Below are 233,384 nucleotides of genomic sequence, written 5' to 3'. Positions count from 1 at the left end.
ACGCGGGTTCGTGCCCTGGTCCGGGAAGATCCCGCATGCCGTGGAGCGGCTGGGCCCGTGAGCCATGGCCGCTGGGCCTGCGCGTCCAGAGCTTGTGTTGCACAATGGGAGAGGCCACAGTGAGAGGCCCGCGTACCGCAAAAAAAAAAAAGAACCCAGGAGGCATAACCCTCTCAGACTTCAGACAGTACTACAAAGCTACAGTAATCAAAACAGCATGGAGGAACTTCCCTGGTGGGGCAGTGGTTAAGAATCCACCTGCCAATGCAGGGGACACAGGTTCAAGCCCTGGTCCAGGAAGATCCCACATGCCATAGAGCAACTAAGCCTGTGCACCACAACTACTGAGCCTGCGCTATAGAGCCCACGAGCCACAGCTACTGACCCCGTGCGCCTGGAGCCCATACTCCGCAACAAGAGAAGCCACCACAATGAGAAGCCCACACACCGCAACTAAGAGTAGCCCCCACCTGCCACAACTAGAGAAAGCCCACCTGCAGCAGTGAAGACCCAACACAGCCAAAAATAAAAATAATTTTTAAAGAAGTACTTAAATGTAAAGGTTTAAAAAAAACAGCATGGTATTGGCACAAAAACAGACATATGGATAAATGAAACAGGATAGAGAGCCCAGAAATAAACCCACATGCCTATGGTCAATTAATCTTTGACAAAGGAGGCAAGAATATACAATGGGAAAAAGACAGTCTCTTCAGCAAGTGATGCTGGGAAAGCTGAACAGCCACATGTAAATCAATGAAGCTAGAACACACCTTCACACCATACACAAAAATAAACTCAAAATGGCCTAAAGACTTAAACATAAGACATGACACTATAAAACTACTAGAAGAGATAACTGGCAAAACATTCTCTGACATAACTTGTACCAATGTTTTCTTAGGTCAGTCTCCCAAGGCAAAAGAAATAAAAACAAAAATAAATGAATGGGACCCATTCAAACTTACAGGGTTTTGCACAGCAAAGGAAACTATATACAAAATGAAAAGACAAGCTGCAGAATGGGAGAAAATATTTGCAAACAATGTGACCAACAACCGATTGATTTCCAAAATACACAAACAGCTCATACAACTTAACAAAAAAACCTAATCGAAAAATGGGCAGAAGACCTAAACAGACATTTCTCAAAGAAGACATACAGATGGCCAACAGGTACATGAAAAGATGCTCAACTTCACTAACTATCTGAGAAATGCAATTCAAAAGGACAATGAGGTATCACCTCACACCGGTCAGAATGGCCATCATTAAAAAGTCCACAAATAACAAATGCTGGAGACGGTGTGGAGAAAAGGGAAGCCTCTTACACTGTTGGTGAGAATGTAAACTGGTACAGCCACTGTGGAGAACAGTATGGAGGTTCCTCAGAAAACTAAAAATAGAGTTCCCATATGATCCAGCAATCCTGCTCCTGGGCATATATCCAGACAAAACTCTAATCCAAAGAGATACATGCACCCTTATGTTCATAGCAGCACTATTCACAATAACCAAGACATGCAAACAACCTAAATGTCCATTGGCAAATGAATGGATAAAGAAAATGTGTAACAGATATACAATGGAATACTACTCAACCATAAAAAAGAACAAAATAATGCCATTTGCAGCAACATGGATGCAACTAGATTATCATACTGAGTGAAGTAAGTCAGAAAGACAATACCATTATGTTATTTATATGTGGAATCTAAAATACGACACAAATGAACCTATCCATGAACAAGAAACATAATCATGCACATAGAGAACAGACTGGTGGCTGCCAAGGCGGAGGGGGGTGGGGGAGGGATGGAGTGGGAGGTTGGGGGTAGCAGATGCAAGCTTTTATATACACAATGGATAAACAAGGTCCTACTATACAGCACACAGAACTATATTCAATGTCATGTGATAAACCATAATGGAAAAAATATATACAAGTGAATCACTTTGCTGTACAGCAGAAATTAACATTGTAAATCAACCATACATCAATTAAAAATTAATTAAATAAAACTGTAGAATTCAAAGAAGCCACAGACATAGGGAAGATTCTTATGGTCCTGATTCATTGGGTAGATGACAGGGTAGTTTGGGAACAATTTTCCTTGTTACAAAGTTAAAATATATTGTTCAATAGCATACTCTCTTCATTGGTAAATTTTCAACTTATTCTACTAGAGAATTGAGGTTTTAAAAAAAGGAATGTATTCCCAGATTTATCATCATATTCCAAGAGAAAATGGAATTGTCCTTAGACAAACTAACTGTAGGCACACATTTGTTCCATATAAAGAGGCATATTGTTTAAATGTTTAAAACACATTAATAAAAACTGTACATATTATCTCAGTGCAATTTGAAACATTTGAAAGAAACATCAATAAAATGCTGTTTCTATAGAACTGCATTACTTTTACAAATAGTTTTATTTTCCCAGAAGACTAATCCACTTCAACAAGAAGGAATACGTTTAGATGGAGACCAAAAAGAAATATTCTAGGCAACCCTTGGAAGCTAACCACTCTGAAATGTTTTTTCCTTAATTTACTGCAGCAATACCCATTCTCACTGCTGTGACAGGTTGTTTAGGTCAGTAATCTATCCAAATCAGGTCTTCTATATGTAATAAATCATATATACCAAGGGATTTTTCAAATGTAACCATGTGTAGCAGTAGACTGAATTTCAGTTAACCAAGAGAGGAGTGGGGCAAAGGGTACGTTACCACAGTGACTCAAGGTGAAAATTCAACCTACTCTTATGTAATTATTCTCAGACTTGCCTGATAAGGATCATGGGGCATTTGCTCCTAGAAATTCTGACTCAGTAGGTGTGGGTAAGGCCCAGGAATCTTTTTGTAAAAAGCATTCCAGACGATTCTTAACTTCAGGCAGGTTAGAGGAACATGTTAAAAACATGAGTGAAAAGAGGTTTCTCTGCAGGAGCCGATCAGTTTCTAAAATACCCAATTCTTTAGATATTATTTAAAAACAATCAAACAGGCCTTAGAACTTCTACCTTTCACTCTTGGAACATTCTCACTGCCCAGTATGAAGTCCAGGCTAGAATCCTGAATGATCAAAGACCATGCAGAGAGAGGTCCAGCCAGTAAGTCCCCAGGCAGTGGTGAGGTTGTCTCAGACTTCCCAGCCTCACCCAGCAGCCTGGTGATGGCAGCGGTGTAATTCACTCAGGCAAGACAGAAGCAGAGCCATCCAAATGGGCACAGTCAACTAACACAGTCACGAGAAATGATCATAAGACAGTAGGTTTTGCATGGTTTATTACACAATACATAACTGATCAGAAAGTACAAGGTCAAACAGGAATGAAGCACTTACTAAAACACCAAACAAGAAGCTACATGATTTTGAGAATTTTATTTTCTGAGAATAGAAACTACAAAACAGAACAAAGGAAAAATAAATCCTGACAATCTGATTTAGTATTTAATCCTTTTAAAGTCACTGATTTTAAATATAAATGCTTTAATTTCATATTCACAAAACTAATTATAACAATATACTATAATAAATTTTTTTAGGGTTTTTCATGCATGTCAGAGGGTGTAAACCTCCTTACTACAACTGAATTCTTTTGTCTGTTCAACATAAACTTTTTTTAGACTAAATTGTAGTGGTCTCTCCCAAACATAGTAGACTTATATCCCTGTGGTGAATGTGGAATCATTGATTTCAGGGAAATTAGCATCCAATCATATATTTCATATCCTTTGGCAACTAGAAAATGTTAAAGTGCTTGAAAGATAAGAGTCTATGAGGATGTTCAGAGAGAAGATTTATTACCTATATAGGTACCAACAAAGATATTTAAAAGTTAGATTTGCATTGTGAAAATCTGTAGATTTGCATCGTTGAGGCTAACCTTCAAGTTTGCATAGTTCTATAGTCATAATTTGCATTGCTGCTGCATCAGAGGAAGCTTAAAAATATTTCTACTTTCTATGTCAGAATAAATTTAGAGAGCATAATTCTACTAATTTCTACATTCAACAAGTTTCCTTCAGTCAACATCTCTTCCTGTCTCACATCACCAACCCACTCCCAGCATCCAGTTTTATGATATGTTTTGTTAAGTGCTTACTAAATGATTAGTCTCTAAAGATGAGCAATGTCCATCAGTTGCATCATATCACTGAAAGCACGGAAAGTCTGCTGAACTAGCTTTTCTGCATCAGTCTCTGGACATGATTTCCAGGCTGTACAGGCCACAATAAACCTGTGAAGCACAAATAATAAATGATGAAGTAGAACACAAAAATCTACACAAAAAGGCTCCAAATTGAGATGGTGAATAGAGCCATTACCTTTATTCCATCTGGCTGGTCACATATGTAATATGATTTATTGCTCACATTAGGTAAATGTAACCTGACACAATAGAAAGTATAGCCATATTTATATATAATGCTAGGAACACTTAATTTACTGTGTGACTAGAGCCCAAGGACAAAAAGGAAACAAAAAACTAGCCAGAGCTCAAGAGTGCTCTGGGGTCAGGTCTTATTGTGTTAAACAAACTCACCTCTTCCCATAAAAGACCTTACGTAAAAGACCTTACCAACATGCCCCAAATGGAATGAGTTAGAATATGAATTCATGCCACTGTCTGCAATAAAACTTGACCTATTTTTAAAGAAAAAGAATATAGTGCTTGAAGAGAGTAAAAAAATAATAAAATAGAGAAAGAAGGATAAGAGGAGAGAAAGGCTGTTTCTAGAAAAACCAGAGAGAAACTCTCCTGAAACCAAAATATGCCTTCCACCACCATATCCTTCTAGATCCTCCTGATGAAGAAATCCCCTATCTGGCAGGTGATAAAAGTGGTCCCAAGAAGCTGAAACAAACAGGAAAGAAGCGTGGCTTCTGGTGGGCTCAGAGCCGAAACCTCACTACTAACACTCTTGGAACTAGCCTTCCCCTTTCCAGACACACAAATTTTCTACAGCAAAACATGCATTATGCTCAAGTTAAAATCAAAATGTTGTGTAATGTAAAGCTTGTGGACGGCATGCAATTTTCACATCACTAAAAATTAAGACTGGAAAGTACGTATCTTTGACAGGTACTTTAGATTAAGCAGAACAAAATAAAAACATGTTCTGGTCCAGTATATAATAATGAAACCAATGTTTGAATGGATTACATTTGCTGAAAGATATACAGCAACCTACAGAAATTCCTGCCTTGTTTTCACATAGTGATTCATGATCAGTAGGCATTTTCTCGCTATGTTGTGCATATACTTCTCAAATATTTAGCAAGATCTAAGTATTTCTTTGCAAAGAGTAACGATTTCTATTTATGTGTTAAACTTTTTAAAAATTCAGTTATATTTTTAAATTATAGAAAGAACAATCATTCCTACATGAACAATTCACAAAAGAATATACACAGATGTCAATAAACAAAGAGAAAATGTTTTGCTTCATAAGAATTCAGGTTAGGTTATTTTTCCCTATAAAATTTCTACAGACTGCTTTATAATGTCTAAAGCTGGCAATGATGTGATGAAATACGGAAAGATAAAGTACTATCATTATTTGTAATGAGAAAAACTGGAAATAGTATGGAAGTGGTTAAATTATGAAATCCATAAGACTAGACATTCCTCAACCATTAAAATACCTCAAAGGATATTTAATGGCATTGGGAAATGCTTGAAGTAATATTAAGTGAGAGTGCAATTCACAAAAAGGACACTAAAATATTTACAATATGATCTAAATTTGTAATAATTACACACAATCTATGTATATTATAGATTAGAAAGATAATGGTCTTATGTCTTATAATGGAAATGTTAACTTTGTTCCTATATTTTTCCATATTTTACAAATTTTTTTACATTGAGCATGCAGTACATTTAAAATAAAATGTTGTACTCCCTCTTGCAAGAGCACTGGAATCACAACTAACTGCTGAACAATCATCGACAGGAAGACACTGAAACTCACCAAAAAATATACCCCACATCCAAAGACACAGGAGAAGCCACAGTGAGAAGGTAGTAGAGGCGCGATCACAATAAAATCAAATCCCAGAACCACTAGGTGGGTGACTCACAAACTGGAGAACAATAATACCAAAGAGGTCCACCCACTGGAGTGAAGGTTCTGAGTCCCATGTCAGGCTTCCCAGTCTGGGGGTCCGGCAATGGGAGGAGGAATTCCCAGAGAATCAGACTCAAAGGCTAGTGGCATTTGATTGCAGGACTTCGACAGGACTGGGGGAAACAGAGGCTCCACTCTTGGAAGGCACACACAAAGTAGTGTGCGTGTCGGGACCCAGGGGAAGGAGCAGTGACCCCATAGGAGACTGAACCAGACCTGCCTGCTAGTGCTGGAGGGTCTCCTGAAGAGGCAGGGGTGGCTGTGGCTCAAAGTTCTGGGAAGTACTCCTTGGTGTGAGCCCTCCCAGAGTCCGCCATTAGCCCCACCAAACAGCCGGGTAGGCTCTAGGGCTGGGTTGCCTCAGGCCAAACAACTGACATGGAGAGAACCGAGCCCCACCCAACAGCAGACAAGCAGATTAAAGTTTTACTGACCTCTCCCCACCAGAGCAACACCCAGCTCTACACACCACCAGTCCCTCCCATCAGGAAGCTTGCACAAGCCTCTTAGATAGCTGCATCCACCAGAGGGCAGACAGCAGAAGCAAGAAGAACTACAATCCTGCAGCCTGTGGAACAAAAACCACATCCACAGAAAGACAGACAAAATGAAAAGGCAGAGGACTATGTACCAGATGAAGGAATAAGATAAACCCCCAGAAAAACAGCTAAATGAAGTGGAGATAGGCAACCTTCCAGAAAAGAATTCAGAATAATGACAGTGAAGTTGATCCAGGCCCTCAGAAAAACAATGGAGGCAAAGATCGAGAAGATGCAAGAAATGTTTAACGAAGACCTAGAAGAATAAAAGAACAAACAAACAGAGATGAACAATACAATAACTGAAATGAAAAATACACTAGAAGGAATCAACAGCAGAATAACTGAGGCAGAAGAATGGATAAGTGACCTGGAATACAGAATGGTGGAATTCACTGCCGCGGAACAGAATAAAGAAAAAAGAATGAAAAGAAATGAAGACAGCCTAAGAGACCTCTGGGACAACATTAAACACAACAATTCACATTACAGGGGTCCCAGAAGGAGAAGAGAGAGAGAGAGAAAGGAGCCAAGAAAATATGTGAAGAGATTATAATCAAAAACTTCCCCAACATGGGAAAGGAAATAGCCACCCAAGTCCAGGACACAGAGAGTCCCAGGCATGATAAATCCAAGGAGAAACATGCCAAGACACATAGGAATCAAATTGGCAAAAATTAAAGACAAATTATTAAAAGCAACAAGGAAAAAACGACAACATACAAGGGAACTTCCGTAAGGTTAACAGTTGATTTCTCAGCAGAAGCTCGACAAGCCAGAAAGGAGTGGCACCATATATTTAAAGTGATGAAAGGGAAGAACCTACAACCAAGATTACTCTACCCAGCAAGGATCTCATTCAGAATCGATGAAGAAACCAAAAGCTTTACAGACAAGCAAAAGCTAAGAGAATTCAGCACCACCAAACCAGCTCTACAACAAATGCTAAAGGAACTTCTCTAAGTGGGAAACAAAAGAGAAGAAAAGAACCTACAAAAACAAACCAAAAACAATTCAGAAAACAGTATTAGGAACGCACATATCAATAATTATCTTAAATGTGGATGGATTAAATGCTCCAACCAAAAGACACAGGCTCACTGAATGGATGCAAAAACAAGACCCATATACATGCTGTCTACAAGAGACCCACTTCAGACCTAGGGACACATACAGACTGAAAGTGAGGGGATGGATAAAGATACTCCATGCAAATGGAAATGAAAAGAAAGCTGGAGTAGCAATACTCATATCAGATAAAATAGACTTTAAAATAAAGAATGCTGCAAGACACAAGGAAGGACACTACATAATGATCAAGGGATCAATCCAAGAGGAAAATATAACAATTATAAATATATATGCACCTAACATAGGAGCACCTCAGTACATAAGGCAAATGGTAACAGCTATAAAAGAGGAAATCGACAGTAACACAATAGTGGAGGACTTCAACACCTCACTAATACCAATGGATACATCATCCAGACAGAAAATTAAAAAGGAAACACAAGCTTTAAATGACACAATAGACCAGTTAGATTTCATTGATATTTATAGGACGTTCCATCCAAAAACAGCAGATTACACTTTCTTCTCGAGTGCACACAGAACATTCTCCAGGATAGATCACATCTTGGGTCACAAATCAAGCCTTGGTAAATTTAAGAAAACTGAAATCATATCAAGCATCTTTTCTGACCACAACGCAATGAGATTAGAAATCAATTACAGGGAAAAACCGTAAAAAACACAAACACGTGGAGGCTAAACAATACATTACTAAATAACCAAGAGATCACTGAAGACATCAAAGAGGAAATCAAATAATACCTAGAGATAAATGACAACGAAAATACGATGTCCCAAAACCTATGGGATGCAGCAAAAGCAGTTCTAAGAGGGAAGTTTATAGCAATACAATCCTACCTCAAGAAACAAGAAAGGTCTCAAATAAACAATCTAACCTTACTCCTAAAGGAACTAGAGACAGAAGAACAGACAAAACCCAAAGTTGATAGAAGGAAAGAAATCATAAAGATCAGAGCAGAAATAAATGAAATAGAAACAAAGAAAACAATAGCAAAGATCAATAAAACTAAAAGCTGGTTCTTTGAGAAGGTAAACAAAATTGACAAACCTTTAGCCAGACTCATCAAGGAAAAGAGGGAGATGACTCAAATCAATAATATTAGAAATGAAAAAAGGAGAAGTTACAATGGACACCGCAGAAATACAAAGCATCCTAAGAGACTACTACAAGCAACTCTATGCCAATAAAATGGACAACCTGGAAGAAATGGACAAATTTTTAGAAAAGTATAACCTTACAAGACTGACCAGGAAGAAACAGAAAATATGCACAGACCTATCACAAGTAATGAAATTGAAACTGTGATTAAGAATCCTCCAACGAACAAAAGTCCAGGGCCAGATGACTTTACATGTGAAATCTACCAAGCATTTAGAGAAGAGCTAACACCCATCCTTCTCAAACTCTTCCAAAAAACTGCAGAGGAAGGAACACTCCCAAACTCATTCTACGAGGCCACCATCACCCTGATACCAAAACTAGACAAAGATACTACAAAAAAAGAAAATTACTGACCAATATGACTCATGAATATAGATGCAAAAATTCTCCACAAAATACTAGCAAAAATTCTCAACAAAATACTAGCAAACACACTCCAACAACACATTAAAAGGATCATGCACCATGAACAAGTGGGATTTATCCCAGGGATGCAAGGATTCTTCAACATACACAAATCAATGTGATACGCCATATTAACAAGTTGAAGAAAAAAACCCATATGATCATCTCAATAGATGCAGAAAAAGCTTTTGACAAAATCAACACCTATTTATGATAAAAACTCTCTAGAATGTGGGCAGAGAGGGAACCTACCTAAAAATAATAAAGGCCATGTATGACAAACCCACAGCAAACATCATTCTCAATGGTGAAAAACTGAAAGCATTTCCTCTAAGGTCAGGAACAAGACAAGGATGTCCACTCTTGCCACTATTATTCAATAGAGTTTTGGAAGTCCTAGCCACGGCAATCAGAGAAGAAAAAGAAATAAAAGGAATCCAAACTGGAAAAGAAGAAGTAAAACTATCACTGTTTGCAGATGATATATACTGTACATAGATAATCCTAAAGATGCCACCAGAAAACTACTAGAGCTAATCAATGCATTTGGTAAAGTTGCAGGATACACAATTAATGCACAGAAATCTCTTGCATTCCTATACACTAACAATGAAAGATCAGAAAGAGAAATTAAGGAAAGAATACCATTCACCATTGCAGCAAAAGCATAAAATACCAAGGAATAAACCTACCTAAGGAGGTAAAAGACCTGTATGCAGAAAACTATAAGACAGTGATGAAAGAAGTCAAAGACGACACAAACAGATGGAGAGACAGATACCATGTTTTTGGACTGGAAGAATCAATATTGTGAAAATGACTCTACTACCCAAAGCAATCTACAGATTCAATGCAATCCCTATCAAATTATCAATGTCATTTTGTACAGAACTAGAACAAAAAATCTTAAAATTTGTATGAAGACACAAAAGAGCTCAAATAGCCAAAGCAATTTTAAGGGGAAAAAAATGGAGCTGGAGGAATCAGACCTCCTGACTGAAGACTATACTACAAAGCTACAGTAATCAAGACAATATGGTTCTGGCACAAAAACAGAAATACATATCAATGGAACAGGATAGAAAGCCCAGAGATAAACCCACGCACCTATGGTCAACTAATCTATGAGAAAGGAGGCAAGGATATACAATGGAGAAAAGACAGTCTTTTCAATAAGTGGTGCTGGGAAAACTGGACAGTTCATGTAAAAGGATGAAATTAGAACACTACCTAACACCATACACAAAAATAAACTCAAAATGGATTAAAGACCTAAATGTAAGACTGGACACTACAAAACTCTTAGAGGAAAACATAGGAAGAATACTCTTTGACATAAAGAGTCTTTTTTGACCCACCTCCCAGGGTAATGGAAATAAAAACAAAAATAAACAAATGGGACCTAATGAAACTTAAAAGCTTTTGCACAGCAAAGGAAACTAGAAACAAGACGAAAAGACAACCCTCAGAATGGGAGAAAATATTTGCAAATGCATCAACAGATAAAGGATTTTCTCCAAAATATATAAACAGCTCATGCAGCTCAATATAAAAAAAAAAAAAAAAACCCAATCCAAAAATGGGCAGAAGACCTTACTAGACATTTCTCCAAAGAAGACATACAGATGGGCAAGAGGCACATGAAAAGCTGCTCAACATCACTAATTATCAGAGAAATGCAAATCAAAACGACAGTGAGGTATCACCTCACATCGGTTAGAATGGGCATCATCAGAAAATCTACGAACAACCAATGGTGGCGAGGGTGTGGAAAATGCAACAGTGCATTCCCACCAAATGCATTGTTGGTGGGAATGTAAACTGATACAGCAGCCACTATGGAGAACAGTATGGAGGTTCCTTAAAAAACTAAAAATAGAATTACCATATGATCCAGCATTCCCACTACTGGGCACATACCCAGAACAAAACCATAATTCAGAAAAGACACATGCACCCCAATGTTCACTGCAGCACTATTTACAGTAGCCAGGTCATGGAAGCAACCTAAATGCCCATCAACAGACGAATGGATAAAGATGTGGTACATATATACAATGGACTATTACTCAGCCATAGAAAGGAATGAAATTGCATCATTTGTTGAGACGTGGATGGACCTAGAGACTGTCATACAGAGTAAGTCAGAAAGGGAAAAACAAATATCGTATATTAACGCATATATTTGGAATCTAGAAAAATGGTACAGATGAACCAGTTTGCAAGGCCGAAACAGACACACAGATGTAGAGAACAAACATATGGACACCAAAGGGAGAAAGTGGGGGGGTGAGGGATGGTGGGATGAATTGGGAGATAGGGATTGACACATATACACTAATATGCATAAAATAACTAATAAAAACCTACTGTATAAAAAAATAAAATTCCAAAAAAAAATTATTGCCCAAATATCCACATGCTGGGTGTTCATTAATTCCTCTAACAAATAATTTCACTTCACAATAAACATGGCATTGTAGTTCTAAAAATAAAATAAAATAAAATGCTATTTCAAAAGTAAACCAATATTCTTTAGGTCACACATTTTCAAGCTTAATAGTGAATGAAAAAATTCCTTTCAGAGAATTTCCATGTATTGTTATTTCATTTAAAAACTATTTTGGGTGTATACATAGTAATGACTCATAAATGTACACTTCGAGATCTGACCTCTTTTCTGAACTCCAAACATATATCCAACTGCCTACTGGCATATTCTCTTGTATATAAATTATAATAAATTCCTGTATTAGCAGAAATCTTGAAGTCACCATGTAGAAAACAAAATTGTTGATTCTACCCTAACATGGCCATTTCCCCTCTAATTTTCTCCATCCCAGTAAATGCCACCATCGGAATCAGCAATCCATCAGTAAATCTTACTGGTTCTACCTCCAAAATACCTCTCAAATACCTCTACTGCTCTCCACCCTCAGTATCAACTGCCTTGTTCAATGTATCATCCATGCTTCCTGATTTCCTTCATCTCATTTTTTTTTCCTTCATCTCATTCTTGCTCATAGTACTGACCACCTAATTTATATTGCACGTAACAGCCAAGGAGCCTTTTCACATGTAAATAAAATGTACCTTTCATGCTTAAAATTGGTAAAATGCTTTCTATTATTTTTAGGAGAAAATCCAGACTCCTTAGCATGTTACAAGGCCCTACATCAACTGACCACCGCAACCAAATCAGTATCTCCAGGAGTGCTGTTTTTAAAGTTCTCCAGGTGATTCTCATGTGCACTCAGGGCTGAGAACACTGCCCTCCCTACCAGATTTAGCTCTTGTCTACTGCTCTTCAATCTCTTCTTCTACCACCCTCCCACTCAATTGTTAATGTAGAGCCATAGTGCCTCTGTCCCTTAAAATTCCAAGCTCTTCCCTACCCTCACACCTGTATGCTTACGTTAAACAACAAAGTCATTGTGAAACATTTACTGAGTGCAACATATTTATGAGGTATGGTTACAGAGCTGGGGATACAAAAACAAAGACCATGTTTGTGGGACTGTATTCTAGGAAGGAAAGATAGGTAACATGCAAATAAGTACACACACACACACACACGGTGGTTAAAATGCAGCAGGTGTGTGTGGGGAAGGGGGAAAAATGCTATTTTAGACGGTCAGGGAAGGCCTCTCAGATGACAGCAAATACCTATCTGAAATAAGGGAGTCATCCTTGCACGTATTTCAAGGAAGAGACTACTAAGCCGAGGAAATCATGACCGTGAAGGCCTTGAGGAGGGCGCTTGCCTGGCATGTTCAAGGTACAAGGGAATCAGTGGCAGCCTTGTAGGAGACAGGGTCAGAGAGGTAGATGAGACCTAGATCATGTAGGGTCTCTCAGGCGGACTTTGGATCTTGCGTGAGTGAAAGAAAAAGCCCTCGGCGGGTTCTGAGTAGGAGAACAATACGAGTTGAGTTCCATTTGGCCATGAGGGCTGCTGTGTAGAGAATGGTCTGTAGGGAAGGACAGGTGGCGGCAAGAAGACCGCAGAGAACCTGTTGCAGCGACCTAAGTGGGAGAAGACGGTGGCCCAGCCAGGGTGGCAGAGTTGGAGAGAGCAAGCAGGGACCAGATTCTGGAGAGCTGTTTTCCTGGTTATTCGTATGACGGATTCCTTCACATCCTTAACATCTCAGTTTCATCATCCCTCCCTCAGACACCTTCCCTGACCACGTACTATATAAAGCAGTGCTCTGACTCTACCAGTTTGTCTCTATTACCACAACAATTTGATTATTTGCTCTACAACCGTTGTCACTATTTACAGTTATCCTGCTTATTTGTTTGCTCTTGTTCCTGTTTCCCAAGTAGAAAATACTATCTTTAAGAGAGGGGTTTTGTCTGTCTTGTGTCCTTAGCACCTAAAACAATCCTTGGCACATTTTAAGTTCTCATTAAATATTTCCTGAATAAGCAAATGGAAACTGTTCCAGGATCATTAAAAATACATTTTTCAAAAAGTCAAAGAGCTGAGGCATATCTGGCTTAAACTCTTATCACTGCATGCAATGTAACATCCACGACTTGTCAGAGAATATGTTAGAATCCTTTAATTATTCTCTGTATATGATGATGATTTTGGACCTGGTAAAGGATAAACATGGCTAACAAGATCCATCATTCAACCTTCAATTTGTAGATTAATGTACAGACACTGAATACTCTGGGAATACATCATCTCAGACTTGGATGCCAACAAATACAAGCACCCCTGGTATGCACAAATCACGCTTGACATGGAGACAGATGATAAAATTTTGAAAAAAAGAACACTGAATGTAAACTCTTTAAAAAAGGAAAAATAGAAAAACAGTACCTTAGAAACTGAACTATGTCACACATTTTTTTTTTTAAAGAAGACAGAGTTTATTAGAGGGAACGGTCGCTGCCAGAAGAGTGGGCTGACTTCCTATTCCGAACATGTGCTATTAGTCAGTTTTTACAGCCAGAGAACAAAGGAATGGTCCAAGGTGAAAATTTCATTTACTGATTGGTCGAGGCATATATACCTTCCTTCTATAGAGTGGGAGTGGGACAGGGCAGATGCATTTCCTTATTTGGGACAGGTCCCATCGCCGAGGTGGGCTCAGGAATTTCATAACCATCGCAACATGGTGGGGAGGGTGATTAAGAGTCCAGTAGGGGGTGTGACGCTGAAACGTTTTCAGGCAGGGTCGTCCTTTGTCCTTGAAACACCCTTGTCCTTGGAGCACCACAGCACGGAGTCTTGCTCACTGGACCACGAGGGAAGTCCCAGAAGGCTGATATTTAGAGAGGAAATTCCGGTGGGACATAGATGTTTAAAGGGAACTGCTGTGATGTTTGCCACGTGGTATGCAATGTCACTCTTCTTCCACATCTCCTCCAAAAAATCTTCAGTAAAACTTTATCGCTCCATCATGTACAGCAGACTGGAACTGGTCTCCTAGCATTGCATTTAAACACTGAATGCAGCCTCAGAGTGGACCAAGGGTGAGAGCTCTGGTTACCGTGGGGGGCCTTGCCACATCTGGCCACATCCGATTTTTTTTTTTTAAACATCTTTATTGGAGTATAATTGCTTTACAATGGTGTGTTAGTTTCTGCTTTATAACAAAGTGAATCCATTATACATATACATATGTCCCCGTATTTCTTCCCTCTTGCGTCTCCCTCCCTCCCACCCTCCCTATCCCACCCCTCTAAGTGGTCACAAAGCACTGAGCTGATCTCCCTGTGCTATGTGGCTGCTTCCCACTAGCTATCTATTTTACGTTTGGTAGTATATATATGTCCATGCCACTCTCTCACTTTGTCACAGCTTACCCTTCCCCCTCCCCGTATCCTCAAGTCCATCCTCTAGTAGGTCTGTGTCTTTATTCCCGTCTTGCCCCTAGGTTCTTCATGACAATTTTTTTTTGATTCCATATATATGTGTTAGCATACGGTATTTGTTTTTCTCTTTCTGACTTACTTCCCTCTGTATGACAGACTCTAGGTCCATCCACCTCACTACAAATAACTCAATTTCGTTTCTTTTTATGGTTGAGTAACATTCCATTGTATATATGTACCACATCTTCTTTATCCATTCATCTGTCAATGGACACTTAGGTTGCTTCCATGTCCTGACTATTGTAAATAGAGCTGCAATGAACACTTTGGTACATGACTCTTTTTGAATTATGGTTTTCTCAGGGTGTATGCACAGTAGTGGGATTGCTGGGTCGTATGGTAGTTCTGTTTTTAGTTTTTTAAGGAACCTCCATACTGTTCTCCATAGTGGCTGTATCAATTCACATTCCCACCAGCAGTGCAAGAGTGTTCCCTTTTCTCCACACCCTCTCCAGCATTTATTGTTTCTAGATTTTTGGATGATGGCCATTCTGACCGGTGTGAGATGATATCGCCCTGTAGTTTTGATTTGCATTTCTCTAATGATTAATGATGTTGAGCATTCTTTCATGTGTTTGTTGGAAATCTGTATATCTTCTTTGGAGAAATGTCTATTTAGGTCTTCTGCCCATTTTTGGATTGGGTTGTTTGTTTTTTTGATATTGAGCTGCATGAGCTGCTTGTAAATTTTGGAGATTAATCCTTTGTCAGCTGCTTCATTGGCAAATATTTTCTCCCATTCTGAGGGTTGTCTTTTCGTCTTGTTTATCGTTTCCTTTGCTGTGTAAAAGCTTTTAAGTTTCATTAGGTCGCATTTGTTTAGTTTTGTTTTTATTTCCATTTCTCTAGGAGGTGGGTCAAAAAGGATCTTGCTGAGATTTATGTCATAGAGTGTTCTGCCTGTGTTTTCCTCTAAGAGTTTGATGATGTCTGGCCTTACATTTAGGTCTTTAATCCATTTTGAGTTTATTTTTGTGTATGGTGTTAGGCAGTGTTCTAATTTCATTCTTTTACATGTAGCTGTCCAGTTTTTCCCAGCACCACTTATTGAAGAGGCTGTCTTTTCTCCGTTGTATATTCTTGCCTCCTTTATCAAAGATAAGGTGTCACACATATTATTCCCATTTTTCACATTCCACCTGAAATGCCTCTAAGCCTGCTCTCTTCTTATTCATACAGTGCTATATGTAGCCCCATTATCTAAATTCCCAAGCTCTGACAGATCCCTGTGAAGAGACGGCCACACTCTGTGAAAGGGGACTTTCCAAGCCTTTCTGTCAATTCGCTATTACCTTGTTCTCCACCTCTCTTTACCCTACCAGGTTTTAGTATTTTCTTTCTCATTCTTTCCACAAATTTAAGTCAAACCCCATACAACCAAAATGAAATGCAACTGAATTGGTAAAACATCCTTTTCTGAACACAAATTAATTGACCTTGTCTCTTGTCTTGGTCTCATTAGTATTGTCTATGACCACACTAACCACCACATATTTACAGACCATCAAATTTTATCTGAACTTGTCATCAAATACCTTGGGTAGAACATATTTGGTAATATGTGTACTGATTTTGGAGGATGATGATGTGATCACTGAGTCAACCTGAAACAGTGCCCTGCATAAAACACCTAAAGGACTAATTTGCCAAATGTCTCAAAAGCAGGAAAGAGAAACAAATACGCATTAAACGCCTAAGTCGTAAAAAATAATTGCCCATGACAGATGACAACACCATCAGAATCATAGTGTAGGAAAGACAAAAACAACAAAAGTGAGCACAGTTAAGAATAATAAAGATGTAAAAAAAATAAAATAAATAAAATACTATTCTAAAAAAATTTATAGATGCAAATAAAATATACTAAAATAAAAAATAATAAAAAAAGCAGCCTCACCTGTCATCTCTGATATGATAGAAAAATCCATAGCCATTGTGTACCATGGGAACCACCACTCCCTGGACTCTTAAATAACCAATCAGACTTGTTGAGAGAACAAAGTTTCCACCTCCTCCACTGTATGGCACAAAGAAAGGATATTTTACTAGGCTTACAGAAGCTTACATTGTTTCTTGAAAAGCTTTTAACATTCAGGAAGAAAGAAACTGATGAGGCTACAAAACACTACATTATATTACCTTCTGGAGAAAAGTGGGTCTGTAAAGAGTTCTGGAACAGGGAGACATTCCTCTTTTGCTATGAGTGAGAGACCTAACAGATGACGGTCAAATCCTGCAATAAAACCCCAAACCTGAAGTTAGAAAAATGTCTTCAGCACAAGAGAATTTTCTTTTAAGTCAGAAAAAACCCAGTATACGTACCTTTTCCAGTTGAACAATCTTTCATCATTTTATTATGTTTTGCAAAAGCTTCTAACATCCTGTGCTGCTGCTCAAAAAGCTGTGTTAAAAATCAAGAGATACTTCAATAACAAACTGTACAGAAACCAAACAAAAAACCTGAGCTCAAAGTAATTAGAATTAGGCAGGACTTCCCTTGGGGCACAGTGGTTAAGAATCCGCCCGTCAGTGCAGGGGATACGGGTTCAAGCCCTGGTCCGGGAAGATCCCACATGCTGTGGAGCAACTAAGCCCATGTGCCACAACTACTGAGCCTGCGCTCTAGAGCCCGCGAGACACAACTACTGAGCCTGCGTGCCACAACTACTGAAGCCCGCATGCCTAGAGCCCGTGCTCCGCAACAAGAGAAGCCACCGCAATGAGAAGCCCACACACCGCAACAAAGAGTAGCCCCCGCTCGCCGCAACTAGAGAAAGCCCGCATGCAGCAACGAAGATCCAACGCAGCCAAAAAATTCATTCATTCATTAATTTTTTTAAAAAGTAATTAGAACTTGGGTAATTTTGGAGAGAAAAAAGATTCTGAGGAAGACCTTGAGATGTATAACTTTTCTGTCTTCTTGCTTACTTCTTCCACTGCCTTTATTTTTTTAATTTTTATTTTATATTGGAGTATAGTTGATTAAGATGTTGTGTTAGTTTCAGGTGTACAGCAAAGTGATATAGTTATACATATACATTTATCCATTCTTTTTCAGATTTTTTTTCCCATTTAGGTTATGATAGAATATTGAGCAGAGTTCCCTGTGCTATACAGTAGGTCCTTGTTGGTCATCTATTTTAAATATAGCAGTGTGTATACGTCAATCCCAAACTTCCAATCTATCTATCCCCCCTACTGTTACCCGCTTCCTCTGCCTTTTCTTTCCTATATGCCCTGCAACTTGATTATTTCTTTCCCAGAACAAGAAAACAGAAACTTGTGGGCAGCACAGAAGTGATATCAACAAGTGTAAAGACAGAAGCGATTACAATTTCAAAACTAAAAGCATAGTTGTACAAAAATGATAATGAAGCAGCTCTATGAAATTAAAATAAGTTAACATATACATAACTATGTCAATCAAAACTAAAGAAACAAATGCAATACCAAAATAGTGGGAAGCAACTACCCTTTTGTGCAAATGCTTCAAGTATAAAACAAAACATATAAAGCTGTACTGGTTCTAATACACACACAAAAAATCTGATTTCAAAAATGTTCAACCACATCAAGAAAAGCTTCCTATTAAAGGCATTTTGGGAGAGTCTACATTTTATGGGTGTTATCCAAAGGCAGATCAACAGCAGTGAAATACTCAAGGTGCTGAAGTTACTTTGCCTAGAAAATGACACAAATGGGCTTCTTATCAGGTCTTCCCTGTTTCTTATTCTTTCCAAGTATATACACTTCACTGGCAAATGAAGAAATGTTTGTAAGTTTCCAGAGAAAAAGGTCTGAAAATATTTTACTGATCCAAGGATTTGAAGAAGTTAGTTATTTAAGAGCCAAGTTTCCTTTAGAACAGACAAATCCTGTTAATTTTTTCTTTTCAAATACTCACACTGGTAGAAGGATCCTGCATGGATTGGCACCATCTGACTGCTTCCACTGTACATGATCGCACAGTCTCTGTACGGCCATGATAAAAGTATCTTGTCATAGCTGTTTCATAGCAGCAACCAGGGCTACAAGAAAAAATGAAAATAAGAGAATGTATCATGAGAAAGAAAGTGCTCTAATGTTATATTACAAAGAGAGTTCACCTAATAAAGCTGGCTTTGGTCAGAGACCAAGTTCTACAATACAGACTACGACTGAGATTTTCAATAACAAAGAGGCTGTTTTCAACATCAAAGAGCAAAATGTACTGCGGCCTGGTATAACAGGAAATGTTTCAAAGGCTTGGCTGCTGTCAGGTTGTGAACATTGGCATCTGTGGCAGGTGGCCTCTGAGATGCCCCCAGTGATCCCTGCCTCCTGCAGATGCCCTGGTGTAACCCCTCACGCTGCGTGTGGGATGGATTTAGTGTCTTCCTTCTAATGAAAGGAATGTGACAAAAGTAATGAGATGTCACTTCTGAAATCAGGTTACAAAGAGAGCTCTCTCATCTCCTTACTCTGAGGAAAGCCTGCTGCCATGCTGGGAGTTGCCCTGTAGAGAGGCCCAGGTGGCAAGAAACAGAGAGGCCTCTGGACAACAGCTTGGGAGGAAATGAACCTTACTAATACCCATGTGAGTGAGACTGTACGCAGATCCTCTTTAAGGGGTGCCTTCAGATGAAGACACGGTCCTGGCTGACACCCCGACTACAACCTGACAAGAGACCTGAAGCCAGAGGCACCCAGCTAAGCTGTGCCTGGACTCCTGACAGACAGAAAAGGTGAGATGATAAATGTTTGTTGTTCTAAGCTACTAAGATATGGGGTAATAGAGTCCTTGGCCTTTAGTTTCCTCGTACAGAACATGAATGACTCTAGAATTAAGTAAAAGCATTATTTAAGAAGTTCCCTAGAATGATGACTGTTTCCCTGGGGTGGAGAATGATACAACAATTTTTGGTACAAAGCTCTCTTACTTTCCTGGTATAGGAATTTAGAGTTAAAGCAATCAAACGGAAGAGTAAAAGGTCTGAACGTGGGCATTAAGAGGGCTCAAACAGTTGGTTTTTTTTCTTTTGGCCGTGACACGCAGCTTGTGGGATCTTAGTTCCCTGACCAGGGATTGAACCCAGGGTCCACGGCAGTGAAAGCACCGTGTCTTAACCACTGGACCACCAGGGAATTCCTGCAGCTATTGAGCCTCCTCTGTTCAGTGTTTCTATAAGACTGTCTCCCTGAGCTGAAACAGTATCCTTTCAAAATGTGAAGGAGAAAGTGTAAATAAAAATTTAAACCACCACTAAAATAGCATTCTTTAAAAAACAAAGATAAAAGCAGTAAGAATGAATGACAAAATATCACTACTCTACAACCTGTAATGAAATAATAGATCTTGGTAATGATCATCAATGGCCACTAAAACCATTAGGTAAAAAAATCAGGGAGGAAACTTTATAATGGATGTTGGCTAACAACTGAACTCACCCTCCATCTGAACAGGATGCGATAGGAAACAAATAATACTATTTGACTTACTGTTATAAAAAATAATAAAAATAATCGATTACTAGTCTCAAGTTGCCAAATCTAACTACCAGTTTATTGGAAACATGGGAGATAGAACAACAATGTTTAACAGTTTCTTTACTTAAAGGGTAAATACATAAAACAGTAATATAAATTTATGTTAACGGACACACAATGTAAAAAGATGTAATCTGTGATAAAATAAAGAGGGCAGTACAGAGATGGATAAAAGCACAGTGCTTGTATACTATTAAAAGTAAGCTGGTATTATGCAAACTAAGTTGTTATAAATTTAAGATGTTAAATGTAATTTCCAAGGTAGCCATAAAGAAAATGGCTTAAAAAATACAAAGAAAGAATAGGGAAATCAAAATGGTACACTCCAAAAAAAAAAATCAAAATCACTACTACCAAAAAAGAAAGTAATGGAGGAATTGAAGAACAAAAACATGTAACAATACACAGCTAAATGGCAGAATTCTCCCTCCTTATCAGTAACTCTCCAATCAAAGGCAGAGACTGACAAGATGAACAAAAAACATCATCTATATACTGTCCACAAGAGATTCTGTTTGGAAACCAAGACAGTAAGAGGTTAAAAGTAAAATGATGAAAAAAGATAGTAACCAAAAGAGAGTTTGAGTGGCTATACATTTTTTTTTTCCATTAGGAGTGGCTATATATATATCAGACAAAATATATTTTAAGTAAAAAGGATGAATGAGACAAACAGGACATTATTTACTGAAAAAAGGTTTAATTCATCAATATATAACAACTATAAAAATATATGCACCAAACAACAGAGCTATAAGATATATGAAACAAACACTGACAGAATTGAAGAGAGAACTAGACAGCTCTACAACAATAGTTGGAGACTTCAATCCGCAACTTTCAATAATGGATAAAACACGTAGAAAGATCTAATAAGGAAAGAGAAGACTTGAACAACACTATAAATAACTACACCTAAAAGACATATATAGAATATGCCACTAAGGAACAGCAGAATACAAATTCTTCTCAAGTGCACATGGAACATTCTCCAGGATAGACCATATATTAGGCCACAGAATAAGTCTCAATAAATTTATAAAGAGTGGAATCATACAAAGTATCTTCTTCAATGGCAATGGGATGAAGCTAAAAAGCAATAAAAAGAAAAACTGAAAAATTCACAAATATGTAGAAATAAAACAACAAATTCTTAACCAATTGTTCAGGGAGAAATCAGAAGGTAAATTAGAAAACACCTTGTGATGAATGAAAAGTAGAACATACCACAATTTATGGAATGAAGCAAAAGCACTGTTCAGAGGCAAATTTATGGCTCTAAATACTTACACTAAAGAAGATCTCAAATCAGTAAACTAACTGCACACTTTAAAGAATTAAAAAAAAAAGAAAAGCAAACTAGCCCCAAAGCCAGCAAAAAAAGAAATTAATTAAGATTACAGTAGAGATAAACAAAATACAGAAATGAAAAATAAAGTTAACTAAACCAACAGTTGGTTCTTTGCAAAGATCAACAAAATGGACAAGCTTTTACCTACACTAAGGAAAAAAAGGGAGAAGACTCCAATTACTACAATCAACTATGAGAAAAAGGGCATTACTACTGACTTTACAGAAATAAAAAGGATTGTAAGAGAATATTATGAACTGTATACAATAAACTGGATAGCCTAGATGAAATGGACATATTCTGAGAAACACACAAACTACCAAATCTAACTCAAGAAAAAATAGAAATCTGACTAGATGTATAACAAGTAACAAGATGAATGAGCAATCAAAAACCCCAACAAAGGTAAGTCCTGGACCAGATGGCTTCACTGATGAATTATAATACTTAAAGAATTAACACCAATCCTTCTCAAACTCTTCCAAAAACACTGGCAAGGAGGGACCATTTCCTTACTCATAATATGAGGCCAGCATTACCCTGATACCAAAACCAGGCAAAGACACTGCAAGAAAAGACATGGTAAGAAAAGACACTATAGACCAATATCCATTATGAATATAGATGCAAAAATCCTCAACAAATTACTAGCAAACTGAATTCAGCAGCAGATTAAAAGGATGATACACCATGACCAAGTGGGATTCATCCCAGGAATGCAAGGATGGTTCAACATATGAAAATCAACATAATATACTACATTAATAGAATGAAGAAAAAGACCTATATGATCATCGCAATTGATACAGAAAAAGCCTTTGACAAAATCCAACCTATCTCTAATTCACAGATGTGTGGACTTATACATAAAACGCTAGAGTCCACAAAAAACTGTTAGAGCTAATAAGTGAATTCAGCAGTTTCAGGATATAAAGTCAACATGCAAAAATCAGTTGCATTTCCATGCACTAGCAATAAATAATCTGAAAAGAAAATCAAGAAAACAATTTACAACAGCATCAAAAAGAATCAAATACTTAGGATTAAGCTTAAGCAAGGAGGCAAAAAGACCTGTACACCAAAAACTACAAAACACTGAAAGAAACTTAAAAAGACATAAATAAATGCAAAGGGACCCCATGTTCATGGATTAGAAGACTTAATATTGTTAAGATGACAATACTACTAAAAGAGATCTACAGATGCAACGCAATCTCTATCAAAATCCCAACGACATTTTTACAAAAATGGGAAAACCCATCCTAAAATTCATATGGAATTTCAAGGAACCCAGAGTTGCCAGAACAATCTTCTTTTCAAGAACAAAGGTCGGGCTTCCCTGGTGGCGCAGTGGTTGAGAGTCCGCCTGCCCATGCAGGGGACATGGGTTCGTGCCCCGGTCCGGGAAGATCCCACATGCCGCGGAGCGGCTGGGCCCGTGAGCCATGGCCGCTGAGCCTGTGCGTCCAGAGCCTGTGCTCCGCAACGGAAGAGGCCACAGCAGTGAGAGGCCCGCATACCGCAAAAACAACAACAACAACAAAAAACGAAGGTGAAGGGGACTTCCCTGGTGGTCCAGTGGTAGAGAATCCACCTTCCAATGCATGGGACACAGGTTCAATCCCTGGTCAGGGAACTAAGATCCCACATGCTTTGGGGCAACTAAGCCCGTGTGCCACAGCTACTGAGTTCGTGCGCCTCAACTAGAGAGCCTGCATGCTGCAAACTACAGAGCCTGAGCACCCTGGAGCCTGCGCGCCACAACTAGAGAAGAGAAAACCCACACGCCACAACTAGAGAGAAGCCCACGTGCCACAACGAAGAGCCCACGCACCTCAAAGCAAAGATCCTGCATGCGTCAACGAAGGTCCCGCATGCCGCAACTAAGATCCGACACAGCCAAAAATAATAAATAAAATAAATAAATCTTAAAAAAAAAAGAACAAAGGTGAAGTACTCATTAGTTCCAGATTTCAAAACTTACTGCAAAGCTACAATAATCAAAACAGTGTCGTATGAACACAAGAAGAGACACACTGAACAACACACTGACCCAGAAACAAACCCTCACATCTATGGTCAATTGATTTTGGACAAGAGTGTCAAGACCACTCAATAGGGAAAGGACAGTCTCTTCACAAATAATGCTAAGAAAACTGGATATCCATATGCAAAAGAGTGAATTTTGATCCTTACCATACCCCCTACACAAAACTTAACTCAAAATGGATCAAAGACCTAAAGTAAAAGCTAAAACTATAAAACTCTTAGAAGAAAACATATGGGGAAAGTTTTGTAATACTTGATTTGGCAATGATTTCTTGGATATGACACCAAAAGCACAGGCAACAAATGAAATAAACAGATAAATTGAACCTCAAAATTTAAAACTTTGTGCATCAAAGCATACTATCAAGAGAATGAAAAGACAACCTGCAGAATGAGAGAAAATATTTGCAAAACACCTATCTGATAAGGGTTTCATATCTATAATACATAAAGAACCCTTAAAATTCAACAACAAAATGACAACCGAATTACCAAATGCACAAAGGATTTAAATAGACATTTTGCCAAAGAAGATATACAAATGGCCAATAAACACACGAAGATATTCAACCTCATTAGTCATTAAGGAAATGCAAATAAAAACCACAATGAGATACCACTTCACAAGTACTCTGGATGGCTTCTTTTTTTTTTTAAACAGAAAAGTAAGTGTTGGCAAGGATGTAGAACAATTATACATTACTTTGTATATTGCTGGTGGGAATGTAAAAATGGTATCCACTGTGGAAAACAGTTGGGCAGTTCCACAAAAAGTTAAACATAGAATTACCACACAGCCCAGCACTTCCACTCCTAGTTATTGACTCAAAAGAATTGAAAACAGGGATTCAAACCAATACATGTATGTGAATGCTCACAGCAGTGTTATTCACAATAGCCAAAAGGCAGAAACAACCCAAGCATTTGTCAACAGATGAATGGATAAACAAAATGTGGTATATTCATACAATGGAATATTATTCAGCCATAAAAGAACCAACATTGAAAATACTATCCTAAGTGAAATAAGCCAGATACAAAAGGACAAATAATGTATAATTCCACTTAGAGGAAATATCCAGAACAGGCGAATTCATATAGACAGAAAGTGGATTAGAGACTTCCAGGGGTTGGGATAGGAGAATAGGAAATTATTGCTTCATGAGTACAGAGGTTCTGTTTGGGGTGGTTAAAAAAAAGTTTGGAAATAGATAGTGGTGATGGTTGCATAACACAGTCGATGTAATTAATGCCACTGGATCATATACTTAAAAATAGTTAAAATGGCAAGTTTTATTTTATTTATATTTTACCACAATAAAAGAAGATAACTGACTGTTGAAGGCAAAAATAGTAATGCATCATTAGGTTGTTAACATATGTACAAGTATAATGTATGACAACAGTAGCACAAAGAATGAGATAAGCATAATAGAAGCATTGTTTTCAGGTTCTTTCATTATACTTTAAGTGGAAAATATCTGAAGATAGATTGCAAGTTTAAAGATGTATTTTGGGCTTTCCTGGTGGCACAGTGGTTGAGAGTCCACCTGCCGATGCAGGGGACACGGGTTCATGCCCCAGTCTGGGAAGATCCCACATGCCGTGGAGCGGCTGGGCCCCTGAGCCATGGCCACTGAGCCTGCGTGTCTGGAGCCTGTGCTCCGCAACAGGAGAGGCCACAACAGTGAGAGGCCTGCATACCACAAAAAAAAGATGTATTTTGTAAAACCCTACCAATAGAAAAAAAAAACAGTGTAGCTGATAATGGAGATAAAAGGAACAATAAAAAAACTAGGAATTCAAGAGAAGATAAAAAAAGAAACACAAAACAGATGGGATAAAGAGAAACAGCAGGACTGTAGACTTAAACCCAACCTTATTGATAATTATATTAAATGTAAATGATCTAAACATCCCATTTAAAGATACATATTCTCAGGTAAAATTTTAAAAAGGAAGATCAAGGAGCTTCCACTTCTGCTTAGGATGTAGAAAGTCATAACATACCATCTCTTCTATCCTAAAAATGAGTAAAGACTGTCTAATCTATAAAACCATACTTTTTCATGAACCCACTTGAAAACAGGCTGCAAGAAAACCAAGCGATCTGAATGCCAAAGAATGACAAATCTCTCTCAGAAGAGAGCAGGCACTTCAAAAATATCAAGGTAATGAAAAACAAGGAAAGACTGTTAAAGTGTCACAGATGGAAACTCTAATAACACTGTTGATGAAAGTACAAACTAGGGCACAGTGCCAACTGGGAAAAACTTAACAAAAAACACTGGGAAGGGGCTTCCCTGGTGGCACAGTGGTTGAGAGTCCGCCTGCCAATGCAGGGGACATGGGTTCATGCCCCAGTCTGGGAAGATCCCACATACCGCGGAGCAGCTAGGCCCGTGAGCCATGGCCGCTGAGCCTGCGCATCCGGAGCCTGTGCTCCACAATGGGAGAGGCCACAACAGTGAGAGGCCTGTGTACAGCAAAAAAAAAAAAAAAAAAAAAAAAAAAAACACTGGGGAGTTATGACAGAATAGCTATAGTAAAGATAGCCTTGGACTTCAAGACTCTGAAAGTGGAAAATGAATGGTCCTCACCGTCCATGAAGTCTATAATAGGCCAGCTGAAGTGCCAGCTGAACAAAGGTATCAGGGTGAAGCTTCTTCTTCTTGGTTAGCTTTTTGCCAAAAGACGTAAAGGCATAGACCAAAAGCTGCAGATCAGATGCCTAACAAAAAGAATTAAATACAAACAGTGAAAAAACACCTAAAGAGAATACCCCAAAGATAACCAAAATATCATTTGCATTTAAATAATCATCAGACATACATAAAGGTATCAAAGTTGTAATTTTTAAATGTTTTATGCCATCATACTTGGATGATAGCCAAATATTCATATATAGTAGCTATAAGATAAAGTATCACTATCAAAGAGAAAAGTGAAAAATCTACCTGCTTGAAATATTGCGCTTTCGCTTGGTTGATGTCATTTAATACTTTTTCATCCACAGTGAAAACAAGCTCCTCTGGAAGTGGTATATCCCGTACTTTATCTGAACCCTGAAAATAGGGAAAACTTAAAAATATTATATCTATAAAAATATGAGGAGGGCTTCCCTGGTGGCGCAGTGGTTAAGAATCCACCTTCCAATGCAGGGGACACGGGTTCGAGCCCTGGTCTGGGAAGATCCCACATGCCATGGAGCAACTAAGCCCAGGTGCCACAACTACTCAGCCTGTGCTCTAGAACCTGCGAGCCACAACTACTGAAGCCTGTGCGCCTAGAGCCCGTGCTCTGCAACAAGCCACCGCAATGAGAAGCCCACGCACTGCAACGAAGAGTAGCCCCCACTCACCGCAACTAGAGAAAGCCCGTGCACAGCAACGAAGACCCAACGCAGCCAAAAATAAATAAATTTATAAAACAAATTATGAGGAGAAACGGATGAAATATTTGTTCTAACATACCGTCCATCTTCCTTCACTCTCAAAAATTTTCTGATCAACATAATAGCTGATGCTTACGATAACCATTGCATCATAAGGAGCATGCTAAAATGAAAATACACAAGACTGTGAATACGTTTTGTAAGTTAAAACTTGACCCATCCTTAAAACACTAAAAATAGAACTACCATATGACACAGAAATCCCACTACTGGGCATATACCCTGAGAAAACGATAATTCAAAAAGAGTCATGTACCACAATGTTCATTGCAGCTCTATTTACAATAGCCCGGAGATGGAAACAACCTAAGTGTCCACCATCGGATGAATGGATAAAGAAGATGTGGCACATATATATAATGGAATATTACTCAGCCATAAAAAGAAACGAAATTGAGTTATTTGTAGTGAGGTGGATGGACCTAGAGTCTGTCATACAGAGTGAAGTAAGTCAGAAAGAGATAAACAAATACCATATGCTGACACATATATATGGAATCTAAAAAAAAAAAAAAAATTGGTTCTGAAGAACCTAGGGGCAGGGCAGGAATAAAGACACAGATGTAGAGAATGGACACCGAGAGGGGGAAGGGTAAGCTAGGACGAAGGACGAAGTGAGAGAGTGGCATGGACATATATACGCTACCAGATGTAAAATAGATAGCTAGTGGGAAGCAGCCGCATAGCACAGGGAGATCAGCTCAGTGCTTTGTGACCACCTAGAGGGGTGGGATAGGAAGGGTTGGAGGGAGATGCAAGAGGGAGGAGATATGGGGATATATGTTTATGTATACCTGATTCAGTCTGTTATAAAGCAGAAACTAACACACCATTGTAAAGCAATTATACTCCAATAAAAATGTTTAAAAATTTTTTAAAATGGAAAAATAAATAAAAATTAGAGAAAATAAAAATTAGATGCTTTAAAAAAATAAAGTATCTCTTTCAATTTTTACCTTATAAAAGTGGAAGACATTGAAGAGTTATGAACAGAGCACTGACATGATTTGTCTTACAATTTAAAAGGATCACTCTGATTGGTTGTGTTGAGTTAAAAAGATAGTGTAACGGGAAATGAACGGCATTATGCATTTGGCAAAACCATAAAGTTGTACAATAAATAGTGAAACAATGTAATTCAGTTAACAATAATGTATCAATATTGGTTCATCAAATGTAACAACATATACCAATGCAAGATATAAAACGGGGTGCAGGAAAGAGAGCAAGTGAGCACTTTGTACTTTCTGCTTAATTTTCCTGTAAATCTGGAACTTGCTCTAAAAAGTAAAGTCTACTAATTAAAAAAACAAAACAAAACTTGACCCAATATTTTATTTTCACCTTCTCTCCACTCTTAACACATAATAAAATGCAGAATTCTCAAATGCCTCACCTTGTAATGATAAAGAGATGGATATTCCACAGTATAGTAAGTAACTGATGTATTTTATTTTCTGAGAAAGAACAAATATTTAAAGTCAGAAGCACTTAATTAGGGCTCTTGAGGTAATGGGAAGGGATGTAAACATGAATAATCTAGAGAAAATAATTGCTATTTGTATTGGAAGTCAAAGGACGTATACGTATGTACATATACAACGCTCAAATGTTCTGGAATTTTAAAAGCACTATGGAAAAGCAGATGGGGTGGCAGACTAAATCTGAAGGCTAAATGGAGGATGGGTATGAACTTCTTTTGGTAAACACACAGTCCACTAGATAAGTATTTAAAAGCATAATGATTTTGTGTATATATCTATAAGAGTGTTCAATGTGGCAGAAATAATTCTCAATGTTTAAGGAATGTGGGAAAGATGCGCTGAGTTACAGGGGTGTCATAGTTTTGACAGCTGTATTTAGAGAAAGGAACTGTGGCTAGTGAATTTTCCCATCATTTATTCTGGAGGATAAACTTTTTGCCTTATCTTCTCCATGTTCCTTTGATGACAATTACATCACATGTGGTTTTTTCCCCTCTGGGTTAAGGCTACCAGTTTACATTACACACAATTACCATTCATGAACTGAAAGTGACACCGCTAGCCTTGGAGAGAAAGAAGGGAGGTTTAAGATATGAATCCAGCACGCTTGGGCCCAGTTTCAGAGGGTGTAATTAGGTGTCTTAAATATCGCCTTAACATTACACAGCTTTGCTGCCCTGTATTACGGCCCCATGGAGCCTAGAAACACGGTATATCGTTAGCAGGTAAGCAGCCACCAAAGCACCAGGAAAGGCTTACTAGGGAGGTCAGTACAAGATGCAAGAGCAGTTCATCCCGCCTGCCAGCAACAGCACATATAACAAGACTCAAAGGTCATGGACAAGACCCTTTTCTAACAGCATCTCACAAATGTGTAGTACTTTGTAGCTTTACAAAGAACTTTCACAGGTATTGCATACATTATTTCATTGAAGACAACAGTATCATACTGGAACCAGTACGAAAGAGCATGACTGAAAGATATAAATCTCTTTGACTTATAATTTTACCCATTCATCTCCTGGCAGAAAGTTAATCATCAATTTAAAAAAAAAATGTTAGGGCTTCCCTGGTGGCGCAGTGGTTGACAGTCCGCCTGCCGATGCAGGGGACACGGGTTCATGCCCCGGTCCGGGAAGATCCCACATGCCGCAGAGCGGCTGGGCCCGTGAGCCATGGCCGTTGAGCCTGCGCGTCTGGGGCCTGTGCTCCACAACGGGAAAGTTAGGAAATAGAAAAAAAAAATAGAAATAGAAAATAGAATAGAAAAAAATCAAACGCTTTCCTGATGCTTTATTTGTTCACATAAGTTTTATCTTTTTTTTCATTTATATGGAGGCAATACGTGTAATATACTGTTTAATAATGTGGACTTTGGTTCTGAGTCCAAACATTACTACTTACTAGCTACATAAGTAAGTTAAGTTTCTCAAGTAAGTTACTTGAGAAAGTTACTTAATTCTTTAAGTAGACTGCCTCATCTGTTAGAAGGGAAAACAATACCTAGTTGCATACAGCAGCTGTGAAAAATGATTTTAATAATGCTTATAAAGTACTTACTACAGATCCTGGCCCACAGCAATAATTAGTAACTACTGTTATTAACAACTAATGTTCATTACATGCTTCCTATGTACTTCTACAAAAGCCTACAACAAAGCCTATATAAGGAAGACAAAATAGTTGACCCCAGGATTTTAAATCCCAACAGGGAAATGCTATTATGTAGTATAATCACAAAAGTATATATTCAAGCACCAATGGAAAAGAGCAGCAATATGAATTTGGATTAAGAACTTAACTTTACAGTATATATACTTTACTAATAATGTTTTATATTGGTTAAATAGCATTTTCAGTAATCATCGTAGGTTGCAAGGGGAACCTACATGGAATTTTAAAAGCATACTGTCGGGCTTCCCTGGTGGCGCAGTGGTTGACAGTCTGCCTGCCGATGCAGGGGACACGGGTTCGTGCCCCGGTCCGGGAAGACACCACGTGCTGCGGAGCGGCTGGGCCCGTGAGCCATGGCCACTGAGCCTGCGCTCCACAACGGGAGAGGCCACAACAGAGAGAGGCCCGCGTACCGCAAAAAAATAAATAAATAAATAAATAAATAATAAAAGCATACGGTCAAGTGGAGATCATCAGATCAATTTGATAAGTATATGGGTGACAATGCATACACATGAAATATGTCCATACACTTTACTACAGGAAAGCATTTCAGTTGTGCAAAGATATATGCTCATTATGGGACCAGTATCTTTATTCAAAGATAGAAACATCATTAAAGTTATTTTCTCCTGAATTTGAGCAAACAGCAGGATGTTGATGCCATCAGTAAAAATACAAGTAGTGCAAGGTGGTTTTTTTAGGAGGTTGGGAGTGAGGGAGGAAAGCAAGATGATGAGTTCTTGATGATGAGAGTAACTAACCCTTACATAACAATGTAACATCCAGTTTGGACAATTTAACATATGGTGAAACAAAACTCTCAAGATGAGAATAATAGGTAAAAACTGGAAAAATATAACTGCAAGCTACCTATGTAGAAATGGTCAATGAAACTATTGAACCAGAGAAGAGAGCAGACACAGGGGAAAACGGTTATGAATAATATTAAGCTCAGCTTTAGAATCCGGAGACCCAAAAAGACTCTTAGGAGGTTGAAGGCAATGTCAGATGCATATGAAGAAGAGGGTAATCAACTGCAGCTGACAAGTCAACGAGATATGAAGGGAAGAAGCCAGAAGGTAGTTAGCTACTTTACAAAGGACAGATTCCAAGGAACAGTGAGGCTATGAACCAAACTGAGGAGGTCAAGAAGAAGCAAACAAGGAGCTGAAGAGAAAAAAGCTGAGGCAAGTAACACAAAATCTTTTGTCAACACTGGACTCGTAAGGAAGAGGACAGACAGCAAATCTTCAAAATGACTCATGGCAACCTTTCACCCTGAAGATTTACTGTAGAAGACATTCTATTACCTGCACATCAACCACACCACCTTCCTCGGCAATAACAGCTACTTTATTTTTCTTTAGGCAATCAGCACACATCTCTGTGGTTGTTTGAATGAGTGATTCTACCAGCTAGGTCCCAAGGTTTGGTATGTGACCCAGGCCAGGCGAATCAGAGCAGCTAACTCCCTGGAATGTGCACGATTCGCACAGGCCAATACAACACATGAGCATTATTCCCAGGTCTTCTGCTGGAACCACTCGGGTTAAAAAAAAAGCTGGCTATTTCCACGGAGAACACTAATCTACGAGGAGAGCCGTGAAAACATGAGACTGTAGGTACAACCATCACATGGTGTAGTCTACATAAAAATAAAGCCAAACATAGGAAAGTAATGCCAAAAAATGGAGAGAGAAATTTCTAATGAAAGCATCTGGACACTGGAAGTCAGCATTACCCAAATTTAGCTGTACCCCTATGCCATAAATACCTTCGTAAGCTAATGCCAATTTGACTTAGGTTTCGATCACCTAAAACTGAATAAATACTGATTAATACAACTATTGAACCCAGATCAATGTAACAGGATTTTTTTTAGTATCTTACAGTCACTAAATATCAATACTTCGGAGGAAAGCCCCCAAATACAAACAAAAAATCTACCTCATACTACTTTATACCAAATCATATACTTTATGAAAAGTATTATAATGAGGTTATAAGTATATATTGCAATTGTGACTTAGGTTGATTTTTTAATTTTCTTGGTTCATAGACCTCCTGAATGTCCATCAGAAAATAGCAAAGTAGAGCTAATAAAGACAAAAATGGGAGAACAGAAAAGAAACAAGTTGTGTGTGTGTGTGCATGTGTTTGTTTTATGAAGAAGGTAAAAAATGGAATTCAGTACCAGACATTTTAATATCCAGAAGTATATAATGTTCCAAAGATCATGTGTCATTTTTTTTAACAAGGTCACAAAATTACTAGGTAAATGTAGAAATATATCCACATACATTTCTCCGTGCATAGAACATATACTAATGCTATATCTTTTAAAATAGGTTTTAAAATTTTCAACAAGAGGTAACAGTGGATTTTAAAAGAGCTTATACTACATAAAAATGCATGCAAATTCCACTTTGTAGATACACACCACTGTTATCCTTACTACAGATGAAAATAATTTGTCCTATACTCTATTTTCACTGAGAATTCATAACTAAACCTTTTACTCTAATGCCATAAAGCTAAATAAGTGTTTACTTATTCTACCACAGGACAGCATAAGTATTGTAGATTACTGCCATTAAATTAAACTAAAAGAGTAAAAGGAAAAAATAATTTCAGTAGTTTACTTACATCACAATTACAGCCAAATACTCCATTAGAAAAGGAAATCAAGTTATAAGATTTGTCACCCCAGCGTACTGTTGGGTCTCCAGTAAGAACCTTTGTAGCAACCTAAAATAAATGTAATATTTCCAAATTTAAAGGATTTTAATATTGGCTTTTAAGTATTTATATCTTAAATACACACAAACACACACACAAACACACATGATCTCACTTTTCCTCTTCAGGTAAACCAAATTTAATAAAATTTAATAAAATATTATATTCAAGAGATAATAATTCTGGCCTTGACTTTAAATAGTACTCAAAATCCAAGAAATTCTACCAGAAAAGAGAACGATGGTACAACATTCATGAATGTTTAGAGAATATACAATTGAAAGGACAAGCCTTTTGCAACTTGAATAGGATAAGAGGCATTGATAAGTTTAGTCATTAAAGTCTAGTTACAAGAAAAATATTTCAAGAATTCATATCCTACTAAGCCAGTTTCTCAAATGGTAAGTTTGGGCCATAAGTGAGTCATGAAACCACAGTAAACATTCTTTACAAGAAAGAATAAAATAGAACATAAATATCAGAGTACATCACAGATAGTCAAAGTAATTATTACGTTTTGTGAAACTTCCATGATGTATGTATGTGTAAGTGTGCACACGCTTGTGTGCGCGTGTGTGTGTGTAATGGGCTGCAATCTAAATATGCCTAACTGTAGACTGCAGCAAAAAAGTTTGAGCAACACTTCATGAAAACACATTCTTCCTCAAGAAGCTTGTTGATTCTACTTAAAAACAAATGCAGCTAAGGAAGAGGAAGAATTGTTTTCTAGCTACAAGGCTTTTCAATCCTATATTATTTTATTTCTAACATTTAATATTGATGAATGTATTATGAAGTACCTTCAGTGTTTTCAAAAGACTCTGAGATTCCTACAAATATGACTACTACCTTTTATTTTTTTCCCAGGAAATCATATTACCCCAGAAAAAAAAAAGTAGGCCACAATTACCCTTAAATTCACTAAAGTCAGTGTGTTCTATAAAACCAAATGATAAAATAAATCACAAGAATGATATAATTCTTAGGACAGACCTCACCAACTAAGATATCAAGGCCCACTGGTGTGGGTTATAGGTAGGTTCTCATGTCACCTTTGGTATGAAATCTCATTTAGCCCAGCATCTTATGCAAATTTCCTGTATGTATGATCAATAAAAAGGTTGGGAACCACTGACATCTGATAAGCAAATAATAGACATCTTTAAACAACATATAAGATGTCTAAATGGAGCTAAACAATGTGGCAAGAATTTACAGAGCATTATTTATGTATAATCTTCATTTGATACGTGTGTGTGTGTGTGTGTGTGTGTGTGTGTGTATAGCAAAGAAAATGTTTTAAAAGCCTGCATTAAATATTTTATGACTTAGTATTTGCACTTTCTTTTCTTAGCTGCCCCATTCTAAGATAAAAGGTGTTTCCAAGATACAGGAAACAACTGTCTTCACAATTATGTTTCACAGTGGTTTTATGGGTGTATATTTCAAACTCAGTAAGTTGTATACATTAAATATGTACAGCTTTTTGTATGTCAATTACACCTTAATAAAGTGGTTTAAAAAAAAAAAGTCCTGCATGTAACAAAATTCTTCTCATGTTCAATTTACACAAGAGTCCTCCAGAAAAATCTGTGGGAAGAAATAACAAAATAAGATAGTTGAATACCTGAGAATAATCTTCCGGTGTTACATGTGGACTGCCGTCATCTAAACAAAATACCAGTAAACTGCTCTGAATTTTTTCTAACATAGTCAAGTTCTCTGGATTAAGACTAATCAAATATTCTCGTGCCTAAAGGGCAAGGAGATAATAATAAAATGTTATAAATTAAATACAAAATATCCAGAAAAATCTTAATAGGTTCTCAAAAAGTTACCAAAAAGGTGCATCAAGAAAAGTGTGAATTCAAGAACCTCTCTGTTGACTCCTGAACAGGTTTTTCCTCCAACTGCATGGCTGGTCCCTATACTTGTGCTACTAAATGCATAAAGGTATAAAGTTATGCCACCCCCTAGATTTTCTCTAATAGTTTAATATTGTACAATGTATTTAATGCTGCTTAAAACTTAAAGCTGTCTGTCCATTTATCTTTACTTCAAAAATCTGAACAAAGGGCCAGCATATACTTGAGCTCAGTGTTTGAAATTTAAATGTAAATAAAATAAAAATAGCATACCCTCACCCCAAAAGTGTAAATTAGAGTTAATAATATTGTATTGCATATTTGAAAGCTTCTAGAGAGTATATCTTAAAAGTTCTCATTACAAAAAATGTAATTTTTAGGGCTTCCCTGGTGGCGCAGTGGTTGACAGTCCGCCTGCCGATGCAGGGGACACGGGTTCGTGCCCCAGTCCGGGAAGATCCCACATGCCGCAGAGCAGCTGGGCCCGTGAGCCATGGCCGCTGAGCCTGCGCATCCGGAGCCTGTGCTCCGCAACGGGAGAAGCCACAACAGTGAGAGGCCCGCGTACCGCAAAAAAAAAAAAAAAAAAAAAAGTATTTTTTAGTTTTCTGCATGGTGATGGACGCTAACTAGACTTACTGTGGTGATTATTTCTCAATATATACAAATATTGAATCCTTATGTTGTATAGTTGAATATAATGTTGTAAGTCAATTATACCTCAAAAGAAAAGAAAAATGTAAATTATAACCTTAGCCCATCGAGTTCGCTCCTCACTAGTTAACGCTGCTACCCCAGGTCCATCAGGTTCACTATGGCACTTCTTTTGGATGTATGTCAGTTGCCTTTGGAAGATTAAATAAAGAGGATTCAAAAAGAGCACAGGCAGGATCACTAGCTACTTTGGCCTTTAATAGGTTATAAAGTTTATAAGTATTTAAATGTTTTGATATATTATCCAAAGAAAGAGATTATGGTCTCAACAGCAATGGAGTTATTTCCTGCACATCTTATTTTTTTAAAAAGTGATTATGTGGCCTATTAATACCGTAAGTATACTTGACAAATCTCACAAATATTATGTACATTTTATCTAACTAAAAACTATGTGTATATATTAACAGAGGACTTATTCTGTACCCAAGTAATACTCGGGCTTAACCCCCAAAATAGAAACACCATGTAGTTAGTTTTAAATGTTTTCACATATGCCATTCTTACTTAAAATCATTACAAAGACTATTAGCTAAAGATAAATTATTTCCCCCCATAGCATTCTATAATCCTAGTCTGATGAGTTTCACGTATCTTTAAACATATAGCAGGTAAATAACAGGGTTCTTCCACAAAGAAATTTTCATCAAAAATCTACAGCTTATTTTCATCCCTACTTCCTCATAACATATGCTAAGAAATTACCTCAATTTAAACACTTCCACAGGTTTCTCAGAAAGTGAGCTACTGTAGCTTAATAAATGCTCAAAACGCACCACTAGTAGCCATCCCTTATTTGTGACTTTATCATTCAAGGAATGAATTCCTTGCTGCAAAATTCCTCCGCCTTTATTTGAAACTAATGGTGTCCTGTGGAGTAGATGAAGCCTTCTATAACAAACAATCTGCATCTATGGTGGAAGCAACTTGCCTTATCTCTTCCTGCTTGTCTTTGCTAACTCTGATTTTGCTTCAATTACAAATAAAGCTTACAGAGTTGGTGGTTATATGGCAGCCATAGTAACTAGGATAAATTGTGAATGCTTAAGGAATAAAATCTACCTCACTGTTTTTCTCCATATGGTATGAGCTGCTGCCCTTTCCTTACCACCTGAGAGCACCAGTTTTTACTATGAAACTTTTCCCCACTCCCTGATATAGCCATTTTAATATTCAGTGGGAAAGGACCACGTCATAAAAAAACAGTCATTATCAGAGAGAAATCACCAGGAAAAATGTATTAAACCTGAAATGACATTTTAAGTTTGATAATAAAAGGTCAGATAGTAACTGCCAAATCCTCACCATTAAGAAGTCCATCCTACTTAAAGTGATCTACAGATTCAAGGCAACCCCTATTAAAATCCGATGGCATTTTTCACAGAAACAGGAAAAAGAATCCTAAAATTCATATGGTACCACAAAAAACTCCAAATAGACAAAGCAGTTTTAAGCAAGAAGAACAATGCTGGAGGCATCACACTTCCTGGTTTCAAAATATATTACAGAGCTTCAGTAATCAAAATAGTATGGCACAAATAACAGACATACAGGTCAATGGAACACAACAGAAAGCCTAGAAATAAATCCACTTACATACAGTCAACTGAGGTGCCAAGGAAGCCAAAAATACACAATGGGAAAAGAATAGCCCCTTAAATAAACAGTGTTGGGAAAATTACCACATACAAAAGAATGTAACTGGACCCCTATCTTACACCATACAGAAAAATCAATTCAAAACAGACTAAAGGCTTAAATGTAAGACCTGAAACAATAAAACTCCTGGAAGAAAACATGGGAAAAAATGCTTCTAGACATTGGCCTCAGCAAGCATTTCTTAGACATGATACCAAAAGCACAGGCAACAAAAGTAAAAACAGACAAGTAGGATTACATCAAACTAAAAGCTTCAGCACAGTTAACAACTAAGTGAAAAGGCAACCTACAGAATATGAGAAAATACTTGCAAACCATACATCTGATAAGAGGTTAATATTCAAGGAACTCCTACAATTTAATAGCAAAAAAACAAATCTGATTAAAAAATGGGCAAAGGGACTGAACAGACATTTTCTCCAAAGAAGATATAAAAATGGCCCACAGGTATATGAAAAGGTGCTCAACATCACTAATCATCAGGGAAATGTAAGTAAAAACCACAATGAGATATTACCTCATTCCTGTCAGAATGGCTATTAACAAAAAGATAAGTGATATCAAGTGTTGACGATGATGTGGAGAAAAGGGAACCCTTCTGCACTGTTGGCGGGACTCTCAATTGGTGCAGCCACTATAAAAAACTATGGAGGTTCCTCAAGAAATTAAAAATAGAAATACTATATGATCCAGCAATCCCAGTTCTGTGTATATATCCAAAGGAACTGAAATCAGGATCTTAAAGAGACATGTGCATTCCCAGATTCCTTGCAGCATTACTCACAATAGCCAAGAGGCAAAAGCAACTTAAATATTCAACGATGAATGGATAAACGAGATGTGATAATATACATACAAATGGAATTCTATTCTGCCTTAAAAAAGAAAGAAATCCCACCACTTGCAACAATGTGAATGAACCTGGAGGACACTACCCTAAGTGAAATATGCCAAACACAGAAGGACAAATACTGCATGGTATCACTTATACGTGGAATCTAAAATAGTTAGACTCTTAGAAGCAGAATAGAATGGTGGGTGCCAGGGGCTGATCTAAGGAGGAAATGAGGAGGCATTAGTCAAAGGATACAAAGTTTCAGTTATATAAGATGAGTAAGTCCTAGAGAACTACTGTACAGCATAGTTCCTGTAGTTAATGATACTGTACTGTACACTTAAAAATTTGCTAAAAGGGGAGATCTTAACGTAAGTGTTCTTACCACAAAAAAATTAATTATTAAAAATAAATTAAGAGGGCGGGACACCTTTGGAGGTAATGAATATGTTTAGGATATAGACTGTGGTGATAGTTTCATCAGTGTATACTTATCTCCAAACTCATCCAGTTGTACACAATAAATATGTACAGCTTTCTGTATGTCAATCATACCTCAAAAGTGGTTTAAAAATAATTTCTCTATTCATATAAAAAAAGAGGTACAGATTTGGTAACTAAAACAACCCCTCTTTTCCTTTAATTTGGCTACCTATGCACCTGTTTTCAGCTACACATGCAATTTCTGATATTTAAAAGATTTGTATTAACAATGTTTATATTTCAGAATCACACACTTTTAAAATATTCTACCCTTGATATGTCCTCACAATCTTGTTTCTGCCTTCATTACTTCCCACTCATTCTTTAATTTACCATAATCGGGTTTTGTCCTCCAGTGATTATCCTGAAAGTACGTTTCTGAATGTTACCAATGGCATCCCATAAAATCCAGCAGCTTTATCTCAGTCTTATTTTCCTCATTGCAGTGTTTAAACACCCAGGAGTCAATATTAAAATTCTCTCTGCCTTGGCTTTTGTAGCACTGTTCCACTGTGGTCTCCCTAACTCACTGACTACTTGGTCTTTTTCACTAACCATTTGTTCTCGTTCCACTGTCAAATGTGTGTTTCACCAAATTTCTCTCAGTGGCCTCCCCCAACCTCTTCTACAAGGTTTTTCCTTTGGTAATTTCATCCACTACTTTAACAGCTTCAACCATCACCTTTATATAAGAGGCAACCAAATCTCTAACTTCAACCCCATTTTCTCTCTAAATTTCTGGTACCAAATTTCCAAATGCTTATTGGATATATCTACCTCAATTTCTGTCAACATCCCCAATTAAATTTGGAATTTAAAAATTATCTCCCTGACCCCTCCTTATTAATACAAATTTTTAAAAAATTGATCTTAGAGAAAAACATAGGTATAAATCTTCATGACCTTGGATCGATCAGGCAATGGTTTCTAAGATATGACACTAAAAGCACAAGTAACAAAAGAATAGATAAATTAGACTTGGTCAAAATTAAAATATTTGTCCTTCAAAAGAGGCCATGAAGAAAGTGAAGAAACAACTCTAGAATGAGAGAAAATATTTGTAGTTTATATATTTGATAAGGGACTTATATCTAGAATATATAAAGAAGTTTTACAACCCAATAATAAAAAAGACAAATAACCCAATTAAAAATTGGCAAAGGATATGAATAGACATTTCTCCAAGTAAGATATACAAATGGTCACAGGCACATGAAAATATGTTCAACATCGTCATTATGGACATGCAGCTGTAAACCACAATGACATCCCACTTCATACCCTCTAGGATGGCTACCATCAAAAAGGCAGACAATAACAAGCGCTGGTGAGAATGAAAATAAATCGGAATCCTCAAATACTGCTGATGTGAATGTAAAAAGGTACAGTCATATTGGAAAACAGTTTGGCAGTTCCTCAAATGGTTCAACATAGAGTTATGATGCAGCAATTCCACTCCTAGGTATATATACCCAAGAGAAATAAAAACACATGTCCACACAAAAACCTATACACAGATGTCCAAGACAACATTACTCACAGCAGCCAAAAAGTGGAAACAACCCAAATGTCCATCTGATGAATGATTAAATAAAATGTGGTACAGTCTCAGAATGAAATATTTTTCAGCCAAAAAAGGAAGAAAGTACTAATACATGCTACAATATGGATGGATGTTGAAAACATCATATATGCTAAATGAAAGAATGCAAACACAAAAGGCTATATATTTTAAGACTCCATTTATATGAAATGTCCAGAATAGGCAAACCCATAGAGATAGATTAAGTGAAAGACAGAAAGGTTGCCTAGGGCTGGTGGGGTGGAAGTGTTTGGGAAATATGAGAAATGTCTGCTAATGGACGGGGTAAGAGTTGGGGAGCAAATGAGTTACTGCTTACGGGTTCAGGGTTACTTTTGGGGGTGACACAAATGTTCTAAAATTGATTGTGGAGATGACAGCACAATTCTGAATATTCTAAAAAATACTGAATTGTACACTTTGAATGGGTGGACTGTGTGGTGTGTGAATTGAATCAATGCTATTATTAAAAACAAGAAAAAAATGGAAAAGGTACCTCCTCGTCTGTTGCCTCCTCCTGTTAACAATACTATCTGCTTACTCAGTCACATTTAACAGCTTCCTTTCTTTCTAAATCCAGTTACCAATTCATATTAATTTTATCTCCAAAACATTTTCTGCATTTATCCCATCTTTTAAAAAAATTTTTTTTAATTGAAGTATAGTTGATTTACAATGTTGTGTTACTTTCTGATGTACAGCAAACTGATTCAGTTATACATATATATATATATATATATATATTCTTCTTCAGATTCTTTTCCATTAGAGTTTACTATAAGATACTGAATATAGTTCCCTGTGCTATACAGTAGGACCTTATTGTTTATTTTATGTAGAGTGTCCCATATTTTAAAGTCCCAACCTCTTACTTCTTTACTGGATTACTGCAAATTTTAATACATCTCTTTTCAGGCTCCAACTCACTAAGATTCAGAATCTGACCAATCTATGTTACACTTCTAATATGTATCTTATGTTTCTAAATAAAATTTCCTAATGCATAGGAGTGGCCTAATCACTCAATTCACTCACACATGCACACACACACACTTCTGCTTTGTACTAAGCAGAGGGAATTAAAAAAAATAGACCTGGTAAGTAGTCTCTTAGAGCTCCATCTGCATGTGAAAACACAGAAATAAATGACTTCAATACAATTTAATAATCAATATAATAAAGATAAATATGAGGCATACAGAGAGTCTAAAGGAGTCTAAGTCCTTGGGCCATGAAGAGAAGAAAGAGAATGGGAAATCATGAAATAGGACATAAAATAGGAAGTAGTGACCTTGTGGTGACCTATGAACAGAAACAAAGCACGAGGAGGAATTCTTACTTAAAAGTGGACAAGGCAGGAGAAGGCAATCCAAACAGAAAGCATGAGCACATGAAAAGATCACAGATAACATGTTAGAACTGCAAGCAAAAATGGGGTAGGAGTGTAGGACGCACAGGGAGGAAGAGCAGGACAAGGCTGAAGGGACAGGCAAAGGTCAAATCCAGACCGTCACTAAAAAACTGGGACTCTATTCTAGACCCAAAGAAACCATTCAAGAATTAAGCCAAAGTGAGATAAAATCAAACTTGAATTTTAAAGTCACAGGATGGATGACTGTAGAGCATGTAGGGAAGCAAGAAAACCACCTGAGAAGTTGAATCAACAGAGAGTTAAAAATCTGAGCAACATTTTCTTTTTTTTTTTTGCGGTACGCAGGCCTCTCACTGTTGTGGCCTCTCCCGTTGTGGAGCACAGGCTCCGGACGCGCAGGCCCAGCGGCCATGGCTCACGGGCCTAGCCGCTCCGCGGCATGTGGGATCACCCCAGACCGGGGCACGAACCCATGTCCCCTGCATCGGCAGGCGGACTCTCAACCACTGCGCCACCAGGGAAGCCCTGATTTATTTTTTTAAAAGAAATCAGAAATCCGAATTTTTGTGTGAATTCAACCAGAAATCCATATGTTTCTGTGAAGTCTCCTGATTTTAAAATAGTAATGTAAATTCTCTGTTAACCAAGCAAAACAGGCCACAGGCTGAATTCAGTCCACGGATCACATGTTTCTGGGAGAGTGGCTTTCAGTAATAAAATTATTAGATCAGGCTTGTTAATTGTATGTCAAATTTGGAAATTTTAAAATATAGCTGGACCGCACAGAAAGATCATCCAAGACACAAAAGCAAAACACCTAAAAGATGGATAATTCTGCCTACATCAAAATTAACAATGTCTGTTCAATTACCAAATAAATTTGTTAAATGGAAGAAAATGTTTGCAATCTGTATAACTGATAAATGATCAGTGCCCAGAAATATAATTACTACAAATCAATAAGAATAAAAAAATAGCCAATAGAAAAACAGGCAAGCCTACCTCAAGAAACAAGAAAAATCTCAAATAAACAATCTAACCTTACACCTAAAGGAACTAAAGAAAGGAGAACAAACAAAACCCAAAGTTAGCAGAAGGAAAGAAATCATAAAGATCAGAGCAGAAATAAATGAAATTAAAAAAAACAATAGCAAAGATCAATAAAACTAAAAGCTGGTATTTCAGAAGATAAACAAAATTGATAAACCTTTAGCCAGACTCATCAAGAAAGAGAGGGAGAGGACTCAAATCAATAATATTAGAAATGAAAAAGGAGAAGTTACAACAGACACCAAAGAAATACAAAGCATCCTAAGAGACTACTACAAGCAACTTTATGCCAATAAAATGGACAACCTTGAAGAAATGGACAAATTCTTAGAAAGGTATAACCTTCCAAGACTGAACCAGGAAGAAACAGAAAATATGAACAGACCTATCACAAGTAATGAAATTGAAACTGTGATTAAAAATCTTCCAACAGGGCTTCCCTGGTGGCACAGAGGTTGACAGTCCGCCTGCCGATGCAGGGGACACAGGTTCGTGCCCCGGTCCGAGAAGATTCCACATGCCGCAGAGCGGCTGGGCCCGTGAGCCATGGCCGCTGAGCCTGCGCGTCTGGAGCCTGTGCTCCGCAACGGGAGAGCCCACAGCAGTGAGAGGCCCGCGTACCGAAAAAAAAACTTCCAACAAACAAAACTCCAGGACCAGATGACTTCACAAGTGAATTCTATCAAACATTTAGAGAAGAGCTAAAACCCATCCTTCTCAAACTCTTCCAAAAAATTGCAGATGAAGGAACACTCCCAAACTCATTCTATGAGGCCACCATCACCCTGATACCAAAACCAGACAAAGATACTACAAAAAAAAGAAAATTACAGACCAATATCACTGATGAATATAGATGTCAAAATCCTCAACAAAATACTAGCAAACAGACTCCAACAACACATTAAAAGGATCATACACCATGATCAAGTGAGATTTATCCCAGGGATGCAAGGATTCTTCAATATACACAAATCAATCAATGTGATACACCATATTAGCAAACTGAACAATAAAAACCATGTGATCATCTCAATAGATGCAGAAAAAGCTTCTACAAAATTCAACACCCACTTATGATAAAAACTCTCCAGAAAGTGGGCATAGAGGGAACCTACCTCAACATAATAAAGGCCATATACGACAAAGCCACAGCAAACATCATTCTCAATGGTGAAAAACTGAAAGCATTTCCTCTAAGATCAGGAACGAGACAAGGATGTCCACTCTCACCACTATTATTCAACATAGTTTTGGAAGTCCTAGCCATTGCAATCCGAGAAGAAAAAGAAATAAAAGGAATACAAATTGGAAAAGAAGTAAAAGTGTCACTGTTTGCAGATATGATACTATACATAGAGAATCCTAAAACTGCCACCAGAAAACTACTAGAGCTAATCAATGAATTTGGTAACATTGCAGGATACAAAATTAATGCACAGAAATCTCTTGCATTCCTATACACTAATGATGAAAAATCTGAAAGAGTAATTATGGAAAAACTCCCATTTACCATTACAACAAACTGAATAAAATACCTAGGGAGACAAAAGACCTGTATGCAGAAAACTATAAGACACTGATGAAAGAAATTAAAGATGATACCAAGAGCTGGAGAGATATACCATGTTCTTGGATTGGAAGAATCAATATTGTGAAAATGACTATACTACCGAAAGCAATCTACAGATTCAATGCAATCCCTATCAAATAACCAATGGCATATTTTACGGAACTAGAACAAAAAATCTTAAAATTTGTATGGAGACACGAAAAACCCCGAATAGCCAAAGCGGTCTTGAGGGGAAGAAAGAAGCTGGAGGAATCAGACTCTCTGACTTCAGACTATACTACACAGCTACAGTAATCAAGACAATATGGTACTGGCACAAAAACAGAAACATAGATCAATGGAACAAGATAGAAAGCCCAGAGATAAACCCACGCACCTATGGTCAACTAATCTATGACAAAGGAGGCAAGGATATACAGTGGAGAAAAGACAGTCTCTTCAATAAGTGGTGCTGGGAAAACTGTACAGCTACATGTAAAAGAATGAAATTAGAACACTCCCTAACACCATACACAAAAATAAACTCAAAATGGATTCGAGACCTAAATGTAAGACCGGACACTATAAAACTCTTAGATGAAAACATAGGAAAAACACTCTTTGATATAAATCACAGCAAGATCTTTTTTGATCCACCTCCTGGAGTCATGGAAATAAAAACAAAAATAAACAAATGGGATCTAATGAAACTTCAAAGCTTTTGCACAGCAAAGGAAACCATAAAACAGACAAAAAGACAACCCTCAGAATGGGAGAAAATATTTGCAAACGAATCCACAAAGGATTAATCTCCAAAATATATAAACAGCTCATGCAGCTCAATATTAAAGAAACAAACAACCCAATCCAAAAATGGGCAGAAGACCTAAATAGACATTTCTCCAAAGAAGACATACAGATGGCCAAGAAGCACATGAAAAGCTGCTCAACATCACTAATTATTAGAGAAATGCAAATCAAACTACAATGAGGTATCACCTCACACCAGTTAGAATGGGCACCATCAGAAAATCTACAAACAACAAATGCTGGAGAGGGTGTGGACCAAAGGGAACCCTCTTGCACTGTTGGTGGGAATGTAAATTGATATAGCCACTATGGAGAACAGTATGGAGGTTCCTTAAAAAGCTAAAAATACAATTACCATATGATCCAGCAATCCCACTACTGGGCATATACCCAGAGAAAACCATAATTCAAAAAGACACATGCACCCCAATGCAGCACTATTTACAATAGCCAGGTCATGGAAGCAACCTAAATGCCCATCTACAGATGAATGGAAAAAGAAGTTGTGGTACATCTATACAATGGAATATTACTCAGCCATAAAAAGGAACAAAATTGAGTCATTTGTTGAGACGTGGATGGATCTAGAGACTGTCATAGAGAGTAAAGTAAATCAGAAAGGGAAAAACAAATATCGTATATTAACACATGTATGTGGAACCTAGAAAAATGGTACAGATGAACCGGTTTGCAGGGCAGAAGTTGAGACACAGATGTAGAGAACAAACGTATGGACACCAAGGGGGGGAAACCGCGGTGGGGTGGGGATGGTGGTGGTGGTGTGATGAATTGGGCAATTGGGATTGACATTAGTATACACTGATGTGTATAAAACTGATGGCTAATAAGAACCTGCAGTATAAACAGACAAACAAACAAAAGAACTAATGCTAAACTTTCTTTGGGTTATTTGTATGGAAATATGTTAATATAAATGTTTCAGACATTAGATGAAATTTCTAAAAATCTTATATGTTCTGGTATAATATTTAAGGCATAATTCTAGTTATTACTTGAAAATGTATATCTCAGAAATAACTAAATTTCCTTGTCAACTGCATTATTATGAACTTTCATCAAATCTTTAACTGTGGTCATTTTTAAGTCTTTTGTCATTTACAGACAGTTCTGGGTGTACTCTGATGCTTTCGCAAAAATGTTCCTATAAAAGGGTTTCATCTTCAAGGAATTCATGGAAAAGACTGACAAGTACAGGTTTCTGGTTACTGACTACACTGCTGAACTGAATCAATAGGCATTTTCAGAACTCTAATGGAAAACTGATTAATTATAAAAGTGCTAACAAAAGATCAAGACAAAAAAAATAATTACATGGGACTGAGTGAACTGATGACGATGATTATAATTTTTGTGACTTTCTGTTTGAATTAAAAAAAAATCCCACAAGGACTCAGAGGCAAAAAATATACAAATCAATTTTCACTGCAAAGTAAAGGAGCTGTTACAGTGGAGGATTACTGGACTGAATGTCAATATTATGATGTAGTATGAGTGTGTTTCGTGTTTGGTAATTGCAATCATTGTTGCTTTTGTTGTCGTCATCCATTTACAATGCTGGATGTCAGTTTATTTATCTCTTGTAAAAATAAAATACAGTGTGTGAGTGTGTGTGTGTGTGTGTGTGCGTGTGTGAAAAAAATGAGGTTTCGTAAATTCTCTCTTAAATTTTCTTTTACTAACTGCTAGTATATACAAATATTAATTTTTATATGAAGACGTCATACCCAGCTTGCTAAAGTCACTTATTAATTCTAATTCTATAGATCATTTTAGATTCTTTATTTATCTGGAAATAAAGTGTTATTTCTTTTTTTCTGTATTTAAAAAAAAAAAAGAAATATAGGCAAGGGACTTCCCTGGTGGCACACTGGCTAAGAATCTACCTGCCAATGCAGGAGACACAGATTCAATCCCTGGTCCAGGAAGATCCCACATGCCATGGAGCAAATAAGCCCATGCGCCACAACTACTGAGCTTGCGAGCCACAACAACTGAGCCCACATGCCACAACTACTGAGACCACACACCACAACTACTGAAGCCTGAACGCCTAGAGCCTATGCTCTGCAACAAGAGAAGCTACCACAATGAGAAGCCCATGCACCACAATGAAGAGGAGCCCCCGCTCGCTGCAACTAGAGAAAGCCTGCATGCAGCAACGAAGACCCAATGCAGCCAAAAATTAAATAATTAATTTTAAACAGTACACAAAAAGTACGATCCGTATGGTAAAAGGTTGATAAATTAGACTACATTCAAATGTAGAGCTTCTGCTGATCAAAAAGATACTTTGAAACCCATGAAAAGCTCATATCCAGAATGTATAAGGAACTCCTACAACACGCCTAGTGTTGAACACACGAGTTCAAGCGCTTATTAGCACAACTACTTTGGAAAGCTGGCACAACCACTGAGGCTGAACATACACATACACTATGACTCCCCAAGTCCTCTCCTGAGTGTAATCAGACAGAAGTGTATGCATGTATACATCAAAGCCTTGTATAGGAATTTTCACAGCAGCATTTTTTGTACTAATAAAAACTGCAAGCAAGCTAAGTGATTATCCTTGAGAAGGAACAAAAGCCCAGTAACTGGGAAGTGGTATAAGGGGGATTTCTGGATTAATGGAAACGTTCTGTATCTTGACCTGCGTGGTGGCTGCATGAGTAATTAGCTATGTACTTCTGTATGTGCTTGTGTACATGTCTGTAATACTCAATAAAAATAATTTAACATATATATACCTTCATATAATTCAACATTTAGAAGACAATCTAGAAAATTTGAACAACTGATTGTACTGATATATTAACATGCTAATGAATCCTTGATTAACTTTTTAGAATAAGCAAGTCATTAGGTGTGATAATGGTAATGCATATTTATGTTTTTAAGACTTCTTATATCTTAGAGAGTCATACTATTTATAGTGAAAGGATATTATGTCTGAGATTTTCTTTAACATAATCCATGGGGGAGTGACGGGAGGGGCACAGCAGGTATAGTTGAAACGAGGCTATGAATTTATAATTGTTGAAGTTAGGAGTTAATAACTGTTGAAGCTGGGTGTGAGTACATGGAGGAGCTTCATTATATAATTCCTGCTACCTCTGGAAATTTTCCATAATACTAACTTTAAAAATATAAACACATGCAGCACTATTTACAATAGCCAGGTCATGGAAGCAACCTAAATGTCCATCAGCAGATGAATGGATAAAGAAGATGTGGTACAAATATACAATGGACTATTACTCAGCCATAAAAAGGAACAAAAACGGGTCATTTGTAGAGACGTGGGTGGACCTAGAAAGTGTCATAAAGAGTGAAGTAAGTCAGAAAGAGAAAAACAAATATCGTATATTAACGCATATATGTGGAATCTAGAAAAATGGTACAGATGAACCGGTTTGCAGGGCAGAAATAGAGACACAGATGTAGACAACAAATGTATAGACACCAAGGGGAGAAGGGGAGGATGGGATGAATTGGGAGACTGGAACTGACATATATACATATATACACTAATATGTATAAAATAGGTAACTAATGAGAACCTGCTGTATAGCACAGGGAACTTCACTTCGCTGTACAGTAGAAACTAACACAACATTGTAAAACAACTATACCCAGGACCTCCCTGGTGGTGCAGTGGTTAAGAATCTGCCTACCAATGCAGCGGACACGGGTTCGAGCCCTGGTCCGGGAAGATCCCAGATGCCGTGGAGCAACTAAGCCCGTGCGCCACGACTACTGAGCCTGCACTCTAGAGCCCGGGAGCCACAACTACCGAGCCCACGCGCCACAACTACTGAAGCCCACACGCCTCGAGCCTGTGCCCCGCAACAAGAGAAGCCACCGCAATGAAAAGCCCGCGCACCACAACAAGAGTAGCCCCCGCTCGCCACAACTAGAGAAAAGCCCACTCGCAGCAATGAAGACCCAATGCAGACAAAAATAAATAAATTTATTAAAGAAAAAACAAAAAACATACAAAATAATACTCTCTGTATACACTATTATATGTACATACTATTTGTATATATGTAATATATACTACATATAAAAATACATGTATGTTCTTTTTTAAAAATCTGTATGTGCATACAAATTCACTGCAACAGATCTGGAAGGGTAGAATATACCAAGCTAGCAACAGTGATTAATTTGGGGACAGGGAATGGGATGAGTAATATTTGTAATGTTTACCTTTTCTCCAAGGAGAATATACTTATATACATCCAGGAAATTTAAAGTTAATTTAAATTAAAAATAAAATAAAAATAGATTTTTTAAAATTAGCATATATACAATTCTTATTTCTCACCTTACCGTCACCTTTTAAAAAGGTAATTTTGAACATCTATTTTTTAACCTAAGCAAAATCTTAAGACCTAATGAGACTCAAGAAAGTAGTTTGAGGGACTTCCCTGGTGGTCCAGTGGTAAAGAATCCGCCTTCCAATGCAGGGGAGGCAGATTCGATGCCTGGGCGGAACTAAGATCCCCCATGCCGCGGGGCAACTACTGAGCCCGCGCGCTGCAACTAGAGAGCCCACATGCCACAAACTACAGAGCCCACATGCTCTGGAGCCCAGGCGCCACAACTAGAGAGAGAAAACCCACACACCACAACTAGAGAGAAGCCCAGGCGCCACAACTAGAGAGAAGCCCCTATGCCACAACTAGAGAGAAGCTCATGCACCGCAACGAAGATCCCACGTGCCGCAACTAAGACCAGACACAGCCAAAAATTAAAAATAAATAAATAAATAAAATTAAAAAAGAATGTAGTCTGAGGGATGAGGGACTGCCCTGGTGGTCCAGTGGTTGAGAATCCTTCTTCCAACGCAGAGGACGCGGATTCGATCCCTGGTCCAAGAACTAAGATCCCACATGCCACGGGGCAACTAAGCCTGCGCACCACAACTACTGAGCCCACGTACTCTGGAGCCCACGTGCCACAACTAGAGAGAAGCCCGCACACCACAACAAAAGATCCTGCATGCTGCAATGAAGATCCCGTCTGCCGCAACTAAGACCCGAAGCAGCCAAAAATAAATAAATAAAATAAATTTAAAATATACAGAGATTTAAAAAAAAAAGAAAGTAGTGTGAAAACCTGAGAATCTCTGGTGGGGTCATCAAACATCCTTCATGCATTACATCGAACACAAAAACTCGGCCTCGACACATCACTGCAATGTGACTTGGGCAATGCCCTTCACTCTCTGGAAAAAGAAAAAGAAAATAGAAGACTCAAATCTCTCAAAGTTAAGCAAGAGTAAAGCTGCATATTTATATCCAACAGAAAAAAAAATTCCTCCAATATTTTATCTCTCATATATTCATCAAATATGTCACATGAATAAAAATACTTTAATAAGGTGATAAAATTTCAGTTATTATGTCATAAATACATGTTCCTGAAACCCGTCCATGTAAAACATCTAAAAATCCACGAAAGTTTCAAATATTTGTATACCTTAAGAATCATATAAATTCCGTATTGTTGCAGGACTTTCTAGTTTTATTTATGGATAGGATGGGAAGAGAAAAGGGTCGCAGAGAAATCCTGGAGGAGAGCTATTTGAGTTAAGTTTCTTTTGGGGTTTTTCTTTTTCTTTTTTTAACATCTTTATTGGAGTATATCTGCTTTAAAATGGTGTGCTAGTTTCTGCTTTATAACAAAGTGAATCAGCTATACATATACATATATCCCCATATGTCCTCCCTCTTGCGTCTCCCTCCCACCCTCCGTCCCTATCCCACCCCTCTAGATGGTCACAAAGCACTGAGCTGATCTCCCTGTGCTATGCGGCTGCTTCCCACTAGCTATCTATTTTACATTTGGTAGTATGTGTTAAGTCCATGCCATTCTCTCACTTCGTCCCAGCTTACCCTTGCCCCTCCCTGTGTCCTCAAGTCCATTCTCTACGTCTGCGTCTTTATTCCTGTCCTGCTTGGGGATTATTTTAATGTTTATTGATCATCACATAATTTAACTGCAATAGTATCTAGCTGTGATTTCTCAATAAAATAGTTTTCAGCAGAATAAGGACACTGTATGCCTGGGTGGCAAGGAGAAAGCATTTTGCCCAATCTGTAGCATTACTTAAGGCTCTGATGACACCTGGTAAGCCACTGATAATTGATTCTATGACTCATTTGGCACATCTTAATTCCCCAAGAACTATTTATTTTTGAAAAATTTTTTGAGACTATCCTGATTTAGTCCCATTTTTCAAGTACTAGTCCCTTTGAGAAGGGTCTTCCTATAAGATCTCTGCTCCTTCCCTCTCAAAAAAGAAAGAGGAGGAAGAAAGTTAGGAAAGACATATACTGCCACTGGAAGTAAATTTATTGGTTGACATTACGTACAAGGAACTGTGCTAAATGTTTTACACAGATTATCTAATGAAATCTATTCATCAGCTAAGAGGAAGAGCCATTTCCTGATAGCACTATTATTTTTTCTCTTATATCCTATTTCCTCAAGTCCTTGTAGGTGAGGTATGTATTTCCTTTGTCCCTCATGGCTATTTCCAAACCATTTCTTCTTTCTTCCCCTTCAAAAACCTCCATACCCTTTCACATTTACCACCACTACCTTTTATTGCTGTCCTCTATTACCTAAAATTTCAGGCTGCAAAAGAAAAAATAAAATAAACCTGATGCCAAGTTAATCAATAAATATTTGGGAAGAGGATGACAGAAGGGTGCTGCCACAGGATGAGCATAAGAGGGGATATCTGAGCAGAGAAATGAAGCAAAGGTGCGAATACAGAAATACCTGCAGGAAGAGAGTTCCAGGTAGAGGAAACAGCAAGTACAAGGGCATTAGGACAAAAATGAGCTGGTCTGCTTAAAGGGAAACAAGGTCAGTGCAGCTACAGCAGAGAGAAATGGGTAGAATGGTAGAAAAAATTGGGGCTAGACCATATTGGCCTTAGAAAGGGTTTGCAATTTGACGTATGATGGAAAAGAAGCCAATGGAAGGTTTTAAGCAGGATAGTAATAATGTCACCTAATTAATACTTTACAAAGGGCACTCTAGCTGCCATATGGAGAACAGATTTTAAGAGGGAAGAAAATATACAGCAAGATCAGTTAGGAGGTAACTGAAGTGGTCCAGGTGAGAACCACCTAAGTGAGAGCTGATGGTGGCTTTGACTGGGGTGTGACACTTGAAGGAAGCAAGAGGTCAATTTTTTCTTTTTAAGAAGGGAGATATTACAAATTGGTACAACCCGCTAAAGAGGGAAAACTGTTAATGCAGCACAGAGAGAAAGGATAATGCAGAAGCAAGGTCCTTGATTAAACAAGAGGTGGTGGAGCCCAGGGCACCTTACAGAAGGGTTATCCTTAGGAGTCAGAACAGTTCCACACTCTTAAAAAGAGAAGACAAAGTATATGAATATGCAGTAGTGTACTGCAAGGAGGTTACAGAATGGGCAATATTTGAATGAATGTTTCTATGACTGCTGTAATAAATTACCACTAACTTAGTGGTAAATCACCACTAGCAACACAAATTTATTGTCTTACAGGTCTGGGGACCGAAGTCTGAAATGTGTCTCACTGGGCTAAAATGAGGGTGTCACCAAGTCTGTGTTCCTTCTGGAGGCTCTAGGGGAGAATCTGCTTCCTTTGCTTTTTCAGCCTCTAGAGGCTGCCCACATTCCTTGGCTCAGGGCCCCATTCCTCCATTTTCTTTTTTTTTGGCTGCCCCACACGGCTTGCAGGGTTTTAGTTCCCCGATCAGTGATCGAACCTGGACCCTGGCAGTGAAAGTGCTGAGTCCTAACCACTGGACCGCCAGGGAATTCCCTCCATTCCTTCATCTTCAGAGCTATCAAGAGAGGATCATGACTTTCTCATGCTTGCATCCCTTTGGTTCTCTCCTCTGCCTCTTTCTTCACTTGTAAGAATTCTTATGATTACTCTGGGCGCACCTGAATAATCCAGGATAATCTCCCTATCTCAAGGTCAAGTGATTAGCAAACTCAATTTCATCTGCAACCCAATTCTCCTTTACCATTTAAGGTAACATTCAGTCGGTTCCAAGGATTAGGAAGTGGACATATTTGGGGGTCATTATTCTGCCTATCAGATAGGCTGGCAACTTTGGTGATAGAAACATTGCTTTACATTTGTTGAGAAATAAAAGAGTTCATTGGCTGGGAATAAAGAAGGAGAAAGGCATGAAACAGTCTTCTCTGGAAGTGAGAGAAGAGCTTGACAAAAGAATACAGCAAGGCAGTGCTTTCCGTCCACTTGAGGTTTGACTGAGAAAAGTTAAGTGATGTTTTGTGGTTTCCTTTGGCCAAGTGAATTGCTAGGGTAGGTGTCTTGAATATGTGGAGGAAAGACAGAAGACTGAAATTTAAAGTGCTGAGGCGGGGGTGGAGTGGGGAGGGAGGGAGCAGGTGAGCAAAGGTTTGAATGTATACGTAAGGAGTGGTGACAGGAAAGAACCACAGAGAGATGTGAAGATGTGGCCACGGGGAGGGAGAAATGAAACAGCGAAGAACTGCAGAGTAACTGAATTTTAAGTCAAGATGTGGTCAAAGAAATGGCTGAGGTGGACCGAAAGGAAGTGAGTTGTGAAAAGAAGGTGGAGGTCAGAGTGAGATGCCTACAACCACACTGCTGGAGGTGAGAGGGTTTTCGATTACAACAAGGTCTATGGCTGGGCCATGGGAGTGGGTGGCTGCTTGAGAAGGAGAGGAAGGAAGGAGAAGCCACAGGTCATCCACAAATGGAGGCTGAGGCCAGCAAGAATGTGACTGAGGTAGTAACGGAGAGACAGACAGTGAGACTGGTGCTAAAGCAATCAATGAATGAAGGAAAGTGACCAAAAGGCAAGTCACTATGACAATGACAAGCAGGGGTGACATAACCTGATAGCATTTTTTTTCAAGAGCTCAAATTGCAAGGGAAAAGAAAACATGAAAAGGGCAACAGGAAATAAAGAAGACACCAACATCTCCTACTTGCCCTCCAGTACCAAAGTGTAAGAGAAAAACAAAATCCCCATTTGAGATGGTTACAGGAAAAGCAGTGTAAAAAATAACCAAGTTTCATGAACAGCACCTTTCAGGAGGAAAGGGGAACTTTCTGAGAAAAGGTGGAGAATATAATGGATTCTGCTGACCATGAGCTCCATCAAGTACAGCAGAAGGGTTTGGGAAGGAGTGGAGGGTGGGTCCCAGCAGTGGGGAACTTGAGTCAAATTAGGCTATGCACAAATCCATGAATCTAGATGACAAGAGATGACATTCGAAGTCTGAACTTCTTGGGTAAAACGAGGTGCACAGGATGAAAAGCAAAACTGAATTAGTCTTAATGGTCTCGTAAGGTAAAAAAAAAAAAAAACAAAAAACAACAAAAAACAAAACTAGGTCTAACTTGCCTCGTTATTGAGACTAGCCTCTTATCTGCAGCAGCCTGCATGCTGCCGTCCCCCTCAGCACACATAATTTCTTCAATTTTCTCCTTATCCAGGATAGATTCTATAGCCAACATTACAATTTCTCCCTTGCAAAAATCCTCATTCCCTCTTCCCCTGCACCTGCCCCTGTTGCTGAAGGAAAAAACACAACACACCATATAGTCTAACTTTAAATTCATAAAAACACATCTCAACACTGTTTAGCTACCCTATGTATGTCTCCACAGAATGTTTGCTTTTCCCACTTTCCAAAATGATCATTTCAAACCATCTCCTTTTTTTCTCAAATATTCCACCACCACCTCAGTTCTTATTTCACCAAGGAAAACACAAGCAGTACATGGAACAGCCTCCTCTTCCTACAGCAAGATCAGCCCATCTGTGTGCATCTAGACGCACACTTTCTGCACTGCCTCTCATCCTTGCTCCTGCCAAAGACCAGTTCTTCCACCATTTCTGCTCTTATATTCTCAATGTCTTTGGTTCTTTATCCTTTCCCCTGCAAGATAATTTTTCCTTCTCTCCTACGTCATTCCTATGATGTATCACCCATCTTTTTTAAAATAAATAACACACACACACACACACACACACACACACACACAAAATCTTCCACTGCACATCCAAACCTTTTCTGCAAGAATTATTTCCAAATGCTGCCACCACTTCTTCAGTTTGCTTTCATCTCCTCCAGCTGAGCTCCGTTCCCCAACTTCCACTAACACTGCTCTTGTCAGGGGCAGCCTCTGTCCACATCAGTCTGACAAATCCAATGGTCACTTCCAATTTCCACCTCATTTGACCTCATGGGAGCATTAGGTAGAACAGTTCTTTCTCGTGGCTCCTGGGAGACCACAGTTCTTGTTTTCTTCCTGCTTTGGTCTCTTTTGCTGGTTCCTCCTTCTCTGACCACCAAATACTGTATTTGACTGTGATCAGGATCAATACTGGTTCCCCTGATCATCTTCAGCTACATGTATTCCAAAAGTAATCCTATTCTTATAGGATTCTTACAGAATCCTATTCTATTATTAGCAGGCATAGAAATCATAGAAAATGATTTCTATGCCTGCTAATGATGACTCCTAAATCTTTATCTGCAGTCCTGAATTCTCCCCAGTACCCCAAACTCTGTACCCAACTGCCTATTTACATTTCCACTTAGATGTCTAAAAGGCATCTTAAATTCAGTGCAGTCTAGGAAACTATTTTCTTCCCTATATATTTCCTCCCAGTTTTCCCCACCTCATGAACCAACACACCTATCTACCCCGTTAGCTTCTCAAGCCCAGTAACTTGAGGGCATCTCTGATTCCTCTTTTTCTCTCACATCTCACAACCAATCTATGAATAATTCTACTTACTCCATATCCAAAATCTCTCCAGAATCTAGTAACTATTCACCACCTCCATGCTACCACCCTAGGACAAGTCATTATTATGGCTCACTGGGACTACTAAAACAAGCTTCTAATTCATCTCCCTGCTGCTACATAGCTCTCTCCTAAAAATTTATTCTGCAAACAGCAGGCAGAATGATCTTTTTTAAAACATAAACTGTTCACATCACTCTCTTGGTCAAAACCCACTAATAGTATCTAATCACATTTTAAATAAAAGCCAAAAAACCTTAGTTGGCTTACAAAGTCCTATATGACCCAGACGCTTCTACATCTTTACAATCCGCCCCCTCCTTCTTGCCTACTCTGCTCCATCCACATTGCCCTTCGAACATGCCAAGTTTATTCATGCCCAGAAGATTCCCCCTCAACACACACACAAACACACACACACACACACACACCCACCGCCACCTCTGCCTCCACCACTACCAACACACTGAACTAAACAAAAACAAAAATGAAAAGCAAAAAAACTGTGCCAGATCATCTTATTATTCAGATCCTCAGTGAGGTCTTCCCTGACTACCTAATCTAAAACAGCCCCCCAGTTACTCATGTGATTTGAATTCTCTATATAGCATTTGTCACAAACTCTATGATATTTTTCCATGTTTACTGATTCCCTCAGCTTTATCCCTATTTGCACTTATTCACCTAACTGTAACTTCAAGAACATACTAACCATGACAGCTTAAACCACTGTATCAAGAAGTACATTATTAAATTAATGAATCCCCACCTTATGCACTGTTACTTAAAGAACTTACCTTATCTACAGACATACCTACTAAGCGATAAAAGATTGAATTCAAAACCAGGTCTATTGATAATAGTTCTTAACTAATATGCATATTATTTCTATTTGCTACTGCTATTCTCCTATCAATTTTCTCCTGTTCATCTTTTCAATTCACATTTGGACATTCAACTTTATGCCATAAATAGTCAGGTTCCTAATTCTTTCTCTTGCAACATCAAGGTAAATGTGTCTGGTCTTAAGGACATTAAGTATCTCAAGCTCCTACAGAGTTTTACAAAAAGTTGAGTTCTACATGAAAGCAAACTTATACTTCTCACACTATAAGCAAAACTGGGTAATGAAATTTTACTTTTAAATAAAATTTTATAGAAGAAAAATACCCATTCATAATGACATTCTGCAGTAATATAAACTATGTTATTAAATTTATAAGAAAAATTCCTGAAGTAACTGGAAACCAGCAGTTACTACTACAGAATTTTCCCTTTGGAGATATGCTAGGACACCAAGCAGAAAGTGCCATGAAACTAACTGTAAAAACAAGAACTTTGATGCGTCAATCTGAACTCATGTGCCTTCAAGAAGATGGGTATCAGGCTCTTACCTCATACGAAGAAGAGGAGTGGGCTGAGGGGAGGAAAGCATACTCACAAAGACACATGGGACATGATGAGCACATACAAACACTCAAAAAGAGAATTCAGATAAGAAAGGAGGGTAGAAAGAGAAGGATCCAGATCGTATGCTCCAGATCTCCTAAAACTGATTCATAATTCTACTCTTTAACTAAAATTTAAACTCTCAAATGATGCAACGTAAGCAACAGGTTTGTACAGAACCATGTAAGACAGCTGCAAAAAATCCATTCCCACAAATTACTTCCAGCTAATCACTATGACTGAAAGAAAAGGTTCATAGAAAGCTTCTGATTACTCAAAATCCAGTGAGAAATATTTTTCAAAACAGTATGTTCCAAATTAAAAAAAAAAAGTATGTTCCACAGTGCCATGGGAATTCCCTGGTGGTCCAGTGCTTAGGACTCGGCACTTTCACTGCTGTGGGCCCAGGTTCTATCCCTGATCAGGGAACTAATATCTCGCAAGGCACACAGAGCAGCCAAAAAAAAAAAAAGTACGTTCCACAGCATCACAGAAGAAACTGCAGCAAAACTACCCAAATCCCAATGCTTTTACCAGAAAAAGTACATGTGTTTGTTTTCTACTTACCAGTCCTAAAATAATTAATAACTGAATCTCTAGTAATTCCTGGAACCTTGCAGGTGGAGAACAGCATTCGGAATTGATGCATATCTAGAGGAGTATTTCCAACTTTATGAACAGGCAATTTTTCTCTATCAAAACAAACCAAAAAAGTATATTGACCAAGAAATCATTATAAAATTTATAAACCAAACAGTCACACCTATAGTATTTATCCCCAAATGAGTACATTAAGCTTCTCAACATTGTGCGACCTGAGACCTTGGGTAAATAGGTAACCAAATTGACATAACTATCCTTACTTTCTTAACAGCTGCCAGTAGTTCAAGATATGCCAAAGACTTATACTTCCTCTTTCCAATTGCGTGCCTTCCTTTGGAGGCCAATAGTGTTCAATATGGCTTGCAGGACCCCCAAAGTTGACATGTAGTTGTGATGGCATACGAACATCCAGGTAGGCAACATTCAGCCACCAGTCTTCCAGCTAAAAGAAATTGAGAACATCAGCCTAATGCTACTGATAATACTTCAGTGTGTAACTGCTGGGGGGAAAAAAGCTCTATTTGTCCTTTTTTCTTTAATTAGTCTTCAACACTTAAAAACATCTTTCGTTTTAAATCATCACAGATATTAAAAAACGGTACTGTGATCATTTCTTTCTTTCAGAATTATGGGATCTGAATTAAGTTCAACTACATTATCAAAAACATGAAACAAGAAAGCACCGAAACAAACACCTTCAGACTGATCATGCTGAAATCACCAAGTACTCAGAGTACCAGGAGTACCCAACAAAGTACTCTAGGTGTGTTTCCTTAGAGTACCTGGGGTACAATAGATATTCAACAAATCCTCAATTATAACAATTATTAAGGCATTATAATTTTCCTATTTCCTTTTTCATAGAAATATGAAAACTTTTCAGTAGGCTTAAAACTAATTTGGATTTTTCAGTGACACCACTTTCTATGCGTCCCTCTTTCATGACGTGCAATTGAATTTCATGTATAAGTAAGTGGATGTCACCAAATTACCTGGAGCTCTTTTTGAAGAATTTGATGTTATAAACTATAATCGGTCATTTGGAAAAAGATATAAGTGAAAAGGATACAGGCAGAACAACAACTTCTTTACCTTTACCCTAATTTAATTAAAGTCACTCAAGGCTCAAGATTGAGAAAAAAGGCATCTTGAGGTATAAAATTTTATTATTCCATCATAGATATCAAAGGAGAATGAGAAGATCAGCTTGCTTTTTATTTCTAAAACTAAATGAGAGTTACAATCATTATTTCTAGATCAAGGCAATATCTTAAATTACGGAAGCTCATCCTCTGGTTTGTACTACAGAAGCAGAGTAGTTAAGACGAAAAAGTCAAAGAAGGTTCCTTGTGGCAAATTACCGAAATCCTCAGTAATTATGAAACGACTGTCTCCTCAATCTATCTAACTAAAACATAGAATACTCATAACCATTCTCCACTCCAGTTTTGTAATGGCCCTTTTCTCCTACGTACTGTTTAAATATTTGTATGCCACCAATGTGATGTTTATTTTAGTGTTGTGGGACTTTGATTATCTGGGCAAAATGTTTTTCTCAAGCATGGTCTACAGATGACCTGCATCAGAACCACATGGAGTAGTTGTGAAAATCAGGATTTCTGGGCCCCAATTCCAGAGATACTGAATCAGAATCACTGGTCCCAGGAACTCTGCATTTTAACAGGTTCCCCAAAAGGAGAAGAGCCCACACACAACACTTACTTAAAACTTCCCAGAGTTAAACAATTCACTCATTCTTTTGGATGATGATAAAGACAACAATAACTACAAGGATTTTACAGTACAGTAATAATTTAAAAATGAAAGCCACATACACTTTTATTTTTCATTAAGTATCAATATTCTAAGTACAATAACATAAATACCCAATTTCTTTTTTCTTTTGCCCTTTCAAGTAATTTCTGCTGCAATTTTTCTCCAATACCATTTTGAAATTTTTGAACAATTGCTTCAGTTTTCTTATATTCTTCTTCATTTGCAAATGGCTTTACTATAAAGAAAAAAATATGCATTAAAGTACCTAGATATCAAGTACCACAAACTCACCTCAATTATTATTACTTACACAAATCTTGACTCAGTTATATAAAACACTTATGTATTAGAGCAGTCCACTAAATTATAATAGAGTTTACAACATGAAAATGGCTGAAAAGCAATAATGCAAAATACTGGAAAAAATAAAACGGTGGATACTACGTAGTCGATAACTACTTCCCCCAAAATTATTTAAAAATCATTCTAGACGATGATAGTTAAAATGACATACAGGACTATCATCTAGCTACTAGTCCAATAAGAAAGTAAATCCTGTTTAGCCATGACTGAGAGAAATTAAAGCTTCTTTCCACTAATGTCGAAGTAGAGCCTTAAACATTATGAACATAAGTGCAATATGTATGTAAATTTAAGTGTAAAGCCTTCCCAGAGCACTGTAGGGTCCCTTCTGGCCAATAGCGATTTCACACACACACACACACACACACACACACACACACACACACACACACAGAATACAGGGGTCCTAGTCCATGAAAACCAAGTGTTCTGAAAATTAAGCTATAGATGAAAGTAAATTAAAAATCAAGGGGCATTAACATCTTCCTTTTGTTTTATTTTTGTCACTTCAAAGTCTTCTCTTAAAGTTAATTTAAATAGCTGCATTCAGAGAGCACAAGTGAATAATCAGTGAATTTTTTAAAAAAGAAACTAGAATTCCAAGATGAAAGTAGATGCGAAAAAAGAACTAAAAAAAAAAATCAGAGGGCTTCCAATTAAACAAAGGGAACTAAGGTCATAAATTTATCGTCACTTCTAGAAACTCACTAAAATGAGAGTAATTAAAAAGGCATAAATTCGGGGCTTCCCTGGTGGCGTAGTGGTTGAGAATCTGCCTGCCAATGCAGGGGACACGGGTTCAAACCCTGGTCTGGGAAGATCCCACATGCCGCGGAGCAACTGGGCCCATGAGCCACAATTACTGAGCCTGCGCGTCTGGAGCCTGTGCTCCGCAACAACAGAGGCCGCGATAGTGAGGGGCCCGTGCACCACGATGAAGAGTTGCCCCCGCTTGCCACAACTAGAGAAAGCCCATGCACAGAAACGAAGACCCAACACAGTGAAAAATAAATAATTATTAAAAATAAAAAAAGAATGTTAGCTTAAATCTGGAGGTAAACACAAGAAGCAGAAAAAATATTTCAAAATGCTTGCCTAAAGGCACGGGATTGGCAGTGGGGGAAATGAGGCAGAGGACTACTACTTCTTATTGTAAGCCTAAAAGTACTACCTGGCTTTTTAAACTATGGAAAAATTAACATGAGAGAGAAAGACAGAAATGTTTTGGACATTTTAAGGATAATTTTAATTATCATAAGCCTAGAGGAAAAAGCAATTAGACCCTCATCAACTTCTAACAATTTCGCAGTTTTCTAAGTTGCTAGCAATATTAATATATGCTAAAAGACTACAAACATACCTGATTCAAGGTATTTCTTTAATGATTCTTCAAGTGAAGGAACAGGCAGTGATGGAAGAGAATCCTGGTACTGAAATGTTCTTTCTTCACTTGATTTAGCCAACTGATTTTCCATGATGCAATCACAACAGGAACACTAAAGAAAAAAAAAAGCCCTCACAATTCAATTTCATAAATATTCTTTTAGATGCTAGTCCCAACTCACTACATCACTTTTTAGTGACCACAGTATATCTAGGACCTGGTCCTAGTCCTTAGGAATTCATGAACTTGTCAGAGAGAGAAAACCAATTTAAAAAAAAAAGTGTAGACTCAAAAGTGCTAGAGGTCAAGGAGTGATCAGTAAGACCAGTATAATTATCATTTATTGAGCACCTACTATTTGCCAAGTACTGCAGTAAGTGTTATAGAAAATGTGTTCTCTCTCTCATATTCATACTATCTCTGAAAGGTGTCGTTCACTGCCATTTTACATAAGAAGTCAAAACTCAAGAGAGATTTAGTAAACTGCCTAAGGTCAAAGCAACAACTCAAATCCAGACCTGTATAACCACAATCTTCCTCCCATACAAAGGCTACATGATAGTGGGTGAGGTCTAAATGGGTAGGTAGAATTCAGATGTGCAGAAAAGGATAATGGGCTGAGAGAAAGAACTTTGAAGAGGAAAATATGAAAAGTTGTGGAAGTCATCCAACTATACAGAGTTACAAAATGTTACAGAGTACATAAATCATATGACAGGCTGCTGTAACCTAATCCTGCAGTGGTGTGAGGCCTAAACAGAATGATCTCATGTATCCCAAAGCAATCTTGTACCTTTTCCACAGATGTATTAATTTTCAGAAAAATCAAAGTAATACAAAATGTGAAAAGAGGTTCCTCAAAGAAGCCTTTATAAATTATATATTAAAATAGCAGTTGAGAAATGAAGAAACATTAATATTGAATAAGAGTTTCCTGTCCTTTCAAATACTACCTGTTAAAACTAATTGCAAAGCCAAATAAAATATTCCACTCAGAAAGTTATAGAATAAAACATTATAAAAAACAATGGTGTGGCAGAGACTGTTTTCAGCCAATATAACTTCCCCCCTTCTTTCTTAACAGAATCCTGAGTTTCAGCTGGGTAGACAGCCATATAGCTGTATCTTTCCTACTCTCCCTTGGAGCTCAGTATGGCTTTGCGATGTATATGTTGCCTCCAGATCATTCCCCTGTAAGGAACTACAGGTGTTCTCCTGTGCTTTCTCTCCTCCTCCCTGCCTATCAGGAAAGTCCCAACTGGAACAGCACTTTGTACCCATTTATGGGAGCCAGGTATTGAGGCTGTCAGAATCTTCCTACTAGTCCTGGACTCCTTCTTCTAGATGTATCAAAAAAAAAAAGAAAGATCTTTTATTTATGCCATTGTAGTTTGGCTTTCTTTGTTAGGGGAGAAGAGCTTAGCCTACACCACTAATATAACCCCAAAATGAGGTACAACAAAGATCTCAATTCCTCTGCTTCTTCTTATCTAAATAGGAAGAAGCACTTCACTTTGACCATCCGCAAACATGCCTTTAGTTCTAATAGAAATGTAGATCTGGGTCCAAATACCAACTCGCCATTTTCTAGCCATATGCCCCTGCACAAATAACTTTACCTGAATTTCTTCATCTGTAGAGAGGATACTCAAATAATCAGAGTTGTTGTTAGGGTTTTCTTTTTTTTTTTTAATACCTGCAAAACTGCACTGTAAAAATAATCTAGTTTTGAGACAACCATATCAGGCTAGGTAGAATGTCTATGAGCGGCCCCCATGATTCTGCCCCCTCTAATACGCAGAACCTGTGAATATGAGATTATCACTTCCTTGATTGTAATGGTGTTATTGCACAATTGACCTTATTTGAAGTAGGGAGGTTATCCAGGTGGGCCTAATCTAATCACTTGAGCCCTCCGGACCAGAAAGCTTTCCCCAGGAGGTGGCAGAAGACTAGTCAGGGAGATTAAAAACATGAAAAGGACTGGAGGTGCTATCTGGCTTTGAAAATGCAGGTGGGCTCGTGGAACTGAGAGAGGCCCCAGCTGACAGCCATTAAGGAAACTGGAACCTCGGTCCTACAACTGCATGGAAATTAATTCTGCCAACAACTTCAATGAGCCTGGAGATGGATTCTCCCTCAGAAAGCCCAGACCGACAAACTTTTATTTCAGCTTTGTGAGATCCTAAGCAGCATATCCAGCTAAACCTACAGAGACCTCCCATCTACAGAGCTGCTAGCTAATAAGTTTATGTTTTTTTAACTGTTAGGTTTGTGATAAATTGTTATGGTAGCAATAGGAAACTAACACACAGATACAGAAAAAATAAGCTATTCTCTGTATACATCCCTACCACTCACTAGACTTTAGGAATCTGAGACCACGACTACCAGTACCATACTCACAACAGTCTTAACTCACCAAAAGGTACACAGTAAAAATAGGAATTATCAGATTCTTTCATGGAGGATTGTTTTGAACTCTCAATCACAAGGATTAAATAATACAATTCTAAAATAACCTACAAGTGCATTAAGAAAATGATGACGCTGGATTTAATTACAGTGGGCCTCCTGGGAGCAATAAGATGTAAACTCAAAGTAGAAAACAGAATCAGGTAAACAAGAAACAGAAACAAGTAAAATAAATAGCTTACCACATACCGGTACACCAAGATCAATTGTTTAGGACTGCCAAGAGCGCGTTGCAACAAATCTGTTTTGGAATCACAGAGATCTGAACTGGGCTGGTGACTGTGGGCAGGAAGAAAAACAAGTTTAACAATTGCAGGGGTACAAAATTAACAGAAACTAGTAAAAGAAGGTGGAAGACGGACAACTTAGGGGTTGGAGGCCCCAAGCCTCAAACTTTTGGCAATCACAGCAAACACACGCAAACAGTCCAGCTGCCAGAAAGCTGGATAAAAATTACTACACTACTAACTAGGTTAACTACTAGGACAACTACACTCCCTTCCATGAGACAGTCCCCAGAAACGATGTACCTCCCGGTGCCCGGGTATCTGGTGCCGGCGCTTTGTCGCAGGACTGCAAGTTTAAAGCTTGGTTCTAGAGACGAGAGGAGTAGAGGGCGACGAGAGGTCGGAGACTCCTCCCACCAACGCAAACGCAGCTCCGCATACTTCAGAAGCCAGCAGGTGAGAGAAATTCAACCAAGCACCACGACGGACCAGCCTAGCGGCCCAGCCTCAAGGATACCTTGCAGACCCCGGCAAGCGAGATGCCTTATGCCACCCCCGCCAGTCCTGGCAACTCACGCTCTCCACAATTTAACGCTGTTCTAACGCCTTAACTTTTCCCCACCCGCGAAGGGTTAGCGGGGGAAGGAGGGAGGAAGAAGGGAGGGAGGTAGGAAAAAGAGAGGGAGGGACGGAGCGCTACTCGGCCGGCTGACTAGTCCCAACCCCCAGCGGCTGAAAAACTCCGCCGCAGCGCACAGCTGCGCAGGCCCGCTTCCCTGAGGCCGCCCCGGAGCGGCAATTGGACGGAGAGCCGCGAGGGTCCCGCCCACGGGCACCGGGTAACGGGGATTGGCTGGGAAGCCGCGACGGTTCCGCCCCCCAGCCCCCGCGTACTTGAAGGCGAGGGGGGGCGGGCCAGGCCTGCGCTCTGGTGCGACCTAGCTCCGCCTCCAGTCGTCTGTTTCGGGCAGGGTTCTAGGCTGCGGGCGCTGGCAAGGCTCGGCTGGGCGGACAAGAGAAACAGTCCAAATACAGCCCGGGAGCAGTCAACTACTTGCTGCCGGTGGAGCTCAGCGCATTGCCAGGGACACGGAGGGCTCTAAGGGCCGTGCTCCGCTCACGCAGTTACCTAACCGTCTGGAGCTGATGTAGGAACAGATGGCCCATTTTCACCTGTTCCTCTTCTAGCCCCACCTATGGCTTACCAGCCGCTCTTACCCCGTTCCCCGTGTGACGCTTTTTGTAACCCCCAAGTAAGAATTTATACCAGCGCCTTAAAAAGGAATCCTATTTTTCACTCCGTGTCGTAGAAGAGAACAGTAACCACATAAATCCCTACTTGACCTCTCTTTTCCTTCATCCACTGAGGGTGAAATTTGCCCAGCTTAGAGAGACTGCAGCACTCTGCTCCTTCGGGGCTTCCCTACCTTTCCACAGGTCTTCATGCTGCCCAAGGTCCTCCAAGCCCCCAGGACTCACACTGCAAGCTTGAGGTTGACCTGACGTCTTTCACTATCGCACCAAGACATGAAGTTTTTAACCAGAGGGAACTAGGCAAGTTCTAGAGGAAGATCATAATATAGTTAACTTACTTTCACAGGCAAATCATTTTTACATTTACCTCCTGAAATATACTGTTTCATTTTTCATTTTAAATACACTTTCATTTCTGTGGAAGAAAAGACAAATAGTTTACAGTGGCTCTGAACTGGATATCAAATATAAATAATTGGATTCCAAATTAACGTGCCATTATAGATCCTTTATCTGTCTTTCCTAAGTCCCTTAAGAGTAAAATCTGACCAGAAGGGAACTGAGGCTATGTATAACTGAATATTCATTTGGTGTGAATATTCATAAGTTCTCTACAGAAATATTAATGAGTTTGGTTACAGTGCAACTTCCGCACTTGATGGAGATGTTACTTAATATGTGGCAGACACACTTCTCTGATAAAAGTTCTGAATTCTGAAACATATCAGGCCAAAAAAGTTTTCACATAAGGGATTGTAAAGTTGTAGTAGTAATTTCTGAAGGTGTGGTAAAGAACTTTTCTCTCATAGTATTTAAGTTCTGTGTTCTGGATAATGTTCAAATTGGCTTACAAGATATTATTCTTAAACAGAATTTTAAAAATAGTCAAAAAACCTTCACTGTATTTTTTTTTCCTTCCTAGTGAATTTTGGCACCGCTTAAAGTTTATGCATGTTTAATGACTGTGGGTGCTTTAGGGTCACTTAACTTCACTGCCTCTCTCCTAGTCTTAATGTTTATTAAAAAGTAAAAAATAAAAAAAATAAAAATAAACTGATAAGCAGATGTACTAATAATCCCCCAAAGCATATATTTTAAAATGATTTGTTTTTTTTCAAAATACATAATATGTGTTTTATTGGAAGATTCCAAATTATGTTCTGTTCAGGTTAAATTTGAACTAGTTTTCAGCTCTTAGAGTGGAGTGGGTGATAGTGGCTAGTGAGGCACATCACATATATTGATAACAAGAAGCTGTCCCAAGATTAAAAATTGATTGTTGAGTCAAAATATTTTTCTAGAGAAAAACTTGTAAGTATTACAAGCGGTGATAATAAGGTTTTTAAGTTGACATCAAAGATCTTTCATTTTTACTCCCATGAGATCTTTCATTTTTAATCCTATGTAGCTCTTTCTCAGTATACCACAAATAGAAAAAGCTCTTTGTAGACAAGTCTATAGACAAAATCTTTTTTTTTTTTTTTGCAGTACACGGGCCTCTCACTGCTGTGGCCTCTCCCGTTGCGGAGCACAGGCTCCGGACGCGCAGGCTCAGCAGCCATGGCTCACGGGCCCAGTTGCTCCGCTGCATGTGGGATCTTCCCGGACCAGGGCACGAACCTGTGTCCCCTGCATCGGCAGGGGGACTCTCAACCACTGCGCCACCAGGGAAGCCCTAGACAAAATCTTATAGACAAGTTTGGATAAGTTCCACCATAAAAAGTATAAAAAAACCAGGAATTTACATTTTGATCTGCATAGCTAGTTTACTGCTAAGACTTGTGGCTCTAAGAAGTAATGAGTTGTAGTATAAATAGCTCTAATCTATGAGACAGATCTTTAATCTACTTTCATCCCAATGTATAAAATGAACATATTGAAGAAATAATTCTGTGATATTTTCTTATTTTTAATGAGGGGATGGGGGCAGTAGACAGGTAGTCACTTCACAAAGCAGCTAACAGCAAATTAAAATATACTGGATGCCGAGAACTCCACCACCAACAGCAGATGAGCATACAAAGGGCCTCTTCTTAGTACTAGTCAGTGGTTTGGACTTGCCTTTAGTGATATTTACTGTATATAAAAATTTACCACCGAAATCCTAGGGAAGAGTTAAGATAACTATTATGTCTTTATATCTCAGAAAAAAATCTGTATTACTAAACAGAACGTGAATTAACAGCTTTGTCAAGATATAATTTACATACCATAAAGTTCCCCCTGTTTAAAGTGTATAAATCACTGGATTTTACTATATTCACATGGTCATGCAATCACCATAAGGTAATTTTAGAACTTTTTTTTAGAATTATTTTTTTAAATAAATTTATTTATTTTATTTATTTATTTTTGGCTGTGTTGGGTCTTCATTGCTGCTCGCAGGCTTTCTCTAGTTGTGACGAGCAGGGGCTACTCTTTGTTGTGGTGCGCGGGCTTCTCATTGCAGTGGCTTCTCTTGTTGCAGAGCACGGGCTCTAGGTGCACGGGCTTCAGTAGTTGTGGCACGCTGGCTCAGTAGTTGTGGCTCCCGGCCTCTAGAGTGCAGGCTCAGCAGTTGTGGTGCATGGGCTTAGTTGCTCCATGGCACGTGGGATCTTCCTGGACCAGGGCTCGAACCCGTGTCAGGTGGATTCTTAACCACTTCGCCACCAGGGAAGCCCCCTAATTTCTTCTTACCAGGACACTAGTCATATTGAATTAGGACCCACCCTAACAGCCTTATATTAACTTAATTGTCTCTTTAAAAGTTCTGTCCCTAACTACAGTCACATTCTGAGGTAATGGGGATTAGGGCTTCAACATATGAATTTTAAGGGATAGAATTGGTTCATAACAACATGAAAATAAACGATCCACAGGTCCACTAAAGTACTGCTAGTACTTGACTAGTACATGGGTACTGCTTGTACTAGTGAGGAAGAAGAAAGAATTCTATTAAGGTTTCTTTTTAAAAGACCTTAAGTTTGGCAAAGCATTCTTTGAAATGACACCAAAAGCGCAAGCAACAAAGGAAAGAAAAAACCAGATAAATTGGATTTCATCAAAATTAAAAACATTTTTGCATCAAAAGACACTATCAAGAGGGTGAAAATATAACCTACAGAATGTTAGAAATGTTAGAAATGTTAGAAAATATTTGCAAATTGTATATCTGATAAGGGTCTAGCATCCAAAATATATAAAGAACTCTTTTTTTTTTTTTTTTTTGTGGTACGCGGGCCTCTCATTGTTGTGGCCTCTCCCATTGCGGAGCACAGGCTCTGGACACGCAGGCTCAGCGGCCATGGCTCACGGGCCCAGCCACTCCGCGGCATGTGGGATCTTCCCGGACCGGGGCACGAACCCGTGTCCCCTGCATCGGCAGGCGGACTCTCAACCATTGCGCCACCAGGGAAGCCCTATAAAGAACTCTTAAAACAGTGAGACAAAATTTTTTAAAAATCTGTCCAATTAAAAAAATGGGCAGAGGATGACTTCCCTGGTGGCACAGTGCATAAGACTTCATGCTCCCAATTTAGGGGGCCTGGATTCGATCCCTGGTCAGGGAATTAGATGCCACATGCATGCCGCAACTAAGAGTTCTCATGCCACAACTAAGGAGCCCTAGAGCTGCAACTAAGGAGCCCACTTGCCACAATGAAGGAGCCTGCCTGCTGCAACTAAGACCTGGTGCAACCAAATAAATAAATATATATATATTTTTTTTTAATGGGCAGAGGACTTACAAAGACATTTGTTCAAAGAAGATATACAAATGGCCAAAAAGAACATGAAAGGATACTCAACTCATTAATCATTTGGGAAATGCATACCAAAACCACAGTGAGAAACCACTTTATACCCACTAGGATGACTATTAAAAAAAAAAAAGCAAAATAACAAGTGTTGGGGAAAATGTGGAGAAATTAGAATCTTTGCATATTGCAGATGGAATAGAATAGTGCAGCTACATTTTTTTGTTGTTGGTTTTTTTTTTGTTTTTTTTTTTTTTGCGGTACGCAGGCCTCTCGCTGCTGTAGCCTCTCCCACCGCGGAGCACAGGCTCCAGACGCCCAGGCCCAGCGGCCATAGCTCACGGGCCCAGCCGCTCCGCGGCACGCGGGACCCTCCCGGACCGGGGCACGAACCCGTGTCCCCTGCATCGGCAGGCGGACTCCCAACGACTGCGCCACCAGGGAAGCCCGCAGCTACGTTTTTTTTTTATTGAAGTATAATTGATTTACAATGTTGTGTTAATTTCCGCTGTACAGCAAAGTGATTTGGTTATACCCATATATACATTCATTTTTTTATATATTCTTTTCCATTATGGTTGATCATAGGATACTGAATATGGTTTTCTGTGCTATACAGTAGAACCTTGTTGTTTATCCATTTCATATATAACAGCTTACATCTGCTAACCTCAATCTCCCACTCCATCCCTCCTCCAATCCCCTCCCCTGTGGCAACCACAAGTCTGTTCTCTATGTCCTTGAGTCTGCTTCTGTTTAGTAGATAGGTTCAATCGTGTCATATTTTAGATTCTACATATAAGTGATACAATATTTGTCTTCCTCTTTCTGACTTATTTCACTTAGTATGATAATCTCTAGTTGCATCCATGTTGCTGCAACTGGCATTATTTCTTTCTTTTTTATGGCCGAGTAGTATAGTGCAACTACTTTGGAAAGCAGTTTGGCAATTCCTCAAAATGTTAAACATCGAGTTACTACATGACCCAGCAATTTCACTTCCAAATACAGACCCCAAAGAATTGAAAATAGGTATTCCAAGAATACTTACATACAAATGTTCATTGCAGCACTATTCACAGTAGCCAAAAGGTGGAATCAAGTCAAAAAGTCTGTCAACAAATGGATAAAGAGATTGCAATAGAAAGGAACAAAGTACTGATAAAACATGGATTAACCTTGAAAACATTACATTAAGTGAAAGAGGGCAAACAAAAAAGTCACATACGTGAGATTCCATTTATATGATTCCATAAATATTCCATTCGTAGAATAAGCAAATCCATAGGGACAGAAAGTAAATTTGTAGTTACCAGGGGCTGGGGGGTGAGTGGAAAGGTGAAAGACTGCTAGTGGGTGTGGGGTGTCCTTCTGGAGTGATAAAAATGTTCTGGAATTCGATAGTGATGATGGTTGCATAACCTTGTGAATATATATTTTTAAACACTGGATTGTATAACTAAGAGGGTAAGTTTTATGATATGTCAATTATAGCTTATATTTTGAAATTTAAAAAATGGATTATTAAATATAATCATATGCACAATTTGTTTCTTCTCACAAATTCTTATTTTTGAGTGTTAGAAATACAGGATAAAAAGAATGAAATTTTAAACTAATTAATTATCAGACTCACATTTATAAACACTCTGATTCATAGGAGAATATAGTTTAGATAGCAATTCCTCTTTCGTAGGGAAGAGAACATTTTTAGGATAATAAAAGGAGGTTCAAATAAAGGAGAGAAGCAGCCTATATCTCTTAAGGAAAAAAAAATAACATAACTGTACAGAGTTTAAATATGAAAGGAACACTTGAGACCAGAGATATCTATTTAATTAATAGGAATTTCTAAAACTTCAAGGGATGTTTCCAAAGCTAGTCAAGCTTTCAGTTACAAGATGAACTTATTCTGGGGCTCTCACAACATGGTGACTATAGTTAATAATATTGTATCGTATACTTGAAATTTGCTAAGAAAGCAGATCTTAAGTGTTCTCACTGCCAAAAAAAAAAGAAACAAAAAGAAAAGAAAGTAACTGTGTGAGGTGATGGATGTATTAATTAACTTGATTGTGGTAATCATTCCCAATGTATACATATACTAAATCATCAAGTTGTATACTCTAAATATATACACTTTTTATTGGTCAATTATACCTCCATAAAGCTGGAAAAAAATGAAATAAAACCAGTCATTCATGAACAGTTTTGCTGAACTTTCAGGATCCGCGTTGGAACAAATTTTCATTTTGAGAGGAGCTTAAAAATAAAGGCAGTCAGGTCATTTTTCTAAAGGTGCTTCTGAAAGAATAAAGAAATACTGTTTCCATGGAAACAGAGAATTAAGCCTAAACAGAAGATGGTGAAGTAGAAGGACATGAGCTCACTCCCTCTTGTGAGAGCACCAGAATCACAACAAACTGCTGAACAATGATCGACAGGAAGACACTGGAATTAACCAGAAAATATACCCCACATCCAAAGACAAAGGAGAAGCCGCAATGAGACGGTAGGAGGGGCCAATCACAATAAAATCAAATCCCATAAGCACTGGATGGGTGACTCACAAACTGGAGAGCAATTATACCACAGAAGTCCACCCACTGGAGTGAAGGTTCTGAGCCCCACATCAGGCTTCCCAACCTGTGGGTCTGGCAATAGGAGGAGGAATTCCCAGAGAATCAGACTTTGAAGGCTAGCAGAATTTGATTGCAGGACTTAGACAGGACTGCGGGAAACAGAGAATACACTCTTGGAGGGCACACACAAAATAGTGTGTGCATTGGGACCCATGGGGAAGGAGCAGTGACCCCATGGGAGACTGAACCAGACCTACCTGCTAGTGTTGGAGGGTCTCCTGCAGAGGCAGGGGTGGCTGTGGTTCACCACGGGGACAAGGACACTGGGAGCAGAAGTTCTGGGAAGTATTCCTTGGCGTGAGCCCTCCTGGAGTCCACCATTAACCCCACCAAAGAGCCGGGTAGGCTCCAGTGTTGGGTCACCTCAGGGCAAACAACCAACAGGGAGGGAACTCAGCCCCAGCCATCAGCAGACAAGTGGATCAAAGTTTTACTGAGCTCTGCCCACCAGAGCAACAGCCAGCTCTACCCACCACCAGTCCCTCCCATCAGGAAGCTTGCACAAGCCTCTTAGATAACCTCATCCACCAGAGGGCAGACAGCAGAAGCAAGAACTACAATCCTGCAGCCTGTGGAACGAGAACCACATTCACCAAAAGATAGATAAAATGAAAAGGCAGGGGACCATATACCAGATGAAGGAACAAGAGAAACCTCCAGAAAAACAACTAAATGAAGCTGGGAGATAGGCAACCTTCCAGAAAAAGGATTCAGAAAAATAATAGTGAAGATGATCCAGGACCTCGGAAAAAGAATGGAGGCAAAGATCAAGAAGATGCAACAAATGTTTAACAAAGACCTAGAAGAATTAAAGAACAAACACATAGAAGAATTAAAGAACAAACAAACAGAGATGAACAATACAATGACTGAAATGAAAAATACACTAGAAGGAATCAATAGCAGAATAATTGAGGCAGAAGAACGGATAAGTGACCTGGAAGACAGAAGGTAGAATTCACTACCTTGGAACAAGATTTTAAAAAAACAATGAAAAGTAATGAAGACAGCCTAAGAGACCTCTGCAACAACATTAAATGCACCAACATTTGCACTATGGGTGTCCCAGAAGGAGAAGAGAGAAAGGACCAGAGAAAATATTTGAAGAGGTTATAATCGAAAACTTCCCCAACATGGGAAGGGAAATAGCCACCCAAGTCCAGGAAGCACAGGGAGTCCCAGGCACAATAAATCTAAGGAGAAACATGCCAAGACACATAGCAATCAAACAGAAAAATTAAAGACAGAGCAAAATTATTAAAAGCAACAAGGGAAAAATGACAAATAACATACAAGGGAACTCCCATAAGGTTAACACCTGATTTCTCAGCAGAAACTCTACAAGCCAGAAGGGAGTGGCATGACATATTTAAAGTGATGAAAGGGAAGAACCTACAACCAAGATTACTCTATCCAGCAAGGATCTCATTCAGATTTGACAGAGGAATCAAAAGCTTTACAGACAAGCAAAAACTAAGAGAATTCAGCACCACCAAACCAGCTCTACAACAAATGCTAAAGGAACTTCTCTAAGTGGGAAACACAAGAGAAGAAAAAGACCTACAAAAACAAACCCAGCATAAATGTGGGAAAATAGAAATCTCTTATTATGCTCCCGGCCTTGTGTGGATCCTGGGCTTGGGGCACTGTCCCCTGAATCGTTAGAAACCACTAAGAATGGAAACTCATGCCCAGCTGGGTTAAGTTAAAATCCTCAAGGTGAAAACCAGTTTTAGTTCTTTGCATACTTCTCTTATTTTTAGTTTTACTTAGCTTTTTGACTCTGAGAAGTCCTTTCTTGCTTGCTAACTCTTCAATGCATTTTAAGTTTTTTCCCTTATTTAATTCAGCATTAAAAAAAAATCTAGTGGAGTGTTCCTTAAAGATAGCTTGGGACTTCCCTGGTGGCTCAGTTGTTAAGAATCCGCCTGCCAATGCAGGGGACACGGGTTTGAGCCCTGGTCCAGGGAGATCCCACATGCTGCGGAGCAACTAAGCCCCATGAGCCACAACTACTGAGCCTGTGCTCTGGAGCCCGTGAGCCACAACTGCTGAGCCCAAGTGCCACAACTACCGAAGCCCATGCGCCTAGAGCCCGAGCTCTGCAACAAGAGAAGCCACCGCAATGAGGAGCCTGTGCACCGCAACAAAGAGTAGCCCCCGCTCGTCGCAACTAGAGAAAGCCCGCGCGCAGCAACAAAGACACAACGCAGCCAAAAATAAAATAAATAAATTATTGGAAAAATAAAAGAATATAAAAGATAGCTCATCCATAATACTGCTGGGAATTGATTTTCATGTTCTTTTAAAAAGATTACAAGAAATCATATCTGAGATTTGCTTTAAAATAATTTCATCCAAAAATAATAATACAAGGTTGGCAAAATGTTGAATTGGGTGTTCAGTACAAAGGGGTTCATTATACTACTCTTTCTACTTTTGTGTTTGAAATTTTCTTTACCTTTTTTTCTTAGTTTTTTTTGAAGTATAGTTGACTTAAAACATTGTGTTAAGTTTCAGGTATAGAGCATAGTGATTTGTGGTTTGTTTGTTTGTTGCAGGTTAAGTTCCATTATAGGTCATTACAAGATATTGGGTACAGTTCTCTGTGCTATACAGTAGATCCTTGTTGCTTCTCCGTTTTATGTATAGCAGTTTGTATCTGTTAATCCCACACTCCTAAAATTATCCCTCTCCTCCCTCTCCCCCTTGGTAACTACAAGTCTGTTTTCTATGTCTGTGAGTCTGTTTCTGTTTTGTATACAGATTCATTTGTATTTGAAAATTTCTTTAATAAAAAATTTTTAATGAGACATAGAGAAAAAAGGAGAAATCAGATGTTTGATCACAAAATGTCTCCCTCCCTTTTCCTTTTCCCTCACGGTTATCTAATCCTCACCACTTTTTAGCCTCCAGCCACAACGTTGAACCCCTTCAATCCTTGTACAGGAGCGAGTGGGCTTCATGCCCAGATACCAATGCCAAGGGAACGCTCTTTGCAGGGAGAAGAGGCTTTATTGCAGGGCGGCCGAGTCAGCAGACAGGAGGCAAACCTCAGATATATCTCCCCATCTGGGATTCCCTCACCCATTACAGAGTTAGGCGAGGGGGTTGGTATGAGGAAGTGCTGGCGGGCAGGTTTTGATTGGCAGGCTTTGGAATGGCAGGCCATTTATGGTCAGGTGCGGGAACGGGGCTTCAGCACCGGATCTTCCTGGACAGCGGACCGTTCGTTTCTGAAAGGGTTCCAGTGCTCAGGTTCAGGTCATGTCTGGTCCTTTGGTTCCGTGAGGGGAGAAACTTTGGTTCCAGGTCTTGTTTGAGGTCAAAATTGTCTCCTCTATGTATACTTTGGCTGCATGACTTACAGTTTTGTTCTGTTGTCTCTAAAGAACAACTCAGAATAGGGCTAGTTTGGGCTAGTTCTGTGGTTACACTCTCGGTACATATAAAAATAGAAATACATGAAAATAATAATTATAGTTTTACCAATAGCTATTATTTATTATCTTTTCTCTGGGTGAATATTCTCACCAGGGACCTAGTCAGAAGTTTTCATTAACATCTGCATTTACAGATGAGGAAACAGAAGCATAACTAGATTCAAAGTAACTTGGTGATCATCATCCCTTCCGTCAGTGGTGGAGCCACTAACTAAAAATCTGTGACTAAAAAGCAGTCTACGTCTGTCTGACTGCAAAACTCCTGCCCGAACCACTACTGGAGATCACCTCCCACTGCACCAGACTTTCCTGAAAAGAAAGAAAAAGACAAAGGCGTGACCACCTTCTCCTCCTTTTGGAAATCTTCCTCAGTTCAGAGGAGGAAGTGTTTCTCCTCCTTTCTCCTCCCCTGTTTTGTGATTCCACTCTCTGCCCTTCACTGGACACTTTCCTCACCTCCTCCACCTTCAGGGTCTGTGTCACCAGCTTCCTGTGGGAAATTTTCTATCAGCCATTCCTCACAACCAGCTCTGGTAGCCATAACTTCTTCGTGTTCACTGCCAGGACCCAAAGTTAGGCATGAGGCCTTGCATACTATAATAGCCTCCTAACTGACTTACCTCCTCCAATCTCTTATTTCTCCAGCCTACTCTGTAATTCCCCCAGGTTAGTTGCCCTAAAACACTGCTCTGCATTGACTCTGTTCAAAAACCTTCAAGTCAACCCAGGACTCATAGCAGAAATGACAAAGCCGTGTCACAGAAGAGCCCTTCCACGCCCTGCTGCCCCCTCTCACTCTTACCCGACCACGTGCACTGACAGACCCACGCACGCTCCTCTCTCAACCCGGTGCTCCTGGAAATCCTGAGACACTCTTCCTGCAAGTGGCCCGCAGCCCTGAGGGTGAGCTCCTGTGCGTGGTCACGGCCCTCCCCCATAACATTTTCATTCTTCCAGTGAAATCTCAGTGAATACTTGCATGAAGGCTCTCTTCCAGCCAAACTGCTCATTCTCCTTCCGTGGATATGTCTGGCACTTTTTCACCTTGGCTTCTGCTCTTTGTTCATGCTGTTTCCCCAATTTTGCTTCCCACACCCTCTTCTCTACTGAGCAGGTCAGCTCAGATTCTAACTTCAACACAAATCCCCCTGGATCGCCTCACCTGGACATGCCATTTCCCCCTTAAGCCTTTCTCCCTTGCCTGGCCCTTCTCTCACTGCATGACAATGACCACTTAGGAGTCTTACTGTGTCTCTCTCATCCCATCCCTTTACCCTCTTACACCCTATAGCTCGCAGGAGGTTGTTAGAAACACAGTTGCATTGTTCTTAATTTCCCAGGTAAATAAACTAAAGCGCAGAGAGGTTAAGGGACTTGCCCAAGTTGACAAAGTAAGTTCGAGCTGCCTGGGTATTGAATGTCAATTTCTGGATGCCCTTCAGCGTCATTCTCTCTACGCTATGTTACTTCCTTCACCAACTAAAGGCTAATTTCCTGCAGGAAGAGCATGTTTTTTGTACGTTGTACACATACCCATTCCTGCCCTCGCTCACACACACACACACACACACACACACACGCATGCTCACACACACCTTTTCCATGCCTAGCACACAGTAGTTGCTTTATAGACATTTTTCGATGATGAAAAGGCCATCCCATTTGGAACTATAGTCTTTGTATAGTCTCACAGATGAAAACAATTCTCTTTTCTTTGAGAAGGGGAACATTTGGACAAATAACCCCCAGAGAGAAGCAGTAATAAAAAAGAAATGTATTTTTTTTTTTTATTGGAGAATTGACCCTTAATGATGATATACTGTCTCATTTTATTCTGGATAGTATTCCTTGTTCCGAAGCTGGCTTTTTCTGATATTAACATAGCTATTCAAGGTTTTAGGGGCTATTTTCATGGCATATCTTTCTCCATCTTTTTACTTTTACTTTTTACTTTTTAACTTATCTTTATCAGTATATATTAACTGCATTTCTAATAGACACAGTAGAATTGGATCTTGCTGTCTGATTCAATCTGACAATTGCATTCTTAAGAAAGTTATATTTAAGCCATTCATAAGTAACGTGATTATGGATGTCGTTGGATAAAAACTTTACTAAATTGCTAGCTGTTTTGTATTTATTTTATTATATACTCTTGCTCTGCCTTCTTTTGCATTAAATAAACATTATATAGTATATCAAAAAGAAAAAAAAAGAAATGTATTTAAATGCTCTTATGTAATCATCCAATTCTCAGACGCACAAAGGAAGGACACCGCCTCCCTTTGCCCAAGGCCATGTTAAGATAGTTCGGAGTAGATCAATCTGATGTTTTCCCTTTTCTGACTGCTAGAGAATTCTGCTCAAAAATCCATTGCAGAAATCAGATGTGGTGACTGTGATACTTTATTCAACTAAGATGTATTGGGACCAGTTGTGTGCAGGACATGTGCTCAGCTACAGTGGAAGATTCAAAAGTGAGACTTTCACAGATTAATGGGGACATAGTCACATGTAAAAGTAGCTCGACATCAAGACACACTCTCAACGTGCTCTGCTGGAGAGTCAATATAAATGATGAATAAGCACTTGAAAATTTATTCTATGTCACTTGTGATCAAAGAGAAGCAAATTTATACAATAATGGATATCGTTATTTCCCAATCAAATTGCCAAGGCTTTTTGTTTTAAATCATAACACCTAGTGTTGACTAGAGTTTCTGGGAAATGGGCTCTCAAACATTGGTGGTAGAAGATCCTGTCAGGTAGATAATATAGCAAAATTCTTAAAAAAACCTTAAAAATGTACATATTTCACCTAGCAATGCTATTTCCCTAAGTAGACTTAATAAAGTCTGTTTCCAAAGATTTCGCTACAGAAGTATTCATTGAATCAATATTTTTACTTGTAATTGTGAAAAACTGGACACAATCTAAATAATGATAAGCGCTAACATTGAATTGAGTATTTACTATGTCGTAGACACTCGTCTGAGCACTTTACATAGGTTGATTCATTCAGCCCTCCCAGACAACTCTGAGGAGAAGGTACTATTATTATTATCATGCCCATTTTACAGATGAAGGACTGAGACACAGAGAGGTTAAGTCACCTGGTCACACACCCAGTAAATGGAAGAGCCAATCTAAATAGACAGTAATAGGAAAATGGTTAAAAACAGTAATGCTCAATGTGTGTGTGTGTGTGTGTGTGTGTGTGTGTGTGTGTGTGTGTGAGAGAGATGGGGGGGCGGGGGGATGAAGGAGGAGGAGGAGAAGCATGGAAGGAAGGAGGGTTGGAGAGAATGAATGTGTGTGTCACATGCAAGAGAGCTGTGTCTTAAGAGTGTATCCCAATCACTTAGGGCCTCTCATAGTGGTGGGACTGTTTCATATTCCTTGTGAGTAAAGAGAAGGGAAAAATAAAAAAGAGACAGGACCAGTAGGTCGCATGAATTATAGCACATTTGTACAAATAGGACGCACTCATTAAAATTTTGATGTATAACTTTATTGAGTTCTAGAACAGTGTCTTTCAAATTCTTTTGACATGACTGATATTAAGAAATAAACACGTTTATCACAACCATGCCCGTCCATAACAGGTTGAGGGTCAGCTGTCTCCCACCAGTTCAATTGTACTAGTTATTTACCGTGGGTGTCTATTCCTGTGTCACGCCAGTTTGTAAATTTTTTTGAATATCATATACGTTGTTTTATACACACACACATCTGAAATAAGTTTCATGAAACAAAACTCAATTATAAGAAGTGCTATGAACTCATATATTCTGTTCTATTCTATGCTGTACTATTCTGTTTTGTTCCTTTCTGTTCAGTTCCATTCTGTTCTGTTCCATTCCATTCCACTCTATTCCATTCTTAAAATTCTGGTTGTCAGCCTCTAGTTGATTTTATCATCCTAAAGTAATGCACCCGTAATTTGAAAACAATTCTAGAAGAAAAATTATGGTGACTGTAATACCTGAAGTTTCCACAACAGGGCACCACAACTCTAACCAGAGACATTTTATAGGAAAGGATAAAGCGCGGGCTGTGGGGCAGGGGCAGGACACAACCAAACGGACCTGGAGTGGGCAGGCATCTGGCCCGAGGACAGCCAGTCTCTTGACCATTAACGTATCTGAAGTCCTGACACAAGATTCCCACCCCTAAGGAGTCTATCAGGATCTATCGGAACCTCAGTCTTGTGAACCTGAAATGGAAACTGCAGAGAGATTTGAGTGGTTGACAGAGTGAGGCTAAAGGTGAAACTCCACCAGATAAGGAGAGGCTAGAAGGGTAATAGTGGGTCACGAAAAAGCCAAAGGTTTTGATAGGTTGAAGTCACGGGAAAGAAGAAACTGAAAAAGCAGAAGCTATAAGGACCTGAAAAAGATACGTATGGGGCTTCCCTGGTAGAGCAGTGGTTGGGAGTCCGCCTGCCGATGCAGGAGACACGGGTTCGTGCACTGGTCCGGGAGGATCCCACGTGCTGCGGAGCGGCTGGGCCCGTGAGCCATGGCCGCTGAGCCTGCGCGTCCGGAGCCTGTGCTCCGCAACGGGAGAGGCCACAACAGTGAGAGGCCCGCGTACCGCAAAAAAAAAATACGTATGGCAGGGAAGCCTGTCAATATAAAGAAGAGAGCGCCGCCCCGATACACATTGATGTGTAGTCACTTTAGCGGTGGAACCCTAGAGGGAGCTTCTCAAGCTTCTGCTGCCAAGTGTCCCTTCTAGGGTCTCATGGATCCTGTATCCCTTAGAGCCAGGCATACTTACAGTAAACTCTTCTTCCTTCTGCTGATCTAGCAGCTGTTGAATCTCTTCTGTTTATTCCTGCAAAGGAATCTAATTTAAAAAAAATAACAAAAAAGAAAATCTTCCCAGTATATTAAGTTTTAAAAGGATATCATTTAGTAGCACTTCTTTATAATGTAATTTTGTTTTAAAATCTATAATAGAATATAAAGTCCAGAAGGATAGACATCAAGATATTAGCAGTGGTTATAGATGAATATAGATGATATAGTGAGCATACTTTTTTCTTTTTATTGCACAAGCTTTTTTCTAAAATAAGCATATACTAATTGTTAAATGTTTTAAGTGCAATGCTCATTCAAAAGGAAAGAATTTTTTTATAATTTAGGATTATTTTATTTCCTTATAAGAGGAATGTTTTAACAAATTTTATAGGTGTCAATCAACCCTTGTTCAAACCCACATCAAATCTAGAATTATGAGAGTTTTATTTCGAAGTGAACTTTTAACTATCAATACAAATGCCAAGATGCTATACAAAAATCCACAGGAACTTTTTTCATCTTTTTTTGAATTGTTGACAAACATTTCCTACACGATCCAACATACAACAGGGAAGTGGTACATCTTTTTCTTTTAATTTGCATACAATGGAAAAACAAGAATATATATATACATATTTTTTTTTACAAAGTTTAACTAATGAACACTACCAAGCTGACGGTTTAAGTCTATAGGAGAAAAATTATCTAATAAAAAATAATCAGAATTTATTTAACATCAGTCACTTCCATAACCAAGTATTATTCTGATTAATAAAACTTGCCGCTATTAATTAGGCTTCTGGTATATACTTATAACAACTACTCCATCTGTTGTATTGCTCCCCACCTTGGTTCTTCACAATTACAAACAGAAAATTGTTGCAAGGTAGGGGCAAGCATCTGCAAAAACAAACAAAAATCCCCAGATTATTATAAGCATGAATGTGTGGTGGAATTTCCTCCCAAGCAATGGACTTTGAAATCACTTAAGATATCACGAGAACTGAATGTGTCGAGATATTTTGCTTAAGTCCAAGAAGAGATGCATTTATTTATATCCAACAGAGGACTGAAAATTAAACTTAGTGTTTAGTGTGGGGACAGGTTGAGGGGAATTCAGCCATTTGAAAAATGACTGTCTTAAAAAACAAATGACCACCAAAAATAGATTCACTAAATTTATTTTAAAAATCTAAAACATTTCTTACAAAAGAGCGTTACATTGTGCACACTGCTCTGAATAGATGCCAGGGACATATGGACTATTGTTACTTTTCCTCCCTGTCTCCCCCCCCACCCCAAATGTTACAGTGACCACAAAGCAAAGACTTCACAATAATTACATGGGGGGATTTTTTTTTAAACCACCAACAGTGAACAAAAATGAAAAGTCACTCACTCTGCTGCTGTTTCAAAATTTCAAAGTTAGTTTTTGCACACCCCCCTCACCCCCCAACCCTGTTTGTAAGGAACTAAAACATTACATGTGGTGAACAGCAGAGATTTCACTACACCTCAAATGAAGAACACCTGTGAAGCAGAGGAATGTTGCCTTTTTAAACAGAAGCAGATTAAAAAAAAAGTGATGCAGGAATCCTTCAGTTCTTCACTAGTCTTAGAAAAACTTTCCAGAATACTGCTTCACACTATAAAAAAGAAAAAAGTATCTTGCATTAGAATCCTTCAACATCTGCATACTCCTTCACACTGTTCTGCAGCAAATACTATGCATTCTGTATCTGGTCCTGTGTTCCTGTAATCGTAATGATCCGATCTTTGGACCCTTCTAAAGGCTCATCAGTTTTGATCGAAGCTCCTGACTCATGACGGATTTGTTTAATCCGCTGACCACCTTTGCCAACAATAGATCCAGCTAAATCTTTGGGAATAGTTACTTGTGTAGTAATAATAGGTCCACCAAGATCACCATATGAGCCATGACCCCCAGCATAGGAATAATGATATCTAGAGCCACCCTGTGGTTGATAAGCCATCTGCCACTCTGATGGGCTCCATGTATCTACTGCAGAGTCCCAGGTTTCATCAACACTGAAACCAACCATGCCATCATAACGGTCTCCAGGTCTCCCGCTTCTGTCATAGGCCATTAGATCTCCTCCTCTAGGTGGTGATGGAGGAAGAGGAAGATTCCGAGCTCTGCCACCCGGGTGAGGGGGGGAAGGACTGGCCTTAGCTGAAGCAAAGAGTACCCTGAAATCATAAAAGACATATAAATTTGAATACATTTGGTGGAGATTATTTTATTTTTTCAACTTTTAAAAATTATGCACTATTTGATAGATATTTTAAAAGATGTAATTTATATGTAAGTTATAAAGCATAATAATAAAACAACAAAAATATATCCATTACCCAACTTAAAAATAATAGAACATAACTAATACCTTTGAGACCCCCATATACCCATCTCTCCCTTCCAAAGATAACCACTGTTCTGAATATTGTGTTTAAAATTTCCCTTACGGTTTTATTGCGAATGCAATAGGAAGAGCTAACAGTCTTTGGGACCTTGGTCTTTGTAAGACACTATTCTAAATTTGTTACATATTTTAACTCTAGTCCTCACAACAACCATAAAAGGTAAATATTGTTTCATCCCCATTCAGCAGATGGGGAAACTGAGGCACAAAGAGGTTAAGAGACTTGCTCAAAGTCACACAGCTAGTAAGTGGCAGACTCTGGTTTCAAACCCAGGCAGTCCGCTCTAGTTTCTGTACCCTTAACTACCTGCTGCACCTGTTCTTTTTTTTTTAATAAATAAAATAAATAAATAACCGATTAATTCCATCATGACATGAAGGAATTTTATTCTAGAAAAACTTTTAATTCATTTCTCAAGTTTACAAAAGACTGATTTCTTTCCTCCTACATTTCAAGCAAAACAACCTATTTTCATAATACAAGTAGCAGCTTAAAAAAAAAACTGTGTAAGAAGTTGTTTACTTTGCAAGAAAATGAGACCTAAAAATCAGAATTTCCCCTGTAATTTGGAAATGTTTGGTAACAATCTCAGAATATTCTTGGTTTTAAGAACTTAGCTACCGAAGTTTTTGTTTTTATCCAACAGAAAAGAACTCACCTTCAGCTGTTATGATTCCTTTCCTAACTAATCAAAATTAAAACATGTATCTATTTCTAAATCATAAAGTAAAATATATCTTAATCACACTGAGGAGACGGAGTAGAGTATACACTTTGGAATTAATCCTCCCAAGTATTTATACACAGGTCCTGTGGACCATTGGTCGAGGGCTGGCTGCTGGAGGGTGTTAATTCCCTGGCACTTCTGGCCTGCCTCGTGTGCAGGCAGAGTGGGCTTTGCAAACAAAGGAACCCCTCTGGCAAAGGGTTGAAATTACTGACAGTTAGGGGTTGGACTGGCCTGTGCTGAAATGATAAGGCCTAAGGGTTTATGAGCAGGGCGCTTCCAGTGTGTTACATACTCATGAGCATTCTGCAACATACTTTTTTTGGTTACTGTTCACCATTATGGTTGTGAGCTTCATCCATATTGGCATGTTGATACATGTATATAACTGCGGTTCACTCACTTTGAGTGCTATATTCCATTGTATAGGTCTGGTCCGCTGACCTATCCATTCTTTTGTTAATGGACGTTTGGGCTGTTTCCACTCTTTTATTATCATAAATAATGTTACCTTGAAACTTGCAAGTCTCTTGCTGCATTTGTGTAAGAGCTACTTCTACACACCTAGGGTTAGAATTATTGGGGTGAGAAGTATTGGCACCTGCATCTTTATGACCTAATGAGTATAGCAGCTCTTCTGGTAGAAGTACCAGCAGCAGAGATGTAGATGTCCTAAAGTTTTATATCTTTGCTTAAAAATGATATTGTCGGACTTCTGCGGCGGTCCAGTGGTTAAGGCTCCACGCTTCCACTGCAGGGGGTGCAGGTTCGATCCCTGGTTGGGGAAATTAAGATCCTGCATGCTGTGTGGCACAGCCAAAAAAAAAAGGTACTGTCACACTTTTAATTTTTGCCAGTCTGGTTGGTATAAAATTACAAATAGTGAAATTTGTTCATCTTTTGAGGATCCATCTATCTATCTATCTAATTTTTTAAGTTAGAAGTCATGTGCATTCAAGTTCAGTATTTGTCACTTTAATTGTAATTTAAATTGCCTAAGAAGAAAGATTTGATAATAACATTGGAATTGTGACTATAAATGAATGATATTGTTTTGCTTGCATAACCTGTATGATGCTTAATTTTAACTGTCAACGTGACTGGGTCGTGGGGTGCCCAGATATTTGGCTAACATTATTTCTGGGTGTGTCTGTGAGGGTACTTCCAGATGAAATTAGTATTTGAATCAGTGGAGTCAGTAAAGAAGATCGCCCTCTCCAGTGTGGGTGGGTATCATCCAACCTGTCGAGGGTCCAAATAGAACAAAAAGGTGGGGAAGGAAGAACTTGGCCCTTCCTGCTGATTACTTGAGCTGGGACGTCCACCTTCGTCTCCCTTCAGCATGCCTGGTGCTCAAGCCTTCAGATCTGGACTGGAATCTACATCATCAGCTCTCCTCGTTGTCAGATCTTTAGACCAGACCTAACCACACGACCAGCTTGCAGACGGCAGATTGTGGGATTTCTCAACCTCCAAAATTGCATGAGCCCATTCTTTATAATAAATCAATGTCTCTCTCTCTCTCTCTCTCTCTCCCCCCGATCCCCTATATATATATAAATTACTGGTTCTGTTTCTCTAGAGAACACTAAACTTCCCAACAGGTTCTAAAGTCAATTGCAAAAGAAGACTTTCAAAAGTGTGAGTGAAGGTAGCAACTTGAATTAGGTGGAGCGTGTAAGGATAGCATTGTAGGAAGACACTAAAGTTCTCTGTGTCTATTAAAAATTCAGTGTCCTTATTTTATAGGAAAGTGTCATTCTCTACAGGCAATAGGTTTCCTTCTCTGTACTCCTACTTAATGGTTTTCCTATGACCCTCTTCACTTTGGAACAAGTGGTCCTTCTAGGGGACTTACTACAGGGGAAAGCTTTGCCAACCTTATTAAATTCTTGCAACATTTCTAGTGAAAGAGGAAGCAGTTCCCAGTAGAAGTGCCCAGTATTAGTTTCGTAGGACTGCTGTAACAAGTAACCACAAACTGGGTGGCTGACAACAACACACATTTATTCTCTCCCAGCTCTGGAGTCGAGAAGTCCAAAATCAGGGTGTCAGCAGGGTTGTTTCCTTCTGGAGGCTCTGAGGGAGAATCTGTTCCATGCCTCTCTCCTAGCTGATGGTAGCTGCCAACATCCCTTGGCATCCAATGGCATCACTTCAACCTTGGGCTTTCTTCACATAGCCTTCATCTCTTACAAGGGCTCTTGTCATCGGATGTAGGGCCATGTTAATCCAGGATAATCTCATCTCAAGATTCTTAGCTTGATTTTACCTGCAAAGATCCTGTTTCCAAATAAGGTCACCGTCACAGGTGTTTGGTAAACATATCTTTTGGGAATCCACAATGCAACCCACTACAGGAGGGAACAGAAGACACTGTTGACAAGAGAAGCTAATTATATCAGATATTCAGAGGTTCTGCTCAGATCGCTCTTTTAGGGGATGGGTTGAAAAATACCATTCTGGGTGTTATAGATGAGATTTCTTCCTTTGTGTATTCTGAGTGTTAATACCTTTTCCCTAAATAGAGGCTCAGTAACAGATGTCTGCTCTCACTGTAGGGAGTGTCAAGGAATCCAGCCAAGGGGAAGTGGTGCTAATATTTTCACGGGGGAGAATATAAATGACTCTCCAAGAAGGAAAAATGGGTGTGCTGTTGGATGGACATGTTGTACGAGAATTTCTTTACCTTGGTTGTTATTTATTTAATTTTTTCTTTTGGATCTTAATGTGTTTCTTTAAAAAAACAAAACAAAACAAAAAATTTCCCCAAAGTTCTTCCCTGTAAAATAAACCTATTCTGTAATGTTCTATTTATTTTATTTAACAAGTCAGAAGTAGACAAAAGGTTAAGTTTTTCATTTTTTTAAACTTTTCTGTATTTATGCAATTAAAGTTAATTTGATAAATTTCCCATTACTATTATTTTTTTTTTTCTGCGGTACGCGGGCCTCTCACTACTGCAGCCTCTCCCCTCGCGGAGCGCAGGCTCCGGACGCACAGGCCCAGCGGCCATGGCCCACGGACCCAGCCGCTCCGTGGCACGTGGGATCCTCCCGGACCGGGGCATGAACCCATGTCCCCTGCATCGGCAGGCGGACTCTCAACCACTGCGCCACCAGGGAAGCCCTAAATTTCCCATTATTAACAGGAGACATCATAGATATTCTTTTAAGCGATACTATTTACTTCTTCAGATGTTTTTCACTATGAACCTGGATAGCTAAGCAATGAGATAGCTGGATTCCTGTCTAGTCTCTCTTAAAAAAATTAAAATGACATTATTCTAAGAAAAGAAGTGTGATTACCCCGTTGTTAGGTCTATTTAGAGAACAGTTTAAGCCACATGGGAAGGGCACCCTCAAAAAGGCTAGCAGGTTAGGGCTTGAGCGTGTGCAACGCTGTGCTTACAGCCCTAAAAATATCTAATTGTCACAGAGAAAATACCTTTGTGAAAAAGGATCTTAACCCTGACGCCCCCAAAAGACCAAAAATATCCAACATCACTATATAAAAACCTAATACAACTACACTGCATCTGTGAACTACATTTATATTTTTCTTTCTTTCTCCTCTTTAACTTCAGGCCTTCCTCTCTTATGGTCAAAGAGTCACACGACGTTAGTGCCACAGATCTTTAAAAAGCGATCTGTCCCATCGTGCTCCTTTATAATGAGGAAATGACACCTGTCAGGTTAAATAAATAACTGAACGTGACACAATTAGTGACAAAGCCAGGGCATAGTACACACTTCTCCTCAAGCTAAATGCCTGAATTTTAAATAATTTACTCAAAATCATTATCAGGAATATTCTAAATCTTGAATGAAATGGTAACAAAAAATAACTGCCTAATGTCATTCCCATCATTTTTTCCTGAGCTTTCTTAAGAAATGTATTTTAGTTCAAAACCTAAAAAAATTTTTACCTTGTCCATGAAACTGTGCTTTCAAATTTCTAAATCATGAAATTGATTAGTTAAAAACAATACACACACACAATTTAAAACTCAGAAGTTACAATATTATAGGAACTTTAGTAAACTGTTTATCGGCTAAAAAATCTATTTGCTCCTATTCTACTGGCTTAAATTAGTATATTTGTTTCTTTGTTCTAATTTCTCTGTGCAAATTTTGCGCTTTCATATTGAGAACGGTGTTTCAGCTGTGGGCAATAGACCCTGTTTCAGATTTTATCCACTTCAGGAGCAGTGCTAAATCAATTATTAAAACACCTAAAAATGTCTTTTTATCATGTGTGACTCACTCCCGTGAATAGCACTTCAGAGTATAAAAATCAATTTCACCTACCATATCTCATTTAATTTTCACATCTTCTGGGGAAATTTATTTTCCTTAGTTTTTTTTGTTTTTAATTAATTAATTTATTTATTTATTGTTGCCCGCATTGGGTCTTTGTTGCTGTGCGCGGGCTTTCTCTAGTTGCGGACAGCGGGGCTATTCTTCGATGCGGTGCACAGGCTTCTCATTGCGGTGGCTTCTCTTGTTGTGCAGCACCGGCTCTAGGCGCTCAGGCTTCAGGAGTTGTGGCTCGCGGGTTCTAGAGCGCAGGCTCAGTAGTTGTGGTGCACGGGCTTAGTTGCTCCGCGGCATGTGGGATCTTCCCGGACCAGGGCTTGAACCCGTGTCCTCTGCAATAGCAGGCGGATTTCTAACCACTGCACCACGGGGGAAGTCCCTTCCTTGGTTTTTATTGGATATAAAACTGAGCCTCTGACAAAGCCACAGTTCTGTACTACACAGCAGTCTTATTTAAAAATAGGAAACTCCAAGTAAAGTGTGTGATTTAGTTAAGAGTATTATAGAAACGTTAATTTCTCAGGTTTGATAAATGTGCTGTAGTTGTGAAAGATGATAACATTGGGGAAAGCTGGGGGGAATGGTATGTACTAGAACTCTCTGTGCTACCCCTAGAAGTTTTCTGTAAATCTATAAGCATTTCAAAATAGAAAAATATTTTCAAAATAGATCCTCCAGTTATTCTCACAGTTTGTTAGTATATAATCTTTCCTTTTACAGTTCAGGAATCTAGGGCCCAAGGGGACTTTTTTAAGCTCAGACCAGGCAAGTGACTCCCGATCACTGAGCTGGCTCTTTCATGACACCTGCCTGATTTGCAGGGGGTGTGTGGAAATCTCATTCTTCTATTCAAAAAAATGTTAGCAATAAACCCACAGATTCTATCCACTCCTGGGAGCACATTTAGACTGAAAGCTGCAATCTGCTGCAATGCCTAAATTCGTTATATTTGTGAATCCATTTTCCTATCACATGACTGTTCAAACTATGTGTGCCTTGTTAAAATCCAGCCGAGTAAATTTAAGGCTCAAATTGGCTTTATTCAGTGATTCATGAATCGGGCATCCTCCCAGGTAGCAACAGAAAGGAATACCACCAAGTTGTAGAAGAGGAAAGGTTTTTCAAGGTGGAGGAAAAAGGAAATTATTAGCAAGGAATGTGTTGTTTCAGGCAAGGTCGTCTTCCTAAGGGGAAGCCAAGGGCCTCTGGGGGGATTACCTCACCAGTGCTTACCAGGGCATTCCAGGTGGACTTGCTAAAGGCTACGCTCCTGGGGGTCAAAACTGCAATTAGGTTAGGTATCAAGTCTTGGTTTGTTACGTGGAGTTTAGTACAGGTGACTCCACTAGGGGCCTGTTGTCTCCTGTTTAACCTGAAAAGGCCCCCAGAAGTTATTTCCGTCTGGTCCGCCTTGTTGTAGGAAGACACCTTCTCCCTCCTTGTTGTTCTTTTTTTTGCTCTTCTTTGCTACTGCAGCCTTTATTCCATCTTGATTTGTTTTACCCCCTTCCCTTACCTTTTTTCTGGAGTCGGCTGAATGAGGCCGTGACGGTCATACTCAGAGCAGAGTTTCCAAGATGTGTGCTTCTCCCATGCCCTGCCCTTAAAGGGACATCCAGTCCCACCAGAGTCAGGCACAGATTCCCTGCCTCGCCCTCCTCTGGTCCCTGAGCCCTGGGAACAGGGAGAAACACATCTCTTCAAAATGCTGCTGGGCGACCCTTCCTCCGTCCGGCTCTCGAAATCATTCTATATACCATAAAGATGGCCTGGGGGTAATTACTTCATTCCTGCTGTAACCCACCTTGCTGACAGGTACTGGATTCTGAGTTTTTCCTACTTCTCACTTCCTGGACTGACTTTGGACGTTGCTTCTTGCCTCATCCTTTCCTGACCTCTATCTAGTTTCAGTTTCTGAAAACCGTTGCCCTTGGCTACGAAGGAGCATATGATGCCCCTGTTTCTACTGAGCATATATTAAGGGAAGAAAGGAAAAAGGGAAACGAGAAAGAAGCACAAATGCATTACTTCCAGTGTTCCTATCCTCTCCAAAAGCCTGGAACTTCACGACCATTCAGGAAACCGGAGAAAGCTGAATTTTAAAAAACTGTTTTTATGTTTTCCATGTTCCTTGCCAGTCTTGGTTCACATGCAAAGATATTTTACACAATTAGAGTTGACCCTTGAACCATTCAAGGGTTAGGGGGTGCCACGCCTCTGTGCAGTGGAAAATCTGCGTCTACATTTACAGTTGGCCTTCCCTCTGCATCCCTGGTTCCACATCTGAGGATTCAACCAACCACAGATCGTATAATATGTGTTTCTTGAAAAATATGCACAAATAAGTTGACCGGTGCAGTTGTTCAAGGGTCAACTGTATACTATAAAGATTGTATTTTATGTTTAGTTTTTCCCTTTAACATTGTCATATTCATTTTTTCCATTTTGCTACAGTCTCCATTATGTTCATTGTAGTAAATGTGTACTATGCGTAATTTACAGAGCTCTAACTATGTGTCAGGTGTTTAAAATATTTTATTTAATTCTCACAGAACCCTACAGGGCAAGTATTGTTTTGTTGATTTCACAAAAGTCCAAACTGAGGCCCAGAGGGGTTAAGTAACTTGGCTCAAAATCATGCATCTATTCTATTTACTCAGAATCATTGGACCTGTTGTTATGACTGCCAATGACCCCTCAAGTGAAGCGCCATCTCAAACCCATTCACCAATTATGTAAATGTCACTGGCAAAGTCTATTAACAATTCCCAGGAAATAAAAATAGAATTGGTTAATAATTAAAAAAAAAATCATGCCAGGATTCAAACCAAGGTCTGTCAACTCTACAGGCTATACTATTGACTTGTCAGATAATATAATAAGGGTCCACAGTGAAACCCAGGCCCAGATTCTGAGCCCAATGCTCTGTTCTTAAACCGTGATTCTCTACTTAGCTGCACACCAGAATCATCTGGAGAGCTTTAAAAATACTGGTGCTGAGTCTCATCTCCAGAGATTCTGATATAATTGGCCTGGGGGTGTGGCCCCAAGCATCAGGGTATTTGAAAATCCTAAGTATTTTAAGGTCCAGCCGGAATTGAGAGGCACTCTTCTTTAGGAGAGCTTTACTGTAGAGACAATGAAAGAGGAGAAACATGGTTAAATCATACCTGAAATGAAGGAGTTATTTAACTTCAAAAGTGGCTTTCTTCATAAATTATCTATTTCCTGACAAATTGCCAAAGTCCATTCATATAGGCTTGTGTGTCATTAGCATAGAGATATAAATTGAAGCCATGGATGTATGTGAACTGGCCCTTGCGAAACACGTAGTGAGAAGAGAAAAAGGCGAAGGACAGAGCCCTGGGAGATAATATTTAAGAGACATGCAGAGGAAGAGTAGAAGAGCTATAGTAAAGGCTATTTCCAGAATTTTAAAATGCAAAGTGCTGCCGAGAGGCCAGATAGGAGGAGGCCTGAAAAGGGTCCAGTGGATTCAGCAATGAAGTCCCCATGGGAACCTTCATGAAAGAACACCGGGGAAGCAGTGCTGCTACACCAGATTTCAGTGATTGAGGCAAAGGCAGGAGGGAAGGAAGTGGATACAATCTCGATGGACCTTTTCACAGAAAGTTTGGCTTTAAAAATGTGTCAGTATGCTTTCAGCTGTGAGCATGGGAATACCCAAACAAAAATGACTTAGACAATAGAGACACTCCCATTCAACACACACACACACACACACACACACACACACACACACACACACACACACATCCCACGTATAAGAAGCCCAGAGGTGGGCGGTTCACAGTTAAGATTCTAGTTGGTTTCTCTGGGATACTCTTGGCCGCCCTTCATGGTCATAACACGGTAGAAGCAACTCTAAATACATCATCACATGACACTGTCTAGAGGGATAGCTCTCTTCACGTGCCTCTCTCCTTTTATCAGGGAGGAAACCTTCCTAAAAGCCCCCAGCAGATTTGCTCTAATGACTCACTGGCCCTAAAACTCACATTCCCCTCCCCCAGCTACAAGTGAACATCTGGCGTACTTTCCCTTTACAATGAGAGGTAGGCTTTGCTGTCAAGTGAGAGGGGGAGGGGTAAGACGGCTACCAAGGCAACCAAGAATTCCAGGAGGGTGTGGAGAAGGAGTGTGGTAGCCAGAGGGAGACACAGGTTTCATGCAAGGTTTTTGCTTGTTTGTTTTAACACGATTGAAACTGAGCGTGTTTAAATGCTTTTCACAGAAAAAATATAATCATAACAGTGAGACCCCTGTGACTGTGGAATGGAATGGGATGTAAAACACGAGAGAAAGACAGGCATCTCTTCCATTCTCATTGGACGGAAGGAGGAGTAGAAGAGGGTAGACAGAGGTGAACGTGTAGGTTTGCTGGGAAGTTGAGGAAATTCTCGTGGGATGGCTTTGGTTTCTTCCCTGTGAAGTAGGCAGCTTAGTCATCTGCTGAGGGTCAGGGAGAGTAGACAACACAAAAGAGAGTTGTCCAGGCAACACAGGATTTCTAGATGGTTCTAAGGGCACAGTTGAGGTTGACTGCCTTAAATCTAAAATTACTCTAATTAGGGGGCATTTATGATTTTTTTCCCCTGCAGCCGTGCTAGACACCTGGCCATAGGTGTTCAGAAAGCAGAAGGATTAATATCTCAGGGGACTTTCTGCCCAGGTGTGGTAAAGTAAATGGGACAAGGGAACTGAAGATATCAAAAGATCAATTGCAGCGATAGAACACGGAATCTAAGCTGGAAGAAAGTGAAAGTGGGAGACTAGATCCACTGAGAAAAAGTCAAGAGACCAAAGGATCAGAGACACTAAAGTGACCAGAGGACTGGTATATTGACCAGGAGTGAAAGATTTCAAAGGATTGGAGGAGAAGGCTCACTAAATGGTGTATCTGGGCTTATTTCAAACATGGGTGTTGCCGAAGTCCAGAATTTGCATTGGAATGAGTGGCTGAAGCACAATGCAGATCAAGAAATAAGAAGGGATAGTTATTGGGAGGGTCACCTATGTGGCCTGTGGCCCAGTTTGTAAACATAGAGGCATATGAAAGCAGCACTTTTCACGTTTCAATGTGTGTATGAATCCCCTGGAGATCTTATTAAAATGCAGATTGTGATTTAGTAGATCTGGGGTGGCTCTGCATTTCTAAGAAGTTACCAGGTGATGCCATGCTTGTGGTCCAGGAACCATACCATGAGCAGCAAGACACTGGATAATCCTATCATTGACTTGATACATACATACTCTCTTTATTTAAACCATCTTCTATCCTACCCTCCTCAAGGGGGTGGTCCCTAGAAAATATGTTCTACTTGGTCCCACCTGTTGGCTGTTCGGGGTGGAAGACCTCATGCAACTTGAAATCAGTCCATCATCTGGACTCAGTCAATTGAAATTTCTCGTGAGAATCTGAACTCAAAGATAGAGACTACGCCCACTAAGCACTGGTGGGCACTGGAGTGATAAGGTCCATTTTCCCCGAGTTTAGCACCAAAAACAAACTAAAGCCACTGGTATGTTATAGTGTGGGGTGAGTAGTAGTCATGAGGAAACTGGTTTTTAGGAAAAGCAATGAAACAGAGGCACAGGAAATTGATGAGACAAGAGAATAAGCAGCTCTTGAGCGAGACGGTCACTATTCCTGACTCAACCTTCCTTCTCAAATACACCCTACATGAATATCTAGCCTCTCTGGCCTGTCTTCTTGACTCTCCTCCTCACCTTGGCTAACAAATGCTTTTCTTTGGGGGTCTTGATTTAGAAGGCTCCTCCAGGAAGCTTTCCCTGCCACCTGAATCTGGTGGGTGCCCTCCCAAAAATCTCCATAGCACCCCTAGTGTCCAGATCACAGCACTCGTCACCATTGATGGCAACTACCATTTGGATACTTACTTGCCAGGTGTCTGAAATATTCTCTATTAGATTATTAAAAAAAACAAACGGTTGAAGTTAGATATTCTAGTTCCATTTTTTATTATCTTCACTTTTTACATAGGAAGGAGCTCAAGAGAGTTTAGATGTTAGGTAACTTTCCCAAGACCACATTGCTTGTAGATGGTGGCATCAGGGTTTGAGGGCAGATATGATCAACCTCAAAGCTTGTGCTATTAGTCACTCCACTGTACCTCCTCCTTTCTCTACACTGTAATCACGTGTCTCTATCTGCACTGCAGCCTCAACAATATGATCTTGACTGTCTCTTGATTACTGTATTATCCTGTCTGGTGGTTGCCTGGTACAGAGCAGGTTCTCAGAAGTATTTGTTGAATGAATGTGGTAGCATGTGAGTGACTTAAAATTCTTTATTGGGTCTAACTTCTAATAGAACTGGGTGCAAGATTGTGTAGCATTCCTCTTAGAACAAAAAGTCCTGAACAAAGAGAAGATGATTTATAAAATACTGGTAGATCAGATAGGCACCATGCCCAGTTCTACTCAGTGTTGCAAATTTCACATCTGTAGCTCTGTGGCTCTTAGTCTGTCCCTTGTCCTAATCCTTTGTCCCAAACTCTAGAGGGACCACGTGGAATCTTTGCTTGGATTCTAAGTGTCACAGGGCTACAATGTTGCAACACGGGCTCTCCTTGCAAACAAATGTAGTCACAGCTTTCTTCAGTGTAGGAGCCGTAGTGTCCAGAGTACCTAGCGTGGTTGCATTCGTTTCCTAATACTTATAAATGATCCCAAATGTAGAGTGACGCTATGTTGCCTAGGGGCCTGTCCACCTCCGGTTCTCCACGTTCTCAAACCCGAAGAGGCTGACATAACGACGGGTTGGTTCTCTGTGGCTGCATATATATGCTTAATCAGCAGCAGCAGCAGCAGGATGAGTGGACAAGTCCAAGACATACCTAAGCACGTATTACCTCCCGACCGTCACTGTCCAGGACATAGGTTCCCTAACACAGGACAAACATACAAACAACCCTACACCATATTTATCAACGACCCCCTTTCCGTGCTAGTGGTGCAAAGACTGGGGTGGTTAAAGCAGGTTGGTTGTTTTTAATAAGTTTCAGCCCACTGCCAGGCTATCTTCCGAAATGTGCTCAGCCCACGTGGGTCGCGCAGGCGCTAATTACTAAGAGGCAGAGAAACAAGGAGCGCAGGAGATCGGCCGCCCAGCGGGGAATAAACTGGCACCTCTAGGAATAAAGCCCCGCAGCCAATGCGGCGCCTCGGCACGCGGGATTGGCGGCCTCGGCCGTGACGTGGCCTGGGCGGGCCGAGTCGTTTTGCGACGGTGGCAGCGGGTCCCGACCGGGGAGCGGCCCGGGGACCCGGCGCGCACTGCCCGGCCGGCGCGCCCGCTCTCTGCCAGCCCGGAAAGTCTTTCGCTCCGCGACGCCCCCGGAGTCTCTGCTCCGCCTCCCGGCGTCGGCGTGGACCGGGACCCGTGCTCCCTAGTGCGACCAGGACTCCCCAGCGAGCGGGCGGCTGGGGACGCCGAGGTTTGGCCTGCGGGCGCGGGGCGCTTCCGGGAGGGTGGTCGGCCCGTGCCGGGCCGAGGCGGGATCCCCTCCTACTGCCCCGACAGCTCCAGGGGAGTTGCGGGAGGCGCGCCGGCCCTCGCGTACAGGCAACACCTGAGCGGGGATCCGAGTCGCTCGGCGCCGCCGCGACCTGATCCCAGAGCGCTGTGGGAGGGGCGCGCGGAGCGCTCGGCTCTGCTCCGGCGGCTTCACTTCTTGCCGCTGGCCACTGGGGCGAGAGGGGTGGAGCGGTGCAGAGGGCTGGTACTGCCTTCTTCCAGGAAAACTTCGCCCCCCCCCCCCCCCGCCCCGATAGTGAAGGGATCACCAGAACATTTAGAAAGCACGAGAAATGACCGTGTCACAGAGAGGAGTGGCGAGGGCGGGGAAGCGGGGAGCTCCGGGGAAGCCGATTTGCTCCGTGAGCTGCAGCGCGAGCCCTGCGGCCCGGGCGCTGAGATTTGGGGAAGCGGGAGCCGCCGGGCGGGGCGGCCACGCTGTGTTTGATTCTATTCACTTCCTGCGGCAGCTGTTCAAGATGAGGGGAGCGGGGCTCGGGCGGAGCGGCCTCGTCCCGTGGGTCTGAGCGTCCACCCCCGCCGCCGGGACTCCGGCCCCCTTGGGCTTCGGCTATGAGCGCTCGGTGACCGGCGGCGCCGCGAGTCGTAGACCCGGGACTTCGGGAGGCAATGCTGGCTCGGCTTTGAGTGGCTTCGGGACAGTGAAGAAACCCTAAAATGGAGGACTTTTCCACCAGGACCTACGGCACCAGTGGGCTCGACAACAGACCTCTGTTCGGAGAGACGTCGGCCAAGGTGAGTGCGGCCCGGGACTCGGGGCCTGGGTGCTTGTGTTTGTGTGTCTGTCCGCACCCTCCCCTTCCCCGCTCCCTCCCGACCCGGAGCCCTGCTGGGTCCTTCTGCGGCCCCTGAAGGCCCTTGTAGCAAGAAAGTGCCTTCAACCCCGCTTCATTCCTCTCAAGGTACTTGCGCTGCCCCTCGGCTTCCTCTTTGGGACAGGGCTGGCCAAGAGCCTTGAAGGCTGGTAGTGGAGAAAAGTTCAGAAAGTTCTGGGCTGCGGGGGGTCCGAAACGGGAGTGCGGAAGCCCTCTTCCCCAAGGCCAGGTGGTCATGGTGTTTGCACATCCGCTGGTCCAGCTGGAGTGCTGACCTTCAAGAGGCTTCAGGTGTGCACCTGAGGCTTCCGTAAGAGCCCAAGAGAGGTGCTTCTGTTTCGTGTTTATCTAGAGCCCTTGAGAGTTTACTGCTGAGGCAGCCGAGCAGAGAAAAAGAGGAGAGGCGTGAAATGAGGGTTTCTTTGATGGGACTCCATTCCAGGAAGTGATCAAAGTGTCTCAGGCCCAAACAAGCTAGTAGTACATTATTTTAGGCTTTTAAAAAGTATAATGTCTTCTTACAAGCTTATTCATGTGATGTCCTGGGCCAGTAATTGAAGAGAGCTCTTTTCCTGTCCCCAGCATTAACTTTCTGAGTCGTTTGGGCAAGATTAGCCTGTTTTGTTTGGTTTTTTTTTTTACCTAGAAAGTGGCATTGGTGATCTTTGACCCCTGACAAAGTACTTTCAGCCTCTCAGAAAGTAGGGCACATATGGAGTCCAGAGCTTCTTGGGTTTCTCAGCTTAGTCAGGGACCTCTTTAGCAGAAAGGACAGGGAACTTGTACACCCGACAGCCTGGGGCATGACCCTGAATTTGGAAGCTGCCAGCCTGCCAGGAGAATACTACTTTATTTCTTTTTTTTAACTCCATGTGGATTTTGCTTTCTCTTCTCAAAGGGACTTTATAAGAAAATGTTTTAAGCTTTATGTCTAAGAAGTTGCTCCTTGTTTATCCTGTGACTTTGCATATTCCCAGCCCACAGACACCTGCTTTTGAGAAGCACGGCTCTGGTCCAGTAGATATTCCTGTTTCTGCTAACATTTTTTATTTACTTACTTTTTAGAATTTATTTTATTTTATTTATTTTTGGCTGCGCTGGGTCTTCGTTGCTGCGCGTGGGCTTTCTCTAGTTGCGACGAGCGGGGGCATTGTGGTGCCCGGGCTTCATTGTGGTGCCCGGGCTTCTCCTTGCGGTGGCTTCTCTTGTTGCAGAGCTTGGGCTCTAGGCACGCAGACTTCAGTAGTTGCAGCACGCGGGCTCAGTGGTTGTGGCTCGCGGGCTCTAGAGCGCAGGCTCAGTAGTTGTGGCTCACGGGCTCCGTTGCTCCGCGACATGTGGGATCTTCCTGGACCAGGGATCGAACCCATGTCCCCTGCATTGGCAGGCAGATTCTTAACCACTGCAGCACCAGAGAAGTCCCTGACATTTTATTATTTTTTAAAAATTTAATTTAAGTTTTTTTGGCCGCACGGCTTGTGGGATCTTAGTTCCCCACCAGGGATTGAACCCAGTCCCTCAGCAGTGAAAGTGCCAAGTCCTAACCACTGGACCTCCAGGGAGTTCCCGTCAGCTAACATTATTGAGCATTATGTGATAGGCCCTGGGGCGTCTGAGGAACCCAGGTAGATGGGGGAAATATGTGAACAAACGTGATGCAGTTGGATCTGTGCTATGAGAGGGGGTAGAGGGGGCATGTTGGGGTACCAGGGAGAAAGTGGTCACTTTGGGAAGCTTGGGGAAGATCTTAGAGGATGGATTCTACATTCAGAGTGTCTGGTAGCCTTCGGCTTTCAGATATGGATGCCCCTAAATTGGGGTTTGATTAGGAGAGGATTTGGGGCCTGGAGAATGGAGGCAGCTAGCTGCTTGAAGGGGTCGGACCCAGGGCATCTGGCTGCCCAACTGTCCTGAGAGCCAAGAAGTTCAGTGTCTCCTCTACATACCTTGGTGCACAGGTTGGGGTTCTGGGTGATGCAGACCTCTGACCTCCTTTGATCCCTGAATACTGAGGTAGATGACTCCATAAGGGACTTGTTGATTTATAGAGACACTTAGAAATATTGATGTTTCTGACTCACTTGGGCCTAAATAGTCAATGACTGTAAGTTTCCCTGTTGCCTATGATCTATTTGAAACCCATCCAAGAAATTGACTATTCCAAATGTATCTCTGTTTATTGCAGATTTATTTAATCCAAGAGCATACACCTCTAGCATTACTTAGGCAATTTTAGGCGTCATAACAGTAGAATCAGCTACTCAGAGGGAAAAAAAATAAGAATAATATATATTTCCAGATCTCTCAGAATTGCTTCCTTGAGTTTCCTCTGTGGGGCTGACAGAATGATTGGACATACAGAAATTGTACAGAATGGAGAAAGCAGAGAGACTTCTGGTCTGAGGATAGGAAGAAGCATCATGGTTTGTATAAATTGAGATGCTGTATCCGAGGAAGGAGAGGCGTCTGCCTTTATTTTTTGTTTTAATTTATTTTAATTTATTTATTTTTGGCCGTGTTGGGTCTTCATTGTTGTGCACGGGCGTTCTCTAGTTGCGGCGAGTGGGGCTACTCTTTGTTGCGGTGCGCGGGCTTCTCACTGCGGTGGCTACTCTTGTTGGGGATCACGGGCTCTAGGCACGCGGGCTTCAGTAGTTGTGGCTCATGGGCTCTAGAGCGCAGGCTCAGTAGTTGTGGCGCACGGGCTTAGTTGCTCCACGGCATGTGGTGTCTTCCCGGACCAGGGCTTGAACCCGTGTCCCCTGCATTGCCAGGCGGATTCTTAACCACTGTGCCACCAGGGAAGCCCGAGGCATCTGTCTTCAATGACAGCAAATGATTTTGAGGACCTGAGTGGGCAGCGCACAGGGATGGGACCTCAATAGTGAAAGGATAGGACACGTTACAGTGGAGCCATTCCACTGGAGGGCAGTCACTGCCAGAGCAGGGAGGCTTTCCCGGGACCCTGGGAAACCCTTCACTGGCCCCTGCATGTGTGTGCTCCCAACGTGCTTTCGCCTCTGAGGAAGAGAATCCAGAAAGGGAAAGCCCACTTCCTGTCCTATTCTGACAGGTCTTCTGAGCTTTTAGTAATCTTATTTGCCTTTTAACAACTGACCAGAGATAGCCTGTTAATTTTAAGCCTAGAAAGGACGAGAGGTTTAGGGCCAGCCTCTCCCTCTATGGCCAAGATGACTGAAGTGCACGGAGCAGAGTCTGGAGGGAAGTTGTGTTTCCTCAGTGCCGGGCAGCGTGCTCTGCATTCAGCGTTCCCTTGTTTGATCACCCAGTTCTTCTGTAAGGTGGGTGTTGTTACTGCTGTTTCACAAGCAGGGGAGCTGCACTACAAAGCAGGCTACGTGTTGAGTCACACAACTGGTTCTCCTCTGGTGATGTTTCACGAGTTGACTAGGATAGTAAATGGTGAGGTGACTTACACTGTCTGGGTCACACTGTCCAGAAGGCCCTGTGGACGTTCACATACTTGGCCCTTCCACAGGAAGGAGGTGAAGTGGTTTGCCCAAAGTCATGGAGTGAGTGAAAGATACTAGCATCTGCTATAGAGATACACAACCCAGTGGGCCTGGAGCAGCACCCTCGTGGGCAGTCCCTGAAGGATACCAAACTCCAGATTTATTCAGTCTTTAGCGGGATGTTTAGGAATAACTTTACAGATACAGCCTTGGAGCGAAAGGTAAAGCAAAACAGTTTTCTGTTGTTACGTAAACATCTAAGGGATAATAGACCAGGAGAGGAAGGATAGTCGTTCCTTGATACCTTTGGAATCACATATTGCTAGGTGGGCTGTCACATCAAGCCTGGTCAGAATGTCCAGATGCTTTCTTCGTCTGTTTTTATTCCATCCCCAGTTCTGGGATGTAACACATCTCTTTCAGGGGGAAAACAAATGTGGCACAAATGCCACGATAATACAGTGTATCTGAGGTTTCTGAGCATGTGCTGTTGCTTAGCACTTTCTGAAGGAGCGCGACCCAGTAGAAATATAAGATGAGCCATGTATGTGATTTTCAATGTCCTAGTAGCCATATATTTACAAAGTATAAAGAGATGCAGTTAATTTTAATAATATGCTTAATTCCATACATCTAAAATACTATCATTTCAATATGTACTCAATATGAAAAGTGGAGATAATTTTCCATCCTTTTTTTCGCACTAAGCCTTTGAAATGCAGCGTGTATTTTCACTTACAGCCCATCTCAGTTTGGACTAGCTACTTCAGGTGCTCAGTGACCACATACAGCTGGTACTCCCGTGTTGGGTAGTGCAGTTCTAAAGCGAGTGAATTATCAGTCACGGTGGTTGTATAGTCACGATCGTGAAACATTTTTCTTTGTTGCGGGACTTTTCAGAACCTTTAAAATGTGCTCATGTTCACTGAGACCGTGGCTGGAGAGGGAGGGCGAGTACCACTTCCTGTGCTGTTTCGGTGGCTGGCCTTTTGTCACTGGCACAGTCAGTGCCTTACTCCGTTCTTACCTGGCACCCCCCTCAGCCTCAGCAGGCCTGAGCTGAGTGTCCACAGAACCCGCTTCGGGAAATGTCACTCTAGGAACCTATCCCCTGCTCCTCCCTTCCTAGTATGAACTCTAACCTGGAGGTATTACCCCCTCTCTTGTCCAGCCTGCCTTTAAAATTTCCTTTGGGCCATCTTTCTGTCTGGGTAATGGAAAGGCTTTAAGTTGTCCTCAGGGCTTGTGAGTCGATCTTGATTTCTTGATTCGCTGGCTGGCTGCGGAATCATCCGAAATCAGTTTCAGCCAGTGGATTGGTGAACCTAGCGGGGAGAGGCAGGATGGTTCTCTGTGGGGAAGAGGGCAAACTGGTATCTAACAGCTACTGCGAATGGGCGAGGAGGGAGTACTTCATTCCTTGGAATGTAGTGTAAGCCGGTTCCTGGACCAGCCTCTTCTATTGATTTTCACTAATAATAAGTGATTCATCCTCTGAGAAGGGTGGTGACCGTTCTTGCCCCTTTATTTCTACTTGGATGTGATGTAAGAAAAGTGAGTGACATTGGAGGAAGGCGCATACACTGGAGTCAGATAACAGAGGGGGACCTTCCGTGTAGGGAGCAAGTTAGTGGGTCCCGAGGCTCAGATGTTTGGTTCCAAAGGCGAAAGTTCCATGTTCTAAAGCACTTTCCTGATCCTTTCCTCCTCTCCCTGCAAAAAAAAAGCAAATAAACAAAAACAGTGAAAATCAAGGTCTTTTGATGACGTGTAGTCGAATTCAGACCATTCAGAATTGGAGCATTTGGCTTCTGCAAGTAGTAGTGTAAGATGAGAATGCTACTTCTTGCCCTTTTCCGTTTGGAGGTGAGGGTTGTTGCTTCATTAAGAACAAAGCTGTGGTTAGGATTGTTGTGTCTGCCTGCCGCCCCTCCGCCTGCCCAGGGCCCCAAAGGCTGTCCTCCGAGGGGTGCGGGCTTCCAGCCTCTTGACACAGCTTCTGGGTGATTCTCTGAGCACAACACCTGTCTCCCTCAAAGCAGAGCTAGTCGCCCAGGGGATCGGATCTGTTGTCCCCTTGCCTGTCATCCAGGCGGCCAAACCACTTTTAGTTGCCATTTCTCGTGCTGGAGAAACGGTGCAGGCTGATAGACGCCAGGACTTTCTTCTTTCCTGCTCTAATAAGTCTTTTCCTCCCCCACCCCTAGACCAGAGGACTGGGGATCTCAGGGGGTTGCACTCAGGCGTTCGTATTTTGAGAAGGCTCTTCAGAGGATGCTGGCGAATAGGGAGGCTGACATCCCTGGTCTTCACCGTTGCTCTGTGGATGCCCAGTCCAGACTGGCACCTCTCCATGGATCCCTTGCCTTGAGCTGCCTCCCTGCTCTTGGCAAATGCTCTTCTTCTTGCCGTAGCACCCTCTCTTCCCCACATATCGGAATCCTGCCCAGTCTAATTTCCCACCTTCGAACCTCCCTCACGACCCAGTCTGCATCCGTGCTTCCCTCCTACGACCCTGGTGGTCAGAGACGTCTCCTGGTATTTACTCCTTGTGCTGTGAGGGATTTGTATAGATCTTGCCTCCCCGGCCAGAGTCTAAGCTCCTTGAGGGTAGGAGCCAGTTGCCTTATTTCTCCAGCGTTTCTAGCACTCGGCATAGTGCCTTACCTAGTTCTGGATTTTATATATATTAAGTTTTTTTTTAAATTGAGGTATACTTGATGTGCAATATTTTGTAGGTTACAGGTGTACAGTAAAGAGATTTACAATTTTTAAAGGTTACAGTCCATTTATAGTTATTACAAAATATTTGCTATATTCCGCATGTTGTACAATATATCTTTGTAGCTTATTTTATACCTAAAAGTTTGTGCCTCTTCATCCCCTGCCCTTATCTTGCCCCTCCCCGCTTCCCTCTCCCCACTGGTAACCACTAGTTTGTTCTCTGTGAGTCTGCTTCTTTTTTGTTATATTCTTAGTTATATTAAATTTTAAGTGAAGTGAGCATCTAGCACCACTAAAAAGTAACCTGCTTTTTTGGGACATTCTAAACCATCAGTAGAAGGCGGGGGCTCGTGTTCAAAAACCTGGAGCGCTGGGTACCAAAACAGGAAGGGGTGCTTCACGCTCTCGTGCAGTTAAGGGCGTCACTCTCTCCTCTCCTGGCTGAGCTTCAGCAAAGAGGCCATAAACATAACACAGTACTGTATAAAAAACTTAAACTGAGCCCTGGCCTCGCAGAAGCTGGTGGTCTGCTGAGTTTTTCCCTCCGTAGACAAGGTTTCTGCAGCTCTGTGGTAATAGACTGGGTCTACTAAATTGAGCCATTTCTTTTTCTTGGGGTCAGTCCATAGTTCATGTGTAGGTATAATGACCATATTTTCTGCACTGCCATAAGGACAACGTGGGTTGACAAACTTGAGTGTCCCTATGGGGATGATGGAATGTGGCCCCTAGAAATGGGGGCCAGGGTCTGGGAGAGGGTCTGGGTCCCACTCATCTCTGAGGACCTAATCTCGTTGGTAAGATGCCCCAATAGATGAGGTAGAAATAATACTAACGTGAGCAGCCGTTTACTGACTCCGCTAAATGGCACTCTGTTCTAGGGCTTTACGTGTATTATCTCCGATTCCTAACAGCAACCCTGCGTGTTCGACCGTTGTACAAATATGGATTTATTTGTACAAATATGGAAACTTCGGCTTCAGAGTTAAGTGACTTCCCCAAGGCCACAAGCAGGCATGTGGTGGGAGAATAGATGTAAATCAGGTCTGCCAGGCTCCTGACGTCCTAGCCCTTGCTCTGGGCCTCCCAGTTCTGAAGGTCGGAGCACATAAAGATCCGGCACTTCCTGTGCTACCGACTCTAGGGATCATTTTGGTCCTTAAATATGTGGAGTAGGTTTACTTTGTATTTTTACTGTGATCTCATTTCCCTAAGTGATGCTTCAATGAAAATAATCTATTTCAAGTATGCCTAACTGTGAATAATATATTTCAAGTGTTCTCCTCCTGTGGGGAGGAGAATCTGGCAGGATGGGTAGGACAGAAATATTCACAACTGCAAGATGCTTCAGAACGTGAACCTGTGAAATAAGGGAAATGTTTCAAAGTGTCCATACATGTACCTTCTCTGGAGGGACCCGAGGGAGAGGTCGGTGTTCAGAGCTACAGGCAGCCGTGGAGGCCCTGGTGCATTTGAGCGCTCAGAGCATGAGAGTGGGCGAGTATTGGTGTGTGTGAGTCTCATAAGCTTTTCTCACGTGCCGCTACTCCCAGGGTTCTCTGCGAAGCCTCAGGACAGCAGCCCCGTGACCCGGGCTCGCCATTCGCAGAGTCAGCTGTCTCCTTGCTTCACCCTGGGGACACTGTCTCCAGGGCTGCCTCCAGCCACGGTGTTGGGGAGAAGCTCCTGCCTGTTGAGGGCCACGCAGCTCTGGGGGAACTGAGGAGACCCCCTGGCAAGGCCTGAGGTTTCTTGCTTCCGAGGGGCCCAAACCTCCTCCCATGTGTCACGTCCTCTCACTGTGTCCGTCCCAAGACAGCTGTCCCTTAGGCTGCTGACTGGGCCATTTCCAGAGCTTTCCTGACAAGACGTTTTCCCCTGGGACTTGGAAGAAGAAAAGGAAAATCACTTTTTTTTTTTTTTTTTTTAATAAATTTCTTTCTCTTTCGGCTGCATTGGGTCTCCGTTGCTGCGCGCGGGCTTTCTCTAGTTGCAGCAGGCGGGGGCTACTCTTCATTGCGGTGCATGGGCTTCTCACTGTGGTGGCTTCTCTTGTTGCGGAGCACGGGCTCTAGGCGCGCGGGCTTCAGTAGTTGTGGCATGTGGGCTCAGTAGTTGTGGCTTGCGGGCTCAGTAGTTGTGGCTCACGGGCCTAGTTGCTTCGCGGCATGTGGGATCTTCCCGGAGCAGGGCTCGAACCCGTGTCCCCTGCATTGGCAGGTGGATACTTAACCATTGCGCCACCAGGGAAGTCCCCTCCTTGTATGTTTACTACATGCTGATTGGATTGCCTTTCTTCTCTTTCCCTCACAAGAGAAGATAATCACTGTCTTCAGGGACCTGAAGATCTTGTGCACAAGGAAGATGAACATGGGGTCGAGCCCTTTAATGAAAGGAGGAGCAAAGTGCCAGGGAGCGTGGAGGAAGGGGATAATTCTACTGGGGACATCAGATCAGACTGCTTTTGATTTTTAGACCCAGAATCAGGAGTAAGATTTGACAGGAGGAGGTGACCGGGAATCCCAAGCAGGAGGTCCAACTGTGTTGAAGAGGTGGGAGCAGGAAAGTGCCGGGAAGGGGGAGGGAACTGTGAGTGTTCCATTGCAAGCAGACTCTAGAACTTGGGAGGGATGGTCAGAGGAAAGCCTGGGCCGGGGGAGGAGCCTTGAGTGCTGTGCTAAGTATAGTTGTCTTCTGGAGGCTGTCGGTTGTTGAGTGTGCATGTATGTGTGCTTTGATTCAATGCTTAATTGTGTGTGTACTGCATCCTGGGACATGTGCCGTATGCTGGAGAGGGCATCTTTTCTCATGGAGCATATATGTACTACAAGGAGGATAGAAAGGCACTACACAAATCCTTGCTCTTCCCTTTCTTTTCCTTACTAGCTTCAGTCATCCTAGCCTACTTTGTCTTCCAGTTTCCGAGCTCACTCCTGCCTCAGGGCCTTTGCACTTGCTGCACTGCCTTGTTTGCAGTACACTTCTCCTAGATCCTTGCATGTCTCGTTCCTTTTTCTTTAAAAGGTCCCCGCTCAAACAGGAGGATTCCTTGACCTTCTTTTTAAAAATAGCCCCCAGCTCCACTCTGGTCACTCTTCATTTACCCTGTTTTATTTCGTTCCTAACTTCCTTACACTAAGCATGTAAAAAGGGTGGAGAATAGATGCCAAACATCAAGGTGGGAAGCAGGATGGAGGGAAGGCTGTTCTGATGTTGGAGGGGTTGAGATTTGGGGGCCAGAGATGGACTCCATGATGGAGAGATTCAGCATAGATATGAGGACAGAGATAACTAATAAGGCCAGGGAATGGGTGCAGGATTGGCAGAGGAACAGGCTGCCCTCCGGTCCTCTTCAGGCTGGAAGGAGTGGAAATGGGGGGCGGGGGGAGTTCTTCTTTTTCTCAGCATCTTTTTTTTTTTTTTTTTTTTTTTGTAAAGATGTCTGCTGACGGACAGGCTTCAAGAGTGAGACTGGGAACCTGAGTGGAGGTGGAGCTTCAAACCACTTCCTGGAGAGCAACTGCGAAAGTCAACTCAAAATAAAAGGCCATGAAAATACAGTGAAAGCCCAGCTGAATACATGAATTTGTAGTAACACAGTTAGTTTGTTTTTTCAGCTAATATTTGAATATCTTATATATGCTGGGAATATCTAGAGGGTTGGCAGAAGGAAATGTCTGGTGTCTCCCCACCCACTGGTACAGTGGCACCTTTGTAGATTCAGAAGTCTCTCCACTCTGGGTAGTGGCAGCTCCCACAGCCACATGGCTTGGCTTTGTCTGAGTGAGACAGAGGTGCTCCTGCCTCTGGGTGGGCGCAGGCCTTGTGGGGTACACAGCTTGGAGAGTGCAGCATTGGGCTGGGTTGCAGTCATGGGCAGTGGCCCAGAACCCAGCAGTGAACAAGGAGGACATGGCCCTCAGCCTCCCAGGCCTTACAGTGTGGAGGAGGAGACAGACAAGTAAACTGGCAGTTAACAGGTAGGATAGTTGAAAGGCTTCACAGCAAGACTTAGCACCAGAGCCTGGAAGTGGCTGAGGGTTTGGGAGTGACTCAGGACTGGGTTTTCAAAGCATCAAGAGCAGATGAACACATCCACGAGAGAGGCTCTGGGCGTTGCTGAAACTGCCGACTCCATGGTCAGGTTAGGTCTTTGGTGTGACAGATTGGGAATGATGTAGTCAGTGGATGCCGAGGAAGACCAGGCTCAGGGGCAGTGGAGGAGACGGTTGGAGGAGAGGGATTTGGCCAAACGGGTGCTGAAATAATTGAGCTTGCTGAGAAGAGGAAGGGAAGAAGTTGGCATGAGACTGCCAGGGACATACATCTTAAAAATAGAGGATGTTTTTGTCTGTCTGGACTGCTGTAACAGAATACCACACAGACTGAGTGACTTACCAACAACAAACATTTCTTTCTTTCACTTCTAGAAGTCCCAAGTCAGAATGCCAGCATGGTTGGATGAGGGCCTTCTTCTGGGTTGTAGACTTCTGTTTGTGTCCTCACCTGGTGGAAGGGGTAGGGAGCTCTCTGGATCCTCTTTTATAAGGGCACTAATCCCACTTGTGAGGGCTCCACCCTCATGACCTACATACCTCCCAAAGGCCCCACCTCCTACTGTTGTCAACATTAGCCATTAGGATTTCAACTAGCAGTTTTGGAGGGATACAAACTTTCAGACCATAGCAGAGGATATTATTGAAACTGCCATCTCATTCTGGCCTGGGGAGCAGGAAATGCCTTGCCCACCCCCCCCCCCACCCCGACTCCTTCCTGGCCCAGTGACCCTGGGATGAGTATGTGGGTGGCACAGGCTCTGTTGGGGAGAAAGTTGAGAGGCAGAGGCAGCAGGGGAAGTCCAGGGCACGGGAGAACTCTTGAGTGTGGACCAGGAAGTACTTTGCTCAGATGGAACGGGTTTCAGGGGGTGGTGGGGTGGCTGACGGAGAACTCGAAGGTGCGGAGGGTGAAGATTGACCCGGAGTGCACTTGGGGAGGGATGGGGTCTGTAGGGCTGCCTGTGATGTTGTCTGAGGACTTTGATGGAGTCGCAGAGGAAGGTGGAAGTAACACAAAACCGGAATTCTCAGTCTTCCCCCACCCCCCCTCCTCCCTCCAGGGCGTGTAAGGGAATTTTCTCGTGGTGTTGTCCATGCAGGGTTTTCCTTTCCCGCAAGGAGCTTTCTGTTTTGCATGGCTTCTCCCTGGGAGTGCTGAGCAGCCCTGCGGAAGGACCGGCTCCTGGGCGGCAGTTGCTGTCGTGCCTCTGAAACTAGTGCTTGCTGCTGTGGCAATGAGTGGCTGGGCTTCTGTCCTCAGGTTCGGGAAACCCCGACCTGGAGGTGCCCATGGTTTACTCCTGGTATTACCATGGGGCCATTGGCCCGGGAAGCACCGTGAGGGCTTGGCCTCTTGGGCTGCAGGGCCAGGCTGTGGCTTCTGCGGTGGTGTTGCGTGTCTGTCCTGGACCAGTGAGGCCAAGCTGTCTTCTGACCAGAAGCTGAGATTTCTGACAAGTCAGGCCCCGGATGAGTGGTGAGTAGCCTCTCCTGGTAAGAGGCGCTCTAAGGAAAATGCCGTCGGTCACTTCCATTTATGGTTCTGTTACTTAAGCATCATTCTCGGAGCACCGGCCGGCAGCGTGCCAGCCTCCCGGCTGCCTTCCCCCACGGTTAATTAACTTCCAGTCCTAATGGAGGAGACAGCCAGTGACTCTGTAAGTGTAAAGTCTGGGCCACGTGACCCGGGAGCCCTGAGGCAGGGGCATCTCCCGTCCTGAGGAGTGCCCAAGGAAGCTGTCCAGAAAGGGTTTACAGTGGAGGCGATGTCTGGGCTGCGCTCTGAAGGATGAGCAGTTAAATTGGGTGTGTGGCATTTCAGCCATCCCACTTCTCAGCCCGCGTCTCACTCTTTTGGGGACATTATGCCTTCAGCTATTTTTACGTGTCAATATAAGAAGCAATTATGTATGAAGTAGCTGCACTTTCTGCCTCCCAGAATTTGCCTAGACCCGTGCAACAAACTCTTCTTAGATCCAGGAGAAGTTTGCCTGTTCTAATGATGCAGTGCGCTTACTGTCATTAGTGAGAGCTTTGAAACCCGTTGTACTTCCTTCTTGGCTGCCAGGAATCTTAGTACTAACATTTGAACTTAGAAAAGTTTTCTTTACTCAGACTTTTCCTTGTAAATCCTTTTACTCCTTCTTTCTAGTCCCCAGATCTCTTTAGGAATTTTGCCATGCTCTTTTTTTTTTTTTTTTTTTTTTTTGCGGTACGCGGGCCTCTCACTGTTGTGGCCTCTCCCGTTGTGGAGCACAGGCTCCGGACGCGCAGGCTCAGCGGCCATGGCTCACGGGCCCAGCCGCTCCACGGCATGTGGGATCTTCCCGGACCGGGGCACGAACCCACGTCCCCTGCATCGGCAGGCGGACTGTCAACCACTGCGCCACCAGGGAAGCCCTGCCATGCCCTTTTTACTGTTGCTTGAGTGGGTTAGGGTTTTGCTGTGATAGCCCAAGCTTTAGGTCCGTTTTGGAAGCAGGCGAAACAAATGACTGTGGAAATGGAAGCGTGCTTTTACCTGTTAGTGTTCCAGGCTGTCCAAAGCCGGGGTTTTTCCTGGTTGCTGAGGACAGATGCCAGCTTTGGGGTATTTGGGATGTTCCCAGAACCACCATTAACCACCGGAGCATTTGAAATGAATTTGGAGATTTGTTTTGTATCAGGGTGCTGGTTAATGGCTGACCAAGCAATCTCGGGGGGCTCCTGTGCCTTTTGATTGCTGGGGAATAGGTCTGCTCTGGCCCAGGTGCCGCCTGAAGCTGATGATCCAGAGCCATAAATTGTTAAAACTGGACAGGACCAGATATCAGCCCAGTCCTCTCATGTGATAGATCCAGATGGGTTCAGGGATCCTTTTGAAGTCACCTAGCTAGTCAGTGAGATGAGAAACTTGGTCTCTTAACTCTCATTTCCGGGCCCATATGTATTAGTCTAAGGATTCTTAGACCTTTTGAACTGCTCACTTTTGCAAAGAGCATTGAATAGGAGACTTTAGCCATTATCTGGCTGTATGACCTTGGGCAAATTGGTGTGACTGAACCCAGTTACTCATTGGTAAATGGAGATAACGTATTCCTTACTGCTTCACAGAGTTAACCTTCTCTCATCCCAGGTACAGACACATTGTAGGCACAACCATCGTTTTCTCCTTCCCCATTTCAAAGGAAGACAAAGACGCGCCTCTTGGGCTCAGGCTGCTCTCTCCACCTGTGCATCGCATCCCAGCCCTTTCCCTCGCAGCTTCTTTTTTTGTAACATCCTTCGTGCCCGCTTTCGCTCTGCGTTGTGTGAACTTCTGGAGGGTAGAGATGGTTTTATTTGCGGTTGTATTTGCATCTGGGATATAGTAGATAATTTTTTTTCAGCTTTACTGAGTTAATTGAGATAATGTTTAACTGAATAAATAAATGCCTTAAGAGGTAATGTATGCTGAGTCCCTCTCGAAGCTATATATGTTTGTGTATGTATGTTCAAGTGCTCACATACATAAATCCATGTACGTGAGGTAAGACTGTTTCTCAGCCTGTTGCTGAGTCGATGTCTGTGGGAAGACAGCGAATTCCCTGTCCTGTCATCTCTGCGGATGAAGATTAAGGCTGGGGCTTCCTTGGTGGCGCAGTGGTTGAGAGTCCGCCTGCCGATGCGGGGGACACAGGTTCGTGCCCCAGTCCGGGAAGATCCCACATGCTGCGGAGCGGCTGGGCCCGTGAGCCATGGCCGCTGAGCCTGCACGTCCGGAGCCTGTGCTCCGCAACGGGAGAGGCCACAACAGTGAGAGGCCCGCGTACCGCAAAAACAAAAAACAAAAAAACATTAAGACTGATTCTGGTCCTGCTGGACTTCCTTAGGGAGTGAGAATAAGCAGTACGAAGTGTAAAGCTCTGGTAGGGAGAATGGTTTTGTTAGATGGAAATAGGGCAATAATAAAACGGGAGGAGACAGCTAGTTTTTGTGAGACATAGAGTAACTGAGTTAATAGAAACTAGCTTCTGATATGGAGATAACTCTGATTCTGACTTGGAGCATATTAGCTCTAACACTGCCCTTTGAAATGCTAATCAACGGGCGATTTAATTATTCTCTATTATTCTACCTTTGGAGACTGGAAGCAGGGGGAGCTGCTAAAGCCCTGAAGAAACAGCTCTGGGCCTGGAGAGGGGTCTCCACTTTGTGATTTGAACTTAGCAGTATTCAAAATGGTTTAGCTTCGACTCTACACTTTAGAGCAGTGCTTCACAAATTTAAATGTGCACACAGATCATGTGAGGCTCTTGTTAAAATGTAGATTCTGATTCAGTAGATCTGGGGCAAGGCCCAAGGTTCTGCATTTTTTACAGGCTCTCATGTGGTGCCGGTGCTGCTGGGCCACAGACCACTCTGCGTAGCAAGCGTTTAGAAGGAAGTAGGAGGCCTTCCAGAGTTAACTCTGCTATTTCTTTGGTCTGGATTCCTGGTTACTTCAACAGCAGGAGGCCTAAAGCCAAGGCCTTGGCTTGGAGAAAGGAGACCCTGTGAGAAACAGTTCTGCCGTCTTCTAAATAGTTTGTCCCATCTTGGGAGTCCCAGAGAGACTGTATCTTAACAGTAGAATACCTGATATTCATGAAGATGATTTGGGATTCTAGACAGTGGACTGTCTAGAAGGCAAGCAGCAAAGTATTCATTAAAGATTAGATGTATTTTCATAAATGATTGAAACCAGTTAGCCTTCCATGGATAAGTTCAACAGTCTAAAACAACCACTTACGAGGAAGTCTTCATTCCTGAAAGATAAACACTTTACTGTAGTACTTTGCTAATGGGGTGCTCTTTGCAACGTGATCTCTTTGTCTAGACCAGCAGTTAGCATGCTAGGCTGCTGTTTCCCTGAGAAGTACACATGGAATCTGCTGTTGCATTGAATCCTGTTTCCATCACTTATTGGTACTGAGATGTGGGGCAAGCTATTTCCTGGAGCCTGTGTGGCCACCTGTAAAATAGTCATAGTATCATTTCACCCCAGGATTTTTTAGAAGGTATACAAAAGCTTTCGGCGTAGGCACCATCTGTTCACCATTATACCCCTCTCCCCTCCCCATTTCGATCCTGGTTGGCAAACTTGCTGTACCATTTGGAGAATAGTGATTCATGTTGGCTCCCTCTCACCTGAACCTCTTCACTGGCCTCTTTCTATTGGTAAGAGCTCTTGTGAGGTATGCGCACACCTTTACAGACTGTTGCCAATACCTGGAGCTATAAGGAGATGGGAGCAAATACTCTTGACTTCTTAGAATAGACCAGAAGAGTTGAGTTGAAACTTTTTCACAAGGCAGAAACAATGGGTTTCTCATAAATGGGTTGTCCGTTAACACATTTTATGTTAAATACACATGTCTTGTGTGGGAATAAGTTAACAGTGATCAGTGATTTGTCCCTGGGTCTCTTGCCTAACACATGGTCCTAGTTTCAGACTCTTGTGTCTGCTGTGTTGTCTTATCTAGCTGACGTGGTGATAAGACCTCAAGTTTAGTAAGGGTGTGGCTGGAGTAGTTCAGCTTCCTTTGTGCTGTGTAACATTTGAATTGCAGTGGCCTTGGTCTGGAGTGTGGTTTATCCCTGGTGAGGTCAGGGACACCAGATACACGTGGCTTTGCTTCACTCTTCCCTCCCAGCTTTGCCTGCCTGGCTCTTCTTTGGATTCTTACCTTTAGAAGCAGAGAACTTGGGAATGCAGGTTCCTGTGCCCTTCCCGTCTCTGAGCTTTTGTTTTCTGGCTGCTCATATTCTGTATCCTGCTGTTCTTTGCTCAGACGTTGCCAAAACAGTCTTTAAGACTGATTCTTGAAAGACTTCAGCTTTGACTTTTCAGAACTAAGATTACCTGATATTCTCATTGGCCATAAGGTAGTGTTTCCTCATCAGGTGTTAAACCCTTACCACCTTATTCTGTAAGCTCTGTAAATAAGTTCTATCAACCTAATACACATTATACATTATTAGTATATACTACTACTATTTTTATATTACTAATACTTTAACTTTTCAGTTCCTGTAACTGAAACCATCTAGCCAGTGACCCTGATTTAGATATCCTATTTCAGAGTTGCTTCTAACTTGCTGTATGATTTTAGGCAAATAATTTAGCAACACTCACTGGACCTAAATTTACCTTAACCTGTAAAATCAGGATTGGATCAGATCAGTTTTTCAAACCATTCTTTGGAGTTGGTTGGGGTAGGGATGGGAGTAACAAGAAATCTCGAAGGGTAGAACCCCAGGCTCCTCATTCAGATGATTCTACGTTGCGTTTACTTTTAGATTACATTAAGCAAGGACACTTAAGCTGTATCACAAATGGGTCCAAGCTCACGATGGCACTTGACGTCATCTAAGCCTGGTTTCTTACTGTTTTCACCAAGGCTCTCGGCTGGCCATCCCGTGCTCCTGTCCCTTTGCTTCTGCTAGTACTGTTCCAGCAGCTTGTGGATTATCTGTAAGCCTCCCTTCCCCATCCAGGCCTTCCCAGTCTTCAAAAGGCCCTAATGTAAAAATGTCCTGTCCCTTCAAGAAACCTTCTCCAGGGACTTCCCTAGTGGTCCATGGTTAAGACTCCGCGCTCCCAGTGTAGGGAGCCCCAGGTTCGATCTCCGGTCAGGGAACTAGTCCCACATGCTGCAACAAAGAGAGCCCACGTGCCGCAACGAAGATCATGTATGCCACAACTAAGAGACCTGGTGCAGCCAAATAAAAACCAGACTTCTCCAGTTAGTTGTCCATCTTCCCCAAATACGTTCTCTACTCCGGTGGCTCAGTACACTCTGCCCTTCTGGCCGTTGTTTGTGTGAAGCTCAGAGGGGCAGGATCCTGGTTCCTCCATTCTAAAACACCATAATGCCTTGCACTGTATCTTTCTAAAGTGCCATGGGTTTATCACATGGCTCAAAAACTCTTTTCTCTTTCAGGATCGAATCATCAATTTAGTTGTTGGCAGCTTAACATCCTTGTTGATTCTAGTAAGTATCTTTGTGTCTCACCCAGGCTCTTAGCCAAAGTTTTGAAAACCTTAATATTGTGGTTCAATCAACTCTCCAAAAAAAAAAAAAAAAAAAAAATTAGAAGGGGCCAGTACATGAGCAAGTGGAATATTCCAATCATAGTTAAAGTAATGCTTTCAATTTTGTTGACACTTAAACAAAACTGCACTTGGTAAGTGGAGTAGCTAATTGATTTCCACTCTCACCCCCTGGTTGAAGGTGAAATAGCACAAATCAAATAACTTGGTTTTCTGGGTTTGCCTAGTAAATCTGTACTATGTCAGTGGCTGCCAGTAACTCTCTTCTGTACATAACCCAACTTCCCCATTTCTGCTCAGGCCTTTACTTTTATTTGGTTCTTGAAGCATGTTCATTATCCTTTGGTTTCAAAAGATTTTAATTTTTCATCCTGTGTACTACAGCTTGGTGCTATCACAATAAAATAAAACAAAGCTACATTTCCCGGTCTGAGAATGACATTTCTTTGGCACATTTTCATTAAATATAAGTTTTAGTGAAGTTTGTCTCCATGACTTCTTAATAAAAAGAATGGGTAAAATGTTATATCTAAGGTAGAAACAGAACTATAGGATATTAGAAACCTATTTTTTAGAATTCTTCATGTTAAGCAAAAACAGTTTTGGTTATATTTTTTTGCTGGAGTATTCAAAATAACAAAAAGTTTAGAACTTTTCAGTATAGTCGTTAATCCTGGGGATGAGGTTTAAATGCTATCTAATCTCTGATAAAGAGGTTATTTTGAGGTTGGCTAGTTTTACTGTTCTGTGGTGGTTTGTCTCCTCTCATAAAGGAGGAAAAGGTTAGGAAGGTTAAGTAGAAGTACTAAAAGAAATAACACAATTGAAGGTATTTTAATATTTTATTAAATATTAACATTCCAGAAGGCAAACGTGGTGGTAGATATCATTTTACAATGGGAAGCATTTTATACTATTACATTGCCTAAATGCCAGTCTAACCAAGTCTGGGAATTACTCCTGAGGCCTGACATAATTTCTCTTCATACAGGTAACGCTGATCAGTGCTTTTGTTTTCCCTCAACTACCTCCAAAACCGCTGAATATATTTTTTGCTGTCTGCATCTCTTTGAGTAGTATTACTGCCTGCATACTTGTGAGTACTATTTAGAATTTAAATTCAGTATCCTTGAGGGCTGAAGGTGCCTAGGGCAGAACTCCCAGCTCTGGTAGACAATCTGTATAAAAGGGTGTCTCTAATTATATGCCACCCCTCTCCCCCAAAGCATGTCACAATTCTCAATGTTAAATTGCAGGGTTTTTTTTGAATCTGAGTTTATTTATCTCCTAAATCCCAGAGTTGTAACCTTGTAACCCTAAAAGGAAACTCCGCTCCCTTGATAGCAAACAAACAAAAAAAAGACTTAGGTCGCCAAAGATTTGATGTGATGTATTTAATTCATCTTCCTTCAAGAACTACATACAAAGCCCAACAGGCTTTGGGAAATGCCATTACTCCTCTGTTTCTAATAATTACAAAACTAGTTTGTTTTAATCTTTGAGCTTTATCTCCCCAAATGAAAGTAATTAACACCAAAATCTCTGGAAACCTAAGGCTACAGTTGTACCTTTGTCACAAGAATGTTCAATTTTACTACAAAGAAGCCGTTCTTTTAGGTAAAGAAATAAAGATGGTGGTGGACTCCCAGTTGGGTATTTGCCAAGTGTTCGGTCATTTCATTAGCTGGCTGTTGTTTTCATTTCCCTTGAGGAGAGGCAGAATTAAAGCAGTAAACTCTTAAAGATAATTGTTCTGACTCACATAAGGTTTAAATCATAATAATGGGCTTATCTGAGTTAAAGTTAAACCAGAGGACATTTCCCAGATTCAAACTCACTGATTCTGCTATATTCCTGAGGAAAGAATTGGCCCATCCCACTTTGAGAGCCTTGGGAAAATGCTCTCCTCTCACTCCCAGCCGAAAGCCAGAAGTGACTGACATTGATCTAGTTGAAACCAAATATATGCACGTGTAAAGCCCTAGTTTTGTTGGCAGTTTGAATAAGTTAAAAAGTTGTCCTCCCTTCCAGTACCTAAAAGAGCTGTACGTTTTACTCAAATATATTTAAAATATCTGTTCTTGGATGACCTGCCAAATGACTGTGGACTCTTGGTTTAAACATTGAACAAGGTTAACTGAGAATGCAAGAATAAAGTATGGTCTTGGATATGGAAACTCAGTTGGTACCACTTGAATTATAAAGAATAAGAATAAAATTCTGGCTGCATTAGTCTCAAAATTCAGGGGGAAAAAGTATATATGGATAAAATTGGTCACAGTGGAAAAGAATTAGTTGTATTTTAAATTTTTAATATTCAGCCCAGTGCTATTACTTAAACTTTTATTTAATTCTTCTTCTTTTAGATCTACTGGTATCGACAAGGAGACTTAGAACCGAAATTTAGAAACCTAATTTACTATATCTTATTTTCTATCATCATGTTATGTATATGTGCGAATTTGTACTTCCATGATGTGGGAAAGTGAGTCTGCCAAGGAGAAATACTTACCAGGTCTCTTCAAAGCTATATATTTGGACTTGAATAAGAACTGGATAAGGTATGCTGAACAATCTCCTGCATAAGTCTGATACATGATTTTCATGTTAATTGTAAATCTGAATTCCCTCTTGCAGGGGAGACATATCCTAGATCCTTTGCTTTTTCTTTAAGGAGCTGATGTTGCACTTAAACATTCCCCCTTAAAGCTCAAACAGCACAAGTCATTTTCACTTTTGAAATTAAAATTTTTTATAATGTAATTGCATGGTGAAAGGCTATGCAACAAACAATCTTGCATTTTAAGACAAATACTCTTTTATTTCTGTTAAACTGAATATACAATTATTGTTCCCTAGGCAACCAACTTTTGCTTATAACTACAATTTCACGTTAACAAAAAACACAAGACGGTGAAAAGACAACTTTGATTGTGTAAATCTAATTACAATAATAAATAAAATAATTTATACAAGTTTTTTTTGACTTTTCTATAGGGGTCATATTCATTAAAGCCCTAGAGGCTAATTTTGGCTTAACCCTCTCTGGTATAGGAATGACTCTTGATTTGTTTCCTTTCATTACAGAAGCAAATTTTGTTTTTTTAAATTGCCTGAGAGGGAGAAGTTATATCAAACCCCCATCAGTTAATGCACTAAGTGAACGGCAAACTCTGATCCTCTCCTCAACTATTTCCTGGGTAACTTACATAGCAAGACATGTAATAAAAGGTCATGGCATAGGATAGGCAACTTTACTTCCTTTCCCATTTAGTTTTACTTCAAAGTGCTAACTCTGTAAACTGATGACAGTGGGTTCTGAGGGGGTGAAAACTAGCTTCTCATGAATTTTGTCTTCCTATTCTCATCCATATTAAAACAAAGAAGCCTGTAGTGAATTTTCTTAATCTCTTAATGCTTTCCTCTTCGCCCAGCCTAAATCAGCTCCCACTGCCAGCAATGGGTAAACCAAAAGTAACCACCACACCCCAAGTCTCAAACTACTTAGAAGATAAGCTTTGTGGAGAAGGTCACTGGTAAGCTCTAGACCATGGTGATGTAGCTTCTCTGAAATATAAACAGGCCTATTTGAGACTGGATAGAGTGCCATGTCTGATCTTTAGAGATGAATATTACTGCTTTTAAAACAGTAGTTAAGCTTTGGTGATTTTAAACTTCTCTCAGCTAAAGTGAATGAAATTCCCCGCTGACAAGTAACACTGATCACTAGGATCTCTACAGTTAAGAGAGACCCCAGTGCTCCACTCAGCTACACTGTCATAAGACTAGACCTCAGATGATATATTTAAAGGAGGTAAAAAGTCATAGCAGCAACACTGTATGTGGCTTGAGCACTGTAGCTATTTAAAAGCCAGAGGAATGGTAAATTAAGCCTCTTGGGGGTTGCTCCTATTTCTTTGGAGATGTTGTAATTAACAGTGTGGCTTCTTTGCCTGAACTACCTGTTTCTAAGAATTACCTAATGACAGTTTACCAAATCCTCAACATCTTTTGAGTCTTCTGAAACAGGACTGCCCAGAGATGATCCAATGATGTTTGATTCTTCTCGATGATGTTGGAATATGGGATCTGTAATGAGATAAGTTTCAAGTTAATCTTAAATATATACATCCTCTAATCCATGTCAAGAATTTAGAGTAAGTGTTCTTCTACCAAAGTGAAAATTTAACAAGCAGATTTCCACCTTAAGATTTATCAGGCACTCGAAGGAGTTACAGTACCTGTTAGTGTTGTCAAAGGCAAGACAGATTCAGTATCTATAACATCAGATGTCTGGATAAAGCCATGTGGTGAAGGAACGATAAGTATCGTTTCATCATCAATTGTTGTTTGATCAACTTGTTCTTCTATGGTAGGAGACCCTAAATCCTAAGTAATAATAATTAAAAAAATGAGATTCTGTCTCATATTCCTTATTAGTTTTCCTTAATTCTCCAAACATATTTAGGCTTGAAGGGACTTAACTTTCAAATATTATCCCACTTTAAAGTTAAAATTAAAAGAAATCAAAGTTAAGGTCTTAAAATGGACAAAAGTAATAACCTCATACCCCAATGTATTACATACTAGCAAAAAATAATTTTAAAGAACCAATTCAGCTATAGACCCTGAATATAGAAGAAACAAAGCTGTAACACTGTGGGATGAGGTTCCTAAACTGAACCACAAAGACCTGTTACAAACCATCCTCAGGAAAATGCTTCCATGGGTTCCAACAAACATTTCTCAGTCTATAGGGGGTGGAGAAGGAAAGGTTTTAGTGAGGAACTGTGGTAAGAGCAACACTGCTGGTTGAATGATACTTCAGGTCAGGTAGGGGTTTGTGCTTTATTTTGTGTGTCTAAAGAAAATAGGAGGTACTGAGGACATCTTTCCATAAATGATTTCTAGGCTTTTCCCAAACTGCAGGTTTGAGGCTTAAGGCTATTTCCTTAAGTGCAACTTACCTCAGTAACATAAGCCCGGGTTAAAGGGGAGGGTGCGTCCTCTTGTTTAAGGTGGGTGCCAGAGATTTCTTCTTCTGTTCTGACCATAACACTGTTCATCAGTTCTGTGCTATTTTGGTCACTGAATCTGGATATATGAGCATCATTAAATGATGGCTCTACAGTAATCTTAGGCTGATGAATTTCATCTGGGAAAGTGTCTGCTTCTAGGGCATCTGGAGGCTCAGGAAAATCAGATGAGTGAATATCACTATCCACTGTCAGTTCTGCTTGCGATATGGAAGAGGTGATGTCTTCTGTGGCAACTGTCTGAATGATGACTCTTGGTGTGTGACACTGCACTGTGACATTGTCACTTGTGTTCAACAAATGTTCTGGCTATAAAATGTTAAAGAAAACGATCAGTGGCAAAATGAAAAAGTACCCACCAGACTAAAGTTATAGACAACAAATGATATTTATAAGTGGTACCCTATTGTCCCCTTCATGCCTCTCTCTCACCTCTGGAACTTCAGTGTTCTTATCACTGTTTTTCTAGAACCCTATTCTTTACACAGTGGGGCCTCTGCTCTCGTAATATCCCTTTTCCCCTAACGGAAGTCCATGTCATGTAAGGAGACCCAGGGAACAAGGGATGTACCCCAGTGAAGGTGTAAAACATTGCTCCTGGGACAACAGTGGTAGGAAGAATTGTTTAAATAAATGGACTACATTAGTATTGGCTCTTATATTTTGTATCAACTAATCCTGGTCCCTAACAGGTATCGATACTAAAGTGTTTGAAAGGAGCTCAAAATTTATTTCCCCCTCCCCCAAGATATTGTAATTGAAGGCACATGAGTCCATCTCTGGTGGTACTTATCAGTTAGCGAGTCTTTTCTACAGAAACTAGAAAAATCAAGGAATTTATGTAAGGTGACATACAGATAAAGCATGGACGATGATCTGTTCAGGAGAAGCGGGAGCGGCAGCCGCCAGGGTTACTGTGGGACTAGCAGTAAGAGTTAGCGGAAGACCTTGGCTTGAGCTTGTTTGAAGTAGGTAGGTGCCTGGAGTGCCAGTGGGCTGTAAATGGAAAGACTGAAGGAAGAAGAAAAATAAGATCAACACAGGTGCATCAAACCACTGAGTAAGTACACTTAGTACCCATTAAGTCTAGCTTTACATCCAAAACGGGGACTTTAATTTACTAGCCACAAATGTACTTACCAATCAGGAAGGGGCAAATAATAAAATGAAGGGTATAACATCCTGGACCATTTATCTGTTGTAAGTCATTTCTCGGCCTGCAGCTTTAACAGAGGAAAGGCCTGATCCTACTCTTCACTCCCTGTATGTCTATGGTCTGGTCTCAGCTATCTGTTTCAGTCCAAGACATGGTCTCATAAGCCACTGTTTCTAGCACAGTAATCCAGCATGCCTCGTCTCCCCTCTTTATCCCTTCTCTGTAGCACATAAAAACTAGCAGTCTCCCAGTTAAAAAAGCTTCACATTTTCCAAAAGGCACTATGGCAGTGTTTACTTACTTGAATAGATTTTTTTCATAGTATAATTTTAGGAAATTTTTTTATGTTCAGAGAAAATGTATAGAAATAGCAATTAGTGTTCATCGAAAGAAAAAACTTCTAATTGAAAAGCTGTTTCACTGACAGTACGCTTATCTTTTGAGATCTTTTAGGAAAGTGTAACAAAACTATTGAACAACAACACACGTTTCACAACCATAAGCTTCTACGTGATAATCTGAGTTTGGTTTATCCTAACACTCTGAAGGAAAAGTTTTTGCACTTAGAATAGAGCTGGAAGTTAAAGTCGTATAGCCTGGGTTCTTTAGTCTGATGTGGTCTTGTGGACTTAGGCCACAGCAGCTCTCCTGGCTACTGACTCACTGAATCTAGGTTTCTGTAATGCTAAAGCAGATACAGTAACTACTTCTCATAGAAAGGTTTGTTGAGGATTAGAAATGATTGTGATGGTGCCTGGCACACAATGGGGACTCAACTCACTTTGTCCCCTCCCTCTCTATAAAAGTGAAAGCTAGCTGTTTTCCTAAAGGTTGTATTTATTAATCACATATGATCAGGCAGTATAATAAATACTTTACATGTACATGTATATCATATACATGTGTTTTATTTAATATGCTTAAATACATTTAATGCTCATAATTTTTTGAAGCTGAGGCACTATTATCATGTTTTATTTATAAATAAGAGTCTCTAAATATTTGATTGTGACCCTGTAAGTTAAAACCTGAACACATACCCTAAATATATGTGTATATATTGTTTATTAGGCCAGGGGGAAAGGGAGGGTGAGGTGGCAGAAAAGCGAAGTTGTTTTCTACCTATGGCAAATGGTCTTCTTACACATCCCTATTTTGGAGACCAATGGATTAGGAAACCGAGGCTTAAGTTAAGCAAGTGGCCTAGTAGGAGATCCAAAAGAGAACCTTTTGGGGCTTCCCTGGTGGCGCAGTGGTTGCGAGTCCGCCTGCCAATGCAGGGGACACGGGTTTGTGCCCCGGTCCAGGAGGATCCCGTGTGCCGCGGAGTGGCTGGGCCCATGAGCCATGGCCGCTGAGCCTGCGCGTCTGGAGCCTGTGCTCCGCAACGGGAGAGGCCACAACAGTGAGAGGCCCGTGTACAACAACAACAACAACAAAAGAACCTTTTGCTAGGTGGGCCATTCCTATGAGATTTGGCTGTGGATAGGATAAATAAACTGTTGCACTAATACCCCTTACGTTCTTCACAGCAAATAAATCTTGACATAATTTAAATAAAATATACTTTATATATTCTTCATGAAAAATGAGCTAATAATTCTGGGTTTACCTATTTTAGAAAGAAGGGAAAGAACTGGGGCATTTTTCTTTTCAATTTTCATCACCACCCCTCCAAGGAATTACATTTAAAGTAGCAGTCATGCCCCATCTCTCCCCGAAACCTCTTAGCATAGTTAACCCCTAATCTGTTTTCTGTCTACAGATTTGTCTATTTTTGACGTTTCAGATAAATGGGAGTCGTACACTATATATTTTGTGTCTAATTTCTTTCACTTAGCATAACGTTTTCAAGGTTCATCCTCGTGGTAGCATATTTTTTTACTGCCAAATAATCATTTGTATGGCTGCAGCACATTTTATTTACCCATTTATCAGCGGATGGACATATGAGTTGTTTCTGCTTTTAGTTATTATGAACATTCATGTACAAGTTTTTATGTGGACATATATTTTCACTTCTCTTAGGTATACCTGAGATTAGAATTGGTAGGTCATATGATTACTATATGTTTAACCTTTTTAGGGATTGCAAGATTCTTTGCCTAAGTGGCTATATCATTTATGACTAGGACTTTTAAATCCTGTATCCCCCAATGGGCTAGTAGTGTTTACTGACTGTTGTTAAATAATTCATTCCATAAACTTTTTCTCAAATAACCAATATGAACTTTTTGAGTATATATTTGTTTATGACTCAATAAAAATACATAGCATGTACCCTACTTGTTAGCACTGTCATTTTCATCTATAAAAAGAACATATTATTGGTTTATATATAGATAAAGAAAGACGAACTATAAAAGTGGAAGTCTGATTTATGTTGTTTTCTAACCATCTTGGCTTTCAAAGCCATGGATATAGTTACACTTAATGACAATCAGGTTAATTTCTACATTTCTTTTGCTTACATAACATTTCTAAAACTGATACCAACTGATCTTTCTTATGCATAAAATGGCCAATATCTGCTTTTTAAAGTAGTTACTCACTGGAAGAATCTCAAAGGTCTGTAGTGTTCCACTGTTTAGTGTTATTGTTTCCGAGTCAACAGTAGCAGCCGGGGAGTCTGCTGAAGCTGTGGTAAGAACAAGGACAATAAACAAACACTTCGTAAATTTAAATTTTCTTAGTGTACTCAATTAATTATGAGGGCAATCTCATATTGAATAATTTGCCTGGAAACCCAAAGTCATTTAAATTTCTTATAAGAGATAAGAAATCTAATGGACTTGTCTGGGATGGCACAGATATACGCGTCAGCCAGCCATGACCCACAGCCAAATCCAGCCCACTATCAGTGTTTATAAATCAAGTGTTATAGGAACACACTCATTCCTGTTCGTTAATGTATTTTCTGCAGTTGCTTTTCCATTACAAGGGCAGTTGAGTAGCTGTGACAGAGACAATATCTGCTAACCTCTGCTATAGATAATAAAATATTTCTAATGTTAGGAAGTAAGAGGAATACACTAAGGCTAACCTGCAAAGAGACAGGAACTTGATAAAATAAGTTTTCCTGTACCTTCTGGTAAGAAGTATAGATGTCTGGAATATACAGGTGTCCTGTAACACTAGGCTTTAGTTGTAGTGACATCACTTCTGGCAATGTAAACCCGGGCAAATAACTTACTTTAACCCAAACTAATGTTCAGAGACTTTATCTGCCCTGTCTACCTCATATAGTTGTTGTGAGGATCAGAAACATGAAATATATATATTTTCAGATGACTGTACTAGGGAGACTAAATAGCACTTCAGAGATCAGACAGTATAATCTCTTTACAGACATGTCAGTGAGGCTCAGACTTGATCATTGTCTGCTCAAGGTTATACAGAACTAGGGCTAATGAGAAGAAATGTAATCTCGTTTGGTGCTTTCAGTCCCACCTGTAGGTAAATCTATGTGAAAAATGATTTGAAATTGACTTTTAATGTATAATGTTAGTTTATTATATTCTGACTATAATGCTTCTCAGTTTAAAAGAAATGCACTGAATTCATGTTAGTTCTCTTACTATGTGATGTATTCTTAAGATCATACCTAGAATAATTTGAAGTGATTTCAGATAAATAACCTAAATGAAAGGTAAGCAAATTATGGCTGGAGACAAATGTGGCTCAAGGCTAAGAATGTTTTTTTTACATTTTTAAAGGATTGTTTAAAAACAAAATAGAAAATTCCATAGAGATCTATGTGGCCTGCAAAGCCTAATATATTCATATTTACTGTTCTGGCCCTAAAGTTTGCAAATCCCTGACCTCTAACCTAAAGGAAGAAACAATCGTGAGACTTTAGCCCAAATGACAAGAATAATGGGTGTGTTGTAAAACTCTTACTATACTCACATTTCTTGCTGGAAGAAATAAAATTATTCTAGTACTTAAAAAAAAAAAAAAAAGCCATGCTGTGAACGATATTAAGGTACCATTTATAAAACGTTTGCTATTTTCCCAATAAGTATTGTCAACCCAATAGCCAAGGAAAACTGTAACATTCTCCATGCACAAAAAATTTTTAGCCAACAGTAGCTCTCACATTTATGGTGGACTAGTAATTTCAGTTGCTTTGCAATCCTCAAGACTACAAAACAAAACAAGCAGGGCTAAAGAAAATAAATTCTTCATGCTTTACTGCACTGGTAGAAAGCTAAAGCAAATAACCAAATTTAAATTAGAACTTTAAGAATAAGACAAGCATAATTAATTTAAACATCAGAATATAGGTTTTGTTTGTTTTTTTTGGTCCGTTTGTTTGTTTTTTGCTGTGCTGTGCAGTTTGTGGGATTTTAGTTCCCTGACCAGGGATTGAACCCACACCCTGGGCAGTGAGAGCACGGAGTCCTCACCACTGGACCGCCATGGAATTCCCAGAAATACAGTGTTAATAATGCCAATAAGTGGCCCAGTGATTCTCAAATGGGATCACAGAGTATATATGAAAATCTGTAGGGTGTTTTTATTTGTCATACTGACTGGAAAGCACAGTTGGCATTTTGTGGGTGAGGTCAGGGGACCCTAAACATCCCGCAGTGTGCAGGAGGACATCCCTGCCAAGAAAGAACTGTCCCACTTAAAATGCCAATAATCCCCTGATTGAGAATAACACCAAGTGATTGATAAACTCTTGGCAATGGCCTTTCCATAGGCAAATAACATTATGTAGGGGAAAAAAAGTGAGGTAAAAGTGAAAAATAATATGGTTCTGAGAATTTTATCCTCATTCCTTTTCTGTCCCTCTCTAATGGAAAGGTAGAAAGATCAACTTGGCTTAGATCTTAGGAAATAAATTTCCTCTCCCTATAACAATCACTGGGTTCTCATCTCATTAAGCACAAAAAAAAATGTCACAGGCTAAGGAAAAGAGAGGGGTAAACAAAACAGTTCCCGTAGGACACTGGTTCTTTACTCTCTGAAGAAAATGTTTTTCAACCTCACCAAAACCCATGTCTTCTACATTTGACTTCAAATCCATTCTTCATTTGTGTGTCTTCTGGTGAATTACTACAAATGATGTGCCATCCTAGGGACTCTCTTTCTTTGCTTAGTTGACTGTATTTTAGGTAGTTTTCTATTAACCATTAATTCTTTATAACACCTAGAAAGTAAGATGATTTAAAATGGTTTATAATGGCTGGGCAGTGGGTTATCATTCTTTCCTGTCACACATTCATCCTTTGTGCAAATATTAATCAAGCTAATAAACAAAAAATGCCTTAGATCTCCTTTAATTTCTCAACTTGGATAAATTTCTGTCAACATTCTAGAAGACTGAAAGGTGTCAGAGCCATTAACGAAATCATATAGTTCAAATAGCATGGAGTCTGGAGGTTACTTACAGACATGGGTGATCTGGACTGGAATCTGCAGGGCTGTCATAGGGCTTGGAGAGATGGCTGTATTGTCTTCCAAGCGGGCAACTCTGATCTGAACATGCTGTACGCTGGAACTGGAATTACTGTTTGGAACTCCAGATCCTGATTTATTCTCCAAAAGCGTTGGGTTGTTTTTTTGATTCTCATGTAACTGTTTAAGACCTTTTATCAAGACTGAAGGGAGATGGGTAGACAAAAAGAACATTGATTCTCCGACAGACCACCATCTAAGCAGCAAGGGAGGTGGGGGGTAAGGAGGGAAAGTATTTGGAATAAATAATTGTATACTAGATATGTGATCTTACCAAAATAACAATAAAAATATTTTAAAACTACAACCTGTCTGGAAATTTTTGGAAACATCCGTCAAAAGAGATTTAAAAAATTCATAACGTGATACTGTTTTTGCCATCAAAGATGAATTAAAAGCCATTGTAAGGAACATGGAAATAAGACATTTTCTATGTCCTAGGACTTCTTGATAAAATTCTTATTATTTAGGGAGAATATTGGTAATGCTAATTAACTTATTTTCATTCAGCAATGAATAGTCTACTACTCTCCCTCCCCCAACCCTGGGCACTTTTTAGCCACTGCAAGAACATAATCAGTTGGCTGTGAGTCTAACTTACAACTCCAGAGTAGCAGCTGAGCTTTTCCAAACAGTATGCAACCGCCTTGAGTTCTTGTACAGGAAAGCCAACTCCTCTACTAATCATGATAAACTACATCAATCCTCTCAGGTAATGCTGCAATCTGGCTGGGTTCATGTTACATTAGTATTCATTCACTCTCCTGGTTATACCAGAATTTATAATTTTTAAAGTGTAAAATAAATTTATAACTGGGTATTTAAAGAAAAAAATCACATTTTCATCAAGCCAAATTCCTCAGCATTTAATTTTCCTTTGCAAAAATGAAAGTTGGAGCACTAGACCAATGGGAGGGAATCTGATTACCTAAATCATACAGACTACAATTTAGTTCCGTGTCTAAGAACAAAGCAGACAGTGAAGTGGAAAGTATGCTATATCTCACTTAAGCAAACCTAAGATCTCTAGATTTACATAACAAATGAAATTAGAAATCTGCAAGCTTTTGTTCTACAAAATAAACCACAGAATTTCTCTAACCCAGTTATTTGAAATTATTCAATTCGTAAAAGTTGATTTAAATGTAAGTTCTTACATCTTTGTATACAGTGAAAATACACATTTAAAATTTACTTCCTCTTCATAGTTTATGTGAAAGGATAAGAATGTGTGTAGATGTGTATAGTTTTTTTTTTTTTGCGGTACGCGGGCCTCTCACTGTTGTGGCCTCTCCCGTTGCGGAGCACGGGCTCCAGACGCTCAGGCTCAGCGGCCATGGCTCACGGGCCCAGCCGCTCCGCGGCATGTGGGATCTTCCCAGACCGGGGCACAAACCTGCGTCCCCTGCATCGGCAGGCGGACTCTCAACCACTGCGCCACCAGGGAAGCCCGATGTGTAGAGTTTATCTTTGGTGCTTTGAGAATTAAAAATCATATCAACTCTTCTCAGGGGAAGACAGTTACCCAAAGAAATAGGGCAGAGGTTGAAGTAAAAGCCTACTATGATTCATATCTCTTCAGCTGAGGCAAAGAACTTCTAACCTCTAATTCCTTGAGGACTAAATACGGTAAGACAAAGGAAGGACTTAAGAAGCAAATAATACATTACCAGGGAATGAAACATCCTTATGGTTTGCAATTTGCCTTTTGATGGTCCACCATTTACTTCGAAGCCATTGTGGTGAACGGACACTGCTCCATCCCTCTGCTAACAGATCCCAGTTTATGTCATTTTCATCAGCTACATCAAGCTCTGCTATCCTGCAAGTTACAAAATAAGCATCTGTTAGATGTTTGTTTCTCCATAAGAACCCTCCTCTAACTACAGATGATGGCACTGGCAATAAAGGGAATGGCAGGTTGTGTCACTGAGATGCTACTGTTCAGGTACATAGGAAAGGATGGACTGCAGGAGTGCAGACCTGCTTCCACAGCTAAGAGCTATGAAACATCACAGTAGCAGCCTTGTTAATGGTACCACCAATGGGCCATACCATAAATGGTCAGAACCAGATGAAGCACCATGAAGGAAAGGGCATAGCTAAAGGTTAGAATAAGATAAGGACAGGTTTAGTTGTATAGTGTTCTACAATGTTTTATAGTGTGTTATAATGTTATTTCCTAGATCTGAGCTTTTCCATTTGTAAAATAAACAAAATTACTTAGAAAGGAACTATTTATAAAGATGCCTAGTTAGAAAAAACTATATTAAAAACAAAACTCAAAACAAAGTGATAAAAAGATAAAAACAATACTCAGGCAGCAACCCAAAAAACCACAATCAATACAAAATAGTACAACTAAATTTGGGGTTTTAATGTCTATTTGTTTTCTACTTTTAACTGTCACGATCTTGATTTTCAGTAGGGTGTAGCCACAAAAGCAACTTCTACTACTTAAGTGTCTCAGCTATTTTTTTGCTGGTATTTTTGCTCATTTGAGTTTCTGAGTCTTAATGGTTAAACCAACTAATGTAAAAAATAAACTTGGGATTATCTTAAAGCTATTTTGGGATATGTATGAAATGGAAGTGTCTAATTTGGTCCAGTTTGAAGGTGTGGGGTAACTGTAGACTGGGCAATCTTAGCATAGTAGCCAAAGATTGAAGGGCATGGAGACTGATAGCCCTCTTACCCTCAACATGGTCCCTCTTGGCTAGGACTGAGGCACATTGGTGGGACAGCGGAAAAGCTGCACTGCCGCTGCCTGTGCCATACCTGTTCTGTGGATATAGAGAGGACTTCAGTCTCCACGCCTTCAATCTGGTACTTTACACGAGCACTAAATCCACTAAAAAAGGAACAAACACAAAACAAAACAAAAAAGAGCTCAATATGAAATATTTAGGATTTTAAACAGTGGCTCTCTATGGAAAGGATGCTTTTCAGACATTAGGCATCTATGGAAACCAAAAGAGGAAAGCCAATCTAGATAGCCACAGCAATTAAGCAGCTTTTGTTATTAAAAGATTTAGGACACAAACCTGAGGATGAGATTGATTTCATCTTCCTTGGTCCACTCAGTACCTCCACTCTGTTTCCAGTTCAGGTAGTTGAGCCATTTAGAACGACACTGCTTTTCTGAGCGAGTACCCACCCGCTCTGCCACAGCTGCCCAAGACACACCCTGTGTGACTATGTCACCTGGCTCAGTGCTCGTCAATTCATGAACCACCTCTGCAAGTCTCTTTTCTTCTTCTTCTGTCCACTTCCCTGAAAGAAGGAAATCATCCAGACTACCACTGCTACCTTCTCCTTATTTTGCAAATCAGATTCAGCCCTGTATTTCAAGAGACTGATGGGAAGTATGCAGTAGTATTAGAATTACTTCTGAATGAAACATGGAAATCCTGCATATATCTGCTAAGACAGTTACTAACCCAGTAAAGTTCTTAGTACTACAAAAGAAAATATAGAATCCTAACAGAAAGCACGGACTGACTCTTTAAGGAAAGAAAAACTACTCAAAACATAGCTAGAAAAAAATTATATTTTCTCAAGTTATATTAAGTCCTAACTGGGAAGTGTTCCATTGATGGCTTGATGGACACAAACATTCATACTTTTTTCTTAGTCCCACCTAAGATTCCTTGCTCCGCAGAAGTGAAGTAATAAGCTCAATAGAGACCATTATTTACAGGAATGAAAGAGGAGGGACAAGTAGAGCAACACCTATGGCTTCCCACCCATTTCGGTAAAAATAAAAACTAGGTTTATACCATCTCCTTTCCCAACTCCAAGCTACTGTGATAAAATATAAGTCTGAGACTGGTAATCACATATATTTCTATTTCAGTTTTTTTGAACCCATGAACCCACTAATAATATCACATGTTCCTATTAGTCTTTTTCTTAGAAAAGCTTAAGCAGAAAAGCAGGAAAAAAAAAGAAAACCTCTTAAAAATGTCTTCCACTCTGTTTCCATTTTGTTACTAGTAGCTGAAAACTTCTGGAAAATTTCAAAAAGGCTATGTGCTTGCCTTTCAGGCATTCATTCAACAAATATATACTGAATATCTATGTGCTAGGCACAGTTCTGGGTATCATGGATTCAAGACAAAGTCCTGCTCTCCTATTTTAGCATGGCAAAAAAGGAAGGGGAAACTCAGACTGCCATCTCATGGCGTGGTCCAAAGAGAAAACTCCTGATCCAAAACGATACATAGCAACAAGGCAGTTAACAGGCAGAGCATTCCCTCAGGCTGGCAATCAGGGAATGGCACAGTGTTTTTCCATTATGCTCACAAAAGGGGTTCTATCCTCGGTGTCTTACATGAACTTCTGGGGTCCCATCGTAGGTCTAAAGCTCCCATTCCTGCTTCATTCATTAAGCTGTCATTCACTACAGAATTAGAGTTGGTGGAATTTATGTTTTCAGTGCCTTATAGGTAATAGTGCTGGCGGAGTGGTTAAGGAGGAAACATTCCTGACTCCACTTCAGCAGGGTAGTGGGTGAGGATGAAAATTATATTCCCTGGAAGCTCAAGCCTAGCTTGAGAACTATTTTTCTAATTAAAAGACTGAGCATAGATTATGGATCCTTCAGAAAAAATTAGAGCTGAAAAGGGAACTGTGAAATCATCTATTCTAACTTCTTCATTTTATAGAGGAAACTGAGGCTCAGAAAGGTAAGTGAGAGTTGGTGGCGGAGCCTAAATACTCTTGTTGGTCATAAAGGTTAGGTTTAACAGTATCTATCATCAGTTAGTACATCTGTATACATTACGAATTGACTGGGCATCTGTGGTCTGGCCTGGGGACTGAAACACCAATCACGAGTTTTTTCTACGGAAAAATGTACTTTGAATTTGAAATAAGCAAAATACATACAAACCTCTGGAACACAGCTTCTTCCTAAGTTGGGACCTGCCTAGAACTAAAGTTTTTCATTAAATATGAGTTGATAAGCTGTTACCAACATAAGATCAATAGTTAGATGGGCTTAAATTAAAATTACTTCCTACATATATGCCTTAAAAGTACATATTAGACTTAAAAGTAGTTACTTCCCCAACTGGAGCAGTTCTGAATTGCTACAAAATGGAAACATGCTAGACCTAAATAAAACCTTTGAAACTGAGGAGATGTGTCCCTGTGAAAAATATCACCTTACTACACAGAGCACAAAAATAAAGGATTAGTTGGGTCTATCTGAAGAAAAAGGACACTAGAAAATAAAACCTCAACTACAATGAATGGCAAATCTCTTTTCAGAACAGAAGAGAAAGCAGTATCTGAAGGGGCAGGAAGCTCAAATGGTGACAAAAAACACCAGTGGCACTCACAGTACCTGTGTTGCAAGTGTCCTTCATCAGTCGGCACCGATCTTTGACAGAAGAGGCACTCCTTCCTAGCGCCGCCCCTATTGTTGCCCAGTCATTGCCATGCTTTATCCGGAGCCTAAAACAAGAGTCTGCCAATCAGCATTTGGTTCAACTGTTTTCTCCCTTCTAATTTCATCATTTATTCTTCATTCTTCTTCTTCCCATTTGACTGGTTTGGAAGTTGTGGGCAGCAATACTTTGAGAGCCAAAGTTTGAAAGTGTGGCCTTTTTTTGGGGTCCACAGTTGTCTGTGGGTGAAAAAAAAACAGGCAGCAATTGCCTTTTTCCTGGGTCAGAGAAGAAATAAGTAACTTGGATATGTGTTCAAAAAAGACCAAATTTCCCCTCAGGTTATTGACACAATTTCCCAGGCAATCCCCAGAATTTTCCCTTTTGAGCACTCCTAACAAGCTCTTCTCAGACACCTGAAACAGTTTCACAAGTCCTTATTATCACAAACAGGATCAGCCTTCCGGTTTTTTTTTCATGATCCATATAATCCATTAACCCATACTTTATGGTCCCAAAATTACGTTTCCTGCAAAATAAGACTGTATAAGGTAGAGTCAGCCCAGATAGTCAGTGAAGCATTTGCCAACTCGCCATTCTAAAGTAAGCCATTAGCACAACCCTGGTTTTGATCCTGGTGTGTAAGTTCCCCAGACTTAGTCCTCAGGTCACCAAGAATGGCGATCTAATCTCTTTTGTAACCCCTATTAGTGGTCTAAGGACGCATTACATTTAGTTACTAACAACAAGAGAAGACAACTCATGGACATGGCTACTCTGTGCAGATATAGATTTGATAAGTTCTTTACATGGTCAACTATGCTTAACAGCAGGATTAAATTATACTAGTCTACCAAAAATGCCTTGACATTTTCAAAGTAAAACTTTAGAAAACACAAAATATTAAAAAAAATTAAAACACAACTATCAGAATTAATGAAAAAAAGAAAGTTAAACTTACTCCTTGAGCTTTTCAATTTCTTCAGGTGTGTATCTAGAAATTTAAAGAAATTTTTAAAAGATCAATTAAACAAAGAATGCTAAAAAACTTAATAAAAATCAGAATTTCACTTAGGGAGCCAAATGTTAAGTCACTTAGCATATTGATAACATTTTTAAAGTAATCAATTTCAAAGTAGATTAATAAAAATCAAAATTAATGCCTCTATTTAAAAAGACCCCCAACAAATACTTTAAGCTATAATAAAAGTGAGCACTGTAACAATTTTCTCTAGGAAAATTCAGCATTTAAAACATATTTTCCCCTATGCTGCCTAACTCTTGCGCTATTTCAAGTTAGGTTCAGGTACTCTAATATCATAGCTATTCTGAAAGACTTATGGATGACATGGTAAACTGGAGCTAAAAAGAAAATCTATGGTCAATTCTCACAAGTCACTGAGGAGTTTTAAGTTCTCTTTATTTTCTCTACCCATGCACGGACAACTGACATATTCTTGCTCCATGTAAAGGCTTTTTTTTTAGTGGGTAAGTACTGAATATAGCCAATGCAATGTTCTTTTTAAAAGCAGTATCTAGAAAGCCACACTATTACTACCTAAAACTCCCAGAGAAAAATTTAAAATATGTCAACACCACCGTATTATCATTTCATTGAAGATATGATGGCTTCCCACAGATATTACTGATATATAATATCGGTAATTATATCCAGAAATTTATATATCCAGAAATTTATTATATCCAGAAATTTATTTTCTACTCTGGTTTTATTTAAAAAAAAAACAAAAGAAGTCACTGACCTAGGAAATGTTATACTATAGAAATGAATAGGAAAAATGTTACCAGTGAATTTAGAGTTCTTTTTACACTTCCTAAATCTTTAACCACTACTATACTTTTTATAATGTTACTTTACTACAAAGCAGACTTTGATGTATTAAGTCAGCTAAGTCTTAAACCTATATAAAGTAATTTAGATTCTAATTTCTAAAAGAGGCCGTATTGTAATGAGGTTTCACCGTATTTACAAAATGGACCTGGAGAATAAAAATATGAACATCACTCAACAGTAATTCATAACTATCTCCAATTAAGGCTTTGATCATAATTTTATTAAAAAAAGTTCCTTAAATATTTCCCCTAAATTACATGAAAACATGCAGCATTACAAGTTTTCATACTTTCCCACATGGTTTCTGTCATCATACATGCGAAGCACTCTTCTATAAACTGCAAACAAAGGCCGGTTCAGACCCCATGCTATAGTCCTGTAGAAATCTTTTCTTTCGTCTTTTGACATCTCAAAGATGATTTCTGTAGCATCTTTTATTCCACGTGCCTAAATGGGTTACATTTCTTTGATTTAGGGATTTCTGATAAAATGCATATGGATATACTATGCTTTTTAAAAGTTATTTTTATGTTAAAATCATCAATGGCATTTAGAAAAATAACATATTGATAATTCATTAATAAGTCAAATATAAAGTTTAAAATACTGCAAGAGATAATACAATGATACTTAAGTATTCCAAAAATAAGTTGTATATAATTCAATAAAGTCCTGCCAACCCCTTTTTAAAATTACAAAAAATTAAATCTAAAGAAAGTAGAAAAGGAAGAAATCATAAGAACAAAATTAATATAATCAAATCAAGAGTAGAAAGGATAAGCAATGCTAAAAACTGGTTCTTTGAAAAGATCCATGAGACTAAATAAAAACAAAAAGATAGACTTATGGCAAAACTTAAAAAAAAAAAAAAGGACAAAACAATACTAGAGATGAAAAATGGCACCTAAGGAGAGATGCTACAGAGATTAGTTGAACATTATGAAAATTTTATGGCAATAAATTTGAAAACTTATATAAATGTATGATTTCCTAGAAAAAGTCAACTTACCAACTGACTCAGGAAGAGAAAGAAAATCTAATAAACACAGACCATGAAGAAAATTTAATCAGTTATTAATAATTTTCCCACAATGAAAACACCAGGCCAAGATGACTTTACAGGTAAATCCTACCAAACAATTAAGAGAAACATAATTCTGATTTTAAACTATCCTAAAGATAAAAAGGGGGTGGGATTTCCCTGGTGACACAGTGGTTGGGAGTCCATCTGCCAAAGCAAGGACATGGGTTTGAGCCCTGGTCTGGGAAGATCTCACATGCCGCAGAGCAACTAAGCCCGTGTGCCACAACTACTGAGCCTGCGTTCTAGAGCCCGTGAGCCACAACTACTGAGCCCGCGTGCCACAACTACTGAAGCCTGCGCACCTAGAGCCCGTGCTCCGCAACAAGAGAAGCCACCGCAATGAGAAGCCTGAGCACCGCAACGAAGAGTAGCCCCCACTTGCCGCAACTAGATAAAGCCCACGCACAGCAACAAAGAACTAACGCAGCCAAAAATAAAAATAGATAAATAAATTTATTTTTTAAAAAAAGGATAAAAATCGGGGACAATTCCCCACTCATTTGGTTAGGCTAGCATAATCTCAATAGCAAAACCAGACAAGGGGAGTTTCAGAAAAGATCTTCTGGGCCAAGCTCATTCATTAAAATAGATCCCCCAAATCCTCAAAATATTTTAGCACACTGAACTCAGTAATGTATAAAAAGGTTAATAATCAATGCAAAAAGTAAGCTTACTCCAGGAATATGAGTTTGTATTAATTTCAGAAAAATTAGCAATTAATCACATAAGATTTATGGGAAAAAAAGTAAAATCTTAATAGGTATGGAAAGAGCAATCATAAAATCCAACATTCAAAAAGCATAAAGATTGTAATAATTATAAACAGAGTATAACCTTTAAATATTGTAAATCACTATGTACACCTGAAACTTATATAATATTGTATATCAACTATACCCCAATTTTAAAAAAGCATAAAGATTAGAAAAGAATCATTTACAGATGTTATATATGTAGAAACCCAAACATCTATAATCAAAAATTATTTAAGAGTACTTAGCAAGAATGCTGGTTACAAAATCAATGAAGTCATTTGTATTTCTAAACAAAGCTCATAAAAAATCTTTAAAAATTCCCACTAATAATAGCATCAAAATTAAAAAAGCATTAAGACTAAATCTTAGGCAAGTTATGCAATTCCTTTATGGAGCAAACATAAAACTATCAACTGACATTAAAGGGGAACTAATTAAAACGGAAAGCTATAAAATGTTCAAGAGGAAGTCAGAATATTACAAAGATGTTAATTCCCTTCAAATTGATTCAGATGCAATGTAGTCCCAATAAAAATTCCAACAGTTTTTCATTCTTTGCAGGTTGATTCTAAATTTATAATGGAAGAGCAAAGGGCCAAGAACAGCCAAGACACTCATGAAGAGACCTGCCCCATCAGATATTGGGACTTTTGAAGACAGAGCTGTACTGGTGCAGGTATGAAACTGAACCTAAGAACAAATTAGAGAACCTAGAAACATATCTGTGGAAGTTTGAGTAGGACAGAATGGATATTGTAGACTGGGAAAAGACTGACATTCCCTAATGATGCTGGGACAATTATCATCCATATAAAACAAAACAAAACAAAAACAACCACAACCCAATAACACTGAAACCCTAACTCATACCCACAGGAAAACAATCAGTGTGAAAGGCAAAACTATATATGTGAGAATATCTTTATGCCCTTGAGGCAGGGGAAGATTTCTTAAACAAGCTTGGAAAAACACAGAAGTAAAAAGATGATAATTTTGAAATTGGAATTAAGAATCTTCTTTCATCAAATGATACCTAGAGAGAAGGAAAAGACAGGCCACTAAATTGGGACAAGATATCTGTAACACAACCAAAAAACCATTAGTATCGAGCATACATTAAGAACGTCACAAAAAATAAAAGGATAAACCACCCCACAGAAAAAAACTGATGAAAGACACAAACAGGAATTTCAAAGAGGAAACACAAATGGCCAACAAGCATATAAAAATATGTAATCAGAGAAATAAAAATTAAATCCATAATAAAATACTATTTACACCCAAAAGATCTGTACAAATTAATAGCAAAAAACTAAAAAGAACCCAAATGACCATTAACTGTGGAACGTGTAACTTATGGTATATATATTTGCATGATGAAAGCTAAAAAAAAAAAAATCAACAGGGGATGGGTCTCAAAATCACAATATTGAACAAAAGAAGCCAGTTACAGAATACCCAGAGAATGAATCAACTTACGTAAATTTCAAAACAGGTAAAATTACACTGATATGCATTTTAAACACTCTTCTGAATGTATTAAACTTCACAGTAAAAACTTTAAAATTTCAGAATCTTTTCTAAAATTGTTTTACGCAGTTTCAATTCTGCAAACAATTAAACCTAAATATTTACAAGTACCTACATGCAAGGCACTGTGTTGTGGGATGATATTATAGTGAGATGAAAAGATTTTTCTGCCCTTTTTTTTGTTGTTGCTTATAATGCCTTATCCTTTTACCCAAAATATGGAATATATGACACCTAATTAATTGGTTTAAAAATAGCTCCACAATGTTCCTGTAAGAGCACCACATAATGAAAATCACAGTCAAAAATCAAAATCAAACAAATTAGCTTTTCCCAAGATCAGTACATCTTTTTGGACATTTCCTATTTCTGACAATTCTATCATCATTCTCCCAAACATCCTCAATTTTTAAAAAACGCTTAATTATTCCCACTCCTCATTTTCCTTCTTCACCAATATTCAGTCACCAGGCTTCCTGAGAGACTACTTGCTTATCTGCCTTTCCCTACCAATTCTATTTCAATTACTGTAAAGTCCTTACTACTCTCACCTGGTCACCTGAAATGGGTATCTAAAAGTCTTAATCATAAAGCTGAAAGAGTCCTTGGAAATCATCTACTCCAATCTCCTACACAAGAAACCAGCTTCTTAATTCCCCAAATTCAGTGTTTTTACCAATTCGTTGCTGCCTTATCTAAACCTGTAGCATTTTTCCAATTTTAACTTAAGTGTCTGTGATCAGTGGACAACTTTTAATACACTTCTAGATACATTTCAATGGTCACTATATTTCTGTTTCTCTTAAAACAATTAGCTTGGTGGGAAGGATCTTTCTTCACTAATAAAGAATTAAAAGTTTTTTACTCTTTATAATTTATAAAGGGTAGTTTGGGAGGAGTGCAGCTTAAAATTAAGCTTAAGAACATGGACATTCTAGGCAGCAGTGTATTTAAAATAGTAAAAAATTGTACATAAACTAAGTATCAAACAATAGGAGAATAGTTAAATAAACTCTGTACACTTCCCATTCCCAAACAGTGGTAATGGTCTCCATTTCAAACATGCACTATTTGAACATAACTCCATTACTGGGATGGTCAGCAAGTCTCTGGAAAGATTTCCTTGAGAAGGGCACAGATCTACCCGACCAAACTCTCCCTAAACTGAGTTACCAGTTCTTCTCATTTCTTATAGGATAGAATTCTAATTCTTCGGTCTGGACTTCAAAGCCCAAGTTCTAGAAGCTAATTATCTTGGTTTGGGTTAAAGGGGTTAATTTAACATACTCTGGGTTTGAACTCTGAATCCTCGACGCTCATCATTTACTTATGCTGTTGCCTCCAGCCCTACTCTACCCCTAACTCCCACCCCCTTCTTTAAAACTCAGCTCAAATCCTGCTCTTCCAAATATTTTTCATAACTGTCCTAACCCTGAGAATAAACTCTTCCTTCTTTGTTCTCATGCAGAATTAACAACATGTTATCACTCACAGGGCACAGAGCCTTATATCATTCTTCACCTGTTTTCAGAATTTCCACATGGACTGTTGGAAGGCATTTGAAAGCCAACACTATTTGTTAAAGCAATTCACATTTCTAGTGCTTCAAAAATTCTGTTTTCATCAGACATTTAATGAAGAGGATGACTAAGGTAACAGGATATAAGCCTGAATATGAAAATGAACTAAATTTTTTTTTTAAAGGGGAATGATGTCATAAACTCATTCAAAGAAGATGTATATCTTAGACTTTACACAACATAAATTTAAACCTTAATTTATAGGCTGCTTGAAAAGATGGGGCTTTAAGATTCTGAGAGGCTATTAAAATTCTGCCTAAACTTCAGGGTATTAACTAAAGCAATTTTAAACTGAGAATTTCAAAATGTGCTTAAAAGTATAATCATACAACTGAGAATGATTAATCTACAACATATTAGCCAGTCATCCATTACATAATTACTGAAAAGCTCCTAAGTACTATATACAAAATGCTGCTTTGATATTTTTTGCAATTGGCGATGAAAAAATTAGTGAAACAAAAAAATATGCCATAAGATACCTTCAAATAGCGTTCAATATTGTTCATCAAAATATCAATTTCTTCCTTGGACCACATCCCCTGCTTCCATTTATGTCCTTTAAAAGAAAACAAGTAATGCTATAGAAAATATTATTCCTTGAGAGGAATAAAATGTAGCTAATTTAATGTCTCACTCATCTGAAATCTGAAAAATCCCCAGGTAAAGTTGCTTTTGTGACCTCTGGTTTTTAAGAAAGAATACATTTGACCCTACTAAACAGAGATAATGATAAGTAAAAGATTCATTAAAAATAGTACTTCCTCTTAGTTACATCTCTTATCGTTTCAGCAGTATAGGACTTATAAGTACAAAAGCCAAATAACCCTCAAAACTTTCTGAAAAATTTCTCCAGTCAAAAATAAATTTTATGGGCAAAAAAACATGTATAAAAGATTCTAGGACAAGGTAAACATAATATATTGGATACCAAGTGAATAATTTATTCTTAATGAGTACTTACTGTACAGCGGTTGAAAACAATCAATTTACTTACTTTTTGTTTCCTTTCCTTACTTCAGAGTGGCATATACACAACCTCCACTTTGTTGTAGTAACTTCCTAGCAATCCTATGAGCACAGCAGCACTATGAACACCGTTACTTTAAACCTCTAAGCCACTTATCAGACCAAAGTTAGTAGCAGAACTTTGAAAAAAGGCTTGACTTCCTACTCCCATAAGCAATAACTGAATTGTCTTTTAAATGACACCACTGTGCATCTGTTTATAACCTACTTCATATCACAGAACTAATGATCAATGATTGAAAAATGAATATTGGTTTCATGATCCCATTCAGAGCCAAATTTAATTCAATTAGAAAGGCTCAATTACTGTAACTACTCAACCATAATTATGAAGGCCCAACTCAGAATCCTTATGACTACAAGCTCTTCCTTATGTCCATTTTTTCCACTGGACACTAAAATTCACAGTATCTCTTACCTTTGTTAGTAAGAGAATCCTTATCTTCTTTAGTTGTAAACCATGCTTGGCTAACCGCTGAAACCTCCTCATTACCCAAGGGAGATATGTCATCTAGTTGCTCATTCTGTAGAATCTTGAAAAGGTAAAAGAGAAAAAAAAAGTAGCAGCCTGATTTAATACCCAACCTGATTCATCTTTGTTTGTAATGCGAAGCACTATAAAACTCTAATAATGTGAAATCCATTTGTTTTAGATATAATAAAATTATATTCAATTTATAAAGACAAATATTTTCTTGTTCTTTTAATAAGACAGTATGAAAACAAAATTATCTGCATTAACAAAATATGACCTTCATTTAAACAAGTAAGTCAGTACTAGCAGCTTGAATTTTAGAGAATATTGGCTAAGATTCCATTAAGCATTTAAATTAATACACGATACTCAAAGCCATTTGTATATTTATATATGTAAAACAAACTCATATAAAATAAAATGGAAATGCTGGGGTTGATGTCATGATTATTCATGTCCTCACAGGTAGTTTGCTACCTAAATATATAGTCATCTGTAATGTAATCTGTTGCTAAATCTAAAGGATTAACAGGCTAACTCAAAAGATGCTACTGCAAAATCATGATCTGCTTATTGTTTACTGACAACTTTGTTTTAGCCAACCTCTAGAGCTGATTCCTACCCTCCTTAATGTACCTTCTTTCAAAGAACTATATGGTATTACTTTCTATTATTATTGCAGTAAAACAGTCTGTATGAGAAATGTGTAGTTAAAAAATAAGCTTTATTGAGATACAATTCACACATCATAAAATTCACCCTTTAAAGTATACAATTCAGTGGCTTTCAGTATATTTATGAAGCTATCACCAGGTACATTTTCTTTTGTTGTTTTTTTTTAATTTATGTATTTTATTTATTTATTTTTCACTGCGCTGGGTCTTCGTTGCTGTGCACGGGCTTTTTTTAGTTGTGGCGAGCGGGGGCTACTCTTCGTTGTGGTGCATGAACTTCTCATTGCGGTGGCTTCTCTTGTTGCAAAGCACGGGCTCTAGGCGCACAGGCTTCAGTAGTTGTGGCAGGCAGGCTCAGTAGTTGTGGCTCGTGGGCTCTAGAGCCCAGGCTCAGTAGTTGTGGCTCACGGGCTTAGTTGCTCCGCGGCATGTGGGATCTTCCCGGACCAGGGGTCGAACCCCTGTCCCCTGCATTGGCAGGTGGATTCTCAACCACTGCGCCACCAGGGAAGCTCACCAGGTACATTTTCAATTAAGGACATACCTAATCCAGCAAATTCTGCAGGAACAAAGCTGTTTTTAAGAGACTTGGCCTTGAGCTAAAGAGAGCTATAGGGTAAGTGAAGAAAATTTAGCAAAAGTGATACCATATCAGGTATGAACCTATTATAGGCAGACCAGGATAAGGGGAGAGTCACATGCCTAGTGACCACTCAACCCAGTTTTGTCTCTGGATTGGATCAACTACTAACCTATGTCACTTTCCGGAGGTAAGTCCTAACAAAGTTTGAACTGTTTTTTGAGTAGGCAGAAACTGGATCTCTACTTCCAAGAAGATATGAAACCCATCTCACTTCGAAAACAGAGAAACTGTCCATGAACAATCAAAGCACAATGCTGTCACCTACTTTATTTTTATATTTGGTGGTAATGAATATTTTGTATTTATAAAAATGTTGTTTTTTAAAACCATAGGCAAAAGCTAGAAATCACTGGAACAAACATGAAAAGCTTTATAACCCTGTATTTATGCATCATACATTTTAGATCTTTTTCTTTTAAAGATTAAGAGGACTTTATAAAGCTGAGAATTGAGACAGACTAGACAGATGATATCCAAGGCCTCTTATATTATGAAGGTCACAATTCTGTAAGATTTGACACAGGAGTTATTCATCAAGGGCAATACAGAGACCTATCAAAAGACCATGATACATATAATACCTACTTTTAAGAAATGTAATGTAGAAAATATCCTGAGATGATCTCTTATATTAATTAGTTCATTAAAAGAATAAAATCACCATTTTCCAAAGTGAGTCTAAATATACAGCAAAGCCCACTCTATGAATCTCAAAAATAAACCTGTCATGCCAATTAATCGCTGTCTTTGGGCAAACACTTAATGCCTTATGGCTCAAATTTTTCTGAAGAAGACTTACAATTATTACTTAAACCATATAATGTTAAACAGGAAAAGCCGTGAAATGAAGTAAATAATTATTAACTTTTAGTAGTAATATTCAGCACTGTCAATAAAAGTGAGTATAGAAGGAGACTTAGGTACCTGAAAGGCTATCTATCTATACTTAGTAATAAGTTTAGTAATAAGTATTTTAGTATAGTAAATAGTAATAAGTTTTATAGTATTTTACCCCCATTTTTCGCTATTTTATACATAAATCTTTTAAAGTTACTCAGGCTTTATTAGAATGCTGTTGCTTTCTAAATGAAGCCTTTTTGAGTTGGTTGTAGGGTTTCCTATCTGTAACATATACAGGCTTAGAAATCTAAAAATAAGTATTTCATTCACTAAGCACCTCTTGCAACCACAAAGTACTACATACATTGGGAATTTTTAAACTTTCTAATTGTTTTTCAAGCTCGTCCCACCAGTGGAATGAGGGAAGGGGCATTAGCTACTAAACTACGTGAAATAACTACACCTAGATTGACACAAAAGGGCACAGCAAAAAGCACACTATTTCTGAACTTCTAACTGTGCTGACTTTCACTCCCAACCGAATATTAATCTTATTAAAAAAATTCAGAAATTATTATTTCGTTTATTAAAATGGTAATAACAAACCAAGAGGTTAATATTAAATTGTAATTCATTAAGTCTTCGGAAATAATCCAAACAAAACCGTATAACTTGTCTAACTAGCACTGCTACTGCTCAATCTTATAACTAGGTTGTAAACCAAATCACACATATGTATATAGTTATTTTCAATGTGCTAAAAATAGAATGGAAGTGAGACTACATAGTCTATGAATCTGAAATGAATTTGACAAGACCCATTTTGAAGAAAGAATGTGCCCTATTATTTCTGAGGGTTTAGAAAAAAAATTCTGTCCAAATTCCCACTGAAACCCAAGAGTAGATTATGAGATCTCCAGCCTGGCTCAAAGCTGTTTGAAGCATTCTGGAGACTTGCTTCTCTGGAAATCCTGTCATTCTGGAACCACTGTGAAGCTCCCCACTGCAAACCATTCACAGTACACCGACCTGAGATGTCTTTAGTCCCTGATGTTACATATCAACTTGTAACTACTTTACTTCTTAACTGAAGGGTCATTGGGATGCTTCACATACGAAAAATAATGGTACAATGTCTACTGTCTACTTAAAAGTATTTTATTAAATGAAGAGATGAAGCAAAAGGACAAGCTAGTAAAAAGAAAGAACAATCAGCCAGAAATACACTTACAAGTAAAATATATTTAAGCTGTTGGTTACTGAAGACAGCAAGGAATTCTGATTACTTTTTTTTTTTATGAGACAAATACAGAAGTTCATGTAGGAAAAAGGGCTAATTATTATTTAACCTCTTAACATGCGGTAAAATGTATCTAGTCCTACAGGCACCAAAAGAAACTACCTTAACTACAAATGTTATAAATTGTATCGTTGCTTACAATTCTGAGACTCACATATGTGGGGACTGGAAATCTGAATGAATAAGTTCAACCTCTGTTCTGTGGTTGCTCCTTTGTCAGACAGAATATATTCTCATCATTTTATCACCTAAGGTATGTGTAAAGGATACTCTTCTTGTATCCAGTAAAAAGACTTACTATACCTGGATCTGTGTCACAGTTCCCTCAGTAATCTCATCATCTGCCACCTCTGTGGTTGCAGTCATGGTCACCTCAAAGCTCTGATCATTTTCTGAAACTTCAAGAAAAAGAACAGTTCAACTCCAGAATAATAATGGCAGCTTCTAATTATTAAAAAATATACCCAAGGAACAAGTATGTGATCATCTAATTTCTTAACATATTCCTTGCCAATATATCTACACATATATATGTGTGTATGTATACATTCATATACACATATTTGCTTAACAAATATCTAATGTGCACCTAATACATGCTAGGCATTGTTCTCGGCAACAACAAACAAAAAACCAAAAATTCTGCCTTCACGGCACTTATAGCCTAGGGGGAAAGATACAAAATGAACACGATATTATGCTGGAGAAGTATTAAGGAGAAAAAATAAAGCATGAAAGGAAATGTGTTGGGAGTGGGGGAGAGTGTTTGAATTTTAGATAGGAGGCCAGGAAAAGTCACCAACACTTGGACTTTATCCATAAAGTCCATATATTATATATCATGCAGGTATATTGAGGAAAAACACGTCAGGCAGATGGAAAGCCAAGTGCAAAAAGGCTCTGAGGTGAGGGCCTGCCTAGATGGTTCATAGGAACAGCAAGAAGGACAGTGTAGCTGGCCAGAACAGACCAATCAAGATACTGTGTGGGGACTCACAGACCACTGTAAAGACTTTGGCTTTAACTCTTTTCCAATGGGTTGACCATTGGAAGATTTAGAGTAGAGGAATGGTATAAACTGAGTTTTATTTTAATAGGATCACTCTGGCTGCTAAGGGGAAAATAGCCTGAAGGGCAGCACAGGCTGGAGGGAAATCAGTGAAGAAGCTAATTCAATAATCTAGGTAAGAGAGGTCAGTGGCTTGGACTAGAGTGAAGGCAAGTGAGGGTGATAAGAAGTAGTTCAAATTGTGCATACATGTTGATGGTAGAGCCAATAGGATGTGCGGATAAACCAAATATGAAAGTGAAAAGTCAACGATGGAACTAAAGTTTTTTATCTGAGCTACTGGAAGAATGTACCTGCCATTAATGAGATGGGGAAGACTGCAGAAGAAGCAAGTTTAAAAATGTAGGACGTTTCAGGAGCTCAGATTTAAACATATTCGTTTGAGATAGCCACTAAACCTCTAGAGTCAAGAGAAGTCTGGACTGGAATAAATCTGGGAGTCATTACCAGAGACAGGACTTAAAACCATGAATTCTAGGGAGTGAGTAAAAATGGAAAACAGAAGCAATCTAAGAACTGAGTCCTGGGGCACTCCACATTTAGAGGTTGCGGAGACGTGGACAAGTCAGCGTAAGAGACTAAGAAGGAATGGACAGAGAGAAATGTCTTCCCTGGAAGCCAAGTGATAAAATGTTTCAGGGAGAAGGGAGTGATAAAATTGTTGAAAACTGTCGGCAGATCAAGTAAGACAAAGACTAAAAAAATCACCATTGGATTTAGCAACAAGAAAGTCTCTGGAAAAAACTAAAAAGAAAAGAAGAAAAAGAAACTGTCTGGAGACATGGGGAGAACAGTTCTGGTGTAGTGATAGAGGTGAAAGACTGACTGGAGTGGGCTTACGGAACAAGGGAAGAAGAAACGGAGGCAATTCTTCCAAGGAACTCTGATCTAAAGGGAAGCAGAGAAATTGGATGGGAGCCCGAAGTGGGCTAACAGGACGTTTTGAAGAAGAAATTATAGTATGTTTGTAAATGTTGATGGGAATAATCCAATAGAGAATGAAAAATTGATGATTCAGAGGAGAAAGGAAAGAATTGCTACAACTATGTCCTTGAGTAGACAAAAGGGGTGGGTGGGATCTAGTACACTGAAGGGTTGGCCTTAGCTGGGTGAAAAGACAGAATATATGGACATAGATACAAGTCAGTGTGTATCTATGGTAGTGGAAACTTACAGAAATTATTTTCTGGCCACTTAAATTTTCTAGGTAGGAAGCAAGGCTATCAGTTGAGAGTGAAAAAGGTAGAAGTAGTACTGGAGATTTCAGAATGTATTAAACAGTCATCTTAGAGTGGGAGAAAGAACACTAGATAAGTATGGTATGACTAGCAGGCAACATTAAGAGCCCATTTCAAATTAATGATCATAAATTTAAAGTGAGACTGGTCAGCTTACTTGTGCTGTTTTTCTCCAATCTCTTTCAGTTAGCTGTACCAGTATAGACATAAATAGGCAGACAAATTGAACCAGGGTTGTGGTTTCATCAAAGAATGATGAAGTGAGGGGAGGAAAAAAGGATCTGAGGGTAAATGCAAGACAATGATTATAATGATTAACCATGAAAAACTAGGTAAGGAGGAAACTAGGTAAGGAGGAAACAAGGATACAAGTGAAGGAATAATTTAAAAGTGGTAAGGTCAATGGGTCCCAGTGGGGCAAAGGATCGCAAAAGTATGAGAGGAAGTAATCTGGAAGATAGGAATTAGTGGTAGGAAAACAAAATCTGAAGTAATTACAAATAGACTCCAGTTAATATGCAATAGCAAAAGTGGTATGGGAATGACAAATGAGGCCTTGTGAAGAACAAAAGGAATCAGAGGCTTAGTAACTCCAACAATCCTCTACGAATAATCACTAAGAGTTTTAACAGTGAATAGGTAATGGAATAAATGTGTGTAGATGATTGCAAAAAGAAGTGGTAAGTTATCTACACTGATTAACATGAGGGTTAAGAGAACTTTTAAGGCTCAGATAACTTTTTATCAGTTTTATAAAGCATGTGAAGAAAACCTGAATATTAAAGTTAAATCATTAAAACTAATATTCATCTCCATGAAGTCCAGCATAAATTACTCGTGCATTTAATCAGTCCCAGATGATGATGATGGATATAGGACTTCATGCTTTAGTGTGACTTTTTTTTCTTTTGGCGGTACGCGGGCCTCTCACTGCTGTGGCCTCTCCCGTTACAGAGCACAGGCTCTGGACACGCAGGCTCAGCGGCCATGGCTCACGGGCCAGCCGCTCTGCGGCATGTGGGATCTTCCCGGACCGGGGCACGAACCCGCGTCCCCTGCATCGGCAGGCAGACTCTCAACCACTGCGCCATCAGGAAAGCCCTGTGTGACTTTTTTAAAATGTAGAAACTTTCCTAAGTTGATTTTATCAACATACTTTTTACAAATCCAGGGAACTTCAAGCCACTCTTCATAAATTCAGTCTTATTGTAAATTAGGCTCCAGAATGTCCTCTTTGGTGATGCTATGACCCAACATCAAATAGCTCATGGGCTTTAATGTCAACACACCATAAAATAGAACAAAATATCGTGTAGTTCAAACCTACAATAATGTTCAAGGCACTCTAACCAAATCAATTAACCAGTCAAAATTTACATCAAAATAATCACTCAAAAATTCTGGCTTAATTAAATATTTTTATTTTATTTTATAACCTGTGGATGTACTGTTCAGCATGGTGACTACAGTTAATAATACTGTACTGTATATTTGAAAGTTGTTACAACAGTAGATCTTAAAAGTTCTTATCACAGGAAAAAAAACTGTATTGACAACTGTGTGGTGAAGGATGTTACTAGACTTATTGTGCTGAACATTTTGCAATATATACATATACATAATATTTGGTATACATATACCAATCATTATGTACACTTGAAACTAATATAATGTCAGTTATATCTGAATTAAAAAAAATTCTAGCTTAGAAAATGTCTATATAGGATTGTATTTGTACAGATAGGCTAATCATGTTCTAAAATTGAGTCATAACATAATAATAGTCAAATTAGGAGAGAGTTTTAAAAATCATATGAATTATCATTAGAAGGAGAGATCATTTAATTAGAAATACATTATGCTTGTATATTCCACAAGTGGAAGCAATATTAGCAATATTAACATAAACACCATTTCTCAACAAAGTCTCATAGTAAACTTATATAATATGGTTTATTTTCTGCTCAATTCAATAAGCAATTAACTCCAAATACAGAGTACATATTTGCTTATGAAGACATGATTTTCCACAATGAAAACCTAGTCTTAGTTTTCTTTCACTAGATGACGATGTGATCTTGCTTGATGCTGACTGCAAAATAAAAGTTCGTAGATATACCAAGACCCTCCTTTGTGCAGAGTGCCCCCAACAGCCCTGTGCCCCAACCCCATCGCCAAGGACTAAGATATCTACTCCAGCTTTGGAGGGCCACCACAGTTCAACAAGATTCCATATTCTTTGCTAAACAAACCAGAAATATAATTTAACATTACAGTTGGTGGGTTGTAGTATTTCACCAACAGTATCCCACCCAAAATACTACATCTTCTTAAAATCCAGTCTACTCTAAATGATCTTGGAATATAAATAAACATTTTAAGAACTTTCTTTGTTTTGCATTTTTTTTCCTGGCCGCACTGTGCGGCATGCGGTATCTTAGTTTCCCCGACCAGGGATCGAACCCGTGCCCCCTGCAGTGGAAACACAGTCTTAACAGCGGGGTCGCCAGGGAAGTCCCTTAAGAACTTTCTTAATGAGAATAAACTTATTAGGCTTCGGTCTAACTTCCATTTAGCCATATACCACATGAAAAGAACATAAACTACAAGAACCGGAATGCCTGGGTATGACCTTAGACAAGTTATTACACCTCTCTATACCTTAGTTTTGTCATTTATAACATAGGGAACACTCTCTAGAGTGTGCTTTCTCAATGAGGGTGAATATGCTTCTTGGGAGAAGGTGAAAAGATCTTATTCTCTTTATTAAGAAAGCAAGAACATATAACTATATATATATATATATAGTACATTAAAAACAACAACAGTATATTTGTGGTATTACAATTTCATGGGGGAGAGTATGATGATGAAAAAAATGTCTAAAAATGCTCTCAGGAGTGGGGGGCAATTAAAAAAAAGGCTGAGAGATTAAACTAGGCAATATATGTAAAAGTATTCAGAGCCATGCCTGGCACATAAATAAGCACTCATTAACTGCTGGTTAAAAGGAGGTTTTTTGCACTAAGAGGAGAAAAATAATGGGTCCAAGTCTACCTTGAAATGCCAATTTAACCTCTTGGAATGTAAATTTTGATTCAGAAGGAAACTATGTTAATACTCAGTGACTTACGTGGAAGTGCAACAACTGATATGCAAGGAGTGGAATCATCAATACTTTGATCATCCTCAGAAGACAGACAAAGCCTTTTATGTGGAGGTTCAATACTATCTTCTGAGTCTATTTCATCAGCTTCTAATGAAACAAAACAAAACCAAAAATCTCAAAATCTTCAAACCAACAGGAGAAAACAAAATCTTCAACAAACAATGACTGTAAAATAATCTTCTTACTGATTTGCTATGTCAACTAAAGCCAGTCGTGCAAGTGAGACTCACTGTCCTCTCTACGCCTACTGCAGCACCTCAGCTCTTATTCTTATGACAAGGAACTATGAACAAAGGGGTCACTTTTTAAAACATCACACTTTTGTGCTGTTGACTACCTAGCTTTCCAAATATTTCACATGTAAAGACAAGGGTCGGTTATTTAATTCACTCACAACATTCACTGAATGCCTACCATTACCTAAGTTTGAGATACAGAACAATAAGAGATACCCTGACTGTCAAGAAGCTCATAGTACAGTGTAGGAGATGACTAAACTAACAATTTCAAAATGGTGTAATAAGAACTATGAAGGTGGAATGAAGAGGCTGTTATATGAGCACACAGGCATTTAATTTAGACTGGAGGTGAAGGGAGGTTTCTAGAAAAGGTGTCTTAAACTTCAAAAAGAAACAGAAGCTGGGGGAAATGATTATTAACTGGCAGTAGGAGTAATACATGCAGTCATACCGAGGTCCGAGAAGCTTAAAGTATGTTAGGAATATAAAAATAGCTGTGAACTGCTGGAATACCGCTACATGAAATGTGGCAGGAAATGAGGCTGCAAGGAAAGCTGAGATGATGGAAGGCCTATGTGCCAAGTTAAAGAACCTGAACTATATTCTTAAAAACCATGGGAAGCTTATTAAAAAAAAAACCCAAAAAACTTCCTATACTGTGAGTGAATTAAAAAAAACTTCCAAAAAGTTTGTTCATTTGGGTTTTTCCATAACATCTTACAGAAAAACTTGAACTTTTTGGCCAACCCAATACAATTATGTCAGCAGGTTCTCCTACCATTCTGAGGGCAGTGAAGAATGAGGTTCCCGTCTGCGTCCCGAGTCAAAGTCACAGAGTTCACAGTTTCTACTGTTACTGTGTCAGAATCCTCTTCAACTGTGCTCATACTCAAATCTGTATAAGAACAGGTTTCAGATTAGGGTTTAAAAAATTATTTCCAAGTATGAACATGAAGTAGCCCACAGAACCCTGCCCCCCCCCCCCAATTTGTATCTGCCTGTAGTATTCTTTATGTGAAATTGCAATGATGCTTCAGGTTTCAAAATGTTTTTTCAAAAGTATAGGGGCTTCCCTGGTGGCGCAGTGGTTGAGAGTCCACCTGCCTATGCAGGGGACACGGGTTCGTGCCCCGGTCCGGGAAGATCCCGCATGCCACGGAGCAGCTGGGCCCATGAGCCACGGCCGCTGAGCCTGCGCATCCGGAGCCTGTGCTCCGCAACAGGAGAGGCCACAACAGTGAGAGGCCCACGTACCGCAAAAAAAAAAAAAAAGTTTATACCAATTATTTAGAATTAACTGTAATAATCTGCAAGAATCTAAATGCGATGATTAATTAAAAACCTACAGCATTTACTTTTTTAAGAGTTGTTTTTATCACATCCAATGAAAGACAACCTGTTCCAAGTTGTCTGTCATATCAGCAAAAACTCACACCACTTTTTAGTTATTTTTTATTGGCAGCTTTGTGATATATTCAAATAGGTGTTTAACTTCTGATTCTTTACCAGAAGACCCATCACAACTTTTCTCTTAATCTAAGAATTACTTCTCTAAAACACTATTTGCAAGTATTTAAGCTCTATTATTATCTGAAAAACAGGAACACTAAATAATTCTTCCTGCTGTTTTTTTCATATTGAACAAGTACATATATCTGTCACTGACCAAACTGTTTTCCTAACAGATATGGATCTAGGTCTTATTTTGAAATAGAGAACTGGATTTTGCTTAAAGTGCCTTTACCTGTTATTTTACACATATATTATTTCTCTTTTGTTCAGACTGAATAAGTAGCACTTTGAATACAGTATCTCATGGCTGACAGGGGGAAATGCCCTGAATTGTAATCAATGGCCTGATTGAAGTCTTTGGGCTTACCTTGTAATGTTCAATGAAGTTCTTGCCTCAATACTCAATTTTGGTCTTGTCCACATACTTTTTTACCAACTAAATAATACAGAGGACATAAGCCTTGATGTGTATTAATCATTCAATATTTATTTGGTTGCTATATACAAGATATTAGTCTGTACATATATTTGCCATTTACACAAATGCATTTTCCCTTAGCAGAAAAACTTAAGAACTATTAACATTTACATGGTGAAGATCTACTGATTCACTCAAGTTCTACTGTACAAATTACTGTTTTAAAAGGACATCATTCATTTTACAATGGTAAAGATGCCATTCCCCAATTAAAGATAAGTAGAGGTCATGATTTAGTTATGACTAAAATTTGCAAATCATGAGGTAAGGTCCCTGGAACAAAGGAATGCTTACCTAGCAAACAGATGGATCAGCTATAGCCCTTCCCACAGAATTGAGTTGCCTTCCCTTTGCCACCAGCATCACTTTCATGTTATCCAGATTGTTTCTCCTCCATGTTCCTACCTCTGCAACACTCTGAAAAAGTAACAGCATTATACAATCAGGCTTACTGAGAACAAACAACTGTGTGCTAGCAGTATGCTGATGACAATCTAGCCTCAAGCCTCTGTGATGTCTCAACTAGAAGAGGAAGGACAAAACCAGAATTCTTCCGTAAGTAGACCTTTTGGAAATCAGCCTCTGAAAGAATTCTCCAATGAAGGGCAGAAATGACGGGATCCTATGCCTACTAAGTCAGTTTATAGGCAGTTTCTTAGCCCAAGTTGCCCCTCATCAAGCAGTCAAACTTTCTCGGAAAAAATAGGTTGAATTACACCAGTGGTTCTATGAACTGTAGATCTGGGTTCATGTAACATGACCTAGGGTGTATACCAACCAACAATACCACAAATATTACCAGTAACTATATTTTTCTTTATAATAATTAACATCTCTCTTTAAATGTAGTACCATATTTCATCTTAAAAGCATTAGAAACTACATAATATCTGTTAACAGCTCTGCCCAGGGATCTGTGGGAAAAAAGGAATCCTAAACAATCAGGCCAGAAAACATAAATTACAAGAAAGCTTTTGAATGTATTGTGAAACTTACAAAATCTGAAATGATTTGATTTTTTTTTTTAATTTATTTATTTTATTTATTTATTTTTGGCTGCATTGGGTCTTCTTTGCTGTGCTTGGGCTTTCTCTAGTTGTGGCAAGCGGGGGCTACTCTTGGTTGCGGTGCACAGGCTTCTTATCGTGGTGGCTTCTCTTGTTGCAGAGCACAGGCTCTAGGCACATGGGCTTCAGTAGTTGTGGCACTCAGGTTCAGTAGTTGTGGCTCACGGGCTCTAGAGCACAGGCTCAGCAGTTGTGGCACACGGGCTTAGTTGCTCCGCGGCATGTGGGATCTTCCCGGACCAGGGCTTGAACCCGTGTCCCCTGCATTGGCAAGTGGATTCTTAACCACTGTGCCACCAGGGAAGTCCCCATGATTTGATTTTTAAAGGTTTCTTTCAATAAACTTCTCATCTTCATCCCAAAGGATCAACCGAAAATTAAAAAGCACAGCAAGATTTAAGGTTCAAGGGGATGTTTCAGCAAAAACCAATGATTAAAATTCTCATTTTTGCAGTATTCTAATTAGAACTCCTCTCTAGGATGGGTATCTTTGAGAACTGCTATATATAAATAAGTCTGTAGTGCAAAAGGTACAGATCCTGCTAGAGAAACATCCAGTCAGTTAACAGATTTCATGTTGTTCTCACTTCAGAATCCATTAAAATGTTTAAAAGCTGGTTTGTAAAGTAATACCTACTGTAGAAGATGGAGAAATTAAATGGTAAAAAAAGAAAAAAGAAGTTAAAACCACCCATAAACTTGCCAAAATCATACTTCACTCTTGTTGATGTGTGTGTGTTTGTGTATGAGGCTATACTGTAGAAGCAATTTTATATACTGCATTTTAGAGTTCATTCACATTGAAAAATGTGAAGGAAACCAAGCTAGGTATTTAACTGAAGTTTTCTGTATCGTTTAAAACTTCCACTGCATAAAAAACATGACGTTATCCAACAAATAGCCTATAACTGGACATTTACATTCTTCCCAATTTTTCATTTCCGTAAAACACTGAAACATTCATACACTATTTCTTTAAACAATATTAATTACTGAAAATTATTAGATCAAAGAATACAACAAAATAAACTTTTAAATCATGCTGCAGTCTATTTTCCAGAAAGGATGTACGAATTTATATTCCAACCACTGAGGTGTAAACTCTACTCCTAGTAGTAAATAAAAATACCTTGCCACTAGTATTTTTATTTAAAAAGAAACAACAAAGCAAAAAAATAACAACCCCAGCACAACTCCTCATGTGATAGGTACAAAATGGTTACTGGTTTAGCAATTTAATGACTGTCATCTTAGGACCCAAATTAATCTAAAACTTCGGGAAAAAGAGAAAATAAAGGTGGATTTGAGAAGATACGGTAAGATACAAGGAAAGGTATCTAAAGGTAAGATACAAGGTAAGTACAAGGAAAAAGGAGTCTGAAATAGCTAGATGAGAGTATTTCATTCTTGATAACCTGTACTGGGGTTAGAGGTCGATCCCATGCAGTGTACTAGCTTTAAATCAGGAATCTAGGTTCATTTTAAAAAGTCTGATAATTCATGTTAGAGATGAGTAAATGCTTCTACACTGCTTTGCAAATTAACTAGCATATCTGTTCAATCAACAAATATATATCACATGTGCAATGTGCCAGGGACACTCTAGGCACTGGGATATAGTGGCTACTTTTTTTTAACCCCCAAAGATAAGCTCTTGACTTACCTTCCTGGGGTTTTTCCCCTCTTGTACTTACAGCTACACAGTCTGGATTTAGTAATATTTAAGAAACTCACCTAATTTTATTTTTAATTTACTTTTTAAGGTAACACATTTACATGGTTCAAAATTCAAAAGGTAAAGGTGAAGTCTACTTTCCACTCTAGTTCCCCAGACCCCCTGCCTGGAGGTAAACAATGCTGTCAGCTTCTCATGCCTCCTTCCAGTTATTTTACTCATATATGTCAATATATTCCTCCCTGCTACATACACTTTTTATAGAAATAGCATCATACTACAAATAGGGAAGCTTACCCTAATGGCTACTTTATATTTCTTCATCAGCAAGTACTGTAAGCCAGCCAACAGATTAACAGCAAAGTCCCCAAGGTGGGACCTGATTTGGCCTGGCAGGAGGGGATTAAAAAAGAAAGCCACTATGGCAGAGGCTTCCGAGCAAGGAGAGTAGCTGAATTTAAGGCTGGAGAAAAAGACAGGGGCACATCTCACAAGGGCTTATAAATCCTTGGACTGTTTTAAATTGGGAAATATAATTTACATTTTGAAAAGATCATTCAGACTGCAATATGGAGAATGGATAAGGGAGTAAGTCACGAAACAAGCAGCTGTCCAAGAGATGATAGTCATTTGGAATAGGTGGCGGAAATCAAAGAAAGGAGCCTGGACAGAGGATTTATTTTGGAGGTAGTGTTGACAGGATTTGCTGAAAGTAGATTAAGAGATGAGGAGCTATTTCAAGATGATTCCCTACACTTTTGGCTTGAATAATTGAGTTTGGGGGCACTAGAAGATATTTATTAAATATTTTTATTACTGTTAATATTAACAAGTTAAGATATACGGCACCCAAATGAAGATGTCAAGTTGCCAGTTGGAAGCTGGAATTCAACAGGCAGGGATTAGACCTGTAAATTTGAGTTAGTGGCATGCAAATTGTTTTTAAAGATAAGATCACCTAGAGAAGTTAGAGAAGACAGCCTAGAGTTCTGAAGCAGAAGTCAAGCAATGCACAAACAAGGAAAGGAGACTGAGAAGGACCAGCCAGGGATACAGGAGGAAAACTAAGAGATGTTACTTAAAAGGCTTGAGAGTGTTTTTCAAGGAGCATTAAGTAGTTGACTGTTAAATACTGCCGAGAGGATAAGATGGAGAAGTGACTACTTGATTTGGCAATAAGTAGAACACTGCTGACCTACTGGAATACAGAGAATTGGAAGTACGGAAGGTAATACAAAACAGGTCTTGTACAAGGTTTAGCTCTCAAAGAAAGCAGAGTGAGAAGATCTACGGTAGAGTCAAGACAGCTGTTATTTATAGGAAGAGTACATCTGTATTTTAATATGACTATTAGAGTAACTGAAAAATGTTGGTAAATAAATCAACTTACGATAGTAAGGTACAAAGTTGAGTAATTTAGGGCCTTGTACTGTAATTCATTATACGTGAAACTATGCTTAACTTCAAAACCCGTTCCCCATTTGGTTTAATAGGGAAATATATCAGGAAGATCTCCAATTCTAACATCAAAATTTTGGTTCCCTTTGGGGCAAATAAATACACATCATCAGCCTATTTTTTTTATAAACTTTTCTTTAAAAGACAATCTATATATTTATTTATTTAGGCCACACCTCGAGGCATGACCCCTACCAGGGATCAACCTGCGGCTCCTGCACTGCAAGCGCAGAATTTAACGACTTCCCTGGTGGACCACGACGGAAGTCCATCAGCCAAGTCCACCATCAGCCTATTTAGATCTTCCTTTCTTTCTCTCAAATGGGTTATACCATATGCACTACTTTTTTTTAACCAACCAGAAGTGAGAACATGAAAGGAAAAAATTTTAACAGCCATTTTAATTGGTGAAATGGCATTCTGGCACGTTTCCATCATTTGGTGGGTATATTAATGCCTTAGTAAAATCAAGACAAGAATACCTGAAATGTGGTACAGAACAGGTATTATACTCACATTTAAATGAGAAATGTATTTGTTTACATTTATAGCTCTCAATGAACAAGATGACTCTACTCAATGTAGAACCAAAAAACCTACTACTCTTGGATCTGTTAGTTAACATAGACTTTAAAGACATGATCTACTCCATTCCAGTATTGATGTAAAGTTTTTATTCATTAGATTATCTTAAACTGGTATTTCCATCAATTGAGTCTACATAATTGTCCTGGTTTATCAGGCAACTAAGTGTCATAATCTTCTAAAAACTAGATCAAACCAAGAAAAGTGGCATTTCTTCCTGGTTTTGGGACTAGTTTCTGTAGATAAATGTTTACTGGTTCCCAAGCACAGGACTAGTACAAATGGGGAAGGGTAGATTCTATTATTAGAGATCATGAGAAGCACAGAGCTAACACTTGCTGACCCTTGATGCTTGAAGATGTGATTCTTCATTGCAAGATGGGATGAGACTACATGGTGTGAAAAACATTCAGTACTATAAAATAGTTTTATAAGGGGAAATCAAACAAGCTACAGAACGTAAAGTACCAGAATTTTATTGGATGAGGCAAAGACTGAGAAACACTAGCTGATGCAAAGTTTTTGGCATAATTCAACTAATAAGGCAGTAGGGACACATTTAGTTTTCAGATGTCTTTTTTCCTGCCCCAATATAATAAGAAAATTACTCATTTTCCTTTTTTTTTTGGTGATAATCTTCCAAATCTTTCAGCCATATATTAACATACCTATTTTTAATTGTTTTTACGATACTGTGATCATACTGTCACATCTTTTATAACTTTTTTTTTGCACTTAACTTTATGGGGAGCATTTTCCGATATTAGTAGTTATTCTTCCATAGCACTTTAAATGGGTACATGGTACCTAAACTTATCTAACCATTAACCTATTACTGAACATTTTTGTTTTCAAGGTCTTGCTATTATAGACTCCATATTGGCCACGACCATACCTTAGGTGGTACATAACTAACGCCTTAGGAAATGCTTGTAAGGGGATTTGCTTAGTAACATACAATAAAAAATCTGAAAGATATGTTTTGAAATATTTTTTTTTGAAAGAATGAAAACTCTAAATTGAAAGTCTTAGTTAAGACTTTCACTAAGAAGAGAATAGGTAACAAATTCCTGGACTTCCCTGGTGGTGCAGTGATTGAGAATCGCCTGCCAATGTAGGGGACACGGGTTCAATTCCTGGTCTGGGAAGATCCCACATGCTATGGAGCAACTAAGCCCACGGGCCTAGAGCCCGTGCTCTGCAACAACAGAAGCTACCGCAGTGAGAAGCCCGTGCTTGCCACAACTAGAGAAAGCCCGCGTGCAGCAACGAAGACCCAACACAGCCAAAAATAAATAAGTATATTTTTTTAAAGTAAAAATAACTTAATAAAAAGAAAAAAAAATTCCTATATCCTGAACATGGGGACATAGAGGGATATCAGGAAACAGACAAAGCCACAGACAGCTTAAATATTGATTTTATTAAATATAGGAATGAGGTCACTTCACAGTTGAGGTTGAATGCTTTAGATTATGGTCCCAGGGGATTTGTTCTTCTGTATACTTTGTGGAAAAGTTTGAGAAAGAGAACTATAAATGAACATACAAGCATACTGAATTAAGGTACTTAACGTTCATTATGGCTTGGTTTTAAGATAATATGACTATTTACCATAAAACGTCAATAAAGATATTAACAGGGTTTATTATAATAAGCTTTAATTGTTTTAAGATGTTGATTTCAATTACCAACTACTGAAAACAATGACACTATTAGAGTAAAAAAAATTACTTGGTAGTATGATTCATTTCAAGGTACAGCATTTCATACCTGGTTTGGCAATACAACCATATTGCTTATTAAAAAACAAAAATGTTGTCTTTTACCCGGTGCATGATTTAAGAGCTATACAATGTGTATTTGGCTACATTTTAAGATTTCAGCCATTGAAAACTGAGCCCTTTAAGCAAGGCATCATCAGAAGCTCTTTAAAGGTAATACATTATCACTATAGTTCTGATATACACTGAAGCCAATTTTTAAACCACACTTCTGCAACAGATACTAAAATACACATAGACAGTAAATAAACCTAAAGAGCATTTTTTTGCTGCCTAACACCTGATGGTCAAAAAGATTAGTTTTGACAACCGGTTACTTGGAAGAAGGGCTTGACAACACAGTGCACACAACTAAAATGACAGCTAAAAAAATGGCATAAGGTTAATACAAACACACACACACACCCCGCCAAACAAAAAGACAATTAAATTGTTCATAAAGAGCTCTCCAGTGTGCTTTTTCATGACAACTTCTTTCTGGTATTCATTGGTGGAATGGGATCTTTCTATAAACGTGAAAAAGGAGACATGATAGACAGGTTTCTTCTTTTATTTAAGTTTATCATTTACCTTTACGGAATCAAAACAAAAACAAAGCCTACTTGTGATTTCTATTACAAGCATCCTCTTCACAAAAGGAAAAAAAGTGAAGGGGAGAAATAATATGAAAGAAAATACCACATACATTTGATAACTCTGTATTTTATATTTAATGCCCTTGGCAATAGGTTTATCACTTTCTCAGGTCACTGCGTAGCATTTAAGGACAGAAAAGGCTTTGGAGCTGAATTTGCAAAGCATTTAGAAGCATACCAATTCCTAAGGAATCTTCTTATATGAGGGGAAAAAAAAAGGTGCTAAAAATGATGGTGGTAAGAGAAAACGATTAAAAAAGAAAACTCCATTTTGACGAGGCAGGTTAAATAGTGTTATATAGACAGCCTCTATATATGATATTAAAAAACTGGAACTCTTCCTAATCTTTTCAAAGTTTTGATGTCTTTACAACAAAACACAGTTCCCACCCCCCCTCAATATTTTAACAGCTATGTGCCAGGCACATATTCCTAGGGACACTTGTTTCACATTATCTTACTCATCCTCACAAGTGTTAACCTAAGTCAGTGTTCTCAATGGAGCATGAAAACAACAACTGTTTAAAATAATGAGATGTTATTTTCAGGACATACAAGCTTATTACAACATTAATAAAAATTAGGATCTGTAGTTGTTGGAGAGATAAATAAGTGAGCAGAAAGATAAATATTATGTGGGAAAAGTAAGGACTAGTTTTGTTTTTATTTCAATATTAACTAGTAACATCTAGCTAACCTTACAAATACACTTATCTCTCCCGCTGCCTTGGGGTGAAATGAGGTAACTTTTCTACATCTTAAAAAAAGCCTGTAAAAAGAAGAGAACTTGGGAAAAAGAAAGAAAAAAAACAACTAAAGAAGACAACTACCTTCTTTCGGGGTATAATTCTCTACCAATAACCATTTCCCGTGACTGCTTCCCCTCAAAATACTTCTAAAACCTGAACACCCAGAGAAAAATGTTTATATAGCATATATTTATTCATGGAACTGCTCAAAGTGTGGACTTAAAGTTCTATGTAAGTATGCAATGCCCAGTACTTACTGATTAACTGTTGATGAAGACAGGGCAATAGCATTTTGGCTCCACCATCTAGCTCAACTGCAATCAATTAAAGAGATTCACGGAGAATATGCAGGTTCTAGATCAGTCCCAAAAAGCATATTTTGGGGTGAGCCTATCAACTAAAATAGTAAAAAAAAAAAAAAAAAAAAAATTAGCTTTTTTGGTGGCACATAAAGTACTTACTTAGTATATGGGAGTTAAAATAAGATTATCATAAAACATGAAATATTTTTTCTTCATAACTAACACGTAATTTTTTCCCCAGAAATGATCAGGCTAGTTTTTGTCCCTTGTGAATGAAGGGAAAAAAACTTTATTCTCACACCAAATTTTAGTCAGATTGACAATTTTTGTAACGGTAAGGAACATACACTTAATTTCTCCCTGAACCTTAACTAAGTCTCTAAATCTTAACCTAATAAATGTATCTTACCACCACTACAGCATAACAGTAAAAAGGTAAGTTTTTGGTGTATTATCAGCACGGTCTTTAAACGTTTAAATGCTGGTAAATTATTCAAATTACTAAATAAATAAATAGAAAAAAATGCAGTGACACACAAAGTTATTTGAAACACAAGTTTAAGAGCAGCTCAAAGAAAAAAAATCTGAAGTAATGGAAAAATATGAAAATCCTTCCCTGAAAAATAGTTTTTCTCTCTGTAAAACTTTCAACACAATGCAAGAATGTCTTACTTGAACTGGAGCTTAAAAGCTATAAATGGTTGTCTTCGGGAAATCAAAATAAAGGTAAAATCGATAAAAGATAAAATACTTCCAAACGGTATTACTCTAAGTTTAAAATACTGAACATTAGGAAGTAATCCTACAGAATACGCTTTTTGTCAAATGTCCCAACAAGCAGCCTCACCTACGGTCAGAAAGAAGGTGCACAACGATCAATCAAGTTACGAGAAAATAACCATTGAATGTGAATTTCCAAATTCAATCAGGGAAAGGGAGCCCTGACTTTTACATTTCACAGATTAATCACCTCTCCTTATCTACACCGAATTTTTATTCTAAAAACACATGCTGTACCATTCAACTGCATAGAATTGGCCACTTCTACCCTCAAACCTATGCCGCAGATTCCCTAAAGATTCTCAAAGTCTGTTTTAAAGGACGAAGAAAATTAAAAAATTTTAAAACTTCCTCGGAACTCGTCAAAACACGACAACCCCTATGTTGCAGGCTCATTTTCCTGTTCTCTGCCGGGTTAGGGCTGTCTCCCCGCACTTCAGCTCCTATGTTTCCCTTTTAAAAGAGACTCAGGCTGACAGTGATGGTTCGGTCAGCAACCCCGATCCCTTCCGCTTAGGCCATGAACAGCTGAGCGAGAGTGAACCCCAAAAGGTGGGAGAAGAGTCGAAGAGGCGAAAAGGTAAGAGGAAAAAATAGGGGGTGCGGTGGGGTGGCGCGAGACAAGCCCCAACTCTCTCGATCCCATCCAAGCTCACCTCTCCTTCACTGTACCAAATAAAAACGAAAAGGTAACAAAAACGTAAAAAAGAAACCCTACGAAAAAGCAAGGAAGGCTTCCTTACTCTCGGGGTTCCCGGGCCCGATTCTCTCGCCAATCTCCCGGCCCACCCCACCCCACCCCCAGGGGTCCCGGCGCCATTTAGCTCCTACGAAGCCGCCGCCATTTTCCGCCCCCGCCGGATCGCTAGCTGTGCCTCGGCGGCTGCTCGCTACCCTGCTCTGCAGCCCACGCCACCGCCACAGGCCCGGCCCCGAGAGGGAGGCCCTGGCGTGAGCGTGCGGGGACTGCAGCTTCAGCGTCACGAAGGCCCAACTCCCACCCCGCCCGCGGTGCCCGAGCGCCGGCAGCTGGCGCCGGCCGGCGAGAGCAGGCGGGCAGCAAGGGGGCCGGACAGGCTCCACTGGGCGGAGCGGCCCTAGCGGCGCCTGGGACCTGAAGCTTCCATCGCACTTACTTCCTGTTTTGGGTCCGGGCACTTTGGAAGAACCAGGATGGAGGCTCCAAAAAATACCAGGATGGAGGAAGCAGCCACGGGCAAGAGTGGCTGCAGCTGGAGTGAGCGAGCGCGACAAGCCACCGGAAACGGAGCTACGGCCGCGCCCCGCCCCCAGCCCCCGCGCGCTCCCCCGCCCGGCCTCCTCTCCCTGGGGGCGGCCCTGCGCGCTGGCCGTGGCGTCACTTCCGGCCAAGTCGGAGCGCGAAAAAAGGTCCTTGGTTATTTGAGCTTCGAGACCCGTCTGAGTGGGAGTTGTTCGTTGTCTGCTCTTTTCTCCTCCTCCTACAAGGAAATAGGTACTGACTGCTGCCATGAAGGAGGACCTTCTTTCTTTGGCGCAACTGTGGTTTTCCTGGCTCGGCGACAGTTGGGCCTCGCCAGCCGACTTTCGTAATTATTCTGGGCCTCGGAGCGGAGGGAGCCTCGCGTGTGGAACTGTTAGAAAGCGGGGTCTGGGTGCAGACGATAACCGGGAATTGTATGTCTGGCTCTTCTGACTTGGTCTGCCTTGCCGTAGGCGCGTAGAGGTGTTACCCGTTGGGCGTATGATGCAATTCTTGGTGAAATGTATCCTGTGTGAATATGCTGTTCTGTAGTGCACAGTACGCCTTATAAAACACGGCTTTTCTAAAGTGGATGCTCTTCAGCTAGGCTGGGGAGCTTTCAGGGAAGACCAATGCTCGGCCCCGCCCCCAGAGAGTCTTTAAGCTTCCAGAGACTCCTGCAGAGATTTTTGTTTTGAAAGAGTCCTGAAAATTTTTTTAATTAATTTTTTTTACTGGAGTATAGTTGATTTACAATGTTGTGTTAGTTTCTGCTGTACAGCGAGTCAGTTATACATGTACATGTATCCACTCTTTTTTAGAGTCTGTTCCCATATAGGTCATTACAGAGTTGGGAATAGAGTTCCCTGAGCTATACAGTAGGTTCTCGTTACGTAGCTCTTTTATTTAAAGTAGTGTGTATATGTCAATCCCAATCTCCCAAAGAGTTCCGAAGATTTTAGTGGTCAGAACCCTGTTACAACTCTTCTTAGGATTCATTTCACTTGTTTATAAAATTGATTTATTGTACGCTGCTTTTCTTTTGCTAGTGGGATGAGAGGAGTTTAGAAATTAGATTAGACAAATGTTCTTGCATCCAGCAACTATGGGTAGACTTAACACTACATTGTCACAATGGGAGTGTAGTGAGCATCGGTTGTAAAGGTCAAATGAAGACCGTCAAGAGTGTGTATACTACGTCTTGAATTGATCTTAACTAATGAAGTTGATAATGCTTAGTGATTTCTTTTCCTCTCTTTTGGCTTTAAAAAAAATGTTTTTTGCAACCCCGGTTTCTTTTGAATACAAAATGTTGTTGGAAGACTTCGTGGAAGTGACACTAATTCATTGAAGAAAGGGGAAAAAGTACACACTGAAATGGGTTTAGTTAGATAAATATTTGTTTCGATTTTAAGCCAAATGTACACAGTTTTCACCAGTAGTCCACATTATCTATTCTTTGGGGTAACTGTCTCACTCATAAATGTTGCATTTCATAAAAGAGAGTGTAAAACGAAATACCATCACACACCAATTAGAAGTGCTAAAATCCCAAACGCTGACAACACCAAGGGCCGATGACGCTTTGGAGCAATAGGAACTCTCATTCATTGATAGAGGGAATGCAGAATGGTACAACCACTTTGGAAGACAGTTTGGTGGTTTCTTACAGAGCTAAGCATATTCTTACCATGTGATCCATTAATTGCTCCTTGATATTTACCCCAAATAGTTGAAACCTTACCTCCACATAAAAAGCTGCACAGAGATATTTATACCAACTTCATTGTAATTGCCAAAACTTAGAAGCAACCAAGATGTGCTTCAATAGGTAAATGGATAAACTGTGGTACATCCATACAATCGAGTATTCAGTGCTAAAAAGAATTGAGCTGTCGAGCCGTGAAAAGATGTGGAGGAATCTTAAATGCACGCCACTAAGTGAAAGAAGTCTATCTGAAAAGGCTAACTACTGAATGATTCCAACTATCTGACTTTATGGAAAGGGCAAAACTATGGAGATAGTAAAAAGACCAGTAGTTGCCAGGGTTTGAGGCCAGAGGAAGAGAAATAGGTGGAGCACAGAGGATTTTTTAAGGCAGCGAAATGATTTTGTATAATGCTGTAATGGTAGATACATGGCATTATACATTTATCAAAACCCATACAATGTACAACACAGATAGTGAACCCTAATGTAACCCACGGACTTTGGTTGTTAATGATATATCAGTGTTGGTTCATCATTTGCAAATAAATGTACCACTGCGGTGGGGTATGTTGATAATGTTCATGTGTAGGGCAGCGACGATGTGGGAAGTCTCTGTGTCTTCCCCTCAATTTTGCTGTGAATCTTAAACTGTCCCCCCAAATAAGGTCTATTTAAAAAGAAGAAAATATAAAAGGGCCTGGATTTGGACAAGGTTAGCTAACATTTTTGGAGTGCTTATGTGTCATTTAAATGCTTTACGTATATTAAACACATTTAATGTTCACAAGTGCCAAAGCTTCAGTATAGTTACTACAAATGATTCCCATTTTAGACAAGAACCAAAAAAGTGAAGGAATGTGTCCAAGGAAACAGCAAATAAATGGTAGAGTCAGAATGAAAGCCTCAGCTCCAGAGCCTATGCTCTGAACTACCCTTCTGCAGCTCAAAAAGTACACTTCGGCAACAGTCTTTTTATAATGAAAAATTATTACAACCAGTTTCCAGAGTCTTTACTGAACTGGAAGAAGGACACATTTGACCAATTTTCAAAAATAACTGTCAAGAGCAGCATTTTATTGCATCTAACTTTATTACCAGTTTGTGGTAATCGCTGCATCCCACTGTGGTTATGGCATATATCGTTCAGTTTTTAAATGAGTATATAAATAATAGGTAACCAACACCACGAGGCAGGAGAGTGTTGTGGTATAGATGTTGAACTCAGACCCGAGTGTGAATCTTGACTTTATTGCTTAGCGGTGGGTATGGTACTTCGCATCTTTAAGCTTCGTTTGCTTTTGAAAAGTGGGGATGCTAAAATCTATCTCCCAGAATAATGTAGGCAACATGCTTTGCACAGAGCCTGTCATATGTAGTAAGCACTTAAATACGGAAACTAATAAACCCGTGAACCAGAAAAGCAATTAAATTACTCAAAGTGGAGTTCTAATGATATAATAGTTACATAGGTAAAGTTGTTAACATTACCATTTATGAGGAATTGGTTCTTAATTAGCTACATTTTCCACAAAGCATTACCCTGTAGGATTCTTTTTCACTGAGGCATAAGAGAGTGGTATCTAAATTACAGTTGCTACCCATTCTCTTCTGAAAAATCTTAGGTTAGTCTGCACTTTGCTGTTAATTCCCTAAAAAAAGTCAAGTGCATCCTCATAATTAATTCTTCCCTTCTGGGTGAGTTTCTTTCATAATTACCTTTTCCCAAGGTCAATTGGTGTTTACTTGGGGAAAACAAGTATATTTTAGTATTAGTTTTAATACATAATTTTAAAAGTAAACCTATAATAGTAACACCTCTATATCTTTAACATGTATTATCAATGTAAGACTATCCAAAGTTTAAACCTAGAGCAACTTTCTGCAATTATAATTCTCGGTGTTTCCTACCTCACTACTTAGTATGTACCTAGGGAATGCATGAGATTTTTAATATTATCCTAGGATTTACCTAATTAGTAATTATTTTGTAGAAAAAAGTGAAAAATAGTTCTTTCATAAATAGAAGGTATTATAAAAGTATAGCACAGTTATGGTATTTACTGCATTTGCTAGTTATGATTAGCTCTGTTGGACTCCAGATTTTTTATAACACTTTCATGAACCTCATCAGCAATAGAATATTGATGAAATGACCTTCCTTTTTTGAAAGGTTGATAATGTTAATATAAAAGTGTTTCAAATACTGAGAGGCTGGTTTTATTGTTTAATGATTGTCTCATGTCCTGGATGTCATGATTCAGAATAAAGAGATGTTTCCAAGGACTTCTGTTCAAAGTAAATGAAAAATATAATTATTGAGTAGCCCATTTTCTTTCTACACAGTCTTTGAGTCCTATTAATACAACTGATGTGTATGCACTGGAAGCCCTGCCAGAATTTCCGGCAAGCTGATGGGGATTCCTGTGCTAATAGAGGAATGAGCAAACTGTCCCTAGTTAGGCCAACACATCAGGCTCTTCCAAGTCCTCTTCTGTCTGAGATTCCTCCTCCAGGCTTTTGTCTGGGACTTACGGCACTCCATCTCGTAACCCCTTTCCTGCTCTCCATTTCATGTCAGTGTCTCATCCCTACACCTCTTTTAATCTTTCAGCCTGGTTACCTCTTCACTTAATTTTCTTTTGCAGTAGAGCTTTACTGAGGCCTATTCATGGAACATTAGCAAAAATTGGTTCTTCCAGTTAGGAGAATGGAGAACTAAGACTTCAGATCTTCCCAGCAAGTGAGGATGGAAGTTTTCATTCTGTCCTTGAAAATTTTGTGGGCAAAATGAAACAGAAACAGTTAAGTTACTTTACTAAAATTGGGAGAATGTTTGAACCCAGATTCAAATATCTCTTCCTTTATAGTCTGGCCTAGAAGGGAGAGGGACCATATATTGGTAAATCAACCGGTAATTTGCCAGTGTGGTAAGTTCTGAACTCTGAAGGTGAACTTTGTGTAGGGAGTTCAGAGCTGGGTTTTCTGAGAAGACACTTGAGCAGGGACTGGAAAGGTGACAAATTACCAGAGTAGGGGGCGGGAGGTAGGAAGGCATTTGTTCAGGTAGTGTGGGAAAGAGTGTGTTTGTAGAAAGCAACTGGTCTATAATGTTTATAAAATGGTGAGAGCACAGTGCTGGTAAGTATTAGGCTCAGTCTCTTGCTGATGTTAACTGAGTTTAACCCCATTCCCCTAAGGCTGGACCATCTGCTGCCTCTGCCGTGTCTTATAGCTTCAGTTTGCCAGCATCTGGTACGCTACCTTAACTTAGCAGACACTTAGATGTTTGTTGAGTTCAAAGATAATTGTGTCTTAAGCCAGGAGATCAGAAACCTAGCCATTTTTATTTTTTGGCAGGAGAGCTCAGTCTTTTTTCAGATAGTGTCACTACTCGGGCAACTCTGGAATGAAACAAACAAATGTTACCTTTATTATTACTTTAGTAGAAAGAGGTTATTTTAACAAGATGGCACAAGTTTGGACTTATTCTAAACTTTATTACCCAAATCTTGTCCATCTAGATGCAGTATTTTAAGGATAGAAGTGTTGCATTTTAACCAGCAGATGTCCTTATTGTTCAGCAAGATTTTTTTTTTTTTCCCAGACCAGTATCTACAACAGTAGATGGGAATTCTGTGCCTTTAATTTGTTAGTAATAAGCTGTGGTAGACAAATGACAAGCCTCAACAATAGTAAAACCAAAGGGATTATGCTTTGAAATTCAAATGTGAAAGGCCCTCTCACATTTAATGACTTGTCATTGATTAATTCCCTTCTCTTTTATTTGATGTATATCTAATTCCCTTGCCCAGAATATGCAGTGACAGAGAAAGAAACAAGGAACCTGCATAACCTTTATAGCTTGCAGGAGTTTGCACATTTGTGATACATCCATTCCTTCCTTTCGTTCAGCAGACCTTCGTGAGCATGTCCTTTGTATTGAGCACTGTCCTAGGCATAGGGAATATGGTAGTGGTCAAGAGAGACAAGGGATGGAGGAGCTTACATTATAGTAGTTTTTTTCTAACGTGTCTTTGTATAAAACTCTTAGTTAACTCTTGCAATTTACTAAATTATTGCAACTGCCCATGAAACTTGCTCATAATTAACAAATCAATGAGGCATTAAGACAAAATATGAATCAAATCACTTAGTATCATCAGATTGATCTAAACTGCAAATATTAGGAAAGATGGACCAATTTCTCGGTCTTGCTTAGTCAAAGCATTTTGAAACATATCTGGCAAATAGTAGGTGCTCAAAAATGTCAGATATTATTATTTGTCTTTATCCATCGTAACAAGAAATAATAAAAAGCAGGAAAAGAGAATTGTTGCCTTATTTGTTGAGTAGGATTTCTTAGGGCAACAATTTTATTTCAGTGAAGAGGATTGGGATATAAAAAATTCTTTAATATATTAAGATTTATATTGAAATCATAATAGCTAGCAAGTAGTCTTTCTAGATATCTTTTAAACTTATTTTAAATTGTGTTTCATAGTGGCAGTCTATTGCTGAAAGGTATGGAAAGGGATATCATAAGTTCCATTGTTTTACATTTTTTGTTTCTCTGAAACTGTTTCTTGGAAATTGGCCTGTTTTCATGTTTCTGGGCAAAAGTGTTTTAAGCACTAGAGAAAGTGATATGGCCTCTTACTTAAGGATGCATTGGTTAGCCTTAATATACACGCAACTGATACATACAGACACATGCAAGGTAAAGGTTTTTCTTGACCTGAAATTGTTGGAGGTAAAATCTAAACTCAGTAGGAAACACTGTTTTTCAAGCAAGCTATTCCTCCCCCAAAATTACCTGAAATATATCAACCTAGTCTTATAATACCTACCTAATTTAAGAATATCTACATTATATATATATTTATATATATATATTAAAAAAATTTATTTAATTGAAGTATAGTTGATTTACAATGTTGTGTTAATTTCTGCTCTACAGCAAAGTGATTGTTATACATATATATACATTCTTTTTCATATCCTTTTCCGTTATGGTTTATCACAGGGTATTGAATATAGTTCCCTGTGCTATACAGGAGGACGTTGTTGTTTATCCCTCCTATATATAATAGTTTGCATCTGCTAACCCCAAACTCCCAATCCTTCCCTTCCCCACCCTCACCCCCACTTGGCAACCACTAGTCTGTTCTCTTATGTCTGTGAGTCTGTTTCTGTTTCATAAAGAATATCTATCTTATATTAAATATAACCATAGTAAATTAAATTCCAGAGCATAATACCTTTGTTATAACAACTGCACCTTAAGTGGACAGACCTGGTGAAGACATGTAACATATAATTGTTGAATGAAATTGGGAATAACAGGATTAGGAAAGTGGAGTTTCTATGGGCCATCTTTCAGACTTGTGAATATTATTATTATATATAATCAAATAATTGTAGCCACTGCAGCAGTATTATATTAGCAAACCTAGGGTAAAAAAAGATATGTAACTTCAGCAGTGAGAGTATCACTAATGTTTTCTTCCTGTGTCTTTTATGTTTCTTACCAGGTTACATTTATGCTGAATTTTAGTCTGTGATGGTTCAACCTGGTGTAGCAAGACATAAGGCTATTACAGCCTTTGTTACTTCTTTCTCTATTTCCATTATAATTGGATAAGCTCATTTTTGTTGAACAAGAGCCCATTTTCACATGATACTGCAGTCTTTTCTCTCTTTTCCTTTTCCAAAGAGCCATCTGCTGTGGAATCATTCTCTGTTGAGCACACTCTTGATCTTGAGCCTGTAATAAATTTTCACAAGAGTCTCAGAAGAACCCATGCTGCTTTACCATTGTAGACCAATTGCAGGGAAATATGTGATACAACAGTGCCTCATATATAATGTTATAAATAACTGTGTTATTTGAAAAGGTCCTAGTAGGTATAGTATAAGCAGTCTGTCTCTTGCAATGGGTAAAAATGAAAATAAACCTGAAACCCTCTGCTTTTAGGGCTTTCCTACCTCTTTCGTCATCACAACTACACTTTTATAAAGTAATAAATTGAGGGAAGGATTTAGAAATTAGATAGTCCTAGGATAGGTGGCTTATACCTAATGGTAGGATGCAATAAGTGACCAGTGTTCTCCTACCCTTTCCGTATTCATTTGGTAGGAAAATCTGATATTATCAGATATTTTATTTTTATTATATTTAAAATAGGAATCAAAATGGTTGAATTCACTTCTTTTTATTGTTGCTTAAGCAAACAAAAGGTGAAATTCAACCCCAAGTAACTTTTTTGAAAGTCATAGATTATACACTATAGGTTTGCAATGAATGAGTCTGTCATTTCCTAAGCAACATGCCTTCAGGGACCTCCTCAGACTCTTAATAGCTATTCCTTCTACTTTGTCAACAAATTACCTTTACAGAGACTTTTAAGCATTAACTTCCTCAGCAGCCTGCTGCCCCCCGCCCCCGCCCCTGCTTATGTGCTCATCTGAGCTCATCCTAAACTCCTTTCCTACAATCCTAGAGATGTTCCTTCTCTTATTCAAAGCTAATCACTTCTTTTTTTTTTTTACATCTTTATTGGAGTATAATTGCTTTACAATGGTGTGTTAGTTTCTGCTTTATAACAAAGTGAATCAGTTGTACGTATACATATGTTCCCATATCTCTTCCCTTTTGCGTCTCCATCCCTCCCAACCTCCCTATCCCACCCCTCTAGGTGGTCACAAAGCACCTAGCTGATCTCCCTGTTCTATGTGGCTGCTTCCCCCTATCTATTTTACGTTTGGTAGTGTATATATGTCCATGCCACTCTCTCACTTTGTCACAGTTTACCCTTCCCTGTCCCCATATCCTCAAGTCCATTCTCTAATAGGTCTGTGTCTTTATTCCTATCTTACTCCTAGGTTTTTCATGACATTTTTTTTTCTTAAATTCCATATATATGTGTTAGCATACGGCATTTGTCTTTCTCTTTCTGACTTACTTCACTCTGTATGACAGACTCTAGGTCCATCCACCTCATTACAAATAGCTCAATTTCGTTTCTTTTTATGGCTGAGTAATATTCCATTGTATATATGTGCCACATCTTCTTTATCCATTCATCCGATGATGGACACTTAGGTTGTTTCCATCTCCTGGCTATGGTAAATAGAGTTGCAATGAACATTTTGGTACATGACTCTTTTTGAATTACGGTTTTCTCAGGGTATATGCCCAGTAGTGGGATTGCTGGGTCATATGGTAGTTCTATTTGTAGTTTTTTAAGGAACCTCCATACTGTTCTCCATAGTGGCTGTACCAATTCACATTCCCACCAGCAGTGCAAGAGTGTTCACTTTTCTCCCCCCCTCTCCAGCATTTACTGTTTCTAGACTTTTTGATGATGGCCATTCTGACTGGTGTGAGATGATATCTCATTGTAGTTTTGATTTGCATTTCTCTAATGATTAATGATGTTGAGCATTCTTTCATGTGTTTGTTGGCACTCTGTATATCTTCTTTGGAGAAATGTCTATTTAGGTCTTCTGCCCATTTTTGGATTGGGTTGTTTGTTTTTTTTGTTATTGAGCTGCATGAGCTGCTTGTAAATTTTGGAGATTAATCCTTTGTCAGTTGCTTCATTTGCAAATATTTTCTCCCATTCTGAGGGTTGTCTTTTGGTCTTGTTTATGGTGTCCTTTGCTGTGCAAAAGCTTTGCAGTTTCATTAGGTCGCATTTGTTTATTTTTGTTTTTATTTCCATTTCTCTAGGAGGTGGGTGAAAAAGGATGTTGCTGTGATTTATGTCATAGAGTGTTCTCCTATGTTTTCCTCTAAGAGTTTGATAGTTTCTGGCCTTACATTTAGGTCTTTAATCCATTTTGAGCTTATTTTTGTGTATGGTGTTAGGGAGTGATCTAATCTCATACTTTTACATGTACCTGTCCAGTTTTCCCAGCACCACTTATTGAAGAGGTTGTCCTTTCTCCACTGTACATTCCTGCCTCCTTTATCAAAGATAAGGTGACCATATGTGCATGGGTTTATCTCTGGGCTCTCTATCCCGTTCCATTGAGCTATTTTTCTGTTTTTGTGCGAGTACCATACTGTCTTGATTACTGTAGCTTTGTAGTATAGTCTGAAGTGCGGGATCCTGATTCCTCCAGCTCCGTTTTATGTTCTCAAGATTGCTTTGGCTATTCGGGGTCTTTTGTGTTTCCATACAAATTGTTAATTTTTTGTTCTAGTTCTGTGAAAAATGCCAGTGGTAGTTTGATAGGGATTGCATTGAATCTGTATATTGCTTTGGGTAGTAGAGTCATTTTCACAATGTTGATTCTTCCAATCCAAGAACATGGTATATCTCTCCATCTATTTGTATCATCTTTAATTTCTTTCATCAGTGTCTTATAATTTTCTGCATACAGGTCTTTTGTCTCCTTAGGTAGGTTTATTCCTAGATATTCTTTTTGTTGCAATGGTAAATGGGAGTGTTTTCTTGATTTCACTTTCAGATTTTTCATCATTAGTGTATAGGAATGCAAGAGATTTCTGTGCTTTAATTTTGTATCCTGCTACTTTACCAAATTCATTGATTAGCTCTAGTACTTTTCTGGTAGCATCTTTAGGATTCTCTATGTATAGTATCATGTCATCTGCAAACAGTGACAGCTTTACCTCTTCTTTTCCGATTTGGATTCCTTTTATTTCCTTTTCTTCTCTGATTGCTGTGGCTAAATCTTCCAACACTATGTTGAATAAGAGTGGTGAGTGTGGGCAACCTTGTCTTGTTCCTGATCTTAGTGGAAATGGTTTCAGATTTTCACCATTGAGGACGATGTTGGCTGTGGGTTTGTCGTATATGGCCTTTATTATGTTGAGGAAATTTCCCACTCTACCTACTTCCTGCAGGGTTTTTATCATAAATGGGTGTTGAATTTTGTTGAAAGCTTTCTCTGCATCTATTGAGATGACCATATGGTTTTTCTCCTTCAGTTTGTTAATATGGTGTATCACGTTGATTGATTTACGTATATTGAAGAATCCTTGCATTCCTGGAATAAACCCCACTTGATCATGGTGTATGATCCGTTTAATGTGCTGTTGGATTCTGTTTGCTAGTATTTTGTTGGGGATTTTTGCATCTATGTTCATCAGTGATATTGCCCTGTAGTTTTCTTTCTTTGTGACGTGTTTGTCTGGTTTTGACATCAGGGTGATGGTGGCCTCGTAGAATGAGTTTGGGAGTGTTCCTCCCTCTGGTAAATTTTGGAAGAGTTTGAGAAGGATAGGTGTTAGCTCTTCTCTAAATGTTTGATAGAATTCGCCTGTGAAGCCATCTGGTCCTGGGCTTTTGTTTGTTGGAAGGTTTTTAATCACAGTTTCAATTTCAGTGCTTGTGATTGGTCTGTTTATATTTTCTGTTTCTTCCTGATTCAGTCTTGGCAGGTTGTGCCTTTCTAAGAATTTGTCCATTTCTTCCAGGTTGTCCATTTTATTGGCATAGAGTTGCTTGTAGTAATCTCTCATGTTTTTTTGTATTTCTGCAGTGTTAGTTGTTACTCCTCCTTTTTCATTTCTAATTCTATTGATTTAAGTCTTCTCCCTTTTTTTCTTGATGAGTCTGGCTAATGGTTTATCAATTTTGTTTATCTTCTCAACAAACCAGCTTTTAGTTTTGTTGATCTTTGCTATCATTTCCTTCATTTCTTTTTCATTTATTTCTGATCTGATCTTTATGATTTCTTTCCTTCTGCTAACTTTGGGTTTTTTTGTTCTTCTTTCTCTAATTGCTTTAGGTGCAAGGTTAGGTTGTTTATTCAAGATGTTTCCTGTTTCTTAAGGTAGGATTGTATTGCTATAAACTTCCCCCTTAGAACTGCATTTGCTGCATCCCATAGGTTTTGGGTTGCCGTGTCTCCATTGTCATTTGTTTCTAGGTATTTTTTGATTTCCTCTTTGATTTCTTCAGTGATCACTTCGTTATTAAGTAGTGTATTGTTTAGCCTCCATGTGTTTGTATTTTTTACAGTTCTTTTCCTGTAATTGATATCTAGTCTCATAGAATTGTGGTTGGAAAAGATACTTGATACAATTTCAATTTTCTTAAATTTACCGAGGCTTGATTTGTGACCCAAGGTATGATCTATCCTAGAGAATGTTCCATGAGCACTTGAGAAAAATGTGTATTCTGTTGTTTTTGGATGGAATGTCCTATAAATATCAATTAAGTCCATCTTGTTTAATGTATCATTTAAAGCGTGTGTTTCCTTATTTATTTTAATTTTGGATGATCTGTCCATTGGTGAAAGTGGGATGTTAAATTCCCCTACTATGATTGTGTTACTGTCGATTTCTCCTTTTATGGCTGTTAGTATTTGCCTTATGCATTGAGGTGCTCCTATGTTGGTGCATATATAGTTGTTATATCTTCTTCTTGGGTCAATCCCTTGATCATTATGTAGTGTCCTTCTTTGTCTCTTTTAATAGTCTTTATTTTAAAGTCTCTTTTGTCTGATATGAGAATTGCTACTCCAGCTTTCTTTTGGTTTCCATTTGCATGGAATATCTTTTTCCATCCCCTTACTTTCAGTCTGTATGTGTCTCTAGGTCTGAAGTGGGTCTCTTGTAGACAGCAAAAAATGGGTCTTGTTTTTGTATCCATTCAGCCAGTCTGTGTCTTTTGGTGGGAGCATTTAATCCATTTACATTTAAGGTAATTATCAATATGTATGTTCTCTTAATTGTTTTGGGTTTGTTTTTATAGGTCTTTTCCTTCTCTTGTGTTTCTTGCCTAGGGAAGATCCTTTAGCATTTGTTGTAGAGCTGGTTTGGTGGTGCTGAACTCTCTCAGCTTTTGCTTGTCTGTAAAGGTTTTAATTTCTCCATTAAATCTGAATGAGTTCCTTGCTGGGTAGAGTAATCTTGGTTGTAGGTTTTTCTCCTTCATCACTTTAAACATGTCCTGCCAGTCCCTTCTGGCTTGCAGAGTTTCTGCTGAAAGATCAGCTGTTAACCTTATGGGGATTCCCTTGTGTGTTATTTTTCCCTTGCTGATTTTAATATGTTTTCTTTGTAATTAATTTTTTACAGTTTGATTAATATGTGTCTTGGCGTGTTTCTCCTTGGATTTATCCTGTATGGGACTCTCTGTGCTTCCTGGACTTGATTAACTATTTCCTTTCCCATATTAGGGAAATTTTCAACTATAATCTCTTCAAATATTTTCTCAGTCCCTTTCTTTTTCTCTTCTTCTTCTGGAACCCCTATAATTCGAATGTTGGTGCGTTTAATGTTGTCCCAGAGGTCTCTGAGGCTGTCCTTAGTTCTTTTCATTCTGTTTTCTTTATTCTGCCCTGCAGTAGTTATTTCCACTATTTTATTTTCCAGGTCACTTATCCGTTCTTCTGCCTCAGTTATTCTGCTATTGATCCCTTCTAGAGTATTTTTAGTTTCATTTATTGTGTTGTTCATCGTTGCTTGTTTCATCTTTAGTTCTTCTAGGTCCTGTTAAGTGTTTCTTGCATTTTGTCTATTCTATTTCCAAGATTTTGGATCATCTTTACTATCATTATTCTGAATTCTTTTTCAGGTAGACTGCCTATTTCCTCTTCATTTGTTAGGTCTGGTGGGTTTTTATGTTGCTCCTTCATCTGCTGTGTGTTTTTCTGTCTTCTCATTTTGCTTATCTTACTGTGTTTGGGGTCTCCTTTTTTAGGCTGCAGGTTCGTAGTTCCTGTTGTTTTTGGTGTCTGTCCCCAGTGGCTAAAGTTGGTTCAGCGGGTTGTGTAGGCTTCCTGGTGGAGGGGACTAGTGCCTGTGTTCTGGTGGGTGAGGCTGGATCTTGTCTTTCTGGTGGGCAGGTCCACGTCTGGTGGACGTTTTGGTGTGTTTTGGGGTGTCTGTGGACTTATTGTGATTTTAAGCAGCCTGTGTGCTAATGGGTGGGGTTGTGTTCCTGTCTTGCTGGTTGTTTGGCATAGGGTGTCCTGCACTGTAGCTTGCTGGTCGTGGAGTGGAGCTGAGTCTTGGTATTGAGATGGCAATCTCTCGGAGATTTTCACCGTTTGATATTACATGGAGCTGAGAGGTGTCTTGTGGACTAGTGTCCTGAAGTTGGCTCTCCCACCTCAGAGGCACAGCACTGACTCCTGGCTGCAGCACCAAGAGCCTTTCATCCACACGGCTCAGAATAAAAGGGAGAAAAAATAGAAAGAAAGAGGATAAAATAAAATAAAATAAAATAATTAAAATAAAAAAAAATTAAGAAAAAAAAATTTTTTTAAGTGAAAATATAATAAATAAAAAACGGATGGATAGAACCCTGGGACAAATGGTGAAAGCAAAGCTATACAGACAAAATCTCACACAGAAGCATACACATACACACTCACAAAAAGAGGAATAGGGGAAAAAATAATAAATCTTGCTCTCAAAGTCCACCTCCTCAATTTAGGATGATTTGTTGTCTATTCAGGTATTCCACAGATGTAGGGTACATCAAGTTGATTGTGGAGATTTAATCCGCTGCTCCTGAGGCTGCTGGGAGAGATTTCCCTTTTTCTTCTTTGTTTGCACAGCTCCTGGGGTTCAGTTTTGGATTTGGCCCCACTTCTGCGTGTAGGTTGCCGGAGGGCATCTGTTCTTCGTTCAGACAGGACGGGGTTAAAGGAGACACTGATTCGGGGACTCTGGCTCACTCAGGCCGTGGGGAGGGAGCAGTACGGATGTGGGGCGAGCCTGCGGCGGCAGAGGCTGGTATAACGTTGCACCAGCCTGAGGCGCGCCATGTGTTATCTCCGGGAAAGTTGTCCCTGGATCCCGGGACCCTGGCAGTGGCGGGCTGCACAGGCTCCCTGGAAGAGGGGTGTGGGTAGTGACCTGTGCTCGCACACAGGCTTCTTGGTGGCGGCAGCAGCAGCCTTAGCGTCTCATGCCCGTCTCTGGGGTGCGCGGTTTTAGCCGCGGCTCGCGCCCATCTCTGGAGCTCCTTTAAGCAGCGCTCTTAATCCCCTCTCCTTGTGCACCAGGAAACAAAGAGGGAAGAAAGAGTCTCTTGCCTCTTCAACAGGTCCAGACTTTTCCCGGACTCCCTCCCGGCTAGCCGTGGCACACTAACCCCTTCAGGTTGTGTTCACGCTGCCAACCCCAGTCCTCTCCCTGTGCTCCAACTGAAGCCCGAGCCTCAGCTCCTAGCCCTGCTCGCCCCGGCGGGTGAGCAGACTAGCCTCGGGCTGGTGAGTGCCGGTCGGCACCGGTCCTCTGTGCGGGAATCTCTCCGCTTTGCCCTCCGCACCCCTGTTGCTGCACTCTCCTCTGCGGCTCTGAAGCTTCCCCCTCCACCATCCGCAGTCTCTGCCCACGAAGGGGCTTCCTAGTGTGTGGAAACCTTTCCTCCTTCACAGCTCCCTCCCACTGGTGCAGGTCCCGTCCGTATTCTTTTGTCTCTGTTTATTCTTTTTTCTTTTGCCCTACCCAGGTACGTGGGGAGTTTCTTGCCTTTTGGGAGGTCTGAGGTCTTCTGCCAGCGTTCAGTAGGTGTTCTGTAGGAGTTGTTCCACGTGTAGATGTATTTTGCAACACATGATGGAGGAGAACTATTAGCAAGTATATGGTGACTTGAAGGGCCTTCAGTTTATCTTTTCTTCTAGTAGCTTTCTTCTCCTCTAGTAGCTCTCTTCTCCTCTAGTAGCTCTCTTCTCCTCTAGTAGCTCTCTTCTCCACACTGCATCTTCTTCTTTGGATCTCTAATGCCATTCAGTTTTCAAAATCTGCTCTCAGGAAAGCACCTTATAACTGCTAGTGTTGGAGGGTCTCCTGCGGAGGTGGAGGGTGGCTGTGTCTCACTGTGAGGACAAGGACACTGGCAGCAGAAGTTCTGGGAAGGACTCTTTTCGTTAATCCCTTCTTTTGTGTTTTTTGATCTCATCTCCCTCGCAGGACTATGCTCATTCCTTCTGTGTTTTCAACCATTATAGCCTGGTTTCTGCCTCCAAGATGCCTCTGAAGATCATTAATGACTTCCACATTGTTAAATCCATGAAAATATTCTATTATCATTTACCTTAATTTTCAGCAGCATTTGCTCCTTAAATGACTATGTCATTCTTCTTTGAATACTCTTTTTTTCTTGGCTTTGAGATACAATACTCTGGCATTCCTTCTACCTCTCCAAATGCTTCTTAGTTGGCCTGGCTTTTAAATTTCAGAGTTCTTCATGGTGACCTCCTAGGCCTACATCTCTTCCTCACACTATCCTCTTTCTAAGTGATGTCATCCACTCCAGTGGCTACAGTTGCTCTCTATACACTGATGACTCCTAAATTTATAACTCTGTTAATCTGTTATTCAAATGCCTTGTTGGATGTGGTACTTGGCTTAAATGTGGAAGGCTTACAATGTGGAAAACTGCATTTTCTAAACATGGCTGCAACAGTATTTCCCATCTAATGTGCTCTTCGTATAAAACAATTTGATACTCCTCCCATCAAGAGGTGGAGGTGTATGACTTCTCCCATTTAAACTGGACAGGTTTTGTGGCCATTTTTAACCAATAAAGTATGTAGGAAGTGGTGCTATATGATTTCTGAAGATAGATTATAAAAGACCTGGCAGCCAACAAGTAAGCAGCCATTATATAAGCAGTCCACCTGCCATACTGTGAGGAAGCCCAAACTAGCCCATTCAGAAAAACCACGTGGAGAGGCACTAAGAACATAAAAAAGAAGGATGATTGGAGATCCCCTAGCTGCTCCAGCCTCCCCTCCAAATTAGTTATCTGTTGCTGCCTAACAAATTACCCCAAAATGTAGTGCCTTAAAACAGTAAGCATTTATTATCTCACGGTTTCTGTGGGTCAGGAATTCAAGAGGGCTTAGCTAGGTGATTTTCTTAGGGACTCTCATGAACTTGCTATCAAGATGTCAGCTGGAGCTTCAGTCATCTGAAGGCTTGACTGAGTCTAAAAGATCTAGTTCCCAGATGGCTTACTCATATGGCTGTTGGCAAGAGGCTTCATCCTTGGCTGTTGGCTGGGGGCTTCAGTTCCCACTATGTGGGCCTTTCCATAGAGCTGCTTGAGTGTCCTCAAGCACAGGGCAACTGGCTTCCCCAAGAGCAAGTGATCCAAGAGTAAGGATGCTGCAGTGCCTTTAATGGCCTAGTTTCAGAGGTTACACATTGTCACTTACATTTTAATCCATTTATTAGAAGTAAGTCACTATGGTAAACCCACACTCAAGGGGATAGGAATTGGGGTCCACCTTTTGAAGGAATTTGTTGGCACCCTCCATCCATTGTTACAGTGCCCACCATTATCTGACTGCAAAGGCATGAGACACCTGCAAGGTGGAACTGCCTATCCCAGCCTTTCCTAAAATTCTGATCCATAGAAACTATGAGTAATAATAAAATGATTACTGTTGTTTGAAGCCACTATGTTTTAAAGTAATTTTTTTTCAGCATTAGCTAACCAGAACATGGAGTCTTTTGGATTAAACCTTGAAAAGCCAGAAAGTATTCCCTCCTTCTTTGGCATCCCCACAGACTTATCTGGGGTTTCTATTTCTTTTTCCTCTTCTAATCTAGGATTTTGACTCCAAGAAGGAAGTAGCATATGGGGGGGTCCTTCTCAGGTACCTATTAGCACTTGTTAGCTTATAAATGTTTTAATTTCCTTTTGGTTGGAAAAACTGCTCTTATATCATTAACATTTTCCCCATGCTCTGGTTCATGACATAAACTCTGATCTAGGTGGTCTAGACCCTTCTCTTACTTTTTTTTTTTTTTTTTTTTTTTTTCCTTCTCTTACTTTTTAAATGAAAGGTTTTAGAATCCTCAAAAATCCTTTTTTTTCCTTTATAGTTCCTGGCTCTTAAAGATGAAAAGTTCTGGATTTCAATATGGTCTCACATAAATTTATAAAAATCCATTCAGAAATTTAATTGACTTCTTAGTTCTAGCCTGTATGTATGTTCTTCCTCTGAATCAGAGCATGGAAAACTATCAAAGCTGCGTTTATGGTGGGGGAAGGATAACAGGTATAAGAAAGTGCAGGAAGGAACAGAAACTCATTAATAGCTCAAAGATATGATTATACTAAAGGAATAGTTAACATATAGCATTTATATTAAGTGCTATTTGATTTTACATAATAAAAGTTTGCACAAAGTATGTGTACATGTCATAGTTCATTATCTTTTTATCTATTTATTTATTTGTGACAGATTTTGGAATTGGGGAGGTATGGAATGTATACCCAGAACTGGAATTCCAATTTACAAAATTGTACCATAGGAAATGGAGACTGAAGGAAACATGTACCTGGAAATTACCAGTATTTTTAGTAGACAAGCAACTCAGCAGAGTGCATTCCAAAGACTACAGAGATGCTTCTGGGTTTCAAAAGGCTTGAAGTGGAGTGTCCACCTGAGTTCTTTCCAATGATGGAGAGATAAGACAGTGGCAAGAGGGCACAGAAGTGGTAATAGGGCACAGTTCAGAGGTGTTGAGCCCTCTCACAGGAGATGAAGGATTAAAAAGATTAGGATTTTGAAAATCTTATAGGTTAGAAGCTGAAAATTCTTATTACATATTACTTTCAACATATTTTAAAATATAACTGATGCAAGCACTTGTAAGCCATGGTGGTGCAGAAAAGAAATGTTGATGCAATAGATATTCCCATATTTATTACATTACTAATAATACGAAATAGTCATAGAAATTACCTGAATTCTACATGTCAGTAATTAGTAACATAGAGGTTACCTGAATATCTGGGCAGGAAATGGAAGTTCCGCCAGTAGCTCAAAGAGGCAGAGTCATGTTCTGCATTTCCTGGTTGACCAGACATTTTTAACGTCTCTTCTTCCACAGCTTACATCAGAAGGGCAGATGTAACTTGTTCCACAAGGAATTTCTTCTAAGAGGACCTTCTTGTACCTGGTTAACATCTGGAAAAATGACACATGGAGGCTCACATAGGGCTTCCTGATGACTCTTGCTTTATGTTTATTTGATTCTAAAGAAACTTTCTCCATGAGAGCTTCTACTGGTGATGAGGCCTATTCAGCAACAAATTATTTTGTAATCAGGCATGTTGCAGTCTGTCAGAAGTGCAGTTGTCCATCTGCTGTGTCATTTCCACTGACATTATAAACTATAGTCTATTTGGGCTGTTTTGGAAAGAAAGAAATTGGCTAGTTCATCCTGTTTCCTTTACTGATGTCTCGGTGTCAGTACAGAAAATGTGGCTGAGAAGAAATTTAGGTGAAGGTCTTAAAATCTGTGATGGTTACATTTAGCCTACATTTCTGTTAAGAAAGTGATTCATACTTCATGTCTATTTCCAGTAGCCAAAACTAACACTATGTTAAGCCTAATTAAAAGCTCTCTCAAATTGCTAACTTCAGAGTTGCTGTAAGTAGCATAATTAGGAAATCTACACTGATTTTTTTAAAGAAACCATGTTTTTTCAACCATGCTTAATCCTGCCCCTGGAACCCTTGTTTGTTTAAAAGTTGTGGACTTTAAAAGGAGCTGTGGTACCTGCAGCTTTGTTCTTCTTTCTCAAGATTGCATTGGCTATTCAGGGTCTTTTATGGTTCCATACAAATTTTAGGATTATTTGTCCTAATTCTGTGAAACATGCTATGAGTATTTTGATAGGAATTGCATTAAATCTGTAGATTGATTTTCATAGTATGGAAGTTTTAACGATATTAATTGTTCAAATCCATGAGCACAGTATATTTCCCCATTTACAATAAGTCCCCTTATATACAAGCCTTCAAGATGCGAAGTTTCAAAGATTCGAACATGCGTTCGCGTGTCCAATCTTGTAAGTTAGTTCTATTTGAGGAGGCATTGTTAATTTTTGAGGCACAGGACTCGAACATAGAATAGTACATAAAGGTTGCAGCAGCCGTTCAGAATGCAATCCAATGCTACTGTGTCATCTACGATGAGAAAAAAGAGCTACTACCAGACATCACTGGATTGTTTTTTCAAGAGGGTAGATAGAATTGACTCCAGCAAGGAACCGGAACCTGTGCCATCAACGTCAGGTGTGAATGAAGTTGCAGCTTTCCTTCCATCTCCTATTAATGATAATCCTTCAGCTCTACCATCTCCCACCTCCTCTTCCTCCTCCAGTCAGTAACTCTTCTTGCCTGTTCACTCGATGCCAGCCCCTGTATACCAGCTGTTGTACTGTACTACCGTACTTTTCAAGGTACTGTACTATAAGATTAAAAATGTTTTATTTTTTGTGTTTGTTTTTTATGTATTATTTGTGTGAAAAGTATTATAAACCTATTACAGTACAGTACTGTATAGTCAGTTGTATTATTAGGCTAACTTTGTTGGACTTATGAACAAATGCACTCTTGGAACAGAACTCGTTCATATGTAAGGGACATACTGTATTTGTGTCATCTTTAATTTTGTCAGTTGCCTTATAGTTTTCACAGTATAAGTTTATTCCTAGATATTTTATTCTTTTTGATGCAGTTGTAAATGGATTTTCTTAATTTCTCTTTTTGGTAGGTCTTTTTTTTTTTTTTTTAAGTTCCTTCTTTCTTCTTGTTTCTTTTTTCTCTTTTGTACTGGAGGTGTTCTTAAAATACCTGGCCTTCTTTGGCTCTCAGTCTCATGAGAGCAAGACAATGAAAACCTATGTTTAGAAGCTATGGGGAGGAAGCAGAGGGAGAGATTATTGACTGATAGATTTTACTGTAGGGTTTAGGGTTAATCTGGCCAGGCTTGGTCGGTTTTTTTTTTTAATGTAATTGTTATTTTATATTGGAGTATAGTTGATTTACAATGTTGTATTAGTTTCAGGTGTACAGCAAAGTGATTCAGTTATACATATATCTATCCTTTTTCAGATTCTTTTCCCATATAGGTTATTACAGAATATTGAGTAGAGTTCCCTGTGCTGTACAATAGGTCCTTGGTGGTTACCTATTTTGTTTTATTTTATTTTTTAAAGATTTATTTATTATTTATTTATTTTTGGCTGCATCAGGTCTTAGCTGCGGCACATGAGATCTTTCATTGTGGAGCGCAGGCTCTTCGTTGTGGTGCGTGGGCTTCTCTCTAGTGTGGCGTGCGGGTTTTTCTCTTCTCTAGTTGTGGCATGCGGGTTTTCTCTTCTCTAGTTGTGGCATGCAGGCTCCAGGGCACGTGGGCTCTGTAGCTGTGGCACGTGGGCTTAGTTGCCCTGTGGCATGTGGGATCTTAGTTCCCTCACCAGGAATCAAACCCGCGTCCCCTGCATTGTAAGGTGGATTCTTTACCACTGGACTACCAGGGAAGTCCCTGATTATCTATTTATATGTAGTAGTGTATATATGTGATAGTTTGTTGTTAGTGTAGAGAAATGCAACCAATTTCTGTGTATTTTGTATCCTGCAACTTTACTGAATTCATTTATTAGTTCTAATAGTTTTTTGGTGGAGCCTTTAGGGTTTTCTATATATAGTATCATGTAATCTGCAAATAGTGACAGTTTTACTTCTTCCCTGATTTCAAACTATACTGCAAAGCTATAATAATCAAAACAGTATGGTACTGGCAGAAAAACAGACACATAGGTCAATGACAGAATAGAGAGCCCAGAAATAAACCCATGGTCAACTAATCTATGACAAAGGAGGCAAGAATATACAATGGGGAAAAGAGTGTCTTTAATACTGGTGTTGGAAAAGCTTGATAGCTACATGCAAAAGAATGAAACTAGACCATTTTCTTACACCATATACAAAAATAAACTCAAAATTGATTAAAGACTTAGATGTAAGACCTGAAACCATAAAACTCCTAGAAGAAAACATAGGCAGATTGCTCTTTGACATTGGTCTTAGCAATATTTTTTTGGATCTGTCCCCTCAGGCAAGGGCAACAAAAGCAAAAATAAACAAATGGGACTATGTCAAACTACAAAACTTTTGCACAGTGAAGGTAACCACTAACAAAATGAAATGGCAGCCTACCAGATGGAAGAAGATATTTGCAAATGATCTGTCTGATAAGGGGTCAATATCCAAAATATTTAAAGAATGCATACAGCTCAATATAAGCAAAAAAGCAATCAATCTGTTTTAAAAATGAACAGAGGACCTGAATAGACACTTTTCCAAAGAAGACATACAGATGGCCAACAGGCACGTGAAAAGATGCTCAACATCACTAATCATCAGGGAAATGCAAATCAAAACCACAATTAGATATCACCTCACACCTATCAGAATGGCTATTATCAAAAAGACAAGAAAAAACAAGTGTTGGTGAGAATGTGGAGAAAAGGGAAGCCTTGTGCCCTGTTGGTGTGAATGTAAATTGGTACAGCTACTACGGAAAAACAGTATGGAGGTTTCTCAAAAAATTAAAAATAGAACTACCGTATGATCTAGTAATTCCATTTCTGGGTATTTATCCATGAAAATGAAAACACTAATTTGAAAAGATGTATGCAGTCAGTGTTCACTGCAGCATTATTTACAATAGCCAAGATATGGAAGCAACCTAAGTGTCCACTGGTGGATGAATGGATAAAGAAGATGTATGTATATTGTATATTATATATTTTATATATATATATATATATATATAAAATATTACTCAACCATAAAAGAGAATGAAATCTTGACGTTTGTGACAAAATGAATGGACCTAGACGGTATTATGCTAAATGAAATAAGTCAGACAAAGACAAATACCTTATGACCTTTCTTATATTTGGAATCTAAAAAAGCATAACAAGATAGAAAGAGACTCATCGATACAAAGAATAAACTAGTGGTTGTGTGGGGGGCTGGGAGGATGGGTGACATAGGTAAAGGGGATTAAGAGGTACAAAATTCCAGTTATAAATAAGTCATGGGGACGTAATGTAACAGGAAATGTGGTCAGTGATATTGTAATAACTTTGCATGGTGGCAGATGGTAACTAGACATATAGTGGTGAGCATTTCATAAGGTATAAAAATATTGAATCACTGTTATAACCTGCAACTAATAAATACTGTAAGTCAATTATACTTTAGTGAGAAAAAGAAAAAAATGCTAACGTGCATTTTAACATGCATGGCAAATCTCCAAATAAATAATGTTTCTATATTTCAAAAATAAAAGGAGCTGTGGCAGTACTCACATGTCAGCTAGGGTTTCTTGTCTCCTATCTCATGAAGTCAGTATAAGATTGTCTCAAATGCCCAGTTCCAAAGTCTAGTTACATTGAAAGCTTTCCATAGTCTTCTGCAGGTTCTCAGAGTTTTATGCTATCATGGTTCTCTCTTCCTCTAATCCTTGCATCTATTTTACCTTAAAGAATTGAGTCTCTTCACCAGTTATCACAGAGCTTCTCATTCCAAGATTTTAGCGGCGTTAAGAGAGGAGTCATACCCTTCCAACATTTGCCTGGCTTCTTTTTCTCTTCTCCTACTCTCTGTCTTACTTCTCAGAAAAAGCCAGTTCCTCTTCTTGCCTCAGACATAGCGTTTTAGCAGGCTAATATTCTTGATCTTACTTGTGGTGAAGTCTCCTACTGATCCCCATGTTTATTCTTCCCTTGTTCAGTAGTAATAGTAGAATATTTGTGTGCCGAGATAATAATTCCTGGTAATAATTTCCTAGCCTCCTGTGCAATCAGGTTTAATTGTATGACTGTCACTCTGGTCAAAGTGTTGTATGCAGCACTGAAGTTTACAACATCAGGATATTTTCCCTAAAGGAATGAGCCTGCCCTCCTTTTTGCTTTCACCTCTTCCTTCTGGCTGGAATGTGGGTGAGGTGGTAATGAGTCATTTTTAACTACACAGATAAAGGCTATAGGAATAGTGGAGTGACAAGATGGATTGACATCATGGAGTTCCGCACACCTGACTTCCCATGCCCGTCCTTTACTGATTATGCCCTGTTACATGAGAGAGAGGTAAACTTCTATCTTCTTCTTAATCTATTTGTATTTTTGATTTCTGTTTCTGCAGCTGAGTCTATATGCTACTCCATACAATGCCTTCAAGCTCTTACCCTTCACACCAAGGCATTTCTTAGACAGTTTCTAAGAAGAACTCTGATGAACCAAATTTCCTCCCCTCTTAATATTTGTATATTAAACTTCGTGTAGAAAGGGAAGATGAGTGACATTTCCTTAAGTAGAGATGTGAGAGTAAAGGTACTTTAGGTGGAGGGAGGTAATATTTCATGAGGTAATATTCAGAAAAGTGTAAAGCATTTCTAGAGAATAAGAACTCGCAATTTGAGTGGAGCATAGGGGAATTCTGGAAAACAAGGTTGGAAATGTGACTTCAGTGAGGTAAGGTAATGGAGGAGTATATTGGTGAGCCTTGGCTAATTTGTTGTGTAACAGAACACCAACTTCAGTGTCTTACAAAAACTGTTACTAGTTCACTGTTAATGGGTTGGCAGTTGGGGCTGGCAGCAGTTGGTCAGTTTCGCCTGGGCTTACTCCTGCAGCTGAAGTCAGTTAGAGGATTAACTGGGGTTGGGTGGCTTCATTCACATGTCTAGTTGATAGGTTGATGGCTGGTGTGGCTTAGTTCTCCTCCATGTTGTCACTTCAGGCGTCTGGCTTCAGATTGCCCAAATGGCAGCCATGTTCCAAAAGCAGCAAAGAAGACAAGCCTCAATGCTCACTTTCTAAGCCTCTAGTTGTTTCATATTAGCAAGTCAGTGGCCAAGCCCACATGTATAGATAATACTTCACCTCTTGGTAGGAAGAATTGCAAATGATCAGAGGACAGTATTTTATAATCTGATAGATCCTTGAATACTAAACTAAGAAATTTGGAATTTTAATTGGTAGACAGTGAGAAAGGAAGGGCACAGATTTAGAGACCAACCTTAGATGTAGCCAAAAAACTCTCTTTTTAGAAGAGTTTTAGATTTATAGAAAAATGGAGAAGATGGTACAGAATCCCCGTATACCATACATTTAGTATCCCTTGTTATTAAGGTCTTACATTAATATGGTATATTTGTTACAAGTAATGAACCAATACTGATATAGTATTATTAATTAAAATCCATGTTTTATTTAGATTTCTTTAGCATTTACTAATATCCTTTTTCTGTTCCAGGATCCCAGGATACCATATTACATTTAGTTGTAATGTCTCCTCTTGGTTGTGAAAGCTTCTAGACTTTCCATGTTTTTGATGACCTTGACAATTTTGAGGAGTACAGGTCAGATATTCTGTAGGATGTACCTCTATTGGAATTTGTCTGATGTTTTTCTCATAGTTAGATTTGGCTTATGAGTTTTTGGAAGGAAGACCACAGAGTTAAAGTGCCAGTTTCAACATATCAAAGGTACATACTATCCTCATGACTTCCCGCTGTTAATGTGAATCTTGATCACCTGCCTGAGGTAGTTTTTGTCAGGTTCCTCCACTGTAAAGTCACCCTCCTGCCAACACCCCCTGCCCCCATCCGTGTACCCTTTGGAAGGAAGTCACTATTCTCAGCCCACACTTAAGTAGTGGGATGTTATTCTCCCTGTTCTTGAGAATGGAATATCTACATCAATTATTTGGAATTGCTCTGCATAGGAGATTTATTTCTTCTTTTCCATTTATTAATTTACTCAGTGATGTCTTTATATCAGTATGAACTCATGGGCACTTATATACTTTGGGTTATAACCTGATACTAATTTTTATTTATTTGCTCAAATTGTTCCAGATTTGAATTGGCTTCTGTGCCCCTTTGACATACCCTCATCAATCATAGGCCAGTGTAGCCTAGAAAGCCAGGCTGCACCAGTATAGGGAGCAGGTTGCATAAGGTATGGAAGGCAAAAAATGGAAGTTGCATGAGGACAGCTAAAGGGTGGAGGGAGTTAAGGAAATGCTTAACTCTTTTTTATTTTCAACTTCTTTAAAAAATTTTTTTTTATTTTAAAATTTTAATTTATTTACTTATTGGCTGTGTTGGGTCTTCGTTGCTGTGTGTGGGCTTTCTCTAGTTGTAGAGAGTGGGGGCTACTCTTTGATGCGGTGTGCAGGCTTCTCATTGTGGTGGCTTCGCTTGTTGTGGAGCATGGGCTCTAGAGCGCAGGCTCAGTAGTTGTGGCGCACAGGCTCAGTTGCTCAGCGGCATGTGGGATCTTCCCAGACCAGGGATTGAACCCGTGTCCCCTGCATTGGCAGGCGGATTCTTAACCACTGCGCCACCAGGGAAGCCCAAGGAAATGCTTAACTCTTTTTTCATATAAATTGGACAAAATAAGAATTATCCCACTATGACAGATTTTAAGGTTAAAGATATCATTAGGGAAAAGCCAGGTGTTGACTGTGTTATAGCTGAAAAATACTTCTGGAAGAGTTTGAGGGCGCAGAGAGCTTTTACAGTTGAACCAGAGATGCCATAGAATGCAGTGGAAGGGGCTAGTAAAGTGCTCGGCAGAGGTGAGAGACTGTGGAAGAGGGAGGGGAAAAGATGGAGATTTAGGATCATGAATCAAAAGGGTACTTAAAAGATAAGGTGTTACAATATATCAGTATGAGCCCCAGACTAGGGATTTGGTAGTTAAATACATGAATAAAAATATCTCTGACAAAAAAAAAAATCTCTGACAAATGGCAAATTAGTGACTAATAATTGTTTGCTCAAACAATTATTTGGGATAAGATGAATGAAGAGCATATGCTGCTTATTGGAGTTGTCAGCATTTAGCTGAGCTGTTGACAAAAATGGAAGGAATTAAATTAGACCCGCTATCTCATGGACTGTATTCAGAGAATACTGGAAACACTGGTGCTTTAAATATTCACATGAAAAAGTCATAATGCAAATGACTTTTTATAATATGTGAAAAAATTATAGAATGGTATATGGACTATGTCATTATACTTTCTTAGGTTGGTGAGAAGGAAAGATAATGGTTCTCTTTTTCTCCCACAATACTCTACATTCTCAAAACATTTTGGTACATATCTCTCATTTGGGGTTTTCATTTGGGGAGAGATGGGAGGTGGGAAGAATGCTCTGAGAAGAAGAGACAGAATTAAATTGAAGAAGAAGCATACCCTCCCTTTCTTATCTCTTACCTCCCCCACCCCACCCCCAGCCTTGCCACCACTGGAGAACTGGCTTAGGGCAACCTTAACCCAAAGAGATCAATGATCTCCATGTGCCTGCTTTGAGCAACACAATGAGAACAGAATCAGAAACTGGATTTAAACTCAACTTTGAAGGCAGAAATATCTGAAATTTTTGAGATGAAGAACTGGACAATTTAAAATGACCCAAAATAACAAAACAGAATTGTCTCCAGCAGGGAAAAATCTTTATAAATCTAGGCCAGAAGCTTGTATCTATCATTTCATGTTATCTTCTGTCATTGACTAGTTACCTGTTCTTGGGCAAGTTAATTCATACTAGGAAGTTTCTTTATTCATAGGCTTCTGAAGACTTAATCTATGGATAAATGTTTTTCTCCGTAGTTTTGTTTTAGTTTTTATTTGAAATAGAACTAATCTCAAACTAACAGGAAAGTTGCATGTACAGTATAATTAACTTTTTTTTCCTAAGCCATTTGAGAGTTTGTTGCTGACATGATGCACCATCACCCATGAATACTTCTGTGTGTATTTCCTACAGTGACATTTTCCTACATAATCATAATAAATATATTACTATCTAATCCTCACACTTCACCTACTGTCCTAATATGTCCTTTACAGAAAAAGAATCCAGTCCAAACCATGTGTTGCATTTAGTTGTCATTGTTCTTTACTCTTCATCAGTATGGAAGAGTTCTTTGGTCTTTTCCTTCACTTTTTAGACCTTGATATTTATGAAGATTACAGACCAGTGTTTTTTTCTAATTTTAAAAAAATTTTATTGGAGTATAGTTGATTTACAATGTTGTGTTAGTTTCAGGTGTACAGCAAAGTGAATCTATATGTATACATATACCCACTCTTTTTTAGATTGTTTTCCCAGATAGGTTATTACAGAGTATTGAGTAGAGTTCCCTGTGCTATACAGTAGGTCCTTATTAGTTATCTATTATACATATAGTAGTGTGTATATGTCAATCCCAAGCTTCCAATTTGTCCCTACCCCCCTTTATCCCCTGGTAACCATAAATTTATTTTCTACATCTGTAACTCTATTTCTGTTTTGTAGATAAGTTCATTTGTACCCTTTTTTTTATATTCCACATGTGATATCATATGATATTTGTCTGACTTACTTCACTTAGTATGACAATCTCTAGGTCCACCATATTGCTGCAAATGGCATTATTTTGTTCTTTTTTTAATGGCTGAGTAATATTTCCTTGTATATGTATATCCCATCTTTCTCCATTCATCTGTCGATGGACATTTATGTTGTTTCCATGTCTTGGCTATTGTAAATAGTGCTGCTATGAACATAAGCGTGCATGTATCCTTTCGAATTATAGTTTTGTCTGGGTATATGCCCCAGAGTGGGATTTCTGGATCATATGGCAACTCTATTTTTAGTTTTTTGAGGAAGCTCCATACTGTTTTCCATAGTGGCTGTACCACTTTACATTCCCACCAACAGTGTAAGTCCCTTTTCTCTACACCCTCTCCAGCATTTATTTGTAGAGATCTTAGTGATGGCCATCTGACCAGTGTGAGGTGGTATATACCTTATTGTAGTTGAGCATCTTTTCATGTGCCTGTTGGCCATTTGTGTCTCTTCTTTGGAGAAAGGTCTATTTGGGTCTTCTGCCCATGTTTCAATTGGGTTGTTTGGGTTTTTTTGTTGTTGAGTTGTATGAGCTGATTGTATATTTTGGAAATTAAGCCCTTGTCAGTTGCATCATTTGCAAATATTTTTTCCCAGTCTATAGGTTGTCTTTCATTTTGTTTGTGGTTTTCTTTGCTGTGAAAAATCTTATAAATTTGATTATGTCCCATTTGTTTATTTTTCCTTTTATTTCTATTGCCTTGGGAGACTGATCAAAGAAAACATTGGTACAATTTATGTCAGAGAATGTTTTGCCTATGTTCTTTTCTAGGAGTTTTATAGTGTTATATCTTATATTGAAGTCTTTATGTCATTTTGAGGGTTTTTTTGTGTGTATAGTGTGAGGGAGTGTTGTAACTTCATTGATTTACATGCAGCTGTCCAACTTTCCCAACACCACTCACTGAAGAGACTGTCTTTTCTCCATTGTATGTTCTTGCCTCCTTTGTCAAAGATTAAAATAAACTATAGGTGTGAGTCTATTTCTGGGCTCTCTGTTCTGCTCCATTGATCCATATGTCTGTTTTTGTGCCAGTACCACACTCTTTTGATTACTGTAGCTTTGTAATATTGTCTGAAGTTTGGGAGGGTTATGCCTCCGGCCTTGCAGAACAAACTGATTCTTAGTCTTCTTCAACGACTTTCAGATTAGCTTATTTCAAGTTTTAAGGTCCAAAGGTACTATTAGTTGGAGGAGAATTGACTTTAGGAAATATACTAATACCTCTAAAGTTAAAGGTTAACACATAGAAAATTTGTCTCATTCATTCACCAAATATGTGTTAAGCTCACAGGTTTGGGCAGTTCACCAGGCTAAATGCTGAAAAGATACTACTAAAGGCTGGTTCACAATCCCTTATCTACAATTTGGAAGTTTTCAAAACTGCAGTTTTCTTCTGAAATTTTGTGCCAAAATTCATTTGGTTGCAAAACTGGGTCTCAGCTAACATGAGGCTTTTTATGGTCTTTTTGTTTCCACTCAACTTGAATGTTTATGTATGTCATTGCCAAAATATTTATGTATTTGACTGAAAGGTAAAGATCCGGACCCACTAAGGGTATTTCATCTTAATGATTTATGCATCATTTTACCTTTTCAAAAGGTTGGGGGGAAAATCTGATTCTGAAACATTTCTGACTCCAAGCATGTCAAATAGGGATTGCAAATCTGTTCCCAAGGAATTTATAGACCTGTGCACATTTGAATCACCTGACCAGCTGTTAAAGCATGTCAGTACTCAATTGTCACTTAAGATCTTTTAAAACGGAAGTGCTGGGGTGGCATTAGTATGTTTTTTAAACTCCCCAGGTGATTCTAATATGTATCCAGGTTCGAGAGCTACTGTAATTGACATAAATGATGGAATACTGATTGAGTGACTTTGGGAGTGCCTGCCAGAGTTCAGAATCCCATCCTTTAAGGGGTATGCTGAAAAAGTGCAATATGTTGAGAAGAGAGTGACCAGGAGAGTAGGGGGTGGACATTATGACCTAAGAAATCATGATATCAGAAAATAACTCAAGTAATTGGAAATATTAGATGGAGCAGAAAAGACTTAAGCAAAGTGTATATAATATCAGCCTATAGGATTGATTTTGTCTGCAGGGTTCCAGAAGATAAATCAAATTCTAGTTCAAAGAATCAGCTCTTGGTATAACAAAATTGACAAACCTCTGACCAGGCTCACCAAGAAGAAAAGACAGAAGACCCAAGTAAACAAAATAAGAAATGAAAGAGGAGAAACCACAACAGATACCACAGAAGTACAAAAAACCATAAGAGAATACTGTGAACAATTATATGCCAACAAATTTGACAAGTAAAGGAAATGGACAACTTTCTAGAAACATACATCCCAACAAAACTGAATCAAGAAGAAATACATAACTTGAACATACCAATCACTGGAAATGAAGTAGAATCTGTAAAAAAATAAATAAATAAATAGGGCTTCCCTGGTGGCGCAGTGGTTGAGAATCTGCCTGCTAATGCAGGGGACACGGGTTCGAGCCCTGGTCTGGGAGGATCCCACATGCCGCGGAACAACTAGGTCCGTGAGCCACAACTACTGAGCCTGCGCGTCTGGAGCCTGTGCTCCGCAACAAGAGAGGCCACCATAGTGAGAGGCCCGCGCGCCGCGATGAAGAGTGGCGCCTGCTTGCCACAACTAGAGAAAGCCCTCGCACAGAAACGAAGACCCAACACAGCCAAAAATAAATTAATTAATTAATAAACTCTTACCCCCAACATCTAAAATAAATAAATAAATAAAACTCCCTACAAACAAAAGTTCAGGACCAGATGGCTTCACTGGGGAATTCTACCAAACACACAAAGAAGAACTTGCACTGATCCTTCTAAAACTCTTCCAGAAGATTGAAGAGGAAGGAACACTTCCAAAGACATTCTGTGAAGCCACCATCACCCTGATACCAAAACCAGACAAAGACACTACCAAGAAAGAAAATTACAGGTCAGTATCTTTGGTGAATATAGATGTACAAATTCTCAACAAAATATTAGCAAACTGAATTCAACAACACATAAAAAAGGTCATACACTACAACCAAGTTGGATTCATTCCAGGGTCACGGGGTGGTTCAACATATGCAAATCAATCAATGTGATACACCACATCAACAAAAGAAAGGACAAAAACCGCATGATCGTCTCAATAGATGCAGAAAAAGCATTTGATAAAATTCAACATTCATTCATGATAAAAACCCTTACAAAAGTTGGTATAGAGGGAACATATCTCAACATAATAAAAGCTATTTATGACAAACCCACAGCTAACGTGATACTCAACAGTGAAAAGCTGAAAGCCTCCGTGCTAAAATCTGGACCAGGGCGAGGATGCCCACTCTCACCACTTTATTCAACATAGTATTGGAAGTCCTAGTCACAGCAATCAGACAGACCAGTTTTATAAAATGTCCCGCCATTTGTGTTTGTCTAATATGTCCTCACCACTAAATTTATGTTCTGTGCCTTTCTCAGAAATATCACAGAAATAATGCCAGGTTCCTGTCATTGAATCCTATCAGGTGGCACAAAACTTTGATTTATCTCATTGTATTCATTCCTGCTGTAACAAATTAGCACAAATTTAGTGAGTTAAAACCACAATTTATTTTACATTTTTGGAGATCAGAAGGCTGAAATGGGTTCACTGGGCTAAAATGGAGGTATCAGCATGGCTGAATTCCTTCCGGAGACTTTGGGGAAAATCTGTTTGCTTCCTTTTTTAGCTTCTAGAGGCTGCCTGTATTCCTCAGCTAGTGGCTTCTTTCCATCTTTTAAAAAAATATTTATTTATTTTTGGCTGCATTGGGTCTTCATTGCTATGTGTAGGCTTTCTCTAGTTGCGGTGAGCAGGGGTTACTGTTCGTTGCGGTGCGCGGGCTTTTCATTGCGTGGCTTCTCTTGTTGTGGAGCACCAGCTCTAGGCATGCGGGCTTCAGTAGTTGTGTCACGCGGGCTCAGTAGTTGTGACTCAGGGGCTCTAGAGCGCAGGCTCAGTAGTTGTGGTGCACGGACTTAGTTGCCCCACGGCATGTGGGATCTTCCTGGACCAGGGCTCGAACCCATGTCTCCTGTATTGGCAGGCGGATTCTTAACCACTGCGCCACCAGAGAAGTCCCTCCCTTTCATCTTTAAAAACAATAATCACATCACTGAATTCTGCTTTCATCATATCTTCTTCTCTGACTCCTTCTCCTGACCCCCTTTTCCACTTTTAAGGATCCTTTGATTACATTGGATTCACCTGGATAATCCAGCGTACTCTTCCCACCTCAAGGTCCTTAACCTTAACCACATCTGCAAAGTTCTGTTTTCTATTTAAGGTAACATATTCACAGGTCTGGGAGTTAGGATGTGGAGTTTTATGTAGGGGTACATTATTCTACCTACCACGCTTATTTTTGATAATGTTCACTTTTATCACTTGATGAAGGTGGTGCCTGCCAGTTTTCTCCACTGTTTCTTTCATTCTTCCTCCCTCCCTGTTTCTTTCTATTTTTTAACTATTCATTTATTTATTTAGGCTGTTCCTGGTCTTAGTTGCAGGCACGCGGGGTATTTGTTGCGGCATTCGGACTTCTTAGTTGCGGCATGCGAACTCTTAGTTGTGGCATAATGCGGGATCTAGTTCCCTGACCAGGGATTGAAACTGGGCCCCCTGCAGTGGGAGTGCAGAGTCTTACCCACTGGACCACCAGGGAAGGCCCTCCCTCCCTCTTTCTTTCTCTCTCCCTTTTCTTCTTTCTTCCTTCCTCCCTCCCTTCCTTCTCTTCCTTTATTTCTTTGACTCATGGGTTTTTATGGATTATAAAATAAATTTTAAATTGTTATTTATAAAAATTATAAAGTTAGTAAGCAAGCAAACAAACAAACCTCTTTTCCAGGCTCATTTTGTACTTCCCTTGCCCCACTTTATGAATTAGCCATTTCTCCAAAAAGCTCTGGTTCTCGTTTAGTGGAGGGCAGTATTTAGAAGTCTAGAACTGGGCACCAAGTGTGGTCATTACTCTTGGAACATTGCTGTTCCCAGACCTCTCAGTGGACAGAAATTTATAATGTCAGCACAAAGAGACTTGTGTAAGAGTAGTTACGGAGCTTTACTCTTAAAAGCTCAAAGCTGGAAACAGCACAGATGTCTACCAGCAGGAGAGTGCATGAAAATTGTGGTATATTCATACAATGGAATATTGCTTAGCAAAAATTCAAAAAATAAATGAACAAATGATAAATTCTATCACATGGATAAATCTCAAAATCATTTTGTTGAGTGAAAGAATCCAGATACAGACAAGAACACCCTGGATGAATCCATTTATATGAAGTTCAAGAGCAGACAAAACTAAACTATGGTAAAGTAGACCAGAATAGTGGCTCCCTGTGAGGACTGGAGTTGAGTGGAAGATACACAAAGTAATTTGCTACCATTATGAAAATACTTTCTCTTAATGGGAAGTTGGTTATATGGTACATCCATTGAATTGTGCATGTAAGATTTGTATATTTCACTGTATGTAAAATTTAACCCAACTAAAAAAAAAAAAAACAAAACATAAGTGGTGGGCTGACTCAGCTCAGCAGAGAGCCTTTTATGCCTTGTCTTGCTCTTTCTTCCTAGGAACAATTATGTAACTTTGAGTGTGGAAGCCATGACATAAGGAGGGCAGAATTAAAAGATGGAATGTAAGTTCCTTATAACTTTGTAGGACCACATAGCATTCCCCAACTGTGTACCTCCAGAATTTGTGTGTGTGTGTGTGTGTGTGTGTGTATGTGTGAGAGAGAGAGACAGAGACAGTGAAACACAGAGACAGAGAAAGAAGAGAGAGAAAGAGATTGAGATCCTGATGGGTTTTGGCTATTATAATTGAGCCTCAGTTCTAGCAGCCCAAACCATTTCCCAATGGATACACTTCCCCTGATCTCTTTTTCTCTCATCTTGTTTGGTCACGAGTACAGTATTTCTAAACCTAAATGTACTATAAGTCCCGAGGGAGAATTAAGCAGTTTTCACACATGACAGTAATTGCCTGTCCCTAAAGCATGATCCACAGAATGTCAGTGTTACAAAAGAAAGATATTTCATATCCAGATAAACTATATTAGGCTTTTATGTATGAGTCATTATAAATTATTGAGAATTGTAAATTCCCACCAGGGGAGTACATTCTACTCATTTCTGATGTATTTCTTAGTCACTGAAGCATTTTTTCAATGGTGCATTGGGCTGGATCAGAATATATGTTTGGAAACATCGTCCAGTGTGAGACGTGGAATAAAATGCTAGCTGTAAACAGCATTTCTTGGGATTGGCCGTCTTCCCCACCTACCCCTCCTCACTTCAGTAGGTTATGTAGCTGGCTTCAATTTGCTGTCATAGACCAATCTTACTTAAAGAATGTGTTTCTTACCTTGGCAGAACTATAGAAAAGCTCCCTAATTAAGACAGAGAAGAATTTTAAATCCTCTCAGTGCAGTGGCCTCACATCTGTCCTGCCTGTTTTGCCCTTCCCTTTCAGTTCCTTAATTCCTGCTGATCTGGGCTTCTGATCTGATGTCCAGGGCTTCTGTAAATATTGAGCATGCACACAGCAAAACTGTAGCAGGTACCATTCACGTAGTTGGTGATGTGAAAGCACCCCCTGGAATGTATAGTGGGGCAGCCCTAGTCCTACTCTGACTCTTGGTTCCTGCCTGCACTGTTTTCTCACCGACTCCATGTTCTAGGTTTCACTATGCATGAATTGTGACTTCTGTTCGCTTTTCTAGTTTCTCACTCTTTTTAGTTTTCTTATCCTTACTTTCATCTTGTATATGTTTTTGAGCTTCTGATATGTTCATCTGGGAACAAACTATGGCTAATGTTTATTCCATATCCAGGTACTAACCCTTCTCGATCATCCCCCTTTTTCTCACAAATTCTCTTCTGCTTAAAATAGTCTTTTGCCCAGATGACAGTTCAGAGACATCTGAGGGAAGGCTAAAGGAGGAATTTTTGAAACTCACTGTTTCTATGTGTTGTGAATACTTAGCAGGGAAGGTGAGCTCCTTTCCTTCTCAGTAAGACTTTAGATTGTTTGTTGAGAATTAAAATTTTAAAAAGATCATAGGACAGAATAGAAAAATCTTCTCTAAAAAGGAAGAATGGTTGCCCAGCAGGTAACATCGAACTGTAACTTGATTGACTATATTTAGTAGCTAAAGAAAGAACATGACAGTCAGATGGTGTGGGGGCTTGGCCAACCCTGAAATTTCAGAAAAGAATCAAAGATTGACTGTGCGTAGGGACAGGACGCTTTGGCCCAGAGACAGCATGGAACTGACACCACTCATTCCAAGGTTATGGTCACCAAGAAATGTTTTGATTATAATTTAGCTTCCCATGTATTGTTCCTATAGGTAAAGTATGTGTAGGCCATAGCACCCAGGAGCAGTAAACCTTTCCTTTGCAAATTAATATACTTGAAATTGAGTTTATGTGTCAGTCTTTATGAGCTGGATTAATGAGATGCTGCATGGTGTACTGACAAATAAGGTTTTTTTTTTTAATTGAAGTATAGCTGATATACAATGTTCTGTTAATTTCTGCTGTATAGCAAAGTGATTCAGTTATACATATATATACATTCTTTTTTATATTCTTTTCCATTATGGTTTATCTCAGGATATTGAATATAGTTCCCTGTGTTAGTAGGACCTTGTTGTTTATCCATTCTGTATATAATAGTTTGAAGTTACTGCATCTGCTAACCCCAACCTCCCACTCCATCCCTCCCCAATCTCCCTCCGCCTTGGCAACCACAAGTCTGTTCTCTATGTCTGTGAGTCTGTTTCTGTTTCACAGATAGGTTCATTTGTGTCGTATTTTAGATCCCACATAAAAGTGATATCATGTGGTACTTGTCTTTCTCTTTCTGACTTCGTATGATAAGCTCTAGGTCCATCCATGTTGCTGCAAATAGCATTATTTCATTCTTTTTTATGGATGAGTGTTATTCCATTGTATATACGTACCACGTCTTCTTTTTTTAATTAATTAATTAATTTATTTATTGGCTGCGTTGGGTCTTTGTTGCTGCATGCAGGCTTTCTCTAGTTGCGGCGAGCGGGGGCTACTCTTCCTTGCGGTGCGTGGGCTTCTCATTGCGGTGGCTTCTCTTGTTGCAGAGCATGGGCTCTAGGTGTGCGGGCTTCAATAGTTGTGGCACGCTGGCTCAGTAGTTGTGGCTCACGGGCTCTAGAGCGCAGGCTCAGTAGTGTGGCGTGTGGGCTTAGTTGCTTCGTGGCATGTGGCATCTTCCCGGACCAGGGATCGAACTGTGTGCCCTGCATTGGTAGGCGGATTCTTAACCACTGTGTCACCAGGGAAGTCCCTACCATGTCTTCTTTATCCATTCATCTGTCAATGGACATTTAGGTTGTTTCCATGTGTTGGCTATTGTGACTAGTTCTGCTATGAACATAGGGGTGCATGTATCTTTTTGAGTTATAGTTTTATCTGGATATATTCGTAGGAGTGGGATTGCTGGCTTATATGGTAGTTCTATTTTTAGTTTTTTGAGGAATCTCCGTACTGTTTTCCATAGCGGCTGCACCAACTTACATTCCAACCAACAGTGAAGGAGGGTTCCCTTTTCTCCACACCCTCTCCAGTATTTATTATTTGTAGACTTTTTAATGATGGCCATTCTGACCAGTGTGAAGTGGTGCATCATTGTAGTTTTGAGACAAATGAGGGTTTTGAGCTTTCAAGACTGACAGCTAAGCCTTGTGAGGCATTTACCAAGGTAACGCCACCTTGTGGGGAGCTGAAGGAGTAGCTAGCTGCTCTACCCTAGTCATCTTTTCTCCAACTGCTGCCATGCTTGTGGGCACATTTTCTTCAGATTTCTTGTCTGTGTAACTCTGATTACTCAAGTGTGTAAGTATTAATGCCATACCAGTACGCATGTACTTTCACCACCTCTGGCTTTTTTCCATTTTGGGGTGAACATATCAACAGGAAACAGAGGGATATTACAATCACACGTGGGAAATTTAGATAAAAGAAAGGATTTCCTAACGTGTACTTTGAAAAGTTTTGTTGCTTTATTTTTATTTCAATGTAATTTTATTTATTTATTTTAGGAAAAGAGTTTAGGTACCAGTTTGCATGAAATAGCTCTTTGTCTAGTCCACAGATCCTCAAGTTTATTGTTCCCATTGATATTATATGTATGATTCTGAGCAAGGATCTCTGCCAGTTGCTGTTTAGGTTTGGGGGTGGGTTTTCTCTCACAAAATTAGGTGTGAAAATAGGAAATTGATGTTTATTTATTTAATTTACACAACTTCCTCTGAGTTTTGCTAAATTCCTGATTCCACGTTGATAAGAGACACCTAGGTAATTTCCTTTTATTCCAGCCTTTCTCTGTGGAGACGTCTGAATCAATGTACAACTGTTTTAGTTGCTGTGATGTAGATAACCACCCAGTCTCTTCAGCATCATAATCTGTCCTATTTTTAGATTGCCAAAATAATTATCTTGGCTGTGTTACTGTGTTATTCAGTGATATTTTATGACCATAATTAAATTGTTTAGATTTCAATTGCCCATAATCTAAGTGAAAAACAGAGTATTTGATGGATTAACTCATTGATGATTATAGTATCATTTGGATTTTTGAAAGGATCACATTCCATCTCATATGGGAGAATACTCGTAGGTTTACTGCCAGAAATGAGTTAAATGAAACTTTTAAACTTTAACGTGAAAGAAAGAAGTCCATGTGGAATGGCTACAAGAATAGATCTACTTCTGATTTTGTTAACGTTGAGAATGTTCAACTTTGCACGTAGAGTAGCAATCATTTAGTGGTACCAAATTGTCACAGATCACTTTTGTTATACTAGGATCAAGAAAGCTCATTATGGCAGCAACTGGACCAGGGCCTGCTTGCTGAGCCTTTTTGGCCTCCCCCCAGAGTCATGTAATTTCCTCTGGAAAGCTGTGTTAACTCAGACTCCAAGTTGTCTGTATTCTGATTTAGAGAAAACTCAGGGAGACCAGATCATCACTCAGGTACTAATGCTGTGTAAAGTGTTTCTCAAACCCCGGGAATGTAAAAATCTCTTTCAGAGAAACCAGCTTCCATGGACCCTCAGTGATGACAAATATTATTATATAAATACAACCATAAAACTAGATTTAAGCTCTTTATGTGTATAGATCTTGCACATTCATAATCTCAAAGTAAATTCACAAATTAAATACAAAAAGTAATGAAAACCAATTCACTTCAAATTAACAAGACTTAATGAGAAAGATGCTATTCCTTTCCTAGAAGTACATTGTTATTTGCAACATAAATATGGTATTGAACCATATAATACACGTTCTTTTGAATTTAGTACGCCTATCATTTGATCACTCAATTCTTCTGCTACATTTCTCTATTGCAGTCATTTTGCAACCTCAGATATAATCGCTGCTGGTCTTAGGGAGCTCCCTGGTGGTGCGACACCCCACCCTCTTTCCCAAAGAGTCAGAGTTCCCGATAATCATACCCTCCTCAGGCTAGGGTTGCTACACTTCTCCAATCATAGTCACAACTGGGAAAGAGAGAAACCAAGAGTTACCCAAGTGGATCCCCTAAATTTCACACTTATTCCGCCTTGCTGTGATTGTGTCATAGTACCCTATATCTCCTGCTTATCATGGTCTTTTACCTGTGATGAGATGATGACTCCTCTCCATGTCTGTAGACAGAAGGAGCCCCAAGAGCTCAGGTGACATCTGTGGCTTTTAGTTCAATAGGATTCTTGCTGTGTTGCCTGGTAAGTGTGCTCCCTGCAGAGCACAGAGTTGAGAAGATGAAATGCTTCTAAGTCCTCCCAAATTTTTGGGAGTGATGATGGAAAGTGAGGCCATTCCTGCCTCCACACTTGGTTCCTGAGCCCATGTATTCTTATTGAGAACACAGAACCATGTAAAGTGCTCTGATTCAAAACATATATTGTGTCCTAGAAAAATAGTGCCTCAGAGCATATTACCTCTAAGCCTCAGCTGTGTCTTTACAAGACCATTCCATTCCTCATTCAGGCTAACAACCTCCAGGTGGTGAAGTGTGTGATGTGACCAGTGTATCCAGTGCTCGTGGACTCACTCCCATGCTTCCTTTGCTGTAAAGTGTGTTCCCTGGTCAGATGCTATGTTGTGTAAGATTCCATGCCTATGGATCAGGCATAGTGGTGCTAGCTGAATTCTTGAGGGCAGAAAAAGAAAATACATACTGATAATAGGGGTCTATTTCTATGTGAAAGAATCGCTGGCCCTTCCAGCGTGGAAGAAGTCCAATAAAGTCAACTTGCTACCAAGTGACCAGTTGGTCTCCTTAAAGACTAGTGCTATACTAAGGGCACAGCTTTGGTCTCTGTCTGTGGCAGGTAAGACATTCAGAGGCAGCAGTGGGAGTCTAGGCTGTAGATACCCATGCGTAACCTTCTTCTCTACTGCCTTGACTGCTTCATTGTTAAACGTCTTGACTAACCCTGGGGTGGCTGCTGAACAAGCCTGGCCAACATCAACCAGTCAGTTCATTTTGTCTAAAATGTTTAGTGTCTCTTTTATAGTGGATACTTTGTGGTGGGTGTTAATATGTACTATAAAGATCTTCACTCTTCGTGTTCACTTTTGTTTATCTATCCATATATGCTTTCTTGCACGACTCAGGGTACAAAATATTGGGTTCTCCAGGAAGCAGATGCTGAGATGGAGTTAGGAGTTTAAAAGGGTTTATTGAGGAGTTACATCAATGAAAGAAAAGTGGAAAAAGGCAAGATTGCACAGGGAGAGCCATCAAATCATGAAGCAGAGTTGACAAAGTTTCTGCCAGCCCAATGGGTTGTTATGGTACAAAGATTAGCAGTTAGAGGAGTCATGCATTTTGTAGACATGGTTAAGCTCTTGTACTACTGCCTTTCTCCATCATCATTGCCTTGGGACCAGCCCAAGAAGAGTATGCCTTTATCTTGAAACGTGAGATGGATGCTGATGGAGCCAACAGCCAAAGACCGTCAGCTTGCCATTCTTTACAGTTGCATGGCGAATGATTTTTTGAAGCAAGTGGTGTCTGAGCAGTGTTTTCAGTGTCTGCCACAATGAGGCAGTTGTAACACTGGGTCTGGGGCTCAGATGACTTGTCTGGGACAAGGATACAACTTTGTGGTCTGCATTGCAAGGGCTAGTGCAGTAGAGTGTCATCGAACCACTGTGTATATGAGAAATTTCCTAGGGAAAAAAAGTGAGGAGTGAGATGAAGACAGCATCTGAGACCGATATTGAGGGGACGCCAACATTTAATGGCCAAGTAGAAGAGAATAAGCCTGCAATTAAGACATAAGTTGGGGTGATTAGAAAGGTAGGAGGCTCACAGGAGAGGGCAGACTCAAAAAATCCAAGAAAAGAGAGTGTAATTGGCCCAACTGTTGAAGGCTGTGAGAGATCAAGTAATGTAATCCAAGGATTGAAAAACATCAGTTGAAATTAGTGACATGGAGCTTATTGGTGATGATAATGATGGGGCAGAAGCCAAATTCCAGGAGATTGAGAGATGTGTGGGGGAGGTGAGAAGGTGGAGATAAGGAGCATAGATAAATCTTTGGCAAAATATAGGCTTTAAAGATTGATTTTAATGATGTATTTAAAAAATTTATTGGAGTATAGTTGATTTACAATGTGTGTTAGTTTCAGGTGCACTGCACAGTGAATCAGTTATACATATATCCACTCTTCTTTTGTTTTTGTTTTTGTTTTGGCTGTGTTGGGTCTTCATTGCTGCACGTGGGCTTTTTCTAGTTGTGGCACACGGGCTTCTCATCGCAGTGGCTTCTCTTGTTGCAGAGCACGGGCTCTAGGCAGACAGGCTCAGTAGTTGCGGCACGCGGGCTTAGTTGCTCCGCAGCATGTGGGATCTTCCTGGACCAGGGCTCGAACCTGTGGCCCCTGCATTGGCAGGTGGATTCTTAACCACTGTGCCACCAGGGAAGCCCCATATGTCCACTCTTTTATGATGTACTTTTTGAAAGTCCAAATATATATGTAGCTCTAGGTGACCAGCCAAAAATGTGAACAGGAATAGCAATTATATTATTACTCTTAAGGGAATTGCATCTCTTTCAAATTCTATTCTGTATTATCTTAGTTACTTTGAAAACTGTCTATTCCAGAACTTTAAATTTTAACTCAAGTATTTAACTAATAGATGTAAAAAGTAGTTGGAAAAATAAGTATATAACATAGATAATAAAACAATAAAGAAAGCATTGTTTCAGCATTTTTTCACATAGCAGTAAATTTAGCATTATCTGTATGTAGCCTTACCTTTCAGAGTAAAATAAAAATTAAATGGGACCTTTCCGGAACTACAGACAAACTTATTTGTAGCTATTTAATAGTTCAGTTACACTGAGACAATTACATTGAAGTAAGGGCATTTAATATGTTAGAACAATTAGTATGTTAGAAGGATTCTATCTGGGTAAGACAAATGACCAAGTGGCAAAAATTAAAGACAAAGAAGAATTATTGAAAGCAGCAAGGGAAAAATGACAAATAACATACAAGGGAACTCCCATAAGGTTAACAGCTGATTTCTCAGCAGAAGCTCGACATGCCAGAAGGGAGTGGCACCATATATTTAAAGTGATGAAAGGGAAGAACGTACAACCAAGATTACTCTACCCGGCAAGGATCTCTTTCAGATTCGATGGAGAAATTAAAAGCTTTACAGACAAGCAAAAGCGAAGAGAATTCAGCACCACCAAACCAGCTCTACAACAAATGCTAAAGGAACTTATCGAAGTGGGAATCACAAGAGAAGAAAAGGACCTACGAAAACAAACGCAAAACAATTAAGAACATGGTCATAGGAACATACATTATCGATAATTACCTTAAACGTGAATAGATTAAATGCTCCAACCAAAAGACACAGGCTTGCTGATTGGATGCAAAAACAAGACCCATCTATATGCTGTCTACAAGACACCGACTTCAGACCTAGGGACACATACAGACTGAAAGTGAGGGGATGGAAAAAGATATTCCATGCAAATGGAAATGAAAAGAAAGCTGGAGTAGCAATACTCATATCAGATAAAATAGACTTTAAAATAAAGAATGTTACAAGAGACAAGGATACTACATAATGATCAAGGGATCAATCCAAGAAGAAGATATAACAATTATATATGCACCCCACATAGGAGCACCTCAATACATAAGGCAACTGCTAACAGCTATACAAGAGGAAATTGACAGTAACACAATAACAGTGGGGGACTTTAACACCTCACTTACACCAATGGACAGATCATCCAAACAAAAAATTAATAAGGAAACACAAGCTTTAAATGACACAATAAACCAGATAGATTTAATTGATATTTATACGACATTCCATCCAAAAACAGCAGGTTACACTTTCTTCTCAAGTGCACACGGAACATTCTCCAGGATAGATCACATCTTGGGTCACAAATCAAGCCTTGGTAAATTTAAGAAAATGAAATCATATCAAGCATCTTTTCTGGCCACAACACCATGAAATTAGTAATGAATTACAGGGAAAAAGAACATAAAAAACAACAAACACATGGAGGCTAAACAATACGTTATTAAATAACTAAGAGATCACTGAAGAAATCAAAGAGGAAATCAAAAAATACCTAGAGACAAATGACAGTGAAAACACGATGATCCAAAGCCTATGGGATGCAGCAAAAGCAGTTCTAAGGGAAGTTTATAGCTATACAAGCCTACCTAAGGAAACAAGAAAAATCTCAAATAAACAATCTAACCTTACCCCCAAAGGAACTAGAGAAAGAAGAACAAAGAAAACCCCAAGTTAGCAGAAGGAAAGAAATCATAAAGATCAGAGCAGAAATAAATGGAATAGAAACAAAGAAGACAATAGCAAAAATCAATCAAACAAAAAGCTGGTTCTTTGAGAAGATAAACAAAATTGATAAACCATTAGCCAGACTCATCAAGAAAAAGAGGGAGAGGACTCAAATCAATAAAATTAGAAACGAAAAAGGAGAAGTTACAATGGACACCGCAGAAACACAAAGCATCCTAAGAGACTACTACAAGCAACTCTGTGCCAATAAAATGGGCAACCTGGAAGAAATGGACAAATTCTTAGAAAGGTATAACCTTCCAAGACTGAATCGGGAAGAAATAGAAAATATAAAGAAACCTATCAAAAGTAATGAAGTTGAAACTGTGATTAAAAATCTTCCAATGAACAAAAGTCCAGGACCAGGTGGCTTCACAGGTGAATTCTATCAAACATTTAGAGAAGAGCTAACACCCATCCTTCTCAAACTCTTCCAAAAAATTGCACAGGAAGGAACACTCCCAAACTCATGAGGCCACCATCACCCTGATACCAAAACCAGACAAAGATACTACAAAATAAGAGAATTACAGACCAATATCACTAATGACTATAGATGCAAAAATCCTCAACACAATAGTAGCAAACATAATCCAACAACACATTAAAAGGATCATACACTATGATCAAGTGGGATTTATCCCAGGGATGCAAGGATTCTTCAGTATACGCAAAGCAATCAATGTGATACACCATATTAACAAATTGAAGGAAAAAAACATATGATCATCTCAATAGATGCAGAAAAAGCTTTTGAACAAAATTCAACACCCATTTATAATAAAAATTCTCCAGAGAGTGGGCATAGAGGAAACCTATCTCAACATAATAAAGGCCATATACGACAAACCCACAGCAAACATCATTCTCAATGGTGAAAAACTGAAAGCATTTCCTCTAAGATCAGGAACAAGACAAGGATGTCCACTCTCACCACTATTACTCAACATAGTTTTGGAAGTTCTAACCACGGAAATCAGAGAAGAAAAAGAAATAAAAGGATTAGAAATTGGAAAAGAAGAAGTAAAACTGTCACTGTTTGCAGATGACATGATACTATACATAGAGAATTTTAAAGATGTCACCAGAAAACTACTAGAGCTAATCAATGAATTTGGTAAACTTGCAGGATACAAAATTAATGCACAGAAATCTCTTGCATTCCTATACACTAATGCTGAAAAATCTTAAAAGAGAAATTAAGGAAACACTCCCATTTACCATTGCAACAAAAAGAATAAAATACCTAGGAATAAACCTACCTGGGGAGACAAAAGACCTGTATGCAGAAAACTATAAGACACTGCTGAAAGAAATTGAAGATGATACCAACAGATAGACATACCATGTTCTTGGATTGGAAGAATCAACATTTTGAAAATGACTATACTACCCAAAACAATCTACAGATTCAATGCAATCCCTATGAAGCTACCAATGGCATTTTTCACAGAACTAGGACAAAAAATTTCACAACTTGTATGGAAACACAAAAGACCCCGAATAGCCAAAGCAATCTTTAGAAAGAAAAACGGAGCTGGAGGAATCAGGCTCCCACACTTCAGACCAGACTACAAAGTTACAGTAATCAAGACAATATGGTACTGGCACAAAAACAGAAATATAGGTCAATGGAACTGGATAGAAAGCCTAGAGATAAACCCATGCATCTATGGTCAACTAATCTATGACAAAGGAGGCAAGGATATACAATGGAGAAAAGACAGTCTCTTCAATAAGTGATGCTGGGAAAACTGTACAGCTACATGTAAAAGAATGAAATTAGAACACTCCCTAACACCATACACAAAAATAAACTCAAAATGGATTAAAGCCCTGAATGTAAGACCGGGCACTATAAAACTCTTAGAGGAAAACATAAGAAGAACACTGTTTGACATAAATCACAGCAAGATATTTTTTGATCCACCTCCTAGAGTAATGGAAGTAAAAACAAAAATAAACAAATGGGACCTAATGAAACTTAAAACTTTTGCAAAGCAAAGGAAACTAGAAAGAAGTCGAAAACACAACCCTCAGAAGGGAGAAAATATTTGCAAACAAATCAACAGACAAAGGATTAATCTCCAAAATATATAAACAGCTCATGTAGCTCAATATTCAAAAAACAAAGAACCCAATCCAAAAATGGGCAGAAGACCTAAATAGACATTTCTCCAAAGAAGTCATACAGATGACCAAGAAGCACGTGGAAAACTGCTCAATGTCACTAATTATTAGAGAAATGCAAATCAAAACTACAATGAGGTAGCACCTCACACCAGTTAGAATGGGCATCATCAGAAAATCTACAAACAACAAATGCTAGGGAGGGTGAGGAGAAAAGGGAATCATCTTGCACTGTTGGTGGGAATGTAAATTGATACAGCCACTATGGAGAATAGTATGGAGGTTCCTTAAAAAACTAAAAATAGAACTACCATATGATCTAGAAATCCCACTACTGGGCATATACCCTGAGAAAACCATGATTCAAAAAGACACATACACCCCAGTGTTCATTGCAGCACTATTTTACAATACCCAGGACATGGAAGCAACCTAAATGCCCATTGACAGATGAATGGATAAAGAAGATGTGGTACATATACACAATGGAGTATTACTCAGCCACGAAAAGGAACAGAATTGAGTCATTTGTAGAGACGTGGATGGATCTAGAGACTGTCATACGGAGTGAAGGAAGTCAAAAAGAGAAAAACAAATATCATATATTAAAGCATATATGTGGAATCTAGAAAAATGGTACGGATGAACCGGTTTGCAGGGCAGAAATTGAGACACAGATGTACAGAACCAACATATGGACACTAAGAGGGGAAAGTGGTGGGGAAGTGGGTGGTCGTGGTGGGATGAATTGGGAGACTGGGATTGACATATATACAGTAATATGTATAAAATGGATAAGTAATAAGAACCTGCTGTTTAAAAAAAAAATGAAATAAAATTTAAAAAAAAAGAAAGAAATCCTAGATCAAGGTGAAAAAAAGAAAAAAACAAACTTAAATGCACCAGTATATATCCATGAAACACATGGAATGAATGGGCGAGGGAGGATATTGGAATGAAAATTGTGATACTCTAAGAGGAGGAAGAAAGAGGAAATGTTCAGTATGGCATCCAAACCAAGTCTACAAGTTATTTTATATGTTGATTAGTATAAATTTTTAAATATTAGCGTAGTATGTGTTTAATATTAACATAGTGTAAGTTCTTTAACATGTTGATTAATGTCATCCTTGAAGTTACAGGCATTTTTTTTTAACATCTTTATTAGAGTATAATTGCTTTAAAATGGTGTGTCAGTTTCTGCTTTATAACAAAGTGAATCAGTTATACATATGTCCCCATATGTCTTCCCTCTTGCATCTCCCTCCCTCCTACCCTCCCTATCACACCCCTCTAGGTGGTCACAAAGCACCGAGCTGATCTCCCTGTGGTATGCGGCTGCTTCCCATTAGCTATCTGTTTTACGTTTGGTAGTGTATATGTGTCCATGCCACTCTCTCACTTTGTCGCAGGTTACCCTTCCCTCTCTCCGTATCCTCAAGTCCATTCTCTAGTAGGTCTGCATCTTTATTCCCGTCTTGCCCCTAGGTTCTTCTGACCATTTTTTTCCTTTTTTTTAGATTCCATATATATGTGTTAGCATACAGTATTTGTTTTTCTTTTTCTGACTTACTTCACTCTGTATGACAGTCTCTAGGTCCATCCACCTCACTACAAATAACTCAGTTTCATTCATTTTTATGGCTGAGTAATATTCCATTGTATATATGTGCCACATCTTCTTTATCCATTCATCTGTTGATGGACACTTAGGTTGCTTCCATGTCCTGGCTATTGTAAATAGAGCTGCAATGAACATTTTGGTACATGACTCTTTTTGACTTATGGTTTTCTCAGGGTATATACCCAGTAGTGGGATTGCTGGGTCGTATGGTAGTTCTACTTTTAGTTTTTTAAGGAACCTCCATAGTGTTCTCCATAGTGGCTGTATCAATTTACATTCCCACCAACAGTGCAAGAGGTTTCCGTTTTCTCCACACCCTCTCCAGCATTTATTGTTTCTAGACTTTTTGATGATGGCCATTCTGACTGGTGTGAGATGATATCTCGTTGTAGTTTTGATTTGCATTTCTCTAATGATTAGTGATGTTGAGCATTCTTTCATGTGTTTGTTGGCACTCTATATCTTCTTTGGAGAAATGTCTATTTAGGTCTTCTGCCCATTTTTGGATTGGGTTGTTTGTTTTTTTGTTATTAAGCTGCATGAGCTGCTTATAAATTTTGGAGATTAATCCTTCGTCAGTTGCTTCATTTGCAAATATTTTCTCCCATTCTGAGGGTTGTCTTTCGGTCTTCTTTATGGTTTCCTTTGCTGCGCAAAAGCTTTTAAGTTTCATTAGATCCCATTTGTTTACTTTTGTTTTTATTTCCATTTCTCTAGGAGGTGGGTCAAAAAGGACCTTGCTGTGATTTATGTCATAGAGTATCCTGCCTACGTTTTCCTCTAAGAGTTTGATAGTTTCTGGCCTTACCTTTAGGTCTTTAATCCATTTTGAGCTTATTTTTGTGTATGGTGTCAGGGAGTGATCTAATCTCATACTTTTACATGTAGCTGTCCAGCTTTCCCAGCACCACTTATTAAATAGGCTGTCCTTTCTCCACTGTACATTCCTGCCTCCTTTGTCAAAGATAAGGTGACCATATGTGCGTGGGTTTATCTCTGGGCTTTCTATCCTGTTCCATTGATCTGTATTTCTGTTTTTGTGCCAGGACCATACTGTCTTGATTACTGTAGCTTTGTAGTATAGTCTGAAGTCAGGAAGCCTGATTCCTCCAGCTCTGTTTTTCGTTCTCAAGATTGCTTTGGCTATTCGGGGTCTTTTGTGTTTCCATACAAATTGTGAAATTTTTTGTTCTAGTTCTGTGAAAAATGCCAGTGGTAGTTTGATAGGGATTGCATTGAATCTGTAGATTGCTTTGGGTAGTAGAGTCATTTTCACAATGTTGATTCTTCCAATCCAAGAACATGGTATATCTCTCCATCTATTTGTATCATCTTTAATTTCTTTCATCAGTGTCTTATAATTTTCTGCATACAGGTCTTTTGGCTCCTTAGGTAGGTTTATTCCTAGATATTTTATTCTTTTTGTTGCAGTGGTATTGAAGAATCCTTGCATTCCTGGAATAAACCCCACTTGATCATGGTGTATGATCCGTTTAATGTGCTGTTGGATTCTGTTTGCTAGTATTTTGTTGGGGATTTTTGCATCTATGTTCATCAGTGATATTGGCCTGTAGTTTTCTTTCTTTGTGACATCCTTGTCTAGTTTTGGTATCAGGGTGATGATGGTGGCCTCATAGAATGAGTTGGGGAGTGTTCCTCCCTCTGCTGTATTTTGGACGAGTTTGAGAAGGATAGGTGATAGCTCTTCTCTAAATGTTTGGTAGAATTCGCCTGTGAAGCCATCTGGTCCTGGGCTTTTGCTTGTTGGAAGATTTTTAATCACAGTTTCAATTTCAGTGCTTGTGATTGGTCTGTTCATATTTTCTATTTCTTCCTGATTCAGTCTTGGCAGGTTGTGTCTTTCTAAGAATTTGTCCATTTCTTCCAGGTTGTCCATTTTATTGGCATAGAGCTGCTTGTAGTAATCTCTCATGATCTTTTGTATTTCTGCAGTGTCAGTTGTTACTTCTCCTTTTTCATTTCTAATTCTATTGATTTGAGTCTTCTCCCTTTTTTTCTTGATGAGTCTGGCTAATGGTTTATCAATTTTGTTTATCCTTTCAAAGAACCAGCTTTTAGTTTTATTGATCTTTGCTATCATTTCCTTCATTTCTTTTTCATTTATTTCTGATCTGATTTTTATGATTTCTTTCCTTCTGCTAACTTTGGGGTTTTTTTGTTCTTCTTTCTCTAATTGCTTTAGGTGCAAGGTTAGGTTGTTTACTCGAGATGTTTCCTGTTTCTTAAGGTAGGATTGTATTGCTATAAACTTCCCTCTTAGAACTGCTTTTGCTGCATCCCATAGATTTTGAGTCGTCGTGTCTCCATTGTCATTTGTTTCTAGGTATTTTTTGATTTCCTCTTTGATTTCTTCAGTGATCACTTCGTTATTAAGTAGTGTATTGTTTAGCCTCCATGTGTTTGTATTTTTCACAGGTCTTTTCCTGTAATTGATATCTAGTCTCATAGCATTGTGCTCGGAAAAGATACTTGATACAATTTCAATTTTCTTAAATTTACCAAGGCTTGATTTGTGACCCAAGGTATGATCTATCCTAGAGAATGTTCCATGAGCACTTGAGAAAAATGTGTATTCTGTTGTTTTTGGATGGAATGTCCTATAAATATCAATTAAGTCCATCTTGTTTAATGTATCATTTAAAGCTTGTGTTTCCTTATTTATTTTCATTTTGGATGATCTGTCCATTGGTGAAAGTGGGGTGTTAAAGTCCCCTACTATGAATGTGTTACTGTCGATTTCCCCTTTTATGGCTGTCAGGATTTGCCTTATGTATTGAGGTGCTCCTATGTTGGGTGCATAAATATTTACAATTGTTATATCTTCTTGGATCGATCCCTTGATCATTATATAGTGTCCTTCTTTGTTTCTTCTAATAGTCTTTGTTTTAAAGTCTATTTTGTCTGATATGAGAATTGCTACTCCAGCTTTCTTTTGGTTTCCATTTGCATGAAATACCTTTTTCCATCCCCTTACTTTCAGTCTGTATGTGTCTCTAGGTCTGAAGTGGGTCTGTTGTAGACAGCAAATATATGCGTCTTGTTTTTGTATCCATTCAGCCAATCTGTGTCTTTTGGTGGGAGCATTTAGTCCATTTACATTTAAGGTAATTATCGATATGTGTGTTCCCATTCCCATTTTCTTAATTGTTTTGGGTTCGTTATTGTAGGTCTTTTCCTTCTTTTGTGTTTCTTGCCTAGAGAAGTTCCTTTAGCAGTTGTTGTAGAGCTGGTTTGGTGGTGCTGAACTCTCTCAGCTTTTGCTTGTCTGTAAAGGTTTTAATTTCTCCATCAAATCTGAATGAGATCCTTGCTGGGTAGAGTAATCTTGGTTGCAGGTTTTTCTCCTTCAACACTTTCAGTATGTCCTGCCACTGCCTTCTGGCTTGCAGAGTTTCTGCTGAAAGATCAGCTGTTACCCTTATGGGGATTCCCTTGTGTGTTATTTGTTGTTTTTCCCTTGCTGATTTTAATATGTTTTCTTTGTATTTAATTTTTGACAGTTTGATTAATATGTGTCTTGGCGTATTTCTCCTTGGATTTATCCTGTATGGGACTCTCTGTGCTTCCTGGACTTGATTAACTATTTCCTTTCCCATATTAGGGAAGTTTTCAACTATAATCTCTTCAAATATTTTCTAAGTCCCTTTCTTTTTCTCTTCTTCTTCTGGAACCCCTATAATTCGAATGTTGGTGCATTTAATGTTGTCCCAGAGGTCTCTGAGACTGTCCTCAGTTCTTTTCATTCTTTTTTCTTTATTCTGCTCTGCAGTAGTTATTTCCACTATTTTATCTTCCAGGTCACTTATCCGTTCTTCTGCCTCAGTTATTCTGCTATTGATCCCATCTAGAGTATTTTTCATTTCATTTATTGTATTGTTCATCATTGTTTGTTTCATCTTTAGTTCTTCTAGGTCTTCGTGAAATGTTTCTTGCATTTTGTCCATTCTATTTCCAAGATTTTGGATCATCTTTACTATCATTATTCTGAATTCTTTTTCAGGTAGACTGCCTATTTCCTCTTCATTTGTTAGGTCTGGTGGGTTTTATCTTACTCTTTCATCTGCTGTGTGCTTTTCTGTCTTCTCATTTTGCTTATCTTACTGTGTTTGGGGTGTCCTTTTTGCAGGCTGCAGGTTCGTGGTTCCCGTTGTTTTTGATGTCTGTCCCCAGTTGCTAAGGTTTGTCCAGTGGGTTGTGTAGGCTTCCTGGTGGAGGGAACTAGTGCCTGTGTTCTGGTGGGTGAGGCTGGATCTTGTCTCTCTAGTGGGCAGGTCCACGTCTGGTGGTGTGTTTTGGGGTGTCTGTGGACTTATTATGATTTTAGGCAGCCTGTGTGCTAATGGGTGGGGTTGTGTTCCTGTCTTGCTAGTTGTTTGGCATAGGGTGTCCAGCACTGTAGCTTGCTGGTCGTTGAGTGAAGCTGGGTGCTGGTGTTGAGATGGAGATCTCTGGGAGATTTTCGTCGTTTGATATTATGTGGAGCTGGGAGGTCTCTTGTGGACCAGTGTCCTGAAGTTGGCTCTCCCACCTCAGAGGCACAGCACTGACTGCTGGCTGCCAGCACCAACAGCCTTTTATCTACATGGCTCAGAATAAAAGGGAGAAAAAGTAGAGAGAAAGAATTAGTAGAAGTAGGAAGAACGAAAGAAAGAAAGAAAGAAAGAAAGAAAAGAAAGGAGGGAGGGAGGAAGGAAGGAAGGAGGGAAGGAAGGAAAAAAGAAAGAAAGAAGATACAGTAAAATAAAATAAGGTATAATAAAGTTATTAAATTAAAAAATAATTATTTAGAGAAAAAAAAGGGACGGATAGAACCTTAGGACAAATGGTGGAAGCAAAGCTATACAGACAAAATCTTACACAGAAGCATACACATACACCCTCACAAAACGAGGTAAAAGGGAAAAAATCATAAATCTTGCTCTCAAAGTCCACCGCCTCAATTTGGGATGATTTGTTGTGTAAAGGCGGGAAGGAAGGAAGGAAGGAAAGAAAGAGAGAGACAGAGAGAGAGAGAGGAAGGAAGGAAGGAAGAAGGAAAAGAAAGAAAGAAAGAAGGTAAAGTGTAATAAAGTTATTAAAATTAATTATTAAGAAAAAAATTTTTAAAAAAACGGACGGATAGAACACTAGGACAAATGGTGGAAGCAAAGCTATAAAGACAAAATTTCACACAGAAGCATATACATACACACTCACAAAAAGAGGAAAAGGGGAAAAAAAATCATAAATCTTGCTCTCAAAGTCCACCTCCTCAATTTGGGATGATTCGTTGTCTATTCATGTATTCCACAGCTGCAGGGTACCTCAAGTTAATTGTGGAGCTTTAATCCGCTGCTTCTGAGGCTGCTGGGAGAGATTCCCCTTTCTCTTCTTTGTTCTCACATCTCCCAGGGGCTCAGCTTTGGATTTGGCCCCGCCTCTGCGTGTAGGTTGCTGGAGGGCGTCTGTTTTTTGCTCAGAGAGGACGGGGTTAAAGGAGCCGCTAATTTGGAGGCTCTGGCTCACTCAGGCCAGGGGGAGGGAGGGGCGCGGAGTGCGGGGTGATCCTACGGCGGCAGAGGCCGGCGTGACGTTGCACAAGCCTGAGGCGCGCCGTGCGTTCTCCCGGGGAAGCTGTTCCTGGATCCCGGGAACCTGGCAGTGGCGGGCTGCACAGGCTCCCCGGAAGAGGGGTGTTGATAGTGACCTGTGCTCGCACTCAGGCCCCTTGGTGGTGGCAGCAGCAGCCTTAGCGTCTCCTGCCCGTCTCTGGGGCCCGTGCTTTTAGCCGCGGCTCGCGCCCGTCTCTGGAGCTCCTTTAAGCAGCGCTCTTAATCCCCTCTCCTCGCGCACCAGGAAACAAAGAGGGAAGAAAAAGTCTCTTACCTCTTCGGCAGCTCCAGACCTTTTCCCCTCATCTCCTTTTTATACCCACTTTATTCTCCTCATCCTCTAAAGCTCAGCTTACAGTCTTCAGGAAGACTTTCAGATCATTTCTGCTCACAGAATTCATTCCCGCCTTTAAAATCATTTTGTGGAGGTAGTATGGTATAGAGCAGTGGTTCTGGAACTTAAGCAGGCATCAGAATCCTGGTGAGGAGGGCTTGTTAAAACTTGGATTTCTTTTGTCGGTTCCTCAGAGTTTCTGATTCTGTAGGTCTGGGTAGGACCCAGGAATTTGAATTTCTAAGAAGTTCCCAGGTGATGCTGATGTGCTGATCTGGGGACCACACTTTGAAAATGACTGCTATAGAAGCATAGAAGACCATCCTGGGAGCCAGACAGATCTGGATTTGTATCCCAGTTCCTCTACTTCCAAGCTATATGACAGTGAACTAGTTATTTTTCCTCTCTAAAGCTCAGTTCCCTCACCTGTAAAAAGAGAACAATATTAACAACTACCTGGAAGATTAATTTATTAGGATTTAACAAAATGACATATGTGTTACTAAATACTGGATATCTTTGGTATTATTTTTGTTGCTTATGGTAAAAACTAAAATATACCAGCTATTATTTTTGTTGTGGAAAATAAAAGGTTAGAAAATAGAGATTTGTTGACATGCATAGGTCAAACCCAAGAGAATGTAAACTTTCTTACATGCCAGTTTTACATACCCCAAACTGGCCTGTAAGCAAGCTACATGGATTAGTAGAGCAATCATTTACCTTACAATGGCTATAGTGACCCACTTCTGGGTACATATTACTTCATCCTTAACAAGAGGAACGAAGTGTGTTGATACGTTCCCATTTGATACAGGGACTCCCTATTGGGCAGAGTTTTATTCTAAGTTTCTCAAAGGATTAGCTCTTTCTAATGTTCAGCTTACCATGTCTGCTTTTAGCATAGACAGGAATATCTGGTCCAATCTGCTGTGGTCAAAATGGCAGGGTTGGTTGTGTTTGATGTACACAGTATAAGTCACAGCAGAGATAGCAAGGGAATTGCATTCCTCCCAAGAGCACAATGGGAATGGCAAATAGGATCTTGGCATGGACCATCTTGACAGGTATTTTCACTTGTAATTCTTGGCTGGGCTTGGCTGAGTGGCTTTGCTGTAAGGTCTGTCTCTAGGTTGAAGGGACAGTGGCTACAGAGGAAGCTCTTTTCATGGCTATGGGAAAGGTACAAGAGAAGAAGCAGAGGGACTTCCCTGGTGGTCCAGTGGTTAAGACACTGTGCTCCCAACGCAGGGGGCCCGTATTCAATCCCTAGTCAGGGAAGTAGATGCTGCCTGCCGCAACTAAGAGCCTGCATGCCACGACTGAAAACATCCCGCATGCCACAACTAAAGATCCCACACATGGCAACGAAGATCCCACACGCCACAACTAAGACCTGGCACAGCCAAATACATAAATAAATAATAAAAAAGAAACCACTTATTAAAAAAAAAAAAGAAAGCAAGCAGAAGTATGCAAGGCATACAGAGACCTAGGCTTAGAACTAGCATCCTATCACTTCTGCCCCCTTTGTTGGCCAAAGCAAGTTACATGGGGTGGGGAAAGGTAGTCGGTCTCTGTGATGCCATTAAAGCAATCAATTTACCCCCAAAATTAACAAAACAAATGAAGGCTCTACATGAAGAAAATTACAAATTTTCAATATAAAATCAAGGTCTGAACAAATTGAGAGGCATAGCATGTTCTTGGATGAGAAGATTTAATTATAAAAAACTATTCTCAAATCAATTTATACATTTCATACAATTCCAATTAGAATACCAACTTGGATTTGTTTTGTGGAACTGGACACAGCAACTGGGAAGTTCATTTGGAAGAAAAAAAATCTTAAAAATGTCGAGAAATGTATCTAAAAGAATAGTGAGGGAGACTGCAGATATCAGAACATAGTATAAAGCCATTACAACCCAAATAATATGAAGCCGGCATAGTAGACAAATTGTTCATTCAGACATAGAGCAGGAAACATTAAAATTTAGCATATGACAGGAGTATTTTAATTCAGGGAGAAAAGATTTATTTAATAATTGGTGCTGGCACAACTGGTCATCCATCTATAAGAAATGAAATTGGATTCCTATGTTTCACATATACAAAAGTAAATTCCAGTTAAAAGACTTAACTATAAAAATTAAATTGTTAAGAACTTTAGAAAAAAATCTAAGAGACAACATTTACAGGCTATGGGGAGAGAAAGACCCTACTACTACTACTATTACTACTATTCTACTACTACTACTACTACTACTACTACTACTACTACTACTACTACTACTGCTGCTACTACTACTAAATAAGCCTAGCATCTATTTTTTTAAAATTTACAATAAAAATTTTTTCTAGCTTCTATTTTAAAAATTGATATATCTGAGCATATAAGTACTAAATTTTTTTAATGCAAAATTAACTATAAGCAATGCCTGCAGGCAATTTGGAACAAATATTTGCAAAACAGATGATGGATTTAGCAAGGGTTAATAACTATAACATACAGAGAGGTCTTAAAATTTGACAAAGAAGACAAACAGAAAAATAAACAAGGGATATGAATATGCAATTCACAAGAGCAAATCCAAACAGCCAATAAATATATTAGAAGATGCTCTAATGTGCTAGCAGTGATAAAAATGCAAACTAACATTGATACATTGCCTTACATCTCCCAGACTAGCAAGTACTAAAAAAAAAAAAAAATCTAAACAGGGATAACAGCTATTGCAAGCAGAGATAAAAAACCAAGGGTACACTCATCACGCTAGTAGAAGTGAATTTTCATAGTCCACCTCTTTGGTACCCCAATGTCACATTTTTCTTCCCATTTAAATAACCCTCTCACTCTCTTTAAAGTCCAAGGTCTCTGGGTGATGTTCATTCCTTTCCATGTGGTCTCCTCGTGTTTCCCCAGTGTCAAATGATGTAAAAACTTAAATACAATTTAAGTTGTATGTATGTTGTAATTTATTAATTTCAACACAGACATATGCAGTAATTAAACATTAGGAAAAATTGCAAAATAAGCTTCCATTTGAAAAGGGACAGAGTAAAAACATCCACCTGTCACTGGTCCACAGCAAACATTCAAACCCTGATGGGCAGGAGTGGCAAGGGCTCTGTGGTGTCAAGGAAGTTGCTGCCAGTCTAGCAGACCTTGTTTCTGTTTTCTGGGAAATCCCTCTGTCCTTCCATTCATGCCTCTGTTTCTCCCTGAGATGGGAGTAAGGGATCCTCCTTGTCCATCATATTTCATGAGAAGGAGTGAGGTCAACTACCTAGTTGTTTTTTGTTTGTTTGTTTGTTTGTTTTTGTGTTACGCAGGCTTATCACTGTTGTGGCCTCTCACGTTGCGGAGCACAGGCTCCGGACGCGCAGGCTCAGCGGCCATGGCTCACGGGCCCAGCCGCTCCACAGCATGTGGGATCTTCCCGGACCAGGGCACGAACCCGTGTTCCCTGCACCGGTAGGCAGGCTCTCAACCACTGCGCCACCAGGGAAGCCCAACACTTCTTTATTAGAGCTTGCTATGCCTGGAATTGCACTAGTTGAGGCAGATATGTTAACTTGCTGGTTCTCAAGCTTGGGTATGTATCAGAATCACCTGGAAACTTTCAATAAAATGCAGATGTTCAGGTCTTATCCTATTTCAGTGAGCCTCTGTATCTTGTACTAACTTTCTGGGTTGGTCCAGTATGTACCTAACTTTGAATTCTTCCTGCATTAACTCATTATATCTAAGGTTGCTATCATTTCTCTCTTTACAGAAACCCAAGCTAGGATTCAGAGAAGTTAAGTAATTGGTTTGAGTTGGCTGGAAGAGAGGGAGAACTTAAAAGGTAAGTTTTGCCTGAATTGGTGGGGAGTTTAGAAGCTTGAAGATCTTAGTTGATATTAATATGGCATTACTCTTGCTCACAGTCTGAAGAAGATTGATGACATTATAGACAGGTATGCTTAGAAAAAAGTATTGCACATTAACAAAAGAAACAAGAAAACATTCTCAGCATCTGTTTGCCACCTTACATTATTAACCCATTTTTTTCATTAAGCATTTCAAGTATTATTTGCGCATAGTTAAAACAATGGAGAAAAGTTTCTCCCTCAATATTAGATGTTTCTAATGCATCCTAAGGACTGGCATGGGGAGTGTTTATGCACTTTTTAAGACTTACATTTTATAATGTATGTCATTTTGGGTCATTTCCCTCATCACCCAATCCCAGTTTTATTAGTTTTCCACTGCATATAGAATAAAATGTAAGCTCCTTTACATGAGCTAAAACACTCTTCTTGATCTGGCGCTGCCTGCTTCTTCCACTATTTCTGCCATTTCCTTTAACCGTATTTCACCTCACTGGCTTTGTGCTGTCTGAGGGTCTTGCATCAGATGGCTCTTCTGCCTGAAAGACTCTCCCCCGATCTTGTCTGGCATTCAGGTGTTACCTTAGATGATCCTACGCAGTTTGTCCGTTAGTCTGTTTTATTTTCTTATAAGTGTTGATCACTATCTGAAAGTATCTTATTTATGTACTTGCTTACTGTCTTTCTCCTCCATTCACAAATAAGCTGTATAAGAATAAGGACTTTGTCTTGTTCCTCAATGTTTCCACAATATCTTGAAAAAAAAAAAAAACAGTGCCTGGCATATAACAGGGCATAATACATATTTGTTGAACGAAAGAATATGCCTTTCATACAGAGGAACAGACACACACACACACACACACACACTCTCTCTCTAAGAAATTTACAACAATGGGATCATGTTATCATTAAAAAAATTAATTCTGTGTCTTGGAGATTTTCCCAGAAAAACACACACAGATCTACCTAGTTCTTTTTTTACGGTTTAAAGATCTCCAGGATATAAAATTTAGTTAAAAATAAAAAAGCAAAGGGCATAATGTAATACTATTTTGTGGATGTACTGTGATTCGTTTATTTAGACCCCCATTGATGGATATTTAGGTTGATTCCAGGAGTTTGCCGTTTCAGAAATACAGAAATGAATATAATCACACTAGTGTCTTGGAGTACTTTTATCTCTCAATTTAAAAATTTTAATATTTCAGTTGCATACATAAGCAATATTTTATCAGAATCACCATATTATGTGACTGTTATTGCTGGCGGGAGGGAGATATTACTAATTAAAATTAATATCTAAGGATTTTCAAAGATTGATAGGATAATTAGGGAGAAAACTTCTTATTTATTTTAGCTCCAGATTTACTGTGTTATTATTATATGTGAGATGCCAATTTTTAAATGAATTTCCTGGAAAAGAAAAAAATATTTTCCTTATTGCTCTGACTTTTGAAATAAAATCAAGAATTGGTTAATTTCTCAAGTGTAAAATTCAGCAGTGCCCATGCTTGCTGACCCATGAGGAATTTGAAAAGGCTGGCTAATGCATTATTGATTGTACTTTTTCTATTAGTTCTAGAAAGTGGGCAGTCCTTGGGGTGGGGTGAAGGGTTCAGGGCCTAGGTGGATCATGCTGTGTGTCTCCTTCTCTGCTCCACCAGTCTTGTTAATCTAGTGATATCAGGTCACAAGGAACACTGCGCTTCTGTAGATCGAGTGTATGTGAGACTCGGGTCCGGTTAGCGCGCAGAACCAACTCCTGCCTCATCCCATGGATGCTTCCTTGAATTACAATTCATCTTTCACAAGAGGAGATGACAAGGTGGAGGACAGCTGGCCCACGGGCATTTATCTGATCCACGATAGCCTAGATCGGTGTTTCCCAGAGGGTTATGTTTGTACCTCTTTGGACCTCTGGACACATTCTAATTTATCAGTCTTTATTTTAAAAGCATTCATGGAAGCCTAAGCAGGGCCTCCCACCTGTTGTTCCCAACCCCAAACTATATCTTGACATGTCGCTACCCTCTGGGAAGCCACAAGTTACCGTAGCGAGAAGCAATAACCAGTTCTCTAAGACCTGGAAGGACCTGCCTTTCCTTGTTGGCAATTCCAGGTTTATTTACACACCCAACCCCAAGAAGAAAGAAGGCCAAAGAGCATCTGTGTGTGCCTTATGCTTTTAAATGCTTGACGAATGCTTATACTTTTAAGGGTGGCCAAATGAGTACTTTGAGCCTTACCAATCTGGTTTAGCAATTCCTCCTTCCTTGGGGAGAAGATAGGGGTTGGCATAAGGTGGTTGGAGTGGCAGATATATCTCCTCTTCTATATCTGGATTAAGTTTAAAAAGAGATTTTTTTTCCAAGTGGAAATGCTAGAACTCATTTAAGGAACAGAAGTTTGAAGATAGGGAATATTTTGAACCCACCTTAATCTGTGTACCTCACCCTTTTGTCTTTCTGAATTGCTTTAATGTAATATATATATATATATATGTAACACATATATAATGTACATATATTACATTAAATACATATGTATCTAATATTCATATATACCTTTTTCTTTCTTTTTCTTTAAGTAGATCTTGAGAAGTCCACATATAGATCTAAGTATATAACATGCTTGGTTATATGATGTCAGGAGTATTCTGATCTATCTTGGGCCTTTTTCCAGTGCTAATGGCTAAGGTTCCATGAACTGCCAGAACACCTCTGAAAGAAGATGAAGTCACTGGCTGAGACTCCCTTGCTCCCCACCCAGGCCAATATTTCAGAATTGTAGATGAAAATCACAGTGTAAGATTTTTTCTCACCCATTTTCTTATATCATGGTGTTTACTATGGGAGGTTTTAATGGTAATTAGTGTAGTATTGAACTTTGAGGATATAATGAAATGTGGACAGGTTTTTAACCTATGTATGAACCTTTGCAGGAATGTTTGCCTTTGAGCCAGGCTTGAGCATCTCATTATTTATTCCCATGATGCCAGTTGACTGAACTGCATAATAGTTCCAAAGATTCTGTCTGCCAGACTCTTGTCTATTTTCATAGTGTATTCAGAAGACTCTGAAAGGACCTGATACTTAGGAAGAAAGGGCTGGTTCAGTTAGTGGAGACTAGAGGCATTTGTTCATTTTCTGTTTGGGAAAATTGCCATTATTTCACCAAGATGTTGTAATAAAAAAAGCTACTTACTCATTAAATGATAATGTAGTGTTTTCCCTTCAAAATGGGAAGACTGAATATAATTTTTTCTAAAGAACCCATTATTAATGTTAATGATTTATAGGTCGCTTATTACTTTGCTTACCGCTGATGGGGCAGTGGTGAGGTCTGAAAGTCCAAAACTTTACCCCCATAATTATAGATATATTCCTTCCAATAATAACGGAAAAATTGTCTATAAACATAATTCTATAAGTTTGTAAATGTAATTTTATAGGTAGTTGAATCATAATTAGGGCTCTGATGAATTATTCTATTTTGTGTGTTTCCATTTTATTTTATCAAGTTTTTTTTTTTAAAGCTAGGTACATTTTTACTCTATTATTGAGTATATTTCACCTTAGAAAGGGATAGTCACAGCTCTTTTATCCTAGAAGGAAGGGAGTAAAGAGGTGAAAATTACAGGAAACAAGAGTAGACTGAGTTTTATGACCCTCCTTGTAACAAGGAGAACCTAGAGCATATAGTACAAGGATGGAGCTACTCTTCCACGAAAGAGGCTATTTCTTGAGTCTGGTTTCAGATATCCCATCAGAAATAATGTCATGAGCATACATGAGCACAGTACATAGTGAATATATATCTTCTCTACAGGAATAAAATTTTACATCAAAGACATATTTTCGTGCTTAATTTTTGGTTCTATGCTCTATTTCAAAGCTCTGAAATGACTTTAAAATTATTTTTGACTAAAAGATTTAAAAGACAAATCGTGCATCTCTTGAAGGTTAGAGTCAAAGAGTACGCCAGGCCCTGGGAAATCACTGCAGACAGTGGTAAAATAATTTCAGATCTACATCACAGCGTTCTTATGCTTTGACTAAAACTACATTGAGAGATGGTGGCATAATGGGAGGGGAGAGCAGGTATTGTAAAACTCGTCAAGGAGGCATCGATAATGGGACGGAAGGTTACTTTAAGAGGGAATATTTCATTCTCCTAACCTGAACATTCCAGAATAATGCTTTCTAGAGAATTTGCAAACAATTTATGAAGAATGACAACATTAAGGTGTCAATGGTGACAAAGCTTAATACAAATCAGCATGGTAAAGGTAGTTGAGTAAATATGGAATATCCTTTAATACACAAAACAAAATTCCATGAGGGTTACCATGTCTAATTTTATGTTGTCATGAAAGGATGACAATAAAAAAACAAATAACAAGGAGATAGGCCCATTTACTATTCTTTCTTAATTTTGTTGCTGTTCCTTCCTGCAAATCCCCTAAAAAAGTGAATGATACCACAGCATGGCTTGAGATGTCTCAAGCTTTGCATTTCTTTCTCTCATTCCTCTTTTTCCCTTGGGCCAACATTATTTAATATTCTAGTTGTTTACCCCTTGAGTTAATTATCATGGGTTACAGAGACCAAGTTGTCCTATCTGTTGCATATCATTAAGTGGCTTCATTGAAACGTTAAGTTAGGGCTTCCCTGGTGGCACAGTGGTTAAGAATCCGCCTGCCAATGCACGGAACACAGGTTCGAGCCCTGTTCCAGGAAGATCCCACATGCTGCAGAGCAACTAAGCCCATGCGCCACAACTACTGAGCCTGTGCTCTAGAGCCTGTGAGCCACAGCTACTGAGCCCAGCACCACAGCTACTGAAGCCTGCGCGCCTAGAGCCCGTGCTCCGCGGTGTGAAGCCACCTCAATGAGAAGCCCATCGGCACAACTAGAGACAGGCCGCGTGCAGCAACAAAGACCCAACGCAGCCAAAATTAAATAAGATAAATAAATTAAAAACAAACAAAATGTTAAATTATATTAGGTGAAAAACATTTGTCCGTTCTGCTCATTTATCTACCATCCTTGCTAACTCTCTTTATGAAAAACCATTTGTGCAAAGATCTTGATGAGGGAAGAGGAGAAAGTCTTATAGATTATAGATTTTGTAGAAACACAGTTGATCAACTCCACCATTGTTGGCTCAGAGTGAACCCCTTGGTACTCAAATGGAGTTTGAGTGAGATTATGGCCAGAGCTTCACTGCCTTGACCTTCATGGAAACTATGATCACACTGGCCAGGGAACATATACTAGTTTCCTATTAAGATCGTGTTTGTTAAGCATCTGTTAGAAAGTTACTGACTCAGCAGGAGTGCCTCTACAAAAGGGCTCCAAATTTATACTCTGTGTAATTGGGCGGTCAGCGCGTGGTCAGTCTCTGTGAGCGGCAGAAAAGGGTGGAAGTGAGGTTTGTTTGGAGGGTTATCTTCTGTGTCTGACCCTGGTCGGACTGGCTTTACTCTCTCTCTTTTTTTTTTTTTTTTTAACTCTCTTTTGATAGAGCTCTAGAATTGGGTTGGAAATCTATATCCATCATGCAGTAGAGTTTCTTGTTTCAGGGCTCTGATGTCAGAGAGATCTGGATATAAATCCTGGGTCCGCTGCTTACTAGCGGTGTGAACTCTAGGCGTCAGTTTCCATATTTGTATTACTTTTTAGACTTTTCGTAAGGATTACGTCATGTCTGTAAAAGCACTCAATTAAGGCTGGTCACTGTTACTTTACTGACGTAAGGCAAAAGTAAAAATGCAAATCACGATGCTTCCATTTTTTCTTAAAGACTGGATATGAGCTATAGGGAGTGGAGGATGAGTGTGTGACTGGAGATAGCATTGGGGTACCCCTAGGATTTCCCATAGCTCCCGGGGTTCATGCTGCTCACTGGCTTTTCAACTCTTCTTTGCTTCCTTCTGTTCCAGAGCCTGAGTTGTAAGAGTCAGGAATAATGGACTGGTGAGTAGGCAATACAGAGGCACGTACAAATCCTCCAGCCTACGAGACATTTGCTTCTCAACAGACATAGATTTCATAGTCCAAATAGTCATAGCATTTTGTAGTCAAAAGGAAGCCAGAGGCTGTAAATCGATCCTGCTCATTGCTGAGTGCAGAGCAGAGATTCTGGGGTTAACTGTGTTGAGGCTTCTAAAGGATACCAGACTAAAGCAGATAGACAATTTAGTAAACATGGTGTTATAGGCTGGATTGTGTCCCCCCGCCCCCAGATTCATATGTTGAAGTCCTAAATCCCAGTACCTCAGAATGTGACTTTATTTGGAAATAGGGTGATTGCAGATGTAACTGATTAAAATAAGATGAGGTCATATTGAAGTAGGGTGGGCCCCTAATCCTATATGGCCAGTGTCCTTAAAAAAAGGGAAAATGTGGGGCTTCCCTGGTGGCGCAGTGGTTGAGAATCCACCTGCCGATGCAGGGGACACGGGTTCGTGCCCCGGTCCGGGAAGATCCCACGTGCCGCGGAGCGGCTGGGCCCGTGAGCCATGGCCGCTGAGCCTGCGCGTCTGGAGCCTGTGCTCCACAACGGGAGAGGCCACAGCAGTAAGAGGCCCGCATACCGCAAAAAAAAAAAAAAAAGGAAAATGTGGAGGCAGACATGGGCACAGGGAGAACACCATGAAGTCCTGAAAGCAGGTATTGGGGTCATGCAGCTATAAACCAAAGAGCACCAGAGATTCCAGCAAACCACAGGAAGCTAGGAGAGAGACATGGAACAGAGTCAGTAGTACAGCCCTCAGAAGGAACCAAGCCTGCCCACACCTTGATCTTGGACTTACAGCCTCCAGAACTGTGATACAATAAATTTCATTTCAGCCAGCCAGTTTGTGGTACTTTGTTTTGACAGCACTAGTAAAATAATACACACAGGTAAAATTATTTCCATTTCTCTGAAACAGGGCTGGGACTAGGGTGAAGCAAATGAAGCACCTGCCTCAGGCACATTTAAGGGGCACTAAAAATACCCTTCAATAATGAATATGCATAACATCTTCATAACATCTTTAATGCAAAAAATCAATGCCAAACAGAACATCAAAACTTTAAATAAGGACGGGGAACAGTGGTAGCTTCGTCTTGAGCATATCAGAGCCTGGGGCAAAAGGAATGAAAAATTAATAATAAGATCATATCTTTATTTAAACTTTCGATATTTTGTTCATCGTGGATTTTTTGGATACTTTTGATGTTCTGAAATATTGCATAAAATATTATGTATCTTGATCTCTTAGGTTTTTGGCACCCCTTAAATTTTACATCTCACTTGCCTCACCCTAGTCCTTGCCCTGCCTCAAAACCATCCACTGAGGATAGGACTGTACTTGCAACACAGAGTAGGCTGAAACCTGTGTGATTCCCACATTCATCATTTTGTTTTTGGCCAGAGAAACGAAGAGTGCTTGCCAGATAGTTCCGCCTGTCTTTCATGTCATCTCGAACACAAAGATTAACATGAAATTCAATTTCTCAACTCCAGAGTGATTCCCTTGCTGTCACCCTTTCTTCAGTTCCACTTTATTCTCACATTAATTGTGGGCAGAACTTCAGTACCATTATTAATTCTGCTGTCTTTCTTGTCACCCATATCCAGTTGTTAAGTCAGGCTAATTCTTTCCCTATCTCCTAAGTAAAAAGGGCCTTATTGTGCTTTTGCAAAATAAATATTAAAGAATTCATTGAGATAGAAGATTTCATATATTTTAATGGGTATAGAGAAGAGAGTAAAAGATTATCAGTAATTTCACCATCCAGAGATACCTTTTCTCAATATTGTAATGTACATTCTTCCAGACACTATACATTTGTGCTTGCAAATATGTTTTCAAAAATGGGATTATACTATATATGTTTTTTGGTAGTCTTCTTAACTTGTGAATTGCCTTGTGAATTGTGTACGTCTTTTCAGGTTCATAAATCCATGTGTAGAAAATAATTTTTAATGGTTTCATGGCATCCAAATAAGTGGATGTACCTTCATGTATTTAACCAATATCCTGTTATAGAACATTAGCTTATATGTACTTTTTATTACTATATACAACACCATGATGAATATCTCTATACATGTACTCTTAACTGATGATTTCTTTAGGCTAAGTTATTAGAAGTAAAGTTATTGGGCCAAAAATTTACAGATTTTATTATTTTATTCCTATTGCTAAATTAACAAAATTTTGCTTTTACCATTGGCTTATTGAAGTGCCTCTTTCTCCTAGGTCTCATTTGATGTTTTGAATATTTCACTTATTTTATGAATTTCCTATTCATGTACTTTATATATTCTCTCTTTTGGGTTGTTCATCTCTTTCAGAGTGGTTTTTTAAACACTTTTATTAAGGATATTGTGTGGATATTAAGTCCTAGTAATGTTATATACATATTGCTAATATTTTTCCAAGTTCACCAGTTGTCTTTTAACTTATGCTGTGTTTTACCCAACCAGAAATGTTGTTTTATGTAATCAAAAATGTCAATATTTTCCTTTATTTCTTACTTTGGAATCATACTCAGAAAATCCTTCTCCACCTCAGGACTATAAAAGAGTTTACCTAAATTTTCTTTTAGTACAGTCATAGTTTCATTTTTACAAGTACATTTTTAATACATTTAAAATCCATGTAAATGTTCTGATGATTCTTCCCGTCACTTTCTTTCTAATCTTCCTGCTACTGACCTCTTTTGGGCCCTGTATGATTGTAGCCATCTCCTATTTCTTGTCTTTTTAAAAAATATGTATTATTCTTATGATCCTTTGGAAAAAAACATTCCAGAGACTGTCCATTGTTAGGAGAAAAAAAAAAAACAACCCCTCAGCGCCCTCCAGCCAATTCTATTTTTCTAATCTTGGTACTCAATCTTACCTCTCTACATGAGCTTTCTACTCAAGATGGGCTGAAATAATCCTTGTCTCCCAAATACATCTCCTTGCCTTGTATGCAGTTCTCTCCTCATGAAACGCCCTGCCCACACCCAAACCATTCTTTTTTTTTTAATAAGTGAATTTTTATTTTTTTATTTTTGGTTGTGCAGGGTCTTAGTTGCGGAAGGCTGGCTCCTTAGTTGCGGCTCTCGGGCTCCTTAGCTGTGGCATGCGAACTCTTAGTTCCCCAACCAGGGATCGAACCCACATCCCCTGCATTGGAAGGCAGATTCTTAACCACTGCACCACCAGGGAAGTCCCCCAAACCGTTCTTTAAGGCACCTCTAGGAAGTTGTTTCTGGGCACACTGTTCACAGAACCCCTTGCCTGTTTGTGAAACTCCTATATCGCTTATATGTTTGGGTCCTAGTTGTATGCTGGCTTGCTTTGTTATTTAACATTTTACTTGTGTGTTTTAAAGTCATAGATTTAAGGGTTTCAGAGTTGGGAGAGTCTCAAAATCTGTCATCCAATGTGTTATCTGACATCAAAACCCTTCTACAATATTCTTGCTAAATAGTCAATAAATTTCTATTTGATTACCTCCAATAATGGGGAACTCACTATATCACATGACTGAGCATGCCATTCCCAGTTACATCTTAATGATTAGGAAAATCTTTTCTTATTAAAAGCCCTCAAATCTGCCTTCTTGTGTCTTTTGCTCTTGGAGGGAGTTATGGAAAGAACAGTAAATGTAGGGTCTGGAAAAACTAGTTTTGAATTTTGACTCCACTCGCTAATTGTTTTGTGATCTTGGGCAGAATGCTCTACTTCTGTTGGGCTTCAGTTTCCTCACTTGTAAAAGACGGCTGATACCTACTTCATATTGTGGTAAGAATAGCATTAACTGAGAATTAAAGTAATTAAATGAGGACATATATGGAAGTCTCTGGCATAGATCTTAGCACTGAGTGTTTGATAAATATTTATTGAATTAGAATTTGATTTATCTTCCAGAGCCCTGCAGACAAAATCAGATCCTATAGGCTGATGTTATATATACTTTATGTAAGTCTTTTCTTCTCCATCTAATGTTTCCAAGTACTTGAGTTATTTTCTGATATCGTGATTTCTTAGGTCATAATGTCCACCCTCCCCACTCTCCTGGTCACTCTCTTCTCAACATACTGCAGTTTTTCTGCATACCCCTTAAAGGATGGGATTCTGAACTCTGGCAGGCACCCCCAAAGTCACCCAGTCAGCATCCTATCATTCTATATATCAATTACAGTAGCTCTCGAACCTGGATACATATTAGAATCACCTGGAGAGTTTAAAAAAATACTGATGCCTCCCCAGCGCTTCTGTTTTAAAAGATCTTGAGTGACAACTGAGCACTGACACGCTTTAACAGCTGGTCGGGTGATTCTAATGTGCACAGGTCTATAAATTCCTTGAGAACAGATTTGCCATCTCTATTTGACATGCCTGGAGACAGAAATGTTTCAGAACCAGATTCCCCCACCCCCACCTTTTGAAAAGGTAAAATGGTGCATAAATCATTAATATGAAATAGGCTTTGTGGGTCTGGATCTTTCCCTTGCAGTCAAATACATAAATATTTTGACAATGACATACCTAAACATTCAAGTTGAGTGGAAACTGTAAAGGCCATAAATAGCCTTGTGTTAGCTGAGATCTAGTTTTGCAGCCAAATGAATTTTGGCACAAAATTTCAGAAGAAAATTGCAGTTTTGAGAACTTCCAAATTGTAGATAAGGGATTGTGGGTCAGTCTTTGGTGGTATCTTTTTACCATTTAGCCTGGTGTGCTGCCCAAACCTGTGAGTTTAACACATATTCGGTGAATGAATGAATGAGACAGACTTTTCTATGTGTTAACTCTAGAGGTATTAGTATATTTCCTAAAGTCAATTTTCCTCCAACAAAGAGTGCCTTTGGACCTTAAAACTTAAAATAATCTAATTTGAAAGTCACTGAAGGAGAATAAGAATCAGTTTGTTTTGTTTTTTGTCATCTCAGGATTTTTATACCAGAAATGTATTCATATCAAATGACTGAAGACAGATGGAGAGCTTTTCTTATATGGGATTGAAGTAAGTGAACCAGTAAATGTTTTTTGCCTATTATGTGCAAAGCATTATAACATATTCTGTAACAATTGAGAAACGGGTTAGAGCACAGCTGGAAAAATCTAAGTTGCAGTGAGAATCACAATGAAGGAATCTGAAGAATATTTTGACTTTGAATAACCGACATTGTAAGTCTAATGTTTAATCAACATTAAACAAGGTAGAATGGCAGGAGTTTACACATATAAACAGAATTAAACTGTAAGAATCAGCAAGCATCAATCAATTAACCAATCAGTCTCCAGTTCTCTTTGCTTTCAAAGTAGAAAGTCTCTGAAGAAATGAGATCTGTGTAGACATTTAGTGCAGACTGGGGTGCTCTCAGCCATTTAAGAGGAGACATTGGAGTGGCATTAAGATGGTGGTCTTTACTGAGTGGTTTTTACCAGGAGGAATCTATTTCCTAACTTAGACATTGTATTAATCAGGGTTCTCCAGTGAAACAGAACCAACGGGATGCATATATATTCTGATTATGTGTGTACAGAGATTTATTATAAGAATTTGGCTCACGCGGTTATGGAGGCTGGCAAGTTCAAAAATCTGCAGTGTAGGCTGGTGCACCCAAGACCCAGGAGAGCCAATGATGCAGATGAAGTCCAAACTCAGTCTGCTGGAGGATTCCCTTTTCCTTGGGAGGCGAGTGTTTTTGTTCTGTTCACGTCTTCAACTGATTGGATAAGGCCTGTCCACATTATGGAGGACAATCTGCTTTACTCAAAGTTCACCAATTTAAATATGAATCACATTCAAAAATACTCTTCAAGGTGATACATAAAATTAACCATCACAGATATTAATGCAGAACAACCTCTCCTCATCTCAATATTTAAGTTTAATTGGTTACAGTTAGATTTGACTATAGTTAGATTTTTTTTTCAGAGTCCCAAATGCATATTGCTTTATTTCATAGATTGGTTTCTTTTTTTTTTTTTACATCTGCATGTGTCTACCAAGCTCCCAGGAGATGCCAGTGCTGCTGGTCTGAGGACCATACTTTGAGGACTCAGGGGCACTATTTCCTGCCTTCAGAGGGAAACAGTGTATAGCAGAGACAAAGGAATCTTTTCCTGAGTTCTGAGTTTCAAAAGTTTAGGTCTTTGGGGGAAAAGGGAAGAACTTAGGAAAAAATGTAAAGATTGGAGAGAAGTCATGATACCATTGGACTGGATTGCAAAGAAAATCAGTGTCCCTAAGAAGAACCGTTCTCCCTCCTACCCTCCCCCCACCCCCTGGTTGGGAGAAGCAGAACTCCAAGAGAAATGTGGGAAATCTGTGGGGAGTTATAAGATTCATTCATGCCAGGTAGGTGGGAATTTATAAAGGAAATTAATTAGCCTTACATCTTACACATGTAAGATGTGTTTCATAAGTTTTTTTTTTTAAACTATGTTAATGATTTGTTCCGTGCTTACTCTGTTCTAGGTAGGGGCCAGCCAACAGTTTTATGTTCTGTTCTAGGTAGGGGCCAGCCAACAGTTTTATGTACCCCATGAGCCATGGGGTAGCTACTTCTATTATCCACATTTTCAGCAGAGGTTCAGTGAGGTAAGGGGTGTCCTGCCTATCCCATGGTTAATAAGTAGAGGACCCAGGATTTCCGATGAGATTTTTGTGGGGATTAAATGAATTGATATTTGTATCTGTGAGCCAACTGTGCCTGGCCCATAGTAAATATTATATAAATGTTAGCAATTATTGTTACGATTCCTTGATTTTAGATTTTAGAAGATCCTCTCCCAGTTCTTTCTCTTCTACTGACAGAGCTAGAGTTTTCACCTCTTTCTACCCCTTCTGCCAAAAGACCTGAGACCTGTGTTCACTCCTTCTCTAGCAGAGCCAAGAGACTGGTGGAGAAAACTTCTGTATTCAACATGATTTGTAGGAAGTAAGAAGACAGGCGAAGCAGCTTTTCAGAATATGGAGAGAATTTGTGACACCAGTAGGGTGAAAAGAGGACTGTAGGTATTGTTGGAGAGAAGGGAGAGAGCACGGAATGTCAGAGCCCTGTGCTTGGCCTCCTTTCTCCAGATGCCCCAGCTAGCAAAGAGGCCTACCCCCTCTAAGTACAGCCATCCCTTGGTACCCCCTGGGGATTGGTTCCAGGACCCCTACGGATGCCAAAAATCCACTGATGCTCAAGTCCCTTATATAAAATGGCATTGTATTTGCATGTAACCTATGCATAACCTCCTATGTAATTTAAATAATCTCTAGGTCACTTACAATATCTAATACAATGTAAATGCTATACAAGAAGTTTCTGGTATGCAGCAAATTCAAGTTTTGCTTTTTCGAACTTTCTGGAATGTGTTTTCCCAAATATTTTCTATCCATGGCTGGTTGAATCTGTGCATGTGGAACCCTCAGATATGGAGGTCTGACTGTAGTGCAAAGGAATGAGGTAGTTGCATTGGAGGCTCAGTGAGCAATCCCGTATCCTTCACTCCCTTGTCCTCTACAATTGGCACTTTTCACTTGAACCATTGAATAAAGAACTGCTGAAACTATCCTTAGGGTCTAGTGGTTGTATGCAGTTGACCCTTGAACAATATGGGTTTGAACTTTGCAGGTCCTCTTATAGGTGGATTTTTTTTCAATAGTAAATGCTACAGTACTATTCCTTCTGAGGTTGGTTGAATCCTCGGATGTGGAACTGGGGATATGTAGGCACTGTGGATAATGGAGTTACATAAGTCATACTTTGATAATGCAGTGCCCCTCAACCCTGTGTTGTTCAAGGGACAACTATATTTTGCTTGAGCACAGGCGGAAGAGGAGGTAACTGGAGCATGGGAGGTGGTAGGTCCTTTCTATATGGTCACTGGCAGACTATCAAGCATCAAGAGCAGGCACCTAAAGTCAACAACAGGCCAGAACAATGAGGAAGAGCTTTTCATTTTATATTCTTCACCTGGATAACTGAATACCGGTGTACCTGATAGACACATGTAGACAGATTTGCATGAACTAATGAATTCTACTTTTTGCGTAAGCCAGTTTGAGTTAGGTTTCTGTCATATCTAGCCACAAAGAATCCTGATTGGTCATGCCACAGAATTTGAGAAATTAATTTTTTTTTTCTGCTAAATACAAGGAACCTAAGGAACTGAAGAAGTAGTGGATTTCACTTCCCTGATTTTAACGGGCAAAGGCTCAGGCGGTATTCTGGATGGACTAATTAAAAATGAGAAGATGAATCAGGATTTTGACAGCAGAGTCATTCATGGAGGGTATTAGTATTTACACATATCTAAAACTCTGAATGTAAAGGTTGAATTGGAACTGAGGGTCAAAACTTCTTTTGTTTACCCTCATGGAAGTGTGCCTCTAAAGAGAGAGAATGTGCTGATCCTATTGGCATCATGCATTTCTAGTTATATGGCAATTTAAAAAACTGTATAACTAAGTGGGCATTTGGTTTTTAATGCTTCAGTCTTTTGAATTCATTAATATGAGTCTACCCTTGGGAGATGGCAGTATACCAGTTACTTAGCTATTGTCATTTCACTCCACATTTAACCTATTTCTAGTCTGCCCTGTGATGGTGTAGCTGGGGCTTTGCAAACTACATTTCCCAGAATCCTTTGCCTGCCAGCTTCCTTGAGTAGCAGGCCTTTCAAAGAAATTGGAAGTTAGGAGGAGGAGAGAAGGGATTATCATCCTGTGGGCTTGCTATTCCCGTTAACAAGGCACCTACATGGGCATTTCATTCCAGGCTCCAGCTTCTTTGGGTATTTTGCTCCTTTGTCTGCTTAGAGATACCTGGAGCAGCCAGGTCTCCCTCCTCTGAGATTCTAGGCTCTGATAATCTAAACTGTCCTTTGTATTTCCCTAGCCTAAGGGGTGGTAGCTATACTTATTATCTCTGGGTTACCTCAGTGTTTCAGTGTTTTTGCCCTTTCAGCCCACCAACACCTGTGTAACCAATTCCTTATATAATATTGAATTCCCTCTTGAAATTTTACTTTGGTGTCTGTTTTCCTAACTAGATCCCAACATGTAGTAATAGAAATGGTCCCAGGAAACATATCCTAAAAGGTGGAATTCTGGAGCTGGTTCAATTATGTTCTTGGCCTTGAATTACTTCTTAATGCCTTGGCAATAGAAAATGAGTTGTTAATAGTCCATGACATGCACTAGTATCATGATTAATTAAATGATCTCTTGTGGTTGACTATGAAGAAGTGTTTGCTGAAGCAAACATCTTGGATACCAAGTGGCTGTCATACATATCTTTTTGGCTGTAGTGAAAACTATGAAATCTAGAAGGTAGGGTAACTCCTTGATTGAACTGATGAGCTTACTGAGAGAAAATGATAAATTCAGACCTTTTAACTCTCAACTAGACACTGTTGGGAGATTCAGAGAGTTTCTATAGCCACCCTAGAAGAGCCTTTTACTTTCTGTAGCCACGAAGCTGACTTTGCTGACGATCAGGCCATAATTTAATTGGTTGCAGAATTACAATAAAAGCTGGATTTATAAAGTGCCAATCTGTTACTTGAAAGCTAAGACATTGATTGGGAAGGAGTGGGACCTGGAGTGGGGTACCTGTATGAATTCAGATGGAGCAGAGAGTCTGGAACCCCTGAGTTTTTCTGAGCCTCCCTTGCCTCCTGCTGTAACTGAGGAAACTGGCTTTCCCTTATTCCAAGGTCCTGTAATAACCTCACCTAAGTTGGTTGCAGTAACAAAGGAGGCCTAGCCTTGTCAAGACCCACCAGCACCATCTCTGATGACCTCAAGTCAGAACAAGTACAGGGTATGAGTACAAGGAGAGTGTAGCTGTTACTGAACTCAGGTCTGGCTGCTTGCTGCTTGAAAATCAATACGCAAGAGAGAGGCAAATGTTGGTAGAAAGGAAAGTTGCTTTTAATCAGAATGCTGACAATCCGAGGAGATGGTGGACTCAGTGTCCCCCAAAAGCCATCTCCGAAGATTCTGTTCAGCCATGAAAGCTATTAAAGAGAAAGAGGGAAGTAACCTCAGTTAATCATTGAGGTAGGGGGTCAGAGTCATCACCATCTCCCACCGCGTGCAGGCTTGCGTGCAGGCTTGCCGACTACTTGTGATCTTTAGATGCTATCTTGTTCACACAGTTTATTCACGAGATTACCGAAGGGGAAGCTAGGGAAGAGACCTGGTCATCTGTTAATTACTTATTCTTCATTTCTACTTCTTTGATCTATGGAAAGACCAACAAGTTAGGCAAAGTATTGTGTGATCAAAAGGTTTGAAAGGGGGCTTCCCTGGTGGCGCAGCGGTTGAGAGTCCATCTGCCGATGCAGGGGACGCGGGTTCGTGCCCGGGTCTGGGAAGATCCCACGTGCCGCAGAGCGGCTGGGCCCGTGAGCCATGGCCGCTGAGCCTGCGCGTCCGGAGCCTGTGCTCCGCAACGGGAGAGGCCACAACAGTGAGAGGCCCGCGTACCACAAAAAAAAAAAA

The 233,384-nt window shown here is 39.4% G+C and overlaps 3 protein-coding genes, 1 long non-coding RNA gene and 1 pseudogene across 13 annotated transcripts; 2 read left to right on the top strand and 3 right to left on the bottom strand.

The window, feature by feature from the left end:
- Positions 1–3,282: 3,282 nt before the first annotated feature.
- On the bottom strand, positions 3,283–65,278 carry CROT (carnitine O-octanoyltransferase). Of its 6 annotated transcripts, none has more exons than XM_060020356.1 (18): positions 64,865–65,278; positions 64,517–64,613; positions 61,836–61,971; positions 60,223–60,347; positions 58,597–58,778; positions 58,301–58,425; positions 50,580–50,688; positions 36,129–36,222; positions 35,140–35,265; positions 33,420–33,521; positions 27,632–27,715; positions 27,116–27,223; positions 26,759–26,889; positions 19,137–19,260; positions 17,555–17,633; positions 17,372–17,465; positions 17,130–17,249; positions 3,283–4,248 (listed from the first exon to the last, which is right to left on the bottom strand). In XM_060020356.1, exons 3-18 carry the CDS (start codon positions 61,948–61,950, stop codon positions 4,128–4,130), a joined length of 1,839 nt encoding a protein of 612 aa, XP_059876339.1. In that variant the 5' UTR covers positions 61,951–61,971; positions 64,517–64,613; positions 64,865–65,278; the 3' UTR covers positions 3,283–4,127. The 6 variants fall into 6 exon arrangements, with proteins under 6 accessions (XP_059876339.1, XP_059876338.1, XP_059876341.1 ...); XM_060020355.1 differs by having other exon boundaries at positions 64,524–64,613; XM_060020357.2 differs by lacking the exon at positions 3,283–4,248 and adding an exon at positions 15,110–16,319 and having other exon boundaries at positions 64,524–64,613.
- Positions 65,279–81,846: 16,568 nt separating this feature from the next.
- LOC132430500 (heterogeneous nuclear ribonucleoprotein K pseudogene) lies at positions 81,847–89,486 on the bottom strand (annotated as a pseudogene).
- A 5,661-nt stretch (positions 89,487–95,147) lies between these two features.
- On the top strand, positions 95,148–116,615 carry TMEM243 (transmembrane protein 243). Of its 2 annotated transcripts, XM_060020353.1 has the most exons (5): positions 95,148–95,411; positions 95,962–96,247; positions 113,527–113,577; positions 114,628–114,732; positions 116,003–116,615. In XM_060020353.1, exons 2-5 carry the CDS (start codon positions 96,170–96,172, stop codon positions 116,123–116,125), a joined length of 357 nt encoding a protein of 118 aa, XP_059876336.1. In that variant the 5' UTR covers positions 95,148–95,411; positions 95,962–96,169; the 3' UTR covers positions 116,126–116,615. The 2 variants fall into 2 exon arrangements, with proteins under 2 accessions (XP_059876336.1, XP_059876337.1); XM_060020354.1 differs by lacking the exon at positions 95,148–95,411 and having other exon boundaries at positions 95,805–96,247.
- Positions 116,616–116,763: 148 nt separating this feature from the next.
- On the bottom strand, positions 116,764–160,463 carry DMTF1 (cyclin D binding myb like transcription factor 1). 4 transcript variants are annotated; one of them, XM_060020347.1, is made up of 20 exons: positions 160,329–160,463; positions 158,368–158,507; positions 150,452–150,574; positions 150,047–150,115; positions 148,946–149,062; positions 147,893–148,015; positions 142,756–142,850; positions 138,939–139,053; positions 137,974–138,050; positions 132,832–132,989; positions 131,649–131,681; positions 130,645–130,754; positions 128,339–128,567; positions 126,965–127,116; positions 125,228–125,437; positions 122,381–122,466; positions 119,528–119,683; positions 118,604–118,981; positions 117,878–118,025; positions 116,764–117,725 (listed from the first exon to the last, which is right to left on the bottom strand). In XM_060020347.1, exons 5-20 carry the CDS (start codon positions 149,052–149,054, stop codon positions 117,616–117,618), a joined length of 2,289 nt encoding a protein of 762 aa, XP_059876330.1. In that variant the 5' UTR covers positions 149,055–149,062; positions 150,047–150,115; positions 150,452–150,574; positions 158,368–158,507; positions 160,329–160,463; the 3' UTR covers positions 116,764–117,615. The 4 variants fall into 4 exon arrangements, with proteins under 4 accessions (XP_059876330.1, XP_059876331.1, XP_059876332.1 ...); XM_060020348.1 differs by lacking the exon at positions 150,047–150,115; XM_060020349.1 differs by lacking the exon at positions 158,368–158,507.
- A 99-nt stretch (positions 160,464–160,562) lies between these two features.
- Positions 160,563–228,752, top strand: LOC132430969 (uncharacterized). The gene is made up of 4 exons (XR_009520596.1): positions 160,563–160,666; positions 216,784–216,855; positions 227,827–227,900; positions 228,424–228,752. It is a non-coding gene; the product is annotated as an uncharacterized lncRNA (long non-coding RNA).
- Positions 228,753–233,384: the final 4,632 nt, after the last annotated feature.

The sequence above is a fragment of the Delphinus delphis genome, chromosome 9, assembly GCF_949987515.2.
Source record: "Delphinus delphis chromosome 9, mDelDel1.2, whole genome shotgun sequence".
Taxonomy (NCBI): Eukaryota; Metazoa; Chordata; class Mammalia; order Artiodactyla; family Delphinidae; genus Delphinus; species Delphinus delphis.
This window is presented reverse-complemented; position numbering and strand designations above follow the sequence as displayed.

Excerpts from the sequence above, each read along its gene's own strand:
- DMTF1 (XM_060020347.1), bottom strand. The coding sequence starts at position 149,054 with ATGAGCACAGTTGAAGAGGATTCTGACACAGTAACAGTAGAAACTGTG. Across the intron at positions 139,054-142,755 it reads GAACTGTGACACAGATCCAG|ATTCTACAGAATGAGCAACT; the intron begins GTATAGTAAGTC and ends TACCTTTTCAAG. Across the intron at positions 130,755-131,648 it reads GAAATTGAAAAGCTCAAGGA|GCTCCGGATAAAGCATGGCA; the intron begins GTAAGTTTAACT and ends CTCTTGTTTTAG.
- TMEM243 (XM_060020353.1), top strand. The coding sequence starts at position 96,170 with ATGGAGGACTTTTCCACCAGGACCTACGGCACCAGTGGGCTCGACAAC. Across the intron at positions 96,248-113,526 it reads TCGGAGAGACGTCGGCCAAG|GATCGAATCATCAATTTAGT; the intron begins GTGAGTGCGGCC and ends TTTCTCTTTCAG. Across the intron at positions 113,578-114,627 it reads TAACATCCTTGTTGATTCTA|GTAACGCTGATCAGTGCTTT; the intron begins GTAAGTATCTTT and ends CTCTTCATACAG.
- CROT (XM_060020356.1), bottom strand. The coding sequence starts at position 61,950 with ATGGAAAATCAGTTGGCTAAATCAAGTGAAGAAAGAACATTTCAGTAC. Across the intron at positions 27,224-27,631 it reads AGAGTGAAGGAAGATGGACG|GGTTCAGATAAAGTACGGGA; the intron begins GTATGTTAGAAC and ends CCCTATTTTCAG. Across the intron at positions 17,466-17,554 it reads AGATTGTTCAACTGGAAAAG|GATTTGACCGTCATCTGTTA; the intron begins GTACGTATACTG and ends GTTTTATTGCAG.